Raw genomic sequence first — 282,681 nt, 5'->3', positions numbered from 1 at the left:
TCCAACAATATTCACTTTAAACCAAAGGTGCTTTTTCAAGAAGCAGCTGGACTTTCTGTTTTTCTGTGAGATTGTACAGCTATAGAGACTAAATTGATTTTGAACTTAGTAACAGCCGCAAGACTTTTGATTGTTCAATATTGGAAGAAAGAAGAATTACCTACAATTGAAGAATGGACACTCAAAGTATCAAATCTGGCAGAAATGGCAAAAATTTCTGCTTACTTGAAAGACTATACACAAGAAAATATATTTTAGAATGGAAAATGTGGATTGATTATATTCAAAATAAGTATCAGAAAAATATCGAATAGCATATGAGTAAATTTAGGAAATATTTTGTATTAGATATATTTGAAGGAGAGGAATTGAGAGTGTGATTATGTGTGGAGGACTAGAGATTATAATTTAGGAATTATTTTAGATTATGATTGTTAGTTTTGATTCCCCTGCATTTTGTTCTGGGAAGTCTGGGGTGGGGGGTAAGGGGAGGAATTGGGGTTGAGGTAGAGATGGAGTGATGGTTAATGTACAGGATTATTGAAGATGTATAAATATAATTAATGTAGGGTCGGGTCTGCCCAGTTACCATTTTAGAACGGTGGGGAGGGAGAAAAGAGAGAGAGGTAGGAAAGAGGAGAAGAGGAAGGAAGAGGGTAGAAGAGGGAGAAGGAAGTGTAGGTGGAGGAGGAGAGGATGATAAGAGAAGGAGAGGAAGGTTTGGAAAGTAAAAAGAAGGTAGAAGAGGAAGAGTGTTAAAAATGGTGACTGGGCAAGCCGACTAATTGTATACAACTGTACATTGATGAATGTTTGATATGACTGTAAAATAAAACTTTTAAAAAAAAAAAAGATGCTTGGCAACTCATGTACTATGACTTGTAATGTCTGTCAGTGATTTTGGATCTGACCAGCAAAGCCATTAAACATGTCTCACTTAAACAAAAAAATTGAGCTCAATTGTTCGAGGTTAATCCAGTTTATCTTATTGAAATCAACCAGCCGAATGCTCATCAGTGTGAAAAAGGATGTAAATCACTTTCTTAGTGTTATTGTAGTTTTGAAAAAGACACTAAACAATGTTAAGTTGAGAACACCACTGATATTTGCTTTTGGTATTTCACTTTGGGGCATCTACAATTAGACGCATTTTAATGAAAAGAAGAATTAGATCTGAAAGCAGTTTTCCAGTATTTATAGCCCAGAGAGAATTATCTCCAAAGCAAAAAAGAAGAAACAATGGTGAAACTCATCCAAGAGACAACCTGAATTAAAAAACTTCAAGAAAGAGGACATTTAACCAGTGGAACAGCCACCAAGTTGTTGCTTCATCATTGAAATTTTGAAGAAGAGACTGATAGCCACCTTCTGAAATGTAGGTTCTCTTTGAGCAGTTGGACTAGAAGACCTCCAAGGTTCCTTCCAGCTCTATTCTAGTCTTCTTCTTCTATTCTTAAAACAATTTCAGGAGCAATGAATATGATTATTTACAATGTCTGTACTGAACAATTCACTCCACCAAAGGTCATCAAATCGATCAGGACCCAGGTGACCTGGTTTATGACAGCAACTTACAACCTATAAGGCCTCATCTGAAAAAATTGAAAGGACTGCCAGTAAGAGATATTAGAAGGACCAGTGAACTATTATTCATCCATTTGTTTTTCATATTTCAGTTAACTCCCAGATCAGCCAGCAGAGCTGGCTCAGAGCTGGCTGAGGAACTCAAGGATTGAAGTCCACAAGTCTTAAAAACATTGAGATGATGTATTCAAGAGAAGATTCATATGGACATGCTTCCAAGAGATTGGCACTGTACCTATGAGCATTCTAACACTGGTAGAACAGCTAATTATCATAAGAGAAAAGGAATAGATGGATATTCTTCATTTTGATCTGACTACTTAACCTGATTACAAGAACTTGGAGTGTGACATTTACAAAAGGATACTGAATAGAATAGAATAGAATAGAATAGAATAGAATAGAATAGAATAGAATAGAATAGAATAGAATAGAATAGAATAGAATAGAATAGAATAGAATTTTTATTGGCCAAGTGTGATTGGACACAAGGAATTTGTCTTGGTGCATATGCTCTCAGTGTACATAAAAGAGGAAAAAGATAAGGTACAACATTTACAACACAAATGATGGTCATAGGGTTCAAATTTAACACTTAATGATACAACACTTAATGATAATCATAGGGTACAAATAAGACATCAGGAACAATCAATATCAATATAAATCATAAGGATTACCAGCAACAAAGTTACAGTCACAGTCATAAGTGGAAAGAGATTGGTGACGGGAACAATGAGAAGATTAATAGTAGTGCAGATTTAGTAAATAGTTTGACAGTGTTGAGGGAATTATTTGTTTAGCAGAGTGATGGCCTTTGGGAAAAAACTGTTCTTGTGTTTATTGTTCTGGTGTGCAGTGCTCTATAGCGTCGTTTTGAGGGTAGGAGTTGAAACAGTTTATGTCCAGGATGTGAGGGATCTGTAAATATTTTCACGGCTCTCTTCTTGATTCATGCAGTATACAGGTCCTCAATGGAAGGGAGGTTGGTAGCAATTATTTTTTCTGCAGTTCTAATGATCCTCTGAAGTCTGTGTCTTTCTTGTTAGGTTGCAGAACCAAACCAGACAGTTATAGAGGCGCAAATGACAGACTCATTTCTCTGTAGAACTGGATCAGCAGCTCCTTGGGCAGTTTGAGCTTTCTGAGTTGGCGCAGAAAGAACATTATTAGGAGTTTATGCAATCAACAACAAGAAATTTTTCAAGTTTTTACATAAAAGAATAGTATTTTGGGATTATAAATCATATATATTAATGGGTGATTGGAATGGTGTTGGATACTCAAAAGACAAAAAGTTTAAGGAAGATGTCAAGAACAAAATTACCAAAGGCTTTTTGAAATGATGGAGGACTTGGAATTAAGAGATATTTGAGAGAATATAATAGAAGAAGAGGGATTTTACCTTCTTTTCTGAGGCATCATTTTCGAGGATTGATTTTATTTTGATTTCTAATGATTTGTATTCTAGAGTGAAGACTAAGATTTGTTCAAGAACTCTATCTGATCATAGTCCGTTTGGATTGAATTTGATCGGAAAAGGAGGCTAGGAGATCATGGAGGTTGAATGAGAATTTGTTTAAATATGAACAAAATGTAAATGAATGTAAAAAGCAAATGAAAGAATTTTTATTATGAATATGAAAAAGAGACATCTATAGAGATGATTTGGGACGCTATATATGAGAGGAAATCTTATACAAATGAATATTAAATACAAAAATAAATTGCAGAAAAGAAAAGGAATTGAAGAAGAAATTAAAAGAAAGAACAGTTATTGATAAATAGCCCAGGAAATAGTAAAATAAAAGAATCAAATATATTAAGAGGTCAGTTTAATATGTTGATGGCAGATCAAGTAGCAAATTTATAATATGTAAAACATAATACGTTTAATAATAAGCCAGGAAGATGGCTTGCCTATTTAATAAGGAAAAACAGAAATAACGATTGATAAAATAGAATATAGGTAAGGAAGTTTATCAAAAGAACTTGATTAAAAGCATTTTTAGAGTAGAAAAAGTTATATACTAGGGATATGATTGATGACAGAGATAGAAAGATATTTACAACAACAAAATATTTGTGAGCTTACAGAAAATCAAAGAGAAGAACTGAATCAATTAATTTCAGAGGAAATTTTGTTAGCAATTAAGCAACTTAAAATAAAGCACCAGGTACAGATGATTTAACAGCTGTTTATTATAAAATTTACAAAATGAGATGGTTGAACCACTTAAGAGTTATTTAATAAAATTCAAATGGGAGGAGATGTTCCTTCATGGAGGACAGCCTTTATTCGTTAATACCGAAGGAAGATCGAGATGGTATTAAAGTTATAGGCCCTATCACTTTTAAATACTGATTACAAGATATTTGCCAAGATACTTGCTAATAGATTAATGCCAGTGATGAATCAAATAATTCATAATGATCAGTCAGGATTTATTAAGGGTAGGCAGATGAGATATAATGAGGCAAATTTACTTGAATATTTGGAACGAAACAACCAAGTCTCAGCGCATTCTTTTTTTGATGCTGAAAAGCTTTTGATAGATTGGATTGGCAGTTTTGTTTAAAGTAATAGAAAAATGCAATTTGGGGATTATTTTATCCATGCAATTAAAGCAATATATCAGAAGCAAACAGCACAAATAATAGTAAATGGTGGGTTAACAGAAACTTTTAAAATTGGGAAAGGATGAGACAGGGATGTCCTGTCCCCATTACTTTTTATTTTAACTTTAGAAATTTTGAATAAAATACGGTTCGATCGAATAAAGGAATTAGAGTTAAACATCAAGATTATAGATTAAGAGCTTTTGCAGATGACTTGGTTGTTACTGTATCCCAACCAATATACAGCTACTGGTTTAAAAGATATAATTGGTCAGTAAAGTATCTGGATTTAAGGTGAATCAAAAGACAAAGATGATAACTAAAATATGAATATACAACAAAAGAAGAGTTAGAAAGAACTACAGGTTTTGAAATCTAAAAGGTTAAATATTTAGGAATATATATTACAGCAAATGTCAAATTATATAAAAATAATTATGAGGTATTGTGGCAGAAGGTATGGAAAGAAATGGAGAATTGGAAGAAGTTATAACCTTGTTGGGAAGAATAGCGGCTATAAAATGAATGTTTTGCCCAGGTTTCTATTTTGTTTCAAATGATACCGTGTTTGAATGATATCAAATTACAGGAATGGCAAAAGGGGTTAATAAATTTGTATGGATGGGCAAAAACCAAGAATAAAATTAAAAATAATGCAGGATACAAGGGAAGGGGGTCTTAAAATGCCTAATTTAAAATTGTATTATGCAGTTGTCTTATCATTAATTACTGATTAATTTAACTGAGGAAAGAGTTTTGAAGAAGGTTATGGTTTGTTATATGGGTGGCATGCCTATTTATTATGATAAGAAAGTAGATAAAATATTTAAAATAATATAATTAGAAATGCATTATTGAGGGTCTGGAGGAAATATCAATATAAATTAGATGGAAAGATTCCAATATGGGCAATCAGACACATGATAGAAAATATAAATATATATCAAAAGATGGAGGTAGTTACCTATAAAGAACTTTGTATGGAAAAGGGGAATTACAATTAAAATAGAGAAAAGATGGGGAAGAAGGAAAATTATACATGGTTCCAATATGGACAATTACAAGCTAGATGGAAATTAGATCAAAAATAGGTGTTAAGCAAACTGAGGATAATTTGTTAAAACAAATGAGAGATCAAGGCCAACAGCATATTAAGAGGTTGTATAATGTATTAGTAGAAATAGACTCAGAGACTGAATTAAGGATTGTATGATTATGGGCACAAAATTTTCAGCAACCAATAATGTTGGAAACTTGGGAAAGAATTTGGGTGAGGAATGTTAAATTTACACAAGCGCAAAATATGAGAAAATTTTATAAGATGTTTTATAGATGGCATTTAGACCCCAAAAGTTGTCATGTATGTATCCTAATGTACAGGCTAAATGTTGAGATGCGATTGTGAAGATGCCACTTATTACCATATATATGGTGGACTTGTAAAAAGTTAAAGCATTTTGGATTAAAGTATGGTGGATCATGCAGAATATTTTGAAAAGAAGATTAAGTTTATTCGCAGTTCTTTCTACTAGGAATAATTATGGACAGCTATAGAGACTAAATTGATTTTGAACTTAATAACAGCCGCGAGACTTTTGATTGCTCAATATTGGAAGAAAGAAGAATTACCTACAATTGAAGAATGGACACTCAAAGTATCAAATCTGGCAGAAATGGCAAAAATTTCTGCTTACTTGAAAGACTATACACAAGAAAAATATATTTTAGAATGGAAAATGTGGATTGATTATATTCAAAATAAAAAAATATCGAATAGCATATGAGTAAATTTAGGAAATATTTTGTATTAGATATATTTGAAGGAGAGGAATTGAGAGTGTGATTATGTGGAGGACTAGAGATTATAATTTAGGAATTATTTTGATTATGATTGTTAGTTTTGATCCCTGCATTTTGTTCTGGGAAGTCGGGTGGGGGTGGGGAGGAGGGAATTGAGGGTAGAGATGGAGTGATAATGTACAGGTTATTGAAGATGTATAAATATAATTAATGTAGGTCGGTCTGCCCAGTTACCATTTTAGAACTGGGGAGGGAGAAAGAGAGAGAGGAGGAAAGAGGAGAAGAGGGGTAGAAGAGGAGAAGGAGTGTGGAGGGAGGAGAGGATGTAGATAAGAGAAGGAGAGGAAGGTTTGGAAAGAAAAGAAGAGAGGAAGAGTGTTAAAAGGGGTGGTGAGCAAGCCCGACTAATTGTATACAACTGTACATTGGATGAGTTTGATATGACTGTAAAATAAAACTTTTATGAAAAAAAAAAGATGCTTCAACTATATTTTGTAATGTCCCGGGGTCACGTGATCCCCTTTTGCGACCATCTGACCAGCAAAGCCACTTAAACATGTCTCACTTAGCAACAAAAAAATTGAGCTCAATTGTGGTCGTAGGTTAAGGTCCAGTTTATCTTATTGGAAATCAACCATGCCGCAATGCTCATCAGTGTGAAAAAGGGATGTAAATCACTTTCTTCAGTGTTATTGTAGCTTTGAAGGGACACTAAACGAACGGTTATAAGTTGAGAACTACCTGTACTGATATTTCTATGCATTTTTGGTCCCCATTTCTCTACTTTGGGGCATCTACCAAAATTAGACGCAATTCTTTTCTAATGAAAAGAAGAATTAGGGGCGATCTGAAAGCAGTTTTCCAGTATTTGAGGGGCTGCCCCAAAGAAGAGAGGGCCCAATTATTCTCCAAAGCAGCAGAAGGCAAGAGAAGAAACAATGGGTGGAAACTCATCCAAGAGAGAAGCAACCTGGAATTAAGGAAAAACTTCCTAAGAAAGAGGACATTTAACCAGTGGAACAGCTTGCCACCGGAAGTTGTGGGTGCTTCATCATTGGAAATTTTGAAGAAGAGACTGGATAGCCACCTTTCTGAAATGTTATAGGTTCTCTTGCTTGAGCAGGGGTTGGACTAGAAGACCTCCAAGGTTCCTTCCAGCTCTATTCTAGTCTTCTTCTTCTATTCTTAAAAACAATTTCCCCTAGGAGAGGCACATGAATATATGATTATTTACAATGTCTGTACTTTTGAACAATTCCCTTACTCCACTCAAAGGTCATCAAATCGATCACGGACCCAGGGTGACCTGGTTTATGACCGGCGCAACTTACAACCTATAAGGCCGGGCTCATTCATGGCCAAAAATTGAAAGGACTGCCAGTAAGAGATATTAGGAAGGGACCAGTGAACTATTATTCATCCATGTTTACCTCTTTTATGACTTCAACTCCCAGAGTCCCTCAGCCAGCAGAGCTGGCTCAGAGCTGGCTCAGGAACTCAAGGAGTTGAAGTCCACAAGTCTTAAAGGACATCTGAGACCCTGATGTATTCAAGACAGCCAAGATTCAGGACGTCTATGCTTCCAAGAGATTGGCACTGTACCTATGTGAGCCATTCTATTAACACTGGTAGAACAGCTAATTATCATAAGAGAAAAGGAATAGATGGAGATATTTCTTCATATTTTGATCTGACTACTTAACCTGATTACATATGAACTTGGAGTGTGACATTTACAAAAGGATACTGAATAGAATAGAATAGAATAGAATAGAATAGAATAGAATAGAATAGAATAGAATAGAATAGAATAGAATAGAATAGAATAGAATTTTTATTGGCCAAGTGTGATTGGACACACAAGGAATTTGTCTTGGTGCATATGCTCTCAGTGTACATAAAAGAGGAAGAAAAAAGATACCTTCATCAAGGTACAACATTTACAACACAAATGATGGTCATAGGGTACAAATTTAACACTTAATGATACAACACTTAATGATAATCATAGGGTACAAATAAGACATCAGGAACAATCAATATCAATATAAATCTAGGATTACAGAAATAAAGTTATAGTCAAGTCATTGAATTTGACAACAGAGAAGATTAATAGTAGTGCAGATTTAGTAAATAGTTTGACAGTGTTGAGGGTTTTGTTTAGCAGAGTGATGGCCTTTGGGAAAAAACTGTTCTTGTTTATTGTTCTGGTGTGCAGTGCTATAGCATCGTTTTGAGGGTAGGAGTTGAAACAGTTTATGTCCAGGATGTGAGGATCTGTAAATACACGGCTCTCTTCTTGATTCATGCAGTATACAGGTCCTCAATGGAAGGAGGTTGGTAGCAATTATTTTTCTGCAGTTCTAATGATCCTCTGAAGTCTGTCCTTCTAGCAGAACCAAACCAGACAGTTATAGAGGCAAATGACAGACTCATTTCTCTGTAGAACTGGATCAGCAGCCCAATTTGAGCTTGAGTAAAGAACATTCTTTGTTGCCCTTTTGATGATGTTTTGATGTTAGCTGTCCATTTTAGATCTATATGATAGAACCTAGAAATTTGAAGGTTTCTACTGTTGATATGTCTAGTATTGTGAGAGGTGGAAGTATGGAAGGGTTTCTCCCATACCATATTGAGTGCAGTTCCAGATCAGAAAGGGTCATGGTATGCTGATTCGTCATTGTCTCGAATGAGACCAGTCACTGTTGTGTCATCTGCAAACTTCAGTAGTTTAACAGATGGATCGTTGGAGATGCAGTCATTAGTATACAGAGAGAAGAGAAGTGGGGAGAGCTCACAGCTTGGGAGGCTCCTGTGCTAATTGTACAGGTATCTGATGTGATCCTGCTTAGCTTCACCTGCAGCTTCCTGTTGGTTAGGAAGCTTGTGATCCACTTACAAGTCTGTTCAGGTACATGTAGCTGGTTTAGCTTAGTTAGAAGAGTGTCTGGAATGATGGTATTGAATGCTGAACTAAAGTCTACAAAGAGGACCCTTGTATAGGTCTTTGGAGATTTAAGATTTTGTAGGATGTAGTGCAGGGCCATATTAACAGCATCATCTGTTGATCTATTTGCTGGGTATGCAAACTGCAAGGGGTCTAACAGTGGATCCGTGATGGTTTTCAAGTAGGAAAGCACTAGTCATTCAAAGGTTTTCATGACTACAGATGTCAAAGCAATTGGTCTGTAGTCATTCAGTTCCTTGATGGTGGGCTTCTTCGGCACTGGGGTGATGGTAGAGCATTTAAAGCAAGAAGGAACATAGCACATCTCTAGTGATTTCTCGAAGATATGGGTGAAGATGGGGGCCAATTGTTCAGCACAGACTGTTCTGTTTCCCTCCCCCCAATACTCCCAGCAAAGAGTCAGTCAGAGGCCTTCTTTTCTCCTTTTATTTACATAAATAGATGTCCTGACCACGTCTACCCACGGGCCTGCCAAGTTTCTGGAGATAACGAGGAAATTATAGATAAGGCCAGAATTACTCACGAATATATTCTTCCCTCCATTGATACAGTTTGCCCACGCAAATTCATTGCTTTGTCCAAGACAAAAAAACAGGAAGTCCCGCCTCCTATTTATAGTCTTTGCAGATGTCACTGCATGACAATTATGACTTGGCTTTATCCCAACTCTGCTCGGAACGCCCGCAGTCTTGCATCACTCAAAACTGTTCTTGGGCGCAAATCAGAAGAAGGCTCCAGAGAATCAGGTCTGGGCCCTCCTCCTCCCTTTGAGTGGGTGCCAGGAGGAAAGGGCTCAAGAGAAGCAGGGCTTGCCAGGTCTTCTCCCTCACTTTCTGAATCATCCAAGTCCAGGAATCCGGGTCCAGGAACCTGGGTCACAACACTATCCTCACCAGAGCCCTTCCCCGTGCTGATCGGGATGCGGTCGGGCTGGGTTCTGCTCATGGAAGGCCTGCACCAGGTCAGGGGCATGAACGTCGGAGGCATCTACCCAGGAGAAATCAGTCCCGTATCCCTTCCACGTGATCAAATATTGGAAATGACCCTTCAGCCAGCGGGAGTCTCGTACGCTGTGGACTTTGTATTCCTCCGACCCGTCCTCGGCGACAGTGACGGGTGCTGTTGGGCACCGAAGGGGACTCGGTGTGGCCTCAGGAACCAGAAGGGACCGGTGAAAGACGGGGTGGAATCACATGGATCGTGGCAGCGTCAGTCGGTAGGCTACCGGGTTGATGACTGCCTCAACAGGGAACGGGCCGATGAATCGGTGGTCCAACTTCTTTACCAGGCGGTCGGACGGGAGGTGTTTGGTGGAGAGCCACACCCGGTCCATCCTGCGCTGTTCAGGGTCGGGCGGATCGTTGTAGTCCTCCTTTGCCCGATCCAGCTGCTGACGTACCAACTGTTGGACCGCATGCAACCAGGAAGGTCGCCAACAGGAGAATCTGGTGGTGCCAGAGGGAAAAGCCATGGTACCCACATTGGCAAAGAACGGGGTCATCTGAGTAGAGGTGTGCTGAGAGTTGTTAAAAGCAAGCCAGGGACAGGTAATCGCCCAGTTGTCCTGTTGCTGGTTGATGAAGCAACGGAGATACTGTTCCAGGATACCATGACCTTCTGTACGCCGGCTGGATGGTGCCATGATGACAGACACACCTGCACCTCCAACGCGCCATCAGGCTCTTCCAGAAGCGAGCCAGAACTTAACTCTCCGAAACCACCCTGTCCGGTAGACCATGAAGGCGGAAGATGTGCTGCAGAAAGAGACGGGCCGCTTTTGGTGGCAGTCCAGGCATGGGATGAAGTGTGCCATCTTGGTGAGCATGTCTCCACCAGCACCTGGTGAACCCAGAGGAGGCGGCAGGTCCGTCAGGAAGTCCATGGAGATCACCCCAGGGTCTGTCGTGTCGGCAAGGGCTGGAGGAGCTGAGGTGATTTTGGCTTGCGGACGGACGCAGGATGTCACATAGGCATGTACATCATGCCGCACTGGGCCACCAAAGGTCCGTGTCACCAGGTGGAGGTCTTTTTATTCAAAAGTTTTACAAAATCCTTATCCCCTCCAACCCACTTCAGAGCACAAGGTATAGTTAAAATAAAACAAACATATGCTAAAAATTGTCCCAACTTAATTATACCCCTACAATCATCAATTCCTATCTTCCCCAAAAGCAATCAAAATAATACATCATAATCATTCAAAACAGTCTGATAACTCTTAGTCTGATATTGCTGAATATAGTCAATCCATTTTTCCATTCCTTTAAGTATCTTTCTGCATTGCCAAAAGGCTGATATCTTCGCCATCTCAGCCAAATTGGCAACTTTCAATATCCATTCTTCTATTGTTGGTACTTCTTTTCTTCCAATATTGTCCTATTAGTAATCTTGCTGCAGTTATTAGATTTAAAATCAATTTAGTCTCAATTACTGTACAATCAGAATAATTCCCAACAAGAAAATTGCAGGAACTTTATCTTCTTTTCATTTTGTAAAATCCACCAAATTTTTATCCAAAAGGCCTTTATGTCCTTACAAGTCCACCAAATGTGAAAATATGAAGTCATCACAATTACATCTCCAATATTTTGCTTGCATTTCTGGATACATACGATAATTTTTAGGATCTAGATGCCATCTATAAAACATTTTATAAAGTTTTCCCTCAGATTCTGTGCTCAGGAATTTAACATTTCTAACCCAAATTTTTCCCAGCTTCCAATAATATTGGCTCCTGAAAGTTTTGTGCCCACTTTATCATACAGTCCTTTACCAAGTCCCTTTCAGAATCTATTTCAAGTAACACATTATACAGTCTCTTTATATGCTCCTGTGACTGATTTCTAATTTGCTTTACCAAATTTCCCTGTTCTGCTCTATACCAATTTTCTGATCTCCCTTCCATCTAGCACGTAGTTGCTCATATTGAAACCAAGTATAATTTTTCCCTTCCTCTCTTAATACCTGCAGAGATTTTAACTGCAAATTACCTCTTTCAGTATACAAAAGATCTTTATATGTAATGCCTGATTCCCATGTTTATATTTTCTACTGTATGTCTAGGACTTGCCCATATAGGAACCTTATAATTTAGTTTATAAGAGTATTTTTCCAAACACAGAAGGGCATTTCTTAGCACATGATTTTTAAAAGCCTTATCCACTTTTTTGTCATAAATTAAATATGCATGCCATCCATATAGCAAATCATAACCTTCTATATTCAAAATTCTGTCCTCTGTTAAATTAAACCAGTCACTTATTGCAGAGGTCAGCTCATAATATAATTTAAGACGGCATCGAGGGAGACAAAGGGCACCAAGTTGTCGAGGTCCAGCGCCCACCGGCCAGCTGCTTGCAATTCCTCTGAGAGTCCCTCCTGAACGCTCCACCAGCTCTGCATCATTCCAGTCAGAGTCCTGGCACAAAGAAAGCGATGTACTCCTGCAGGGGCATTTCCTTGACGGAGTTCCTTAAGGCGCCTGGTTGCCGTCAGCATTCAACGGGTCTCGTACATGGTGAGGTGCCAAAACGCTGTTGGTCCGCCAGCAGGGGGCTGTCCTGGAGCAAGAGGGGCGTGGCCCATCGAGCAGCCAAGCCGGAAAGAAGGTTAATCACGAAGGCCACCTTAGCCCGGTCGTCTGGGAAATCCGCTGGCCTCATAGCCATGTAGAGCTGGCACTGTCCCAAGAAGGTCGGGAACATCTCAGGCTGCCCAGAAAACTTATTGGGCACGGTTATCGGGCACTTGCGACAAGGAGGAGGAGTGGGAGGATGGGGGGGGCTGCAGGCACCTTCCCGGCAGCAAGTTGGCCTGCCAAGTGAGCAACTTGCTGCTGGAGCTGTTGATTAGCCGCTTGTAGCTGCTGTAACTGCTGTACCAGCTGCTGGTCCATCTTTGGTGGAAGATGTTTTAGTCGAGGTCTTGGACAAAATGTTCTGTTTCCCTCCCCCCAATACTCCCAGCAAAGAGTCAGTCAGAGGCCTTTTTTTCTCCTTTTATTTACATAAATAGATGACCTGGCCACGTCTACCCACGGGCCTGCCAAGGTTCTGCAGCTAACGAGGAAAATATAGAATAGGCCAGGATTACTCATTTAATATATTCTTCCTCCATTGATACAGTTTGCCCAAATTCATTGCTTTGTCCAAGACAAAAACAGGAAGTCCGCCTCCTATTTATAGTCTCTGCAGATGTCACTGCATGACAATTATGACTTGGCTTTATCCCAACTCTGTTTCTGCGCTAGGTCACGCCCGCGCAGTCTTGCATCACTCCAAAACTGTTCTTGGGCGCCAAATCAGAAGAAGGCTCCAGAGAATCAGGTCTTGCGGCCCTTCCCTTTGAGTGGGTGCCAGGGAGGGAAAGGGCTCAAGAGAAGCAGGGCTTGCCAGGTCTTCTCCCTCACTTTCTGAATCATCCGAGTCCAGGAGTCCAGGTCCAGGAACCTGGGTCACAACACAGACTTTTAAGCAAGAAGGAGTTATGTTGTCTGGACCTGGAGCTTTTCCTGGCTTTTGTCTCTGAAATAGGTCGCACTTTTCTGTGATCACTAGGAGTTGTCAACCCAATGAAATGGGGTCAGTTGTAGGAGGCTTGGCTGTTGTTGGTGTGTCTGAGATGGGGGTAGCGGAGATTGGTGGCTACGGTTTCCTTTCAAGCCTGCAGTAAAACTCATTCAGGTCGTCTGTCAGATGTTGATTACCTACAGCCTGGGAAGGAGGTTTGCCATAGCCGGTGATATTTTTAAGAGTTTTCCACATGTTTGCTGGTTCATTTGCTGAAAACTGTTTGAAATGATAATCAGTGATCCTGAGTTTAATGAACACTTTATTTATTGATTGATTGATTTTATTTTATTTATTTATTTGTCAAACACAACAATATATATAAGTATAAGCATGAAAAAACCATACGAATTCGATACAACCAAAGGGAACATTAGGACAGGGAGTAGGCACTTTTATGCACATACAGTCCTCTTAGGAATCGGGTGAGGTCAACAGTAGATAGTCTTTGGTTAAAGCTTTGGGGATTTTGGGAAGGGACCACAGAGTCAGGTAGTGCATTCCAGGCATGAATAAAATAGAATAGAATAGAATAGAATAGAATAGAATAGAATAGAATAGAATAGAATAGAATAGAATAGAATAGAATAGAATAGAATGAGGTCCTCTCTACTGGAACTGGGAAGATGTCATAATCAGAGGCCTTTCCTCTGAGGCCTTTCCTGTCGGCCTCCTTGGCAAGGGAGGGGCTCTTTCAGGCCAGGCTTGATCTCCGTCTCAGTAGGCCTCAGAGGAGTTCTGACAGTAGTCTTCTGGGCCAAATCTGGCAGCACAGCGTCAAAGTCTCTCTCTTTAGCCATAAGGTCTTTAAGAAGGCTGCAATAATTAGTTTTATATATAAAACAGGTAAATGTCATCAGTGATGAGATGTAGGATTTTGGAAAATAATCTGTGCCACAGAATCTTGACAAGGCCTTCCAGTGAGATTTTGCCATTAAAATTAAGATTTTAAATTTATTTATTTATTTAGTAACGTTGGTGCGCTTATGTGATCCCTCTTAGGAATGGTGAGGTCAACAGTAGATAGTCTTTGGTTAAAGCTTTGGTGATTTTGGGAAGGGACCACAGAGTCAGGTAGTGCATTCCAGGCATGAATAGAATAGAATAGAATAGAATAGAATAGAATAGAATAGAAGAATAGAATAGAATAGAAGAATAGAATAGAATAGAATAGAATAGAAGTCCTCTACTGGAACTGGGAAGATGTCATAATCAGAGGCCTTTCCCTCTGAGGCCTTTCCCTGTCGGCCTCCTTGGCAAGGGAGGGGGCTCTTTCAGGCCAGGCTTGATCTCCGTCTCAGTAGGCCTCAGAGGAGTTCTGACAGTAGTCTTCTGGGCCAAATCTGGCAGCACAGCGTCAAAGTCTCTCTCTTTAGCCATAAGGTCTTTAAGAAGGCTGCAATAATTAGTTTTATATATAAAACAGGTAAATGTCATCAGTGATGAGATGTAGGATTTTGGAAAATAATCTGTGCCACAGAATCTTGACAAGGCCTTCCAGTGAGATTTTGCCATTAAAATTAAGATTTTAAATTTATTTATTTATTTAGTAACGTTGGTGCGCTTATGTGATCCCTCTTAGGAATGGGGTGAGGTCAACAGTAGATAGTCTTTGGTTAAAGCTTTGGGGATTTTGGGAAGGGACCACAGAGTCAGGTAGTGCATTCCAGAAATAGAATAGAATAGAATAGAATAGAATAGAATAGAATAGAAGAATAGAATAGAATAGAAGAATAGAATAGAATAGAATAGAATAGAAGTCCTCTACTGGAACTGGGAAGATGTCATAATCAGAGGCCTTTCCTCTGAGGCCTTTCCTGTCGGCCTCCTTGGCAAGGGAGGGGCTCTTTCAGGCCAGGCTTGATCTCCGTCTCAGTAGGCCTCAGAGGAGTTCTGACAGTAGTCTTCTGGGCCAAATCTGGCAGCACCAGCGCCAAAGAGTACAGGTCTTTAAGAAGGCTGCAATAATTAGTTTTATATAAAACAGGTAAATAGTCATCAGTGATGAGATGTAGGATTTTGGAAAATAATCTGTGCTACAGAAATCTTGACAAGGCCTTCCAGTGAGATTTTGCCATTAAAATTAAGATTTTAAATTTATTTATTTATTTAAAGTGGCACGTTATGCGCTTTTATGCACCTTACAGCCCTCTTAGGAATGGGGTGAGGTCTACAGTAGACAGTCTAAGGTTAAAGTTTTGGGGTTTGGGAAGAAACCACAGAGTCAGGTAGTGTATTCCAGACATTGACCACTCTGTTGCTGAAGTCGTTCTTGCAATCAAGTTGGGCGGTTTACCTTAAGTTTGTATCTATTGTGTGCTCATGTACTGTTATGTTGAAACAGTAGTCATTGACAGGTAGGATGTAGTAGCAGATAATTTTATGTATTATGTTTAGGTCAAACCAAAGGCAGTGTAGTTCTAAGATGTCTAAACCCAAAATTTCAAGCCTGGTGGCATAAGGATTCTGTTGCAGGCAGAGGAGTGGAGGACTTTTCTCTTGAAATAAATCTGGACTCTCTCAATTGTATTCATGTCCGATATGCAGTGTGGGTTCCAGACAGATGAGCTGTATTCGAGAATTGGTCTAGCAAATGTTTTGTATATCCTCTCTCTCCCCCCCTATCTCTATGTATATGTTTCCAGTTCCAGTTAAGAGAATACTTGGAAACACTTTTCCTCCATGTAAATATATGCCGCCCTTGTTTCTATTTCAGTGTTATTCTGCTCATAGTCTGATATGAAATCTTAATGAAATATTTTAAAAGCAATATTCAGTAGTGGTTACAAGCAAGAGTGAATCAACATTCTTCAAGCAGGTTTAGAAAAATTATTCACAGAAAGAGAAAGAATAGGCCTTTGTCATTTTTATTTATTTATTCATTTATTAAACTATGATTGCTTGGTCTCAGAGATCCTCCTGACGACTTTGGAGAGGAGTTGACTCCTAATAAGACCCGGCTTGATCCGATGGCCACACTGCCGAAAGATTTCTTCCATTGAGTCAGCTGCAGCCTGAACCACCCAGGCTTCGCAATCAACTTGTAGATCCTGGAGATTTAGAAACAAGGATTTCCAGGATCTGAAAGAACTAATGATCAGTTTTGAGAAAACCACCACTTCAAGTGAAACTGAAATTCACAGACTTCTTCAATTTGTTTTGAAGTCACCACAACCAGTTTCATGTATCGCACGCAGCAGCCTAGGCATATAACCTTCTTCCTGACCTCCAATGGAACTGGGGAAGACTTCACAATCAGGGGCCTTTCCCTCTGAGGACTTTCCCTCTCGGGCCTCCTTGGCAAGGGAGGGGCTCTCTGAGGCCTCAGGCATCCTGACAGTAGTCTTCTGGGCCAAATCTGGCAGCACCAGCTGGAGGCTGAACCTTCTTCCTGACCTCCAATGGAACTGGGGCGTCACAATCAGAGGCCAAGGCCCCTCTCGGGCCTCCTTGGCAAGGGAGGGGGCTCTTTCAGCCCAGGCTTCTTCTCCATCTGAGGAGGCCTCGGAGGCATCCTTGACAGTAGTCTTTTGGGCCAAATCTGGCAGCACCAGCGCTGGAGGCTGAACCTTCTTTCTGACCTCCAATGGAATTGGGGAAGATGTCACAATCAGAGGCCTTTCCCTCTGAGGCCTTTCCTTTTCGGGCCTCCTTGGCAAGGGAGGGGGCTCTTTCAGGCCAGGCTTGATCTCCTAGGTGCCTGATTCAGTATTCTTCTGGGTCAAATCTGGCAGCACCAGCTGGAGGCTGAACCTGACCTCCAATGGAATGTTATGTTTCTCATTTTATTTATTAAACTATGATTGCTTGGTCTCAGAGATCCTCCTGATGACTTTGGAGAGGAGTTGACTCCTTTCCCGGCTTGATCCGATGGCCACACTGCCGAAAGATTTCTTCCATTGAGTCAGCTGCAGCCTGAACCTTCTTTCTGACCTCCAATGGAACTGGGGAATATGTCACAATCAGAGGCCTTTCCCTCTGAGGCCTTTCCTTTTCGGGCCTCCTTGGCAAGGGAGGGGGCTCTTTCAGGCCAGGCTTGATCTCCATCTGAGGAGGCCTCGGAGGCGTTCTGACAGTAGTCTTCTGGGTCAAATCTGGCAGCACCAGCGCTGGAGGCTGAACCTTCTTCCTGACCTCCCATGGAATGGGAAATTTATTTATTAAACTATGATTGCTTGGTCTCAGAGATCCTCCCGACAACTTTGGAGAGGAGTTGACTCCTAATAAGACCCGGCTTGATCCGATGGCCACACTGCCGAAAGATTTCTTCCATTGAGTCAGCTGCAGCCTGAACCACCTTCTTTCTGACCTCCAATGGAACTTTGTCTAGGTTTCACTCTGAAGCCTTTCCTTTTCGGGCCTCCTTGGCAAGGGAGGGGGCTCTTTCAGGCCAGGCTTGATCTCCATCTGAGGAGGCCTCGGAGGCGTCCTGACAGTAGTCTTCTGGGCTAAATCTGGCAGCACCAGCGCTGGAGGCTGAACCTTCTTTCTGACCTCCAATGGAATTGGGGAAGATGTCACAATCAAAGGCCTTTCCTCTGAGGTTCCTTTGGCCTCCTTGGCAAGGGAGGGGCTCTTCAGGCCAGGCTTGATCTCCATCTGAGGAGGCCTGAGGCGTCTGACAGTAGTCTTCAAATCTGGCACCAGCGCTGGAGGCTGAACCTTCCTGACCTCCAATGGAATGTTATGTTTCTCATTTTTTTTTATTTATTAAACTATGATTGCTTTCTCTCTCTCTCTCTCTCTCTCTCTCTCTCCTTCCCCCCCTCCTTTTCCATTGAGTCAGCTGCAGCCTGAACCACCTTCTGACCTCCAATGGAACTGGGAATATGTCACAATCAGAGGCCTTTCCTCTGAGGCCTTTCTCGGGCCTCCTTGGCAAGGGAGGGGCTCTTTCAGGCCAGGCTTGATCTCCGTCTGAGGAGGCTGGAGCATCCTGACAGTAGTCTTCTGGGAAATCTGGCAGCACCAGCGCTGGAGGCTGAACTTCTTCCTGACCTCCAATGGAAGCCTCATAGAGCTGATTAAACTATTATTGCTTGGGCTCAGAGATCCTCCCAATGACTTTGGAGGTCCTCCCAATGACTTTGACCCCTAATAAGACCCGGCTTGATCCGATGGCCCCACTGCCGAAAGAGTTCTTCCACTGAGTCAGCTGCAGCCTGAACCACCTTCTTTCTGACCTCCAATGGAACTGGGGAATATGTCACAATCAGAGGCCTTTCCCTCTGAGGCCTTTCCTCAGGCCTTTCCTCTGAGGCCTTTCCTCTGAGGCCTTTCCTCTGAGGCCTTTCCTCTGAGGCCTTTCCTTTCCTTTCCTTTCCTTTCTTTCTTCCATTGAGTGAGCTGCAGCCTGAACCACCTTCTTTCTGACCTCCAATGGAATTGGGGAAGATGTCACAATCAGAGGCCTTTCCCTCTGAGGCCTTTCCTCGGGCCTCCTTGGCAAGGAGGGGCTCTTCAGGCCAGGCTTGATCTCCATCTGAGGAGGCCTTGAGGACAGTAGTCTTCTGGGTCAAATCTGGCAGCACCAGCGCTGGAGGCTGAACCTTCTTCCTGACCTCCAATGGAACTGGGGAAGATGTCACAATCAGAGGCCTTTCCTCTGAGGCCTTTCCTCGGCCTCCTTGGCAAGGGAGGGGGGTCTTTCAGGCTTGATCTCCGACTGAGGAGGCCTCGGAGGCGTCTGACAGTATTCTTCTAAATCTGGCAGCACCAGTGCTGGAGGCTGAACCTTCTTCCTGACCTCCAATGGAATGTTATGTTTCTCATTTTTATTTATTTATTTATTTATTAAACTATGATTGCTTTCTCTCTCTCCTTCTTTCTTCTTTCTTCCATTGAGTCAGCTGCAGCCTGAACCACCTTCTTTCTTCCATTGAGTCAGCTGCAGCCTGAACCACCTTCTTTCTGACCTCCAATGGAACTGGGGAATATGTCACAATCAGAGGCCTTTCCTTTTGGGCCTCCTTGGCAAGGAGGGGCTCTTTCAGGCCAGGCTTGATCTCCTGAGGAGGCCTCGAGGCGCCCTGACAGTAGTCTTCAAATCTGGCAGCACCAGCGCTGGAGGCTGAACCTTCTTCCTGACCTCCAATGGAACTGGGGAAGACAATCAGAGGCCTTTCCTTTTCGGGCCTCCTTGGCAAGGGAGGGGGCTCTTTCAGGCCAGGCTTGATCTCCATCTGAGGAGGCCTCGGAGGCGTTCTGACAGTAGTCTTCTGGGTCAAATCTGGCAGCACCAGCGCTGGAGGCTGAACCTTCTTCCTGACCTCCAATGGAATGTTATGTTTCTCATTTTTATTTATTTATTTATTTATTAAACTATGATTGCTTGGTCTCAGAGATCCTCCCGACGACTTTGGAGAGGAGTTGACTCCTAATAAGACCCGGCTTGATCCGATGGCCACACTGCCGAAAGATTTCTTCCATTGAGTCAGCTGCAGCCTGAACCACCTTCTTTCTGACCTCCAATGGAACTGGGGAATATGTCACAATCAGAGGCCTTTCCCTCTGAGGCCTTTCCTTTTCGGGCCTCCTTGGCAAGGGAGGGGGCTCTTTCAGGCCAGGCTTGATCTCCATCTGAGGAGGCCTCGGAGGCGTCCTGACAGTAGTCTTCTGGGCTAAATCTGGCAGCACCAGCGCTGGAGGCTGAACCTTCTTTCTGACCTCCAATGGAATTGGGGAAGATGTCACAATCAGAGGCCTTTCCCTCTGAGGCCTTTCCTTTTCGGGCCTCCTTGGCAAGGGAGGGGGCTCTTTCAGGCCAGGCTTGATCTCCATCTGAGGAGGCCTCGGAGGCGTTCTGACAGTAGTCTTCTGGGTCAAATCTGGCAGCACCAGCGCTGGAGGCTGAACCTTCTTCCTGACCTCCAATGGAATGTTATGTTTCTCATTTTTATTTATTTATTAAACTGAGATTGCCTTGGTCTCGGCCTCCTTGGCAAGGAGGGGCTCTTTCAGGCCAGGCTTGATCCGATGGCCACACTGCCGAAAGATTTCTTCCATTGAGTCAGCTGCAGCCTGAACCACCTTCTTTCTGACCTCCAATGGAACTGGGGAAGACATCACAATCAGAGGCAAGACCTGTGTGGTTTGCTGAGTGGCTGAGAAAGTGGATGTATGGAGTCAGAGAAGAGGACTTCCTGGTTGCCCCACCAATGTAGGTCATTATTATTGATCTGTGGATGGGACTCCTTGCTGTCCTTCTTCAGGTAGGGCAAACTTTTCAGAATACAATCCATCCTTGCATGAAGAGTGAGTGTTGGAAGTGGAAGGAGATCCTACCAAGAAAGGAGTGGTCCTTGGTACTCCCATCTGTCTGTCTGTCTATTATCTCTCTCTCTCTCTCTCTATCTATCTATCTCTCTATCTATCTATCATCCATTCAACTCCGCTCTTCTCCGTTCTTATCTCCTCCATTCAGTTCCAATCTTTTCTGCTGTCATCTCCTCCACTCTGCTCTACTCGTGTCTCCTCTACTCTGCTTCGCTCTCTCCGCTTTTATATCATCCATTTTGCTCGGCTTTGCTCTTAGCTCCACTCTGCTTTTATCTCCTCCACTCCTTTCTCCTCCGCTCCGCTCAAAGCAACTCAGCTAAACTATCCTCCACTGTCCTCTCCTCAACTCTCCACAGCTCCACTCTCATCCCTGTTGCCTTTATATATCTTCCCCAGGGCTGGGACAGCATTATGTTCTCATGTGGGACAGCTGATGTCATGTCATGACCCAAGGGTCCTCTTTCTTCCTAAAATAGTTAGGGATGGAGGATACCCTTGATAAGCCCCTTGATATCACTCGCGATATCAAGGGGAGGAAAGCTAGGGGTCACCTAGGGGTCACCCTCAACCTGCTAGATGTCCAAAGAACTTAACCAAGATTAAGGCTGATCAACTTTATTCTTTGATTGGCTAAATCTGCCACTGAGCTTGGTGTTTTTATTATTTTTATTATGATATAAGAGATATATGAGATATGATATACTGAAGTGGTGTAGGGTTTCCTGCCTGGGCAGGAATAGGAAATATACAATAGAATGGAATGGAATGGAATGGAATGGAATGGAATGGAATGGAATGGAATGGAATGGAATGGAATGGAATGGAATGGAATGGAATGAAGGTCTTCTAGTCCAGCCCCCTGCTCAAGCAGGAGAACCTATAGCATTTCAGATAAGTGGCTGTCTAGTTTCTTCTTAAAAACCTCCAGTGATGAAGCACCCACGATTTCTGAAGCCAAGCTATTCCACTGGTTGATTGTTCTCACTGTTAGGAAGTTTCTCCTTAATTCCACTCTAGAGATTCACTTAACAATGGTGGCAAGAAAGGTCGTAAAATGGGGCAAAACTCACTTAAGAACCATCTCGTTTAGCAACCTAAATTTTGGTCTTGATTGTGGTCGCAAGTCAAGGGTTATCTGCATTTTAGTTTCATTGCAGACCATCCAGAATCTCTTCCTTTGTGAGATGGACAATCCTTTAACTTAGATGAATAAAGAAATAAAGTTTGTTTTGAAGTGTGTGATTTTTGTGATTCAATGCAGCTTGTGGTTTCAGAGCTGCGTTTGCTCCAGTGGCTTTAAACACCAGCAGCTTTTTAATTTTAGAGTTTCTTGACCTCTTCAGCTTTGAATAACCTTCATGGCATCAGATCTCCCTACAATCAGTTTTGCACCTCACAATTCTTTCTTTGTTACGGGGTTACTGTTTCTCCAGAGATTTGAGCTGCCATTCACTTGCTGGTCATTTTCTGGATTGGACAAAAGTAGTTTCATTACTGGAAGAGACTTTAGACATGAAATAAATGATAATAAGTCAAACAAGAATATAAAATCATGTTACGTTCAGGGTCCCACCGTCTGTTAGAGATATAGCATATTAATAATGTTTTTGGATATTTTGAATGCCTTCGCTGAACATAATTATCTGCTGTTTCCATGAGTCACAGCTATTGTTTTAATCAGATGAACTTTGAACTGAGTAGAATTCTCCAATTATTTCAGAATAACAGAGTTGGAAGGGGCCTTGCAGGTCTTTTAGTCCAATCCCTAGCTCAGGCAGGTGACCCTACAATAGTCTCAGACCAATGGTTGTCCAATCTCTTCTTAAATGCTTCCAGTGTTGGAGTTTCGGCTTTAACTTTAACTTCTGAAGGCAAGTTTTCCCACTGATTGAATGTTCTAACTGTCAGGAAATTTCTCCTTATTCTAGGTTGCTTCTCTCCTTGATTAGTTTCCATCCATTTCAGAAGAGATTAGACAGCCCCTTGTCTGAAATGGTATAGGATCTCCTGCGCTTGCCCAGGGGGCTGGACTAGAAGAACTCTAAGGTCCCTTCCAGTCAATTGGAGGGCTGATGTACCACCAGCTTATCAGGAGCTGAGGGCTTTGCAGCAGAAGGAAAAAACAACCAATCGCCAGCCATCAACATACCGCTCAATAGAAAGGCACCACATAAAAATTTATTTATTTATTTATTTATTTATTTATTATACGAATCTCCAAGGACTCAGAGAGGTTTACAGGCAAAAATAGATAAATACAGTCTAAAACAATTCGCTTATTCTAAAAGCCTAAATTAAAAATATGAAAATAAAACCCAATTTAAAACCCGTAAATTAAAATCTAGCTCAGTCCTTGATTAAATAAGTATGTTTTAAGCTCATCGGAAGGTTTCAGAGGTCCGGAAGCAGCGAAGTCCTGGGGTATGCGTTCCAGAGGTGCGGCCCTTCCCTGGGCGGACTAGAAGAACTTGGTCACTTCCACGGCACCTGAGGAGTCCCTCTCTGAGGCCACGCTTATCAGGAGCTGAGGGCTTTGCAGCAGAAGGAATAAAATAAAAATATAAAAATATAAAATAAAATAAAAATAAGACAAAAATGAAGCCTTTTTCTTCTTAGTTGCGAAGTCGTGTCCGACCCATCGCGATACCATGGACAACGTTCTTCCAGGCCTTCCTGTCCTCTAGAATAGCCTACATTCCAATAGAGAGAAGTTCCCTGAAGACAGGCTCCAGCATGGGTCCAAAAGCTCAGAAGACTGACCCAGATCGGATCTTGCAACATTATCCTGGGACTCCCAAAGGTGTTTGTCAAAAGACAACTGGACTTTCTGGTTTTTCTTGGAAGACATTTTGCTTCTCATCCAAGAAGCTTCTTCAGTTCTCTTGAATGAGAAGCAAAACATCTTCAACTTTTGTGACTTCCTGAAAAGCCAAGTCTATAGGGAAGCCGGATTCGCTTAACGATGGTGTGACTAATATAACAACTGGCCGGAAAGGTCGTAAAATGAGGGAAAATTCACTTAACAAATGTCTCCTTTAGTCACAGAAATGTTGGGCTCCATTGTGTTCCTAAGTTGAGGACTACCTGTGTTAAATATCAGGCAGTCCTCATCTTACAACCATTCATTTAGTGACGCTTTGAAGTTAAAACGATAAAACCAGTGGCTGATGACCATTTTTCACCCTTATGACCATTGAAATATCTCCACGGTTAGATGAACAAAGCTCAAGATGCTTGGAAACTAGAGAGGACTTCCTGTTTGGCACCGTAGGTGATGGTGGTGATCTTTACGATCACCAACCTCTGGATTATGTGGAACTGCTAGGACAGATTAAATCTGCCATCCAGCGGTTCGGAAAACCCCCTCTTCGGGAGAAGAAGAGGAGGTGAGCTGAGGGTAGAGGTAGAGTTCCCTAAAGCCCCTGAGAAAAAAGGGGTTTGAAGGGTTAAGTTCCCTCCAGCAACCCGAAGTGCTCCAGATCCGAGGATTTTTCTGCTTTGGCGGAACCAATCACCACGACCAAACGCCGAGATTTATTTTGGACAATAAAGGATTATACCGGACAGAACGAAAGTGGGAGAACTTTATGCAAGTAGCCAAGCCAATTCCCCGTTACTTTGTAACAAGCTTGAAAATAGCAAGAAAATGGAGGCGAATTGTTAACAAGCTAACAAGTGGAAAGCCAAAGTGATACTTTTAGTGTCTGCCGTCTGTTGCTGGTAAATTGCATGTTATTTGCTACTTTAACTCTTTGCTGCCTGCTGATAGAATCTAGGGTAGATTTTTAAATATTGCTTTAAAAGACTGTGTTTTCAGAGGTTAAGAAGATTTAAAGTGAATATTAAGTTGGAAATAAATAAATAAATAAATAAATAATTTTATAGAAGATGGCAGCCAAACAATTAAAGTCTACTGTAACAAAGGGCTCTGGAATTTCATCAGCTGGTGCCTCTCCAGCTCATACAGCAGAGACTAGAACATTGAATTTAGAGGCGTTACAAGAGAACTTAAAAGACTTCATACAAGAAAAATTTAAAATAATAACTGATGAGATGTCTGAAATGAAAGAGCAGATATTAGAAATTCAAGTGGGAAATAAAGAAGTTAAAGAAGGATTTGTAATTGCAGTACAAAGTTTGGCAACAAATGTGATTTTATTAGAAGAGGAAGTTGAAGAAATCAAGCAACTTAACTCAAAATTAGAAAATAAAATGGATGAATTTCAAAGTAAAATGGAAAAAACAGATGATGAAATAGTTTTGATACAATATAGAAATATGGAATTTGCACTAAGAATCCGTGGCTTGAAAGAAAATAAAGAAGAGAATTTAAGGGAAATTTTTTCTGAAGTATTTGCTGAGATATTAGCAGCTCGTCCAGCAGATGTGGCTTATCAAATTGATAAAATATATCGTGTGAATTCTTGGATAGCAAGGCAAAAAAAGTTGCCAAGGGATGTTGTTATTTATTTTACAAATAGAACAGTGAGAAATCAGATTCTGCAAGCCTCATATAAGGGGGAGAAGATTCAGGTTGCTGGTCAAGATATTTTAATATTAAAGGAAATTCCACCAAAAATGTTTTTTTTTTTTTTTGTTCAAAAAGTTTTTATTAGTCAAAAAAGGTTTATACAAATACATATCAGGTATGGTAAATTTTCATTTTTCTTATCTAAAATAAGAATTTTACTCAAATTTTTTAACACATACAACAGCCATAAGGCAAGCAGGTGACAATTAAAGTTTAAATTTTAAATACGTAATAAAGAAGAGCCAAGAATAAACAGAATATGGTACAAAAGAGAATAAGGAAAACCAACACAATCCCAAATATCTTTATCACTTCCTAGTTTTGGATCTCAGAACTCTGGGTTCAGCCTGACCCAACTCCAGGGCCGCAACAGCGGCAGCCGCTCAGCCCCATGATCTATAACCTCCTTCTTCAATTCCTGGGTCATCTGATTCCAGGAAGGCTTTGTGTTCCTCCACATAGGCCGTAGCCTCCGCAATTGTACTGATTTTTTCGTAATGCCCTCCCGGAAAATCATCAATCCCTCTGGCATCAGCCATCTGATCTTCTGGTACAATTTGCTTGACAAAAATAATATTTCTTTCTTTTTCACGTACCTGTCTGGGAATCTGCCTCAGAATGGCTATCTCCTGCCCCTGTAAATCAGTGCCCCACTCCTATGTTTTCTAAGAATTTCATCTCGTCTCTCTTCTCACAAATTTGACATGAACCTCTCTGGGAACTGCATTTCATATTCATCTCTATAAATGATATCTGAAATCAACACTTCTCCCAAGAAATTCTCCCAACAATTTAGTCACAACATCTCTCAAGTCTTCTTGGTCCACTTCTTCCAAATTTTGAAACCTAAGGAAATAAGACATTTTATCCATCTGTAGTAAAGAAGATTGTGTCGTTTTCTTTCTGCACTTTGATAAGATTACTTTCTGCTTGTTTTCTGCTGAGACTTGTTGAGTATCCTTTAAATCCTTTTGGATAGTCACAATTTCTTCTCTTATTTCCGTTTGGCCTCTTTGCAAATCATCCAGTTTCTTGTCCATATTGGATAACTTTTCCAGAATTCTCCATCTCTCCAGCAGTTGGTCTCTGACCTTTGCCATTTGAAAAAAAAGAATCAAAATCCTCAGGCAAGCACAGTATCCTTGTAATTTCCTCCGGATCCACCAGGGGCACTCACAGGAGCAACGAGTCCAGAGTACAGTTAGTCAACCAGGAAAGGGAAGTGATGTCATCAAAATTCTCATAGTGAAGGCCTGGAGACATGTTAGAAGGGGCCTGATTTTATTTCTCCATCACCTCTTCTCTCCAGAGCTCCACAAAACCGGTAATCTTCTTATTTTAAGTTCTCCTCTCTAAAATATATTCTTAAAGAAGAAAAGACTCAGCATTAGTTTAGATATTTTTTCTCCTCCTCAATTCTTCTGATTGTTCAATGGCTGCAGTTATAAATCATTGTCAGAAAAAGAAAGAAAAATAATTGTTAAGAAAGAATGGTAATTTTATTTAGATGAAATAAAGACATCTTTAGACATGGTCTCTTTATGACAGGAGAAATTATTTATATATTTAAAAATGCTGGAAGAATTGCCTTCCTGGTGAATGAACAAAACATGATTGAATAGATGGGATATTCCAACTGGTATAATAGTATATTATGCAGGAAAGTACATCGTCTCAATACAGTTGGAAAGCAGAGAATTTTATGTTGAGGCATTAAAGTTATCTTATTGGAAGCTAGAAGAAGGAGGCTGAAGTGAAGGAAAGAAGTGAAGCAGGTACAAGAACAGATTGTGATGGAAGAAGATTTATTACAAGTGTTGGAAATACCTCTGAGTTAGATTCAAAGAACAAAGGCTGACAGAGCTGCTGCTAAGCATAGGAACAAGAGATGAAGGCACAACAACAACTGGCAACTACAACAGAAACAGTGGGAGGAGCAAGGCCTAAAAAAATGTGATCTGCACTGGTGTTCCAAAAGTTTCCTTTGATAATGGCAATTAAACTATTATCTTGGAATGTTAATGGTTGAATTCACAGAAGAAGGAAAGTATTTCATTATTTGAAACAATTTAAAATGACATTACCTGTTTACAAGAAACACATATTAGATCTTTAGACCAGAAATATTTGATAAATTCAAAACTGGGAGTACATTTTGTTGCCTCTCTTTGGGAAAAAAAAGAGTTTAATTATATATAAAGAGGATATATCAAAAATTAATTGAGGTGGATAAGCAAGGAAGATACATTGCTATTGAACTTTGTTGGAGGAAAGAAGACATTATTAATAGGAGTTTATGCTGAATCAACAACAAGAAAATTTTTCAAGTTTTTACATAAAAGAATAGTATTTTGGGATTATAAATCATATATATTAATGGGTGATTGGAATGGTGTGTTGGATACTCAAAAGACAAAAAAGTTTAAGGAAGATGTCAAGCGGGAAAATTACAAAGGCTTTTGAAATGATGGAGGACTTGGAATTAAGAGATATTTGGAGAGAACATAATGAAGAGATTTTACCTTCTTTTCTGAGCATCAATCATTTTGAGGATTGATTTTATTTTGATTTCTAATGATTTTATTCTAGAGTGAAGAAGACTAAGATTTGTTCAAGAACTCTATCTGATCATAGTCCGGTTTGGATTGAATTTGATCAAAAGAGGCTAGGAGATCATGGAGGTTGAATGAGAATTTGTTTAAATATGAACAAAATGTAAATGAATGTAAAAAGCAAATGAAAAATTTTTATTATGAATATGAAAAAGAGACATCTATAGATGATTTGGGATAGAAAGGATATGAGAGGAAATCTTATACAAATGAATATTAAATACAAAAATAAATTGCAGAAAAAGAAAAAGGAATTGGAAGAGGAAATTAAAAGAAAGAACAGTTATTGATAAATAGCCAGAAATAGTAAAATAAAAGAATCAATAAATATATTAAGAGGTCAGTTTATGTTGATGGCAGATCAAGTAGCAATTAATTTACAATATGTAAAACATAATGTTTAATAATAAGCCAGGAAGATGGCTTGCCTATTTAATAAGGAAAAAAGAAATCACGAGATTGATAAAATAGAATATAGGGGGTAAGTTTATCAAAAGAACTTGATTAAAAAGCATTTTAAGTATTATAGTAAGTTATATACTAGGGATATGATTGATGATACAGAGATAGAAAGATATTTACAACAACAAAATATTTGTGAGCTTACAGAAAATCAAAGAGAAGAATTGAATCAATTAATTACTTCAGAGGAAATTTTGTTTAATTAAAGCTTAAATGGTAAAGCACCAGGTACAGATGGTTTAACAACTGTTTATTATAAAATTTACAAAATGAGATGGTTGAACCACTTAAAGAGTTATTTAATAAAATTCAAATGGGAGGAGATGTTTTCATGGAGGACAGCCTTTATTTCGTTAATAGAAGGAAGATCGAGAGTATTAAAGCAGAGAATTATAGGCCTATATCACTTTTAAATACTGATTACAAGATATTTGCCAAGATACTTGCTAATAGATTAATGCCAGTGATGAATCAAATAATTCATAATGATCAGTCAGGATTTATTAAGGGTAGGCAGATGAGATATAATGTGAGGCAAATTGTAAATTTACTTGAATATTTGGAACGAAACAACCAAGTCTCAGCGGCATTCTTTTTTTTGGATGCTGAAAAAGCTTTTGATAGATTGGATTGGCAGTTTTTGTTTAAAGTAATAGAAAAAATGCAATTTGGGGATTATTTTATCCATGCAATTAAAGCAATATATCAGAAGCAAACAGCACAAATAATAGTAAATGGTGGGTTAACAGAAACTTTTAAAATTGGGAAAGGGATGAGACAGGGATGTCCCTGTCCCCATTACTTTTATTTTAACTTTAGAAATTCTTTTGAATAAAATAAATGGTTCGATCGAATAAAGGAATTAGAGTTAAACATCAAGATTATAGATTAAGAGCTTTTGCAGATGACTTGGTTGTTACTGTCAACCAATATACTCAGCTACTGGTTTAAAAGATATAATTGGTCAGTATGGTAAAGTATCTGGATTTAAGGTGAATCAGCAAAGACAAAGATGATAACTAAAAATATGAATATACAACAAAAGAAGAGTTAGAAAAAACTACAGGTTTTGAAATCGTTAAAAGGTTAAATATTTAGGATATATATTACAGCTTCAAATGTAAATTATACAAAATAATTATGAGGTATCAGAAGGTATGGAAAGAAATGGAGGTGGAAGAAGTTACAACTATCTTTGTTGGGAAGAATAGCTATAAAATGAATGTTTTGCCCAGGTTTCTATTTTGTTTCAAATGATACCGGTGTTTAAGAATGATATCAAATTACAGGAATGGCAAAAGGGGTTAATAAATTTGTATGGATGGGCAAAAACCAAGAATAAAATTAAAAATAATGCAGGATACAAGGAAGGGGTCTTAAAATGCCTAATTTAAAATTGTATTATGAAGCAGTTGTCTTATCATTAATTACTGATTGGATTAATTTAACTGAGGAAAGAGTTTTGAATATAGAAGGTTATGGTTTGTTATATGGTGGCATGCTATTTATTATATGATAAGAAAGTAGATAAAATATTTAAAATAATATAATTAGAAATGCATTATTGAGGGTCTGGAGGAAATATCAATATAAATTAGATGGAAAGATTCAATATGGGCAATGAGACACATGATAGAAAATAGAATATATATCAAAAGATGGAGTGTTACCTATAAAGAACTTCTTTGTATGGAAGGGGAATTAATTAAAATCCAGAGAAAAGATGGGGAAGAAGGATTACATGGTTCCAATATGGACAATTACAAGCTAGATGGATTAGATCAAAAATAGCAAATTTTAAACAAAAAGGTGATAGACTCAGAGACTGAATTGGTTAAGGATTGTATGATTAAGTGGGCACAAAATTTTCAGCAACCAATAATGTTGGAAACTTGGGAAAGAATTTGGGTGAGAATGTTAAATTTACACAAGCGCAAAATATGAGAAAATTTTATAAGATGTTTTATAGATGGCATTTAGACCCCAAAAGTTGTCATGTGTATCCTAATGTACAGGCTAAATGTTGGAGATGCGATTGTGAAGATGCCATATTACCATATATGGTGGACTTGTAAAAATTAAAGCATTTTGGATTAAAGTATGGTGGATCATGCAGAATATTTTGAAAAGAAGATTAAGTTTACTCCGAGTTCTTTCTACTAGGAATAATTATGGATTGTACAGCTATAGAGACTAAATTGATTTTGAACTTAATAACAACAAGACTTTTGATTGCTCAATATTGGAAGAAAGAATTACCAAGAATGGACACTCAAAGTATCAAATCTGGCAGAAATGGCAAAATTTCTGCTTGAAAGACTATACACAAGAAAATATATTTTAGAATGGAAAATGTGGGATTATATTCAAAATAAGTATCAGATAAAAAATATCGAATAGCATATGAGTAAATTTTGAAATATTTTGTATTAGATATATTTTGAAGGAGAGGAATTGAGGTGATTATGTGGAGACTAAGTTATAATTTAGGAATTATTTTGGATTATGATTGTTAGTTTTGATTCCATTGTTCTGGGAAGTCTGTGGGGGTAAGGGGAGGGAATTGGGGGTTGAGGATGATGGGTGATGGTTAATGTACAGGGATTATTGAAGATGTATAAATATAATTAATGTAGTCGGGTCTGCCCAGTTACCATTTTAGACGGTGGGAGGAGAAAAGAGAGAGGAGGTAGGAAGAGGAGAAGAGGAAGGAAGAGAAGAGGAAGGAAGGTGTAGTGGAGGAGGAGAGGATGTAGATAAGAAGGAGAGGAAGGTTTGGAAAGTAAAGAAGGTAGAAGAGGAAGAGTGTTAAATGGTGACTGGGCAAGCCACTAATGTATAACTGTACATTGGATGAATGTTTGATATGACTGTAAATAAAACTTTTAAAAAAAAGATGCTTGGCAACTGGCATGTACTTTTTAATAATGTAATCATGATCCTTTGACATCTGACCAGAAAGCCACTTAAACATGTCTCCTTAGCAACAAAAAATTGAGCTCAATTGTGGTCTTTTCAGTTTATCTTATTGAAATCAACCATGGAATGCTCATCAGTGTGAAAAAATGTAAATCACTTTCTTCAGTGTTATTAACTTTGAGCGGACACTAACAGGTTATAAGTTGAGAACTATGTACTGATATTTCTATGCATTTTGGTCCCCATTTCTCTCTTTGCATCTACAAATTAGGCAGATTCTTTTCTAATGAAAAGAAGAATTGACGATCTGAAAGCAGTTTTCCAGTATTTGAAAAGAAGAATCAATTATTCTCCAAAGCGCAGAAGGCAAGAGAAGAAACAATGGGTGGAAACTCATCAGAGAAGCAACCTGGAATTAAGGAAAAACTTCTAAGAAGAGGACATTTAACCAGAACAGCCAAGTTGTGGGTGCTTCATCATTGGAAGAAGAGACTGGATAGCCACCTTTCTGAAATGTTATGGGTTCTCTTGAGCATTGAATAGAAGACCTCAATTCTTAGCTCTATTCTAGTCTTCTTCTTCTATTCTTAAAACAATTTCTAGGAGACACATGAATATATTATTATTTACAATGTCTGTACTTTTGAACAATTCCTTCCTCAAAGGTCATCAAATCGATCCCAGGGTGACCTGGTTTATGACCCAACTTACAACCTATAAGGCCTCATTCATGGCCAAAAATTGAAAGGACTGCCAGTAAGAGATATTAGGAGGACCAATGAACTATTCATCCATCTATTTCTCAACCCATCCTTGAATGACTTCAACTCCCATTAGAGCAGAGCTGGCTCAAATGCTGAACTTTTCTAAGGACAAATAGATTTCTCAATCAAAATTATAGGGTCTATGCTTCCAAAGATTGGCACTGTACCTGTATGCCATTCTATAACACTGGTAGAACAGCTATTATCATAAGAGAAAAGGAAGAGATGGAATGTTTCTTCATATTTTGATCTGACTACTTAACCTGATTACATATGAACTTGGATGTGACATTTACAAAATACTGAATAATAGAATAGAATAGAATAGAATAGAATAGAATAGAATAGAATAGAATAGAATAGAATAGAATAGAATAGAATAGAATAGAATAGCATTTTTTTATTGGCCAAGTGTGATTGGACACACAAGAATTTGTCTTGGTGCATATGCTCTCAGTGTACATAAAGAGGAAGAAGATACCTTCATCAAGGTACAACATTTACAACACAAATGATGTACAAATTTAACACTGAATGATACAACACTTAATGATAATCATATACAAATAAGATCAGAACAATCAATATCAATATAAATATTACCAGCAACAAGTTATAGTCACAGTCATAAGTGGAAGAGATTGGTGATGGGAACAATGAGAAGATTAATAGTAGTGCAGATTTAGTAAATAGTTTGAGTGTTGAGGAATTATTTGTTTAGCAGAGTGATCCTTTAAAAACTGTTCTTGTCTATTGTTCTGGTGTGCAGTGCTCTATATAGCGTCTTTGGGGTAGGAGTTAACAGTTTATGTGGGATGTGATCTGTAAATATTTTCACGTCTTCTTGATTCATACAGTATGGGTCCTCAATGGAAGGAGGTTGAGTTACTGCAGTTCTAATGATCCTCTGAAGTCTGTGTCTTTCTGTTAGGTTGAACCAAACCAGACAGTTATAGAGGTGCAAATGACAGACTCAATAATTCCTCAGAACTGATTCTCCTTGGGCAGTTTGAGCTTTCTGAGTTGGTAGAAAGAACATTCTTTGCCCAGATGATGTTTTGATGTTAGCTGTCCATTTTAGATCTTGCGATATGATAGAACCTAGAAATTTGAATTCTACTGTTGATATGTGTTGTCTAGTATTGTGAGAGGTGGAAGTATGGAAGGGTTTCTCTAAAGTCTACCACCATTTCTACGTTTTGAGTGTGTTCAGTTCCAGATTGTTTGGTCGCACCACAAGCTGGTCGTTCGACCTGGGTCTATATGCTGATTAGTCATTGTCTCAATGAGACCAGTCACTGTTTGTCATCTGCTTCAGTAGTTTAACAGATGGATCGTTGGAGATGCAGTCATTGGTATACAGAGAGAAAGTGGGGAGCTCACAGCTTGCTCCTGTCTAATTGTACAGGTATCTGATGTGATCCTGCTTAGCTTCACCTAAGCTTCCTGTTGGTTGAAGCTTGTGATCCACCAGTCTGTTCAGGTACATGTAGCTGGTTTAGCTTAGTTAGAAGAGTGTCTGGAATGATGGTATTGAATGCTGAACTAAAGTCTACAAGAGGACCCTTGTATAGGTCTTTGGATTAAGATTTTGTAAGATGAGTCCATATAACAGCATCATCTGTTGATCTATTTGCTGGGTATGCAAACTGCAAGGGGTCTAACAGCGATCCATGATGGTTTCAATGAAGCACTAGTCTTTCAAAGGTTTCCTTATTACAGATGTCAAAGCAATTGGTCTGTAGTCTTTCAGTTCCTTGATGGTGGGCTTCTTCACTGGGTGATGGTAGAGCATTTAGCAGAAGACATAGCACATCTAATGATTTCTGAAGATATGGGTGAAGATCAATTGTTCATCAGACTGTTCTGTTTCCTCCCCAATACTCCCAGCAAAGAGTCAGTCAGAGGCCTTCTTTTCTCCTTTTATTTACATAAATAGATGTCCTGCCACGTCTACCACGGGCCTGCCAAGTTTCTGGAGATAACGAGGAAATTATAGATAAGGCCAGAATTACTCACGAATATATTCTTCCCTCCATTGATACAGTTTGCCCAAATTCATTGCTTTGTCCAAGACAAAAACCAGGAAGTCCCCTCCTATTTATAGTCTCTGCAGATGTCACTGCATGACAATTTGACTTGGCTTTATCCCAACTCTGCTTCTGCTGCGGCGATCACCTTCAGTCTTGCATCACTCCAAAACTGTTCTTGGGGCGTTGCCAAATCAGAAGAAGGCTCCAGAGAATCAGGCTTGGCCCCTCCTCCTCCTTTGAGTGGGTGCCAGGGAAAGGGCTCAAGAGAAGCAGGGCTTGCCAGGTCTTCTCCCTCACTTTCTGAATCATCCGAGTCCAGGAGTCTGGGTCCAGGAACCTGGGTCACAACACTATCCTCACATGAGGCCCTTCCCCGGGCTGACAATCGGGATGCGGTCGGGCTGGGTTCTGCTCATGGAAGGCCTGCACCAGGTCAGGGCATGAATGTCGGAGGCATCTACCCAGGAGAAATCAGTCCCGTATCCCTTCCACGCGATCAAATATTGGAAACGACCCTTCAGCCAGCGGAGTCTCGTGCTGTGGACTTCGTATTCCTCCGACCGTCCTCGGCGACAGTGACGGGTGCTGTTGGGCACCGAAGGGGACTCGGTGTGGCCTCAGGAACCAGAAGGGACCGGTGAAACGGGTGGATCCGCATGGATCGTGGCAGGGTCAGTCGGTAGGCTACCGGGTTGATGACTGCCTCAACAGGGAACGGGCCGATGAATCGGTGGTCCAACTTCTTTACCAGGCGGTCGGACGGGAGGTGTTTGGTGGAGAGCCACACCCGGTCTCCAACTGCCAGCGGGGGCGTTGCCCGTCGGGAACGGTCGGCGGATCGTTTGTAGTCCTCCTTTGCCCGATCCAGCTGCTGACGTACCAACTGTTGGACCGCATGCAATTCCGTCAGGAAGGTCTGCGTTTCGGGAACAGGAGAATCTGGTGGTGCCAGAGGGAAAAGCCGTGGATGGTACCCCACATTGGCAAAGAACGGGGTCATCTGAGTAGAGGTGTGCTGAGAGTTGTTAAAAGCAAACTCCGCCAGGGACAGGTAATTGGCCCAGTTGTCCTATTGCTGGTTGATGAAGCAACGAAGATACTGTTCCAGGATACCGATGACCTTTTCTGTACCCCCGTCGGTCTCCGGATGGTGCGATTATGACAGACACACCTGCACCTCCAACGCGGCCATCAGGCTCTTCCAGAAGCGAGCTGTGAACTTAACTCCGCGGTCCGAAACCACCCTGTCCGGTAGACCATGAAGGCGGAAGATGTGCTGCAGAAAGAGACGGGCCGTTTTTGCGGTGTGGGCAGTCCGCGGCATGGGATGAAGTGTGCCATCTTGGTGAGCATGTCCACCACCACCAGCACCGTGGTGAACCCAGAGGAGGGCGGCAGGTCCGTCAGGAAGTCCATGGAGATCACCCCCAGGGTCTGTCGTGTGTCGGCAAGGGCTGGAGGAGCCCGGGAGGGGCCCCCGTGGTGGCCTTGGCTTGCTGGCACGGTACGCAGGATGTCACATAGGCATGTACATCATGCCGCACTCGGGGCCACCAAAAGGTCCGTGTCACCAGGTGGAGGGTCTTGAAGAACCCAAAATGTCCTGCTGCAGGGTTGTCGTGGCACTGGGTCATGACGAGGGCTTGGAGTGGTCCTGTGGGCACATATAATCGCCCCCGAAACTTGAGTAAGTCCTCCTCCAAGGTCCAAGGAGACGTGGGGCCCACCTCCGCTCTCCTTTGCTGCGACCAGGCGTCCTGGCGCTGCGCCTCTCGCACCTGGGCCCGCAAGTCCACTGGTTCCCGTGCTGTGGCCAAGGCTTCTGCCGGCAGCACTGTCCGTGGAGGAAGGGGGTCTTTGGCGCAGAGGTACTCTGGCTTGCGGGACAGGGCATCCGCCCTCCAGTTGTGACCGCTGGGAATGTAGGTCACGCGGAAGTTGAACCGGGCAAAAAACAACGACCACCGGATCTGCTGCTGGTTCAACTTCCGAGCTGTGGTGAGGTGCTCGAGATTCCGATGGTCCGTTCGGACCTCCACCTGATGTTGGGCCCCCTCCAGATGGTGTCACCAAGCCTTGAATGCAGCCTTGATAGCCAGCAACTCTTTTTCCCAGATGGTGTAGTTGCGCTCGGAAGGATTGAGTTTCCGGGAGTAGTAAGCGCAGGGAAAAAGTATGCCACCATTCGTCAGAGCCTGTAGCAGCACCGCTCCCAGAGCCACATTGGACGCGTCCGTTTCCACCACAAAAGGCCGGAGCGGGTCGGGATGCCTCAGGACGGGTTCCGTGACGAAGGCTTTCTTGAGGGCGGTGAATGCTTCTTGCTGCGGGGGACCCCACCGGAACGCAACCTTCTTCCTGAGGAGCTGGGTAAGTGGAGCCGTCAGTGTGGCAAAGCCCGGGATGAAGGTCCGGTAGTAGCTGGCGAAGCCCAGCAGGCGCTGAACATCCTTCACCCGACGAGGGGCTTCCCAGCTACACAAAGCTTCTACTTTGCATGGGTCCATGGCTATGCCCTCGGGCGAGATGATATGCCCGAGGAATTCTATGGAAGTCCGGAAGAAGACGCATTTCTCCAGCTTCGCATTGAGTTGTTGCTCCCGCAAGCGTTGCAGAACCAGACCGACGTGTCGAAGGTGGCTTTCCCTGGACCGGGAGTAAATCAGGATGTCTGCCAGGTAGATACCCACAAACCGATCCAACATGTCTCGGAACACATCGTTCATGAAGTGCTGGAAAATGGCGGGAGCGTTGGTCAACCCAAATGGCATGACAGTGTATTTGTAGTGTCCGTATCGGGTGCCGAATGCCGTCTTCCATTCGTCTCCTTCTCGCATCCGCACCAGGTTGTAGGCCCCCCGGAGATCGAGCTTGGTGAAGATCGTGGCCTCCCGCAACCTCTCCAGCAGCTCCGGGATGAGTGGCAGGGGGTAGCGATTCCGCACCGTAATGGCGTTTAGCCAGCGGTAATCACAGCACAGGCGCAAGTCCCCTGTCTTCTTCTTCACGAAGAGGATCGGGGCCGAGAAAGGGGACTTTGAAGGCCGGATGAACCCTCGGGGCAGATTTTTGTCCAGGAAGTCCCTGAGGGCGGCCAACTCGGGCTCCGACATGGAATACAGGCGTCCCATAGGCAGTGGTGCGTTGGGCAGAAGGTCCACGGGGCAATCGTAGGGCTGATGCGGGGGTAGTCAGTCCGCCTCCTTCTCGCTGAACACGTCGGCGAAGTCCGTCAGTTCAGGAGGCAAGGTGATGGCAGCACAGGTTTTGCGGCTGTGGGCAGTCCGCGGCATGGGATGAAGTGTGCCATCTTGGTGAGCATGTCCACCACCACCAGCACCGTAGTGAACCCAGAGGAGGGCGGCAGGTCCGTCAGGAAGTCCATGGAGATCGCCCCCCAGGGTCTGTCGGGTGTCGGCAAGGGCTGGAGGAGCCTGGGAGGGGCCCCCGTGGCGGCCTTGGCTTGCTGGCACGGTACGCAGAATGTCACGTAGGCATGTACATCATGCCGCACTCAGGGCCACCAAAAGGTCCGTGTCACCAGGTGGAGGGTCTTGAAGAACCCAAAATGTCCTGCTGCAGGGTTGTCGTGGCACTGGGTCATGACGAGGGCTTGGAGTGGTCCTGTGGGCACATATAATCGCCCCTGAAACTTGAGTAAGTCCTCCTCCAAGGTCCAAGGAGACGTGGGGCCCACCTCCGCTCTCCTTTGCTGCGACCAGGCGTCCTGGCGCTGCGCCTCTCGCACCTGGGCCCGCAAGTCCACTGGTTCCCGTGCTGCGGCCAAGGCTTCTGCCGGCAGCACTGTCCGTGGAGGAAGGGGGTCTTTGGCGCAGAGGTACTCTGGCTTGCGGGACAGGGCATCCGCCCTCCAGTTGTGACCACTGGGAATGTAGGTCACACGGAAGTTGAACCAGGCAAAAAACAACGACCACCGGATCTGCTGCTGGTTAAACTTCCGAGCTGTGGTGAGGTGCTCGAGATTCCGATGGTCCGTTCGGACCTCCACCTGATGTTGGGCCCCCTCCAGATGGTGTCACCAAGCCTTGAATGCAGCCTTGATAGCCAGCAACTCTTTTTCCCAGATGGTGTAGTTGCGCTCAGAAGGATTGTGTTTCCGGGAGTAGTAAGCGCAGGGAAAAAGTGTGCCGCCATTTGTCGGAGCCTGTAGCAGCACCGCTCCCAAAGCCACATTGGACGCGTCCGTTTCCACCACAAAAGGCCGGAGCGGGTCGGGATGCCTCAGGACGGGTTCCGTGACGAAGGCTTTCTTGAGGGCGGTGAATGCTTCTTGCTGCGGGGGACCCCACCGGAACGCAACCTTCTTCCTGAGGAGCTGGGTAAGTGGAGCCGTCAGTGTGGCAAAGCCCGGGATGAAGGTCCGGTAGTAGTTGGCGAAGCCCAGCAGGCGCTGAACATCCTTCACCCGACGAGGGGCTTCCCAGCTACACAAAGCTTCTACTTTGCATGGGTCCATGGCTATGCCCTCGGGCGAGATGATATGCCCGAGGAATTCTATGGAAGTCCGGAAGAAGACGCATTTCTCCAGCTTCGCATTGAGTTGTTGCTCCTGCAAGCGTTGCAGAACCAGACCGACGTGTCGAAGGTGGCTTTCCCTGGACCGGGAGTAAATCAGGATGTCGATCAGGTAGATAACCATGAACCGATCCAACATGTCTCGGAACACGTCGTTCATGAAGTGCTGGAAAATGGCGGGAGCGTTGGTCAACCCAAATGGCATGACAGTGTATTCGTAGTGTCCGTATCGGGTGCCGAATGCCGTCTTCCATTCGTCTCCTTCTCGCATCCGCACCAGGTTGTAGGCCCCACGGAGATCAAGCTTGGTGAAGATCGTGGCCTCCCGCAACCTCTCCAGCAGCTCCGGGATGAGCGGCAGGGGGTAGCGATTCCGCACCGTAATGGCGTTTAGCCAGCGGTAATCACAGCACAGGCGCAAGTCCCCTGTCTTCTTCTTCACGAAGAGGACCGGGGCCGAGAGAGGGGACTTTGGAGGCCGGATGAATCCGCGGGCCAAATTTTTGTCCAGGAAGTCCCTGAGGGCGGCCAACTCGGGCTCCGACATGGAATACAGGCGTCCCATAGGCAGTGGTGCATTGGGCAGAAGGTCCACGGGGCAATCGTAGGGCTGATGCACGGGTAGTCAGTCCGCCTCCTTCTCGCTGAACACGTCGGCGAAGTCCGTCAGTTCAGGAGGCAAGGTGATGGCAGCGGTGGGGACGTTCTGGCTGGCACAGGTGTGGCGGATGTGATCGACGCACTGCAGACTCAGGAAAGAGATGGCGTTCCGCGACCAGGCCACCTGAGGATCGTGGGTCCGAAGCCAGGCCAACCCAAGGACCAAGGGAAAATGAAGGTCTGCTGTGACATAAAACTGGATCGCCTCCTCGTGGTCCCCAATAGCCAGGCGCAAAGGCTGGGTGGCAAATTTAATGGGGCCGGACACCAATTCTCGTCCATCAATTGTCTCTACCCGCATCGGAGGGTCCACCGGAACCACGGGGACCGCAAACTGGGTCACAAAGGCCTGGTCCATAAAGTTTGTTGTGGCCCCTGAGTCCACCAGTGCATGCGCCTGGAGCCCGTCCAACTGGTTCCCCAACCATATCCATGTGTCCTTCAGATGCCGAGGGGCCCAGAGTCTACTTCCAAACGCCCAGTGGGGCTTATACGTGCCGACCTAGGGTTTCCCAGTCGGGCCTGCTCCGCTTCGATTGGTCATGCTGTGATTCGGGGACGGCGTGCCCCACCGCTGGGGCAAGAAGGGTGGCGGGCTCCCACAGTACAGGCACAATCCCCTTGGCGCCTCGGTTCCGCTCCTGGGCTGTCAGGCGAGGTCTGGCCGCCCCAACTCCATGGGCTCTTCCGCAGCGGTTACAAAACGGTGGCGACCTGGGTGCTGGTGGTGCAGGAAGTGGGGTGCAGATGTCGACGTGGGTCCCGGGGTGCGACGGGACGGTCGCCGCTGCAGACGGGCATCGAGGCGGAGACAAAGGGCACCAAGTTGTCGAGGTCCGGCGCGCCCACCCGGGCCAGCCTCTTGCAATTCCTCTGAGAGTCCCTCCTGAACGCGCCCACCAGCGCTGCATCATTCCAGTCAGAGTCCTGGCACAAAAGACGAAATTGGCGATGTACTCCTGCAGGGGCGTTTCCTTGACGGAGTTCCTTAAGGCGCCTGGTTGCCATCAGCATTCGAACGGGTCCTCGTACATGGTGCGAGGTGCTGCCAAAGCTGTTGGTCCGCCAGCAGGGGCTGTCCTGGAGAGGGCGTGGCCCATCGAGCAGCCAAGCCGGAAAGAAGGTTAATCACGAAGGCCACCTTAGCCCGGTCGTCTGGGAAATCCTCTGGCCTCATAGCCATGTAGAGCTGGCACTGTCCCAAGAAGGTCGGGAACATCTCAGGCTGCCCAGAAAACTTATTGGGCACGGTTATCGGGCACTTGCGACAAGGAGGAGGAGTGGGAGGATGGGGGGGGCTGCAGGCACCTTCCCGGCAGCAAGTTGGCCTGCCAAGTGAGCCACTTGCTGCTGGAGCTGTTGATTAGCCGCTTGTAGCTGCTGTAACTGCTGCTGTACCAGCTGCTGGTCCATCTTTGGTGGAAGATGTTTTAGTCGAGGTCTTGGACAAAATGTTCTGTTTCCCTCCCCCCAATACTCCCAGCAAAGAGTCAGTCAGAGGCCTTTTTTTCTCCTTTTATTTACATAAATAGATGACCTGGCCACGTCTACCCACGGGCCTGCCAAGTTTCTGCAGATAACGAGGAAATTATAGATAAGGCCAGAATTACTCACGAATATATTCTTCCCTCCATTGATACAGTTTGCCCGTGCAAATTCATTGCTTTGTCCAAGACAAAAAAACAGGAAGTCCCGCCTCCTATTTATAGTCTCTGCAGATGTCACTGCATGACAATTATGACTTGGCTTTATCCCAACTCTGCTTCTGCTGCGCCGTCACGCGCAGTCTTGCATCACTCCAAAACTGTTCTTGGGGCGTTGCCAAATCAGAAGAAGGCTCCAGAGAATCAGGTCTTGCCGGCCCCTCTTCCTCCCTTTGAGTGGGTGCCAGGGAGGGAAAGGGCTCAAGAGAAGCAGGGCTTGCCAGGTCTTCTCCCTCACTTTCTGAATCATCCGAGTCCAGGAGTCCGGGTCCAGGAACCTGGGTCACAACACAGACTTTTAAGCAAGAAGGAGTTATGTTGTCTGGACCTGGAGCTTTTCCTGGCTTTTGTCTCTGAAATAGGTCGTGCACTTCCTTTTCTGTGATCACTAGGAGTTGTCAACCCAATGAAATGGGGTCAGTTGTAGGAGGCTTGGCTGTTGTTGGTGTGTCTGAGATGGGGGTAGCGGAGATAGGTGACTACGGTTTCCTTTCAAGCCTGCAGTAAAACTCATTCAGGTCGTCTGCCAGATGTTGATTACCTACAGCCTGGGAAGGAGGTTTGCCATAGCCGGTGATATTTTTAAGAGTTTTCCACATGTTTGCTGGTTCATTTGCTGAAAACTGTTTGAAATGATAATCAGTGATCCTGAGTTTAATGAACACTTTATTTATTGATTGATTGATTTTATTTTATTTATTTATTTGTCAAACACAACAATATATATAAGTATAAGCATGAAATAACCATACGAATTCGATACAACCAAAGGGAACATTAGGACAGGGACGGTAGGCACTCTGGTGCTCTTATGCACACCCCTTACAGTCCTCTTAGGAATCGGGTGAGGTCAACAGTAGATAGTCTTTGGTTAAAGCTTTGGGGATTTTGGGAAGGGACCACAGAGTCAGGTAGTGCATTCCAGGCATGAATAGAATAGAATAGAATAGAATAGAATAGAATAGAATAGAATAGAATAGAATAGAATAGAATAGAATAGAATAGAATAGAAGTCCTCTCTACTGGAACTGGGGAAGATGTCATAATCAGAGGCCTTTCCCTCTGAGGCCTTTCCCTGTCGGCCTCCTTGGCAAGGGAGGGGGCTCTTTCAGGCCAGGCTTGATCTCCGTCTCAGTAGGCCTCAGAGGAGTTCTGACAGTAGTCTTCTGGGCCAAATCTGGCAGCACCAGCGTCAAAGTCCTCTCTCTTTAGCCATAAAGGTCTTTAAGAAGGCTGCAATAATTAGTTTTATATATAAAACAGGTAAATAGTCATCAGTGATGAGATGTAGGATTTTGGAAAATAATCTGTGCTGCCACAGAAATCTTGACAAGGCCTTCCAGTGAGATTTTGCCATTAAAATTAAGATTTTTAAATTTATTTATTTATTTAAAGTAGGCACGTTGGTGCGCTTATGCACACCCCTTACAGCCCTCTTAGGAATGGGGTGAGGTCTACAGTAGACAGTCTAAGGTTAAAGTTTTGGGGGTTTGGGGAAGAAACCACAGAGTCAGGTAGTGTATTCCAGACATTGACCACTCTGTTGCTGAAGTCGTATTTCTTGCAATCAAGTTGGAGCGGTTTACCTTAAGTTTGTATCTATTGTGTGCTCATGTACTGTTATGGTTGAAGCCGAAGTAGTCATTGACAGGTAGGATGTAGTAGCAGATAATTTTATGTATTATGTTTAGGTCAAACCAAAGGCAGTGTAGTTCTAAGATGTCTAAACCCAAAATTTCAAGTCTGGTGGCATAAGGATTCTGTTGCAGGCAGAGGAGTGGAGGACTTTTCTCTTGAAATAAATCTGGACTCTCTCAATTGTATTCATGTCCGATATGCGGTGTGGGTTCCAGACAGATGAGCTATATTCGAGAATTGGTCTAGCAAATGTTTTGTATATCCTCTCTCTCCCCCCCTCTCTCTATGTATATGTTTCCAGTTCCAGTTAAGAGAATACTTGGAAACACTTTTCTTCCATGTAAATATATGCCGCCCTTGTTTCTATTTCAGTGTTATTCTGCTCATAGTCTGATATGAAATCTTAATGAAATATTTTAAAAGCAATATTCAGTAGTGGTTACAAGCAAGAGTGAATCAACATTCTTCAAGCAGGTTTAGAAAAATTATTCACAGAAAGAGAAAGAATAGGCCTTTGTCATTTTTATTTATTTATTCATTTATTAAACTATTATTGCTTGGTCTCAGAGATCCTCCTGATGACTTTGGAGAGGAGTTGGAGTTGACTCCTAACAAGACTCGGCTTGATCCGATGACCAAACTGCCGAAAAATTTCTTCCATTGAGTCAGCTGCAGCCTGAACCACCCAGGCTTCGCAATCAGCTTGCAGATCCTGGAGACCTTAAAAAAAATCCAGAAAACAAGTGATTTCCAGGATCGACCGAAAGAACTAACCCTGATCAACGATAGAGCTTCTGGAGAAAAAACCACCACTTCAAGTGAGGGAACTTTGAAATTCACCGAGGAAAACTTCTTCAATTTGTTTTGAAGTCACCACAACCAGTTTCATGTATCGCACGCAGCAGCCTAGGCATATAACCTTCTTCCTGGCCTCCAATGGAACTGGGGAAGACTTCACAATCAGAGGCCTTTCCCTCTGAGGACTTTCCCTCTCGGGCCTCCTTGGCAAGGGAGGGGGCTCCTTCTCCGTCTGAGGCGGCCTCGGAGGCGTCCTGACAGTAGTCTTCTGGGCCAAATCTGGCAGCACCAGCGCTGGAGGCTGAACCTTCTTCCTGACCTCCAATGGAATTGGGGACGACGTCACAATCAGAGGCCTTTCCCTCTCAGGCCTTTCCCTCTCGGGCCTCCTTGGCAAGGGAGGGGGCTCTTTCAGCCCAGGCTTCTTCTCCGTTTGAGGAGGCCTCGGAGGTGTCCGGAATGTAGTCTTCTGGGCCAAATCTGGCAGCACCAGCGCTGGAGGCTGAACCTTCTTCCTGACCTCCAATGGAATTGGGGAAGACATCACAATCAGAGGCCTTTCCCTCTGAGGCCTTTCCCTATCGGCCTCCTTGGCAAGAGAGGGGGCTCTTTCAGGCTAGGCTTCCTCTCCATCTGAGGAGGACTCAGAGGCGTCCTTGACAGTAGTCTTTTGGGCCAAATCTGGCAGCACCAGAGTTGGAGACTGAACCTTCTTCCTGACCTCCAATGGAATTGGGGACGGCGTCACAATCAGAGGCCTTTCCCTCTGAGGCCTTTTCCTCTCGGGCCTCTTTGGCAAGGGAGGGGGCTCTTTCAGGCCAGGCTTCCTCTCCATCTGAGGAGGTCTCGGAGGCGTCCTTGACAGTAGTCTTTTGGGCCAAATCTGGCAGCACCAGCGCTGGAAGCTGAACCTTCTTCCTGACCTCCAATGGAATTGGGGACGACGTCACAATCAGAGGCCTTTCCCTCTGAGGCCTTTCCCTCTCGGGCCTCCTTGGCAAGGGAGGGGGCTCTTTCAGGCCAGGCTTGATCTCCGACTGAGGAGGCCTCGGAGGCGTCCTGACAGTAGTCTTCTGGGTCAAATCTGGCAGCACCAGCGCTGGAGGCTGAACCTTCTTCCTGACCTCCAATGGAATGTTATGTTTCTCATTTTTATTTATTTATTTATTTATTAAACTATGATTGCTTGGTCTCAGAGATCCTCCCGACAACTTTGGAGAGGAGTTGACTCCTAATAAGACCCGGCTTGATCCGATGGCCACACTGCCGAAAGATTTCTTCCATTGAGTCAGCTGCAGCCTGAACCACCTTCTTTCTGACCTCCAATGGAACTGGGGAATATGTCACAATCAGAGGCCTTTCCCTCTGAGGCCTTTCCTTTTCGGGCCTCCTTGGCAAGGGAGGGGGCTCTTTCAGGCCAGGCTTGATCTCCATATGAGGAGGCCTTGGAGGTGTTCTGACGGTAGTCTTCTGGACCAAATCAGGCAGCACCAGCGCTGGAGGCTGAACCTTCTTCCCGACCTCCAATGGAACTGGGGAAGATGTCACAATCAGAGGCCTTTCCCTCTGAGGCCTTTCCTTTTTGGGCCTCCTTGGCAAGGGAGGGGGCTCTTTCAGGCCAGGCTTGATCTCTGTCTGAGGAGGCTTCGGAGGCGTCCTGACAGTAGTCTTCTGGGCCAAATCTGGCAGCACCAGCGCTGGAGGCTGAACCTTCTTTCTGACCTCCAATGGAACTGGGGAAGACGTCACGATCAGAGGCAAGACCTGCGTGGTTTGCTGAGTGGCTGAGAAAGTGGATTTATGGAGTCAGAGAAGAGGACTTCCTGGTTGCCCCACCAATGTAGGTCATTATTATTGATCTGTGGATGGGACTCCTTGCTGTCCTTCTTCAGGTAGGGCAACTTTTTCAGAATACAATCCATCCTTGCATGAAGAGTGAGTGTTGGAAGTGGAAGGAGATCCTACCAAGAAAGGAGTGGTCCTTGGTACTCCCGTCTGTCTGTCTGTCTATTATATCTCTCTCTCTCTCTCTCTCTCTCTCTATCTATCTATCTATCTATCTATCTATCTATCTATCTATCTATCATCCACTCAACTCCGCTCTTCTCCGTTCTTATCTCCTCCATTCAGTTCCAATCTTTTCTGCTGTCATCTCCTCCACTCTGCTCTACTCGTGTCTCCTCTACTCTGCTTCGCTCTCTCTGCTTTTATATCATCCATTTTGCTCGGCTTTGCTCTTAGCTCCACTCTGCTTTTATCTCCTCCACTCCTTTCTCCTCCGCTCCGCTCAAAGCAACTCAACTAAACTATCCTCCACTGTCCTCTCCTCAACTCTCCACAGCTCCACTCTCATCCCTGTTGCCTTTATATATCTTCCCCAGGGCTGGGACAGCATTATGTTCTCATGTGGGACAGCTGATGTCATGTCATGACCCAAGAAGACCCTCTTTCTTCCCAAATAATGAAGATGGGATGTGGAGGATACCCTTGATAAGCCCCTTGATATCACTCATGATATCAAGGGGAGGAAAGCTAGGGGTCACCTAGGGGTCACCCTCAACCTGCTAGATGTCCAAAGAACCTAACCAAGATTAAGGCTGATCAACTTTATTCTTTGATTGGCTAAATCTGCCACTGAGCTTGGTTTTTTTTTATTATTTATTAGAAAATATAGAATGGAATGGAATGGAATGGAATGGAATGGAATGGAATGGAATGGAATTGAACGGAAGGGAAGGGACCTTGAAGGTCTTCTAGTCCAGCCCCCTGCTCAAGCAGGAGAACCTGTAGCATTTCAGATAAGTGGCTGTCTAGTTTCTTTTTAAAAACCTCCAGTGATGAAGCACCCACGATTTCTGAAGCCAAGCTATTCCACTGGTTAATTGATCTCACTGTTAGGAAGTTTCTCCTTAAATCCACTCTAGGGATTCATTTAACAATGGTGGCAAGAAAGGTCGTAAAATGGGGCAAAACTCACTTAAGAACCATCTCGCTTAGCAACCTAAATTTTGGTCTTGATTGTGGTCGCAAGTCAAGGGTTATCTGCATTTTAGTTTCGTTGCAGATAATCCAAAATCTCTTCCTTTGTGAGATGGACAATCCTTTAATTTAGATGAATAAAGAAATAAAGTTTGTTTTGAACTGTGTGATTTTTGTGATTCAATGCAGCTTCTGGTTTCAGAGCTGTGTTTGCTCCAGTGGCTTTAAACACCAGCAGCTTTTTAATTTTAGAGTTTCTTAATCTCTTCAGTTTTGAACAACCTTCATGGCGTCAAATCTCCCTACAATCAGTTTTGCACCTCCCAATTCCTTCTTTGTTACGGGGTTACACGGTATATCAAGGTGTTTGCTGTTTCTCCAGAGATTTGAGCTGCCATTCACTTGCTGGACATTTTCTGGGTTGGACAAAAATAGTTTCATTACTGGAAGAGACTTTAGACATGAAATAAATAATAATAAGTCAAACAGGAATATGAAATCGTGTTACGTTCAGGGTCCCACCGTCTGTTAGAGATATACCCTATTAATAATGTCTTTGGATATTTTGAATGCCTTCGCTGAACATAATTATCTGCTGTTTCCACCGGTCACAGCTATTGTCTTCATCAGATGAACTTTGAACTGAGTAGAATTCTCCAATTATTTCAGAATAACAGGGTTGGAAGGGACCTTGGAAGGTCTTCCAGTCCAACCCCTAGCTCAGGCAGGTGACCCTACAATCATCTCAGACAAATGGTTGTCCAATCTCTTAAAAGCTTCCATTGTTGGAGTTTCACTTTAACTTCTGAAGGCAAGCTGTCCCACTGATTAAATGTTCTAACTGTCAGGAAATTTCTCCTTATTCTAGGTTGCTTCTCTCCTTGATTAGTTTCCATCCATTTAAGAAGAGACTAGACAGCCCCTTGTCTGAAATGGTATAGGATCTCCTGCGCTTGCCCAGGGGGCTGGACTAGAAGACCTCCAAGGTCCCTTCCAGTCAATTGGAGGGCTGATTTACCACCAGCTTATCAGGAGCCGAGGGCTTGGCACCACAAGGAAACCACAGACAATTGCCGGCCATCAACACGCCAGTCAATAGGAAGGCACCACATAAATATAGAAATAAAGCCTTTTTCTTCTTAGACAGGCTCCAGCATGGGTCCAAAAGCTCAGAAGACTGACCCAGATCAGATCTTGCAACATTATCCTGGGACTCCCAAAGGTGTTTTTCAAGAGACAACTGGACTTTCTGGTTTTCTTGGAAAACTTTTGTTTCTAAATCCAAGAAGCTTCTTCAGTTCTCTTGAATGAGAAGCAAAACATCTTCAACTTTTGTGACTTCCTGAAAAGCCAAGTCTATAGGGAAGCCGGATTCGCTTAACGATGGTGTGACTAATATAACAACTGCGGTGATTCAGTGGTGGAAAAGATCGTAAAATGAGGCAAAATTCACTTAACAAATGTCTCCCTTAGTCACAGAAATGTTGGGCTCCATTGTGGTCGTACGTTGAGGACTACCTGTGTTAAGTATCATGTGTTGAGAAGTACTCTTTTGCTTCCTAGAGATTGGCACTGTACCTATGTGATCCATTCTATTAACACTGGTAGAACAGCTAATTATCATAAGAGAAAAGGAATAGATGGAGATATTTCTTCATATTTTGATCTGACTACTTAACCTGATTACATATGAAGTTGGAGTGTGACATTTACAAAAGGATACTGAATACTGTTTGAAATGATAATCAGTAATCCTGAGTTTAAAGAACACCTTGAAAGAGCTGCTTTCTCTCTTTAGCCATAAAGGTCTTTAAGAAGGCTGCATTAATTAGTTTTATACATAAAACAGGAAAATAGTCATCAGTGATGAAATATAGCATTTTGGAAAATAATCTGTGCTGCAAGGCCTTCCAGTGAGATTTTGCCATTAAAATTAAGATTAATTAATTAATTAATTAATTAATTAATTAATTACATTTTGCCTAGCATTTATAAGATAACAGATATAAGTATAAACATGATTATGAATATATGACATTGATACAAATTAATGGGGACACTAGGCCAGTAGGCACGTTGGTGCGCTTATGCACTCCCCTTACAGCCCTCTTAGGAACGGGGTGAGGTCTACAGTAGACAGTCTAAGGTTAAAGTTTTGGGGCTTTGGGGAAGAAACCACAGAGTCAGGTAGTGCATTCCAGACATTGACCACTCTGTTGCTGAAGTCGTATTTCCTGCAATCAAATTGGAGTGGTTTACCTTAAGTTTGTATCTATTTGTGTGCTCGGGCATTGTTGTGGTTGAAGCCGAAGTAGTCATTGAGAGGTAGGATGTTGTAGCAGATAATTTTATGTACTACGCTTAGGTCAAACCGAAGGCGGCGTAGTTCTAAGTTGTCTAAGCCCAAAATTTCAAGCCTGGTGATTCCTGAAGATGCAATAACTTTCCTTTGCAGGACATATTTCTTACTAGATTAAGAGTCCCTACAATAGATAGAAGTAAGTCTGTTGATCAATAAAAATACTGTTGGCATAGAAATTGCCCTCAAGCTGCAAGCATTTGAAACTAAATGTTATATTGGCATGAAAGACGATGTGGTTCTTTTTATTTATTTATTTATTTATTTATTTTGTCACAACAATATATGTAACTATCATACAGAAAGGTTATATAGTATATAAAGGTATAGAAGAAAAGAAAAACAATAGGACAGGAACGGTAGGCACGTTTGTGCGCTTATGCACGCCCCTTATGGTCCTCTTAGGAATGGGGTGAGGTCAATAGTAGAAAGTTTTTGGTTAAAGCTTTTAGGATTATGAGAAGAGACCACAGAGTCAGGTAAAGTATTCCAAGCACTGATGATTCTGTTACAGAAGTCATATTTTCTGCAATCTAGATTAAAGCGGTTGACATTAAGTTTAAATCTATTGGTTGCTCTTGTATTATTGCAATTAAAGCTGAAGTAGTCTTTGACAGGAAGGACATTACAATAGATGATTCTATGAGGTCTTGTCGAAGGCGACGGAGTTCCAAGTTTTCCAAGCCCAGGATTTCAAGTCTAGTGGGATAAGGTATTTTGTTGTTTACAGAGGAATGGAGAACTCTTCTTGTAAAATATTTCTGGACACGTTCAATTGTATTGATGTCAGAGATATGGTGAGGGTTCCAAACAGGTGAGCTGTATTCTAGAATTGGTCTAGCAAATGTTTTATATGCTCTGGTTAGTAGTGTAGTGTTTTTGGAAAAGAAGCTACGCAAGATTAGGTTTACAACTCTTAGAGCCTTTTTTGCTATGTATTTGCAGTGGGCTTTGGCACTTAGATCATCTTTTTGAGATACATGATTATTTTTGGCTCAGTCTGCTTTTTATATCTTGATCGTTTATTAAGAAAACCTACTTTGTTGTTATCTATCCTCTCTTCCAGATCTCTTAAGATTAACAAGCAAAATACAGTTCATACATACTTTTTAGTACGTACAATGTTGATGCACTATGGACACATTACAGGTAATTATTGCTTAGTGACTGCTTCATAGAGCAACTGTTCACAGTTATTGGTCAATATTGTGACCAATACTTGAATTTACAACCTTAGCAGGTTCTGTAAAGCAAAGAAGATCATAAGCACAGTCAAGGTTTCGCCTAGCAACTGTTGCATTTAGCAATCAAGTTGTGGGATCTAATTGTGGCCTCTAAACTAGATTATTTGAATAGCTTGGGAAAAAAGTTAATGGTACAAACTGGCATAATTGGCTTTATAAAACAATATCTGATAGCCACTCCTACAAGGAAATGATGTCCTACAAGAATAGCTTAGGCCAGTCAGGCTATCCTAGCTGGCACCTGCCAGATGTGGTAGGATCACAGCATATGCTGACCCAAAATCCTAGGAGGCTCAATATCCCAACGTATCCTTTAGTTTAGGGAAGGCCACTGTAAATTATAAGCAACTAGGCCTTAAGTCATCTGTGACAATGGCAGGAACTGCACATGATACTTCCTTAAAATCAAACTAACCATATAATGGTTTTGAATGATCTAGCCATTCATCCCGAAGCGCAGAATATCAAAACATTTTACTATACAGTATGTTTTTCAATGACAATAAAGATGCTGCTTAGTAATAGATCATATCAGCCAACCAGACAAAATTGATCTGATTATTACACTTTTTATACTTACATATTGTACTATTACAATATATTATTATTACAAAATATATTGTGATAATTACACTTTTATACTTATAAGGTGCTGGAGAAGACTCCTGCGAGTCCCTTGGAATGCAAGGTGATCAAACTGGTCAGTCCTAGACGAGATCAACCCTGACTGCTCTTTAGAAGGCCAGATCCTGAAGATGAAACTGAAATACTTTGGCCACCTAATGAGAAGGAAGGACTCACTGGAGAAGAGCCGAATGCTGGGAACGATTGAGGGCAAAAGAAGAAAGGGACGACAGAGAACGAGGTGGCTGGATGGAGTCACTGAAGCAGTAGGCATGAGCTTAAATGGACTCCAGAGGATGGTGGAGGACAGGAAGGCCTGGAGGAACATTGTCCATGTGGTCATGATGGGTCGGACACAACTTCACAACTAACAACAACTTATATGTTGGTAGTGACACTGTAAAATCCTAACATAAAGGGGGAATGAGTGTCAGTATTAAATAATAGTTAAATTGAATGTGCTTCTTGACATCTACCCTGTCACTATAAAAATAACAAAATAATAATAATGAAAAGGCTATTCTTTATATAAACAGCCAGAAGGAAGAAAAATTCTCTCTTGAGAACATAAATGGAAAACAAGTTTCTGATTCTATGCCTCCATAGGCCAAGAGTCACTGGAATATACTGAAGTTCCATTTTTTGATCCATAAATATTAGACTGTATCAAAGTCAATTATTAGATAATTTGACTTCATCTTATTCTGCGAAAGAATACTATCAAAGATGGAAAGCCAGTTACTCTACAGAATTAGTGGCCAAATGTAGGCATTTTTTCCATATCATTTCTTAATTTGTGGCACATTTTACATTAGCTTCAACCTTCTAACATATAGAATTGTATCAAATTGTTTATTGAATAATTGTTATAAATGCAGAAGAAATTTTTTCTCCCCTCCTCCTCCTCCTCCTCCTCCTCCTCCTCCTCCTCCTCCTCCCTTAAAGAATATTTTAAGGAATTGTTCTCAATTGTTTTATAACCTACACACCATCTTGGGTACTTGAAGTTTGTTTTCCTCCATTGCAGGTTATATTTTTCATAATTGACCGTAAATATAATATGGAATCACTCAAATCACAACAAAAAAAAATGAATCTAATTATTCCCAGCCAGGGAAATCAAAGCTGATTGCACAAAAATCAACTGTAAAAGGAGAAGAGTAATCTTGTGTTTTCATGGGGGAAATATTAAAGCAGACAATAATCTATATAAGTCTCCACCACAAGGGGTATGTTGTAAGGGTGAACATGGTAATTTATTTCTGAAATGCCTGCTTTACTTTGTCTCTTGCGAACTAACCCTTTTATGAGAACAAAAAGACAAAAAATGCTCTTTAAAGAAGAGAAGGGAAATTATGGGAAAGGATAACATGTTCAAATTATACCACATGAAAAGTAATAAAGAGTATATTAAGAATAATGACTATAAGTAGAAGAAAGAGCCTAAGAACGGTTCAGGATGTTTTATAGAAAATGAGACTTGTGAATCCTAAAAGGAAAGAAACAATGCAATAACGGAAAACATCCATTTTGAACTAAAAGGAAAGACATTTTGGTGGGTCCAAACCAACCTGATTATATGGATTGGCTTTAAAAGTACCATTAAGAGGCCAAGAGAAATAGAGCTGTACAGCTTTGTTCTATATATCATTTAACACTCATTGGAAAAGGTTATATACTGCTGACATACATACATGCATCCAGCTGCTGTGACTCACTGTGTCCTGGATTACTTGAACTGGCCTTTCATGTACTTCAAGAAAGTGTCATGAGTTCCTGCTTCCACTCTGGTGGGAGTAGTTAGTCCTGCTTAAGCAGGACTTTTTCGGTCCTTCTTGGCCTGGAGCTCTGAGAACTTTTGAAGGTGTGCTCTAGATAAACAACTAGGGATCAACTATGTGTGTGTGCAAGATTGCTCCTGGGCAGGCAAACCGCTAAAATCAGTGGTGAGATTCAACCCATTTAACAACCGGTTTTCCAAAAATATGAGTGCATGCGCATGTGAGGGCGGGGCGGGGTGGGTGGGGCAGCCAGTGGTTGATTTTACTGGTTCTCCGAACTGTGCAAAATCATAACAACCAGTTCGCCTGAACCAGTCCAAACCAGCTGAATCCCACCCCTGGCTAAAACAGAGTTGGTATAATTGTGGAAAGCCCAAATTGTGGGGAGTCAACAGATTCTGAACTTTAGAAGGAAGAAGCAGAACTGAGCATCACAGGCGCCCCAGTTGCTGCAAAAATTACTGTTAGCAAATATTAATTTTTGATGTAATGGAAGAACAGATCTATTAAGCACATGGGAAATGATCAAGCAACAGTTGACCAAAGCTTTTGGAAAATGGAGTTTGATACTACAATTTATTTATTTATTTATTATTTTATTTATTTATTTGATTTTTATACCGCCCTTCTCCCGAAGGACTCAGGGCGGTGTAAAGGCAAAAATAAAACAGATAATACAATGTACAATTTAAAATGTAATTAAAAAACTTATTTTAAAATTAGCCTGAGAAGTAAAAATATACAATAAACTAAAAACCCCATTTAAAATTAATTAATAAAAATTTAAAATTAATAAAATTCAATTCAAGCCAGCCCCACGCGAATGAAAAGATGTGTCTTCAGTTCGCGACGGAATGTCCGAAGGTCAGGTATTTGGCGTAAACCCGGGGGAAGCTCGTTCCAGAGTGTGGGAGCCCCCACAGAGAAGGACCTTCCCCTGGGGGCCGCCAGCCGACATTGCTTGGCAGACTGCACCCTGAGAAGTCCCTCTCTGTGAGAGCGTACGGGTCGGTGGGAGGCATGTGGTAACAGCAGGCAGTCCCATAAGTACCCAGGCCCTAAGCCATGGAGCGCTTTAAAGATAGTAACCAAAACCTTAAAGTGCACTCGAAAGGCCACAGGTAGCCAGTGCAGTCTGCGCAGGAGCGGTGTTATATGGGAGCTACACATAGCTCCCTCTATCACCCGCGCAGCTGCATTCTGGACTAACTGAAGCCTCCGAGTGCACCTCAAGGGGAGCCCCATGTAGAGAGCATTACAATTTCTTTGCTAAAGAGCTGTAATCCTGATTAATCATCTCTCCCACCCTCCATTCTTCCTCTTTTGCATATATTAGTTTCTTATTCATTATTGTTGAGAGCTAAAGTACACAATAATATTACTGAAAATAGAAAACAAACCAAAAATGAAAAAATAATTAAGACTAATCAAGAAAAATTGGTCAGCGAGCACCAATAATAAGTCCCTTAATAAAATTGAGGAAGACTAGATACATAATGGAGAATACAGAAAGATAACAAACTCAAAATAAATTATATATTCTATATCAGTAATGTTAAGAACATCAGTGTTATTTTTGTCTATTAAATATATTTATATTTTGTTTGTTCCTGGTCAATCTGGCCCATAATGTTTCATAGTAGTAATTCAAAATTCGTAAGTCATTCTAAAACATTAAATTTATTGTAATCATTATAACCGTTATAAATTTCATAACAATTACATAAAATTCACTGCAACAGAACTAAAATGTCTTAATAATCTTTAAGTAATATAACTTGGGGGTGTGTGAGAAATTGGGTTGAAAAGTCCATTTTTAATTTTTTAAGATGCATTTTTCAGTTTTTAATATAAAATTAAAATTTAATAAATACATTTTTAATCTTTTAAAATTTCCAGGGAGAGGATGATTTTGACAAGGATGATAGTTTATTATACGTTAATATATATAGCCAATATTATATATTGGATGAATAATTCTACTTCAAACTAGTATTATGTTATAGTAAAAATACCTTTGAATGTTTCTCTTAAAATGATCTATTAAAATATGTAACAGTATTTCTTGATTTTTCTTCAAATTACTTATGCATATATTTTTTTTATTTAATTTTGTCACAACAGTATACATAAACATTGTCATAGTAAAAAAAGAAAACATATCATGAAATATATATATATATGTTTTCTGAGGTTTTCACGGGTGTTTGTATATAGGTCTTTGGTTGTTCGGGTTTTCTCCCGTGTAAGATTGGAAGTGTCTTGGCGACGTTTCGACGAAGTCTCATTCGTCATCTTCAGGCTTCAGCTTCGTGCTTCTGGGAGCAATGTGTGATCGCAGCTGTTTCTTCCTTTTAACTTAAAAGGAAGAAACAGCTGCGATCACACATTGCTCCCAGAAGCACGAAGCTGAAGCCTGAAGATGACGAATGAGACTTCGTCGAAAGGTCGCCAAGACACTTCCAATCTTACACGGGAGAAAACCCGAACAACCAAAGACCTATATATATATATAATAAAGAGAACAATAGGACAGGAACAGTAGGCACTTTTGTGCTCTTATGCATGCCTCTTAATATATTATATATATATAATATATTATATTATATTATTATTAATATATTAATATTATTAATATTATTAATATTATTAATATTATTAATATTATTATTAATAATTACATATTATATTGGTATATCTGTAAATATCTATCTATCTATCTATCTATCTATCTATCTATCTATCTATCTATCTATCTATCTATTCCCACGATGGTGAATTTATGGCATGTGTGCCAGAGGTAGCATGCAGCACCCTCTCTGCGGGCATCACCCCAATTCAGCTCCGCCACGCATGAGTGTATGTCTCCCTCTGGCCAGCTGGTTTTCGGGTCTCTGCCCATGCATGTGTGGAGGGCAGGGGGCATGCGCGCATATGCGGGGTGTATGCAGGTGGGGTTGCACAAATATGTGTGGGGTATGCATGGGGGGCACGCATGTGGAGGCACGCATGCAGGAGGCCACATGCGCATGAGCAGGGGTGGATGCGGACATGTATTTTGGGGGTTTGGGCACGCACGCACACATTCGCACATGCAAGCACTCATTCTGGAAAAGGTTAGCTATCACTGATCTATTCAAATTACAGAAATGTTGTGACTTAGAAGATAAAAATGTATCAGGCATGAACAACCAGATCCACATATGAGGAGTTCAATTAGCTGCTTTATTTCTTAAGCCTATACACAGGAATCTTCTCAGACCAACAGTTGCCACCTGGGTAAGAGTAGATAAGGTTCAATGGCATTCAAGAGGTCAGACTTTACCCTCTTGTACCAGAGGTCGGTTTCAGCAGGTTCTGACAAGTTCTGGAGAACTGGTAGCAGAAATTTTGAGTAGTTCGGAGAACCGGTAGTAAAAATTCTGACTGGCCCCACCCCCATCTATTCTCTTTCTCCCAAGTTCCAGCTGATCTGGAGGAAATGGGGATTTTGCAGTAACCTTCCCCTGAATTGGGGAGGGAATGGAGATTTTACAATATCCTTCTCCTGCCACATCCACCAAGCCACACCCACAGAACCGGTAGTAAAAAATTTGAAACCCACCACTGTCTTGTACCCACCTAGGGATTTCAGAATAATTCCCCATCTGATTCCTTCTGCTGGCTTATCCAGTTTCTCTCCAGCAAAAGGTGAATGATTAAAGGAAATCTCTGCCTCTTTTTCTTCGAATGTAATTTATATGGTTGTGATTGAATAATTCCACTTTTGTTTCATCAGTCCAAAGAATTTTATAACAAAGCATTTCAGACTTTACAAAGCATTTCAGGTTTACTTTTATATGCATTAGACAATGATTTATTTATTTTTTTGTAGCAAGTTTGGACAAAGGTTTCTTTCTAGCAATTGTCTCATGAGGATTATTATGGCATAAGTACTGGTGTTCTCTGAGCTCCAATGTTAGTGAAAGTTTCCAACAAGTTATTTGCAATGATCTGTGGGCTAAACAGACCAACTGGGGGCAGTTTGGCCAGAAATTTACTTGGTTGGTCAGATTTTGACTTGACTTCAATCGTTTCCTATAGCTTCAGTTTCTTAATTAGGATTCTTACAGTTAAAATTGCTATCTGGAAGCATTTACATATTTTGTTCCAAGCTTCCCCTACTCCATAGGAATGAATTCTTTTCATTTACAAATGTTCAGACAACTGTTTAGATGACTCCATGGTCATAGACAATAACAAACTCAACTTGAGCAGTAAGAAGAGTTAGTGCATTTATTCATCCATGAAATTGTCTTTGCCTGGTTAACTGCAAGGTCTGAAACCAATAAATATTTAAATACTTTTTAAAATAATATCACTGAATTAGGTAGAAAAGTATCCAGATTCTAGTTCTTTCATATTGTTTTTCTACTTGGAATCTGCAAATAACTGCTCATAATTAATAAATATGCATTCCGCAATACAGTACAACAGGATAAGGAAACAGACAACATGTTCCAGCAACTATCAAAAAGTGCCTGACCAATCAACTCACTTCAGCACAACCAAATACAAGCTGTGAAAAGGATAACACGGTCATACATCTAAAACATCTCAGAAACAACCAATAGTCTATTACAACCACATGGAATTACCATAGCGCACAAACCAATTAAAGTTCTCCAAAACATCTTAAATGAACCAAAAGATACAGTAGCTCAAGAAGAAGAAAAAACAGAAGTAATCTGCAACATACAATGTAATAACCATAAAAGCCACTATATAGCACAGACAGGCAGAAGATTAGACAAAGATGTCTATGAACACCAACTAGTAACCAGAATACTACTTAATCTTATATGTGGACAGACTCAACCATATTTTACTGGGAAACTGTGACCATCCTAGACCAAGCAAAATCCACAAACACTAGGGAATTCCTGGAAGCTTGGTATTCAGACAAATCAGCTATTAATAGGCACACATCTCCCTGCCAACAAAAGTGTGTATAGTCAAGGCTTATGGTTTTCCCAGTTGCAATGTATGGCTGTGAAGGCTGTACCATAAGAAAGGCTGAGTGCCAAAGAATTGAGGCCTTTGAACTCTGGTGCTGGAGAAGTGAGTCCCTTGGACTGCAAGGCAATCAAACTGGTCAGTCCTAGATCAACCCTGACTGCTCTTTAGAAGGTCAAATCCTGAAGATGAAACTGAAATACTTTGGCCACCTAATGAGAAGGAAGGACTCACTGGAGAAGAGCCGAATGCTGGGAACGATTGAGGGCAAAAGAAGAAGGGGACAACAGAGAACGAGGTGGCTGGATGGAGTCACTGAAGCAGTAGGCATGAGTTTAAATGGACTAAAGAGGATGGTAGAGGACAGGAAGGCCTGAAGGAACGTTGTCCATGGAGTTGCGATGGGTCGGATATGACTTCGCAACTAACAACAACAACAAAAATAAACTACAAGAAGGAAACAAAAAAAAACAGTATATCCCTTCCAGCAGCCAACACTCAGATAAGCAAGGATTAACACCAGAAAAATAATAAAGTTGTAAACAATACTCTAGTCAATGAACTAGCAAGAAGAAAATCACATCCCCACCAAAATTGGCAGGGCAAGCTATTGAAAGGAAACAAACTACTAGCTCTGATGTTTTATTATCTGAGTGGGTAACATCTAGAAAAATAATAGTAGTAGCATTTAAACTTATATATTGTCCCATAATGCTTTATAGCATTCTATGGGCAGTTTACAATGTTAGCATTATTTGCATATTGGCCTCAACAATCTGGGTCCTTATGTTACCAACCTCAGAAGGATGGAAGGCTGAGTCACCTTGAGTCTCTTTGATATTCTCCAAACAGCATAAAGACCCCTTAATGGGGGAAAAAATGAATTTTGCAATTTTGGAGTACTCTTTATTTATTTGGAAATAATACAGAATTTACCATTACTTTCTCATTTCACCCAGAGAATAAGAGAATAAGGGTTAGGGGCATTTTAAAGACCTGTCCTACACTGTGAAATATTTTATACAGAAAAAAATATGAAAATATATTAAAAATGAGCAGGAATTAGGCAAAAGCAATGGAAACTCTATTTAATTATTAATTCTCTTCCCCTGGCAAAGCCAAGCTCACAATTTTTTAATGAGTTATGTATAACAGCTAATATTCTCATATGTGCCATCTTTCATATTAGAACCATTCAACAAATACATGGCACATATATATGTGCATACATGCCAGCCCCAAATGACAAATATGGTATTTTGTAACAACGCTAATTAACATTATAAAATAATTTTATGTGGTTTTTCTTAAACCACTGAGAAAAAGAAGAAAACGTATGCGGCTTTATGCGTAATTTATGGCATGGATCCAATAGTCATTAATTGAGAGATCACACTGAATTCAATAGAAGTTGTCAGCTTAAAATCTATTGATCTGATGTGTAAATCAATATCAAGTTTCATCAACTATCATTGGTTTAAATCAGGAATGGAGAATAATAGACTTTTTATGACTTGTGGACTTTAACAATTCTGGCAGTTGAAGTACACAAGTCCTAAAGGGGCCATCGTTCCCCACCCGTGGCTTACATAATAAACAAACTGCTATGGCTAAAATATTGAATGCAACGTATATGTTATTAGATTTAATTTTATTGGTTATGATTTATATATAGAGATAAAAAATTCTGAGTATTTATCTAGTTTTAACAATGGAGAACTAAAAAACCAAAAATAATTTCTACAAGAACTGCTTTTAAAAATGTTTTCTTCTTCTTTCTCTTATTTATTGATTTAACTTGTATGTGGGAGAACAAGCATTTGTCCATAATCAGCCAAACCTAAGTTATGATGACTTAGAAAGCTAGTATCTGCACACTGAAATTGTCCTTACTCTATTTGTTTATGTATTTATTAATTCAATTTATAAGGCTGCTGATGCTTTGTTTTTGTTTTGTGTAACCATTTTGTTTCTAGTGTAACTTTTATTGCCTCCATTCTATTTTGCACAATAACTTAATACAGGTAGTCCTTGACTTGACGACTATAATTGAGCTCAAAATTTCTACTGCTAAGTGAAACATTTGTTTGTTTATTTATTTATTTATTTATTTATTTATTTATTTATTTATTTATTTATTTATTTATTTATTTATTTATTTATTTAAACTTTTATACCGCCCTTCTCCCGAAGGACTCAGGGCGGTGTACAGCCTACATTAAAACAGTTAAATATACAAACTTAAAAACACAATTAAAAAACTTATTCAATAAAGGCCGAAATTAAAAACCGTCGAATTGATCATATAAAATACTCACTAAAATTGTTAAAATTTAAAAATTTAAAAAATTTAAAATTCAGGCCAGTCCCGCTTGGATAAATAGATAGGTTTTCAATTCCCGGCGAAAGGTCCGAAGGTCAAGTAATTGCCGTAAACCGGGGGGAAGTTTGTTCCAGAGAGTAGGTGCTCCCACAGAGAAGGCCCTTCCCCTGGGGGCCGCCAGCCGACATTGCTTGGCGGACGGCACCCTGAGAAGACCCTCTCTGTGAGAGCGCACGGGTCAGTGGGAGGCATGAGGTAACAGCAGGCGGTCCCGTAAGTACCCGGGCCCTAAGCCATGGAGCGCTTTAAAGGTGTAACCAAAACCTTGAAGCGCACCCGAAAGACCACAGGTAGCCAGTGCAGACTGCGCAGGAGTGGTGTTACCCGGGAGCAATGTGATGCTCCCTCAATCACCCGCGCAGCTGCATTCTGGACTAACTGGAGTCTCCGAGTGCATTTCAGGGGTAGCCCCATGTAGAGAGCATTACAATAATCCAGACGAGAAGTGATGAGAGCATGAGTGACCGTGCATAAGGCATCCCGGTCAAGAAAGGGGCGCAACTGGCGGACCAGGCGAACCTGGTAAAAAGCTCTCCTGGAGACGGCCGTCAAATGGTCTTCAGACGACAGCCGTCCATCCAGGAGAACGCCCAAGTTGCGTACCCTTTCTGTTGGGGCCAATGACTCGCCCCCAACAGTCAGCCGCGGTTGCAGCTGACTGTACCGGGGTGCCGGCATCCACAGCCACTCCGTCTTGGATGGATTGAGTCTGAGTCTGTTTCTCCCCATCCAGACCCGTACGGCTTCCAGGCAACGGGACAGCACTTCGACAGCTTCGTTGGGGTGGCCCGGGGTGGAAACGTACAGCTGAGTATCATCAGCGTACAGTTGGTAAGTACTTACCAGTTAAGTAAGTTTTGCCCTATTTTACGACTTTTCTTACCACAGTAGTGGTAATAGTGAATTGCTGCAGTTGTGAAGTAACATGGTTGTTAAGTGAATCTGGGTTCCCCATTGACTTTGCTTGTAAGAAGGTGATCACCTGATCTTGGACACTGCAACCATCATAAATATGAGTCAGTTGCCAAGTGTCTAAATTTTGATCGCATGACCCTGGGGATGTTGCAATGATCTTAAGTATGAAAAATGATCATAAGTCACTTTCTTCAGTGCTGTTGTAACTTTGATTGGTCACTAAACTGTTATAAATCAAGGATTACCTGTATACCCATGCTATTTGCTGCATCAATCCCATATAATTATAAACCGTGAAGGTTTTTGTTCTTGCTGTTGTTTGTTAAAAACATTTTTATGATAAGACATCATCTATCATTTAATGGAAGTAGCATCAGTTATCTTACATAGGTTATTCAGAAAATATGGGGTCGGTCACAGCAGAAAGGAAGTGCATTATAACATAATCCTTTATTGTTTCAAGCCAACCAAGGTCTGAAATGGAGAATATCCATCAACGATAGCAACCATGTGTAATAGTGCCACAATTCAGCATCCTGTGCAATAAAACATACAAAGGGTACTCCTCTGTTTTTGGATATCTGTAGTCCAAGAGTCTCAGCTTCTGCCAACCTAGCAGTTCAAAAGCACATAAAAAATGCAAGTAGAAAAATAGGGACCACCTTTAATGGGAAGGTAACAGCATTCCGTATGCCTTTGGCATTGAGTCATGCTGGCCACATGACCACGGAGACATTTTTGGACAGCGCTGGCTCTTTGGCTTTGAAACGGAGATGAGCACCGCCCCCTAGAGTCAGGAACGACTAGCACATATGTGTGACAGGAACCTTTACCGTTAGTCCAAGAGTCAACGCATTTTTATAAAATGGGCCTCTGAGTCTCAGGCTGAATCAATCTGAAATATCCTACAGACAGAATCCTAAAACAATTAAGAAAAACCTAGTGGATTAAATGTATGGGAAAGTGAACTTTGGTTGAAATTGCTGACTGACGAAGACTTGGCAACATCTCTGTGAACTGTCATGCTGCAAAATGGCAATGTTCAGCCAACTAAATAATATTTTAGGATTTTGACTGGCAAAAGTGAAGGAAGTGTACAAAATATATCTGCAATCATTCCTGGAACAAAACCTATGCTATGAAGCTCAAGAGACCTTTTAAATACGGTCAAGGCTTAAAGGCATTGGCTTCTCCTTCTATTATTATTAGTTTGAGGAATATATATTTGCTATGAGGATTGGAATGAAAACTATGACATGTTTGATCATATTTAATTAAAAACTGCATGGAAAGTATTTCTGTCTACAGAATTCAAGGCCATTGAGATCAGACCAGTAACTGTTGAAATTGATTTAAATGTTTGTAAAATGGGGCCGACCAATAAATTACAAGTAGTCATCCTTAATGTAATGCATTCTTAAAATATTATCTTCACACAAACATATTTAATATACTTTCTCCCAATATATATATATATATATACAACAGATACAACTTTCTCTTTTTAATTAGGCAAATAAATCACAAAGCGTGGACAATGCAACTCCTAATGGTTAATGTCAAATAGCATGTTGCTGAAAAGTGAAATTAGTTAAATGCACCACAATGCAAATTGGGCAAGTTTTCCCATCTTCTTTAGACACAAAGAGCTTCACATTTTTTGAATTATAATCATGCGGACCACAATATAACATGATCTTCCTAAACTCTGTCCCTTCTTTATACAATACTGATCATTCCATTAATATGCTCACGATATGACATTTGGACTCATTCTAAAACACTGAGACTGTGCTATGATTTCAGCCTGGGTATGAGTCAGTTATGATACATCCATAATAAATCATATAATAATATTCATTAAAACCAGTAAACTAGTTAAAATCATTGGAAAGAAATCACCAGTTTTGAAAAAAAAGTCCAAAAAAGCAAATTAAAATAGGGAGAAGAAGGATGATCCATTTTGCTCTGAATCTTCTACCACCCCACCAATCAATTCATAAATATCATTTCATATATTATACACAATGAATATCAAATTCTATTAAAATGCAGTTCCAAGTTATCATTATTATTGCAACTTAATGCTCTCAGAATGGAAAGATTCTATAACTTGAAAATTCCTACCATGTTTCCTCAAAAATAAGCCCTCCCCCGAAAATACCCCCCCAAAATAAGCCCTCCCCAAAAATATTTAAATGCATGCGCAGCCGGTCCCTGCCAGTTCCTCTGGTTAGGGTTAGGGAGACAGAGCTGGAAATCAGGTAAGACGGCAAGAGGATCCCCGTCTCGCTCTACGCACCCCAAAATAAGACATCCCCGAAAATAAGGCCAAGCGCATATTTCGGGGTTCAAAAAAATATAAGATAGGGTCTTATTTTGGGGAAAACACAGTAATAGGATGTTCGTTCCCCTTGCCACTTGGTCTCTTCATTCTTCTGATCACTCACCAAGTCTGTGTTTTCACTCACTTCTTCACTACTTTTCTTCTTACTGATTTCTCATTCATGTATTCACTACCTTATCCATTAAGCTGGTCATTGAGTAGCATCTGATTTCAGGACAGACTCTGTGTCTGCCTCAAGACGCCCCATTGATATTTGGAGGTTAACAATTAGAATTATGAGTCCAAAAGCTCTGGTCTTAGTGACCAACCCAGATTGGATCTTGCAACATTATCCTGGGACTCGTATATATGCATTCGTTCATATAGGACATTACTTAAATCCATTGGTAGAACTCAAATTATTTTACTACCCATTCTGTGGGTGTGGCTTGGTGGGCGTGGTGCAGCTTGGAGGGTATGGCTTGGTGGGCATAGCAGGAGAAGGATGCTGCAAAATCTCCATTCCTTCCCCACTCTTGGGGGAAGGATATTGCAAAATCTCCATTCCCACCTCACTCTGGGGCTAGCCAGGGTGGTATTTGCCGGTTCTCCGAACTACTCAAAATTTCCGCTACTGGTTTTCCAGAACCTGCTGAACAGCACCCTTGCTTAAATCATATGTAGTTTTAGGACTGAATCCTTTAAAAATTATACAGTGCAAATATGGTACCAAAGATGCATTATAATCAAGCTCAATAAAGTAATTTTCACATTGTTCTCTAAACGTCTACAGAGACTACAGAATCCAAGGACACAGTGGTTTATGAAACAATTGTAAATAGGCTCTTTTTGAGGTTCAAGTTGGTGATTTTTCAGATTGAAATTTCATGCAACAAATGGTATTTACATAAGAGTGGATCCTGGCGCAGACAGCAGTGTTTAATTTTGTCTACTTTTAGAACAATTAGAGTGAATAAAAAAAAACACCAATAAAATATGAAGAAACTGCATAGAACTTTGTCAGGGAAACTCTACATTGCAGTTACACTCAACGGGAAATCTAGCTGTAATCTTGGTTTTCACTTTGCACCACATTAAGTAAACTTTGGGGGGATATTTATCTTTTAAAGATTAAGTGAGGAGACCAGTGATACCTCTAATACCCGTCTACTCTCCAATATACAGCTGTCTCTGAATTTTTTAAAATCCTAATTATTCCTTCTGACTTACCTTCCAATGCCTTATCTTACAATTTTCAGCAGTATTTGAACTGCACATCAGAAAAATCAGAAAAGGCAGAATATATTTCAATATATGTTATCACTATATTCCAATGTTTTCAAGTAAGTTCTTCCATGTCTGTTGAAATAAACATATATTGTAATGTTATTGTATAATTCATATTGACTATTAGATTCAATAAATTAATTTAAAATAATTAATTTTAAATTATTAAATTTAAATAAATGCTAATGCAGTCTGTTATTAACAGCAGCTGCCTGCAATTACTGCAGGTTCTAGTCCCACCAGGCCCAAGGTTGACTCAGCCTTCCATCCTTTATAAGGTAGGTAAAACGAGGACCCAGATTGTTGGGGGCAATAAGTTGACTTTGTATATAAATATACAAATAGAACGAAGGCTATTGCTAACATAGTGTAAGCTGCCCTGAGTCTTCGGAGAAGGGCGGGATATAAATGCAAAAAAAAAAATTAAAAGCAGCTGTTAAAATGCCAATCCTTTAAAATAAGAAACTCGGAAAAAAGCCAGGTGAAATCAGGATGTATTTAGAGTCTGCATACTATAACATACCAATAAATATGCCCCTATAATAGCCAATAAAGTGCACATGTTAGCAGGATATGAGTACAATAACACTCTCTGAATTGTATTCTCTACCAGTTGAATATGAGTAAAGGTAAAAGTAAAAGTAAAGGTTCCCCTTGCACATATGTGCTAGTTGTTCCTGACTCTAGGGGGCAGTGCTCAATTCCGTTTCAAAGCCGACAAGCCAGCGCTGTCCGAAGACATCTCCGTGGTCATGAGGCCGGCATGACCAAATCCCAAAGGCACACGGAATGCTGTTACCTTCCCATCAAAGGTTGTCCCTATTTTTCTACTTGCATTTTTTACAAGCTTTCGAACTGCTAGGTTGGCAGAAGCTGGGACAAGTAACGGCAGCTCACCCTGGTATGCAGCACTAGGAATTCGAACCGCTGAACTGCTGATCGATAAGCTCAGTGTCTTAGCCACTGCTGATATAGACATAACAGAAAACCATTGTGGGTAGTAGTAATTTTATATATTTTTACTGTGAATCATGAAATATATTTTCAAATTGTCCAACTTATAAATGCTAAATACTAAATTTCATAGTTTAAATATGTATATAGGAAGCAATAGATTGAAATATCTCCTGAATCTCCCACCATTAATTTTACTCGAAAATATGCAGAAGAAAGAAAAATGTTCTTTAATGCCACTCGGACTCTTCTTTCAAATTGTTCTAAAAATTAGTCTTTTCAAGATACTTTGAAAGAGAATCTTCATCCCACAGATTCATCAACATGGGCAACAATCCTCAGAAAATCTGGTCCTTAAACTATTTTGTGCTTTAAAACAGAAAAACGGAACCAACGGAACTCATGCAATCAATAATGTAATATGCTTATAATTATTATTAATTATGCATAATTATTTAATTATAATGCATATATATATCAACCTTACACGGGAAAAGACCTGAAAATGCCAAGACCTACATACATACATATATACATATACATACATACATACATACATACATACATACATACATGTACCTCCCACCTACCAGCCATTTGGAAACCCGCCCTTATTGACAAAAGAGTCCCTAACACAAGGAATGACACCAGACCCACACTCACGAGGTCCACACAGGATGTCATCACCACACATCCACCCAGAAAGCAGACCCAAACCCACACTGATCATGAAGCACGACCAAGGACCAGAAGCCAGACTGCAGCTGCAACATTAGCCATTTCAAACCCCTCCAATCCATACATGCAGCAGACTGACACCCACTATGAAGATGTAGCACAACCATGAGCACAAAGCCAAACAACAGCAATGCAACTCACCAGCTCAAATCCCCCTGCAACTCAGACTAATCTGAGCACAACCAAGCCCCCACCAACACAGGACACACCCCCAGCCAATCAGAGCACAAGAAAACCCCATCCAATCAGAGCACAGCCAAGCTCCCACCCAATCAGTTCAAACCCCCACTAGCAGTTAAAAAGGAAGAAACTGCTGCAATCACACATTGCTCCCAGAAGCACGAAGCTGAAGCCTGAAGATGACGAATGAGACTTCGTCGAAACGTCGCCAAGACACTTCCAATTTTACACGGGAGAGAACCCGAACAACCAAAGACCTATATATATATATATATATATATATATATATATATATATATATATATATATATATATATATATAATTATAATTATAATTATAATTATAATTATAAATGCATAATTATTATAATTATAATAAGCTGCAATCGACAACAGTACAATTAGAACAATTAGATGGCATCTAAAAAAATTATGCTTCCTGATAAGCTTTTGAATGAATTTGAAATGCATTGGAAGAGAAAAAGCAATGGCTATCTGAAGAGCGAAGGTGGAAGCTGAACTGGCTGAAGGGCCAGTTTCTCCAGAAACTCTGTTTGGTTCTATTGGCTGCACAGATTGTCCTTAAACAATCTCCAGCATGTAGCTGGTATCTGATTGAGACACATGTGCTGGAAGTTGTGACTTTTCATTTCCTTGTAGAAGAAGGAAAAGAAAAGCATGATTAGGATTTTCTTTTCCTGGTGGAGGAATTCTCAGGATGGCGGAAATAGATTTATGTCAATAAACTGGCTGTGATTGACTCTTCAAGCCCCATGACTGATTTGGCTGTTTGGTCTTCATGTCCAAGTCAGACAGTTGCTACTCCATTGATCCACCAGGCTTCTCATCTCTGTCTCTTGTATCGCTCCAGATTAAACACATCTAAGATTCACTGATCCAATTGTGATTTATGACCTACCCTGGTTTGTATTTCTGTAAGAAAAGGAGAGAAGGTGGGAATGGATGGGTAGTGAGTAGAAATTTGAATAGCAAAAGCACCAAAGGAGATTGGGACTGTTGTGGCCCGCTGGCAGCCAGCAGAACTGGCAGCAGAGTCAGACAGTGAACAGGTTGGGGAGGAACTTGGGCCAGTCCTGGGGGCTGGGGAAAACTCGGACGAGGGCTCTGTATCAGAGGCAGAGAGGGAGATAGACAGCAGCGAGGCAGAGGAACAGCTGGAGCCTGTTCCCAGTGTGCACATGCACACAGCTGCCAGAAGACAAGAACAACTCAGAAAGCAGGGTCAACTCGGGAGTAAAGCCACACCTTGGAGGTGATTGGCCCCTCCCATAGGAAACAAAAGAGGAGCGAACAGGGAGGGGGCTTTCGCAGGAAACAATTCGTTCGTTCCGTGACTCTGAGAAACTCTGTGCCAAGTTTGACCTTGGAAACAAGTTACGTGGCAGCTTGCCAAATGAGGTAAGGTGTGTTGAGAAATATTCCTTTGAAAAACTGTTTGGCCAAGCCTTGCTGACTGTGAATGAACGTAATTCACAGTCGTGTAAATAAAAGAGGTTTTGCTGGGATCAATTCCTGCCTCCTAGGAAACCTAGGTCAGAACAGGGACAAAATTAAAGACGTGAAACACCCCCACACACACACACACCAAAATAATTCCCCATTGAAATTTGCCTTTAGAAAGAAGTTTAATGACCATATTTTACCTTCCCAAACAATACGTATTCACAACTATCTCTCATGTGGATAGTAGTTCCTCTGGTAAACGATTCTGAAAGTTCAAAAGATGTAAGTATTACTCTTTGCAGACTGGTATATGTGTATGCATGTCTGTAGCACATTTTTCACATAATTTCTATTAACAAAGATCTCACAGTGGCTTACCAAACGTTGCAAGGTGGGCAGTACTATGTCCCACCTTGTCTGTGTTGTGAGGGATTTCTTTCTTATTTCTTCCTTCAGAATTTTCTAAGACTCCGCTGAAGCCAGTCTTTAACATTATACTTGGAGTCCCAACATATCATGGGGTAATAATCTATAACAGTAACAGAGTTGGAAGGGACCTTGGAGGTCATCTAGTCCCACCCCCGGCTCATGCAGGAGATCTGTACTATGGATTTGAACCACCGAACTGCCAACCTTTCTGATTGACAAGCTCAGTGTCTCTGTCTGCTTAAGTCATTTCCCCCCAAGGCATCAATTTCTGTTTTATCTAAAGTCCCAGCTACTGTAAGTTTGACATTCTTCTATCTTGCTCTTTTCAATTTTTGAGCAGGATACAAATAGCTTTTCAAAATGCTACAGGAAATTTGTGAGAAGGAAGATTGGGTGGAGGATTTCTTCGAGTTTCTTCAAGGAAAAAAAAGGGGGGGGAATTAGTGCAATGTTTTATCAAGGGCAACCCCTCTTTAGCAACTGCAGTAGAACTTTCACCATAAAGTATTCCTTCCATGTTACACACCCATCCCTTGGTTCCTTTGAAACCAAATAGATGCAAAAAAATACCACATTACTCCTAAAAGAAATTCTCCAAAATGTCTTCCCTGTTACATACCAAAAAAAGGAGTGAGCTGTAGGCTTCACTCAGGTCCGCCAAAAAACCGGCGGGAAAATACTGAGAGCTCATTGGTTAGGCTGTCTGGCAGCTCCTGTTGTGTCTCGTCCAATCTCACCTCAGCCGGGGTCTTCTTATCTGCTTCCGAACACGGAGAAATGTTCTAGTATGCCTCCCAGCCCCAGCCCTGGCTCCATGCCCAGACAGGCTGAAGAGGAAGAAATACCTCCAGCCCCCAGCTCTGGCTCCATGCCCAGGCAAACGGAGCAACTAGACCCCTCCCCCTCCTCCACAGCTCACATGCTGTGTAAGGGGTCTAGTTTCTGAGGGAGGTCAATTACCAACAGCTGCCGACTGGAGTGACCCTCGCGTCAGAAGACTTGACAGGCGGAGGCAACAGAAGGAAGGGAGGGGCAGGCCTGGATAAGTGCTGAGTCATGGAGCCACACCCCATGGACTATATAAAGGATCTGCTTTCTGGCATTCTCTGAGTCAGGCAAAGTCTAAACATATCTTGCTGAAGTCACTTTCTGGTCTCCTGCCTGCCCTGAGGACTTTGCTAGGACTTTGGCAGAGCTGCAGAGGCACGCCTGATTCGGATTTCCTTGACCCAGCCGTCAGCGGAGGAGTGGGACAGGACAGCTCCCTATAAAAGGGCAAGCCATCAGACGAGCCTGTTGTTGGGTTGTACTGGTCTACTAATAAAGAGCTGTTGCTACTGAAGAACGGTGCCCACCTCTTCCATTTCCCGATCTAACATTTTCCTTTGAGAATAAAAATCTCTAAGGAATTTGCTATCCCAAATTGAACAAGAAGCAGTGGGGGGGTGGGGGAAGGGAATGCAGAAGAACTACTCCTTGTGGCGTGAGACTTTAGAGACTCATCCCTTTTTCTGCATCCTCACATGAGTTTTATGTTTTACAGCTGTGGGGAATTGAGAACCAGTCAACCTTTTGTTCTTTTCAAACCACTGCAACATGTCTTTCAACAATGCTTAAAAGAGGCCAGCTTTGAGATCTGGTTTATCTCAGAGACCAGGTCATGCCACTAGATAGGAGCCACTACAGAAAGGTGTCTTGCTCCAATCTAGGGACCAAGTAACAATTTTCTAAGGCACAGTATGGAAACAGGACATAGGAGACAGGTAATTTGGCTTTAAAGCATTTCAGGCTTTACATATTAGTACCAATACCTGAGCCTGACTCAGTAGTATTTATTTATTTTTATTTTATTTATTTGTCAGGGATATATAAGATAACAGATAAAACATGATTATGAATACATAAAATGGATACAAATAAAAAGAAAACATCAAGACAGGGATGGTAGGCAAGTTGGTACACTTATGCACGCCCCTTACAGACCTCTTAGGAATGGGGTGAAGTCAACAGTAGACAGTCTAAGGTTAAAGTTTTGGGGGTTTGGGGAAGAAACCACAGAGTCAGGTAGTGCATTCTAGGCTTTGACCACTCTATTGCTGAAGTTGTATTTTCTGCAATCAAGTTTGGAGCAGTTTACCTTAAGTTTGTATCTATTGTGTGCTAGTGTATCGTTGTGGTTGAAGCCGAAGTAGTCATTGACAGGTAGGATGTTGTAGCAGATAATTGTATGTACTATGCTTAGGTCAAACCGAAGGCGACGTAGTTCTAAGTTGTCTAGGCCAAAATTTCAAGCCTGGTGGCATAAGGTATTCTGTTGCAAGCAGAGGAGTGGAGGACTCTTCTCGTGAAATAACTCTGGACTCTCTCAATTGTATTAATGTCCGAAATACAGCGCGGGTTCCAGACAGATGAGCTGTATTTGAGACTTGGTCTAGCAAATGTTTTGTATGTTCTAGTTAGTAGTACAATATTACCAGAGAAGAAGCTCCACAAGATTAGGTTAACAATTCTTAGTGCCTTTTTGGCAATGTTGTTTCAGTGGGTTCTGGCACTTAGATCTTTAGAAATAAGGACTCCAAGGTCCTTGACAGAGTGAGGGTCGCCTACAAGGTCATAGTGTAGTAGATTGGCAGCTAGAGCAAATCTTGTTTAAAAAATGTTCTGGAAGCTTGCTGAAGGGTGATTTTGTGCCTCTTTTAAATAAAATCAATAAATAACATCAGTGTAACTTGGATATACTTAAAGCAAAGAAAGCCAAAGAAATCCAGTTTTTACTTGTTACCTGAGAACTTTAAGCTTCTGCAAAATCATAGGCCCTTACTCTAAAAGTTTTTCTACAGACTATGAGTATCATCATTTCATGTCTTTTTGCACACTGCTTACAGACTATGTTAAGCCAGTCCCGGAAGCAGTTATTTAAATTCTAGCTGTCTTGAATATGGAAGAGGTTAATTTTGAAAAAGAAAGTCATTCTTTCATTTTTGAGATCATGATACTGGTTGAAAAACTGTACATCTGCTTTTATGTAAATAATTACAATGCATGATTTATGTAACATTTTATAAAACTAATCTTTATCTGGACTTTTTTGTAAAAAAAACCAAGAACAGCTGGGTTCACTTTTTGTTATTGTGTAACATCTAGTACAAATGTATGCTGCCTTGGCTGCAATAAATTTATTGCCTATAGTGGTGTTACAGAATGTGATTTTCTTTTCCTTCAGTCAGCCGTTCTGTCAGATTTACACCAGTGATGGGATTCAAATAATTTAACAACCAGTTCTTTGCCCTAATGACCAGCTGGGTAGGCATGGCTTGGTGATTATGTGACTGTGTGGGTGTGGCCAACTCAATGTCATTCATGTCGATAGGCGCTTTGCCTTAGCTGTTACAATGTACTAAGAGTTAACCCGAGAGGCAGTTTCTGTAAGCAGGGCAATAAAGATTAGGCTAGAAACACTACCAGAATATTCCCTTCCTGCCCTCCTTACAGGATTAGCCCTGTAAAATGAAAAACAACAACAACAACAAAATAAGATTTCTTCCAACAACCGGTTCTCCAAACTGCTTAGAAAGTTAACAACCGGTTCTCCCGAATAGGTGAGAACTGGCTGAATCCCACCACTGATTTACACTCTGCTTTATGCCAATGTTTCAAAGATTCACATTTATAGAACAATCCTATTAGAATAAAACACGCGTTCTGCAATCTTGCCCATAATGATCCCCTAACCAAGTTAGAATTAGACTGCATGCTAGAAATAAGAAGTGGAGAAATTAGAGAAGAACAGAGGAAAAAATGGCTTTATAAATTTATAAAGAACAGCCACTTCCTAGCACCTGCCTCCAAGACAATAGGATACAAATTGGTGATAAACTAGCACAATTTAGAAAGAAGAGAACAGTGCTCTTTGTAATGATAGAAATAATTGTTTGCTGTATAGACAATTTCCAACATTGCAGCTGTATTAATTTCCCATCACATAAAGGCCAGTGTGCTAAAGCTTAGGCCAGTTTAGCTTCTGAAATAACACTCCCTTTTATATTTTCATTCCACTTCAGAAACCTCCTAAATTTAAATTTAACTGAATCCTGTGAGAATAAAGAGTTTAAACCAGTGGTGGGATTCAAAATTTTTTACTGTGGGTGTGGCATGGCTTGGTGGCGGGGCCTTGGTGGGCGTGGCAGGGGAAGGATACTGTAAAATCTCCCTTCCCTTCCAATCAGCTGGGACTTGGGAGGCTGAGAATAGATGGGGGCGAGGTGGTATTTACCGGTTCTCCAAACTACTCAAAATTTCCGCTACTGGTTCTCCAGAACTGGTCAGAACCTGCTGAATATATTTAGTATGTTTCAACTTCTGGTTGAAACAAACTAAATATATCAAACATATACTTTTATCTTCTGAGTCTACACTGAGAATGGCTACTTCAGAAAAGACAGAATATCAGATGCTGTAGACTTCTGAATATCTCAATTTAGGGAATATATGCCTGCATACATGCTTGTAGTGTTTTTCCCTTGGTCTGTATTTTTATGCATGCTGAATCTGTATCTAAGTATCTATGTATGTAATGCATTCCACAATCTAATTTTGTTGCAAATATATAAATTTCTACACTCACTCTTATAAAGAAGACTTGAAAATGTTAAAAAAAAAGTTTTAGGCAACTGTTGCTTTGTTCAGCTCATTAGTGCAAAACTTTCAAATTGATCATTGATTATTGGCAGGGTGGTATCTGATGTTCAATTCATTCACTAAATGTTTTAGTCTGATAAGATTGTAGACAACAGCAATAAAAAAACTACTTTGAAATAACTCATATCTTTTTTGTTCCTTGGGCCTGATATTAATCAATCACTTATCGGCATAAATATTAAATGTAGGTTATGAATTGCTGGGGGGAGGGTCTGCCCCCACCCTCTTTCTGCACACCAAAGATTCCAAGCTATGACGCCTCTTTGCTTTCTGTTAATGAGTTAACTAATGTATGTAGGAAACCGGGCTGAAATCCAGCAGGTTCCGACAGGTTCTGCAGAACCGGTAGCGGAAATTTTGAGCAGTTTGGAGAACCTATAGTGGAAATTTTGATTGGCTCAGAGAATCGGCAAATACCACCTCTGGCTGGCCCCAGAGTGGGGTGGGAATGGAGATTTTGCAGTATTCTTCTCCTGGAGTGGGATGGGAATGGAGATTTTGCCGTATCCTTCCCCTGCCATGCTCACCAAGCCATGCGACACCCACAGAACCAGTAGTAAAAAAAAATTGGATTTCATCACTGGTAGGAAACATACCACAGTAGTAATGGGGGACTTTAGCTACTCTGACATTAGCTGGGAAATAAACTCTGCATCAAGTGGGAGATCAGACAGGTTCCTTACAAGCCTAGCTGATAACTTTGTCATCCAAAAGGTAGAGGAGGGAATTAGAGGGTCAGTTATATTGGACTGAGTTCTTACTAACAGATGAAATGATAGAGGGGGGTTGAAGTTGCAGTAACTTTGGGAGAGAGTGACCACGTTGTATTGGAATTTAATATAATGCAGACACAAGCAGTAGAACAAAATCAAACTGGTGTCTTAGACTTTAAAAGAGCTGATTTCAACAAACTTGGAGAGAGCTTGGGAAGGGTTCCACACATGAAAATCTTAAAGGTAAAACAAGAAGCTTGGGAAACTCTGAAAAATGTGATTATAAAAGACCAGCCTACCATAATACCGATGAAAAATAAAAATAAGAAATCCAAGAAGAAACCAGCATGGTTGCATAAAGAACTTTCTGATAAACTGAAAGACAAAAAAGATAAGTATAAAAAATGGAAAGAGGGACAATAACTAAAACTATAACTATATCAGGATATAGCCTGAATCTGCAAAGACGATGTCAGGAAAGCAAAGGCTCAGAATGAACTAAGACTTGCAAGAAATGTCAACAACATCAACAACAATTTCTTTAAATATGTAAAAAACAAAAAAAATCAAGGAAACAATTGGTCCACTAATGGGAAAGATGGCAAGGAAGTGACAAAAAGCAGGGAGAAAATAGAGCTACTTAATTCATTCTTTCTGTCTTCACACAAAAGGAAAAAATAGCCCAATTTACCAAAAACAGAATCATAAAAGACTAAGAATACAAATTAAAACTGCCAGGAAAATGGTAAGAAAACACCTGTCCACTCTAGATGACTTCAGAACATCAGAGTTCTGAAGGAGCTGGCTGATATGATCTCAAAACCATTGAGCCATATCTTTTAAAGATCCTGGAGTACCAGGAGCTACTAGAGGACTGGAAAAGACCTGAAATGGTTCCCATCTTCAAACAAGAGGAAACATGAATCCACTGCAGACCAATCAGCTTGGGAAGCCGATCAGCCTAGGACATCAATACCTGGGAAGATCCTGGAAAAAATAATCAAGCAACAGATCTATGAACACCTAAGAGCAAGCAAATTAATAACCAGAAGTTAACAGCTTTGGCAAAAACAGACCATAGCAAATCTTATTCTTTGACTAAGGGACTAAATTAATAGACAAGTGAAATGCTGTGGACATAGTATACTTGGATTTCAGTAAGGCATTTGACAAAGTAGACCACAACCTAGTTTTTGGTAAGCTAGAAAAATGTGACAGCATCACCACTAGACGGATTTGTAACTGGCTGATAAACCATACTCAATGTGTAGTCGCTAATGGAACTACATCTATATGGAGGGAAATAGCAGTGGGGTACCCCAAGGTTCTGTCTTAGATCCAGTATTCTTCAATATCTCCATAAATGGTTTAGATGGGAGACTATCAAATTTCAGACAACACCAAGCTGGGAGAAATAGCCAACATCCCAGAAGTTAAGTTCAAGATCCAGATGGAACTTGACAGACTTGAACACTGGGCCTAGCCAACAAAATGAAATTCAATAGAGAGAAAAATAAAGTTTTACATTTAAGCAAGAAAAACCAAATGTACAGTTACAGATTAGGTGAAACTTGGCTCAATTGCCAAATTTTTGACTCCTAGTGGAGAATCACTTAATCAAGGCAGCATTGTGCTGCAGCTCCCAAAAAAGCCAATGCAATCCTAGACTGCATTAACAGAAGGATAGAATCAAGATCACATGACATGCTAGTACTGTTTTATATAGGGCTTTGGTAACACCACAGCTGGAATACTGCATCCAGTTTCGGTTTTGAGACTCTGGAAAGAGAGAAGAGCAATTAAGATGATTAGAGGGCTGGAGGCTAATACATATGAAGGACAGTTGCAGGAATTGGGCATGTCTAGTCTAGTAAAAAGAAGGAAAGAAAACATGATAGCAGTGTTCCAATATTTGAGGACTGCCACAAAGGAGAGGGAGCAACCTACTTTTCAAATCACCAGAAGGCAAGACAAGAAACAATGACTGGAAACTAACTCAGGAGAGAAGCAACCTAGAACTAAGGAGAAATTTCCTAACAGTGAGAACAATTGACCAGTGGAATGCGTTGTCTTCATAAGTTGTGGGTGCTCCATCACTGAAGGCTTTTAAGAAGAGACTAGACAGCCATTTGTATGAAATGGTATATTGTCTCCTGCTTGACGAGTGGGATGGACTACAAGACCTCCAAGTTCCCTTCCAGCTCTATTATTCTGTTCTGTTAAGATTTAACTATATTATATTTCTAAAGGATGCTAGAGACAATTGCTTTGTCCTGCTGAAATAAAATTTGGCACAAAGAGCATAACATTTATTTTAGCAACAAATATTTTAAGTTAAGTATTGCTTTTAAGCAATTTCCATTTAATGATCTGTTCATTGTTTAAAAGAAAAGAAACTATGGTGAATGTTTATACATTAGTTGGCCCTGGATTAGCTTGTCAGTAAATTACATATAGTCTCCTCACTTTTATGAATAAACATACATTATTTTAAAGCATGACTTTCAGAAATGCTGTTCCTAAATATTCACTTATTCTGCTCTCTTTGTTACAAATGCTGTTCATCTTGAGAACCATTATTTCAGATTGCCCCAGTTTATAAAATATACATGGACAGAGCTGAAATTTTTTAAAAAAAATGCTTATTAAGACTTGCAAGTTAGTCCAGACAAGAAGTACAACTAGAAGTACTAGCACTATCTTTATTGTGAGGTTACATCAACAGAATTAAGCAAGTCTGTGCTTTTTCAAGAGGCAATTGGACTATCTGTTTTTCTTGGAAGACATTTCGTTTCTCATCTGAGAAGCTCCTTCAGCTCTTGAAATTTGAAGAAGCTAAAGCAGCTTCATGGATGAGAAGCGAAATGTCTTCCAAGAAAAACCAGACAGTCCAGTTGCCTCTTGAAAAAAGCACCTTTAGGACAACTATGACCTGAATGACTGTGACTCTCCACAGACATCGAGCAAGTCTGAAATTACCATTCCTGTTCTTCACTTTTACTTTCCCTCTCCTAAAAACCAGGGAGGATCCCTTCTGAAACACTTTCACCACTCGTCCTTCAGCCTCAAATTTTCTTTATGAAATTGTTGTGCGGGCTGAGGTTCTTCCTCCTGCCTTTGAAGATCATTCCCATATACCATTACACACTTGGCTTCTTGAGTTATGGTAGCCTTGTGTCACACTGGCTATTTTGGATGAAAGCCAAAACTAAGCTATTTTGAAACCAGATTTGGGTACTCTTAATGTTGCTTATGTTCAGAAATAGACTTTGGGCACAGGAATGAGGTAGTGGGATGTGATCAGGGGTGAGATTCAAAAATTTTAGCAACCGGTTCTCTGTCCGGTTGCTCGGTGGGTGTGGTCATGGTGGGCGTGGCCTACTCAGCCTCCTGCACCATGATGAGGGGGCGTTTTCACCCTTTCGAGGCTCTGGAGGCTTTCCTCGAGCCTCTGGGAGGACAAAAATGGCCTCCCCAGGCTCCAGAGGCCCTCCGAAGGCTGGAAACAGGCCCGTTTCTAGACTTCTGGTAGGCCCGCTTTTCACCCTCCCCAGGCTCCAGAGGCTTTCCTCAAGCCTCCAGAAGGGTGAAAATGGCCTCCCCCAGGCTCTGGAGGCCCTCTGAAGGCTGGAAACAGGCCCAATTTCAGACTTCCAGTAGTTCTGGTAGGCCTGTTTTTTGCCGTCCCCAGGTTCCGTTGGCTTTCCTTTAGCCTCTGGGATGACAAATATGGCCTCCCCCAGGCTATGGAGGCCCTCTGGAGGGCGGAAACAGGCCCGTTTCCAGACTTCTGGACCTTCTGGGAGGCCCATTTTTCACCCTCCCAGAGCCTCCGTCAGGGTGCTCCACTTACCTGGCATCCAAAATGGGCCCCATGGAGACTCCTGGGAGGGGCAGAGTGAGGTGGGTGGGCTCAGCCAGTCCTTGCAATTACCAGTTTGGTGAACCACATTAAAATTAACATCCAGTTCACCCAAACCAGTCCGAACCGGCTGAATCCCACGCCTGGATGCGATCTTGAACAGTTTTCAGTACTATAGGCGATGCTATTCTTTTGTATTGGCCTTGCATTTATCCTTGTACTGTCTTAAGGTTTCGAAATTAGTTATAAGAAATAACTGATGTATTATCTCTCAACAATGGAGCATATCATATTCTCTTTACATGAAGACCTAGGAACGAAATAGCAAGTGAGAAAATAGTGTGGTGACTTTCTTATATCTATTTTTCTTTTAAAGAAGAAACAACAGCAGATACACTTGTATTTCAGCATGAAATTAAAATAATTACAGGTAACAGACTTAACCACTGCTATTCAATTTTGCAAGTTTAATTCAAAAAATTGGATGCAACTTTAGATTTCATCCAAATCCAAATTTCTCCACATTGGCCTTTTCTTCTCTCGTATAAGGGCAGAGGATGTGAAATGCCATATTTCCTGATAAATGTTTATATCAAACAGAATCAGGCAAAAAAATTCCAGTACTGGTGGAAGAATGTTAGTCCTGTCTAGACACAATAAAAGTTATACTACATAATAGTATACATTTGGTGACAGGAGAAACAATAGATGTATAAACTATCTGGCCAATGTCTTGGTTACCTCTATAACAGAGTTTTGTGGAGTAATCTGATTTACACTCTTGTGAGCAAGACAAGTTCCTTTATGTTTCTCTGGCACACTGGAAAATTAAAACAAGGTCAGCTTTTTTTTAGCTTGCTAACAATTCCAAGTAATTCATTTTTATTAGAAAGAATCGTCACCTTTGGGCTTGTTAACTTTCTATTCAGCCACTGCAAAGATGGAGTGGATGAAGAAAGAGGGGCTTTTTTTTTTTTGGCTAAAAACAAGGGATAACATGACATGACTGGGACATGGAGCAGCTGGATAAGGATGCCTAGGCTAATTGTATTTTGTGATTTATTTTCATTTAGCAGAGGCATAACTATTTTACCAGACTGGGAGAGATACAAAATTCAAGGTTAAATTCTAAAAAGGAAAAAAGAGCAGATCTAAAAAGACTGCATGCGTTCATCCGGAAGTCTCAGTTTAGTCCCTGATGGGCTAAAGGCCTGAGAAATTTAGTGTCAAGGAAACCTGAAACCTTTGTTGTTGTCGTTGTTGTTAGCTTATGTTTCCAAAGTTGTCCTGGACTCGAAGCAAAACAAAGCTTAACAGAAATGAAAAAGGAGTTCCAAGGCTGGGAACTAGTTTTACTAAATAACCCAAAGCCCGTACATGTCATAGTTCAAGGGTCTCCGACCTTGGCCACTTTAAGACTTGTGGACTTCCACTCCCAGAATTCCTCAGCCAGCAAAGCTGGCTGAGGAATTCTGAGAGTGGAAGTCCACAAGTCTTAAAGTGGCCAAGGTTGGAGACCCCTATCATAGTTTATGTCTTGGATTGCCTCCAGGGCACTCAGTTCAAATCCAGTCTCAAACAAGGAAGTCCTTCTTTCTCAGCACAACCTAATTCACAGGGTAGCAGTAGTATAAATGGGAGGAGGGGATCCTTATGTAGATATGTGCTTGAGGTGGTGAATGAACGGTAACCATTAGCACCTATTGATAACCCAATATTTTCATTTTGGCTATTTTACGTTGATGAAGTTTGTTTTGTGTTCATGTGGATCGTACTCAAAGATTAAGAAGAGCTACAAAGTGGACTGTAGGGTCCGATAAATAGCAAGTCTTAAGTGTATCAGCCACTATGTCTGTGATGGTGAACCTATGGCACAGTGGCATGCAGAGCCGTCTCATTGGACACGCGAGCCATCACCTGTTGCTCTTCCAGTTTTCGGCACACCTGCCAGCTGGTTTTCATGCATGTGGGAGCACCAGAAACTGGAAAAGCTGTCGTGTCCCACTCCTCCGCTGACAGCCGGGTCAGGGAAATCCGAATCAGGCGTGCCTCTGCAGCTCTGCCAAAGTCCTAGCAAAGTCCTCAGGGCAGGCAGGAGACCAGAAAGTGACTTCAGCAAGATATGTTTAGACTTTGCCTGACTCAGAGAATGCCAGAAAGCAGATCCTTTATATAGGCCATGGGGTGTGGCTCCATGACTCAGCACTTATCCAGGCCTGCCCCTCCCTTCCTTCTGTTGCCTCCGCCTATCAAGTCTTCTGAGGCGAGGGTCACTCCAGTCGGCAGCTGTTGGCAATTGACCTCCCTCAGGCTCACATGCTGTGGAGGAGGGGGAGGGGTCTAGTTGCTCCGTTTGCCTGGGCATGGAGCCAGAGCTGGGGGCTGGAGGTATTTCCTCCTCTTCAGCCTGTCTGGGCATGGAGCCAGGGCTGGGGCTGGGAGGCATACTAGGACATTCCTCCGTGTTCGGAAGCAGATAAGAAGGCCCCGGCTGTGGTGAGATCGGACGAGACACAACAAAAGCAGCCACCCGGCAGGTAGTCTTTGCATGCGCACCAGAAATCGGAAGACCAGGTGGCCGGTGTGCATGTGCATGCCAAACACCAGAAGATCCTTTTCCCAGTGGGCGCATGCACACTGGGTGGCTGCTCTTCCGGTTTCTGAAATGCGTGCGCTCATGTACACTCCTCCGTTTCAGCACTCGGTGCCAAAAAAGGTTCACCAACACTGCACTATATGGTGCATCAGTTACAGTATTATAGCAATCGCAACCAAGTGTTTTCTAATCTGGCTGTCAAACTCCTGGCCCATGGGCTGGATGCATCACACACTGGCCATACCCACATGAGGTTTAGCAAAGGGGGAGAAAGTCCCAATACGTCATATGACATCACCATGATAACATGAGTTTGATACCCCTAGAGTACAGCTAAGGTATCTACCAGTCCATGGAAGAAAATCTTTGGGGGTTTCAGCCACGCGGAAGGCAGCCCTAGTAAATTCCTTTGCTGGGTTCAGACTGTGCTTCAGGGACTGTGAGAATATTAGATTCAATGTATCTATGAATTTTGATTTATCCCCTTTTTAATATAAAACTCTAACATTAGAGCAAAACAGCTTCAGAAGTTTTGGGGTTACAGGGAGAATGTTGATATATTTAAGACTGGAAGTTTCAGAGAGCGAATTCTCTCTCTAGTTGCACAGATGTAGAACTGCAGTCTAAATCTCTTATTTGTCAATTTTAAAATGCCATTGTACATTAACTACTGAAATCAAATATAATCAGCTGTCAAATACAGATGGCTGGTATTTGCTGAACATTTGTTGGTGAACATTAAATATCCACTTTCATAAAGGAGGATTTTGAATGGAGCTTAAGTTAATAAATTTGTTTCAACTCTTAATTTAAACAATATCATCCAACTTTCGGTACTAAGTAACTTTTTCCAAGAATATAACTGAACATTTTTAAAATATATTTTTGAGTACATTGACATGTTTCTGTGCATTGAAGCAGTTTATAAACACCCTTAAGTCCCTCAAAACTCAGTGATGCTAATATTGTTTAAAAAGGTATTGAGATGGTGGTTAAGGTCCACTGAGACCTTCAAGGCAAAAATAATAAAAGACAGAAGCCAAGAAACTCTTTTCTCGGAGTTAAAACTATAAAACTATGCCAGTATAACTAAAGTGCACTTGTTTTCTGCCTTTAAATGTTTTAAAATATACTATTCTTCGCAATAGTAGTGAATATCAGGAACAATTTTGCAAATATTTTGTAGTTGGTGATTTAATGTAACTGGTTTAATTTTGTTTTCATTTCAGTACCTTTATTGAATATGTGGTACATTAAACAATATAGATGGCTCAGAAAACAGTGTTTTGTGTTTTAAAGTTACCAATAAAAGCTTATAAAGTAGAAATAATGCTATTATTTTGGATGATGTAAGGAATCCTATTGATTGTGACTTAAACAACCTGGACTAGAATTTAAAATTTCTGAATGTGCACAGAACTCTTTGCCTTGGTTTGTGCTGAGCTTTCAATATGGTGCATATTTGTTATTTGCATCTAACATTTGTTAGATGTGGGTGGAGACTTGGAGTAGAATGGATGGTTACTCGAATGTATAGACAAGAAACAATATGCACTGAGGGATAATCACACTAAAATTGTTTAAGTCACAATCTGTAGGACAAAAGCCCAGGACAAAGTAAATCGAAGCTAAGTTATCTAGAAACGAGCATAGCTGGCTGGAGAATTCTGGGAATTGAAGTCCACAAGTCTTAAAGCTGCCAAGTTTGAAGACCCCTGGTCTAGCCTATAAATATTTTAAAATAAGAGCAGCAGCAACCTTTACTACAAAGTACAGTCATACACCAAAATTTAAGTATAAATCCATATCAATAGTAATGGTAATAAAAAAGAACAGTGAAATAGAAAAAAAAAAAACCCAAATGGAATAGCTGCACAACTTTTCAAAATTGTGAAATTTGAGTGTTTCTACTTTGGTCACACAGTAGTTGTGATTTACAATTAAGTTCTAGTTTACAATTAACCCATCCAAATATTAGACATGATTTATTTTTACTTTCCAAAATAAATAATTTGCCGTATAAAATCCTTATCTACTCTTTAGTAAGCCTATAAAACCTTTGCTTCATCTACACCAAGAGGCTGAACCAATCTGATGCCTTTAAAATTAGTTTATCAGATTATTTGCAGATGGCTGAAGGCAGATGAAAGATTCTGTCAAGGTATGGCTTACTCTGTTCTTTAGACCCCAGACTATTGGTCTACGTGCTGACACTTGGATGTTTGTTTTACAATATCATTTGACATGTGGGATTTGTACATCAAATTTTCACTTAAAGCCAAGAAAATGTCAGCTAGTAAATAATATAATAAATCAGCGAAAAGGCTATCAAGGTTGTTGAGGGCTTTTTAGGAGAAAGAAGGCAAAAACTGGGTGAGTGCCAAGTCTACTTAACCCAATACTAAGGGCATACATTTGACTTGACTGCCAGCAGGTTCAGATTCCTTTGTTGAGATTCCATTACTGCCTTTATCATTAAGGGGGAAAAATATTTTAACAGAAATGGTACCTTTCCTTTGAATCTATTAATGAGATAAAACTTGTTGGTCCAAGTTCCAAAACCACTGGAGCCACCCTTAATTTGATGATGCTTTTTGTGGTTTAAAACTTGGAATGCAGGTTTGTGTCTCGTCCGATCTCACCACCACAGCCGGGGTCTGCTTATCTGCTTCTGAACGCTGAAGAATGTCCTGGCATGCCTCCCGGCCCCAGCCCTGGCTCCATGCCCAGACAGGCTGAAGAAGAGCAAGTATCTCCAGCCCCCAGCTCTGGCTCCATGCCCAGGCAAACGGAGCAACTAGACCTCTCCCCCTCCTCCACAGCATGTGAGCCTGAGGAAGGTCTATTACCAACAGCTGCCGATTGGAGTGACCCTCGCGTCAGAAGGATTGATAGGCGGCGGCATCAGAAGGAAGGGAGGGGCAGGCCTGGATAAGTGCTGAGTCATGGAGCCACACCCCATGGCCTATATAAAGGATCTGCTTTCTGGCAGTCTCTGAGTCAGGCAAAGTCTAAACATATCTTGCTGAAGTCACTTTCTGGTCTCCTGCCTGCCCTGAGGACTTTGCTAGGACTTTGGCAGAGCTGCAGAGGCACACCTGATTCGGATTTCCCTGACCTGGCCGTCAGCGGAGGAGTGGGACACGACAGCAGGGATGTTCCATAACATAATGAGAATTGTAGCAGTATATTTGAATAAAAGACTTCGGATTCCATCGTAGAATCTTCGTACTGTATAAGCCATTATTTATATATGTTCACAGTGAAACCCACGTTAATTCTGTTGTAAACACGTAACATATATATGCAACCTCCCCGACATAAGTTGTGTAAAGTAAAGCCTACCTAACTTTCAGCTGCTTTTCTGAGAGATGGATTCTTGTTAGTTACTAGGTGTTAAACTTTTTATTCTACTAATACTGGTATTCCTCTTTAACTGTGTCCATCCCCTAAAAGCAACTCATATTCAAGGAAGCAAGATTAACTTACAGTCTCATTATTCATATTTATTACATGGGAAAAGAAGTTAAGTTATAAAACCTTGAAAATTACACTTTAACCCTCATATATCAATGAATTTATTAAAGAAGGGAAGGGTGTCCATTTGCTTTTGATCCTTTTTCTAATTGCTTTCCGACTCAAGACAGAGCTTACTACCTATTTAATGGTAAAGGTTCCCCTCGCACTTATGTGCTAGTCATTCCTGACTCTAGGGGGCGGTGCTCATCTCCGTTTCAAAGCCAAAGAGCCAGCGCTGTCTGAAGACATCTCTATGGTCATGTGGCTGGCATGACTAAATGCCAAAAGTGCATGGAACACTGTTACCTTCCAACCAAAGGTGGTCCCTATTTTTTCTACTTGCATTTTTTACGTGCTTTCGAACTGCTAGGTTGGCAGAAGCTAGGAAAAGTAACAGGAGCTCATCCCATTACATGGCATAGATACAAATAAATGTCTAACTTTTGCAATAGTTTGGAAACATCTGTTCCCATTACTAATATCAGAGCATTTGATTGCAAAATCTTTGCTAAGGAATAAGCTCTCCTTGACATTGACCTTTGCCTGTTTTTCCCCACCTGAATGGGAAAATGAAGAACAACCAAGATGATTAGGGGACTGGAGGCTAAAACATAGGATGAACGGTTGCAGGAACTGGGCATGGCTAGTCTAGTGAAGAGAAGGACCAGGGGAGACCTAATAGCAGTCTTCCAATATTTGAGAGGCTGCCTCAGAGAGGAAGGGGTCAAGCTATTTTCCAAGGCACCTGAAGGCCAGACAAGGAATAATGGATGGAAACTGATCAAGGAGAGATTCAACCTGGAAATCAGGAGAAATTTTCTGACAGTGAGAGCAATCAACCAATAGAACGGCTTGTCTTCAGAAGTTGTTGGAGCTTCATCACTGGAAGCTTTCAAGAAGAGACTGGACTGCCATTTGTCAGAAATGGTGTAGGGTCTCCTTCTTGGGTGGGCGGGTTGGACTAGATGAACTACAAGGTCCCTTCCCACTCTGTTAATCTGTTAAAATCTGTTAAGCATACATATAGTTGCTTTGTACAACATTAAATGATATAACTCTAGAGATAAAACAGTAAGCAAAGTTACATGTTTGAAATATTGAAATATTTGGGTGTTTGCAAATATAAGAAGGTGGTTCATGTTTCCAGCTGCTTAACAATTCTTTGTCAACACACATGCATAATTTTTTGAGGAAGGTACGCAGCCATGGATATTACTTTTCAGTTTGACTAAAAAAGATGTTAAAGACCCCTTCTGGATCAGTAAAGTAATTCATTTTAACAAGCCTTAAGAATCAGGCCTTCCAATTAAATTTTCATCTGGCTTACTTCTTTTGACATAATATATTGTAGCGTATGTACAACGGAACTCTGCTTTGTTAGTTGGAGTTTAGAATGTTGCCTGAACTAAGCCATAAAGAGACTAGTTTTCTTTTCTGGCAACATATTCAGACATATCCAGAACAACAACACAAAAATGGACCCACATGCCAATAATCTTCCTCATCTAACAAGGAAATTTGTGGTAACACCTTTGTTCTTGTTGCTTAATTTTCATTTTTTTTTTTTTACATCTGCCCAGTTTATTTTAGCAGGGAAAATAGCCGAGAGCATGATATCATCTCCCTCTTTCAAATGGAAAAACTGATTTATGTGCACACATAACCTTCACCAAATCTCTGCAAACCTCTTTAAAGCTGTTGCCTTATGCTGAGCTTGGTGTTCAAGGATAAAAGCATTTATTGAACCCGTAATTATAAGGAACCAAGGTGTACAGCAGATGTTAGATGGGAGAAAAAGTCTAGTAAGAAGCAAACTTGGAACTGGTTGCCAAGATAAAGGATTAGAAAATGAAAAGGAGATATACACATCCTTAAAATTAGTTTACAAAATTGACATTTCTCAGTTTATATAATTAAATTTCTATTTGGACTGAAAGAGGCTTCATCATAATATATAGAAATTCTATTGATATCAGTTATGGATGCAGCTCTGTTTAGGTGAAGAATCCAATCTTCTCAATAGTTCTCATGTTGCCTATACAGTACAGTACAGTACTTGATACAGTACTTCCATTATAGTATGTGTTAATCTGATCCACTGTTACTAAAGGCAATTCTCCCACCAGATATGATGAATTGTGGGAATTTATAGATATAGTACAGTCAAGGCTATGGTTTCCCCAGTTGCAATGTATGGCTGTGAAAGTTGGAGCATAAGAAAGGCTGAGCACCAAAGAATTGAGGCCTTTGAACTATGGTGCTGGAGAAGACTCCTCATGGACTGCAAGGCGAACAAACAAGTCAGTCCTAGAGGAGATCAACCCTGACTGCTTCTTAGAAGGTCAGATCCTGAAGATGAAACTGAAATACTTTGGCCATTTAATGAGAAGGAAGGACTCACTAGAGAAAAGCCTAATGCTGGGAAAGACTGAGAGAAAAAGAAGAATGGGACGACAGAGAATGAGGAGTCACTGAAGCAGTAGGCATGAGCTTAAATGGACTCCAGAGGATGGTAGAGGACAGGAAGGCCTGGAGGAACATTGTCCATGGGGTCGCAATGGGTCAGACATGACTTTGCAACTAACAACAATAACAAAGTAGATGTAGAGGACCAAGAGAGCCACAGGTCAGAGGTAGAATACATCCTGTGAAAGTCCAATGTTCAAACTCCAGAATTTTCAGGTAAGGTTTGAAAAGCCTGAAAAATACTTCATGTCAGCATCAATATTAATGGGCTCAAATAGCTAATGGTTTGACATTGTGCCATCATGGATATGAAAAGCAGAAAGAAAAGTTTGTCTCCCCTCATGTGTTCCCATAAGTTATCCTTTCACTTTGTTCCCTCCTTCCTGTTGTCACCCAATATCATAACATTTTTTCCTTCTTCCTTTTCTTGCTGTCAAGTTAATTAATCCCCCATCATATTGCTTGAACATCTTGCATTTGCTCAGAGTTTTTTTTAGTCACATTAATATAAATTCAGCCCTCAAAATGGGAATTATTGAAGTTCTAATCACCATCATAAAAGTTATAATCAGGGTTGCTATTCAGCAGGTTCTGATAGGTTCTGGAGAACCGGTAGCGGAAATTTTGAGTAGTTCGGAGAACCGGCAAATACCACCTCTGGCTGGCCCCAGAGTGGGGTGGGAATGGAGATTTTTTATTTATTTATTTATTAAACACAACAGTATATATAAGTATAAGCATGAAATAACCATACGAATTGGATACAACCAAAGGGAACATTAGGACAGGGACGATAGGCACGCTGGTGCTCTTATGCCTTACAGACCTCTTAGGAATGGGGTGAGGTCAACAGTAGATAGCCTTTGGTTAAAGCTTTGGGAATTTTGGGAAGAGACCACAGAGTCAGGTAGTGCATTCCAGGCATTAACAACTCTGTTACTGAAGTCATATTCTACAATCAAGATTGGAGCGGTTCACAATAAGTTTAAATCTATTGTGTGCTCGTGTATTGTTGCGATTGAAGCTGAAGTAGTCTTCAACAGGAAGGACATTGCAGCAGATGATTTTATGAGTTATACTCAGGTCATGCTGAAAGCATGTATCCTTCCCCTGTCATGCCCACCAAGCCACAGAACTGGTAGTAAAAAAAATTGGATTCCACTTTTTTTTTTTATTTGCATTTATATCCCGCCCTTCTCCGAAGACTCAGGGCGGCTTACACTATGTTAAGCAATAGTCTTCATCCATTTGTATATTATATACAAAGTCAACTTATTGCCCCCAACAATCTGGGTCCTCATTTTACCTACCTTATAAAGGATGGAAGGCTGAGTCAACCTTGGGCCTGGTGGGACTTGAACCTGCAGTAATTGCAAGCAGCTGTGTTAATAACAGACTGTCTTAGCAGTCTGAGCCACCAGAGGCCCTTCAAAAGCACATAAAAATGCAAGTCAAAAAATAGGGACCACTTTTGGTGGGAAGGTAACAGCTTTCCGTGCGCCTTTGGCATTGAGTCATGCCGGCCACATGACCACGGAGATATCTTCAGAAAGCGCTGGCTCTTCGGCCTTGAAACGGAGATGAGCACTGCCCCCTAGAGTCGGGAACAACTAGCACATATGTGCGAGGGGAACCTTTACCTTACTGGTTATAATAATCAAGATATACCAATGCATTTTTAAAAGCTGTATTATTTCAATCAAGGTGAAAAGCAGATTCACCATCCCCACCAATAAGGCAGCTGTTTTTAATGTTGCAAATGCTATAACCTGCTAACAGTTCAAATGGGATTGACCTTTTTGATTGCAAATGTCACATAGTGTCATATATAAAGGAATCTGCTCGAAATAATACCATTTTATCTAAAGCTCAATATAAGCTCTTGAGAAATGCAGTGGTTTTTAAAATAAATGACAGCAGAAAAATATACTCCAGGAAAGAATTCCCCTTGAACAGGATAATATTTCTAATAAAAAGAAACAATATGTGTTCAAGGCCACTTTATTCAGAGTGAAGTGAAGGCATGGGACAAATCTTTGGGGATATGATCGGTGGTGGGATTCAGCCAGTTCACACCACTTCGGGAGAACCGGTTGTTAACTTTCTGAGCAGTTTGGCAAACTGGTTTTTGGAAGAAATCATTAGAGCAGAGAACTGGTTGTTAAATTACTTGAATCCCACCACTGGCATATGATCAGACACAAATGAAATAATTAAACTTCATTAATTATAAAAGCATACAATTTTAACACCAATCTCTAGCTAAAAAGATTTACTCTGCGGGACAACAGATTTCTTAAAGAATGAATTTTGCTAGCCAGGATCCACATTTCTTGTAAGTTTTCGATCCCCCCGCCCCAGAAACTGCTTTTTCTTTATTTAATCCCTAATTGGTTGAGGTTTGGATTTAACACGTGTTTTCTGGTATATAAAGGAGAGTTGAGGGGAATTTCATGATTGCCACGCAGATAAAGCATAAACTTTCTGCTGATTCCATGCCTAGGAAGTACCTGTCAGATTTGGAACTGCCAGTTGGCAACCACAATTAAGAGTTTGAACTATTTTGTCCAACAAACAATGGAAGGCCAGGATTCATGATTGATTCTCCCCCCTCTAAACATATTTAACAAGCATTTAATTGCAACAACATGACCCCAGGCTCCAATTATTTTTCCTCTACAGTAATATACATTGGAATTTCAGGATAACTTAATATAATTCTTTATGAAACAGTATTGATACAGACGCATAAGAATAGTTTGAAAAAAGTAGATTTATGTTTCGTCTGTAATTAATTCCTTATGTACTTGCTTCATTTGCCATGTCAAATGTTTTCTTAGATAATTAATTGCATCTCAATGTCTTTGCAGTAACAAATAACAAATCCTTAGCATGTCTGATATGTAATAGGGGACCAAAGTGTAATTAGCACTTCTGTGCACTACACCTTCCTTATGGATTGGCAATCAGCAGCAAAAAATTCCAGAGAACTGAACCTGCTTCTTGTCTTACCAGCATCATCATTTAGATTTGGAAATATGGAGGAAGACCATCCCTTGAATGTCCTGAAGCAACTTCTCATTCTAATATGGGCCTTGATTGTTTTTACATTATATGAGAAAGTATCATGGATAATTCCATCACTGCTAAACAAATAATTCCCTCAACACTGTCAAACTATTTACTAAATCTGCACTACTATTAATCTTATCATAGTTCCCATCACCAATCTCTTTCCACTTATGACTGTATGACTGTAACTTTGTTGCTGGCAATCCTTATGATTTATATTGATATATTGACCATCAATTGTGTTGTAAATGTTGTACCTTGATGAACGTATCTTTTCTTTTATGTACACTTAGAGCATATGCACCAAGACAAATTCCTTGTCTGTCCAATCACACTTGGCCAATAAAATTCTATTCTATTCTATTCTATTCTATTCTATTCTATTCTATTCTATTCTATTCTATTCTATTCTATTCTTCTGTTTGGATGCATTTTTCCCCTTGAATCTTCCTTTGTAGGTGAAGGCCAGAGAAAATGAAGAAAGTTAAAGAAAGCTCTGCTGCAGTTTGTCCGAGAGGTCATTAAAAAGCTAGTAGCTTAAGGTCCAGCAGCTCTATGTGCTAAGAATTCTGAATAAAAACAAATTGGCCCCTTCCATGTCTAACAAGTTATTCAAAGACTTTCATACATCACTTCTTCTTCTTGTGCGATACCCATCATCGGATGTTGGCGATCATGTTGGTGATCCTATTTTTATCAACAGTGCTGCTGAGTTTTGTCCAAACCAGTCCCTTACATTTTGAAGCCATGATGTTCTTCTTCTGCCTGGACCTCATAACTCACTAAAGCCTATTAAATTAACTCAAATTTCAGTAAAAATGTAACTTTTTTTTGTAATTGTTTGTTTTAACCTGTAATTTACAGAATACAGAAAAGTAGCATTGGAAGGAACCTTGGAGCTTGCTCAATGAGGAGACCCTATACGAGTGTTGGCGAACCTTTTTGGCACCGACTGCCGAAGAGGGAGCGCATGAGTGTGCGCAGGGGCGCTCCAGAAACTAGAAGAGCAGCTCCCTGGTGCACACACATCGGAAACTGGAAGAGCTGAGTGCAGAACTGAGCTTCCGGTTTCCGGCATGTGCATGCATGCCAGTCACCTGGTCTTCCAGTGAAAACTGTGCATGTGAAAACCAGCTGTCCACACCGGAACCCAGAAGAGCAACAGGGAAAAGCTGATGTGCCCGAAGAGATGACTCTGCATGCCACTTCTGGCACATGTGCTATACGTTTGCCATCATGGCGCTGTACCTGTGAGGGTGAACCTATGGCACGCATGCCACAGGTGGCACACTGAGCCCTCTCTGTGGGCACACGAGCCGTAACCCAGCTCAGCTCCACTGTGCATGCGCATGCACCTCCCACTGGCCAGCTGATTTTTGGGTCTCTGGCGTGGGGGTAGGGCGCATGCGGGAGATGCATGCATGCGCAGGAGTCTCGCGCAGATGCACAGGAGTTGGGGAGCATGGGATAGCAGCAAACCAAAACGGGCCAGGAGGGGGTGCAGCTTGCTCTCTCGTGGCCTGTTTTTGGTCCCAGGAGGCTAACAGGCCACGGGGAGTTGCAGCATGACCTCCCTGTGGGCCATTTTTGGTCCCAGGAGGCTTCAGAAAGGCCTGCCAGCCCAAAACGGGCCGCGTGGGGTCCCACGTGCATGCGCGGTGGGCAAGGAGAGTGTGGTGGGGTCGTGCACTTTTGTGCAAGGGGCAGGGGAAATACTGGGGTCGCACATGCATGTAAGGGATAGGGGAGCACGAGAGGGTCATGCACACATGCGCAAGGGTGTGCATGTGTGGGGGCATTCCATTATGGGCGTGGACACATACGTGCACAACTCCCCCCAGCTTTTGGCACATAAGGCAAGAAGGTTAGCCATCACTGCTCTGTACCATTTCAGACAAGTGGCTATCCCGTTTCTTCTTCTCCAGTAATGCAGCACCTGTCATGCTAGTCTGTAACATAAAGCTTTCTAGAATTGAGAAAAAACAGTTACTTCCATTCACAATCACATGTGGGATCATTGTGAATGTAATAGGTTCTGTTTTGATTTCAAAAAAGTGAAATAATATATTTCAATATATTCCTCACATCATTTTTCTAATTGACAATTAACTAATTGCCTAATTGGGCAGGATTTCATTTTCTTAAATTTACTTGACAGAGTTATACATATATACAGAGTTATATGTTAGACTTGTGAGAGATTTAATTGAGAGAATCCCACCACATGTTTATTGGACCCGTGTCCCTCCTGGTTGGTACTGGCCACACGGGAGGTGACACGAGGCTGGCTCTTGGGAGTTACCAACGCTTCCTTGTTGGAGGGCATTTGAAAGAGGCGGTGGTGAGGTCCTTCCTCAAGAAGCCTTCCCTGGACCCAGCTGTATTGGCTGTATTGGCGAACTATCGTCCAGTCTCCAACCTTCGCTTTTTGGCGAAGGTTGTTGATAGTGTGGTGGCATATCAGCTTCCCCAATACCTGGAGGAATCTGTCTTTCTAGACCCGTTCCAGTCCGGCTTCAGACCTGGGTACAGCACTGAGACGGCTTTGGTCGCATTGGTGGATGACCTCTGGAGCGCTCGGGACAGGGGATGTTCCTCTGTCCTGGTCCTTTTAGATCTCTCGGCGGCTTTTGATACCGTCAACCATGGTATCCTGCTGCGACGGTTGGAGGGATTGGGGGTGGGAGGCATCTTTTATCGGTGGTTCTCCTCCTATCTCTCTGACCGTTCGCAGACAGTGTTGGCAGGGGGGCAGAGATCGACTTCTAGGTACCTCACTTGTGGGGTGCCTCAGGGGTCGGTTCTCTTGCCTCTCCTGTTCAACATCTACATGAAGCCGCTGGGTGAGGTTATCCGTGGTTTTGGGGTGGATTATCATCTATACGCTGATGATACTCAGCTGTACATTTCCACTCCAAACCACCCCAATGAAGCTGTCGAGATGATGGCCCGGTGTCTTGAGGCCGTGTGGGTCTGGATGGGGAGGAACAGGCTCCAGCTCAACCTGACCAAGACAGAGTGGCTGTGGGTTCCGGCGTCCCGATACAGCCAGCTTTCGCCCTCGCTGACTGTTGGGGGTGAAGTATTGGCCCCCAGGGGAAGGGTGCGCAACTTGGGAGTTCTCCTGGACGATCGGCTGTCTTTAGAAGAACACCTGATGGCCATCGCCAGGGGAGCATTTTATCAGGTTTGCCTGATTCGCCAGTTGCGCCCCTTCCTTGACCAGGACTCCTTACGCACGGTCACTCACGCCCTCGTTACCTCTCGCCTGGACTATTGTAATGCTCTCTACATGGGGCTCCCCTTGAAGAGCACCAGGAGGCTTAGTTAGTCCAGAATGCGGCTGTGCGGGTAATAGAGGGAGCACCACATTACTCCCATATAACACCCATCCTGCGTGGCCTGCACTGGCTGCTGGTAGCCTTCCGGGTGCAATTCAAGGTGTTAGTGACCACCTTCAAAGCGCTCCATGGCTTAGGACCGGGGTAACTACGAGACAGCCTTCTGCCACCGATAGCCTCCCAACGACCTGTGCGCTCCCACAGAGTGGGCCTGCTCAGGGTGCCGTTGACCAAACAATGTCGGTTGGCGGCCCTCAGAGGGAGAGCCTTCTCTGTGGCAGCACTGGCTCTTTGGAACGAGTTACCTCCGGGGTTACGCCAACTCCCTGACCTCCGAACCTTCAAGCGGGAATTAAAAACTTTATTATTTAATCGTGTGGGACTAGCCTAAATGTATTTTAAATGTATTTTAATTATAGCTTTTAAATTTTAAAGGGTTTTATGTCGGCTTTGACCGTTTTAACAATTTGGCCAATTAATATATTCGTTTTAAATGTTTTTTAAATTTGTTATTTATATTATGTGTATTTTTGTATTTTTAATATGGCTTGTAAACTGCCCTGAGTCCTTCGAGAGAAGGGCGGTATAGAAATTGGATTAATAAAATAAATAAATAAAATTTTGCATTCTTTAAATGCATACCTGCCTGTTTTTAAATTGGCCTTGCTTTCAATAGTCCAAGTCATTTGAATGACACTAGGTTAGAAGGGCTAAGCCACGCAATAATACATTAAAAATAATCTAATTTGAGAATCTTAGTAACCAACTAAAGCTTCTTCATAAAATTTATTTATAAAAGTACACTTTCTACAAACTAATTGCTCAAATAAACTCTTATCACTTGAACTCTGCCCCCCATTAAAGCGCAGCATAATAGTTGTAATAGACTCCAGCAAAGTCATCTTAATTAGAGAAAATTGCATTAATTCCAGATTGTCTCTCAATTATTAAAATTCAGCTTGTAAATTTTAAAACCAGCAAACACCAAATTAATGTTTTATCTTACATAAACAAATAATTTTCAGTGTTTGACTAACAGAGATATCCTACATCCAGCCGATGTGTTTACTTCTCATTCCAAAATATTATATTGTTTTAAAAGCTCAATCCTAAGCTTTTTTTCAGGCTCTCAATATGGTGCTCTAATGTATTTCCTCTGCTTATATTTAAAATATGCAGCAATAATCCAAACCCTGGGTTAGATTCAGTTATTCTTATTCATTCTAATTGTTTAACTGTAGACAGTAATAATAAATACTTGCATATGATTTTGAGATTTAGCTATTTTCATCCTTAATATAAATTTGTGTGGGGTTTTTTTTTGTAGTCAATATTTGTTTTATGCATAATCAAAATATAAGCTTTTGAATAAATACAAAATTCACATATTTAAGCAAATTATGTAAAATGGAGTGTGCTGTACATATGTAGGTTCTTCCGCTGATTGGGAGGAATGTGCAGCATTCCAAATTATATGAAGAGCTTACACCAAATTTCCCCAACTTGATGTCCTCCAGATGTGCTGGGAATGCAATACCCAGAATTTCCCTCCAACATGGCCAAGACATCTGGGAAGAAACCAAATTGGGTAACATTAGTCTTCATTAATTCAGCAAGCTTCCATTACAGGTGCTCTTCCTAAGAATGAATGATGGGGAAAAATACAAGAAGCCTTCTCAATTGTATGAAACTTGCCAACAGAAATAAAAAATAAGAAAGAAACTTTCTTATTTTATTAAACTTTCTTATTTTATTTTTTTATTTTATTAAACTTGCCAACAGAAATAAAAAATAAGAAAGAAACTTGCAAACAGAAAAAATAATTGCTACCAACCTGCCTTCCATTGAGGACCTGTATACTGCACGAATCAAGAAGAGGGCCGTGAAAATATTTACAGATCCCTCACATCCTGGACATAAACTGTTTCAACTCCTACCCTCAAAACGACGCTATAGAGCACTGCAAACCAGAACAACTAGACGCAAGAACAGTTTTTTCCCGAAGGCCATCACTTTGCTAAACAAATAATTCCCTCAACACTGTCAAACTATTTACTAAATCTGCACTACTATTAATCTTCTCATTGTTCCCATCACCAATCTCTTTCCACTTATGACTGTATGACTGTAACTTTGTTGCTGGTAATCCTTACAATTTATTTTGATATTGATTGTTCCTGATTGCTTATTTGTACCCTATGCTTATCATTAAGTGTTGTATCATTAGGTGTTAAATTGTACCCTATGACCATCATTTGTGTTGTAAATGTTGTACCTTGATGAAGGTATCTTTTCTTTTATGTACACTGAGAGCATATGCACCAAGACAAATTCCTTGTGTGTCCAATCACACTTGGCCAATAAAAATTCTATTCTATTCTAAAAATACACTCTCATGAACTGTAATAAAGGATCCTTCCTGATGGGCCTTGCACTGCTCTAGAATCTGTTCGAATTCTGTTTAACAAGTACTATTTTATTAAAGGTAAAATATGACACGGTGGCTCAGTGGTTAAGATGCTGAGCTTGTCAATTGAAAGGTCGGGAGTTCAACAGTTCAAATCCCTAGTGCCACGTAATGGGGTGAGCTCCTGATACTTGTCCTAGCTTCTGCCAACCTAGCAGTTCGAAAGCACGTAAAAATGCACATAGAAAAATAGGGACCGCCTTTGGTGGGAAGGTAACAGTGTTCCGTGCACCATTCATGTTTAGTCATGCTGGCCACATGACCACATAGACGTCTTCGGACAGCGCTGGCTCTTTGGCTTTGAAAGGGAGATGGGCACCGCCCCCTAGAGATGGGAACGACTGGCACATATGTACAAGAGGAACCTTTACATTTACCTTTTATTTTATTAAAGATAAGATGCACATTGCTTATTCCATCTTTGAAAATGCAGGCAGGATTAATTGGATTGTTCTGAATTTTGCAGACTCTTGTAAATGTTCCTGCCCACTCATAAGCAAAGAGAACCACAAAAAAATTGGCAAAACATGAGCCTTGTCCTCTACCACCATCACCCCTTTCTTTTTTTTTCTAGAGAAGCAGGTGATTTGATCAGGCTGCTGCTTGGGTTGCTCATTCTTTTCAGCAACTGCCCACAGATAAAGAAGCAGAGAAATTATTTACAAATTATTCTAACAACGGCTCAATTACTATTGCAAATGACCAGATAAATACACAATGCTGTGTTCTGTAAATGTAATTGGCAAAGATAGCATTTTTATTATTACATTTATTAAATTCGCCATCTCTAGAGTGGCCCCGCAGATCAGATCTAAACCCATCACAGGCCAGATCTGGCACTCAGGCCTTGAGTTTGACATATCTGTTTTAAAGGGTAACAAATATGCTTGAACGTAATGAAAAAAAGTTTGTAACAGAAACAGAAAAGATACGGAGTGTAGTAAATGGTATTGGAGTTGTTGTGGTCCACCAGCAGCCTGCGGAGCTGGCAACAGAGTCAAACAGTGATGAGGCTGAGGAAGAACATGGGCCGGTCCTGGAGGCTGGGGAAGGCCCAGATGAGAGCTCTGCATAGGAGGGAGAGATGGGGCCAGGACCATCGGGGAGTGAGGTGTGGACTCCAGAGCCTCCAGAGACTGACAGTAGTGAGGCAGAGGAACAGGAGGAGCCTGTTCCTAATGCACGCATGAGAAGAGCTGCCAGAAGGCAAGAGCAGCTAAAGCAAAGAGGACAACTCAGGAGTAGGGCCAAGAGATGACTGGCCCCTCCCATACGACTTAAAAGACCAGCAACTGCATTTGGGCTCTTTGCTGGAAAACAATGTTGATAGCTTTGTCTTGTTGCATTTGTTTTGTATCGGTGTCTTCTTAACTTTTGCCAAGAAAGGCCTTTGGCACTTTGCCTAATTGGACCAAGGTTGGGAATAGGACTAAGGAATTGTGTTGGGAGGAATTTGCTTTCGTTTAGTTGAACTACACTGAGAATGAGTTAATTCTCAGCTGTTATAATAAAGTTTATTTGTTTTTACACTGACTGAGTTTCCTACTACCTACTTGGGCCTGGGTCACAACAGGGGTAAACCCCTTGGCTATATTTCTTTCATTGAGATGGGCATATGTTCTATTGATCTGCTGTTCTCTGTGTTTTAAGCCAGTGACAAAGATTGTACAGCAATCTTCAGAAAAGGTTGAAAGGCCTTGGGAGTAGAAATGGTAGACAAAAAGGGGGACAGAGATACATATAAAGAATTATTCATCATCATCACATCTGTACCATAATTGGATTCATCAATCACATTAAACTTTTTATTAGATTTTCTATCACCAACTCCTTGACTGCATATTTGTGATCTATGGCTTACAATTCAGTCATAGATCACTGTTGCTCTACTCTTACTGGCAATGAAAGTTTTCAGGATCTGTATTTTATTTATTTGGATTTATGTACGAACAGTCTACTATCTGTGTGGTCAGCTCTTGAAAATACAGTAGTGGAAGATAGATTGACATTTTTTTTAGTTAAAAACTAGATATAAATTTATTTGAGACTCTTTTATACACAGTATTGAGCCCCCGAATTTCTGATTTGAGGCCAACAGCATTTTCTTTTGGTTTAAATACCCAAACTCAAAACTTATTAAATGGTTTGACCTCCAGACAGCTGGGAAATGAGCCACTTTCTCATTGCCAGACACTTCCACTGATTCCTATATCCACACTGCTTGCCTCTCTATGCTCCCTTCACTGTGAAGAAAACAGCACACTGTGCTATGGCACAACAGAGTGACTTCCCCCTTGCCACAAGCAACTATAGTTGTAACTCAGATAGGTCGACTGCAGTCCATTGTAGAAATGGCTTTGAAGATTTGGGCAAGTGTTATTTTTTTTGGGGGGGAGGTAACATTGGAACTAAAGAGCCTCTTGATACAGGTGAAGGAGAAGAGTGCAAAAGTTGGCTTGAAACTCAACATTAAGAAAACTAAAATCATGGCATCCGGCCTTCTCAATTGCTGGCAGATAGATGGGGAAGAAATGGAGGTAGTGACAGATTTTATTTTCCTGGGCTCCAAAATCATCGCAGATGGGGACTGCAGCCAAGAAATTAAAAGACGCTTGCTCCTGGGGAGGAAAGCTATGGCAAATCTAGACATCATATTAAAAAGCAGAGACATCACCCTGCCAACAAAAGTGCATCTAGTCAAGGCCATGGTTTTCCCAGTTGCAATGTATGGCTGTGAAAGTTGGACCATAAGGAAAGCTGAGCGCCAAAGAATTGAGGCCTTTGAACTCTGGTGCTGGAGAAGATTCCTGAGTCCCTTGGACTGCAAGGCGATCAAACCGGTCAGTCCTAGAGGAGATCAACCCTGACTGCTCTTTAGAAAGCCAGATCCTGAAGATGAAACTGAAATACTTTGGCCACCTAATGAGAAAAAAGGACTCACTGGAGAAGAGCCTAATGCTGGGGAAGATTGAGGGCAAAAGAAGAAAGGGACGACAGAGAACGAGATGGCTAGATGGAGTCACTGAAGCAATAGGCATGAGTTTAAATGGACCCCAGAGGATGGTAGAAGACAGGAAGGCCTGGAGGAACGTTGTCCATGGGGTCGCGATGGGTCGGATACGACTTCGCAAATAACAAAAACAACAACAACAACAACAACAAACATTGGATATCTAATTTTATGAGACTTATGTTGATTTATGAAACATGAAATCAATTCTTTAATACCGTGTTTCCCCGAAAATAAGACATCCCCTGATAATAAGCCCAATCAGGCTTTTGAGCACATGCGCTAAAATAAGCCCACTCCTGAAAATAAGCTCTCCCAAAAAATAAGCCCTCCCTGAAAATATTTAAACCCATGCGCAGCCGGTCCCCCCCATTTCTTCTGGTTAGGCAGACAGAGCTGGAAATCAGGTAAGATGGCAAGAGGAGCCTCGTCTTGCTCCACGTGCCCCAAAATAATAAGATCTCCCCCAAAATAAGGCCAAGCACTTGTTTCAGGGTTCAAAAAAATATAAGACAGGGTCTTATTTTGGGGGAAACACAGTATGTAGGTATCAATATCAATTATTAGAATATATCGTTACAAGCTTCTTCTTAGTATGAATAAGATAATACAAAGAGAGAAAACAGATTAAATATTTTCTCTGATTTAAGATAGAGCGATACAGGCATAACATTGATGTTAACATGATAGAAATCGTAGAACTTGCATACCCGTGTTCGCAGCAAACAAGAAACTTTGCCAGAAATGAATGTCTGAGTATGTGCTTCTTGACAAAGATTCAACAGCCTGCTAAATGTGAAGTCATATAAACAATGTGAGCAAATAATCTGCCCTCTTTTGTAATGGGGACAAAAAGCATGAAAATCAAGATAATATAATGCATTGGTTTCACGGACAATACAGATTAGAAACAGACAACTAACATAGTGTTTCAATTTGATAGGTAAAATGTTTTGCAAAAACTTCATTTTTCCCCCAGTAACACTCAGGAATCATCTTTTATTTATTTTTTATTTATTTCTTTTTGTCACAATAGTATACACAAACAATTATCATAGATAAAACAACATATCTTGAAGAAATATATATATATGTAGGTCTTTGTTGTTCGGGTTTTCTCCCGTGTAAAATTGGAAGTGTCTTGGCGACGTTTCGACGAAGTCTCATTCGTCATCTTCAGGCTTCAGCTTCGTGCTTCTGGGAGCAATGTGTGATCGCAACTGTTTCTTCCTTTTAACTGCTAGTGGGGGTTTGAACTGATTGGGTGGGAGTTTGGCTGTGCTCTGATTGGCTGGGGTTTTTTTGTGCTCTGATTGGCTGGGGGTGTGTCCTGTTTGGGTGGGGGCTTGGTTGTGCTCAGTTTAGTCTGTGTTGCAGAGGGACTTGAGCTGGTGAGCTGCATAGCTGTTGTTTGGCTTTGTGGTCGTGCTACATCTTCATATATATATATTTGTTTTCTGAGGTTTTCGCGGGTGTTTGCATGTAGATCTTTGGTTATTCGGGTTTTCTCCCGCGTAAAATTGGAAGTGTCTTGGCGACGTTTCGACGAAGTCTCATTCGTCATCTTCAGGCTTCAGCTTCGTGCTTCTGGGAGCAATGTGTGACTGCAGCTGTTTCTTCCTTTTTTCAGTTCAAACCCCCACTAGCAGTTAAAAAGGAAGAAACAGCTGCAGTCACACATTGCTCCCAGAAGCACTGAAGCCTGAAGATGACGAATGAGACTTCGTCATATATATATATATATATATATATATATATATATATATATATATATACATATATACACACACACACACACACACACATATATATATATACACATATATATAAGTAAAAAAATATGCATCAACTATATTAATTTGATATAATAAAGGGAACAATAGGACAGGAACGGTAGGCACTTTTGTGCTCTTATGCACATATTATGTACATGTTGTATGAAGAGGCACAAAACAGAGTAGCAAAAAACTGTGGCTAAGTGGGATCCCTTTGGTAAATGAAGCAATTTTCTTAATATTAGGGATGCTTATTTAAGATATGCAAGCACTCTTCTGTACTAAGATCAAATCCACATTTTTATATCAATTGCTTGCCTCTGGCAATTAGTCTTAGGAAGTCACTGATGAAAGAAAAACTGGATATACAATCTCCTTTTTATATACTGATACATGCCTCTCTGTTCTATTAGTCAATAATTACTGCTAGGAGCCCATTGGTATAATTGACTAAAAACCTACACATAGGGCCAGGCTTGGTTTTTGAAAAGAGCTGAATTAAACTGGAATCAGCCCTGGCAATCAAGAAGTTACATAACGTTCATAATTGTCTTTCTTAGAAATATTTTAACCAGCTGTAGAAGCCTAATAAAGAACTGTGAAATATCTTAGGCACGGTTAAAGGAAAAAAAATATATGGAGCGAGACTTGAAGATAGATATTTATTTTCCTTCAATATAGTACTTAGGCAAAAATACCACTTCTTTTCTCTCTTACTTCTCCAGGTCACATATAATTATCACAGTCCAGTAGGATAACTTTTTTAAAATAGGGAATGAACAGTTCCTCAAATCTAAGATCTCTCTTGAGAGTCCCTTGGACTGCAAGGCAATTAAACTGGTCAGTCCTAGAGGAGATCAACCCTGACTGCTCTTTAGAAGGCCAGATCCTGAAGATGAAACTCAAATACTTTGGCCACCTAATGAGAAAGAAGGACTTACTGGAGAAGAGCCTAATGCTGGGAAAGATTGAGGCAAAAGAAGAAAGGGATGACAGAGAACGAGGTGGCTGGATGGAGTCACTGAAGCAGTAGGCATGAGTTTAAATGGACTCCAGAGGATGGTAGAGGACAGGAAGGCAACAATGACACAGCATTAACCACATTGATAAATTGCTTATGCCACTGTTATCCAAAATGTTAGATGTTGACATAACAGGTTTTAAACTGGAAGAGATAGGCAGTTTCAATTGCCCCTTACTATCAGCTGGTATATTTCTTACTAAATTGTGACCTGGATCCTACCTATTTCATGACAATAATTTGTCAAACTTTGAATCAAAGGTTCTCAGTTAAGTCAGCTACGTATTTTTAGGAGTATAAGATGCTCTGGATTATAAAATGCACCTTAGTTTTTGGGGAGGAAAATAAGAAAAAAAATTCTGCCTCTGCCTATCAGCATCCATCGGTATTCATCTGGCTAGCATCCTGTCAGTGTTTGAGAGAGTTGAGCGCTGTTTGGAAACTGAAACAGTATTTGCTGTGTGAGCAACAAGGAAGGAGACAGCAAGAAGCCTGGGTGTGGCTTAGGTCTGCAACTCTGAGTCTGTGCTGGACTAATCTAAACTGCTGCTCAAAACTGAAACTGAAACTCTTCTGCTTATGTTTTGCTTTGGAAAAACCTGCTTTTGGTATTATATATTTACTTCACGTGTTATATTATAGATCGATAAGTTGTTGAATCCTGCTGAATCATTTACCTGTGTATGCTTTCTGGATGTAATTGCTGATGCAAACTCTGAGTCCTTGCAGCAAATAGCAAACAGCCAGGTCAGCTTCAGCACATTATTTCAGCCTGATTCAGCATGAGCAGCTGATTGGTGGGTGGATCAGCCTCCTTGAATACCCCCAATCAGCTGTTCCAGGCTGCAGGGATCGCCGTAGACCATCACTGCCTCCATGCCTCAAGTTTTTAGCTACATTCAGTGTATAAGACGCACCCAAATTTTCACCCTCTTTTAGGTGATGGGGAAGTGCATCTTTTTTTTATTATTATTATTTACATTTATATCCCGCCCTTCTCCGAAGACTCAGGGTGGCTTACAGTGTATAAGGCAATAGTCTCATTCTATTTGTATATTTACAAAGTCAACTTATTGCCCCCCCCCAACAATCTGGGTACTCATTTTACCTACCTTATAAAGGATGGAAGGCTGAGTCAACCTCGGGCCGGGCTTGAACCTGCAGTAATTGCAGGCTGCTGTGTTCTAATAACAGGCTTCTAACAACCTGAGCTATCATGGCCCTTCTTATACTCCAAAAAATACAGTACCTCATTTTCTTCATGTGAGATGTCTTTCATACCTTATGCCTGATTTCTAAGCTGCTCCGGAAAATATTTTAGCTAGGTTTTTCAAGGAAATAGCAAAAACAAATAGATAGAACGTAACCTTGAAAAGAAGTTCATCACACAAATCCACATAGAAATCAATTTCATTAAAAAAACATCCTGTAAATTAAAACAATATTGCACTCATGTTTTTTGGTCTAGCATGGGAATATACATTGAAGCAAAAACTACTTAAAATTATGAATGGAAAAAATAAGTGTTGGGGCAGGAAATTTACTCACATCGTATTTACTTACTTACATCATATTCCAACAATATAATCCCCAAATATAAGAAATGTAAGCAATCTGAAAATAGGGCAGTAGACACAGAGAATACACAATACTTTGTTCCTACAAATATAGTAAAATATATGAAATTAATTTACACAGTCATTTTGTTATTCTCCCTGCCCTGCAGTGTCTCAGATTTCCAAGTTATGTAAGGAAGCTAAGAAAATTAATTTCATTATTCAACTGCACTGTTATACTGCTTAATAACAAAGAAGTAAGCTAAATTATGTTACATTTTCCTGACAGATTCTAGTAAGTGAGAATGCTGCCGTTCATTGACTTCTTCTTTTGAAAAGCAAAGCATTCGTAATTCTGAACATTCATGTCCAACCTTGATTATTTTTATTTATTAGATATTTCTATCCTGTTTTTATAATTTTTTTAAATAAAATATGTAAGGCTCCTTCCTCCTTTTATTTTCCCAAAACAATCCTGTAAGGGAGTTGGGCTGAGAGAAAACAACTGGCACAAAGTCACCCAATCTTTCATGCTTTCATGGCTTTCAACCATGTGTCTTAACCACTGTACCAAACCGAGTCACATTATTTTACAATGTAGACTATTATGATTATTTATAATCTTATGACAGCTGTGACAGAATTTTTAAAGACCGAAAGGTAACTGTTTTTCCCATTTGCACAAAGTATTATACAACTACTTTACAATGTAAAAAGCATTGCTCATTTTTTTTTGCAAGATATATTACACAATATCTTCTGCTAGCTGTTGTTCACAGTTCCTGGAATATATCTCCCCCAATACATCTCTGGATCTAAACCAGCAGCAATTTGGATGCGGTTAAGGAAAGTTGCAGATGTAATTGTCAAGAGGGAAGAATTGGGAGATAAAAACTAGCTGAATCATGAGCAACTTTTTACTTCTACCACTCCACATTAAATGTAATAATGCTTCTTTATCACTTTCACAACTCAAAAAAGCTCCAAAAGGAATAAACAGATAAATCAAGTCCACTTAATATCATATTAGGTTGTAAGGCCATAGATTAGTCTTCAGGATTTCACTGAAATAAATAAATCAGTAAGTAGCATCATACAGATCAGACCAATTGTTAACATTCCAACAAGCAATCCACACTAAACACACTAAATGTTGAAAGGATATTCAAAACGCATTGACAATAGTGATGAAACGTTTGGAACCAAATTTCCAAGCTCGGAGCTCAAACCAACAGCCCAAGTTAATAAGTGAGTGCAGTTAAACCATACACACAAAGTATGAGGACTTGGATTCATTAATTTCAGGAAGACACAATATTTGAATGAATTTGGTGACATTTGCACAGATCGTAATAGACAAATCACATTTCATAAATGTATGACTATTATAATGTGTGGGCTGTCTGCAGGAAAAATTTTAAAACAAGGGATGTCACAGGACAAACCAATGTATTTAAAATTTAAAAAGTTCCAAGAAAGTTGTTTTGTAATGCATGAGCAACAATATTTTTCATAACTTATTATTTAATATATATCCTTCAGTAAACCACCCAGTGTCATGTGAGTTAGACACCATAGAAAGTTTCTTAATAAATACATAAATAAAATAAATATCTTGTTTACAAACTTAAGATGGCTCACATAATATCTCTATTTTTCCCCACAGTTGCTGAGGTAAATTCTATGAATGAGAATGAGGGACAATGAGGACTCACTGTCACCTAGGGAGCTCCAGTCATTCTAGATAAGTGAAAAAATGGATCTTCCCATTCCGAATCAAACAATTTACCACTATCCTAGCATTTTAGGCTGATACCCAGCTGTAATTTCCTGGGTCAATTAACCTTTTTTAATTACAGATTATAGCTTGGCTGAAGTACTCTACTGTGCTACACATGACTCTGCGAACAGATCTCAAGCTTAAATTTATACAAAATGTTGCTAACCAGAGATTCTTATCATTACAACACTATCAATTGTATAGGCTGTTCGTTTAAAAAGTGGTTTTAGCATTTACAGCCCTATTTGAGTTAGGCTAAATAAATTGATATACTATTTGCACTCGTATATATATAGATGTGATTTTTGCTTAAGATTGATTTTAGCAGCTATAATTGACACTACTACCGTGTTTCCCTGAAACTAGGACATGTCCGAATAATAAGCCCAACTGGGCTTTTGAGTACATGCACTAAAATAAGCCTCCCGTCCCTGAAAATAAGCCCAATACTTAGACACATGCACAGCTGCTGTGCAAACAATTGGGTCAGAGCCACTGCTGCCTGAGATCAGCGGGCCAGATTCAGTGAGCTGGATGCACCGCTGCCACTCGGGAAAGGAAGAGAGAGAGGAAATTCCATTTTGAAATTCCATGGCCCATTGGATTTTAGTTTTTTTTTTTTAATTGAAAAAGTTTTAAAACAACAATTAAATTTTTCCTCCCCACCTTCCCCTCCTCCAAAACCCCTCCCCGACTTCCCGGAGCAAACACAAGGTATAGTTCATTAAACAAACAGTCATACATTAAATTTTTAAAATCTAACACAATTATAATCCTTCTCTCCCACATAACCTGACTTCTTCCATTAAAATCAAAAACAACATCCTTCATTCAAAGGCAATCCGAAATTTCTTAATCTGATATCTATTTTGAATATAATCAACCCAGTTCTTCCATTCATTTAAATATTTTTCTTGAGTACTGTCTTTCAAAAAGGCTGAAATTTTAGCCATCTCAGCCAAATTGGAAACTTTCAATATCCATTCTTCTATTGTGGGTAATTCTTTTTTCTTCCAATATTGTCCAATCAACAGTCTTGCTGCTGTTATTAAGTTCAAAATCAACTTAGTCTCAATCACTGTACAGTCCGTTGTTATTCCCAAAAGAAAAAATTGCGGTAGGAACTTTATCTTCTTCTTCAAAACATTCTGCATAATCCACCAGATTCTTATCCAGAAAGACTTAATTTTCTTACAAGTCCACCATACATGAAAATATGTAGCATCATCACAATTACATCTCCAACATTTCGCTTGCATATCTGGATACATACATGATAATTTCTTAGGATCTAAATGCCATCTATAAAACATCTTATAAAAATTTTCCCTTAAATTCTGCGCTTGCGTAAATTTAACATTTCTAACTCAAATTTTTTCCCATGTTTCCAACATTATTGGTTCTTGAATATTCTGTGCCCATTTTATCATACAATCCTTTATTAAATCTCTTTCAGAATCTATTTCTATCAACACAGTATACAATCTCATATGGATTTCATTAAACAAACAGTCATACATTAAATTTTTAAAATCTAACACAATTATAATCCTTCTCTCACATAACCTGACTTCTTCCATTAAAATCAAAACAACATCCTTCATTCAAAGGCAATCCGAAATTTCTTAATCTGATATCTATTTTGAATATAATCAATCCAGTTCTTCCATTCATTTAAATATTTTTCTTGAGTACTGTCTTTCAAGAAGGCTGAAATTTTAGCCATCTCAGCCAAATTGGAAACTTTCAATATCCATTCTTCTATTGTGGGTAATTCTTTTTTCTTCCAATATTGTCCAATCAACAGTCTTGCTGCTGTTATTAAGTTCAAAATCAACTTAGTCTCAATCACTGTACAGTCCGTTGTTATTCCCAAAAGAAAAAATTGCGGTAGGAACTTTATCTTCTTCTTCAGAACATTCTGCATAATCCACCAGATTCTTATCCAGAAAGACTTAATTTTCTTACAAGTCCACCATACATGAAAATATGTAGCATCATCACAATTACATCTCCAACATTTCGCTTGCATATCTGGATACATACATGATAATTTCTTAGGATCTAAATGCCATCTATAAAACATCTTATAAAAATTTTCCCTTAAATTCTGCGCTTGCGTAAATTTAACATTTCTAACTCAATTTTTTTCCCATGTTTCCAACATTATTGGTTCTTGAATATTCTGTGCCCATTTTATCATACAATCCTTTATTAAATCTCTTTCAGAATCTATTTCTATCAACACAGTATACAATCTCTTTATATGCCCCTGGGTTTGATTTCTAATTTGTTTAACCAAATTTTCTTCATTTTGAATAATACCAATTTTCTGATCTTCTTTCCATCTAGCCTTTAACTGTCCATATTGAAACCAAGTATAATTCCTCCCTTCTTCTTTTAATGTATCCAAAGATTTTAATTGTAGATTTCCCCTCTCATTGTATAAAAGATCTTTATAAGTAATCATTTCTTGTTCCTGTTCTATATTTATATTCTCTACTGCGTGCCAAGGACTTGGCCATCTTTTAAATAGATCCTGAAAACATCTTTATTCTGCTTTATTCTTTCTGTTACTAGCTTTTTATTCAGCTTGTGCTTCAGTTGAATACAAAATGGTGTTCTGGTCATGGACATTCAAGTTTTAGTTTTCATCTGGAAATATCCCAATCTAAGAAATAAATTTTCCAAAACCAAAAGTGGTTTTTGGCATTACAGAATTTGGCAAATCTCATGACTCAGGAGAGAAAAATATGTTTCACGCAGCATCAGAACCTTTTGTGAATGGAACACAAAGTATTGTGCATTCCTGCAATGACTTATTTAAGTTTGCACTTATGGGTTGTTTTTTTGTTTGCATTGCTCTATTCATTTGATTTTTTTATTATAAGGATTTAATGTAGTGTTCCATTGTATATATTGTGCTTTATAATTTATTCCATGCTTTAGAAAACTGTAGATGTGAAAGCAAAATCTTCAAAGTAGAAGAAAAATAATTTTAAAAACAAATCCTAACTTTCTTGTAGATTTGTCATAACATGTAGTATAACTTTAAATAGTAGTAGACAGTTATATACTCAAATGTTTATTTAAAGTATATTATTTCCATATGTGCCTTTACATTAGTAATAAATTATTATACAAATGAAAAGATGTTGATGAACAGAATTTTGGAAAGAAATACCCATATTATCAAGAACTGATAAGCTTTCCAGAAAAAATAAGTTTTGCTCAGAGTACATGGGATTCAGTTAAAGATTATAATAATAAGAGGAAAATTACCTCTATGGTATCAGCTAAAAAAGACAACTGAATGACAGATTAAGAGAGACAGAAAAGGAAGCTGGGGAGTTGGAAGCAAGATGAACAAAGTTTGACATCAATAAAAACAAGGATCAAATTACTGGAAGTAAGAAAAGGGTTCAATTTCCTAATTATGCATGAAGAAAATGTTTTCTGTGTTGGACAACCAATCTGGAAAGTAAAACTTGCTTAAGTTGACTGTGACCATATTACAAGTAATTGTGTTCTCTTTGCTGACGATGTCAAACTATTTAACACCATCAACAATACAGCTACCCTTCAAAAAGATCTTGACTTTATATCTGAATGGTCTAAAACTTGGCAACTCCAAATCTCAACCAGCAAATGTTCAGTCTTACATATTGGAAAAAAGAACCTAAACACTAAGTACAAGCTTGATGGACATTACCTTACAGATGACCCCCACCCTGTTAAAGACCTTGGAGTTTTCATGCTTATGCTTATATATACTGTTGTGACAAAATAAAAAAAATAAAAACAAATGATCTAAGTGCCAAAGCCCACTGCAACTACATCGCAAAAAGGCTTTAAGAGTTGTAAACCTAATCTTCCATAGCTTCTTCTCCAAAAACACCACACTACTAACCAGAGCATATAAAACATTTGCTAGACCAATTCTTGAATACAACTCGACTGTCTGGAACCCATACCACATTTCTGACCTCAATACAACTGAACGTGTCCAGAAATATTTTACAAGAAGAGTTCTCCACTCCTCTGATCACAACAAAATACCTTATGCCACCAGATTTGAAATCCTGGGTTTAGAAAATTTAGAACTAAGCCGCCTTTGACATGACCTGAGTTTAACTCATAGAATCATCTATTACAATGTCCTTCCTGTCGAAGACTACTTCAGCTTCAATTGCAACAATACACGAGCACACAATAGATTTAAGCTTAATGTTAACCAATCTGGTTAACATTAAAATATGACTTCAGTAACAGAGTTGTTAATGCTTGGAATATACTACCTGACTCTGTGGCCTCTTCCCAAAATCCCCAAAGCTTCAACCAAAAACTGTCTGCTACTGACCTCACGCCATTCCTAAGAGGTCTGTAAGGGGCGTGCATAAAAGCACAATTGTGCCTATCGTTCCTGTCCTATTGTTTCCTTTCGTTATATCCAATTAATATAGTTATTACATACTCATACTTATATATATGCTTATATATTGTATAGTTATTTCATGCTTATGCTTACATATAATGTGTGACAAAATAAATAAATAAATAAAATAAATAAGTGTGAAGAGGTCTGTATGGCAATTACTTGTACACAACCGTATACACAAGAATAGAGACCACCTCTTGAAACTTCATTCACGGGCCAAGAAACCAATGGTGTTCCTGTCACCTTAATTTTCATTCATTTTCTCAATTATCATGAAAAATCAGATTTGTTTTTAATATTCTGATTATTATATTTAAATTTAGGGACAAACTAGCCTAAGGTAAATACATAATACTACTTAATACTGCCTTCCATTGAGGATCTGTATACTGCATGAGTCCTGGACATAAATTGTTTCAACTCCTATCCTCAAAACGACACTACACAGCACTGTACACCAGAACAACTAGACACAAGTTTTTTCCTGAATGCCATCACTCTGCTAAACAAATAATTCCCTCAATGCTGTCAAACTATTCACTAAATCTGCATTACTATTAGTCTTCTCAGCGCTGCTATTACCCATCTTCTCCCACTTATGACTGCCTGACTGTAAGTTTGTTGCTTGTATCCTTACGATTTATATTGCTATTGTTTCCTCATATGATTTGATTGCTTATTTGTACTCTATGGCTATCATTACATGTTGTACCTTATGATTCTTTTTTTTCTTTTTTTGAATTTTTTTAAAATTTATTTTTAAACATAAAAAAAGATTCTTGATGAATGTATCTTGTCTTTTTATGTACACTGAGAGCATATGCACCAATGACAAATTCCTTGTGTCCCCAATCACACTTGGCCAATAAAGAATTCTATTCTATTCTAATTCTATTCTATTACATATAGCTATTCATAGTATTTTTAAAAAATATATTTTACTCTCACCATGCTTTGTTGAGGATCTGATTCTAAGTGGCACAATCTTCCATATCATCCAAGAAATAAAGCTTGATTCTCTTGGTTTAGTTATTACATACTCATACTTATATATACTGTGTGACAAAATAAATAAGTGTGAAGATGTCTGTATGGCAATTACTTGTATACAACTGTATACACAAGAATAGAGACCACCTCTTGAAACTTCATTCACGGGCCAAGAAACCAATGGTGTTCCTGTCACCTTAGTTTTCATTCATTCTTTCAATTATCATGAAAAATCAGATTTGTTTTTAATATTCTGATTATTATATTTAAATTTAGGGGCAAACTAGCCTAAGATAAGTACATAATACTACTTAATACTGCCTTCCATTGAGGATCTGTATACTGCATGAGTCCTGGACATAAATTGTTTCAACTCCTACTCTCAAAACGACACTACAGGGCACTGCACACCAGAATAACTAGACACAAGAACAGTTTTTTCCTGAACGCCATCACTCTGCTAAACAAATAATTCCCTCAACGCTGTTAAACTATTCACTAAATCTGCATTACTATTAGTCTTCTCAACGCTCCTATCACCCATCTGCTCCCACTTATGACTGCCTGACTGTAAGTTTGTTGCTTGTATCCTTATGATTTATATTGCTATTGTTTCCTCATATGATTTGATTGCTTATTTGTACTCTATAGCTGTCATTACGTGTTGTACCTTATGATTCTTTCTTTTTTTGAATTTTTTTTATTTATTTTTAAACATAAAAAAAGATTCTTGATGAATGTATCTTGTCTTTTTATGTACACTGAGAGCATATGCACCAATGACAAATTCCTTGTGTGTCCAATCACACTTGGCCAATAAAGAATTCTATTCTATTCTATTCTAATTCTATTCTATTACATATTGCTATTCATAGTATTTTTAAAAAATATATGTTACTCTCACCATGCTTTGTTGAGGATCTGATTCTAAGTGGCACAATCTTCCATATCATCCAAGAAATAAAGCTTGATTCTCTTGGTTTAGTTATTACATAAGAAAATATCCCTCTCAGATGTATATTACTGTATACACACTGTATAGATTCTATATACTTGGAATTTTTCCTTGTGCAACATATTCCTTGCTGTTTCATATTCAGTGCGTTGCAGGGAATCAGTTTAGTTTTGCCAATTATATTAACTGATACTTTGATTCTCCCAGGTGCAGTATGTGGCTTTAATGAAACTGCTGTTACAATAAACTTATTTATTCTGGCAGAGGTGCTTCAAGCCACAGGAATATTTCATTTTATATTCTTGAGTTTCTTTGGGGAAAACTTCTAGCCAAATATGAGCATTTAATAGATTTTTCTTCTTTATGAAAGATCTTATCACTACAGATGTGTCTCAGCATTAAAAAAAAATCTGTATTAGAACTCGATAATATGACTACCAGAGACCTTCCTTTGGTTATCTGAAGGTTAAGGAAGAATTTGCCTCAGACTGACTCAGTTAAGTTGGTCGGTAAGTCTTTAGTGCTGTCCGGTGTTTCTACAGTGGTATGAATTTCTTTCAATAACCTGAGTGACATCAGTGCGTAGATAGCTATGTCCAGTTTTTATTATTGTGTAGTATATATGGGCAGCAGAAGTTAAAATTTTTGGTTCCTTCCACACTATTGCTATTTTATGTATGGTATACAGTATAACAAAAGTCTACATGTTCACTTGGGATGAATCCATCTATGTTCAGTAAAGCTTATTGTCAAGTATTATTTTGACATAATGTTCTTCAAAAGAGAGGTAGGAGAAATTCGTGTTGGAAAAATTATGACTGGTACAAAATTCCCTTGATTAATTAAGTTCTTTGTACACATAATGTATACACCAGTCAAGCTATTGTTCTGCAAGATGATCAATTTTATACAGTGGTGTATATCTTTATTTTCACTTGTGTTTTTATTATGAAATATAATTTAAAAATTGAAAATACACAGCATACACAAGGGGTAGGGAATAGTAATCAAAATAAAATAAAATAAAATATTTATTAAATTTATACTGACATCATTTATACTGGCTCAAGCTCAATCCCTCCAAGACGGAGTGGCTGTGGATGCCGGCATCCCGGTACAGTCAGCTGAGTCCGCGGCTGACTGTCGGGAGCGAGTCATTGGCCCCGATGGAGAGGGTGCGCAATCTGGGCGTTCTCCTGGATGCACGGCTGTCTTTTGAAGATCATTTGACGGCCGTCTCCAGGAGAGCTTTCCACCAGGTTCGCCTGGTGCGCCAGTTGCGCCCCTTTCTAGACCGGGATGCCTTGTGCACAGTCACTCACGCCCTTGTGACGCCTCGCCTGACTACTGCAATGCTCTCTACATGGGGCTCCCTTGAAGGGCATCCGGAGGCTGCAGTTGGTCAGAATGCAGCGGGTGATAGAGGAGCCCTCGTGGCTCCCGAGTGACACCTATCCTGCGCAGGCTGCACTGGCTACCTGTGGCCTTCCGGGTGCGCTTCAAGGTGTTGGTGAACGTCTTTAAAGCGCTCCATGGCATAGGGCCGGGTTACTTACGGGACCGCCTGCTGCTACCGAATACCTCTCACCGACCCGTGCGCTCTCACAGAGAGGGACTCCTTGGGGTGCCGTCGGCGCGACAGTGTCGTCTGGCGACACCCAGGGGAAGGGCCTTCTCTGTGGGGGCTCCCGCCCTCTGGAACGAACTCCCCCCAGGACTTCGTCAACTTCCGGACCTCCGAACCTTTCGCCGCGAGCTCAAAACTTACTTATTTATTTGCGCTGGACTGGGTTAGTTTTTTTTTTTATGGGTTTTTTAATGGGTTTTATCGATGGGTTTTTAATGGGTTTTTTAATGGGTTTTATTATCTGCCAAATTTTAATTGCGGCCAAATTGAATAAGTTTTTTAGTGGTATTTTAATAGTACTGTTTATTTTATCTGGCTGTAAACCGCCCTGAGTCCTTCGGGAGAAGGGCGGTATAAAAATTTAAATAATAAATAAATAAAATAAAATCATTCACTATACTTCTACCTTTATATCCTTGCATCCATTTTTGCTTCCACTTTGTTTGCACTGGTTTATACATTGCTTTTTGTCCTTGTTAGATCAAAATGATTTGGTATTCTCATGTCAGTTCAAGTTCCATGAAAATAAAACAGTCTTATTTTATACATTTTACACTTGGAGCTTAATTTACTTTTCCAGTCACAAGTTTTATTCTTCTAACATTAGTATATGCTGATATCCTTCTTTTTTTACTGAAATAACAGAATAGACTATTTGAAGCAAGTGAAAAGTAGATTTACAATAAAATAATCACATTGTTTACACAACAAATAAAAAACCAGGTGAAAAGAGCTGTCTTATGATTTATAGCAGTCTCTTGCTGTATATATTCACTTTTCTACGTTTAGCTACACATGAGACAGAACTACATCTGCTTAATATACTTCACAGTTTTGGACAGATTAGTAAATATATACATTAAAAAGAAAAATGTAACAAAATATTTAATTGAAATAATCTTAAACCTGATTATCTTAAGCATGGCATGGCGTAAGAATGTCTACAAAAGGGAATCAGAGTACAGCTATTCTTGGAAAAGGTACAAGGTTTGTTGGTAAAAGTAAAGGCAGCTATTTTGGTATGTTAGTAGAAAGCTAAATAAATATTTTTTTATGCCACCAGTCTATATGAGTCTAGACATACTCTAGGCAACTGTAGTCTATAACATTTTCCAGTGTTGCCTGAAAAACAAATCAAAACTGATGCTGAATTTTTAACTCAGAATTTTTACCCATATTTCCTAAAGTTGATAGATAACCTGGTGCTCTCCAAATATTTTATCTTAGACAATGACATTGGCCTTGCATGCTGAGGCTAATGGGGATTTGTGTAAGCCATCTGGAAGGTTGTCAATGCACCTCTAAAGAGGATTCCATATACTGCCATCTATAGCAATGATCAGTCAACATAAATCCACAGCTCATTAAAAACTAGGGACAATATACATTTTGTATTACAGTACTAGGCCAGAAATAGAGAGGCAACTGTTAACAAAAGCAAAACCTTAGTTTTATGTCTTAGCCTTCTTGTAGACTCTTTATTGCTGTAGACTTATTTGCCCACCTTTGTAGGAACTTGTTAAAGCTACTCCTGCTTATGTGGCATAATAGCAGCACAAGAGTTTTAGTAATTATATAGCATTTGTGAGAAACAAACAGGCCAGGAATTAAGTCAACTCTTGACAAATATAACTTAAACAAAATGCTTCTGTGAGATTTTCTGAATCTAACCTGTATTCACACAGAATCTTTCACTAAGTCTCAATGTAAACTGCATATATAAGCATTAATAGAAGATCTCGAGCATGAGACTGTAATAGTATTATTTATATGTATATTAAAATTTAACCTTTCCAATATACGCTAGTAAAAAAAATAGCATAGTGATAATGCATATGATAAAAACATAATGAATATATGAATAATGAATAATACTATGATCTAAATTGAAAAAATAAGAACAAGTAAAACTGTAATAGTGTAGTGGTAAAAAAGAGAAGCAAAACCAGTGTTGGAATACGATTTATTAATAATTAAAACAAAGTAGTGATACCTGATACTTTATCACCAATGAGCATTTTAGAATTTTAGAATGCTAGGATATTACTTGTTTTAAAAAAGCATTAATAGTGAACATATATAAGCCTGAAAAAATATTTTATGTAAGTCAATATAATCTCAGATATTTAGAGTTCATATTTTATTTTCTAAATATCCCTAGGCTATATCTCTAAATATTAGTTGCCAAATATCTGTCTCAAATCTAGAATGTGTACCCTACCTGAATATTTATGCTTTTTTCAAAATATTATACCCTCAATCTTTATTGAGAGTTGCTGCCAGAACTTTAAGTATTATATATGTATGTATGTTTCTGGATTGCTTATTTGGTCAGAAATGGACTGTCATACTGCAAAATACTTCCTCTTAAAGTAGGGGTGTCAAACTCAAGGCCCAGGGGCCAGTTCCACCCTGCAGGGTGCTTAGATCTGGCCACTGGGTCACCCTGAAAACAGTGAAGGATCAGCCCGTGGTACCTCAGCCAGTGAAAACGGCTTTTCACTGTTTTTACTGGCAGAGGTGAGCCAGAGCTCGGGAGTCTGTTTTCACTGGCAGAGCGCTTGGGCCTCCACAGCCCCCCCAACATGAGTGACATCAAGCTGTCAGTGAGGCAGAGGAACAGGACAAGCCTTTTCCTAATGCACGCATGAGAAGAGCTGCCAGAAAGCAAGAGCAGCTCAAGCAAAAAGGACAACTCTTGTGTCTGCGCCCCCCGAGCCGGGCCCCCTGCCAGAAAGTGACTTGGAAAGTGAGGGGGAAGGGCCATCAGGACTTACCTCGGGAGCACCGGCTTCCCTGGCTCAGCTCCAGGAGCCAGAGGCAGGCCAGATGGAGGAGATAACGAGGCCTCCGTCCCCTGACTCTTCCCCCCCAGGCCACACCTCCAGACCCAGCTGATGGCAATCAGGCCTGGCTGGACCCTAGGTTTTGTAGGCAGGAGAGGTGGGAACAACAGAAGCAGGGGTGGGGCAGGCCTAGGAAGTGCTGAGTCATGGAGCCACACCCCACAGGATATAAAACCAGCGAGGGGTGCTATGCCTCTTTGTAGCAGGCTAATCAACTGCTTAACTAGAGCTGAAGTACTGTTTGTTCCTGGGTGACTCATCGGCATCAAGGGAGATAACAAAGTCACTTGGCAGAGGCTCGCTAGTTGGCTGCCAGAGCTGATAGTGCCGGCTAATTAAGCCATCACTCGGATGGAGGCGAGGGGGGGACAGAACTACTCTGGAGTAGGGCCAAGAGATGATTGGCCCCTCCCATAAAGCTTAAACAGACCCACAACAGTGTTTGGGCTTTGCCAGAAAACTGTTGTGTCTCGCTCGCTTTCCCCGCAGCTGGGTCCCTCTTATCTCCTGCCGAACGCTGAGGAATGTCCTAGCATGCCTCCAGGCCCCAGCCCTGGCTCCATGCCCAGGCAAACGAAGCAACTAGACCCCTCCCCCTCCCCCACAGCATGTGAGCCTGAGGAATGTGAATTGCCAACAGCTGGAGCCTGGAGAGATCCTCGCTTCAGGAGAATTGATAGGCGGCGTCAGCAGAAGGAAGGGAGGGGCAGGCCTGGATAAGTGCTGAGTCATGGAGCCACATCCCATGGCCTATATAAAGGATCTGCTTTCTGGCTTTCTCTGAGTCAGGCAAAGTCTACCTTGGATTGCTGAAGTCACTTCCTGGTCTCCTGCCTGCCTTGAGAACTTTGCTAGGACTTTGGCAGAGCTGCAGAGGCACGCCTGATACGGACTTCCCCGACCCGGCTGTCAGCGGAGTGGGACATGACAAAAACAAAGTTGGTAGCTTCATCTTCTGCTTTGTCTACATTTTGCATTTATTTTTGTGACTTCTGAACGTTTGCCAAGAAAGGCCTTTGGCAGTTTGCCTAATTGGACCAAGGTTTCTGATAGGACTGAGGAATTTGTGTTGGGAGGAATTTGTTTTAATTTGAGTTGAACGATGCTGGGAATGAAGTAATTCTCAGCTGTTCGAATAAAGTTTGTTTTTTCACAGACTGAGTTTCCTACTACCTACTTGGGCCTGGGTCAAAACAATACTAGCTCTATATATGCAAGTGAATATGCAAGTATACATCTATATGGATTGATAAAGGAGAATGTTTGTAGCTTAGGGTTGACATGAGGGGTCTTTGGGCTTGTTTCCTTGCAGACATTTGATTACCCAAACTAGGTAACATCCTCAGTGCTAGCCAGTGCTATATGGGTTGAATATTATATACTGTAGCACCATTTCCCCCTAAACTGAAGTATGCTTGACTCATAGCAATTTGATTAGTCGTAGAATTAGTATCATCTCTGTTCAGTTGGCAAGACCATGATAGATCTGTTTCACTCTAGTGCACCATGAAGTTCATTCCACTGAATGAACACATCTTTAGTAACACCCATCTCAAGTTTCAGAATGAACATCATGTAAAAGTCATTTCCATTGGATTTCCCCTGGACAGGGATCTAACACATAGGTAGGATAGATTATTTCTGGTAGTATCTGTCAAGTTGATAGTATATGTTGTGGAGAATTATTTATGGAAATAAGCTTGGCTAAGTGATTTCTAACTTATGAAAATAAAACATTTACAGCTTTATGAGATAGCATGCTGTGTTTTATAGCATATGACCAGAATGCCTGATATCTGTTTTATATTTGAAACCAATGATAAATTATCTGCACAGGTTCTTAAATTTCTTCTTCTGTTGAAAGTTCGCATGCTGATCAACTGGAACTGATTCTCTTCAGATTAAGATATGAGGCAACTGGAGATGTTGTAGGTATCTGCATTGTCAGCAGAGATAAGGAATAGCAATAGCATTAAAACTCATATACCACTTCACAGTGCTTTACAGCTCTCTCTAAGCGATTTACAGAGTCAGCATATTGCCCCCAACAATTTGGGTTCTCATTTGTCTAAACTCAGAAGGATGGAAGGCTGAGTCAACCTTGAGCCTGGTGAGATTCAAACTGCCAAATTGCAGCCAGCCGGCAGTCAGCAGAAGTAGTCTGCAGTACTGCATTCTAACCACTGCGCCACCATGGCTTTCTGAAAGGTGAAAGGTGAAAAACTTGGAGTTATAAGTGCTGAAGGAGATTTCAAACGATGGGATATCAAGTGAATGGGGGATATTTTTAAAATACATCTGGCAATGAAGTTGGCAATTGTGAGAAAAATGGCTTTAAATCAGGTTGAGCTGTAGAAGTAAGCAAAGGGGGAGGAAAAAGGAAAGATTTGTCCCCTTTAGGAAAATTATGCATTTCAATACTTTCATCCTGCAGTTCTGCAATGTCACTGAACACAGAAGCAAGAGGCTCAAAGCTGGGTTCCCAGTTCAGCAAACAATTCCAGTCATAATTCCCTCCAAGATCTTTAACAGAGTGTTCTTGGATAACAAGATCCTTGTTATTAGGTGCTGCTATACATTCCATTGTGAGCTCTGTCATTATCTCAATTTCTTTAACCGTCACTTTTGCAAGTGTATGGGATAGCATTTTGTTGCAGAGTAATTCTCTGAAGTAATGGAGGGCCTCTGTGCTTTGAGAAATGGACATCATCTTATTTTCTCCAGACTGACGTGAAAACTGATCAGAATCCCTTGGAATTCCTGAATCTGGTATAAATGAGCATCTGTCACTTAAAGCAGATCTAGGACCCTTCCTATAAGGATGTTCATTGACCTTTTTTAGTTCCACATCTTCTCCAATTTCCCCTTCCATTGACCTGTGGCTATGTGAGTTGGATTGTACACAAACGCTATCGATATTTCTTTTATCCCTGGTGCCAATCAAACTTAGCCAATCAGCTAGGCTCCCTGAAGGGGGAATAGTTGTTCCATGGATTTGGGGTTCTTGGAAATTTTTAGATGAGTTTTTTTGTCTATGCATGTTTAGTTCTATAACTGAGGGACATGGCATCTCTTTCTCCGGGCTACACCTGCGGGTATCTTTTAATATAAATCTACCAATAAGCACAGCAAGGCAGATGGCTAAAAACAGAAGTACTATGATAGAGATGGCAATGTTAACAGACAGGTTAGCTGCTGGCAGTGTGGGATAGCTCTCAGGGCTATCAGAAATGTTTACCAGAACTGTGCAGGTGCTGGACTTTGAGTCCTGCTTTGGACTATGAGCTTTTATTAGAAGTTCAAAAGTGCCATCTTTCTTCTTCATACTGCTTCTTTTTTTGGGAAAAGATCTAGCCAAATAAACAGAGCCACTGCTACAGTTCACCGAAAAGAAGGAAGATTGTTCCAACAAAGTATAACAAATGACACCATCCAATCCGCCATCACAGTCCGATGCTTTTACATCACCAATCAACTGCCCTGCTTCATTCTTCTCGGGAAAATAAAAGAAATATTCATCTTGGTTGAACACAGGGTCAAATTCATCTAACCCTTCAACATTAATCTGAACAGTAACAGTAGCTGTGGAATTGCTTTTATCTTTCGCCTGTGCAACGAAACAGTACTTACTCTGATGTTCAAAGTCAAGCACCTGCTTGGTGCGGATATTTCCAGACAAAGGATCTATTATAAACAGGTTGTGATCTGCAAGATTCCCATGAGGAGACAAGCAAGATGACTGGATAGAGTAGGAAAGATAGCCACAAGGGCCAGTATCAAAATCTAGTGCAGAAACTGTGCAAACAGAGGAAAAAGCAGGCATGTTTTCATCTATGTCACACTTGAGGTTTGGAAAAACAAATACGGGGACATAATCGTTAGCATCGAGGACCCTGATGAAAACAACAGCAAAAGCCACGTTTTTAAGAACTATTCCTCCATCAGAAGCTTGAACAGTCAAATTGAATTCCGTAGCATCCTCATAATCTAGAGCTCTGATGAGACGTATTGAGCCAGTTTTACCTTCTAGTTGGAAGTGCCCGTTACCATTTCCAGAGGCTATAATGTAAGTGATATCTGCATTAGTTCCAGCATCATAATCATAAGCTGACACTGAAGTAACGTAATTACCGACTGGAAAATCTTCCCTGACGTGAACACGATATTCCAAACTTGTAAATACAGGTGGATTGTCATTAACATCTAAAATAGTAATTGACACGGTGGCAGTAGAATTTAGATGAGCAGCTTTTTGATCAGATGCAAGAATTAATAACTTATAAGAGGAACATTTCTCTCGATCTAGGGTGCTTCTCAAAGCAAGATTTCCAATCGTTTGATCTGAATATTCTGGCCCAAATGCAAGCTTTTTCACATAGAATTTAATATCATCATTGCCACCAATGATGGAATACACAACATTGATGCCTTCATGATTTCTACCTTGGTCATTAACTGAAAATGTAAACAAGTTCTCTCCAACTGAAGCATTTTCACTTACAGTAAAAGTATAGATTGCCATTGTAAACAGAGGAATGTAAGTATCCATAGCCTGTATCTGCACTGTAACAGAAGTCATAGCAGTCAAAGGAGGCTTTCCATGGTCGCTAGCTTCTACAAGGAGATGGATCTCTGGGTTACTGAACTGATAGGTCAGTGGCTTAACAAGGAATAGTGAACCTAAAATAAAATAAAACATGCATTATGTTGTGCAAAAACTTTTAGTACTAACACTATAGTTTCCACTTTCTTTATTGCACAAAGATGAAAAACTCATTTTAAAAAAAAAAAGTGCTACAAAAAAGAAAGACAATATAAAAGGACAATTCCAGACAGTCCAAAATTGCATGTACTAAATGGAGTTCATGTCAATTCAGGGGTATGAAAAACATATGTAGTTATTGTGAAAATCATTATAACACATTAGTGCTTATTTCTTATATTTAAAGAAATTCTGATATTCTTAAAACTATATTAATTTAGTGAACTTTTCTAAGTCACAGAAAAATAATAGCATTCAAATGAGATGAATAGGTTTAGATAGGCCAAAGAGCAGATATACAACCCAAAATGTTGATCATCACAACATAACATCATTATCAACCCCTTGGATCCTTTCTTCTAGTTCTTAGAAGAAGTACCTAGAACCTTACTTAAAGTCATGAATAATATATTTAGCTACACCTATGGTGTGCATGAAAAGGCCCGCCTATTAAGCATTCTCAGCAAACAGAATCCACAGTGGCTGTGGATGCCGGCACCCCGGTACAGTCAGCTGCAGCCACGGCTGACTGTTGGGGGCGCGTCACTGGCCCCGATGGAAAGGGTGCGCAACTTGGGCGTTCTCCTGGATGGGCGGCTGTCTTTTGAAGATCATCTGACGGCCGTCACCAGGAGAGCTTTTTATCAGGTCCGCCTGATTCGCCAGTTGCGCCCCTTCCTTGACCGGGATGCCCTATGCACGGTCACTCATGCTCTTGTTACCTCTCGCTTGGATTACTGCAATGCTCTCTACATGGGGCTCCCCTTGAAGAGCACCCGGAGGCTCCAGTTGATCCAGAATGCAGCTGCGCGGGTGATAGAGGGAGCCACTCGTGACTCCCATATGACACCACTCCTGCGCAGGCTGCACTGGCTATCTGTGGTCTTTCGGGTGCACTTCAAGGTGTTGGTTACTACCTTTAAAGCGCTCCATGGCTTAGGGCCGGGTTATTTACGGGACCGCCTACTGCTACCGACTGCCTCCCACCGACCCGTGCGTTTTCACAGAGAGGGACTCCTAAGGGTGCCGTCCGCCAAGCAATGTCGGCTGGCGGCCCCCAGGGGAAGGGCCTTCTCTGTGGGGGCTCCCACCCTCAGGAATGAATTTCCCCCAGGACTCCGCCAACTTCCTGACCTTCGAACCTTTCGCCGCGAGCTGAAAACATATTTATTTATTCGTGCAGGACTGGCATAGGATTTTAGTTTTTAATTGGGTTTTACTGTTTTAATTATATTTTAATTTGGGCCAATTTAATAAGTTTTTTAAATGTTATTTTATCTTGTATTTATTCTGTTGTTCTGTTTTATCTGGCTGTAAACAGCCCTGAGTCCTTCGGGAGAAGGGCGGTATAAAAATCTAATTAAATAAATAAATAAAATAAATAAATGAACAGAATTTTTCCCAGTTTGTGTTGTTGGATTATGCATGCTCACCATTTTGTGGATCGATAAAAAATGTATCAGAGACAGAAATCATTCTGTAGAATATCTTTCCATTCTGCTCCGAATCTTTGTCTGTGGCATGCACAGTCAAGACAGAGTCATCTATGTACCTACATTCAGGTATAATCACCTGAAAGAAAGGAAAATAAAATACAGCATTTCAAATATTGACAATTAATTGGTTTTAAAAAGTAAATTACTGATCCTGGCATTTTTTTTTTCTTACCTGATAGGCATCCTGAATAAATACTGGAGGATTATCATTGACATCAGCTATAAAAATTTGAAGTCGTTCTATGGTTTGATGCACAGAATCAGAAACATTGATAAAAAGTTCCAAATGAGTATTTATTTCAAAGTCTAATGCCTTCACCAGTGTAATTGTTCCCTTCAATTGGTCAATTGCAAGTTTCTTTCCATGATTAGAACCTTCAGCAAAACTGTAGTGAAGAGGTGGGCCCAGGTCTGTATCATTTGCAACTACTTGTATCAGTAGGAATCCAACTGGAGTACCTAAAACAATCATGCTTAAAATGAGACTATATCACAGTAGTTCAGTAAACAGATTAACAGAGTTGTAAGGGACCTTGCAGGTCATCTAGTCCAACCCGCTGCCCAAGCAGGAGTCCCTATGGTTTGCATAATGTAAGCCAACCATTGATTCTATTATTCAGTATAAAAACTGAAGTGTTATATCACAAATGATCATAGTTATATAGATGCTAGGCAAATTTTAAACTTAATTCTAAAATGAGTAACAATAATATTATGTTTCATTCTGTATATTTTGCAAACACCACAATACAAATGTATTTTGTTGTTGTTGTTATTAGTTGCGAAGTCGTGTCCGACCCATCGCGACCCCATGGACAACACTCCTCCAGGACTTCCTGTCCTCTACCATCCTCTGGAGTCCATTTAAGCTCATGCCTACTGCTTCAGTGACTCCATCCAGCCACCTCGTTCTCTGTCATCCCATTCTTCTTTTGCCCTCAATCATTCCTAGCATTAGGCTCTTCTCCAGTGAGTCCTTCCTTTTCATTAGGTGGCCAAAGTATTTCAGTTTCATCTTCAGGATCTGGCCTTCTAAAGAGCAGTCAGGGTTGAGATCTCCTCTAGGACTGACTTGTTTGTTCGCCTTGCCTTACAAATGTATGGCTATCCTCAATTATCTGAACACAGAGCTGGGAATAATATATTCCAACTCCCTGTATGTTGTACTTGGTAGCTTGACTTCTAGATACTTCATGGCCATGGCAATATACTTTCCTTAAGCAATCTTCTCCTGGGATGTTTTCCTGCTCCTAATCAGATTTTAATCCACTTCACTTTTGGAGTTCACAAAGATCAATATGTGCCACAGCCTCCTTCATAAACCTTTGTTATTCACGTGCGCAATTATTTCAAGATAGAAATCTTAATTTTTACACTTAACCATTTTTAATCTTTACAATACTGATCACAGAATATTAAATAAGTTATTTTTTAATTATTGTTATATTGTTATAACTATAAGAACAATTCTTCTGGATCTTGAGAAAGGCTCTTCTAATTCAATATTTTGTGTCACACTGAAGCCAACTGAATGCATTTGGGAAGTCACAGAACTGGAGAAGAAAGTAAAAATCCCTTTTTACTGTTGATTTCCAACAATCAGTGCCCATGATTCAAGAGAAGTAAAGAACCATTTATTTTAGTAGCTATTGATATTGTCATCTCTTTCCTATCTAGTCTACTTTTAAAACCTGCCAAATTAGCTACTATTATTTGAGTTAGATTTCAATTTTCCTCCACTAGCTCAAGACACCATACTTTATTAAATCTATCAACATTAAAAGTATTCTAAAAATCCTCTTAAAGTTGGTAGTCTTAGCTTCACAATAGGGTTCCCCCCCAAAAAAATTGAAACAGAAATTAAAACTAAATGCCAGGATTAATAAATAATAACCAATTCTTAATTTCCAGATTAGTGTGTTTTAAAACAAAATGTCCTTTGAGGATTTAAAGGAATAGATTGCATTATTTTTTGTGTGTTTATTTTAAATAGTTCAAAAATAGAAGGTATTAGAAATATCTCATAGAGTGTTTGCTGAAATGATACTTGCTATTTGAGCAAGAATATAAATTGAAAGATAAACTATTTACATATTTAAAAGTTTAATCCAAGCATAAAATGAGAATCATTCTTACTTTCAGAGAGATGGATAACATCAAATGGCTGCAGAGTTGGGATATTATCATTGATATCCACAACTTCTATCTCTACCGTGCAAATAGCAAATAGCCCAGGAATTCCTTTGTCAGCAGCTTGTACAACCAACCTATTAGGGAATCAGTAAACCTGGGATTATTGGCTGCCAGAAGCATTACACAGGTTAATTAATATACTAATTATTACAAAGTGTCTGAAAAATTGTCACATTTATTTTCAGTGAAAATGTTAGTATAATAAAATTATTTGTGAAAGATAATCCTGTATTTGTCTACTGGTTTTTTAAAAAAAAAACATAAGCAATTGAATGAATTTTCTTTATAGAATGACATACTATGTTAATAATTGATTAGAAAAGTAGCATTAATAATTGCTTTATAATACTTTGTTAAGAACCTCAATCCATAAGTTATCATTCATATACACACACACACTCACACACACACACACACACACCCCTACAGACCTATCAGCCTGACCTCAAGACCAGGGAAGATTCTGGAAAAGATAATCAAGCAACAAATCACCAAACATCTAGAAGCAAACAAAGTAATAACCAAAAACCAACATGGGTTTGTTAAAAACAGATCATGCCAGACTAATCCTATTGCATTCTTTGACAAAGTGACAAAATTAGTGGACCAGAGGAATGCTGTCGATATAATTTACTTGGACTTCAGTAAAGCATTTGATAAACCTACTGCTAGATAAGCTAGAAAAATGTGGGTTAGACAGCACCACCACCAGATGGATTCGTAACTGGCTGACCAACCGCACTCAACGTGTAGTCCTCAACGGAACTACATCCACATGGAGGGAAGTATGCAGTGGAGTACTCCAAGGCCCTGTTTTAGGCCCAGTATTCTTCAACATCTTCATCAATGACTTGGACGAGGGGATAGATGGGGAACTCATCAAATTTGCAGATGACACCAAGCTGGCAGGAATAGCCAACACTCCAGAAGATAGGCACAAGATACAGAAGGATCTTGACAGACTTGAATATTGGGCGCTATCTAACAAAATGAAATTCAACAGTGAAAAAAGTAGGGTTCTACATTTATATATATAAAATGAGAGAGAGAGAGAAATAGTGCTACAAAACTAAAATTGTACATGATATTCTTATTGATTGATATACTGCCTTTTATACAGGAATTTAAGATGGCAAACAGTGCTCCCTGCTGCATTTTTTCTGCAATAGTAATGTGATGTGAACCTATATGATCATAGACTAATGCTATATGCAATGGTGAAAGAAAAAATAATTACCTATGTTAGTATAAATTGCACTGAAAAATCCTAAGCCTCCATGGCTTAGGACCCGGGTACTTACGGGACCGCCTGCTGTTACCTTTTGCCTCCCACCGACCCGTATGCTCTCACAGAGAGGGCCTTCTCAGGGTGCCGTCTGCCAAACAATGTAGGCTGGCGGCCCCCAGGGGTAGGGCCTTCTCTGTTGGAGCTCCCACGCTCTGGAACGAGCTTCCCCCTGGTTTACGTCAAGTGCCTGATCTTCGGACCTTTCGCCGTGAGCTGAAAACGCACCTATTTATTCAAGCGGGACTGGCCTAAAATTTTATTGGGGTCATTTATATTTTAATGTTTTAAATTGTTTTAAATTCGGCCACCTTATAATATGTTGGTTTTAATTTCTTTTAATATTTATACTGCGATTTTTTACTTGGCTGTACACCGCCCTGAGTCCTTCGGGAGAAGGGCGGTATAAAAATTGAGTAAAATAAATAAATAAATAAATATTGGTTTCAGTAGGAGGTCATTCCATACACCACGGGTATCAAACTCGATCGCGTCACGTGGCGTATCGTGACTTTTTTGCCTTTACGGAGATGGGTGGGCATGGCCTGCACTTGATGCATCTGGCCTACAGGCCACCAGTTTGACACCTCTGCCATACACAAATTCACCTGAGATAATATCCAATTGGACAAAGTAGTGTCTTACTCAAAAATCACATCTGTTGAGTTCAGTGCGACTTCAACTGCTTTATATTCCACGTAACGATTAAATATGCAAACACTGAGATGGATCAAGTCTAAATTCATTCTCACTGAAATCAATGGGATTTCAATGAAAACATAGTTTAATTACCTCATTTATTTCTTTGATACTAAAATAGTCAGTTTAATTTTGATTCACCTCATTGACTTCCTAAAGCAATGAAGCATTACACAAAAGTGGTAAAACTCTCTTAACCATACTACGTTACACCAATTACTTCTAAGTTAAGGCAAAATATTCTTCAAAAGACTAAATAACTTTAATTACTAACATTTGCACAGCACTTTTTTTTTTAATTATTCAAAAAGTTTTACAGAAAAATTTTTCCCCCTTTCCCCCCACCTCCCCTCCCCACTCCCTTCACAACCCCTCCCCGACTTCCCGGAACGAGCACAAGGTATAGTTAAAAATAAAACAAACATATGCTAAAAAAATTTCGTCCCAACTTAATTATACTCCTACAATTCTCATCAGTTCCTAACTTCCCCCGAAAACAATCAAGAATAATACATCATAATCATTCAAAAGCAGTCTGATAACTCTTAGTCTGATATCTACTTTGAATATAGTCAATCCATTTTTTCCATTCCTTTAAGTATCTTTCTTGCATATTGTCTTTCAAAAAGGCTGATATTTTCGCCATCTCAGCCAAATTGGCAACTTTCAATATCCATTCTTCTATTGTAGGTACTTCTTTTTTCTTCCAATACTGTCCTATTAGTAATCTTGCTGCTGTTATTAGATTTAAAATCAATTTAGTCTCAATTACTGTACAATTACTGTACAATCCATTTGATACTAAATATAATATATAGTTAAAATAGTTTAATTTTGATTCACCTCATTGACTTCCTAAAGCAATAAAGCATTACACAAAAGTGGTAAAACTCTCTTAACCATACTACTTTACACTAATTACTTCTAAGTTAAGGCAAAATATTCTTCAAAAGACTAAATAACTTTAATTACTAACATTTGCACAACACTTTTTATGCTGATACATAAAGAACCACAGAGTTCAAGAAAAGCTAGAACAAAAGAACAGGACTAAGCATAGAGACAAAGGCTTAATAGAGTGAATATGCTTTATATACTGTAAATAATCTTAAATTGATATACGGCAGTTTTATCTCTTCAAATGTAATAATATATTGTAAATGTTTGGCGTATAGTAGAGTATACATTGTCAAATAAATATGGAAAATGTATATTCCCTTTCATCTCTGATACAATAACCTTCTTTCAAAAAGTGACAAACATTTGTCTTCCTTTATTCACACGTCAGGAATAAACACAAACATTACAATTTGATCTTAGGATTCTATTGCCATTCATTTACCACACTGGTTCTGTACTGGGTTTTTGTGGTTTAAAAATTGTCAGAATATATTACTTAAATTACAAACTTGTATTTAAGTTTCTAAACAGCTATAATTTCATATTATGCCTAGAATATTTATAAGTAAACTACACATAGAAATACATACTAAACTAACCACTTTCTTAAATTTCAGTGTTTGAGAAACACGATAAAATATATAATCAAGAGCCTCTAGATAAAGTCTCTGTCAATAGTTCCCTCTGAAATTCTTACTTTAAAAGTTTTAACATTTCTAGCATTTAGCTTCAACAACAGATCATTGTAGTTTCAGAAGTTTCAAAATAATAATAATTCATTCTTAAGGTTGGCTATAGTTCTGTGATGGCAAACCTATGGGACATGTGCCACCTGGAACCATTTCTGCAGGCACGCAAGCCATCACCCTAGATCAGTTCCACCGTGCATGCGTGCGTACCTCCTCCTGGCCAGCTGATTTTTGGGTGTGCCGTGCATGCAGGAGATGCACACGATACCCATGCCACCCCTCCCCTCCCTGGAGTCTTCACACGGCCCGTTTTGAATGCCAGGTTAAGTACTTGCACGGATGCTCTGGGAAGGCAAAAAACGGGCCTACCAGAAGTCTGGAAACAGGCCGTTTCCAGCCTCCGGAGGCTTCAGGGAGGCCTGCTAGGCCCAAAATGGGGCATGTGTGTGTGTGTGTCATGTGCACATGCATGGGGGGCATTGCATTATGAATGTGGGAATTTACACATGCAACACCCTTGTTCTCCCCCTGCTCTTGGCACACGACGGCAAAAAGGTTTGCCATCGTTGCTATAATTTGTTCAAGGGAAATACATTTTAAATGCAACAATTTATTTTAGAGCACATGAAATCATTTCTAATTGTGCATTCAGTAATATGTTTAGAGAAAAAGATTGGAAATGATTCACAGACATACTGAATTAGATACATCTTTAATTAAAAAAAACCCTGCACAAATATGTTTTAGACTAGCATTAGGCAACCAGAAACAGCCTCATTTGTACGTCTACCATCTTGAAACTGTGCCGCCCAAATCTGATGGTAAAATGATTATATTTCACCTTCTGAAACTTTTTTTACATCTATTTTGTTTTGAAATAATAATAATACATACTTCTTTGTCTTTCTTATCAACAATCATTAAGTCTGATTGATAAGAAAGACAGATGTCTGGATAATGGATGTGGCAGTAGCTGGAGGTGTGGTGGTTAAATAATATCTGCCTATCCAGGTCCTTGAGAAGGACACAAATGTCAATTCCAGTCTAACTATCTGATTGTGTAACCAATGATAATAAAGGTGGAATGGGAGCTCAAAGCCTTTGAGAGGCGCATTTTCATTTTTAAATCCTCCAGCTCCCTGAAAACAGACCCAAAGTGATCTCAAAAAGGTGAGCTGGAGTTGTTGGGGCTGAGCTTTTTTATTCTGAGGATGAATAGGAGCAGTTTGTCTCTGATAAGTCTCAGATTTTCACTTTCCTCATTCAGCACACATGTATCCTTATTTTATTTATTTATTTTGTCACAACAATATATATAAGCATCATATAAAAAGATTATATAGTATATAAACATATATATGAGGTAATATAAGGAAGTATAAGCATATATCTATATAAGAAGAAGAAAAAACAAGCAAACAATAGGACAGGAATGGTAGGCACGTTTGTGCTCTTATGCACGCCCCTTATGGTCCTCTTAGGAATGGGGTGAGGTCAATAGTAGAAAGTTTTTGGTTAAAGCTTTTGGGATTATGGGAAGAGACCACAGAGTCAGGTAAAGTGTTTCAAGCACCGATCATTCTGTTACAGAAGTCGTATTTTCTGCAATCTAGATTAAAGCAGTTAACATTAAGTTTGAATCTATTGGTTGCTCTTGTATTATTGCAATTGAAGCTGAAGTAGTCTTTAACAGGAAGGACATTGCAATAGATGATTCTATGAGTTAAATTTAGGTCTTGTCGAAGGCGACGGAGTTCTAAGTTTTCTAAGCCTGGGATTTCAAGTCTGGTGGCATAAGGTATTTTGTTGTTTTCAGAGGAGTGGAGAACTCTTCTTGTAAAATATTTCTGGACACGTTCAATTGTATTGATGTCAGAAATGAGGTGTGGGTTCCAGACAGGCGAGCTGTATTCAAGAATTGGCCTAGCAAATGTTTTATATGCTCTGTTAGTAAGGTAGTGTTTTTGGAAAAGAAGCTACGCAAGATTAGGTTTACAACTCTTAGAGCCTTTTTTGCTATGTAGTTGCTATGTAGTTATGTATGTATGTATTATTATTATATATGTATGTATTATTATTATTATTAATGTATGTAGTTTGCTATGTAGTTGCTATGTAGTTGCTATCCTCCCAAAGGAGGCTGGTAAATTCATCTTCAACTGTTTCTATGTTGTCACTATCATGATGTGGCCCACTATATCATAGCCTACTGTATTTCTCCAGATCAGGAACCCACATCCCTCAAATGCTGCCGACCAGTGGTGGTCTTCAGCCGGTTCAGACCGGTTTGGGCAAACCAAACGCACGGAACGCTGTTACCTTCCCACCAAAGATGGTTCCTATCTACTTGCATTTTTTTACATGCTTTCGAACTGCTAGGTTGACAGAAGCTGGTACAAGTAACGAGAGCTCACCCCATTACACGGCACTAGGGATTCAAACCACTGAACTCCTAACCTTTCGATCGACAAGCTCAGCATCCTAGCCACTGAGCCACCACGTCCCTGTATAACGCATATATATCTATTGTATTTGGTTATAATATAAGTAACACATTTTCAAGGCTTATGTCAAACATGATATAATATAGGTTTTATGATCATTACAAACCTATATAATGAAATGTCTTCACGATCCAGGGCCATATTTGTTGATATAATTCCTCGTGCTGAATCAATGAGAAATACTTCATTTATATTCCCAAATAAAATAGAATATTCAATTTCTCCATTTCGTCCACTGTCAGAGTCTGTTGCATAGATCTGTTTGGGTACAAAATCCATGCTAATATTGAGGCAGTAAAGATTCTAGGACAGATGTATGCCACTGTAGAACAGAAAAGGGGCTATGATACTAGTAAGTGACATTAGCTTATTTTTTTTTGTTTTTCAGAATATGTTTCTGGTCATATTTTGGTCATGTGTGACAATATGTGCATATATAATTCAAATGTATTTCACCAACAGCTTATGAAATACATCTCAACAAAACAACTTATAGACAACTTTTATCATATTTGAAACCGCTGAAATAATATGTGTAGTAATCTAACGTATTTGTAGAGAGTTCCAAATTTGTCTTTTGAACTTTTCTTTCATTAACATCTGAACAAGAAGGGATAGCAATGTGCATGGAAGCTCTTGGCTAGCTTCCTAAACTCTGGTTCTAGGTTTCCATTCAAACGGGAATCACATATCCATTAGAAGTTCAGCAATTTTCTTTCTTGATTTTGGAGTAGTATTTCTTCTTACATGCAATACACTACTGTACTACTTGCTTGGTAACTTATAGGGAGGGTGTTAACACTAACTGTCTGCCTCTGAAGGCAATCTGGTGGAAAACTAGTGGGCTACCTTGAGTAACTGGTTGGCCGCTGTGATACGAGATGGGCCAGGGATCTGATCCAGCACGCTGATGATTGTATTCTTATGTTCTTACCTGTGTAATATATGCATCATAGGCTTGGCCTTCCCAAACTGATGCTCTGATATAGCTTTGTTCAAACTGAGGTGCATTATCATTAATGTCCTGTAAGAATACTGTCACACCACACACTGCTGAAGCCATGCCATTTTCAGCTAAAACTGAAAAATGCACTTTCTTTCTGATTTCATAGTCAAGAAATTCAGTACGTTTTACTGTAATTTCACCTAAAAGACAAAAGACGTTATCTACATCAGACTATTACACGTGCAATGAAAATGATTCTCTCATTACAATTTCTAAATTAGGGTGTGAAAATGAAAAAAATACTTTGGCAATTTGGTAACGTTACAATCTTGAAACCTTAATAAAATGGTTCTTATAAAAATTAATGGATAATAGTGAGGTATGGCATCTGTTCTTACTTAAGTTAAACAATAGAGCAATCAAAGATATATAAAACATTTGTCTTTTTTGTTTGTTCGTTTGTTTACAACAAAAGTTTGGTTATGGGTCCCTTTCCTACAGCCTGATAAAATATAAAGCAGGCGAAAATTTACTCTTCAGAAAACCGGAGTCTTAATAGCAAAATTAAAATGTATATATTGGATTCTATATAAATAGAAATGTGTGCATCCTTGCAATTGAATTGAAGCATGTATGTCTTCTCAACCACATATAATTGAAATAAATACCAAATCTCAATTCCAGAAAACTAGAGCGGCAAACAGCTTAGAGTGGGTGAAGCAGTTTCTTCCAATTTTCCAGGTCACTAAGATTATCTGGGCTGGGGCTTCACTTTCCCCATGTGGTGGGATGCCAACTTGGTAGATTAATGTGGGTATTAGATTTGAAAATACTGAGTTATAAGAAATAGTGCCAGAAAAGAGACCCTCTGTGTGTGAATCATAGAAAAGGTGTAAATAGGCTATATGAAAAAGGTTAGCTTTCCCTATAACGAAACCAGTAAGCTCCAAGATCAAAAATGGCACGAATTCTTTGGACCAAAAAGACTTTTAAAGAGCATAGCTGTGTGTCCCATTTTTACATTTCTCATTTATGCCTTTAAGTCGGGTGTCCAAACTTGGCAACTTTAAGAGTTGTGGATTTCAACTCCCAGAATTTGCTGGCTGAGGAATTCTGAGAGTTGAAGTCCACAAGTCTTAAAAGTTGCCAAGTTTGGACACCCCTAAGTGAACTAAACCTGTGCTTTAAAGTCAGAGTATGCATCTTCCTTGTGAATCGCAAGATAAACTTTGCAAAATCAAAAGTGAACTCAAAAGAGAAAAAACCGGGACAGGTGATTCAAACCTATACTACAAAGATAGTCTACCACGTGGGCCATTTGATTTAAACTGAAAGAGGCAGAACTACAGAGACTTTATTGCCTTTAGAGGGCACTAATGGCCAATACAAGCTTGTTTAGCCAGCTGCAAATTCAAGAAAATTCACGTCATTGACAGATACTTAGGATAGACCAGTGATGGTTAACCTTTTTGGTGCCGGGTGCCCAAAGCGTGCCCATGCATGCACAAATGCATGTGCGCATGCCTGAATGCAAGAGTACCCCACACATGCAGTCGCATCCTCCACACATACACCCTGCCCTCCCTGCACATGCACCCTGCCCCTTCCCCGTGCCCTGTTTTGCTTTCAAGGCTGGTGCAAGAGGCTTTCCAGGCCCAAAACATGGTATGGGAGGCTTCGCGTGGCACCCCCGCACTCCATTTTGACTTCCAGGTTGATGTGTGCGGCAGAAATGGAGTAGAAAGGTAGGGAGCACTGGGGAGGGGAACCTGCGGAGACCGGGGAAAGCCCCACCCCCACACATGCGCGGCAGAGACCTGAAGACTAGCTGACTGGCGGGAGCCACACACGCATGAGCAGTGGAGCTGGGCTGGGGCGACGGCTGGTGTGCCTGCAGAGAGGGCTCTGAGTGCCACCTATGGCACGTGTGCCATAGGTTCGCCATCACAGGGATAGACTAAAGGCTTTCCCCCATAATTTCCTTACCTGTTGGCATTTCTTCATGACAGGCTGGATGCTGTAGCAGCAATAACAGCATGCACTATTTCCTAATCAGCAAATATCCTAGTTATGTTCCTATTGGGCATATGCCAGTTTCCTAGTATTGTACCCTTATTCAAAGCTGTATTGCATAGCACGATGATACAAGTAAATCATGCCTCAAAATAATTTAAGCAAATCATTCCCACAGAAATGAAACCTTGGGTGGATATGAAATATATCCTGATTACCCTGCCAACAAAAAGTCAGGCAGTATATAAACTATTTCACTTTGTTTTGTTTTGTTTTTACTCTAGTCTATTAGCTGAGGAGTTGTTGAAAACATCTTTTATAAATGTTCCCAAATGTGAACGTGATTTAGATTAAATAAGACAGTCATGTTAATAAAATAATTGATTATTAAAAACATACTTGAGGTTTAACTAAGCAGTAGATCTCTTTTTCCACAGCCAGGAGGAAATTATGTTTTCCGCAGTCAGCTGGTATTCATTTAGTATATAGCAACTTTTCTCATAAAATCTAGCCTGTTTCATCTTAAAATCTTTAAAACATAGTTTTATGTTTCAGGTCATTTTCTTTTTGACTTCAGCATTTGGGGATAAGTTAAAATACAAAATATAGTTTTAATACAAAATACAATTCAATTCTCACAAATATAGAAAAGGTTTACATTCCTTTTTTTGATCAACCTGTCTAAAACTTTGATGTTAAATACTAAATCTGATGGAAAAATCCATCTTTGTTTAATTTGGTAAATAAAATTGACATGAAGTTCACAATTGCTGTACCCATATCAGAATAAATGAAATCTTAGATTTTTTTTTTTTAAAAAAACACATTATTGGAAAAAATATTTCTCATCAATTAATGGGCTAAATGAAGAACTAATTAACAAACCTAACTTTGAATGAAGAAGTAATGTACATAATCTGCACCACAGGTGGGTTTCAGCAGGTTCTGACCAGTTCTGGAGAACCAGTAGCAAAAAATTTGAATAGTTCAGAGAACCGGTAAATACCACCTCTGACTGGCCCCGCCCCCATCTTTATTCTGCTTCCCGAGTCCCAGCTGATCAGGAGGAAATGTGGATTTTGCAGTAATCTTCCCCTAGAGTGGGGAGGGAAGGAAGATTTTACAATATCCTTCCCCTGGAGTGGGGTGGGAATGGAGCTTTTACAGCATCCTTCCCCTGCCACCCCCTCCAAGCCATGCCATGCCATGCCTACCAAGCCACACCCACAGAACCAGTAGTAAAAAAAATTGAAACCCACACTGATCTGCACTCTGTTATTCTATTCTATTCTTCCTTTCATCCTCAAGACAAATCTTGCTGGACTGACCCAGCTGCAAGGATCCATGTGTAGCAACTCACTCTATTATTCATTCAACTTGTCCCATGTGGGCTTCTATGTTGCATGAGGAGGCCCTTTCACTATCTTCATGGAGCAATCTATCAAGTGAGCTGTTGAAGTATGTTGCCAGCACTCGTCTTGGTACCATAACTGAGATGTTCTTTCGCTGAGATTATAAAAGAGCTGAAACATTATTGTGAACCTAGTAGTGCGAGTGCAGGTCTCCTTCCAACTCCTACTGAATCAGCTCTTCATGTCAAAAAAAGGCCAGCTTTCAGAAAAAGCAACAGGAAGTGATTATCTATGCTACCAAATGAGAAGGAGCAACAAATACATCACCTATGAAATGAAGAAGGAGAAAGTCCTTGGGAGGATGACTCATAGCTTCCCAAATCTAACCCAATATTCATAGATTCAAGATGTCATTATTTTGGGTTTTCTATAGTTATATACTGGCATGAAATAACCAGCATGAAATTAATAATTGTGACCATCTTATATTCTCTCTTTTTTATAGAGATTCCTCTTGTTTGCTTTAAGAATAGTAAGAGTTACTTTGAAAATTGGGTAACTTGGGTCTTATTAGTGCATGAAATCAGACATTGGTTTAGGGAATTTTGTATGAAATATTTGAGTTTTTTAGGTATCTAAGATTAAAAAATACATATTGCTGACCTTTGCTATTGACATCACTATGGAAGGATAAATCATATTCTCAATTCAGATGAAATTTAAGGGGAAAAAACCTATTTAAAAATTATTTTAAGCACACATCTTTTTTAAGATTAAAGAACTAAACCCATTTTTTACTGGAATTTAAATAAATAACCACTAACCCCTTGAATGATGTTTATACAAATACAATCATAACTCCACTGTGGAAAATATTTTACTAAAGCCTCAAATTATTTTAGAACAAATGAGGATAAATAGGTTAATTTACCTGTGATGGGATGAATATGGAAAATATCCTCATGTTCACTGATGATTGTATATTTTACACTGTCTTCTGTCAAACTTTGGTCATGAGCAGCAACAGTAAAAACAGAAGTACCTGTGAAAGCAAATATTAAATTTATTCTAAAAGATGTTAAAGTATGGAACAAGTTAAACTGATAACTGGTGAAATATATTTACTGTTTACAGGTATATAATAGGAAAAATTATTATTTTATCATCTTAACATACCAAATATATTTACTAAACTCGTTTTTGAATATCAATGATGCGTTTAGCCTATTATGATAATAGAAGAAGACAGGGAAGAGAAATAAGGATGATAAAATATTTGTAAGTTATTAATTCCAAGAACTGAACATATTACACTTACATAGGTACAGAATGCCAGTAATGTTCAGCTAGATACACAGTCAGAATTATTGGATCCTGAAGTTCTGTTTCTAAATTCTTTATTAGTTTATTTATTATTATTATTTATTATTAGTTCATGTCAATCAGTACTCTGCTCACTTTTTAAAATTCAGTTTTAATTATTTGTAAAATTTTAAAACCATCTTTGTCTTAAAGAATCTCTGGAATGCACAGAGCAACAGCAATGACCCAGCGCTCTAATAAAAATACAGAAATACAAAAATATAGTAAAACATTTAATTTTATTTATTTACTTATTAACAATAATGCATCAACACATCTAGCAGAATGATTCTCACCAATTAATACCTCAAAGGCCTTCTAGAACAGGCAAGTTTGTATTATTCAAAGGTCATAAGACTGGAAGCCAACTTCATCTCAGAGAGGGGCAGACAAGCTATGAGAGGAATTCTCACACAGTTTTCAGGCCAATAGTGCTGTACTTCTTAGTAGCCATGGGAACCTTGAGCAGCTCCCTCAGCAATTACAGTCATTATTTGACTGTAATGAGAGTGTCCCATAAGTATATGAATTGCTATGTTTTACATCATTTGAAGTTTCCTAGTGAGCTTGAAAAGAGATGGGGTGCTGAACTTGTTGACTGGAGGATCGGCAGTTCAGCGGTTCGAATCCCTAGTGCCGCCTAATGAGGTGAGCTCCCATTACTTGTCCCAGCTTCTGCCAACCTAGCAGTTCGAAACCACGTAAAAAAATGCATGTAGAAAAAATAGGGACCACCTTTGGTGGGAAGGTAACAGTGTTCTGTGCGCCATTGGCGTTAAGTCGTGCCAGCCACATGACCACAGAGACATCTTCGGACAGCACTGGCTCTTTGGCTTTGAAATGGAGATGAGCACCGCCCTCTAGAGTCGGGAACGACTAGCACATATGTGCGAGGGGAACCTTTACCTTTACCTTTGTGAAGGTATGTGCTTGAAGGGCAACCCCAGATAAAGTCAATTCCAAAAATCCGTAAGAGAAATGATAAGAGTACAATTGATTTCAGTACTTCTTGTTCTTGGTACACCTGCTATTGGCTCAAGCAGTGTGTGTATCTATATCTATATCTATATCTATATCTATATCTATATCTATATCTATATCTATAGCCTTCAGACATTTTCAGCAGAATTGTGAATCCAGGATGACCTCCAAACTGCAAATCTTCTGTCTAGGGCAGTACTAACCCACTGAGAGCCAAAGATGATATAAGTCAAGAATCAGAAGGCTTCTGAAAAAATAACCACTTCATGCTGCTTGGGATGAGCCTGTCTTCCTATCCAGACTGTGACAGCTTCCAGATCATGGCATTAAATTTATGAGTCATTGGGCCTGGTACAGTATGTACTTTATTATTATTACATTCCTAAGAGGACCATAAGGGGCGTGCATAAGCGCACAAACGTGCCTACCGTTCCTGTCCTATTGTTTTTCTTTTCTTCTTCCTATATATATATATATGCTTATACCTCCTAATATTTACTCATATATATGTTTATATACTATATAATCTTTTTGTATGATGCCTACATATATTGTTGTGACAAATAAAATAAATAAATAAATAAATGTAGCTATTCAACTATCATTATTTAGTAGTGACAGAAATCCTGAACCAATAGATTGCTCCTGTGAGTGACCTCATATAGAAATTAAACAGGATGGGGAGATGACCACACCATGGAACATATCATCAGGGAGCATCGATGGGCCAGATATTTTCCCAACTCTACAATCACTTATTGGGCTTTCCCATTCAGGAAGGAGTGAAATGATCAAAGAATTACATTGCCAACTTGTTGCAGTCTGGCCAGAAGAATATTGTGTTTGACTGGGTCAAAGCTTCCTAAGAGATCCAGGAAGATGAGGATCGTCTTGCTTCCTCCATTTAAGTCCCATCTTAAGTCATACTGAGACCTGAATCTCAACCTGCCAAAAAGAACAGATAACTTGCTTCTTCCAGGATTCTCCATAATTGTCACTCAATCACTTTCTCCACAATCTCTCATACAAAGCAGATATTGTATATAACTTAGTAGTTGTTCAATACTAGTAAGCCCAAGCCAGGCCTCTTAAGGAGAGAGCAGAAGCATGATACATCTACCTGTTTAACACAAGAAGATTTAACTTTAGAAAGTTCTAAAGTTAAATTCTGACAGAGAAAAACACATATTTTTCCTGGCACTTATATGATTTTTTTATTTTTATTTTACTCTTTGTATTTTTTCAAAGTGTACCAGAAATAATGGATAAAACAATAAAATACAGCTGCCCTTTGAAATATCATAATCTAGGACAGGAGTCAGCAACCTGCAGCTCTGGAGCGGCATGTGGCTCTTTCACCCCTCTGCTGCGGCTCCATGTCACTCAAAATATGTGTCACAACCTCCAATGTGTGACACCAGCCGTCACACGATTTATTGAGCTTTTCAACCCCCGGTAGGCCAACTATGGATAAATCCAAGAAAAATTTCAGAAGAAAACAGAATGTTTAATTCAACTACATATGCTAGTTTTGAGGCCGCTCAAGACATAATCAGGCACGGGGAAGGGTTTTGTGGCTCCCGGTGTTTTGTTTTCTGTGGGAAATGGGTCCAAATGGCTCTTTGAATGTTTAAGGTTGCAGACCCCTGATCTAGAACATTAGATTAGCCCTGACCCTGCTGGTTATTTATAAGGCCTCCAAGACAAAAAAACACAACTGTTTTGTCACTGGGCTTGGGGATTTGGATGTGTGGTAAACCCCATGCAGTGGCTATCGTTTGTTACCGATTTTTGTATCTCAGCTGCTGATCTACTTGTAAAATTGTAAAATAAAAACCGTATTAGCCACCCAGAGTCATGAATTTGGGTGGACATATAAATTCAATGAATGAATGGCAGTACAATGAAGCAAATAATCAAACGGGCACACAAAGATTTCTATTTTTCAGTATGTTTTGTCAAAGTAGCATGATTTATAAAAGAAAAGAGAAAGAAGGTGAATAGGAAAAGAAATTGGTAGCTAACTGTGAAGTGGTCTTTGTGAAATCTGATAAACAAAATCAAATAATGGCACTCTTTCTAAGCCACTGATGCTGATTTATGTAGAAAAGTATGAGATATGGTCTCCAAAAATCTAGAAAAGAAATGTATACATCCATTCCATCTCCCTAATTTAGAAGAGAACTGATACAAAAAATGCACGAAGCAAACAAGCATTCTGTTAGCAGTTTAAATTGGACAAATAATAAAAAAAGAGCTAAACCTAATCAAATAACCATACTTAGCTCTAACTAAGCTTTAGAAACATTTGCCACAATAGGCATTTGTTAAAACGTTATCAAGATAAAGAACAGGAGAATTTTACTCAATTATGAAAACAAATTTGTAATATGGCAACTGATATTAATCAGTTATGATATATTCAGGTTACTGTGCATTTGCCTTAGTCAAATTATTTACAGAATCATTCTGTAAATACAAGCAAACCTACACTAATCTAGGAGCTGGAACAAACTTTTTGTATTGTTGCCTGCAATTGCATTAACTAACCTGTTTCCCCGAAAATAATACCTCCTGGATAATAAGCCCAATCGGATGTGCACATGCGCTAAAATAAGCCCCCCCCCCAAAAAAATAAGCCCGTCCAAAAATATTTAAACGCATGCGCAGCCGGTCCCCACCATTTCCTCTGGTTAGGGTTAGGGAGACAGAGCTGGAAATCAGGTAAGATGCCAAGAGGAGCCCCGTCTTGCTCCTCGTGGCCCAAAATAATAAGACCTCCTCGAAAATAAGGTCAAGCGCTTATTTCGGGGTTCAAAAAAATATAAGACAGGGTGTTATTTTCAGGAAAACATGGTACCTTGACAGATTTTTTTCTAAGCTACATTAGCATTCTATTCTATTATAAACTGCATTTTTTACTACTGCCAAATTTGAGGGTTAGGGGATCTTACAAACAAAATTTAAATTAAGTTAAATTGGTACAAAAATAAAAAGGTTTAGGCACCAATGATGCATCGGAGCAACTAGGCATGAATTCCAACACCAAGCTTTTTGTATAAAGCATGTTCAAGCAACAGATTAGCATGACTTTAACTGCCGTTAATAGAAATATGCCTAAAATTTGTCTCTAAACAAAGGGAGCTCACTCCCTTATTACATTAATAAGAATTCCATATTACAAATAAAAAAAAAAAGAAAACATAGAACCTATAGATAAGCTTTGCCAGACTGGTTCTTTTACTTGTTGCTGGCTAGGGATAATGGTATTATAATTCACAATACCTGGCTGGCTCAGTTAGGACAGGTACATTTAGAGAACCTATCTTGTGAATGGTTGCTGCCTAACAGTCTCTTCCTAGATCAATAGCAATAGCATTTAGACATATACCACTTCGTAGTGCTTTACAGCCCTCTCTAAGCAGTTTACAAGTCAGCATATTGTTGTGGTCCTGCAGAACTGGCAGCAGAGTCAGACAGTGAGGAGGTTGGGGAGGAACATGGGCCTGGAGTCTGAGGAAGGCTCAGACGAGGGCTCTGCATTGGAGGCAGAAAAAGGGCCATCTGGGAGGTAGGTGCTGCCTCCAGAGCCTCCAGAGTCAGATCTCAGCGAGGCAGATGAACAGGGGGAGCCAGTGTTCCCAGTGCTCGCATGCGCAGAGCTGCCAGAAGGCAAAAAGAGTTAAAACAAAAGGGGCGACTCAGGAGTAGGGCTTGGAAATGATCGGCCCCTCCCGTAAGACTTAAAAGAGGAGGAAAGGCACATGGGCTTTTGCAGGAAGCAACATTGTTAATTCTGTTCAGTTTAAAGTCTGAAGCTCTGTTTGATTCTGGACTCTGTGTGGTTTTGCCAATTAGGTCTTTGGCAGCGTGTTAAGGGAGGAATCTTTACAACTATTTGGGACTCATCTGTGAATGAACAGAAGTTACAGCTGTTGCAATAAAAAAGGTTTTTGAGTCTACTTGTGTGTTTTATTGACTCAGGAAGCTTAGGTCAGAACAACTGTCCCCAGCAATCTGGGACCTCATTTTACTGACCTCGGAAGGATGGAAGGCTGAGTCAACCTTGAGCTGGTGAGATTCAAACTACAGGCAGCTGGCAGTCAGCAGAAGTAGCCTGCAGTACTGCACTCTAACCACTGCACCACTAAAATAATGAGGTTCTCCATGTATCCTTTGTGATTTTACTCTTGATTCCCTAAGCTTGCTTTAATCAAAACTATCCAAATGTATTTTTATTTATGTTTATTACTAGTTAGCAGCATACTGTTTTTATTCTCATATTATATTCCCTTAGGGAATTTACATAAAATATACCCCTTACAATATACCCGTTATTTGTAACAGACCCTTTCAATATCAGGGTAACTCATTGACTTCTAATAATTGTATGCATATCTACTAAAAAAAAAGGAAAGGAAAGGAAAGAAACACCTTCCATTTGAATATGTTGCTAATATTAAGCCTGGAAAAGCAGCTTACAGCTTTAATCATAGTATAGTCCTTGTTTAGCCACTGCCTAGTACAGAAACTGGTTGTAGTTATGATGGTGATGTAAAAGTAACATTCTGACCAATCCTCACATTTACAACCTTCACAGATCTCTAAAGAAAAGAAAAGCTAAAGCAAGAACACATGGTAATGGCTTCATTTAGGGACCACTCTGCTTAATGACTAAATGGTTGCTCCTAATTGTGGTTGCTAAATGAAGACTTCCTATGTAGGCTCAAATTAAGTAGCCCACACGCTCCTTTGACTTCTGCAAAACATGAAACATTAAGAACTGTAGTTTACTGAGCTGTATCTCCAAAAGAAGAAACAACAAAGTCAATACAGAGGAATGAATATTCTGCAGCTAAAATTGTACATTCATCTTCATTTAACGACCCCATAATCCCTTGCGGGGTGGAGTCTGGGCAGCTGAATGGAGCTGAGTGTTTACTGGCCAGATGCCCTTCCTGTCGCCAATGCGGAGTTATATTCAGCAGATATAATCTCATCATGCCCAGAGAGAGCTAAAATTGTACACTGCTGTTTTGAAAACATTCAAACCAAATAATTGTCTTTAAAACAGGAAATAAAAATGCCTTACTGTCTTTTGCAACTTAGCGCGAGTTGTGATGGCAACTGAACAATGTATATTAGAGACACAAAATCATGATTATCCAAAAGAGAACTAGACTTTGAAAATGAAAAAAAAATTGTCAGGCACTCTGACATAAATCAGTAGATAAGAGTTTTAATATGGGTTCAAACTTCAAACTGTACCTTATTTTTGCTTCTTCTGTAAGCCCTTTCTGTCCTTGGATGCCTATTAACACACATATATTCATACATATATACATCAGTGATGGGTTGCTACTGGTTCAATCAGATCGGGCGAACCAGTAGTGGCTGCAGCAGGAGGCTCCACCCACCTGCCTGGACATCTCTGCGCATGCGCAAAACCATTGCGAGAGTGCCCGCGAGCAAACCGGTAGCAAATGAAATTGAAACCCACTACTGATATACATAACATTACAGAAGACACAATATGATTGGGTACTCACCCATTTCACTGTTTTCAGGAACCGCTGCTTCATACTGAGTATGACTGAAAGAAATCATTTCTGTGTGTGCTTTAGAAGAGATGACCACAACGGCTATAGCAGTTCTAGCTGGAATCCCTTCATCACATGCCTCTATCAGGAGGTGGGTGAATAAGCTATCGTAAGATACAGGTTCCTTAAGAAATATTTCACCTGTATTTGAATCCATCTCAAACATTGTGGGTGGTGTCACAAATCGAAACTTCACCGTTCCATTCAGACCTAAATCTAAGTCCCTGGATTGTGCAGTAGCTATTGCCTGATTTATAGGTGTTTGAGAGGATACTTGAACTTTAAGAGGATTCTCTAAGAAAAAAGGACTATTGTCATTTACATCTTCAATCTGTACTATTATAGTAACACTTGCACTTCTTGGTTGCTGGACATCAGAATCTGTGGCTAGACCTTTAAATATGTATTGAGATTGTCTCTCTCGGTCCATTGGTTTATTAGTAATGACAACACCGCTAGTTCGGTTAATAGTAAACAATCCAAGAGTTTCATCCACTAGACTGTACACAACCTTTCCATTTGGACCTTCATCTGCATCTACAGCAAACAGTTCAAGAATTGATGACTTTTCTTCAATATCTTCACTGATAGTTGCTTGATAATGATATTCTGTAAATAAAGGGCTGTTGTCATTTTCATCCAGGACTCTGATTTGTAGTTCCATAACAGAACTTCTTGCTGGATTGCCTAGATCAGAACACTCTATGACCAAGGTTAAATTGTTGACTATCTCTCTGTCCAAACTGCAAGTAGTGAAAAGGTCTCCTGTAGTTTTGTGTAAAGCAAAGCATCCTCCAATATTACCACCTTCAAAATGATACAAAGTGAGTATGTCCATTAAAAACAAAACAAAAAGCAAGAAAAACTTTCTGTACCTTGTTATATATTTACATATAAATTCTACGTAAGAGCTGTGATGCTGACAAAAGTTCTAAATACTAGAAAGTATTTAATCCAGAATTTTAGAGATTAACCATTGATTCAGTATTCAGATGCAGGACTTAACATTTGCATAGTGAATTTAAGAATGACTGATATTTTCTAAGGGAAAAAAAATAAGACTTTTAATGAGACAGCTAGACTTTTCCAAAGGACTTATATATTTCCTCTATTGTAGAATTTAAAGAGCCTTTTAATAATAATGTATTAAAATAAATAAATCATATTAACACAAGCTAAAGGTACAAAAATGCAAATATTACAATGATCACATTTTAAGAGTAGTTGAATAAGGTCAGCAAATTTAGTCAAATTTAGCAGATGGTAAATTTCAAATCTTGCTTTTTCGTAATAAGTATACATTATTAAATTTTCCCCCTTACCAATTATTTGATATTGCACAATTCCATTATTAGCTATATCATCATCCACGGCCAGGAAAGTTGTTACTGTTGAAGGCAGTTGGTTCTCCAATATTTGGATATCAGAAACTGGAAAGACGATCTTAGGAGTATGATCATTTTCATCTAGTACCCTAAAGATAACTGATGCTGTACTGGATAGAGAGGGAGTGCCCCCATCTTGAACAAGCACTATATTTGAAAATAAGCATATTTGAAAACGGATTTATAATAACAGATTGACAAGATAAGATTGCGAACCATTCTGCCTAAAAGATCAATGCAACACTGATTTGTTTCATTCAAATATGTTCACGTATATAGGACACAAATGAAACGAATCAAAGGCCTTCCTTGTACATTTCAGACTAATTAAATTTAAAGGGAAATAGTCAGGGGTGAAATGCTCCTGGTTCGGACTGGATTGCCCGATCTGGTAGCGATGGCGGCGGATGGTTCGGAGAACCGGCAGCAAAAATCCCTGCCCCTCCCCCATGCCCAGCTGAGCCGTGTGATCATCAGTTTTTTTTTTTACTTTTAAAAGCATTTTTTCTTCAGCCAAAAAAATGCTTTTAAAAGTAAAAAAAAACCTGATAATCACGCAGCTCAGTTGGGATCATCAGAGGCTTTTAAAAGCATTTTTTTCGGCCGAAGAGGTTGTAGAAAAAATGCTTTTAAAAGGCTCCTCTGGCGATCCCAGCTGAGTTGCCTGATCATCAGAAGCTTTTAAAAGCATTTTTTACAACCTCTTCGGCCAAAGAGATTGTAGAAAAAATGCTTTTAAAAGTAAAAAAAAAATGGCCATGCCCACCTAGTCACATTACCCACCACCAAGCCACACCCACAAAACCGGTAGTAACGAATTTTACATTTCACCCCTGGAAATAGTTAAAAACTATATGTAACCCATTGTATGTATAGTATCTCAAATGTCTTACCTTTAATATGAAGAACCTCTTGAATTTCCCTGTCAAGTGTGGTGGCTGTTCTAATTTCTCCAGTACTTGAGTTTATTTGAAAATTCTCATATGCAGGTCCTGGCAATATGTCATATTTAAGTAGGGAATTGATTCCTTAAAATGCACACATAAACACATAAAAATTAGTCCATTTTAAATGTGCCATTATAATATTAATAATAGCCTTCAAGCAGTTTCCTGGCATATTTATTTATTACAGAGGTGATATAGATTTATTTTTTCTATATATTTGTTCAATTTTAAGTAAAGATGTTTAAGGATAAAGATATATTAAATGTGAACATCTAGAGACTTCTTTTAGACCGGGGTAGTCAATCTTTTTATACCTACTGCCCACTTTTGTATCTCTGTTAGTAGTAAAATGGTAATGGTGATTTACAAAGTGTATTGTCATCTAAACATGCCTCTCGTGCATCATGGGTTGGGTTGGGCAGGGCGCCGGCTACCATCTCTGCTTGTCTGTTACAGCTGGGTGGTGTGGGGGGAGATGTGCGAGCTATTCTGGGACGAGGCTCTTTTGTTTGCAGTCGCACTATAGCGCCATTTAGTTTCACTTAGGTAACGTGAACTAAACTTATGTGCGGGCAATACAAATAGTATATTTTCAGAAATTTAAATTGTCATGGGAGATTTTATGAAAACCTAATGAAAATGTTTTTAAATAATGCTATGAAATTTTTTTAAAAAGTCAATTAAATTTTAAAAAAGTAAAGTGCTTCAGTATCAGACAAAACCCCTGCTGCCCACCATGAAAGCTGGAATGCCCACTAGTGGGCGGTAGGGACCAGGTTGACCACCACTGTTTTAGACTTTCAAAGGGTTGAAAGGAATGTAGCATGACTTTTTAATTTGAACGTTTGAAAATTTGCTAAAAATAAATGTTGGTTACAGGGTTTTTATTGTTATTTTGGTAATTAGTAAAACTTTACTAAGTAAAGATTTTACATAAATACTGGGAATTCTTAATTTATCATATGGCCAAACTGACTTGTTTGAACAGCCAAATTGATTTGATTGATCAGAGAAAAGACAACATTTATGTTTATTGCTGACTGGAAATCCCTTATGGATGTTTTGCATAAAACAGAAAAAGAACTGGATTTATGGGTTTGAGGATTAGATAAGATAGATTATAGAAAGAATAGAGTCACAATGTAATTTATAGAAAGAGGTTAAATTTATAATTGCAATTATAACTGCTGTAGAGAATATTGAGAACGGCATGTTAGTATTTATTTTCCCTTTTTTTCTATTAAATTTTTCTTTCTTGCATTTTTATCCATCTTTATTTCTTTTTTCTTTATTCTATATTTCTTTTTTCTTTATTCTATATTACTTTATTAGTTTTAGAAATATTTAATAAATAGTATTTTGCACTGTCCATATGAAGAATAATAACAATTTAAACATATAAGCATTATATCATGGTTAGTTAAAGGTAAATGCAAAGGTTCCCCTCACACATACGTGGTAGTCGTTCCCGACTCTAGGGGGCGGTGCTCATCTCCGTTTCAAAGCTGAAGAGTTAGCACTGTCTGAAGACCTCCGTGGTCATGTGACCGGCATGACTCAACGCCAAAGGCGCAGGAACGCTGTAACCTTCACACCAAAGGTGGTGCCTATTTTTTCTACTTGCATTTTTACGTGTTTTCAAAACTGCTAAGTTGGTAGAAGCTGGGACTAGTAACGGGAGCTCACCCCGTTACACAGCAGCACTAGGGATTCGAACCGCCGAACTGCTGACCTTTCGATCGACAAGCTCAGCTGTCTTAGCCCCTGAGCCACTGTGTCGTCACCATTGTTAGATAGGTGAATAAAATATTCATAATCACACTATAAAGTTTAATTTTCCTGTGATATGTTGGAAATTGATTCTGTAAGTAAATTTTGATAATCCTAAATATTTTGTACAGTGAAACTTATTTTCTTATATTCAGTCAATTTAATTACAACATATTTATCTACTATAAAGAATGACCTGATCCATCATTTACCAATTGTGAGCTTTATTCTTTGAGAATACCATATTCCTGATTTTTATGCATGTCCCTTAAAAATGGAACTGTGATATTAAACGTATAATGTTCCATATTAGTCTGTTGTCATGACAGAACTCTGCCCTATCTGAGTGTAACAAAAGAAAATGTTATTCATGAAATTTAACAGCTCTTTATTTTTTAGAACAGCTGTATGCCTTCTGTCTGTAATGGGAAACTTACTTCCCATTTTTGCCTTTTATACTTTTATATGAAATTACTTCCATATTTCTTGTGGTTTGAGTGCTGAAGAAAGCATGGCATCTTTTTCATAATGTTTACAGCAAAATAATACTGTAACAATAACTATAGTCCTTTATTACAGACAAGTGTATATGTCAGGTTATTATAGATTATTTTACGTTCAGCTATTCAACATTTCCATTTACTTGGTCTCTTGCCCTGCAAAAATGTTAAATAAAAACAGCTAATCAGAACACTCTTATTCTGATATCAGTACAAAATCCTGCTTCCTATTAATTAATTAATTTATTTATTTTGTCACAACATCATACAAAAAGATTATATAGTATATACACATATAAACATATATAGGAAGAAGAAAAGAAAAACAATAGGACAGGAACGGTAGGCACGTTTGTGCGCTTATGCACGCCCCTTATGGTCCTCTTAGGAATGGGGTGAGGTCAATAGTAGAAAGCTTTTGGTTAAAGCTTTTAGGATTATGGGAAGAGACCACAGAGTCAGGTAAAGTATTTCAAGCACTGATGATTCTGTTGCAGAAGTCATATTTTCTGCAATCTAGATTAAAGCGGTTTACATTAAGTTTAAATCTATTGGTTGCCCTTGTATTATTGCAATTAAAGCTGAAGTAGTCTTTGACAGGAAGGACATTACAATAGATGATTCTGTGAGTTAAACTTAGGTCTTGTCGAAGGCGACGGAGTTCCAAGTTTTCTAAGCCTAGGATTTCAAGTCTGGTGGGATAAGGTATTTTGTTGTTTTCAGAGGACTGGAGAACTCTTCTTGTAAAATATTTCTGGACACGTTCAATTGTATTGATGTCAGAGATGTGGTGAGGGTTCCAAACAGGTGAGCTGTATTCTAGAATTGGTCTAGCAAATGTTTTATATGCTCTGGTTAGTAGTGTGGTGTTGATTTCTGACTTGCATTTTTGTTTTTACAGCCTTATAAATGGTACACAGGATGTTCTTAGGCATTTTCTATTGTTTCTGTGTCTGAACTGGGAAATTCTGGTCCAATTAACAGGGGGAAATATCATGAAAACTGAGAGAAAAGCTCTAATATGAATAAGTATTTTGTTAGTAACCCAAGAAATAGGGCAACATCAAGATCCATATAGTCTACTTAGAAAAGAGTCATCTTCAAGTAAGTATCCATCCTAGCTAATGTCAGAAAACCAAGATTATGGCTTTTGCCCAAAGACCAAAACTCGATTTATAGAGCACTAATGGCCACAAAATAGAATACTGGTAAGTGACTGTATTTTAATATTTAGGAGTAATCATGCATGCCACTGGCTCAAGTCCACCGTGAATATGTGGTTGCTACTGGAAGCGGTGGCTCAGTGACTAAGACCCTGAGCTTGTCGATCGAAAGGTTGGCAGTTCAGCAGTTCAAATCCCTAGTGCCGTGTAATGGATGAGCTCCCATTACTTGTCCCAGCTTCTGCCAACCTAGCAGTTCGAAAAAAATGTTGTAAAAAATGCAAGTAGAAAAATAGGGATGACCTTTGATGGGAAGGTAACAGCGTTCTGTGGGCCTTTGGTATTTAGTCATGCCAGCCACATGACCACAGAGACGTCTTTGGACAGCGCTGGCTCTTCGGCTTTGAAACAGAGTTGAGCACCTCCCCCTAGAGTCAGGAACAACTAGCACATGTGTGCAAAGGGAATCTTTACCTTTACATTACTGGAAAAAGATCTTCCAATGCTATCCTTAAATTTTCCCGAATCAAGGGAAGATATTATATTCCAACTGAACTTTCTCAGACTTCCTCTAGCCCAGTTCCTTCATGGGACTTTGGTTGGGCCCCCAGGCTTGTTTTTCACCTCTCTGGAAAATCTACAATCTAAATTCGTCAGAGCATCTCTCCAGATACCGCTCTAAACTTACACCTACGCCTGGAGACAGGCATGATTAAATTTGAGTCGAGAGTGCCTCTAGCTTCCATAAACTTTTGGTTAAAGCTCAAGTCCTTTCCCCAAGACTAATCCTCGGGATAGCTTCCAATCCACATGGATCAAGGCTGAGGAATTATCTTTCAAATTTAGGCTATCCTCCCCTCCACCTTTTTTAAGATGGAATAGGAATCAGGAAAAACAATCCCTGAAGCAAAGGTTAAAAGGACACAGAAAGGCAAACAGATCTAGGGAACACTCCAACCTTCCTGTCACCGCTACAGATATTCCACACTGTTACTGCAGCCAGCTGCTTCACACAACTAGAAACACCTAACTACAGAAAGCTTTCCCTCTTGTCCCATGCAAGAATTTGCTTGCAAGCAAGAATTGGTGGTATAAAATAGATACAGTAATAAAAAAAATGAGGAAGCTAAAGTGCTTTGGGACTTTAGATTTCAAACTGACAAGCGTCTGTCACCCAACATCCCAGACTTAGCGATTTTGATAAGAAAGACAAAATAAATCTGGACAGTGGAAATTGCAAAACTTGGAAACAGCAGAATAGAACAGAAAAGTACAAAATACAAAAACTTGTAAATTGAAGAACGATTATGAGAAAGGAAACAAAGATAGCAGCAATAATACTGGGCACCTTGTGTGCAATTCCAAAACATCCAGAGCACCAATTGAACAGTACTGACATTTACAAAATCACCACCGGTCAATTACAAAAGGCAGCCTTACTTGGAACAGCTTACATTTTGTTATGACCTGAATATTATTAAACAACATCTGGCTATCCCAGGTCCTTGAAAGGACTCAATAGGTGGACAAAAATGCCAATTTCAGTCTAAACATCTGGCTGACTGTGCAACCAACTATAATAATAATAGTGGTTTTATTGTCAAACCTGTTATAGATCCAGATCTAAGTAAAATTAATTCCTGGAATAAATACGATGAGAGACGGACATTTTCTTCTAAGCAAATTGCAGGATGTTCTGCAAGTGATAATCAAAATATCCATGGAGGAAAAAGGTAATTCTGTTGCCCTTGGAGGCCAAATTACTTCTGTGGCTCAATATTTTTCATATTAAGAGATTCACACAACAAATAGACTGCTGCTCATAGAGAACAGTCTAATATCCTAATCAGGGTGCATCAATGTTTTATCAGAATATTGGCTAAGATAAGAATCTACCATTAAAAATATCAGCAGTATGCTCATACCTCTATTGTTACCACAGTAAAAAATATGAAGCCAGTTTATGAGGTTCTTAAATTATGCCTGAAGTTATAGATTGCATTCAAGAAAAGACAGAAATGCACACTGCATTCAGACTGACATCTATATTATGCTCAGAAAGAAAGAGGGAGGGGAGAGGACGGTGGGAAATCCCATTTGATTCTTGGGAAAGGAAACCTGGGATATGCCTGGTTTACTTCTAATTCTGAGTTACTCTAAGGCAGGGGTCTCCAACCTTGGTCCCTTTAAGACTTGTGGACTTCAACTCCCAGAGTCCCTCAGCCAGCAAAGCTTTATGACTTGAAGTCCACAAGTCTTAAAGGGACCAAGGTTGGAGACCCCTGCTCTAAGGAGACTTTCTCTCTCTCCAACTGTGGTTGTGGACTGTTTGCAACGTGGGGGAGATTTCATGAATAGAAAGTTGACCATCAACAACATGTTCGTTGCCTCCATGTCCTGGCCCCTTATTAAATAAATAAGAATTTACCCACACAGTGGTCGACCAGTTTCTCTTTTTAATGTTCTTCTCTGCAAAATATGTATGTGGGCAATGCTTTATATAAAAATTCTATTTCTTTTTACAGAAGGGATGGAAAAGGCAGAGACTGGATTGTCTTTACGAATTTTGGAACAAAAAAAGGAATGAGATAGCGATCAAGGGGGGAAAGCTCTGTTTCCTTGAACAGCAATTGTTGACTTGGAAACTAAACTCAAGTCGATGCCATTGTGTTCTCTGCTTATGAAAAATCAGATTCTTTAATATCTGTAAAGAATGTCCTGTGAAACGCGTCTTTTTTATACGGAACCAAAAAATCCTTTCTAAAGTTTAAATCTGGCTTTTATTTATGTATACCCAGGGGTGTCAACCTTTTTATACCTACCGCCCACTTTTGTATCTCTGTTAGTAGTAAAATTTTCTAACCGCCCACCTCTCGCGCATTGTGGATTGCGTTGGGGGGGGGCACAGGCTACCAGCTCTGCTTGTCTGTTACAGCTGGGTGGTGTGGGGGGAGATGCGCAAGCTATTCTTGGACGAGGCTCCTTTGTTTGCGGTCGCACTATAGCGCCATTTAGTTTCACTTACCTAACGTGAACTAAAATTATGCGCGGGCGATACAAATAGTATATTTTCAGAAATTTAAATTGTCACAGGGAATTTTATGAAAACCTAATGAAAATGTTTTTAAATAATTCTATGAAATTTTTTTAAAAAGTCAATTAAATTTAAAAAAAGGAAAGTGCTTCAGTATCGGACAAAACCCCTACTGCCCACCACAAAAGCTGGAACGCCCACTAGTGGGTGGTAGGGACCAGGTTGACTACCACTGATGTATACTATAGGCCCATTTTACAATTTCTCATGCTAGAAGCCTAGACCAGTGATGGCTAACCTTTTCTGGACCGAGTGCCCAAAGAGTGTGCGCGTGTGTGCAAGTGAATGCATGTGCACCTTAACCCCCAAAATGCAATGCACGTGCAGGCCCCATGCATGCGTCCTGCCCCCCCCCCCACATGCACCATGCATGTGTGTGCAGCTCCTTGCATGTGTTCCACCCACATGCATATGCGTGTATCCCCTGCATGCACCCCTCACATGCGCACATGGCCCCACACACACACCCCGCCCCCATGCGCATGCACACGTGCTCCGCCCCCATGGCAGAGACACAAAGACCAGCTGGCCGGCAGGAGGTGCGCGCACATGCGCATCAGAGCTGAACTGGGGCAAAGGCTCGTGTACCATCAGAGGGGGTGCTGTGTGCCACCTCTGGCACACGTGCTATAGGTTCACCATCACAGGCCTAGACCATTTTATAAGAACAGCATAGTTTCTCTTCAGTTTTGGGTTTGACTTGCTGGATAGAATAGAAAACAGGGTTATAAAAAAAGAGACAGTGAAATCTCGTTTTTTGAATACTGTAGCCTTTTGTTAAGAAAAATTAAGATATACAGCTTTTAACTTTGCTTCAGCTACAATTTCACATTATTCTTATCTTGTTACAAGCTATCAGTGGGTACTACTAATGGGAAAATGTTGGTGAACAATAAATTCCAATATTGTTTTTCTTAGTTTCTGGGAATTAGAGAGGTTAGGTATTTGCTCAGATGAGAGGCAAGAATTTATGTATGGTCTCATGGTTGAATAACTGGGGATGGATTAGAACAGTGGTCACCAATTGGTGGTCCATGGACCACTGGTGATCCGCAAGAAAATTTTGCTGGTCCACAGAAAAATTCTTTGCATTTTTTTATATTGCACTAAATCAGGGGTCCTCAAACTATGGTCTCTGGGCCAGATATGTGCAATGAATGTTTGTGTTGATGCAGAGAGTCTCCCCCTTTGGGATCTTTTTGTGTGTGTAAGAGGGGGGCAGAAATTCCGACTTGGGGTCTGCTTCAGCCTCCTGGTGTGGGGCTTTGGGCAAAGGCTGTAGGGAAGTGCCGCTGGTGGCGAAGAGTGGGACTGCATCATGGCCTGGAACTGGCTGACCATCTCAACCCGCTGAGCCTCCAGGCGCCAGTACTTGGCCTTACACTCCTGCAGGTCTTCCCTCTGCTTGGAAAGCCTATGCTCCTAGTCCTCAGTGAGGTGCTTCTACTGAGCCTCCTTCTTAATCAGATCCAATTTGAACTGAGCCAGCTGTTTTGCCAATTCTTTCTCATGGTGGCTGCTTAACTCCAACAACTGCTTCCTATTGGGGCTCTAAGGAGCCTGAGTGGTGAGTAGAGGCTGTCAAGGCACCCCTCAACGTGTGAGTGACATCAAGTTGGCCATGCCCACCTAGTCACATGACCACGTTGCCATGACCACCCAGCCGGTCATTAGACAGATCATATTAGTGGTCCGTGGGATTTAAAATTATGAATTTAGTGATCCCTGAGGTCCGAAAGGTTGGGGACCCCTGGATTAGAAGACTTCCAAAGTGCCTCATAACTTCTAGAACATGCTTTCTAGAATAAGATTTGTAATGACAACATACTTTTAATACATCAACATAGTTGACTGAAATTCAGTAAAATAAATTGGCAAGTGTAACATATATTATAGCTAACAATGTATACTATACAGTTGTTAGAGAAGCATGAATGTAAAATTTGATACACTAATTTTCCCAATTCTTAAAGTCAGGGAACTCTGCACACATTTCATGTTCTACTGTTCTAGTGCTTGCATTTTTATGTTTTGTCTGTCTGTCTAGGTAGCTACAGTCTGTCTCTCTCCCTCCCCCCTCCCCCTCCCTCCTTCCATCTATATCTGGGAATTTGAAAAGCAAACCAGATGTGTGCATATGTAAGTTCAGGAGCTGTAATTTGAGTATAGAATTATTTTTATTTAGAAAAAAATGACACTGATACCCTCTTCCTTCTGCATTTAATATAGCATCTGATTAAAAAAAAAGCTTTATGAAGTATTTGAATTGAAATTGTCCATAATTTCTTTTCTTCTTTAATAAAAAACAGTAATTAAAAGTGGTATTATACTGCCTCATTCTGGTCAGATGGAATAAATGCACCTGTGTAATAACTTTTAATATATACTGATTAATCTGTAACTTTTAAAAGTGCATGGATCCACAGTCCAATGGGATAATTTTCAATTTGGGACACCTATCATTAATCAGTAACATTTAAGGAAAATCAATAGCAGAGACTTTTCAAACTTGGCTGCTGGGGAGAAATGGGATAAACTGCCTTAAGACATAATAATATAATGCTTTAAAAATAAATAATAATAATAATGCTTTAAGACATAAACTCTTAAAGCCAAAAAGGCTTTAGGAGTTGTAAATGTAATCTTGCATAGCTTCTTCTCCAGAAAGATTACACTAATAACCAGAGCATATAAAACATTTGCTAGACCAATTCTCGAATACAGCTTGCCTGTCTGGAACCCACACCTCATTTCGGACATTAATACAATTGAGCGTGTCTAGAAATATTTTACAAGAAGAGTTCTCCACTCCTCTGATCACAATTGAACGTGTCCAGAAATATTTTACAAGAAGAGTTCTCCACTCTTCTGATCACAACAAAATACCTTATGCCACCAAACTTGAAATCCTGGGTTTAGAAAATTTAGAACTCTGTCGCCTTCGGCATGACCTGAGTATAACTCATAAAATCATCTGCTACAATGTCCTTCCTGTCAAAGTCTACTTCAGCTTCAATCGTAACAATACATGAGCAAACAATAGATTTAAACTTAATGTGAACCACTCCAATCTTGATTGTAGAAAATATGACTTCAGTAACAGAGTTGTTAATGCCTGGAATGCACTACCTGACTCCGTTGTCTCTTCCCAAAATCCCCAAAACTTTAACCAAAGGCTATCTACTATTGACCTCACCCCATTCCTAAGAGGTTTGTAAGGGGCGTGCATAAGAGCACCAGCGTTCCTGTCCTAATGTTCCCTTTGATTCGTATAGTTATTTCATGCTTATACTTATATATACTGTTGTGTTTGACAAATAATAAATAAATAAATAAATAAATAAATAAATAAATAAATAAATAAATAAATAATTGCATCATGAAGTTCTGCTCCCTCTTCCAAAGACCTCAACAAGGTCTTGGCCCATTTTTTTTTGAGAAGTAACTTAGTAGGGAAAGGGCTAGAGCTCAGTGATATACACTTCACTAGCATATACCAGAGGCTTTCAAACTTGGTAGCATAGCTGGCTGGAGAATTCTGGGAGTTGAAGTCCACAAGTCTTAAAACTGTCAAGTTTGGGGACCCCCTGGCATATATTTACAATTCAGAACATTGTAAGTTTATTATGTAGCAACTCCAAACACATAATTTTGACCCTGCAAATATTTTAGATTTAACAAGTATTTTCAGACAAATAGTAAGGAAATGCAGAAGTTCAAGTTCCAAGCATCTGAAAAGGTAAGATATAATAAGGCCTCCAAGGACTTTGCTAGTCTATGTAAAGTATTAAGCAAATATTTTGTCCTGGCATAAGGCAATATCCTGTATCCTTAGGAACAAATATTGAGAAATTGTAATTACAGGTAGTCCTTGACTTACAACAGTTCATTTAGGGACAGTTCAAAGTTATCATGGCACTGAAAAAAGTAACTTATGACCATTTTTCACACTTATGACTATTGCGGTATCCCCATGGTAGCATGATTTACAAATGTGTGACAAGTGACTCACATATATGACAGTTGCAATGTCCCAGAGGCATGTTATCCCCTTCTGAGACCTTCTGACAAGCAGTCAGTTGGAAAGCCAGATTCACTTAACAACCGTATAACTAATTTAAAAATGGTGGTGATTCACTTAACAAATATGGCAAGAAAAGTCGTAAAACAGGGCAAAACTCACTTAACAAAGTTCTCACTTAGCAACATACATGTTGGGCTCAATTGTGGTCTTAACTCAAGGACTACCTGTACAGGCCAATTTAACAAATATAACTCTTGTTATATATTAAGATGAGAAAGCTCCCTTTGCATTCTATTAAACTTTGCTATTCAATTACCATTGAACCAAAGCTGATTGAACTTACAACTTCTGAGTTTTTCAAAACATTTCCCTGATATTTTATGCCTATTAAGAATAACAAACGGACACAGTGGCTCAGTGGCTAAGACGCTGAGCTTGTCAATTGAAAGGTCGGCAGTTCAGTGGTTCAAATCCCTAGTGCCGCGTAACAGGGTAAGCTCCCGTTACTTGTCCCAGCTTTTGCCAACCTAGCATTTCGAAAGCACATAAAAAATGCAAGTAGAAAAATAGGGACCACCTTCGGTGGGAAAATAACAGCATTCCATGCACCTTTGGCATTTAGTACCGAGACATCTTCAGACAGCGCTGGCTCTTCGGCTTTGAAATGTGTCATGTCCCACTCCTCCGCTGACGGCCAGGTCAGGGAAATACGAATCAGGCATGCCTCTGCAGCTCTGCCAAAATCCTAGCAAAGTCCTCAGGGCAGGCAGGAGACCAGAAAGTGACTTCAGCAAGATATGTTTAGACTTTGCCTGACTCAGAGAACGCCAGAAAGCAGATCCTTTATATAGGCCATGGGGTGTGGCTCCATGGCTCAGCACTTATCCAGGCCTGCCCCTCCCTTCCTTCTGTTGCCTCCGCCTATCAAGTCTTCTGATGCGAGGGTCACTCCAGTCGGCAGCTGTTGGCAATTGACCTCCCTCAGGCTCACATGCTGTGGAGGAGGGGGAGGGGTCTAGTTGCTCCGTTTGCCTGGGCATGGAGCCAGAGCTGGGGGCTGGAGGTATTTCCTCCTCTTCAGCCTGTCTGGGCATGGAGCCAGGGCTGGGGCCGGGAGGCATACTAGGAAATTCCTCCGTGTTCGGAAGCAGATAAGAAGGCCCCGGCTGTGGTGAGATCAGACGAGACACAACAAAATGGAAATGAGCACCGCACCCTAGAGTCAGGAATGACTAGCACATATCTGCAAGAAAGTACTTTACAAGTAACAAGTAGACCCAGAATTTTTCTTAAATGGTATCTATAAATAAAATTTTGGTATGTACAGTGTAAAAGATGTACAGTATCTAGTTCTGGAAGGACTGCCAATTCTAGTCTTATCTATAGCAGGAAGCACCAAAGGTGTTCCAAATGGATTTACTGTTAATTCACTTCTCCGTACTTTTCAGAAAACTGTCTTGAAAGATTATCCCAAAAGTTCAACTGGTGCAAAAGCAGCAGCCCATATTTTTACAGGACAGGTAGTCTACCATTAAAGCCACTCATTCAGTGACTGTTAAGTGTTAAGACAGCACTGCATGTGGTGGGGGGGTAGGGGAAGCTCACCAAAATTAATGGGGAAGCCAGCAAGGAAGCTCGCAACTTGCTCCCCTAAGGACTACCCACTCACCCTCCCCTTTGTGGCCCACCTAAAGAAAGGTTGGTCGTGACCAGGACTTGAAACCACAGGCTTTCCCATTGACTTTGCTCATTGGAAGCCATCAGAAAGTCACAAGTAGCAGTCACGTGAGAGCCTTACTTAATGACTCACAATCCTCACTTAATGATGGCAAAGGGGATTGCTGGGATTGCAATTGCTATATGATAACGTAATGTGAATTCCAGACCCAGTTGCCATTGTAACCTGAGTACTACCTGCACTGTTACTATTTTCAGCGTTTTCAGTGTTCTAAGGCAGGGGTCTCCAACCTTGGTCCCTTTAAGACTTGTAGACTTCAACTCCCAGAGTTCCTCAGCCAGCTTTGCTTTGCTGGGTGAGGGACTCTGGGAGTTGAAGTCCACAAGTCTTAAAGGGACCAAGGTTGGAGACCCCTGTTCTAAGGCACTTCAAGGTGCCTGGTTGTTACCTACGGAGCTCAGGATCTGGAAGTGAGGAATCTAAGAGAAGGAAGAACTAGACATTTTTATTCAATATCTTTATGTTTTTCTTCAAAAAACATATTTACATATATTAACATTTTATTTTCCTGGGCTCCAAGATCACTGCAGATCGGGACTACAGCCAAGAAATTAAAAGACACTTGCTCCTGGGGAGGAAAGCTATGGCAAATCTAGATAGCTTACTAAAAAGCAGAGACACCACCCTGCCAATAAAAGTGCGTATAGTCAAGGCTACGGTTTTCCCAGTTTCAATGTAAGGCTGTGAAAGTTGAGCTTAAATGGACTCCAGAGGATGGTATAAGGACAGGAAGGCCTTTTGTCCATGGGGTTGTGATGGGTCAGACACGACTTCGCAACTAACAATAACAACAACAACAACCATTTTATGGATGAACAGCAGATACTGTAATAGTAATTAAATCAAAAAGTTGCTTTTCTATAAACAAATCTGGATCCTTTAGTGGAGATAAAATTTATGCCTACTCTTGCATATGTAATAGAAATGGAATTCATGGAATTTCTATTGGAACAGAAAAAATAAATAAAAATGAAAAGATGTAAGATTGTTGACCATTTTTAAAAATGTGAAAGTAACACTTTTTGTTTTTAAAGGAAAATTACCTGAATCTTTATCTATTGCTTCAACTTTAACGCCAAGCACTCCTGAGGCTCTATTTTCCCAGACTGAAGCTTCGTATATAGCTTTGGTAAATACGGGTGCTTCATCATTTACATCAAGAACAATTACTATCAGGTCCTGAATGGCAGATAGAGCTGGATTGCCATTATCAAGAGCAACAACTTTCAGGTTATAATATTCTTGGTTTTCACGGTCCAAAGCAAAGACTGTTGTTAGCACTCCTAAAGGAAGACGAAAAAAGATATTAATGCTATCTCATTCAGTTGCTGTTCCCATAAGGCACTACAATGAGGATGCACAGCATGTGTTGTGACCCAGGCCCAAGTAGGTAGTAGCAAACTCAGTCAGTTTAAAAACAAACAAACTTTATTAGAACAGCTGAGAATTAACCCATTCTCAGCGTAGTCCAAACTAAATCAAAGCAAATTCTTCCCAACACAATTCCTCAGTCTTATCACCAACCTTGGTCTAATTAGGCAAACTGCCAAAGGGCTTTCTTGGCAAAAGTTCAGAAAACGACAATAAGAAACAAATGCAAAGATATCAATGTTGTTTTCCAGCAAAGAGCCAAAACGCCGTTGCTGGTCTTTTAAGCCTTATGGGAGGGGCCAATCATCTCTTGGCCCTACTCCCAAGTCGTCCTTTTTGCTTGAGCTGCTTCTGCCTTCTGGCAGCTCTTCTTCTAATGCGTGCATTAGGATCAGGCTCCTTCTGTTCCTCTGCCTCACTACTGTCAGTCTCTGGAGGCTCTGGAATCTGCACCTCACTCCCCGATGGCCCTAACCCCACCTCAGCTCCGACGCAGAGCCCTCATCCGGGCCTTCCCCAGCCTCCAGGACTGGCCCATGTTCTTCCTCAGCCTCATCGCTGTCTGACTCCGTTGGCAGCTCTGCCTGCTGCTGGCGGACCACAACAGCATGACAGTTCAGATACCATGCCAATCTATGATTTGTTCTAACCAATATTCAGAAACCTATCTATTGCTTGGGGTGCAAAGAACTAGACAATTATTATACATCTTATCATAAGACAGGCTATGACTACTAGAACCTCAAAGAAAAAGAACACACATCTCTGCAAAATAGTTTTCTAAACATGTTTGGAACTTCAGCATTTTGCTTATGAGTGTTCTGTTCTTTGGTTAATGGCGATTATGAAAGCCTCTTATAATGTCATTTACAAGACTGATTCAAATAATTATCTCGTATCAAATATTTCTTTTATAGGAACATAGTTTATACTGACACAATTCCAGAGATGTTGATCTTGATATAAATCTTAACACTGTTTGGCATCTGTATACCTTAAGGACACTCTTCCGTATGATTCCCCCTGCAAGATACGATCAGTATCTGAAGTCTTTTTTCAAACCCCAATTGCAAGATAAATGGTTAATAGGAGCAAAGCTTCATCATGTCAGCGTTCCAGAAAAAACCCCTCCTGCAGAAAAGACTTCAAAGCAAACATCTTTCAAAGTTCTTTAACTAGCATAGGTAAACTGGCACAACTGGGGAAACTCCGAATCTGGGGATCCGGGTTTTCCCTCAGTAAGACAAACTCCAAAATCACCATCCCCTTGATCCCTCTGCCGATCACATGCTTCAATCTCCAACCGTCCCATCTCGAGACATCACTCCGGCCACTTCTTCTCCAGATGCAGGCTCGGCCTGACCTTGACCGGCAGGAAGAATGTAATTATGTCTAATGGGCCCCTCTACCAAATCCCCCCTCCTACTTTCCCACACAGGGGAAAGTGGCAGCACAGAAGCCTCCGGCCTAGTATGGCTTCCATAGCTGACACATCATCAACTTCCCAATGTTTTCTTTCAGATGCTCCACTATAAAAAAAGGCTGTTCAGAAAAGCCTTCAACGGAATGTTTTTTGATCTAATATATATTTACATCTGTTCTATTACATAGTTATCTTGTAATGTTTATTTTTATGTTTATTTTAACACTTGGATAGAAAAATACTGATTTTAAGACATGATCAGGGTTTTTAATGACTTGGCAAAAATAGCTTAATATAAGCTTCTTAGATAAAACCATCTGTGACCATTATGGAATCTCTCAGTTAGTTTTCTGAATGCTGTCCATGAGTTACTCGGCCCTTATCAGCTTTTATGACTGCTTTGGCCTTCAGAGACATAGTGTATCACTGAAAGAAATAAAAACATTGGAAACAGATAAACGTAAGTGCCATTCCTTGTTTCTGCAAAACTGTAATATCTCCCTTGATGTTTTTTTTAAACCAGGGGTCTCCAATCTTGGTCCCTTTAAGACTTGTGGACTTCAACTCCCAGAGTTCCTCAGCCAGCTTTGCTGGCTGAGGGTCTCTGGGAGTTGAAGTCCGCAAGTCTTAAAGGGACCAAGATTGGAGACCCCTGGTTTAAACTATTTGTTTGGTTGAACAAAGGTCATTAAGAGGTATGATTTTAAAATGTGCCTTGAGTATGCTGATTTTGGTATAGTTACTAATCAAATAAATGGTTTGCCTGTTTGCTTCTAGCAGTTTTTTTCCTTAACACTGTGTCAATAAATTGAGATGCACTTTAAAAAAAACAGTTAAAACATAACTTAAGAGCACTGAACTTTTTATATTCTATATGTAGCTATGAGCTATTTTCCCATAGACCTCAGTCTCTACGATAAATTAAAACGTTGTGTTTCTAGGAAATCGATAAGGATGCAATTAGTATTATCTCCAGGGTAACATCAATGGAATCAACTTATCCCTTTTAACTTACCAGTAGCTTTATCTATCAAAAAGGCATGGTCTTCATTGCTTGAGAGAAGATAGGTGACTTGTCCATTCATTCCTTGGTCTGGATCATGTGCTATTATGTGATGCGCTATTGAGCCTATCTCGGCATCCTCTCTAATGTAGGAAACAGGAGATGAAACAAAGCTAGGGCTGTTATCATTGACATCTAAAACAACAATTTTTGCTGTCAGTGAACATTGGTTATGCTCAGTCAGGCCTATAGCCTGATTTGAAGCCAATACTGTCAGGACAAAAAATGGAGTTATTTCTCGATCAAGAGATACTGTGGTAATTAAGGTACCATAAATAGGATGGATGAAAAATGGATTTTCTGTCAAGTAATTACTACACATTGAATACTGAAGATTTCTGTTTAAAAAACTACCGTCTCCATCACTTGCGCTAAACGTATACACCGAAGTACCAATGGGTACGTTTTCCTCTATCCCAATTACAAGGAAGTTATTTTGAAAAGAAGGCGAGTGGTCATTTTGATCTTCAATGTCAATGCTGAGGAAAACCATTTCATTCTGTGGAGAACTGTTTAGACAGTCAGTTATAACAACTCTGAAGAAGTAGTGAGATATTGCTTCATAATCAAGTGCTTTAGAAAGAAAGAGATCGCCTGTAGCATTATCAATTTCAAATGGAACATCAGAATCTTCTTCAAGGATAATAAAATGCTGTTTTCTGTTGGGATATGAATGCTGATCAGGGAGTTTTAAAGAGCCCATGACCTGAGCAGGTCTAAAATCTTCTGGTATGGCAAAATGTCTGATGTATTGAGAAGAATAAGAAATTCCTTTGCCAAGAGGTATCACCTGGGGGGGAAAGAATGTATTTGTTTATTAATGGCATTTTGTAACATTCCTCCCTCCCGAACTTGGAATGATTAATCATTCACTGACTGATAACATTCATTTCAGTTTATTTATTTATTTATTTATTTTGTCATAACAGTATATATAAGCATAAGCATGAAATATCTATACAATATATAAGCATATATATAAGCGTAAGTATGTAATAACTATATTAATTGGATATAATGAAAGGAAACAATAGGACAGGAACGGTACACGTTTGTGCTCTTATGCACAAACTTAAGTCCTCTTAGGAATGGGATGAGGTCAATAGTAGACAGTTTTTGGTTAAAGCTTTGGGGGTTTGGGGAAGAGACCACAGAGTCAGGTAGTGTGTTCCAAGTATTAACAACTCTGTTTCTGAAGTCATATTTTCTGCAATCAAGATTGGAGCGGTTAACATTAAATTTAAATCTATTGTGTGCTCATGTATTGTTGCAATTGAAGCTGAAGTAGTCTTCAACAGGAAGGACATTGTAACAGATGATTCTATGAGTTAAACTCAGATCATGTCGAAGGCATCGGAGTTCTAAGTTTTCTAAACTAGGATTTCAAGTCTGGTGGCATAAGGTATTTTGTTGTATTCAGAAAAGTGGAGAACTCTTCTTGTAAAATATTTCTGGACACGTTCAATTGTATTGATGTCTGAAATGTGGTATGAGTTCCAGACAGGCGAGCTGTATTCATGAATTGGTCTAGCAAATGTTTTATATACTCTGGTTAGCAGTGTAGTGTTTCTGGAGAAGAAGCTACGCAAGATTAGGTTTACAACTCTTAAAGCCTTTTTTGCGATGTAGTTGCAATGGGCTTTGGCACTTAGATCATTTGATATGAAAACTCCAAGGTCTTTAACAGGGTGGGGGGTCATCTGTAAGGTAATGTCCATCGAGCTTGTATTTAGTGTTTAGATTCTTTTTTCCAGTGTGTAAGACAGAGCATTTGCTGGTTGAGATTTGGAGTTGCCAAGTTTTTGACCATTCTGATAGTTAAGGCCAATATGTCTTGAAAATTTGAAGCTCAGCTTGAATTTTCTATTTGTTTCATAAGACCTCTCTTGTTGAGTTGGATCTAAATTAGCCTGCACAGCTGAAAAGATTCCCCTTAGAAACTCACAAACATAACATTACAACACCCTTCAGTTCATTATTCCCAGAAAATTATATTGTGACAGAGGAGATAATATATAACAGGGCTAGGATCCTTCCCCTGGAGTGGGGTGGGAATGGAGATTTTGTAGTATCCTTCCTCAGGAGTTGGGTGGGAATGGAGATTTTGCAGTATCCTTCCCCTGTTACACACACCAAGCCACAAACCCACCAAATAAAGGATGTACAAATGAAACAACGAAGAGAGATTGAAGTATGGTGCTCTGGACAGGGTATCCAAATGTCCAAAGTATCATTCTTTCGGTCTTTTAATTGGTTCATTTAACTGTTCAAGTTCATTTAACTTGAATAACTTTCTTAATCAAAAGTACTACTTCTCAAAAAACACTCTATGTTTAAGCCAGTACCTCAATATTGATGACTATTTCCCCTTGGAGAGAAGGATCTCCATTGTCAATTGCCGTGATTACCATTCGGTAGTTTGGATGCCAATCGTATAAAAGAGCTTTGGTAGTCCTTAACTCACCGCTACTGCTGTCAATTTGAAAGTGACCTAAACTTTCTTCTGAAAGAGATACAGGAGCATGTTAGGAAAGTGTTATTTAGAAGAACTTTAAACAATGTTAAGTATTGAGTGAACAGCTGAGAATTCAAAATTTTGAATTGTACAAAATTCTCTCACATGGCAAGCAGAATATAACCATGTTTCCCTAAATGTGCATATTTTTTCTCTCTGCCTTGCAGTCTTAAAAAGATTCCCTTAAATAGAAATCAACTTACAATTCAAGGAATAAAAATTTAAACTAATATCCTTTATAAGCTTACAGAAGTCTCTGGCAAGTTTAAAAAAAGCAATCTGATTTCTTAGGGTACAATTTTAACCCCTCATCCCTCCATGTTACAAGAGATAAGGACATACCCAATATGCAATGAAGGTCATTTACACCAATGATGAGCAATTCAAATTTATAATCCATATTTGAGAGCCGAGGTGGCACAGTGGTTAGAGTGCAACACTGCAGGCTACTTCAGCTGACTGCCAGCTGGCTGCAGTTCGGCAGTTCAAATCTCACCGGTTCAAGGTTGACTTAGCCTTCCATCCTTCTGAGGTCAGTAAAATGAGGATGCAGATTGTTGGGGGCAATATGGTGACTCTGTAAACCGCTTAGAGAGGGCTATAAAAGCACTATGAAGCGGTATATAAGTCTAAGTGCTATTACTATTGCCATATTTGGCCCCAAATTCTCCAAGATTGCACTGCCTCAAGTCAAGGAGACCTTTTCTTCTATCTTAATAGTGTAACTTTCTATGCTTCCCTTCAAATATTATACCTGAGAATAAGGGTATTTTCTGGTAAACTCTCTCTATATCAGGGGTCTCCAACCGTGGCAACTTTAAGATTTGTGGACTTCAACTTCAAGAGTTGAAGTCCACAAGTCTTAAAGTTGCCAAGGTTGGAGACCCCTGCTCTATAGTATGGAAAGTTGCTCTGAGAGCAATTATATATTACTAAATATATATACTACTAAAACTCCTTTAACTAGCTGAAATGGTATACCACAGGGCAAAACTTTTTGAACCAAAGTACAACCATAGTCAAATGGGCTAACGTACGGAATACCTACAAAATGCAGTATCCAAGATGCCCATGGAATTAAAATTTGGCAAATTTGATAAATGTCATAAAACATTTCCTGTACTGATGTTTGAGTGTATTAATGGTTCAACATGGATCATTTTCAAGGCAGGTACATCTTTGAATGTACCCCAGCTTTTCTAGTGAGGGCAGTATATTAAACACTGTCACTATTGAAGACATTGAGGAATCTTGTAAGGAAATATCTTTGAAAGTGTGTCCTACTGGAACATGGGTTGCCTAGTATCAGGGGTGGGCTCCTGGAGGTTCGGCAGGGTTCGGACGATCCTCTAGCCAAAGATCGCCGGGGTTCGGCAAACCCACAAATGCCACCCCTGGCTAGCCACGCCCACCCCAGCCCTCCTGCCCCTCCCCTCCCAGGAATCTCCACGTGGCCTGTTCATCATTCCAGGTAAGTGCAGGGGCAGCATGGAGGGTCTGGGAGGGCAAAACACGGGCCTACCAGAGGTTCCGGAAGTCTGGAAACGGGCTTGTTTCCAGCCTCTGGAGGGCCTCCGGACCCAGGGAGAAGCTGTTTTTGCCCTCCCAGAGGCGCAAAGAAAGCCTCCAGAGCCTGGGGAGGACAAAAACTGCCCCTCCTCACCATGGTACAGGCAGGTGACTAGGCCATGCCCACCATGGCCACGCCCACCCAGCAACGGGGCAGCGAACCCGCTGCTAAAGGATCTGAAGCCCACCCCTGCCTAGTATCCTCTAAATTTGGATTAAAAGTGAACCCTGTTAATTCAATCTACCAGCACAATGTAACCCTAATTTTCAAAAGAAACTTGCAAAAGGACAACATTGAGAAGAAGGAGCATAAAATCTCATTTTAAGTATGGGACTTTTTTTATAGAATACTTCTTTCTACAATAGTCCAAGTCATGGGAAGATATAAAAAAATAACATATCTTCATTGTATTTCGTTCTCCACATGGAGAATCTCAGTTGGAAAAGAACTTCCCAAAAGCACACAATTACGATGCTATAGAAATTGAATAAATTAAAAATTGCACAAGAGATTGTCAGCAGGAAAAATCTTAAATAAGGATTGTTATCTGCCAATAAAGTTTTGCTTTGCTGGCTGAAGACTAGAGTGGTTTCTTGGTAAATATATATCAGAAAAGAATAAAAAAAAATCCCATGTAGTTGATACTCTCAAGCAGCAGAGCACATTTTACATCAACTATATTGGTTTTGAACACAGTACCTATGCTATTTTATAACACATCATAAACCTACCAGAGTTTAAAGATTAACATTGGATAGATTGTCATGGCTTACTTTGGAAGAATAAGATCCAAAACATCCAGTTTGTCGCAATTAAGATAAATATATTAATATATTATTATGAGAAACTGAATATGTGACATCTGTGTCCTGGATCTTATTCTCCCAAAATAAGCCATGAAAATTCATGAAGTCTAGATTTTCCCATTTCCTAAATAATTCCAAGAAATATGGAAGTCAGAGAGAAACAGACCAAGGAGAGAAGCAACTATGGAGGAATTCTCCTAACAGTGAGAACAATCTACCAGGGGAACAGCTTGCCTTCAGAAGTTGTGGGTGCTTCATCTCTGGAGGCTTTTCAGAAGAAATTGTACACTCATTTGTCTGAAATGGTATATGGCAGGGGTCTGCAAACTTGGATCTTGTGAACTTCAACTCCCAGGGTTCCTCAGCCAGCTTTGTTGGCTGAGGAACTCTGGGAGTTGAAGTCCACAAGTCTTAAAAAAGCCAAGTTTGCAGATTCCTGGTACATGGTCTCCTCCTAGAGTAGGGGGTTGGACTAGACCAGGGGCCTCCAAGTCTTGGAAACTTTAAGACTTGTGGACTTCACTGGCTGAGGAATTTTGGGAGTTGAAGTCCACAAATCTTAAAGTTGCCAAGATTGGAGACCCCTGGACTAGATGACCTCCAACTCTGATGATGTTCTTGTTCCTGTCCCTATGGGATAGGTACTATTGTCTCTATGGGATGCTCCCAGCAGGCTCAGCTACCCTCCAATCCATCGAATGCCAGTACTTCTGTAAAAGATAAAAAAGGCAATAGTCACCTGAGTCAATAGCATTCTTTAAGTTACAAATGGGTGGTGCTAAATGGGTGACAATGACCAGATGCAGCCATACTATTTTTACCTCATAAATAATATTACCTGAGGATAACAAATACAGCACTATTCCATTGTTTCCAGAATCAAGGTCTTTGGCAAATATATTGGCCACTCGTGTTCCTGCTGGTTGCCTTTCTAAAACCTAAAATCAAACAATTCCGTTAAAACTAAATGTTTCAAATTTACAAGGAATTCAAATAATTTGTGTCCCAAAACAAAACCAGGACTTATGCTTTGGAGAAAAATTTTCACAAATATATTCACAAACGGGTGGTACTAAATGGGTGACAATGACCAGATGCAGCCATACTATTTTTACCTCATAAATAATATTACCTGAGGATAACAAATACAGCACTATTCCATTGTTTCCAGAATCAAGGTCTTTGGCAAATATATTGGCCACTCGTGTTCCTGCTGGTTGCCTTTCTAAAACCTAAAATCAAACAATTCCGTTAAAACTAAATGTTTCAAATTTACAAGGAATTCAAATAATTTGTGTCCCAAAACAAAACCAGGACTTATGCTTTGGAGAAAAATTTTCACAAATATATTCACAAATGCGCGGGTTTATGCCATATATTCAGATATTTTTCTGTTACCTATTTGCCCCTTTTCTGAATGGCTGGATCAGCATGATGTTTAGCCTATTTATCAAAATATTACTAATAGTCAAATTTATTGACTGATTGCAGGATTCTTACTTCTAGCTCTGGCCATAGGTAAGTTGTAATTTGTTGAGGTTGGTTGGGACTCTGTTTTCCAGTCAGACTGTCAGAGCATAACTAAGCTGATATATTAAAAATACTTCATCTCACTGACTAGCTGAGCATATACATATAAATACACACTATATTTATACATTTAAAGACATGTCATAGCATTGTCTAAAAAAATATATGCCATAGCAGGCAGCAGTACTTAACCAATTATGATTCCAAAAAGCTAACCTGAATTAGATTTTATTAATATTTGAAATCGGGAACATTATCTGACAAAGATAACGATAAACACTAGACACAAGAACAATTTTTTCCCGACCGCCATCACTCTGCTAAACAAATAATTCCCTCAACACTGTCAAACTATTTACTAAGGCTGCACTACTATTATCTTCTCATCGTTCCCACCGTCCATCTCCTTCCATTATGACTGTAACTCTGTTGCTTGTATCCTTACGATTTATATTGATATTGTTTCCTGATTGCTTATTTGTACCCTATGACTATCATTAAGTGTTGTACCTTATGATTCTTGATTAACATATCTTTTCTTTTATGTACACTGAGAGCATATGCACCAAGACAAATTCCTTGTGTGTCCAATCACACTTGGCCAATAAAAAATTCTATTCTATTCTATTCTATTCTATTCTATTCTATTCTATTCTATTCTATTCTTTAAAAACACCAGTTCCATATGGTTTCCACAAGGAGTTTGTGTTAATCATCCGGATCTCAGATCAAATTCTTTCACATTTTGTAAAAGGATGACCAAATTCTAATTCAATCATTTGACCACAAGGTGGTGACCAAAACCAATTTTTCTTCATTTTTTTAAACTTTCCTGTAACACAAATTGAACATACATTGGGTAGAATTCAAATTCAAATTTAAAATTAATATCCTCCATATTCTGTCTCACTGTAATAAAATGTATAAAATCTCCCCAAAGCCCTTTCTCAAACCTGCACAGTAACAGACTTCGCATTTTTTGCAAACCTTGAAATGTAGCTTATCCTGGGAGAAGCATGGATGGTTGTCATTGAGGTCCATAACTGAGATATAGACAGATATGGTAGCATTAAGTTGAGGGACCCCATGGTCTGTTACCAGAGCAATCAAATGGTGCTGAACTTGCTGCTCATAGTCTAATGCCACCCAGTTTATAATTTCCCCTGGTGAAAAGGAACAATGAAAAGAAAGAGTATTGTGGGATGCATTTTGATAAGTAGCACAAGGTACCATTTGCTGCTTCTGTCATTTGATCCATTATCCACAGCAGGGGTGAAATGCCGCCAACTCTATTTGGTTCATGGAAGCTGGTAGCGCAGCGGCGGGTAGTTCGGAGAACCGGAAGTGCCGGCGGTAGGAGGCTCCACCCACCCCTAAACCATAACATCATCACATCCCGGTTTAGACCCTCCGCACATACCCAGAAGGTTTTGCACATGCACAGCCAATGGCGCGTGCACAGATGACGCTGCACGCACATTAGCGAGCCAGTAGGAAAGGTAAGTACACTTTACCCCTGACCCAGAGGCTAGCAAGAGCAGTCATTCAGCATCACTTGTGCATCTACTGTCATTGCGCAATAAATGACTTGGACTTCCACACAAAAATTAGTGTCAAAGCCAGATGCTATCAGCCAGAAGACATCAGATTGTCAGGGTTCCAAGTAATACACCCATAGCAAACGTAACTCCAAGGCTGGTAGATTCCTCAAAGAATAGTTTTATTTGGATAGATCATATTTGCACAGGCTGGTGAAAACTGACTCTGAATGTTCCCGTGGTTTTCACCTAATTAGAAGTAGAAGTTTTCTCTCTCCCCTAAACAATCAGTCATATGGTCTGATCAAGGTGTCATCCAGTTGCCTGTGTTGTGTCTTGCCCGCCCTCAGAGCAGCCGGGGCCTTCTTACCTGCTCCCGAACACTGAGGAATGTATGCCTCCCGGCCCAAGTCCTGGCTCCATGCCCACACAAACTGCAGAAGAAGGAGAATCTCCCGGCCCCAGCCCTGACTCCATGCCCAGGCAAACGGAGCAGCTAGACCCCTCCCCCTCCTCCACAGCATGTGAGCCTGAGGAGGGTTTATTCCCAACAGCTGATTGGAGTAATCCTCGCATCAGAAGATTGGATAGGCGGAGGCAACAGAGGGAAGGGAGGGGCAGGCCTTAATGAGTGCTGAGTCATGGAGCCACACCCCATGGCCTATATAAAGGATCTACTTTCTGGCAGTCTCTGAGTCAGGCAAAAGTCGAACTTATCTTGCTGAAGTCACTTACTGGTCTCCTGCCTTCTCTGAGGACTTTGCTAGGACTTTGGGCAGAGCTGCAGAGGCAAGCCTGATTCGGATTTCCCTGACCCGGCCGTCAGCGGAGGAGTGGGACACGACAGCCTGGTAACTTCATTCCTCCCCTCTCTGACCACCTGTGGGAATGTCCTTGGTTCCCAGGGGAAAGTATTTTGTTTTGGCTACAAACCCCAACTATCTCTATTCCCCCCCGCCATCCCCCAGCTCCAGTGTGGCAACACTGAAGACTCAAAATGGCCTCGGTCAGGTCAGCTTCAGGGTTGACACAGATAATATTATGATTCCCAGACCAGCGAAACAAAAGGGATGAAATTATTTTAGTAGTTAAGTAAACTCGCTAAAATCTTTTTATATTGAGGATTCTCAGTACAAATGCTTTTGTGAAACATTTCTTTACTTTGTGCAGAGCTGCAGATACTCTGAAACAGGGGTGAAATCTAAAAATTTTCCCTACCAGTTCTGTGGGCGTGGCTTAATTGGTGGGTGTGGCTTGGTGGTCAGGTGACTGAATAGGCATGGTCAATAATAATAAATAATAAAAATAATAAAGTATATAAAACTTGGGAGGCACCGGTCTACCTTCTTTAAAAATAGAGGCCCCAGTCTACCAATTGCCTTTTACTGAGAGGCCCCGGTCTATCAAGTGCCTTTTACTGAGAGGCCCCGGTCTACCTTCTTTAAAAATAGAGGCACTGGTCTACTAGCTGCCTACAGCGCTGATCAGCTGTAGTGAGGCCCTTAGAAGTGCCGCGGCAGTCATTTAAGGCTGTTTGCAGCTATATCACCACCGAGAGCTTCAGGGACAGAGAAAAGGAACAGCGAGGCATGGGCATTGGGGGAGGGGGCAGGGATTTTTGCTACCGGTTCTCCGAACTACCTGCCCCAATCGCTACTGGATCGTGCGATCCCGTCCAAACCGGGAGCATTTCACCCCTGCTCTGAAGCCTTGCAACAACTTAATATGAGTTATGTGGGAACTTTTAAAAATGAATTGCCTCATAATATAATTATACAGCAGTAATTATACTCCATGATTTCCAAATTATTTCATTTATATCTCTACCAGCCATGTTGCTTTATTTGTTTTTTTCAATTGATAAAAGGACAGGTTTTATGGAATGTATTATATACATGTAGATTTTAGGAAACAACTGTTTTGGCAATTAATCCAGCAATTTATGTGTAATTTCCATTCCATATTCATTCTGGATAAAATTTATTTATCATCATACCTTTTCTTGAATTTTATTCTGAATCAGCTCTCTCATTCTCTTTAAGAATATACCGTATTTTTCGGGCTATAAGACGCTCTGGACTATAAGACACACCTAGCTTTTGGGGAGGAAAACAAGAAAAAAAAATCTGCCTCTGCCTCCCAGCAATTTGCTTCCTTGCAGCAAACAGCAAACAGCCTGGTCAGCTTCAGCACAGCCTGATTTAGCATGAGCAGCTGATTGGTGGTTGGGCCTGCCTCCCAGAATACCAGCTTTCAGCTGTTCCAGGCTGCGGGAATCACCACCACCCATCACCTCCTGGAACGGGCTGAAAATGGGGTACATGGAAGCCAAAAACGGTGTGAATGGAGGCCAAAAATGGGACGCATGGAGGCTGAAAATGGGGGGCCCGGAGCCGGTGATAGGCAGCAGTGGCAATGGGCTGTGACGGCAACAGCGATCCCCGCAGCCTGGAACAGAGATAGGCGGTATTCGGGGAGGCAGATCCAACCGCCAATCAGCTGCTCGTGCTAAATCAGGTTGTGCTGAAGCTGAGCAGGCTGTTTGCTGTTTGCTACAAGGAGTAAAATTGCTGGGAGGCAGAAGCTGAAGGGTGGGGGCTAGTGAACGGGCAGCATTTGCTCTATAAGAGGAACAGACGTTTCCACCCACTTTGGGGGGGGGGGAGTGCGTCTTATACACCGAAAAATACAGTACATTATTTACATCTGTGACATGCTATTATTAAGCATTTTGTACAAATATTTCTAAATCATGCATAAAGACATGCTAGTCGATTTCCAAGGGGTAAGCATTAGCGATGAAGTTTGAATTAACTTGAAAGAAAAAGTCAGAAGAAAAGGGCAAATACGTCAGCAAGAACAGAAATAGGCAATTGTTTTAAAGCAGTAGGGCAGCCCTGAGAAATTGGGGCAGCAAAATACAGAGAAAACTCAAGATTAAGGTGTGAGTTTTTAATAGTATCAATTGAGGGTGCATACTAAGAGAATCTGACTGACTTTTGTCCTAGAAGTTCATTCCTCAAATCAGCAGAACATATGTAACAAGCACAGACTACTCAGCAATTGTGCTGTTTTATATTTTTTAACTTTATATTATGATACTTGGGAGTATCAAAAACTTTTTTTTTACTTATTAAGTAAAGAAGACTGCATTCTATTTTTTTAGTGTTATTTTTTCTTTGCACCTATGATGCCCAGTTTTACTAAACGTTGAGATGCAGTTTGTTAATTGACAAATAAATTAAATAATTAAACTAATTCAATGAATGCGTATACTACTAGAAAACTAACACACTGCACCTGAATATAGGGAAGATTGTAAAATGTATTACCTGTATTGGAATTGATTCTGAAATAATTGTCATTTGATAAGAAGAAGTAGGAGAGCTGCCCGTTTCTTCCAGAGTCCTTGTCAATTGCTTTAATTGTGCCAATCACACCTTGTGGTAATACTCTTTCCTCAACTTCAATAAAATAGACATCGTGAAGAAACACAGGAGTGTTATCATTTTCATCAATTACATTGATTATTATTAACGTGCTTGCATTTTGTACTGACTTATCCATTGAGCTAGTAACAAAAGCTCTGAAACTATGATTTTGCAAATGTTCATAGTCTAAAGGATTACGTAAGTACACCATGCCTGTTTTTGGATCAATTTTAAAAGAAACAGAATCTACATTATGTTCCAAAGAGTATGTAAGAGTAGCAGAAATGTGATGGGGATTTAGCTGCCAGGCCTTTATCTGCAGGATTCTGGCACCTAGACAGGATCTTTCACTAACTTCCACTTGATATAACAACTTTTCAAAAGTCAACACAGGACTTCTGTTTTGTTTGTCAATTAGCACTCCCAAAATCAACACGGAGCTCAGGGAAGGATTTCCACGATCCTCTGCTGTGATGTGTATCACTATATGCTCATGCTGCTTATAACCACTCAGATCTCTAGTAAGGTAAAGAATCCCAAGAGCTGGATCAATAGTAAAAATACTTGACTGACTGCTTACAATGGCATAACGGATGAGCCCATTGAGGCCACTGTCTTTATCTTCTGCATGAGCAATATAAAGAGCTGTTCCAGGTAGCATGCTTTGAGATAGATATATTTGATCGTATTCTACCATAAACACTGGGGGGTTATCATTGATATCAATCAGAGTTATGTTGACCTGGGCATTGCTGAAGATGGAAGAGCTTCCCAATTGTGACTGCACCATAAGAAGTATATGATCATGTGTTTCACGGTCAAGTTGTTTTTTGGTGTGTATGATTCCACTGTGAAAATCAATAGTAAAAAATCCATGGGAATTGCCAGCGGAAATTCTGTAAGAAACTGTATCCAGGAAATCTGTAAAAAAGGAATCAGATGGAGAAGTTTAATAGTGTATAGGTTTCATTTCATGGAAACGCATTCCAGTTTGCTTGAAAAATCCACGCTACAATATTAAATGAACTTAATATTTTAAGACTCTTTTAGATACTTCCTATTTGTTTTTGCTTTCACTAAATCTAAAGCATGAAGAAAAATAGAGAGAAAACAAGATTCTATGGAGTATTTGTAAGAGCTGTTTCTATCCCTTTAGATTATAAACACACACACACACACACTGTACACACACACATATACAGTACACACACAATTGTAACCAGGATTGCCACTGCTATGTGATCCAGTTTTAAAGCATGACATCATGTGGCTGCATTGCTTAGTAACACAATTCCAGCAGTCCCAATTGCTGTTATAACTTTAGGACACACAGGTGATTAAGCAGGAAATGTCAGGAGTTGCAAGTAAGGAATTTGGGGTTGATATGCTGCTGCTGCAGAAGGGTATGGAGATCCTTTGGGTCATCAGGACATGCAGGCAGGTCAGTGGAGGCCACAGAAGGGCGCATTTGCTATTAAGGGTGAGAAAAGTGAAAAATCTTTGGGATCTCATACTCCGTAGCAGGTTTTTCAGGAAAAAAAAGGGGCAGGAACAACATACTGGAGTGACTTATGACCTTTCCTATGGGCTTTCCCATTTACTTTGTGAGAAGCCAGCAGAGAAGGTTGCAAGTGGTCATCACATGATGCAGCTTGCGGTGACATCATAACTGTAATCTGGACACCTGAGAACCCATATCATGATCACATGACTGTGAGGATGCTACAATGGCTGGAACTATTAGGACCAATTAATAGTCTGTTTTTTTCTATACCACAACCTTGAACAAATGGAAATAAGCCAAAGACTACCTATGTCAGTCATGGCTAACCTTTTTGCCATCACGTGCCAGGAGGGGCGACAGGGGGGAGTGTCACACACGTGTGTGTGCCCACCCCCATAATTCTATGTGCTCCACCCCGAGCATGCGCTCGCGACTCCTCCCCCCCGCTCCTGGCAAGCGATGGTCCGGTAGGCCCGTTTTTCTCTCTCACCTGGCTCTAGAGCCTCTCTCTGAGTCTGGGGAGGGCGAAAACGGCCCTCCACATCCCCAGGAGGCCCTCCAGTGGCCGGAAACGGCCCATTTACCAACTTCCGGTTGTAAGTGACTTTTTTACTCCTAGAGAGGCTTTGGAGGCTGGAGAGAGCAAAAAACATCACTTCCTATCCAACCGGAAGTTGGTAAACAGGCTGTTTCTGGCCTCCGGAGGGCCTTGGGGGGGGTAGGAAAGGCAGTTTTTGCTCTCCCAGGACTCATAGAGAGGCTGTGGAGCCAGGTGAGGGAAAAACGGGCCTTCTCCACCACCACCCAGGCCCTCTGGAGGCAGGAAACAGCCTGTTTCCCTACTTCTGGTGGGCCCAGAAGGCCTGAAAATCAGCTGGAGCTGAGCTCACGTGCCCACTGATATGGCTATGTGAATTTACTTAAAATCTCTGCTAACTACATCCAATTAAGTTGAATGATTCTACTGTATAGACACCCATCAATGTTCTTATGCAGTCAGATCTTATAAATGATACGAGGTTAATTCAAGCCTGATCCCGCTATAGAACAAGGTATTAATAATACATAAGGCACACAAGTAAAGGGGAACTAATCAAAGGAACTTTATTAAGATCTAGTAGCTAAGGCACCAGGCTAGAAACCAGAAAACTGGGAGTTTTGTCCTGCCTTAGCCTGCTGGGTGACTTTGGGATAATTATACTCTCTCGACCCAATTCATCTCACAGGTTGTTGTGAGGAAAATAATTACAATAAGGAGAATTAGATATATTCACTACTTTAAGTTATTTAAAACATGATAAAGGCAGGATAAGTAATCTAAACTTCACGTCCTATGCTACTACATATGCATGCTCAAGTAGCATGATGGGAAAGTAGGAAATGTGGCAGGAAGCATAAAAGGTTTCTTACATTACTTCATGGAAATGTAACATGCATTGAGTACAGATGTGGGAGTAGTACGGTGGCCTAGAGGTGGAGCTCTCGCCTCACAATCAGGAGGCTGTGTGTTCAATCCTAGGTAGAGACAGATATTTCTCTCTCGGGACCAATGAGAATATATCTGCTGAACAAAGCTCTTCATTGGTGACAGGAAGGGCATCTGGCCATTAAACACTCTGCTAGCTCCATTCCATTGCCCAGACTCCACAAGGGATTACGGAGTCATTAAAAGATGATTATGATTGAGTATGGATGTGATTAGGGATGTTTGGGATGAAGGATACCGTAGAACACTTTCTTTTCCATAAAGAAAGTGTAAATAAATAATGTTCTATATGTTTCAAAGTCTAACAATTGTTTTAAAAGGCTTTTAACATTATTTAGATGATGTTTAATGTCACTTCTCAAGGAAACATTCCATGAAAACATATATTCAGAAAAATCATTATGAAATGCTATTATTAATTTATTTATTTTTATTAATTTATTTATTTTGTCACACAGTATATATAAGCATAAGCATGAAATAACTATACAATATATAAGCATTTATATAAGTATGAGTATGTAATAACTATATTAATTGGATATAACGAAAAGAAACTATAGGACAGGAATGGTAGGCACCCTTGTGCTCTTATGCCCTTACAGACCTCTTAGAAATGGGGTGAAGTCAATAGTAGACAGTTTTTGGTTGAAGCTTTGGGGATTTTGGGAAGAGACCATAGAGTCAGGTAGTTTATTCCAAGCATTAACAACTCTGTTACTGAAGTCATATTTTCTGCAATCAAGATTGGAGCATTAAGCTTAACATTAAGCTTAAATCTATTGTGTGCTCATGTATTGTTGCAATTGAAGCTGAAGTAGTCTTCGACAGAAAGGACATTGTAATAGATGATTCTATGAGTTAAACTCAGGTCATGTCGAAGGGGGCGTAGTTCTAAGTTTTCTAAACCCAGGATTTCAAGTCTGGTGGCATAAGGTATTTTGTTGTATTCAGAGGAGTGGAGAATATTTCTGGACACGTTCAATTGTATTGATGTCAGAAATGTGGTATGGGTTCCAGACAGTCGAGCAGTATGTATGTATTTATTTAATATATGTGACTACCCAACTCAGCAGATGGTGGTACTGATTCCAAGCTTAGCATTAATTTTTGCATTTCGGCATATCTAATGTACTAAAAAGAATATTGGCATCCTGTACTTATAACCTGTAAACAATCAACAAGAGTTTTGGAGTGTGCTGGAATGGATCTCAAGGGACACTTACTCAAAGGCTTTCTTGCTTTCACTGTTCCAACAGAACTTCCTTCTGGGGCATCTTCAGTGATGGAAAAGCTGTAAGATGAGTGCTCAAAGACAGCAGGAGCCACAGCAGTTTGAAAGATCCCCACAGTTACATCCGCATCAACATCAGACCTCAGACCCCCACCATCCTGAGCAGAAACAGTCAGCAGCACACTGGAACAATCGGCATTAGTCAGGGCTGATATCAAATAAACAGTTCCTGGGGGGGGAGAAAAGATGAAATAATGAACTGATATATTAACTGTAGAACATTTAAATGCAAAAGTTTTGCTAAAACTAAATCTAAAGGTTCTGAATCTGTTACATTTTTGTTGTTGTTGTTAGTTTTGAAGTCATGTCCGACCCATCGCGACCCTATGGACAACACTCCTCCAGGACTTCCTGTCCTCTACCATCCTCTGGAGTCCATTTAAGCTCATGCCTACTGCTTCAGTGACTCCATCCAGCCACCTCGTTCTCTGTCATCCCATTCTTCTTTTGCCCTCAATCGTTCCCAGCATTAGGCTCTTCTCCAGTGAGTCCTTCCTTCTCATTAGGTGGCCAAAGTATTTCAGTTTCATCTTCAGGATCTGGCCTTCTAAAGAGCAGTCAGGGTTGATCTCCTCTAGGACTGACTGGTTTGATCGCCTTGCAGTCCAAGGGACTCGCAGGAGTCTTCTCCAGCACCATAGTTTAAAGGCCTCAATTCTTTGGCGCTCAGCCTTTCCTTTGGTCCAACTTTCACAGCCTAGATACTAGTGAAGTGGATATTGCAATTTATTATTTTTATATGGCGTTTAAGTAGTACAAATGTACACATGTATTACAAAAATAATGACACCTGCAAAGGGACTGTAAGCACTCCAGAGCTATACTTAGTGACATGCTCTTCCATATGATAAATAGGGCCCAGGAGTTTATGGGTTCACTGAGTTTATCCTCTGTGGTCCTAAACCACATAGATAAACATATGTTAGCCTTGTTTGTACTCTGGAATAATTGCCTCTCTCATTAGACAAACTGGGTGGTGCCAAGATCCTCCAGGACAACTCAGCAGAAGTGATCCCTAGAGTACCAGTTGAGAAAGCTAAAGATCAAATCTTTAGTGAGTCTTTACTGGACCTGGGCTAGACTTAGGGTAATCACTAAGGCATTTTCTTGCCATGTTACCTGGGATTCAGTCTAGCCTGTGTCCTCTGATCAAATAGATAGGGAATTTTATAGGATGTCCTCTAGCTCTTGTTCCTCTTGCATCCTTTAAGGGGGGAAGGGGTGGTTAGCTTTGAACTTCAATCTCTGAATTGGTCTCTAGCAGTTTCATTTTCCTAAGGTAAAGGTAAAGGTTCCCCTCGCATATATGTGCTAGTGGCTCCCGCCTCTAGGGGCGGTGCTCATCTCTTTTTCTAAGACATCTCCATGATCATGTGGCCGGCATGACTAAATGCCAAAGATGCATGGAACGCTGTTAGCTTCCCACCAAAGGTGGTCCCTATTTTTCTACTTGCATTTTTACATGCTTTCAAACTGCTAGATTGGCAGAAGCTGGGGCAAGTAACGGGAGCTCACTCCGTTATGCGGTGCTAGGGATTCGAACTGCCGACCTTTCTGATCGACAAGCTCAGCGTCTTAGCCACTGAGCCACCGTGTCATCTCCACTGAGCCACCGCATAATTTTTCTAGCTAAGTTTGTTTTTGCTGGGATCAATGTGGCTTGCTACAAATGATAATCACTTTCTTAAAGGATACCCAAGAATTATGTTAGAAGACAGGTCGCAGAACTTCAGATTTCAAGGCACCTACTTCTGTGAAGTTAAAATAACAGTGAATCTTTTTATGTTCTTTAGACTGCATCAAGTGATTGAAATCCAGTTAATATAAAGTTAAATCCTAAAAATTATTCATTCAGAAGGATATTTCTTTATCCTAATACTCTATATTTTAAAAAAAGGCATCTTCTTATTTGTCCTGTTTTAAAATTGTGATCTACAAAGTTTCTTTGTATCTCCCTTTTATTGTTTATGTCCCTTTTATAGAGTATGTTGAATTTCTAGGCATTTATCATCCAGGCCTATGCCTATTCTGCTTCAGTAAAATTCTGCATCAGATGCTCCAGTAGTATCAACAATTGTATCAGTAATTTAAAAACAAACAAACACACAAACAAATTATTTTTTAAGTGTCACTCCAAAATCAAATGTTCTAAGTACTCGTTTATTTTTTAAATTCAAGTTCCCACAATAACATGCAATCATAATTATATTGCATTATATACTATTCCTATCATACCTGTAGATGGGTCCACTTTGAAAAGGGAAGAAAAGTGTCCTGGAACCAGTTTATATGTCACAATTCCATATATTCCAGAATCTTTATCCGTAGCAAGAAGTTTAGTTATTTCTGTTCCTGGCTGTGTATGACTGCTGATGTTTATCACATAAATTACAGGGTTGAAGATAGGAAGATGGTCATTTATATCTTCAATTACTATGTGAACAAAAGCTTGGGCACTTAGTCCACCCTGTTAAATCCAAAATCAAAACAATTTGTAAGCCAACTTCAACTATAACAAACAAACACCTTTTAAACTGATAGAGATCAGTTAACCTAAGATATCTTAAAAGACCTCTGGATAGCAATGTATGACAGCTATGAGAAAATAATAGATTTGCTTACTTTAAGATGCTTTAAAACAATAAGCCCATCGCAGTCAACATCAATACAGGGTGAAATCCAGCAGGTTCTGACAGGTTCTGGAGAACCGGTAGTGGAAATTTTGAGTAGTTCAGAGAACCGGTAGTGAAAATTTTGGATAGTTTGGAGATGCCACCTCTGGCTGGCCCCAGAGTGGGGAGGGAATGGAAATTTTGCAGTATCCTTTCCCTGCCATGCCCACCAAGCCACGCCCACCAAGCTACACCCCGCCCACCAAGCCACGCCCACCAAGCTACACCATGCCTACCAAGCCATGCCCACAGAACCGGTAGTAAAAAAAAATTGGATTTCACCAATGCATCAATACTTATTGCGCTTCCACAACACCGCTTCAGAAAACGGTACCACAGGTTTAGAGGCAGGAATAACTTGATCCAATGGTTTAAATCATGGTATACAAAAAATAGCAAACAGTTTTTTTCTATAGGAAACTTTGGGCATTCTTTCCTGGCCCTGTTTCTATTCTCCAAGTCCTCTAACTCAGGGGTCTGCAAATTTGGCTCTTTTAAGACTTGTGGACTTCAACTTCCAGAGTTGAAGCAAAGCTGGCTGAGGAACTCTGGGAGTTGAAGTCCACAAGTCTTAAAAGAGCTGAGTTTGCAGACCCCTGCTCTAACCCATTCTGAATCCATTTGCACAATTATATGCACTTCTGCACACCTCAGAATGCAAATAAAATGGGAAGGGAAACTATGTCCTGGTCAGAATTTACTTCCAACTGGCTAGTTAAAGACTGCAAAACACATTGTCCAAGCAGCAAGTTCTGAGCTACCAGCAACATGGAACAACATAGTCAATGAAAAAAGGAATGAGTTGGCAGCATTCCCTCCACCCATTCACCAAGCTCTTATTATTTCTAGGAAATCCAATACTTTGCGGTCCAATTTTTATGTTTTCTATTCTACATAAGTATGGAGTTATTTTAGCAAATTCTATCATTTCTATTATAGGTATGCTAAATCTTTCAATCTTTTTCCATACAATGTTTTGCTGCAGTTATCATATATAAAAATAAAGTTTCATTATTTTTTCCAACTGCTTATCCATCCAGTATATCCAAGAGGAATACTTCTAGTTTCAGCTGATAATTAATATTTAAAATCTTCTGAATCAGTGTCTGCATTTGAAGCCAAAATCTTTGAGCTATGTTGTTTGTCCCCACAAGCAATGACCATGATCAGAAATTCCAATCCCAATTACTGTCCTAACTTGAGGATTACCTGTATATACCTCTTATCTGGAATATTTTATTTTATTGTGAATTTTTCTTTCTTAATTAATTTGCAGGTTGCTGTCATTAGTGTGATATGGACAACTCAGTAATTATTTTCTTTCAGTATTTCAATGTTTAAAGTTACAAAGAGGGCATTATCTATATATATATAAAAGCGAATATCACTCATGCTGTAATCATGAACTCTCCAGAACCGTAAAACCTACAAACTTGAAATTTGCTACATATGTTCCTCTTGGCTTCTAGGTGCTCACTAAGAAAGGATTTTTTGAAAGGACTATCAGACCATTAGTATTTCTTATATTATGTTTAACATGCTCTGATGCTAAGAAGTTCTACTCCCCCTCCCCACCTGAAAAGAAATCTGTTCCAAATGCAAAACACAAGCAGAAGAGAGGAGTTTCACATTCAGTTTTACTTTCACAGCAACAACCAGGGGATAGGATAGGGGAGGCTTCTGTGGGGCAAGCCTGAGGGAGAGAAGGGGAGAGGAGAGGACGATCATAACTATTCATTAATTGTCAAGCTATAAGTGTGGATTTATCAAGCCCCATCACATAGTTTCATAGCAAAGCACGGGTATCCAGTTAGTAGTTTATATTTTTAAATAAAGTTTTATTTTATTTATCTTCTAAGATTTTTCTTAGGAAGGGAAGGACTACATTCTTCCCTCACCATGCCTCTATGCTAGGCAGCCAGAAAATGGCATCATCATCATCATCATCATCATTATTATTATTATTATTGAAAAAGTCACCAGATATCAAGATTTGAGAATCGAATTGCAGAGACTCTGGCATAAACCAGTGCAGGTGGTTCCAGTGGTACTCGGCATACTGGGAGCTGTGTCTAAAGACCTAGGCAAGCACTTAAAAGCAATTGGCGCTGACAAGATCACCTTTGGTCAGCTGCAGAAGGCCACCTTACTGGGATCTGCTCGCATAATTCGCTGATACATCACGCAGTCCTAAACGCTTGGGAAGTGTTCGACTAGTGAACAGTGATACGAAATCCAGCATAATTATCTCGTGTGCTGTGTATACTGTCATTTTGTGTAAATAATAATAATAATAATAATAATAACAGAGTTGGAAGGGACCTTGGAGGTCTTCTAGTCCAACCCCCTGCCCAGGCAGGAAACCCTACACCATTTCAGATAAATGGTTATCCAACATTTTCATAATTTTTTTTTTATTTGCATTTATATCCCGCCCTTCTCCGAAGACTCAGGGCGGCTTACACTATGTCAAGCAATAGTCTTCATCCATTTGTATATTATATACAAAGTCAACTTATTGCCCCCAACAATCTGGGTCCTCATTTTACCTATCTTATAAAGGATGGAAGGCTGAGTCAACCTTGGGCCTGGTGGGACTTGAACCTGCAGTAATTGCAAGCAGCTGTGTTAATAACAGACTGTCTTAGCAGTCTGAGCCACAGAGGCCCAAGCACTTAAAAGCAATTTCCAGTGTTGGAGCATTTACAACTTCTGCAGGCAAGTTGTTCCACTTATTAATTGTTCTAACTGTCAGGAAATTTCTCCTTAGTTCTAAGTTGCTTCTCTCCTTGATTAGTTTCCACCCATTGCTTCTTGTTCTACCCTCAAGTGCTTTGGAGAATAGTTTGACTCCTTCTTCTTTGTGGCAACCCCTGAGATATTGGAACACTGCTATCATGTCTCCCCTAGTCTTTCTTTTCATTAAACTAGGCATCATAGACATTACTTGAATTTTTAAAATTTAATGTTTTAATCACCAGAAAATCAGTACAGATGACATTCCTATTTCTCTCACCACACTGGTGTTAGAGAACAGATGCAAATGAGACACCATCAAGCTGTCATCTCAAAGCAAGAGGCAGGACTAGAGTGTGAAGAGATTTGGTACTTCCAGCCAACCACCTCATAAGCCTCAGCGGTCTCTGAACCCTTTGTGGTAGTATTTCTCTGTATCTTTGATGTCACTTGCTCTAGGATAGAATCTGATGGCCCAATGAATTTAATCCCAGGGCCAAGGTGCTTTTTCAAGAGGCAACTGGACTTTCTGGTTTTTTTCTTTGAAGATAACATAACATAACATCAGAGTTGGAAGGGACCTTGGAGGCCTTCTAGTCCAACCCCCTGCCCAGGCAGGAAACCCTACACCATCTCAGTCAGATGGTTATCCAACATTTTCTTAAAAATTTCCAGCGTTGGAGCATTCACAACTTCTGAAGGCAAGTCGTTCCACTTATTAATTGTTCTAACTGTCAGGAAATTTCTCCTTAGTTCTAAGTTGCTTCTTTCTTTGATCAGTTTCCACCCATTGCTTCTTGTTCTACCCTCAGGTGCTTTGGAGAACAGCCCGACTCCCTCTTCTTTGTGGCAGCCCCTGAGATATTGGAACACAGCTATCATGTCTCCCCTAGTCCTTCTTTTTGTTAAACTAGACATGCCCAGTTCCTGCAACCGTTCTTCATATGTTTTATCCTCCAGTCCCCTTTTTTTTTTTTTTGCTTCTCATCCAAGACGCTTCTGAATCCCAATGTTTCATCTGTGGGTTTCACACACTCTTCTATACCCAGTATTAAAGAAGCAGGAGGCTGAAAGCAATGCATTTCTTCATTCTGGAACAGATCATTCCTTCTCCTTATAGCTTTCAAAAGTGGTATCAAGAGTATTTTTCAAGAAAGTCTTCAACAATAAGACTAATAGTAATTAATGAGTAATTATCAGTGAGATGAATAATTATCAGTGCTGTTTTTATAATTGCAAAGGATTTATGTTTTCAGTTTTTCTTCCTGTATTGATTCAATTTATTTATTTATTTTGTCACAACATTATATATAAACACATATAATGAAAGAAAACAATAGGACAGGAACAGTAGGCACTTTTGTGCACTTATGCACGCCCCCTTATAGTCCTCTTAGGAATGGGGTGAGGTCAAAGGTAGACAGTTTTTGGTTAAAGATTTTGGGAGTTTGAGAAGAGAGCACAGAGTCAGGTAGTGTGTTCCAAGCATTAACAACTCTGTTACAAAAGTCATATTTTCTGCAATCAAGATTGAAGCGGTTAACATTAACTTTGAATCTATTGTTTGCTCTTGTATTATTGCGATTGAAGCTGAAGTAGTCTTTAACAAGAAGGACATTGCAATAGATGATTCTTTGTGTTAAACACAGGTCATGTCTGAATCGGCGGCGTTCTAAGTTTTCTAATCCCAGGATTTCAAGTTTGGAGGTATAAGGTATTTTGTTGTTTACAAAGGAGCGGAGGACTCTTCTTGTAAAATATTTCTGGACTCGTTCAATTGTATTAATGTCAGAGATGTGGTATGGGTTCCAGACAGGTGAGCTGTATTCAAGAATGGGTCTTGCAAATGTTTTGTATGCTCTGGTTAGTAGTGTAGTGTTTTTGGAAAAGAAGCTACGCAAAATTAGGTTTACAACTCTTAGAGCTTTTTTTGCTATGTAGTTGCAATGGGCTTTGGCACTCAGATCATTTGATATGAAAACTCCAAGGTCTTTAACAGGGTGGGGGTCATCTGTAAGGTAATGTCCATCAAGCTTGTACTTAGTGTTTGAGTTCTTTTTTCCAATATGTAAGACTGAGCATTTGCTGGTTGAGATTTGGAGTTGCCAAGTTTTAGACCAATCGGATACAAATCGGATACAAATGATTCTGCTCTATAGAGTTTAATGAACCAAAAACACTGTTATGAAAGGAAAAATCTGCTGTATAAAATAACATCATCAGAAAATTATCTAGAGTTTGCGTTCATTGTTTTTATATTCTGAGTGGGGAAATTGTTGAAGTGATTTTAATATGTATTACTGAAAAAGCAGAATCTAATCTGAGCAAGGATTAGTCAAGCATGCAAATAAACCTTTAACAGAAAGGTTTACTTACAAGGAATATATGGCCTCATATACTTTCCTAGAGAAGAAAGGCAGGAATAAAGAGCATTTGAGATTAATGAACTCATAAACAAAGAGCAGGAAGAATGTAAGGGAATGCAGAGCGAATTGGTTTCCTATGATTGCATCCTTTAAATTGCCTTTCTGTAGCTGTAAGGATGACATTTTTTAAGAGTGAAACTTACCCCATCAACGGCTTTTACTAAAAAATCATATGTAGATGGATCTTCTTCCCTGTCAATATCCTGAGACACGTATATACAGCCACTGTTTATATCAATCTGAAATGCTTCCGATTTTTCATTGCTATAGAATCCACTATAAAGAAAATATTCAATATATCCAAAGTGGCCTGAATCTCGATCTGTTGCTTTGACCTGCAATAGTATAAAGAAAACAAAATCTCATTAATTCTTACATACCCGTTAATCAGTGGTGGGATTCAAATAATTTAACAACCGGTTCTCTACCCTAATGACCAGCTGGGTAGGTGTGGCTCGGTGGTCATGTGACTGTGTGGGCGTGGCCAACTCAACTTTACTCATGTTGATGGGTGCTTTTTCTTAGCTGTTACAATGTAATAAGGGTTAACCAGAGAGGCAGTTTCAGTAAGCAGGACAATAAAGGTGAAGCTAGAAACACCACCAGAATGTTTCCTTCCTGCCTTCCTTACAGGATTAGCACTGTGAAGTGGAAAAAAATAAAATAAGATTTCTTCCAATAACCGGTTTGCCAAACTGCTTAGAAAGTTAGCAACCGGTTCTCCCAAATAGGTGCGAACTGGCTGAATCCCACCACTGCTGTTAATACATTCAAAACATTACTTAAGCAGGTGATATCTGTATTTCTCCAAAATTAGCCCATATCTTTTTGGCCCCATTTTATCTTCTTTCTTTGGCTATGGAGCTTTTATCTGCTGCTCAGCTCAGGGGTGAAATCCAGCAGGTTCTGACAGGTTCTGGAAAACTGGTAGCGGAAATTTTGAGTAGTTCGGAGAACCGGCAAATACCACCTCTGGCTGGCCCCAGAGTGGGGTGGGAATGGGGATTTTGCAATATCCTTCCCCTGCCATGCCCACCAAGCCATGCCCACCAAGCCACATCACACCTACCAAGCCACGCCCACAGAACCAGTAGTAAAAAAAAATTGGATTTCACCACTGGCTCAGCTCCATGAAATAGTAATTAATTCAAAGCTAGATTTCATCTGGAAATTCCAGAAAGCTGCAGAGGTTAAATTAGGGCAGTTTATTTATGCAAGGAACACTTAGTTAATCCTTCTACTTAGTATCTCAAGTTTAGTCCCATAGCAGATCTTTTTAAGAATGCTGGCAGAACAGCTTCACATCACCACCTCAGTGGACCAGGCAAAGAATATTAGCAAGTAGTGAAATTGACAAAAATATGCCAGTTTCTGCTCTCTGCAGATAAGTTGCCTGCATAGTGCCAGATTGCTTAGATTTTTTTCAAAAAAAATAGTCTCTTTTTGGTGTGGAAGATGGATTAAGGATTTTTTGTTACTGTAAACCTGTCACAATTCATCAGGGGCGATTTACCTTTAAAGCTGTGTGAAGTTGAAATAGTTCTGGAATCTAATGTTGTGATATCAACTCTATAATAGTTTTTGTATATATAATATAATATAAAATATAATGATTTTGTTGGAAGAAAGGGAAGTAAATAAACATGCTGGGTAGCTGCTTGAAAAGAAGGGTAGTTTTATTCGACAGCGTTACATGGAGTATACCAGCCAAAGGTAGGCTACAAAGTTAGAATGCTGAGAGTAGTAGTACTTATAATAGTTTTTAATCGTGAAGTAATAGACTTTGAGTTACGTAGGTGCAAATTGAGGTGTTTCTGTACTACAGCATGTGAAGTCCAGAGATCATTTCTAACCTGTGGAATGTGTTGGTCTTAAACGTGTAGATCTTTTCCTAGGTGTGAATTTTTAGGAGGGGTAGGTGTGAATTTTTAGGAGGGGGTAGGTGTGAATTTTTATGAGGGGGTAGGTGAATTTTATGAGGGGTAGGTGTGAATTTTATGAGGGGTAGGTGTGAATTTTAGGAGGGTAGGTGTGAATTTTTAGGAGGGTAGGTGTGAATTTTTAGGAGGGTAGGTGTGAATTTTTAGGAGGGGTAGGTGTGAATTTTTATGAGGGGTAGGTGTGAATTTTTAGGAGGGTAGGTGTGAATTTTTAGGAGGGGTAGGTGTGAATTTTTAGGAGGTAGGTGTGAATTTTATGAGGGGTAGGTGTGAATTTTTAGGAGGGGTAGGTGTGAATTTTATGAGGGGTAGGTGTGAATTTTAGGAGGGTAGGTGTGAATTTTTATGAGGGGTAGGTGTGAATTTTATGAGGGGTAGGTGTGAATTTTAGGAGGGTAGGTGTGAATTTTATGGGGTAGGTGTGAATTTTTAGGAGGATAGGTGTGAATTTTATGAGGGGTAGGTGTGAATTTTATGAGGGGTAGGTGTGAATTTTATGAGGGGTAGGTGTGAATTTTATGAGGGGTAGGTGTGAATTTTTAGGAGGGGTAGGTGTGAATTTTTATGAGGGGTAGGTGTGAATTTTTATGAGGGGGTAGGTGTGAATTTTTAGGAGGGGTAGGTGTGAATTTTTATGGGGTAGGTGTGAATTTTTAGGAGGGGTAGGTGTGAATTTTTAGGAGGGTAGGTGTGAATTTTATGAGGGGTAGGTGTGAATTTTTATGAGGGGTAGGTGAATTTTTAGGAGGGTAGGTGTGAATTTTTATGGGGTAGGTGAATTTTTATGAGGGGGTAGGTGTGAAATTTTATGAGGGGGTAGGTGTGAATTTTTATGAGGGGGTAGGTGTGAATTTTTATGAGGGGTAGGTGTGAATTTTTATGAGGGGTAGGTGTGAATTTTTATGAGGGGGTAGGTGTGAATTTTTATGAGGGGTACGGCATCACATTGCAGTATTGTGATATTTCCCTTATCTTAAAGAGGAATCTGTTTTATGTATGTATGCCAGTGTCAGCTGGAATTTGGAGAGGCGCTTAATCAATTGCATCCCAAGTGTCAATGGGAGCAAAAAAAAAAAAATTAAGCAGTTTATTTGTATCTTTATTTTGAGGTTGCCAATGCGGTCAGCAGTTTTTGTTGTATGATTAGCAGAGATGACAGGAAGGTTTTTGGCTTCCAACAACATTTTAGAAGCGACGTATCAATTATAAGTGTGTTAACATAGCTTTGAAAGGTTTATAATTTACTATAGGTAATATTGTAATAAAGTACTTTTATGTTAGGGCTGATAGAATGTAAATATTCCATATAAATTATACTTTAGATCAGGGTTAGTTAAGCTTTTTATACCTACCACCCACTTTTGTATCTCTGTTAGTAGTAAAATTTTCTAACCGCCCACCGGTTCCACAGTAATGCGCCGTGTATTGTCATCTGCGCATGCCTCTTGAGCATTGTGGATTGGTTTGGGGGGGGCGCCGGCTACCAGTTCTGCTTGTCTGTTACAGCTGGGTGGTGTGGGGGGAGATGCGCAAGCTATTCTGGGACGAGGCTCTTTTGTTTGCGGTCGCACTATAGCGCCATTTAGTTTCACTTATGTAACGTGAACTAAACTTATACGCAGGCGATACAAATAGTATATTTTCAGAAATTTAAATTGTCACGGGAATTTTATGAAAACCTAATGAAAATGTTATTAAATAATGCTATGAAAATTTTTTAAAAAGTCAATTAAATTAAAAAAAAGGAAAGTGCTTCAGTATCGGACAAAACCCCTACTGCCCACCATGAAAGCTGGAACGCCCACTAGTGGATGGTAAGGACCAGGTTGACTACCACTGCTTTAGATCTTTAATGGCTTCTCAGTTGTGTCTTTCCAGCCATCCTTTGAAATATTAATATTACTTTAGATCAGCTGAATTTATTTTTAAAAAACCTTAAGAAATGAAATACCTCAAGCAATTTAAAATTCTTTATGAATGAAACTTTGAAGATTAAGACACATGTTAATGGTCAAATGAAATAATGTTTATAAATTGAAAATAATATTTTCAATATTAGTCCCTCGGGAGATAGGGCGGTATATAAATATGATTAAATAAATAAATAAAATAAATAAATTTTGTTCTATAAATCCAATCTGACACTATTAATTTTAATAAGAACATTAACCTCCATAAGAGAACAGTGCTTAAAAATATGCAATGAAAACAGATGAGTTGAAAACATGCACAGTCTATATATGATAATTATTCTAAGAAATTGAGAGTGTCATAAAACATGGTCTGTTTCACTTGATCTTTTTCTTTTAAGAGTATATGGAAAATGTAAACCAAGGCCAACCTTACAGCTTGTCTCATTTATGTAAATTTAAAAAAGAAACAATGCAGTTTGCAAAGTATAGTATTTCTTCCAAAACATCTTGTAACCATATAGATTTATTTTCCTTACATGTCTCTTCATAACAAGCTTTACCTAGATTTGAATTCACTAAACATCACATACTTTCTATCATGGTAGGTAAGAGACAATAACTTCATGTTCATATGTGGCAGGTCTTTTTAACCAAACCAAATGAATAAACTAAATTCTCATACATCCCTAAGAGAAGAACAGATTGAGCTGGAAAACATGATTAAACATATAATCAGTTCGGAGTCCTTGCGTTGACATAAGAGACCAGGTCCAGCCCACATAAATCCCACTGATTCTTATCAAGTGTCAATTTAGCTTTGACTGTTAGTTGACTAGATTCTTGAACACAGATAGTACTGATACAGTTTATTCAAGACAATTTATATTATTGGAATTGAATTTGCCTTACTGACTCAAGTTGTTAAAATTCCTCTTTAAAATAAAAAGATATAATTGTAAAATTCACGAGAAAGTATCTGAGAGAAAATATTTTTAAGAGTGCCTTTTAATGTACTTCTTGTACTGACAACTAGCAATGTGCAATGTGCACAGTGCAGTGCAGTGTAGGGTTAAAAAGGCAATATGATGATTAAAAGGTAAAGATTCTCCTCGCATATATGTGCTAGTCGTTCCTGATTCTGAGCCACCACATCCCTAATATGATGATTGCAGCATTGGAAATGAAGCCCCAACCATTTTGAACATGCATCATCACGTACAAAGAGGCAATATTTAAATTATGACATTTCAATTGTACTCTTGCCTATTTTGACAAACACTCTTCTATTACCAATGCAGTTATTAACAATCTAGAGCAGTGGTAGTCAACCTGGTCCCTACCGCCCATTAGTGGGCGTTCCAGCTTTCATGGTGGGCGGTAGAGGTTTTGTCCAATACTGAAGCACTTTCCTTTTTTTTAATTTAATTGACTTTTTAAAAAAATTTAATTTATTTTTTTTTAAAAATTCATAGCGTTATTTAAAAACATTTTCATTAGGTTTTCATAAAATTCCCCGTGACAATTTAAATTTCTGAACATATACTATTTGTATTGCCCGCACATAAGTTTAGTTCACGTTATTTAAGTGAAACTAAATGGCGCTATAGTGCGACTGCAAACAAAAGAGCCTCATCCCAGAATAGCTCGTGCATCTCCCCCCACACACCCAGCTTAACAGACAAGCAGAGTGTCAGCTTTGGAAGCCAGCTGGTAGCCAGCGCCCCCCCCCCCAACCCCAATCCACGATGCACGAGAGGCATGCGCAGACGACGATACACAGTGCATTACTGTGGAACCAGTGGGCGGTTAGAAAATTTTACTACTAACAGAGATACAAAAGTGGGCGGTAGGTATAAAAAGGTTGACTACCCCTGATCTAGAGACATGATATTTATATTAAATAACCTTGAAGTGATAATCATGACATAAAGAGGTTTGGAGCATTTCAACCCTCTGGAAGAAATGCTTCAAATGCTGTATGATGTGCTGTCTGCTACTAAGAAAATCACACTCCATATATGCAATCTGGCACTATGCTGAAATATTAGCTGGACCCAGTAGGCATTCATTTGGAAATGTAGAAACAATTCTACTATAAGTATTCAGAAGCTTCAGCTGGCACAAAAAGCAATGGTGCAAGTGACCATGAGCTATAGTCATTCAGCACGTGACACTTCTGCTCTGTGAATTGCATTGGTTGCCAGTTTGCTTCTAGATACAATTGGTTACAACTCTTCATGGCCTGGGATCAGGTTACTTACAGGACCATCTCTTTGTCAGTGTAGATATATGCCTGAACTGGAATAGGCATGGCAACAAGGTCAGCCAATGGGGACTGTTTGGTAACTGAAACATAGTAGTTGCTGTGTGAGCCACAAGAGACAGCTAGGAGCCTGGGCGTGGCTTAACTCAACTGTTCTATACATAGGAGAAGTCTTGTCTCTGCTGTCCCCGGCCTGTGTTTGTACCTACTTACAATCTTTTCTCTCTACCACATTGGAAAAACCAGCATGGGTATTGTATATTTGCCTTATGTGTTATATATATAAAGAAGTTTTGAATCCTGCTGCATTGTCTGATTGTGTGTGCTGCAACTAATTCTGACATCTCTCCCCAGTGGTATCCATCAGTGGTTTTAGATCTGTCAGGACAGCCATATTCTACATCCCGCCTTGAGGCAATTTCAGGAGACCCTTTTAAACTATGGTGTCTACCCTCTGGAAATTAGACTTGCCCAAACCTGCTGGCTTTTTGCAAGGTATTAAAAACCCGACTTTGCCAATTTGGGACCCTGATAGCATGGGTGAGCCTGTTTCATGACTAGTTTGTATATTTATGAGTTTCTCTATTGCTATTTTTATGTCATTTTTTGTCTTTTAATTGTGGCTATTTTTATTGTTTTTCACTCTGCTTTAACAATAGAGTACGTGAGATCTCCGTTTTGTGATCTACTGTCTGGCTGATCCACTTTTTAAGTCAACACCAGGAAGAGAAATTGCCAGGTCTTCCTGTTTTGCTGAATAGCACACCATTTGCTTATAACAAACATGAGCCATGAACTCACAAGCTTTCCTCCTGATTTTAATAAATTAATAGGTACAGGTAATAGATCCTCATCTTACAACGATTTGTTTAGTGACAGTTTGAAATTAGAGCGGCACTGAAAAAAGTGACTTATGACTGTTTTCACACTTACAACCATTGAAGCATCCCCCATGGTCATGTGATCAAAATTCAGACACCTGTATTTCCTTTCCCTGTGGCTCATCACTTCATTGCCAAATGGCTTAATGAGACAAATGGCTTGCATATTATGTAACTTTCTATGCGTATTCTTTATTATATGACCACAGCCTTTTCCCCCCTCCTTTAACGATAGAATCTCCTTTAATGTTAGAATGTAAGTAAATAGTTATCTAAAGTATCTAATTTTAGTCTGGCTAATCTTTTCTGATGTGGGATGAGCCTTCCAAAGGGTGTAGGGAGTTGTGGGGAGCTGTAAATTCTGCCCCCAAAATTCAATCCCTTTTTGAGCAGATGCTACAACATTTCCTCTGTACCACTTTAGCTCATTGAGAAATTTGTCTTACGCTGTCAATCCTGGGTTTGCATTAATAAACGCCTATTATTTATAATTATTCTTGGTGTCTTTTCTTGTGTTCACCTTTCTTGCTATCCATGCTGCAAATCGTATATTAGTCAGCAACCTGATGTTTTATATTTATTTTGCTGCTGGATTGCTAACTTGTGATCATTTTATAGTTAATTATTTTTTCAGTTGTAACTGGTAACTTTTTTTTTTTGTATTTTTGTATTTTTATGTTGCTTTATTGTTGGGAAGTGCTCAGAGTCAGGTGGAATTGGGAGCATTCCAATAAATAAAATAAACAAATTAAGTAAGTTAAATAAAATTAATAGGTACATGTAATAGCCGGTTTAGCTCACGCTGGTAAAAGCCTGTTATTAAGGCTTATTAAGAACACAGTAGCCTGCAATTACTGCAGGTTCGAGCCCGGCCCAAGGTTGACTCAGCCTTCCATCCTTTATAAGGTAGGTAAAATGAGGACCCAGATTGTTGGGGGGGCAATAAGTTGACTTTGTAAAAATATACAAATAGAATGAGACTATTGCCTTATACACTGTAAGCCGCCCTGAGTCTTCGGAGAAGGGCGGGGTATAAATGTAAACAAAAAAAAAAATAAATAGGTCCTCATCTTACAATGATTCGTTTAATGACCGTTTGAAGTTAGAGAGTGCACTGAAAAAAGTGACTTATGACTGTTTTCACACTTGCAACCATTGAAGTATCCCCATGGTCATGTGATCAAAATTCAGACACCTGTATTTCCTTTCCTGTGGCTCATACTTCATTGTCAAATGGCTTAATGAGACAAATGGCTTGCATATTGTGTAACTTTCTATGCATATTCTTTATTATATGACCACAGCCTTTTTTCCCCTCCTTTAATGATAGAATCTCCTTTAATGTTAGAATGTAAGTAAATAGTAATCTAAAGTAAATCTAAGCATCTAATTTTAGTCTGGCTAATCTTTTCTGATGTGGGGTGAGCCTTCCAAAGGGTGTAAGGAGTTGTGGGGAGCTGTAAATTCTGCCCCCAAAAGTCAATCCCTTTTTGAGCAAATGCTACATTTCCTCTGTACCACTTTAGCTCATTGAGAAATTTGTCTTACGCTGTCAGTCCTGGGTTTGCATTACTAAACGCCTATTATTTATAATTATTCTTGGTGTCTTTTCTTGTGTTCACCTTTGTTGCTATCCATGCTGCAAATCGTATATTAGCCAGCAACCTGATGTTTTGTATTTATTTTGCTGCTGGATTGCTAACTTATGATCATTTTATAGTTAATTATTTTTGCAGTTGTAACTGGTAACTTTTTTTTTTGTATTTTGTTATTTTTATGTCGCTTTATTGTTGGGAAGTGCTCAGAGTCAGGTGGAATTGGGAGCATTCCAATAAATAAAATAAACAAATTAAGGAAATTAAATAAAATTAAATCAATGTAATCAAAAAATTCTAATAATATCTATGGCCATTCCATTATTTTTGCTATAGGAGGAACACATTGCCCAGTAAATTCCTTGAATGTGCCAATTCAGCAATATTTCATGAGGCAACTGGGAAGTAAATCCAGACTCAGATGCTTGTTTTAATATTACCAGTTCCAAACACCATAATCCATGTAAAAATTGTTAAACTTGTTAAGTTCTGGAAGTAACGAGGCTGGAGACCAGGGTAGTGACAACAGCTCTTTAATATAGGGTGAACCCAGCAACAGGCTGGGGGAAAACCTCTCCTTTTATACAGTTCTACTGGCGGCCGTCAATCAGCAACGTGCTGATTTCCGCTCAAATATTTAAAGGTATCATACAAGAATACATAACACCTCCTCCCTCCCAGAAAACACTTTGCCTCCATTTGCATTTTATTTACATGTTATTTTTCGGCGTAGTCACGCAAATAACCTGGGCGTCTCCTAGTTCTTTCAGACCTGCGGTTCAGTCCTGGGTGGTGTTTGAGCTGTTCGGAGGTCTGTTTTCCTCCCAGCTCTTTCTCTAGGCCATCGGGCCCTGGATTATTGCAGATTCTTTTTCTTGGCCATCCGGCCTGGATTACTTTGTAATTTTCCTCGTTTCCCTCGGGAACCTGATGGCGTCGCTGGACCTCCGGGACCTCAGCTAAGTCTTGCGCCTCCCGGGTCATGGTCAGCTGTGGGTTCAAATAAGGAGGTCATAAATTGTTTCCTGTGGCTTGGTTTGTTCAGTTATTCGTTTCCTTATCTGATCTATGTGGCGCCTCCATACTCGGTTGTCTTGTAATTCGACCAAGTATGACTTTGGGCGGTTGTTTTATTATTTGCCCTGCAAGCCAACTCGGGCCGTCCCCATAGTTTGGGCCCACACTCGTCGCCTATGTCAAATTCCCTTGTTTTGTCTATTTCCCCTTGTAACCCTCTGGTGTGTAATGGGGACTCAAGCGATCAAGTGGGCACGGAGTTTCCGTCCCATCAGTAATTTGGCTGGGCTTCTGCCTGTAGCAGTGCTTGGGGTTCTGTGCTGAGCAGCCAGAAAAAGTCTATCTTTGTTTGCCAGTCACCTGGCTTGAGCCTGGACAATGCCTCCTTAGCGCTCCGGACGGAACGCTCTGCAAGGCCATTCGGCGCAGGGTGGAAAGGCGCAGAGAGGGCATGTCGGATGCCTCCTCTGCCAGGTATTCTTCAAACTGGGCTGCCGTGGTGCGGCCCGTTGTCGGACACCAGAGTGTCAGGCAACCCGTGGGTTCGCGAATAGGTGGCGCGGGGCTGCGATTACTGCCTCGGCCGTGGTGGATTTCATGAGTATGATCTCCAACCATTTAGAGAATGCATCGACAACCACTAGGAAAGTTTGGCCATGGAAAGGGCCAGCAAAATCAATGTGGATTCTTGACCAGGGCCCTGGGGTTTTCCCATTCCTGACTGGGGCCGTTGGGGTAGGGGTCTGGACTCTTGGCAAGCCTGGCATTTCCCCACCCTCTCAGCAATCTCTGAATCCATGGTGGCCACCACACATAGCTTCTGCTAAGCCCTTCATCCTTGATCCTGGGTGGCCCTCGTGGAGGTCCAGTACCTTTCCTTAATTTATCGGGATTACCACGATCACCCCATAACAGGCACCCCTTGAGCCGAGAGCTCATCCGTTTTTAACAAACTCCTTAAACGTTCGCCCGGCGCAGCCACCCTCTTGTACCCAACCGGTACAGTCCTTAACATAATGTCGGTATGATGCCGAGCCACTTCCTTAGATGTGACTGGGCCAGAGTCAATTATTTTGCAGTTGTAACTGGTAACTTTTTTTTTTGTATTTTGTTATTTTTATGTCGCTTTATTGTTGGGAAGTGCTCAGAGTCAGGTGGAATTGGGAGCATTCCAATAAATAAAATAAACAAATTAAGGAAATTAAATAAAATTAAATCAATGTAATCAAAAAATTCTAATAATATCTATGGCCATTCCATTATTTTTGCTATAGGAGGAACACATTGCCCAGTAAATTCCTTGAATGTGCCAATTCAGCAATATTTCATGAGGCAACTGGGAAGTAAATCCAGACTCAGATGCTTGTTTTAATATTACCAGTTCCAAACACCATAATCCATGTAAAAATTGTTAAACTTGTTAAGTTCTGGAAGTAACGAGGCTGGAGACCAGGGTAGTGACAACAGCTCTTTAATATAGGGTGAACCCAGCAACTGGCTGGGGGAAAAACCTCTCCTTTTATACAGTTCTACTGGCGGCTTCGTCCAATCAGCAACGTGCTGATTTCCGCCAAATATTTAAAGGTATATACAAGAATACATAACACCTCCCTCCCAGAAAACACTTTGCCTCCATTTGCATTTTATTTACATGTTATTTTTCACGTAGTCACGCAAATAACCTGGGCGCCTCCTAGTTCTTTCAGACCTGCGGTTCAGTCCTGGGTGGTGTTTTGAGCTGTTCGAGGGTCTGTTTTTCCTCCCAGCTCTTTCTCTAGGCCATCGGGCCCTGGATTATTGGCAGATTCTTTTTCTTGGCCATCCGCCCTGGATTACTTTGTAATTTTCCTGTCGCTTCCTCGAACCTGATGGCGTCGCTGGACCTCCGGGACCTCAGCTAAGTCTTGCGCTTCCCCCGGGTCATGGTCAGCTGTGGGTTCAAATAAGGAGGGGTCATAAATTGTTTCCTGTGGCTTAGTTTGTTCAGTTATTCGTCTCCTTATCTGATCTATGTGGCGCCTCCATACTCGGTTGTCTTGTAATTCGACCAAGTATGACTTTGGGCCGGTTGTTTTTATTATTTGCCCTGCAAGCCAACTCGGGCCGTCCCCATAGTTGCGGGCCCACACTCGGTCGCCTATGTCAAATTCCCTTGTTTTGTCTATTTCCCCTTTGTAACCCTCTGGTGTGTAATGGGGACTCAAGCGGTCAAGTGGGCACCGGAGCTTCCGTCCCATCAGTAATTTGGCTGGGCTTCTGCCTGTAGCAGTGCTTGGGGTTCTGTGCTGAACGGCCAGAAAAAAGTCTATCTTTGTTTGCCAGTCGCCTGGCTTGAGCCTGGACAATGCCTCCTTAGCGCTCCGGACGGAACGCTCTGCAAGGCCATTCGACGCAGGGTGGAAAGGCGCAGAGAGGGCATGTCGGATGCCCTCCTCTGCCAAGTATTCTTCGAATTGGGCTGCCGTGAATTGCGGCCCGTTGTCGGACACCAGAGTGTCAGGCAACCCGTGGGTTGCGAATAAGTGGCGCAAGGCTGCGATTACTGCCTCGGCCGTGGTGGATTTCATGAGTATGATCTCCAACCATTTAGAGAATGCATCGACAACCACTAGGAAAGTTTGGCCATGGAAAGGGCCAGCAAAATCAATGTGGATTCTTGACCAGGGCCCCTGGGGTTTTTCCCATTCCCTGACTGGAGCTGTTGGGGGTAGGGGTCTGGACTCTTGGCAAGCCTGGCATTTCCCCACCCTCTCAGCAATCTCTGAATCCATGAGTGGCCACCACACATAGCTTCTTGCAAGCCCCTTCATCCGGATGATCCCTGGGTGGCCCTCGTGGAGGAGGTCCAGTACCTTTCCCCTTAGTTTATCGGGGATTACCACACGATCACCCCATAACAGGCACCCCCTTGAGCCGAGAGCTCATCCCGCTTTTTAACAAACTCCTTAAACGCTCGCCCGAGCGGCCACCTCTGTACCCACCCGAGTACAGTCCTTAACATAATGTCCCGGTATGATGCCCGAGCCACTTCCTTAGATGTGACTGGGCCAGAGTCCAAAGAGTCAATAAGCAGGATGGGCGTCCCCGGCGTAGGGTCTTCGATAGCCCCTGGTAGTGGGCATCTGCTTAACGCGTCTGCATGCCCCACTTCTTTTCCTGGTCGATGCTGCAGCTTGTACGAATAAGCAGCTAAGAAAATAGTCCATCTGGTCAAGCGTGGCGAAAGTGCCACAGGCGTTGGGCGGTCGCCAGCCAGTATCCCTAGTAGCGGTCTGTGGTCAGTCACGATTTCAAAATCCCGCCCAAAAACATATTCGTGGAATTTTTTCACCCCTGACACAATGGCTAGTGCTTCTTTATCTAATTGGCTGTAATTTCTCTCTGGGGAGGACATCGTTCTAGAGTAAAAAGCTATAGGGGCTTCTGTGCCATTTGGAAGTCTATGGCTGAGCACAGCCCCCACCCCGTAAGGGGAGGCATCGCAAACTAGCACTAGGGGTAGTGAGTTATGATATTGGATGAGCAGGCTGTCACTCGAGAGCAGGTTTTTTACTGCTTCGAAAGCCCTATTTTCCGACTTTCCCCAAGACCAAACAGTATTTTTTCCTAAAAGCCTATGCAGCGGTTCAGCAACGGTCGCTTTGTTTTTCAAAAGACACGTAAAATTCACTAGCCCCAGGAATGCCTGTAGCTCTGTTTTATTTTTGGGCGCTGGAGCCTTTTTAATTGCCTTGACTTTGCTCTCAGTGGGGTGAATCCCTTTCTTGTCTATCCGGTAACCCAAGAATTCGACGGATTCGACCCCTATCTGGCATTTGTTTACCTTGACTTTTAATCCGGCTGTCCGGAAAATGCCCAGAACCTTTCTCAAACGCTCCCCCAATTCCTCTATGTTCTCCCCTGAAATCAGAACATCATCGAAGTAGGGAACTACCCCTGGGAGCCCTTGCAGAAGTCGTTCCATTAGGTTTTGGAACAGCCCAGGTGCCACACTCACCCCAAACTGCAATCGGGTGCACTTGAAAGCCCCCCTGTGCGTTACAATTGTTTGGGCTTCGGCTGTGCGGGCGTCTACGGGCAGTTGTTGGTAGGCTTGGGCCAAGTCTAGCTTCGCAAAGACTTGCCCTCGCCCCAAAGAGTGCAGCAAGTGTTGCACCACGGGAACCGGGTAAGCGCTTTTCTGTAAGGCTTTGTTAAGCGTCGCCTTGTAGTCAGCGCAAATTCTAATTGACCCGTCTGGTTTTATCGGGGTGACGATTGGCGTCTCCCACTTTGCGTGATCGACTGGCACCAAAATCCCCTGATTTATGAGCTTATCTAGCTCCTTATCGATTTTTGGTTTTAGGGCAAAAGGGACTCTCCTCGCCTTAAGCCTAATGGGAGCTACCTGGGGGTCTAAGTTGAAGGAAATAGGGGTCCCCTTGTACTTGCCCAGGCAGTCCTTGAAGACATCTTCGAACTCGTTAAAGAGAATGTCTTTCAGGTTACAGTCACTTCTGTAGATGCCAGTCACTCCCATGCCCAGGGCACGAAACCAGTCTAGTCCCAACAGACTGGGCAGGGTCCTTCGACGATCGTGATGGGCAGGGTCTTCTTGTGTGGTCCGTGCTCGACTCGGACGGAGGTGGTCCCTCGAACAGGGATGCGATTCCCTTGGTAGTCGTGGACTCGTAGCCGTTGTGCTTGCAGGTGGCGCTTGCGACTGACGGCAGTGACCGCCAAAGTGTCCCAGGACATGATGGTGATCGCTGATCCGTGTCTACTTCAAGCCGGCACCGTACTCCTCTATTTTGGTTTGGTGAACATCTTCTTCTCCACTTTGGGGTTGGCGCCTATGACCACAGCCTTTTCCCTCCTTTAATGATAGAATCTCCTTTAATGTTAGAATGTAAGTAAATAGTTAATCTAAAGTATCTAATTTTAGTCTGGCTAATCTTTTCTGATGTGGGATGAGCCTTCCAAAGGGTGTAGGAGTTGTGGGAGCTGTAAATTCTGCCCCAAAATTCAATCCTTTTGAGCAAATGCTACATTTCCTCTGTACCACTTTAGCTCATTGAGAAATTTGTCTTACGCTGTCAGTCCTGGGTTTGCATTACTAAACGCCTATTATTTATAATTATTCTTGGTGTCTTTTCTTGTGTTCACCTTTCTTGCTATCCATGCTGCAAATCGTATATTAGTCAGCAACCTGATGTTTTATATTTATTTTGCTGCTGGATTGCTAACTTGTGATCATTTTATAGTTAATTATTTTTTCAGTTGTAACTGGTAACTTTTTTTTTTTGTATTTTTGTATTTTTATGTTGCTTTATTGTTGGGAAGTGCTCAGAGTCAGGTGGAATTGGGAGCATTCCAATAAATAAAATAAACAAATTAAGTAAGTTAAATAAAATTAAATCAATGTAACCAAAAAATTCTGACAATATCTATGTCTATTCCATTATTTTTGCTATAGGAGGAACACATTGCCCAGTAAATTCCTTGAATGTGCCAATTCAGCAATATTTCATGAGGCAACTGGGAAGTAAATCCAGACTCAGATGCTTGTTTTAATATTACCAGTTCCAAACACCATATTCCATGTAAAAATTGTTAAACTGAATGCTGAATTTGCAAATATAGAGCATGCTGCATACCAATCAAGGTTATCCTCACGTATTCAAGTCTGCTACTTGGGACAGGTAGACATTTGCCACCCCTGGCCTTACATAGGCTGAGCTATGCTTATACGCATCACTCTAACAATAACAGTACTTCAAAATAATTTATTGCTGAAGTTAACAGATAAAGACTCTGGAAACATTAATCAGGTACATGGAAACCAACAGGGGAAAGCGACAAAGCATGCATCAGGAACCAAATTCAGCAATTTATGCATTTGTATCAGATATTGGAATAGATATATAAAGGCAGGATTTGCACCAGGCCATCACCATATGCTCGCTGTCATTTTTGTGACATCATGGCTTGCTGTTAATGTTTTATTTTATTTTTTCTTCCACTGTAAAATGGAGATTGTTTATAACACCAAATTAATGACTTACAGATTTACTGCGCAAATTTAATTTGGGAAATGTATGCTGTTCTTTCATTTTTGACTTTTTAAATGAAAACAGAATGCTTCAGCAGTCTAGTAGCAGCATAAAACCATTATGAAGCTGTAATGATGCAAAAACTGTACAAAGGTCTGGAACTTCAAAGGCATATTTATGAAGAAAACACATGAAAAATATTATCCCCAGATCTATGAATCTTAACTCAAAAATCATCAAACGAAACAATAAAAAATACTGGCCAAACATATACTGTTTTGCATAAACAATTTTTGGTTTTGAACCATTAGAAAAAAATTTCAAACAAAGCTTTGAAAGGAATTACTTGTGTAAAATCAAACAATATGAACAAAGAATTTATTATAGGATAAATTAATTCTATGGAATTTCTAATGGTATAATTTTATCCACTCTCATTTTTTCCATCTGCACTGTACATCATACTTTGAACTGAAAAATAACCGTCAGTTTTCTGTCTCTACTTTTCTGTTAATTGCTCTCACACCATTAAAAATGGAATATGTTGTACTCAGATTTCCAATATATATTTTGACTGGTGTATACCCATTCTCCATTAGAACTTATTTCTTAAGATACCAAACTTCAGTGTTCACCAATAAACTCAGTGTCCATGAAGCAACACAGAACGTCTGATAAATAGATTTGTTTTCATGCTTTAAAGCTTGCCTACTAGTTATATACTAATGCAAAGTTACTTAGAGTTACTTGTCTTGGTCTTGGAGCCACTATATTAAAGTATAGCCTATGACTGATAGCTATACAAAACAGCACATGAAACTGGCAATGGGCTGCATTATCAAAGAAATGGCAAAAGTAATGTGCTGCCGTGTCCCACTCCTCCGACGACGACCGGGTCTAGGAAGTCTGTATCAAGCGTGGCCACGAAGCCTCTGCAGCTTTGCCAAATTCCTTTCAGATTTCTCAGGGCAGGCAGGAATCCAAGTTGTGACTTCAGCAAACGAAAGGAGACTTTGCTTGACTCAAAGTTGCTTGACTCAAGCTGATCTTTGATATAGGCTGTGGGGTGTGGCTCCATGACTCAGCACTTATCCAGGCCTGCCCCTCCCTTCCTTCTGCTGACGTCACCTCTCAGATCTCCAGAAATGGGGATCCGTCCACTGTGAATTCCCTTCCTCTGGATCTGCTGCCGGTAATTCTAGCACGCGGCTGGCTCCCTGCTCACACGCTGTAGGAGTGAGGTTTGTTTGTTCATTCCTGACATTCTGTCCGGGCATGGGGCCAAGGCTGGGGGCTGGAGGCATGCAGGGCCGTTCCTCTTCATTATCAGACTCTGAATCTGATAGCAGGCCCGGGAGGTGACAGGAGGGGCCTGGCTGAGGAGAGGAGGGACGGTGAGGCACAATATGTGCAATGTTATTTTCCACATGTCAAGATCAGAGACAGTTCTATGTGAGTGTGGAAAGGAAGACCCCAAAAAGGTTTAGGCCATGTGGAATTCTGCAAGAGATTTGATCTTAAATCAAATGAAGTATGGCTGCAAAGAGGCATATTTCTAAGTACAGGCTTCAGAAAAGAATAGACTCTTAGTCAAATGAGTCTATTCTCTGGTGTTTTTGGCATACAATATGTTTCAATAATGTATTCTGCAGGGTGATCATTTGAAACACCAGTATTCCTGTGGCAGAGTCCCGTTGCAAACCGGTAGTAAAGGTAAGTAGAACCCACCCCTGCCTGCACCCCATTTTTGCTAGCAGAGGCACCGCGGGCCGGTCCTTTGCTATTTCCAGACCAGCTAAATCTAAGTACCCTGTGGGTTGGATGTGGCCCGCGGGCCTTGAGTTTGACACCCCTGCTTTAGGATATGAAGAAGCAGGCAAATCACTAGCCAGCAAATATCAGTAGCAAATGCAGTGATCCAAATGTTGATTGGCACCAGGTTTTCCGGCCATATAACTAGCCTGTTTTGGGGCACAATTCAAATTACTGATCTTCATTTTTAAAGTCTTGTATCATTAGGAATCACACCATTTAAATAACACCTCTTCACTGATACCATTTGGTATAGGAAATTATCTTTTACTGTATGTAGGAGATATTCTTTGCTGTGAGCAGATAAAGCATAAAACTCAACAGAACATGTCAGTTCCACGGTAGTGGAACTATTATGATACTTTCAGAAGTCACGAGGATTTTTGAAACAATAAAAATAATGGAAAAGCATCAGTGGAGTGTATCCAACCCAATGTGGAAATTCATCCTGGAAGAAATATTAGGTATGTTTGCTGCCTTGAGATATTTGTAAAAACAATAAAGTTGGGGAATAAATTGTTGTTGTTAGTTGTGAAGTTGTATCCAACCCATCGCAACCCCATGGACAATGTTACTCCAGGCCTTCCTATCCTCTATCATCTTCTGGAGTCTATTTAAGCTGATGCCTACTGCTTCAGTGACTCCATCCAGCCACCTCATTCTCTGTCGTCCCATTCTTCTTTTGCCCTCAATCTTTCCCAGCATTAGGCTCTTGTCCAGTGAGTCCTTCCTTCTCATTAGGTGGCCAAAGTATTTCAGTTCCATCTTCAGAATCTGGCCTTCTAAAGAGCAGTCAGGGTTGATCTCCTCTAGGACTGACTTGTTTGTTCACCTTGCAGTCCAAGAGACTCTCAGGAGTCTTCTCCAGCACCAGAGTTCAAAGGCCTTAATTCTTTGGCGCTCAGACTTTCACAGCCATACATTGCAACTGGGAAAACCATAGCCTTGACTATACGTACTTTTATTGGCAGGGTGATGTCTCTGCTTTTTAGTACACTGTCTAGATTTGCCATAGCTTTCCTCCCCAGGAGAAAGCATCTTTTAATTTCTTGGCTGCAGTCCTCATCTGCAGTGATCTTGGAGCCCAGGAAAATAAAATCTGTCACTACCTCCTTTATAAATATAAATAAATAAATAAAATCTTGTAATCTGCAAATGAAAATTATAGAAAAAATATCCCCTTCCTTAACTCTCCTGTACACACCTTGTTCCTAGCATTTAAGAGCAATGCGTAACAATAGGCTATGCACAAATTCATATTGATTACAGAAATTCTGCAAAGTGGAAAGGGAACAAGGAATTGTTGTTAGTCAACTGTCCCAGGTATTTGTAATTCCTTCTAAACTTTTCAATTCAAAAAAGGGAAGAGCTTTTAGATTTAAACTATATACTGGCATACACAAATACAGGTTTTTCAGCATTCATCTATGTTTTCGCTATCAAAAACCTGTACAATTCTTAATTTAGATTTCTATAAAACCATGGTGAAGCTATTTTAGAGTCATTTGCCACAAAATTTAAAATGCTATTTCTGCACTTTCAAAGCAACAGAAACATGGAACATAGAATAAAAACAAATTCAATGTATAACAGCTTTAAATATTTTCTCTATGTGGAAATATACATCCAGTACTTTGAACATTACATTAAACCGTATGCATTACATGGGTGGGAATTGTAAGAACAATAAAGCCTAAGTTTTTTGTCTCAATCATGTCTAGGATGTTTAAATGACTGCTCTTCCTTTCACTTTTTTCCCAGATGTAGTGCCATGAGTGGAAATGGAAAAGACTTAAGTTTAACAGCCCCTGCATTAAGTGGAAGAAAACTACTGCTTAAGAGTCAATGTGGGAGACAAATGCATCAATCAGAAATGAAAAATTTGTGCATTTGCTTATTCTGTTAATAAAACATACCTAAAGCAGTATTAATGGTTTCCTGCCTACTATAATTGAGGCTTCGAAGAGACAATTCTAAATATGTAGACAGGTAAAGTATCTAGGTAAAGGTAAAGGTTCCCCTTGCACATACGTGCTAGTTGTTGCCAACTCTAGGGGGCGGTGCTCATCTACGTTTCAAAGCCGAAGAGCCAGCGCTGTCCGAAGACGTCTCCGTGGTCATGTGGCTGGCATGACTAAACACCAAAGGCGCTCGGAACGCTGTTACCGTCCCACCAAAGGTGCTCCCTATTTTTTCTACTTGCATTTTTACATGCTTTCGAAACTGCTAGGTTGGCAGAAGCTGGGACAAGTAACAGGAGCTCACCCCGTTACACGGCAGCACTAGGGATTCGAACCGCTGAGCTGCCGACCTTTCAATCGACAAGCTCAATGTCCTAGCCCCTGAGCCCAGGAATCTCCAAAACCCCTGTTCCAAACAAACAGAATTCTTAATGGGAAATACTTTTAAAAAGTATACTTTAAATTTAGTTGCACTGGGAGCTGCCATAGTTAGGAAGAAAATAAAAGTTTCAAAATCCGCACCTGTCAACATCCATAAACACTACATGTATTATTTTGAAATCTGTGGAAAAAAAGAGAATATAACATCAATAGCCCTGTTTAAAAATCAGAATATTATATGGAATTAGAAATGACAGAATATCAGTGCTTAAATGCCCAAAGAACTTACATAGCATAACAAAATTGACTTATTACTATTTACTTAACATCTATCATTTAAATCTAGTGTGCTCCATGATTGTGGTATTCTAGCTGTAACCATAAACAAAGTCTTATTTGATTTTCTTTATATGATGAAACAAAACTAAATCAATTCTCTAATCCCAGTAATAAGGACTATATTATCTAGTCATCTTCAACCATATAAAATGTTGCTAGTATATAGTAAACATCGCACTACTTTTTCCCAGCATATTGCAACTTTCAAACAAGAAGAAAAACATGTCCAATTTTTATATAATCACCTAGCGTAAGCCCATACATTCTCATTGTATTATTCCACACATAGATTCTGCAGGTCACAGAGGTTGAATCCTAATCCAAGCCAAACTATATAAGCAAAATAAACAGAGCACCTGCAAGAGATTGTTGGTGTTTTACATTTACAGTATATGAGTCTTTGGTTATGCTTACTGGTAAATCTTGAGGCGCGATAGCTCAAGGGCTTAATGATGCTGGAAATGATTTCTTCATCAGAGGTTTGAGTCCTAGCACTGCCTGTCTGGGTGAGATCCCATCACTTGTCTCAGCTTCTGTCCACCCAACAGTTTGAAAGCATTTTCTATGCAAGTAGATAAAATAGGTATCACTTGGAGAGGGGGAGGGAGATGAGCTGTTGCTCCGTGCACGCAGTCAGATTCCTGCCCTCTGAATCTTCCCAATTGTGGTGTCTGATTTCGAGGTGGCTCAGGGGAGGGAGGGGGCCTTAAATGATGCTGCAGGAAGACCTGCTTATCTTTCTTTCTGGTGCGAAGCCAGCTTGCCCTCTTGTGAATTGTGCAAGCATGTACCTGACTGAGCTGGTAAACAAGCAGCCAAACTACTGCTCTGTAATTGCACTATAGTCTCCTGACTATCAAAATAATGCCATATGCTAACAACAACAACAACAACTGGCAATCCCAATATATTTGGAGAGGATCAGATTGGGGAGGATACCATACACTTTCTATCCAGTTTACATCAAGCATTCTAGGAAACCGAGGACTCAGTTTAGTTAAATATTTGCTTTGCTGTCATGTTCTGATTTTCCACAATTAGTTTTTAAGATAAAGGGAACTTCTTACCTCTTTTGACTTGCTTGAGATTTTGAACTTTTGCTTTTATTAGTAACATTTATAAAGTTGTATTGGTTGTTTCTATACATAGCACTAGCTGTTCAAGCAATCAAGAATTTCTGTTTATTATTTAGTGTCATGGTTATTTCACAATGTCTCATTTTACTGCAATTTATTTATTTTGAAAAAGCTGGGCTTAATTTGTTTTCAGCTCCTTTCCCCAGGCTTACTAAACTGGCAGCTGCTTTAACTTAACAATACTTGCTTCAGCAGGGAAACCAAAAAATGAAACACTTCTCATATATAAAAAACACACTTCCTGAGGTTGTGAAGACACTTATTCAAATGAAATGCCCGAATGAAATTTTTTTCTTTAGGCCAAGTAAATTATTTGGCTCCATGGGATTGTGTGAGAAAACCCTTCATTAAATACAAAATGTGGTAAATCAGAAGTTTCAGGTAAATCTCTGAATTAAAACTGCATTTTTTTAAAAAAAATCATATTCATACAGTAGCTCTTTTCTCTCCCTAAGTTGAAGTAAGGAAATGCTAGCAAGGAAGCTGATATGGACTGAGATTTAAAGTCAGACTCTGAGAAAGATATGAAGCTGTGGGACCATGACTCCCCCAATCCAAACAGCAGGATTGGAAATAAAGGAGATTGATTATTATAAAAGGATAAAATGTCATATCAAATCATGCAAACCAGTTGAGTTTTGTCATATCAAAGAGATGCTACTGGATGTAGCATGTTAAAATTATACTCACTGGAAGAAATCTAATGAGATCTACCTGTGTAGAACAGAAAAATAGTTTTATAAATTACTAGAAGTTTCCCTATAGATGAGAATTGGAGACTTTTAATCAATTTTTCTATAGCACAAACAAAAAGACTTTTGAGATCTACCATATTAGTCCAATGTTCCTCGGACAAAAGTTAATATAGGTATATGCTGATTTGACTACATAATAGCTCATAGCATATAAGAACCAACACTATTCTGAATCTATATCCCACCCTTCACTGGCCCATAAATCATAAATCAATAGCACAATGGCACTTAACAACCCAATATCACACAACCATTCATTTAGAGTTACCATCAACACCTAGGTACTCTTGAGCAGCTGCTAGCTGGGATGGTGCATTAGTGCACTGAATCCCAGTATTGGTACATAGCTTAAATTCCATTTATATATTAACTTAATCCAATGGGTTCATTATTTTTTTTTCTTTTGCCAAGATGTATAAATTAAGCCAATACACTAAAACAGGACCACTCCACTTAAACAGGCTATGGAGCACCAAACACAAAATAAAATTGTTCAATACTGTAGATAAATAAATAGAAACACACAAATGCTTTTGATTAGAGTTTAAATAATATTAAGAAAGTGCCAAGTGAAATAAACATGAATTAAAAGCAAGCAGTCATTCAGCAGACATTGAGGGCCAGAAACAGGAATTGCTCAGAAATTCTGAGAGTTGAAGTCCACAAGTCATAAAAGGGCCATGATTCCCTATTCCTGACATAAATGAAACAGGAGGTATACCAAAGAGGGTTATCGGAGCGAAATGAATCCATCATGTTTTGTTCAAGTATGGCAAAGTGGCTATACCATTATCTCCCAGAGTTCTAAATCTCACAGAGACCACTATAATACAATCTCCTCATTTGAGGGTGATGTCATGTCCTCTCCTTGCCTGGAGAGGAACTACAAAAAGCCATCTTACTCATTTGCTTTTCATTCCATCACAGTCATTAGATACGCTTTTAGCAGAACCGTCTTCAGTTCGCCATTTCTTCTTCAGAAATCATTGTGGTTTGCATTTATCTGACCCTAGTCATAAAACAGCGTCTGAGACAGAAACTGTCTTCCACCCAAGAGAAGCAATCATACAAATGTGCTACCCTGTTCTCATTCTACTTCTTGAACATAGAATAATATGTTATTGAATTTCGTAATTACTGGACTGGACCAGAAGTCCTAAAATTATTTTCTTGAGAGTGAAAGCCAATAAACTCAGTCCCATCCTTACGCATATAATTAAATACATAAAATGCCCTACTAGACATTTTTAAAGACATGCAATCTTCATCCAGGGGTGAAATCCTCCCAGTTCGCATCAGATCAGGCAATCTGGTAGCGATCTTGGTGGCTAGTTCAGCGATCCGGTAGCGATGGTGGATTTGCTCCGCCCACCCGCCTGGGTGTTGCTACTTCCCGGTTTTAACCAGGAAGTAATGTGTTCATTACCTTCTGCGCATGTGCAGATCTACGTGCGCATGCGCAGATCTACGCATGCATGTGAAGCACGCACACATGGCACCTGCACTTCTGAACCTGTAAGGAAGATAAGTAGATTTTATCCCTGCCTTTATCCCATGCCCAGCTCACAGCGAAGACGGTTTAAATTTGTCTTTAGCTCTTCCAATTAGCGTCATTCTTTTGTCCTGACACAACTTCCACCATCATGAACAATCTACCATGCTGCCATGTTGGTGCTGATGCTGCCAGGACCGAGAACTGCCAACATCTGTTGACAACTTTCAACAGCTTCCAGCCTATCACTTCCTTATTCAGACTTTATTGTCTTGGATGAATGAAGATGTCTTGTCCCACTCCTCCTCTGACGGCCGGGTCTGGAAAGTCTGTCTCAAGCGTGGCCACGAAACCTCTGCAGCTTTGCCAAAGTCCTGTCAGAGTTCTCAGGGCAGGCAGGAATCCAAGGTGAAACTTCAGCAATCAGATTAGACTTTGCCTGACTCAGAGACTGCCAGAAAGCAGATCCTTTATATAGGCCATGGGGTGTGGCTCCATGACTCAGCACTTATCCAGGCCTGCCCCTCCCTTCCTTTTGCTGACGTTGCCTCGCCATTCTCCGGAAGCGTGGATCTGTCCACCCTCCAGCTGCCGGCAATTTTAGCTCGTGACTGGCTTCATGCTCCTCATGCTCACACGCTGTGGGGGGGGGGTTATTTGCTCAGTCTGTCCGGGCATGGTGCCAGGACTGGGGACTGGAGGCATGCCAGGCCCTTCGTCTGCACTATCAGTCTCTGGCTGAGATAACAGGAGATGAGAGGGGCCCGGCTGTGGAGAGGGGGGCGGGCGAGGCACAACAGAAGTTGCCTGGCTTTTACAGAGGCAATTGTCAACGTAATACCTGATACATTTATTGGGGGGGTTAACAGATGCTTTGCTTAACTATGGCAAAAAGGTCATAAAAATGGGGCAAAACTTGCCCAACAACTGCCTTACTTCACAACAGAAATTTGGACTCAGTTGTGGTCATAAGTCAAGGACTACCTGTAATGCTTTTTTCACAGATAAAAATATTTCAGAATTGTGGGTCCACTGTATGCTGTGATAATTTGCGAGTACGTGTGTACGTGTGCATGCCTTTGAATACATACTGTCAACTGTCTGAACAAGTCCTTGCAGATCTCTTGGTAACATTTCAGCAGTGGTCTGCCATTGCCTGTTTTCAAGAACTGAGAGACAGAAAAAGAACTCAGAGACAGCTGATTTTACCTAGGATGGAACGAGTACTCAGGGTCACCTTAATCACTGCAGCAAATTGGCTCTCTATGCTGTGATCACATTTCTACACAAATTAGAGCATATCCACTCACCCATATATCAGTGGCAAGGGATGATAATCTATTTTTCTATTTGGCAACCTGGAAAATTTTTAACCAGCACTTGAGTAAGACAACAGTTACTCAGGTGCTGTCAGGCTTTTACCCTGTAGAAGTCTGACAGCACTTGACAAGAATTTGGAAGCCACAGTTTAAAGAAAATGAAGGCAGCAAATATGTATGCTCTAATGTTAGAAAATTAATACAAACACAAACTGAATTTGAACAGAAAACATGCGGAAGAGCCTCTTGAAGAGGAAGAGGTCGCCATGACATTAGTAATACTTGTGAAAGATTTATAAGGTTCAAGATCATTACCATCAGCCAAGAGAGTAGCTGAAATTTGTTTTACTTATTTTTAAAAATGCCTTATTTTAATTCCCCCATCTCTATATACAGTGCCAGTTTTTCCTAACCTGTTGCCCTCCAGACATGTAAGGAAGCTGAAGAAGTAAGGTAAAGGTAATCAGTCGTTCTAGGGGGCGGTGCTCATCTCCGTTTCAAAGCCGAAAAGCCAGCACTCTCCGAAGACGTCTCCGTGGTCATGTGGCCGGCATGACTAAACACCAAAGGCACACGGAACACTGTTACCTTCCCACCAAAGGTGGTCCCTATTTTTCTACTTGCATTTTTTATGTGCTTTCGAACTGCTAGGATGGCAGAAGCTGGCAAAAGTAACGGGAGCTCACTCCATCATGCGGCGCTAGGGATTCGAACCGCTGAATTGCCGACATTTCGATCGACAAGCTCAGCATCTTAGCCACTGAGCCACCATGTCCCCTTGTGCTGAAGCAGTAGTGGCAGATAATTACAGAGCACATTGGATTACTTGGATCCTTTTCAGGCAGGATTTAGCTTTGAGATGGCATTGGCTGCTCTTATAGATGACTTCTGTAGAGATTTGGAGAGGAGTCGTGTTTCTCTCCTAATTCTTTTGGATCTCTCAACAGTGTTTAATGCTATGGGCTACCTTATGGGGTTAAGGAATGGAAGTGCTGTTTTGCAATGATTCCATTCCTCCTTCAGAGGGCAGTCTCACCCACTTATTATTATGAAAAAAGAGATTGCTTTGGTGGTTACTTATGTTAGGGGATTCCAGCCTTCTCCCTTTTTAACTTTTATAACAATAAACATTTATTTTATTTATTTATTATTTATTTATTTATTTATTATTCATATTTATATACCGCCCTATCTCCCGAAGGACTCAGGGCAGTTCACAGGCACATAAAACATTTATATACAAAATTAAGATAATCATTAAAAAACTTATTCTAATGCCTAATTATTAAAAATATAAATATAAGTATTAAAACCAATTTAAAACCCCTATAAATTTAAAATCTAAGCCAGTCCTGCACAGATGAATAAACGTGTCTTGAGCTCGCGACGGAAGGTTCGGAGGTCCAGAAGTTGATGGAGTCCTGGGGGGAGTTCGTTCCAGAGGTGGGAGCCCCACAGAGAAGGCCCTTCCTGGGCGCCGCCAGACGACACTGCCTAGCTGACGGCACCCTGAGGAGTCCCTCTCTGTGAGAGCGCACGGGTCGGTGAGAGGTATTCGGTAGCAGTAGGCGGTCCCGTAAATAACCCGGCCCTATGCCATGGAGCGCTTTGAAGGTGGTTACCAAAACCTTGAAGCGCACCGGAAGGCCACAGGTAGCCAGTGCAGTCTGCGCAGGATTGGTGTCATACGGGAGCCACGAGGGCTCCTCTATAACCCGCGCAGCCGCATTCTGAACTAACTGCAGCCTCCGGATGCCCTTCAAGGGAGCCCCATGTAGAGAGCATTGCAGTAATCCAGGCGAGACGTCACGAGGCGTGAGTGACCGTGCATAGGGCATCCCGGTCAGAAAGGCGCAACTGGCGCACCAGGCGAACCTGGTAAAAAGCTCTCCTGGAGACGGCCGTCAAATGATCTTCAAAAGACAGCCGTTCATCCAGGAGGACGCCCAAGTTGCGCACCCCTTCCATCGGGGCCAATGACTCGCCCCCAACAGTCAGCCGAGGACTCAGCTGACTGTACCGGGATGCCGGCATCCACAGCCACTCTGTCTTGGAGGGATTGAGCTTGAGCCTGTTTCTCCCCATCCAGACCCGTACGGCCTCCAAGCACCGGGACAACACTTCGATAGCTTCGTTGGGGTGGCCCGGTGTGGAAAAGTACAGCTGGGTGTCATCAGCGTACAGCTGGTACCTCACACCGAAGCCACTGATGATCTCACCCAGCGGCTTCATATAGATGTTGAACAAAAGGGGCGAGAGGATCGACCCCTGCGGCACCCCACAAGTGAGGCGCCTCGGAGCCGACCTCTGCCCCCCTGTCAACACCGTCTGCGACCGATCGGAGAGATAGGAGGAGAACCACCGATAAACGGTGCCTCCCACTCCCAATCCCCCCAACCGGCGCAGCAGGATACCATGGTCGATGGTATCGAAAGCCGCTGAGAGGTCTAATAGGACCAGGGCAGAGGAACATCCCCTATCCCTGGCCCTCCAGAGATCATCCACCAACGCGACCAAAGCCGTCTCAGTGCTGTAACCGGGCCGGAAGCCGGACTGGAACGGGTCTAGATAGACAGTTTCATCCAGGTGTAAGGGAAACTGATATGCCACCATACTCTCTACAACCTTCGCCGCGAAGCGAAGGTTGGAGACCGGACGATAATTACCTAAAACAGCCGGGTCCAGGGAAGGCTTCTTGAGGAGGGGTCTCACCACCGCCTCTTTCAAGGCGGCCGGGAAGACTCCCTCCACCAAGGAAGCACTCGTAATTGCCTGGAGCCAGCCTCGTGTCACCTCCTGAGTGGCCAGCACCAACCAGGTCAGCACGGGCCCAGTAAACACGTGGTGGCATTCAACCTACCCAACAACCTGTCCATGTCCTCGGGAGCCACAGGGTCAAACTCATCCCATAAAATGTCACCAAGACCACCCTCAGCCGTCTCACCCGCGTCACCGCAATTTTGGTCCAGACCATCCCGAAGCTGAACGATTTTATCGTATAGATAACCGTTAAACTCCTCAGCACGTCCCTGCAACGGGTCATCCCGCTCCCCCTGGTGTAGGAGGGAGCGAGTCACCCGAAACAGGGCGGCTGGGCGGTTATCTGCCGATGCAATGAGGGAGGAGGCGGAGCTACGCCTCGCTTCCCTCAATGCCACTAGGTAAGCCCTAGTATAGGACTTCACTAGTGTCCGATCAGCTTCCGAACGGCTAGACCTCCAGGAACTCTCTAGGCGTCTTCTCCGGCGCTTCATCCCTCTCAGCTCCTCGGAGAACCAAGGAGCCGGTTGGGACCTGCGCCGGGTCAGAGGCCGCAAAGGCACGACACGGTCTAAGGCCCCCGCCGCGGCCCGTTCCCAGGCCGCAACAAGTTCCTCAGCCGAGCCGTGAGCCAGACCCTCAGGAAATGGCCCAAGCTCCGTCCGGAACCCCTCCGGGTCCATCAGGCGCCTGGGACGGAACCAACGTATCGGCTCCGTCTCCCTGCGGTGGTGAATGGCGGTCAGAAAGTCCAGGCGAAGGAGAGAGTGATCTGACCATGACAAAGGCTCGATGACTATTTCCTTCAAGTCCAGATCTCTCAACCACTGACCAGAGATAAAAATCAAGTCCAGTGTACCACCCCCTGTGTGAGTAGGGCCATCGACTACTTGAGTCAGGTCCAAGGCCGTCATGGAAGCCATGAACTCCCGAGCTGCTGTCGATGACGAGCCGGAAGATGGCAAGTTAAAGTCCCCCATGACTAAAAGTCTGGGGGCCCCAACTGCCACCCCAGCAAGCACCTCCAGGAGCTCGGGCAGGGCAGCTGTCACACAGCAAGGAGCCAGGTACGCGACCAGCAAGCCCATCTGACACCTATGGCCCCATCTCACAAAGAGGGATTCACAACCGGCAATCTGAGGTACAGTGGTCTCTCTCGGTTCCAGACTCTCTAATTACAACCGCCACCCCCACCCCTACCCTGGGCCTCGGCTGATGGAATGCACGGAAACCCGGTGGGCACATTTCAACAAGGGGCACGCCCCCTTCTGTGCCCAACCAGGTTTCTGTAACGCCTATAAGATCCGCGGCGCCCCCCTGAATAAGATCGTATATTAGGGGGGCCTTATTGACCACGGACCGTGCGTTGCATAACATAAGCCGAAGGCCCAGGCTCTGAGGGTCTTGACCATCCGGGGAACGGGACAAGTCAGAGGGATCGGGGCGCGCAATCGCCTGTAAACATTGAGCGCGCGCCCCCACAGAACGATATGATCCCCCCCTTCCGCCATATCTGCCCCTCCCACTTACCGTACAAATAGGACCACCCTCACTTGAAGGAACACCTTCCCCCCCATAACCTCCGAACCCAATAAATAACCGCCGCGAGCACACGCAGGAACTGGCCCCCTACCCGACGGGCTACCCCCAACACCCGCCCTGACCCTCCCACCCCTTAAAAATGCCCTATCTAAAAAAACCCAAAGGCTCTTTTTCTTCGCATGCCACCTCTGTGGATCCCAAGACCCGTCATTGAGGTTGGCCCTTGATAAAAAAGTGGGCCATTCCTGCGAGGCGGGGGCACCTCGCAGGCACAAGAGTTCCTGTCCCGAATATCGTATAGATACCATATAAATATCGCGGGACTAGAGGAAAGGATTCGACGAGGGATTAAACTATCCAGGACGGCAGGATATTAAACAATAGTCTCTCCAATGGATACCCATTTTCTGATGGCTCTTCAAATGGTGGCTGGTACATGATGACAAATAATATAAAACTGGAGAAAGATGTAAGTGTCTCAGTCCTAAAATCCATTGAAAATGAGGTAGGTAGTTCTTCTAACATCGCCATCGGTATCTCTTGTTCAGTCATTTCTGGATAAGTCCCCCGGCAGATCGCAAGCCGGCCTCCAAGCCTCTTCCACCCCAGTTCCAAAGGAACAGTCATAGCCAAAGAATCCCAATCGGCGATGTCAGGTGCTGACGATGTCAGGTGCTGATGATAATGCACATGAAAATAGTGGAATGACGCAGGCCCATATAGGCCAGGACGCCTCCAATGCACACCACACCACTCCCCTCCACCAGGATGGTCCAAGACTAAAGTCTCTCCCAGCCAGCCCCTCGCTCCAAAGGCTCCAGATCTTGTCCAAAGGCCCGATCGCTTCACAGGTCCAGGCCTTTCCCAAGAACCTCCAAAGAGGGCCGACATGTTATAAAATGCCGCAGGTCCCAAGCGCGGCAAGGAGCGGAATAACGGACGGCCTAGAGGCAAGTCTCATACAGGGAGGGCAGTGGGGGGGCCGAAAACAACCCTCCATCCCCCTCACAACTAAAAACAAGTCCAGGGGGCGGGTGAGATACCGTAATTCATCCAGTACAGGAAGAGTTATTCCGGTGCGACCAAACAGAAGAACAGCCGCGGCCTCATCTATCAGCAGTAAACGATGAGCCGCGGCCTCACCTCACGCCCGGAGTAATGGCCGCCGGCCGCCGCTCGCCCTCACCCTCCCGGCCCCATTCTCAGCAGCCGTGAGTCCGAGAAGGCCCGCAGACCTCTCCCACAGCTGCTGAGAAGATGGTAAAGTGGGCCGGGGGGGTGCAAGCAGCTCGACTAGCCACCTGGGCGCTGCCATCCCACGAAGAACATCCCGTCGGCGGCTCCGATCTTCTAGTAAGCCGCCATCTTGCGCATGCGCAGAGCCAGTTAACATATATACCACTTCACATATATACCACTTCACGGTGCTTTACAGCATTCACTGAGCAGTTTACAGGATCAGCATATTGCCCCCAATAATTTGGCTCCTCATTTTACCGACTTCAGAAGGTTGGAAGGCTGAGTCAACCTTAGGCTTGTCAAGATTAAACTCCTGGCAATGGGCAAAGTTAGCCTCCAATACTGCATTCTGACCACAAGGGCTCTTTATATGAAGCTGCTACATGAGATCATTTAACATTTCACAGTTTGGTATCATTTAAACCAGGGGTCTCCAACCTTGGTCCCTTTAAGACTTGTGGACTTCAACTCCCAGAGTTCCTCAGCCAGCTTTGCTTTGCTGGCTGAGGGACTCTGGGAGTTGAAGTCCACAAGTCTTAAAGGGACCAAGGTTGGAGACCCCTGGTTTAAATTGTGGAAAAAATGTTCTGCCCACTAAACTTCCTTGCTCTGAATCAGACAGAAAATGTCACAGCTGTGCAGGCTCAAAGCCTGCATGTCCAAAACATCTAGGAAACCTATGAAAGACTAAATAAATATTGGAAAAAGTACCTGCAATCCACACAAGTATAATTAAACAAACTCCATTCTAACCTAGGATACCAACAAGTCAGAGGTGGGTTTCAGCAGGTTCTGACCAGCCCTGGAGAACCAGTAGCGAAAATTTGGAGTAGTTCGGAGAACCGGTAATAAAAAGTCTGACTGGCCCCGCCCTCATCTATTCTCTGCCTCCCAAGTCCCAGCTGATCGGGAGGAAATGGGATTTTGCAGTAACCTTCCCCTGGATTGGGGAGGGAATGGAGATTTTACAGTATCCTTTCCACGCCACACCCACCAAGCCACACCCACCAAGCCACACCCACAGACCAGTAGTAAAAAATTTGGAAACCCACCCCTGTGACAAACATGTCTTAACAAATCAAAGAGAAGAAACTTTTCTAACCAGTGACAGCCAATCTACTGAGGCAAGGATAAGACACCTGGATTAGTTTAGCACCTGCATTTTGATAAAAAGTTCTGCTGTTTTTAATGGTGAAGGGATTGTTTTAAACCAGGGGTCTCCAACCCTGGCAACTTTAAGCCTGGCAGACTTCAACTCCCAGAATTAGTTGAAGTCCGCCAAGCTTAAAGTTGCCAAGGTTGAGGACCCGAGTTTTAAACCAATAAAGGAGAATATTTGAAAACATCCGCTTGCTTTAGCTGGCAAAATTCACCGATTTTTACCGCTCCTCCAACCTAGAAAGCACGAGCTCGTTTGGGGGGGGGTGTCACTCCTTGTGATCTACCTACAAGAGGTTGCTCCTCCTCACCCGTTCAGTTTACCTGCAAGAGGCAGTAGCCGACCTCGGCGTGCTCAGCCAGGCTCACGTTGTAGACTCGGCGCTTGAAGACGGGTTCGTTGTCGTTGGCATCCGCGACGGCGACGCTCACCAGGCACGAGGCGGAGAGGGGCGGCGCGCCCAAATCCCGGGCCAGCGCCCACAGCTGCACCAGGGCTTCCCGCTCGCGATCCAAGGCGGCTCGGAGGCTCAGGACACCGCTGAGCGGGTCAAGGTGGAAAAGCGCGCCGTGAGGCTGAGAGGGCGCCAAGGCGTAGCGCACCTGGCTGTTGCGAGAGCCCGGCTCGTCGGCATCCGAAGCGCTGAGGCGCAAAACCACCGCGCCGGGCGAGGCGGCTTCGGAGACGGTGGCCCGGTAACGAGGCTGCGCGAAGGCGGGAGCTTGGTCGTTTCGGTCGGCCACGCGGAGGGCCAGCACGTGGCGGGAGGAGAGCGGCGGAACGCCGGCATCGACGGCCGTCAAGCGGAGCTCGTAAACCTGCCGGGTCTCCCGGTCTAAGGGACCTTCCACGCACAGGAAATAGACGCCGCCGCCGCCAGAGCGCCTCAGCGAAAAGGCGCCTTCGCCGCCTTCCAGGCTGAGCACCACGCCGCCGCCGCCGCCGCCGCTTCCCGGCTCCTCGTCGGGGTCGGAGACCGACACGCGGGCCACGTAATCCCCCGACCGCGCCCCTTCGGAGATTCCGGCGCCGGCTTCGGTGAGGTAGAGCAACCGGATGACCGGCGGGTTGTCGTTCACGTCGAGGACTTCCACGGAGACCCAGGCGGTGGCCGTTTCGGGCTGGGCGCCGCCGTCGCGAGCTTCCACGGCCAAGCGGTGGCTTGCACGCCGCTCGCGATCCAGCGGCCGGCGCAAACGTAGCAACCCGCTGCGCTCGCCCACCTCGAAGTAAGCCGCCGCGGAGGAGTCTCCCTGGCGGCGGCTGAGAGCGTAACGCACCTCCCCGTTGACGCCCAGATCCGGGTCGGTGGCGAAAACCCGACAGACGGATGTTCCCGCGGGCGCGTCTTCCCGGAGGCGGGCCCGGTACTCGCGTTGGGCGAAAACAGGAGCGTTGTCGTTTTCATCCAGCACTTGGATCTCCACCCGGAGGCGTCCGCTCCGCCGAGGGCTGCCGCCGTCCCAAGCCTCGACCAGCAACCGATGGGTAGCCGCCTGCTCCCGGTCCAGCCGTCTCAGCAAGAGCAGATCCAGCGGGTCCGAGGGAGCTCCGTAGCGCACTTGGAAAAATGGCTCTTCCTCCTCCCCGGAGCCGTCCGGGTCCCACGGCAGCAAGGAGTAGCCCCAGATGCTGAAGCTTCCCTCGTCGGGATCGCGCGCAGCGGGCAAGCGGAAAGCGCTGCCGGCCGGGCTGAGCTCGGAGACGCTGAGATGCGCCAGATCCCGAGGGAAGCGGGGAGCGTGGTCGTTCACGTCGCGGACGGCGATAGCCACCCGCACGATCGCCCCTCTCGGCGTGGCCGCCGCGAAGCTGTAGCGCGCCGTCCGCTCGCGGTCCAGGGGCCTGGCGGTGAGGATGATGCCGGTGTCTGTGTGGACGTGGAAATCCGCCAGCAGGGCGGACTCCCCGCTGCCTTCCGATAAGAGAAACCCGCCGGGCTGGGCTTCCCCGGGGGGCAACCCTGCGCTAATGTCCCCGACCAGAGTTTCAGCTGGCAGCTCTTCGTCCACTCCCAAGCTGAGGTTATACACCTGAGCTGAACATTCCCCCGCGATGCACAGGCAGAGCCACAGTGGGATCGGCCATCTCCCGGCGATCCAAGGCTTAAGTACCGGTCGCCCGCTTCGCTTCCTCCATCTCTTCAAGGCGAGAGACCGGAGCTCCATGCTCGCCTCGATCTCTTTGCCTCGGCCACGGAGCGACGAAGCTGGTGCGTTAATCGCTCTGCCCATAGAAGCTCAGCCAAGTCAGAGTGACCGGCGCTTCTCCTTAATCCTTCTTTTCCTCTTCCACACTCTCAGCCCTCCTCGTAGCCTAGATTGAGTGCATTCGGACTGCTTTCACCCATGAAACTTTGGCTAAGAGGCAGCGGTGCCAGGCGCCTGCCGGCAAGACACCTCTCTTCTCGATGTGACTGCTTGTTTCTGATGCTGCTGCAGCACCTCTGAGATGCTAGCACACCCCTACTACCTCATGTGACGATGGGGGGAAGGGGGGCAAGTGGGAAGCATATGGGACTTAGCCCAAATTAACCAGCCTTGCTGGGTATGAACTACCCAGCTAATTTTGAAACAAGATTAAAATTTTATTTTAATTCATTTTTAATTCCTCTTGGCCTCCCACCTTTCAAAGGAAGTTATACAGCACAACTTGCTAAAGCAGGGGTCTCCAAATTTGGCAACTTTAAGCCTGGAGGATTTAAACTCCCAGAATTCTGGGAGTTGAAGTCCGCCAGGCTTAAAGTTGCCAAGCTTGGAGACCCCTGTGCTAACGCATACTTTCTCTAACATTAACAATTAGGGCCTGCAATTTATATGTTCAGGGTTCTAATCTCTGTCATCTCTTTCCTTTTCATCACTTTAAACTATTTTAAAGCCAACCCTCAGTAGTCCTTGCTGAGTTAACTTTGAGATCCTCTCCTTCTCATTTTAGTAGGTCTTTCTGTTTCTCTCCTTTTTTTTTTAACTTTATCTTGGCAAAACTTGGAAGTCTCCAAAACTATGGTTTTGAGTGATATGTAAAAAGCTAAATGAGGAACTAGAACTAACAGTATGAATATCATAATTAGAAAGAATGATGAGCAGGGGATGTATATATGTTTTATAGAAAGCTGCGATAACCTGTACATGTTTCATATGTATCCAGTACTTGCTAAATAGGTAATTCACAGCAACAATAAACATTTTATAATGCTTTCAGGACTTAAGTGTTTTGTTTGTTTTATCTGATTTTACTCTTATAACAAGTACTCCTATAACAAATAAGAATTATTACATCTTCTACTTTAGACTGGAGTCTTACATAAGATCACAGGAGTAGAAGCCTTGTGCCTTCCAATATATAGCTCAAACTCTTAGTCCTATAATACTATTATTATTTTGTTTTGACTCCTGCCGAACTTGCAGGTTTTTGGCAACATTTTTACCTACTCTTATAGGACATTAATAATAATTAATTAATAAGAAAGTTGGCAGTTCAGCAGTTCGAATCCCTAGCGCCGCATGATGGAGTGAGCTCCCGTTACTTGTCCCAGGTTCTGCCAACCTAGCAGTTCAAAAGCACGTAAAAAATGCAAGTAGAAAAATAGGGACCACTTTGGTGGGAAGATAACAGCGATCCATGCGCCTTCAGTGTTTAGTCATGCTGGCTACATGACCATGGAGACACCTTCGGACAGCACTGGCTCTTCAGCTTAGAAATGGAGATGAGCACCGCCCCCTAGAACCAGAAACAAGTAGCACGCATGTGCGGGGGAACCTTTACCTTTACCTTATTGCTGAATTTAAACAAGTCTACTCTCCTTTGTAGACAACTTTCATCATCGTATCTTTCATATCAGCTTTCTCTCAACAGTTAAGTTCAATATTCTGCCAAATGTAGTGGATGTAATAGAGGAATAGTGGGGAAGTCTTTAAACAAACCATAATAGTATGTTAAGTTAAATCCCCTAGTTTTGTTTTGCTGTGCTGTCTTTTTAAAAGCAGAATTTTAAATGACTTGCACTTTAAATATCCTTCCCTAATTCTATTATCAGGTCAGAACCTAAAGATTATATACCTTATCACAGCAGAACTACATCTGATTTCGCAGAGTAGCTTTCTGGGGTTTGGGAAATACACTTTTTCTATACTTGTCTAGAACAATCAGGGATTAAAACTGGAACGGATATGCCTATGACGTACTAAGCAAGATTTCTCCCTAACTTGACTCAGTATGAATAATGATTTTCTTAAAAGCACTATTTTCTAAATACAGCTTCGTTTGAGTATATATATTGAGTATATATATATGCTTATACCTCCTTATATTTACTCATATATGTGTTTATATACTATATAATCTTTTGTATGATACCTACATATATTGTTGTGACAAAATAAAATAAATAAAAAAATAAAATGAGTGTTTTAAGCAAAGCATAAGGCAAAAGTTATAGATATTAGTATGTTTCCGTTCCAGAACTAAACTCTTAAACCACATGTAATGTTCAGTGCTTCGGTTTTGATTCCAGAAAGATCTTCAAAGCGTTTGGGATTTATTTGTAATACTTCAAATTAGCTCCGCTTTCTGCTTGGGTCATGCAAATAGGGAACGCAACATGAAATCAGAATTGGGGATGGTGATAACTCTTATTATACACATCTTCAATTTAATGGAAATCATGTTGCTAACAATTGTTGGGTAAAAAGAAAAAGCAATTGCACTCCAATAGAACAACAAAAAGCAGTGGTTTTTTTTTAAAGTTTTTCTTTTTTAATCTGTTGTCTTAACTAGTGAGAGGATAGTTGAAGAAGGGTGAAAGGAAGGGAGTTTAGAATTGAGATATTCTTCACAGAAAGACCATGCTTCTCTCTCTCTCTCCCTCTCTCTCCCTCCCTCTCTCTCCCTCCCTCTCTCTCTCTCTCTCTCTCTCTCTCTCTCTCTCCCTCCCTCCCATACACACACACACTCCCCTCTTCTGATACTGGAGGTAGATTGTGGTTAGATTTAGAATTTTGCAGGTCAGTCATTTGAATCCAGCTCCAAAGCAATTTATGGTACAAGTAGCTGTTTTTTAAATCTACAGGAAAATGTGCACTCCAGTAGCAATTAGAACCATTTGGATCTTTTAAAGAAAATCGAATTTGCATATATCATACCATCATAATCCCATGAATATTATTTGAGGATGAGTCACTATGTCCAGACTAGGTTTCTTAAAAACAGCTGCAGATGATAAGTGCTCCATCTTAGAGTGAACACAGCAAATGATGTGACGTTGATTTTAGATTGAAGGTGTACAGATTCTTCACATGTCCGAGTGTCACATTTCACTTTTGAATAGTTTGCCAGGGAATATAGTCCAAAAGAAAAAAAAAATTAAAAAGAAAGGAAAACAGAAAAGAAAAGGAAAGGAAAAGAAAGGAAAAAAGAAAAGAAAGGAAAGGAAAAGGTGGAACTAATTTTAAGATCTTTTGAAATGATATTATATGCAATAAATACTATTCCCATATATTTAACCACTTCTTCCCAGATCACATTTGTTGGAGTGATGTTGGTCTTTGATACCATGCTGTGTACTTTGGTATTTGCCAAATTTGTTATAAACTTCGTTATAAACTTTTATTAAAAGCCTGAAAACACCAGTCTTCTATGTTTTGTACCCATCAGAGATAGCTCTCAGTTTCCCATCAGTTTTCATGATAGAATTGTCTTAAATAACCTTTCCAGCAAGCTATTATCACATATAACTGCCCCAGTGCAAAAGCTCTCTGGACAAAGCTAATATAAACAGGTAGCACTTTCTTGGGTTAGAGCTGGAGTGCAATATTCACATCTTCCAGTTTAAACAGTATATCAGCTGTCCACCAGCTAAACAAAATGTATTATGAATGGGGTAGTGTTCCAAGTTCTCTATCCTCATGCAACTTCAAAAGTAGCAACAGCAACAATTTGAAATGGTGATATGTACAGAAAGTGGCTCTTTGCTGTACATATTACCACCATTTCAAGTACTGATAGCTTGATCCCTGTGATAGTACTTCATCTGCTACATTAGCACATCAAAGACTGGTGACTGAGAGCGTATCGTGAGACCTTGGGCACATGCATCTGATGAAAGCTTTTGTTGTGGTCTGCCAACAGCCTGTAGAGCTGGCAACAGATTCGGACAGCAATGAGGCTGAGGAAGAACATGGGCCAATCCGGGAGGCTGGGGAAGGCCTGGATGAGGGCTCTGGGTCAGAGGCAGAGATGGGGCCAGGGCCATCTGGGAGTGATGTGCGGACTCTGGAGCCTCCAGAGGCTGACAGTAGTGAGGCAGAGGAATAGGAGGAGCCTGTTCCTAATGCATGCATGAGAAGAGCTGCCAGCAGCTCAAGCAAAGAGGACGACTCGGGAGTAGGGCCAAGAGATGATTGGCCCCTCCCATAAGGCTTAAAAGACCAGCCACGGCGTTTGGGCTCTTTGTCGGAAAATGTTGATAGATTTGCTCCTTGTCTTGCTGCATTTATTTCTTGTCAGCAGCATCTGCTTCTGAACTTTTGCCAAGAAAAGCCTTTGGCAGTTTGCCTAATTAGACCAAGGTTGGTGATAAGACTGAATAATTGTGTTATGAAGAATTTGCTTTGATTTAGTTTGGACGAAGCTGAGAATGAGTTAATTCTCAGCTGTTCTAATAAAGTCTGTTTGTTTTTGAACTGGTTGCATCTACTACTACCTACTTGGGCCTGGGTCACAACAGCTTTGGTAGAAACTCCTGATCAGATGTTGCTACTGAACTATTATCTTTAATATGGCAGAAATTATCATAACATTCCCTTAATCTATAAATGGTAAAGTTACTCAAATTAAAAAATGAAAAAGATTGATCTGAGGAAACTTGTTATTTACAAATCCAGCCAACTTAAGAATTCCCTGCATTGTTTTCAAAATGTTCATTGATGTTTTATGATTTGTCCTAGAATAGAATTTTTTTTTATTGGCAAAGTGTGATTGGACACACAAGGAATTTGTCTTGGTGCATATGCTCTTAGTGTACATAAAAGAAAAAATTCATCAAGAATTCTAAGGTACAACCCTTAATGATAGTCATATGGTACAAATAAGCAATCGGGAAACAATATCAATATAAACCGTAAGGATACAAGAAACAAAGTTGCAATCCTACAGCCATAAGTGGAAGGAGATGGTTGGTGGGAATGAGGAGAAGATTAATAGTAGTGCAGATTTAGTAAATAGTTTGACAGTACTGAGGAAATTATTTGTTTAGCAGAATAATGGCATTCGGGAAGAAACTGTTCTTGTGTCTAGTTGTTCTGGTGTGCAGTGCTCTATAGCGTCATTTTGAGGGTAGAAGTCGAAACAGTTTATGTCCAGGATGTGAGGGGTCTGTAAATATTTTCACAGCCCTCTTTTAACTCGTGCAGTATACAGGTCCTCAATGGAAGGCAGGTTGGTTTTTTCCTGCAGTTCTAATTATCCTCTGAAGTCTGTTTCTGTCTTGTTGGGTTGCAGAACCAAACCAGACAGTTATAGAGGTGCAGATGACAGACTCAATAATTCCTCTGTAGAACTGGATCATAGAAACTTCCTATGTATCGCTCTTAAACTGGTTGGCCTGTAGTTCTGTTTTTGAAGAAAAGAATAAGATTGACATCCTCCAATCTTCTGGGACTTTATTTTTTTTTTTGTTTTGTTTTGTTTACATTTATACCCCGCCCTTCTCCGAAGACTCAGGGCGGCTTACAGTGTATAAGGCAATAGTCTCATTCTATTTGTATATTTTTACAAAGTCAACTTATTGTTGACTTTGGGTCCTCATTTTACCTACCTTATAAAGGATGGAAGGCTGAGTCAACCTTGGGCCGGGCTTGAACCTGCAATAATTGCAGGCTTCTGTGTTCTTAATAACAGGCTATTACCAGCCTGAGCTATCCGGCCCTATCTTATATCCAGAAGATATGAGTTCAATTATATGAAGTTCCTTCAGTACTTTATGACGACCCTTTATATTTGAACTCATTCAAGATCAGTAAGTATTCCATGTCTTGATTTGGATTCTTGCTCTTTCAATTGACTTTTGAAATATATGCCTTTTCAGAGATTAGTAACAAAAAATATGATTTTAGTAGCTCTAACTTTTCTTTATTATCTATTATCTTTTTACATTGAGCAGCTGATAAACTCTTTTTTATTTCTTTTTATTTTAAAAGTTTTTGCAAAAAAGTCCTTTTTTTCTTTTTGACATCCTTTGTTCATTTTGAACTACAGCCTTTCCACAGTTGCAATGTATCCATAGATACACGTAGTCCTCAATTTACAATCACAACCGAGCCCAAAATTTGTTGCTAAATGAAACAGTTGTTCAATGAGTTTGGCCCCATTTTACAAACTTTCTTGCCACAGTTGTTAAGTGAATCACTGCAGTCATTAAGTTAGTAACATGGTTGTTAAGTGACTCTCGCTTCCCCATTAACTTTGTCAGGTTGCAGAAGGTGATCGCATGACCCTGGGACATGGCAACCATCATAAATGAATCAGTTGCCAAGTGTCTGAATTTTGATCACCTGGCCATGGAGATGCTGCAACAGTCGTAAGTGTGAAAAATGGTCATAAGTCACTTTTTTCAGTCTGTTATAACTTCGAACAATCACTAAAAACTGTTGTAAGTTGAACACTACCTGTATTTTTCTATTGTAACCTTCCACACCCTATGCCCGTGATGGTGAACCTATGGCATGCGTGTCACAGGTGGCGTGCAGAGCCATCTCTCCAGGCACGTGAGCTGTCACCCCAACTCAGTTCCACCACATATGTGCATGTGCCTCCCGCTGGACAGTTGGTTTTCAGGTCTCTGCCGCGGATGCATGGGGGCAGGGCACAGCATGCGCGGGGGGTGGGGAGAAGCGCGGGGGGTCATGTGCACATGCATGGATGGGCTGGGCATGTACGGAGGGGTCCTGCATGCATTGCATTATAAGTGCAGGGAGGCCTACTAGGCTCAAAACGGGGCACAGGGGAATGCAGCATGGCCCTCCAGCGGCACATTTTTGCTCCCAGGAGGCTTCAGGGAGGTCTATTAGACCCAAAACGGAGTGCAAGGGAGTGGGGGGAGGGTCACATATGTATGTGCAGCGGGCTGGGAGAGCACGGGAAGTCACACATGCATGTACAGGGGGGTCAGCGCTGGGGGGCTGCACGTGCTTTCGGGAAGGGACAACAAAAAGGTTAGCTTTCACTGCCCTATATGTATCCAAGACTTAGACTTAACTTTATGTCATTTTGAATGTACACTAATCAGCATACATTAAAATATATACTAAATAAACATGACAAAATAAATACAAAATATATGAGGGTATATATTATATGACACAGAGAAACAACAAGTCTAGTTTGGATGTATACATGTACATGGCAAGAAAAATGAATTTTGTGAGTGTATTAGACAGTTGGCGTAAGGAACAAAGCTGTTACAGAATCTGGTAGTTCTGCTACAAACACTCTGAAACCGCCTCCCAGAGGAGAGCAACAGAAACAGACCGTAAAGTATGTGTGTGGAGTCCCTAACAATGCTTTGAGCTCTAAGCACATAGCGCTTATAAGCAGTATCCTGAATAATGGGAAGAAAGCTTCCTATAATTCACTGTCCTAACCACTCTCTGTTTTGTTGTTGTTAGTTGCAAAGTCGTGTCCGACCCATCATGTATGGACCTTCTATCTGAGGCCACCAAACCAAACAGAGATGCAGTTTGTTAAAACACTCTCAATCGTGCCTCTGTTAAAAAAGAAAAAAAAAGGTGGCCAGGACAGAAGGAGAAAGATGTGCTCTCTTCATCCAACGCAGGAAATACAGGTATTAGTTTGCACACTTCACTTAGGATGACGTGTGGAGACACCAGTTCAGATTGTTAATTACCTGCACCCCCAGATACTTAATACTGTTGACTACTTCTACAGCTGCATCCGTGATACTGAGTGGAGTATGACCATGCTGGCTCTTTCTAAAATCTACGATGATCTCCTTTGTTTTATTAACATTTAGAACCAGGTTACTTCTATTGCACCAGTCCATCAGAGCCTTGACCTCTTCCCTATAAGCATCTTCTTCTCATCCTGGATAAGACCCAACGCTGCTGTGTCATCCACATACTTCACAATATGATTTATAGCAGATTTGAGACACAGCAGTCAAAGGTCATCAAGGTGAACAGTAGTAGATTCAAGACACAGCCCTGTGGGGAACCTGTACTCGAGATGGAGTTGGAAACTTTTCTTCCAACTGGCACAAACTGGGGCCTGTCAATAAGGAAATCCAGTATCCAATTACATAAAAGGACTCTTAAAACTCAATAGAACCAGTTTGTTCAACAAATTCTGAGGAAGGTCGTGTTGAACACCAAACTGAAATCAACAAACAGAATTCGCACATGAGTATTTTCCTTCTCCAGGTATGCTAAACTAAGATGAAGCCCACAGGAAAGTGCATCATCTATAGAGTGGTTCTTCCAATAGGCAAATTGTAATGAGTCAAATGTAGGGGGAAGGCATGAACCCATATAGTCCTTTACCAGTCTCTCAAAACACTTCATCATAATGGAAGTGAGTGCAACTGGACGGTAATCATTAAGGCATGTGATGGTAGGGTTTTTTTCCCCCTTATGGGATTGTCTTACTTTTACTAAAGTTTGTGAACAGTCACTTCAGCTTTTTGACTGCCTTCCATTTTTTTCCTCATAGGAATTGATTGCAATTGTACTTTTTATTTTATTTTATTTTATTTATTTATTTATTTATTTATTTATTTATTTATTTATTTATTTATTTATTTATTTATTTATTTATTTATTTATTTTGTCACAACAATATATGTAAGTATCATACAGAAAGGTTATATAGTATATAAACATATATATGAGTAAATATTAGGAGGTATAAGCATATATATATATAGGAAGAAGAAAAGAAAAACAATAGGACAGGAACGGTAGGCACGTTTGTGCGCTTATGCACGCCCCTTATGGTCCTCTTAGGGGTTGACATTAAGTTTAAATCTATTGGTTGCTCTTGTATTATTGTAATTAAAGCTGAAGTAGTCTTTAACAGGAAGGACATTACAATAGATGATTCTATGAGTTAAACTTAGGTCTTGTCGAAGGCGATGGAGTTCCAAGTTTTCTAAGCCTAGGATTTCAAGTCTAGTGGGATAAGGTATTTTGTTGTTTAGAGAGGAATGGAGAACTCTTCTTGCAAAATATTTCTGGACACATTCAATTGTATTGATGTCAGAGATATGGTGAGGGTTCCAAACAGGTGAGCTGTATTCTAGAATTGGTCTAGCAAATGTTTTATATGCTCTGGTACAGGTATACCTCTACTTATGGCAGTTCGAAGTTTCAGCATATCCACCAAAGCTACTTATGACTCAGTCCTGAAGTTATGGCCAATGCAGTGCCCCCACAGTTGTTCAATTTACAACTGATTGCTTCAGCACACACACACACAGCCTATTCCCCCCACATGCCTTTCACTTGCCCACCATGTCCCAGCAGGCCTTAGTCTTCGTCAATGCAGTCTGCACAGCACTGTGAAAAGCTATGGGGCCCCACAGGGCTGTCGGAACTCGATGGGGAAGACGATGGCTTTCAGGGACCTACTGGGAATGGGAAAAGGCCTGCAAGGAGTTGTTGGGTGAGGAAAGAACTGCAGGGACCTGGGGGCAGAGGGAATGCTAGCAAGACCCAGAGAGAAAGGGAGGGGACCCAAAGGGCAGGAAGCAGACCATGGGGTGTTTTAGGGGGGTGAGAAGACCGTGGCCCTGGTCCTGTATGAGGCCTCCAAAGGCTTCTCCCATCTTTGAGGCATCATGTGCTCTGATTAACAACTCACTCACCAGTGGTGGGGTACTACCGGTTCGTCCTGGTTCGGGCAAACTGGTAGCAGCAGCGGGAGACTCCACCCACCTGCCCCGGACATTATCAAATACAATCTGCGCATGCACAAAAGGGGCACCCTTGTGAGTGAACCAAAGGTAAGTGAAACCCACCCCTGCCACACACCTTCGTTTAACAGCTGCATCCTAGAGAGCAGGGGGTGGTAGTTGTTAAACAAGGCCGTCTCATTGAGCCTGCCCATTACGGTCATATAATAAGGACTACTAGTATCTTTTTTTAGGGACTGCCACACAATTTGATCAGCTGCATTCTTGGAAATCCAAGATATATGTTTGACAATATTCAGCTTTAATTTCACTTAATATTAAGAATTTCAAAATTACATGGTTGCATTTTCTCACAGTTTCCATTACATTCACTTCGTCTGCCAAATTTTATTGATTAGGATCAGATCACGAAGAAACGATCTTGTACTTTCCCTTTCCCTTTCCCTTTTCCCCATTCTAATTTGAAAAGTGTGCAATTTGCTTGTCAGAAGTAACTCCTTTTAGATAATCAGTAGTACTCACCAATGATAGTGTCATACCATACTTTGTCATGTATGAGAATTTGGCACTCTCCACTTAATGTGTTGGAAAATACATTTTCATTATGTGGATTGTATTATATTAGCTAGGGAAACGTGTTTAGTGACATAACCCAGGTCTTCCAAGTTCTCTGCCTTTTGAAAAAGTTCTTGGAAAATCAGCAAAAGAAAGATGGAAACAAAGTTTTAAATTACAACTACCTTTGTTGTGGTGCTGTCTTAGTTGCCTATTCTTGGATCACATAAATCTCAGTTTTGACCAAAAAGTATAAAAGAATGTAAAGAGCATTAAGATAATAGGGCAAATGTTTTCTTTTTTAAAAAAAAAATATGAAAAGTGCCTGCAAATCTGTAGTTGATTAAAAATAACTTTTTTTCCCTTTCTCTTTCAAAGCTTAGTAGATTCAGAGAACAAATACTCCATCACATTAACTTATTTTCAGGAAATTGGAACTATTACTTGCTTTTAAAATGGCTTTTAGCTCATTCCCCAAGTCTTAAAATAATGCTGAATGTGTTGCCAATTTAAGACAAATCTCAGCTCCAATCTGCTTCATGGTTTACATAAAAGCCAACTATGGTCATGCCAAAACTTTGGTTATTTAGCATTTTGTTCAGGATCTATCACAACCATATATTGGATATGAAAAGAAGAAAGGTAAAAGCCGTGCAATTATCATTCCATATTGAGCCAAATACCAGTAGATAGCCAGTTTAGCATAAAACTTTCAAGCGTCCAAGTCAGAAGTATTTACCATCAACATTTGCATTAAAATAAGTATTCAAACTACTTTGAAGTTGATTGAGCTTTAATGACAGGCATTCCTTTTTAATTGCAGGTATATTCTGCAAGCAGAGGTTTCATAGCAGAAGCTAATGGAATTTGCTTTGATTGGAGATGCTGGCTCATTCTTACTTGGAAGAATTCTGGCATGTATAATGCGATTAGCTTTCAAAGAAATATGTTTAGGATCAAGATGCTTATTTGTTTTTCTAATGCAAAGGAAACTTTGTGTGCTTGCTAAAGATGTTATTGTATGCAAATATACTTGCATTTCATTGTTATCTTTGATTAAACTTGGAGGCAAAAATAATTCTTATTCCAGATACACAAAATGAGCTACACTTCCCTGAGTGACCAAATAGTTCTTCAAAATTACAAATCCCAGAACTCTGAGAATTGAAGTCCAAAAGTCTTAAAGTTGCCAAGGTTGGAGACCCCTGCTCTAAAACAATCATTGGAAGAGTCCTCTCAGGACAAGGACCCAAAGAAATATAACAACACAAACATACAACATTGCCAATTTCAGGGTCCCTTTAATTGAACAATGCCGTATTTTGCAACAGAAGAAGTGTGCTTTCTCTGATGCTACTCTCTGGAATGATAGATTTTTGGTTTTCACCTTATGAAGTTCCAGAAATTAAAAAAAACTTGCCTGCTTCCCAGGCCTTAGGGGGCTACGTATTCAATGATTTTGTTAGTTTGCATCCTACCTTTGTCATTTTTACAAATAGCTCAAGCTGGAGAACGTATCTGATAGTTTCCCCCTCCCCCCCAAAAATTTCTGTGAAGTGGATTGGGCTGAGTGTGAGTGATTGGTCTAAAGCAGGGGTGGTATTTACTTACTTTCACTATCGGTTCGCAAATGTGAGCATGCACGTTTTCTTCGCTAGCATGCGCCACCTCCGCGCATGCACAGGACCTTCTGATCATGCACAAAGCGTAAAAAATGGGACATGATTATGTCTGGGCAGGTGGGCGGAGCGTCCTGCCGCTGCCGCTACTGGTTTGCCCACACCGGATAGAAGCAGCTGAATACCACCACTGGTCCAAAGTTACCCAACTGGCTTTCACAGCTGAAGTGAGACTTGAACTCACCATCTCCCTCTTTCTAGCCTGGTGCCTTAAACACTAGACCAAATTAACACATTAAAACATAAAACATACAAATATTGAATTCGGGCACAAAGCAGTTAAAACCAAGATAGAAATAATAAAGTTAAAAATTATATAGAATTTAATTGTTCAAAGGCATCAGATTTTCTCTTTATTTTTTTGTTTGTTTTTTAATTGTGTGCCATGTGGAGTCACTGGAATCGGTCACATCTAAATTTAAATTCTCATCCCCATCTCAATAGCATCATATATAAACTATTCGTCTTTTATGTATCTGTTCATATTTAAACTCAGTTTAATTCAAGAAGACATAACTTCCAAAGAAACATAAATGCAAACTTATGCAATCATAGTCTTGACTGTTTATTTTTTCCACATGTTAGACTCAGTGAAACCCTGCTCAACAGCCTTCCTACAAAACCTTGGAAAAAAAAATGGTTTTTTCTCAGGACAGAAAGCTAGCTGTGACCTCTAAAGCATAAGTCTAGTCATTATGTCATATCTAATGAGACAATTTCGTTTTTGCCATAACCTAGACCAGCGAGTTCCGAAAGAGCGTGTGCGTGCACACCCATAATGCAATGCGTGTGTGACCCCTCCGCGCATGCACAGGACCTTCTGACCATGCGCAAAGCATAAAAAATGGGACATGATTATGTCTGGGCAGGTGGGCGGAGCGTCCTGCCGCTGCTGCTACTGGTTTGCCCACACCGGATAGAAGCAGCTGAATACCACCACTGGTCCAAAGTTACCCAACTGGCTTTCACAGCTGAAGTGAGACTTGAACTCACCATCTCCCTCTTTCTAGCCTGGTGCCTTAAACACTAGACCAAATTAACACATTAAAACATAAAACATACAAATATTGAATTCGGGCACAAAGCAGTTAAAACCAAGATAGAAATAATAAAGTTAAAAATTATATAGAATTTAATTGTTCAAAGGCATCAGATTTTCTCTTTATTTTTTTGTTTGTTTTTTAATTGTGTGCCATGTGGAGTCACTGGAGTCGGTCACATCTAAATTTAAATTCTCATCCCCATCTCAATAGCATCATATATAAACTATTCGTCTTTTATGTATCTGTTCATATTTAAACTCAGTTTAATTCAAGAAGACATAACTTCCAAAGAAACATAAATGCAAACTTATGCAATCATAGTCTTGACTGTTTATTTTTTCCACATGTTAGACTCAGTGAAACCCTGCTCAACAGCCTTCCTACAAAACCTTGGGAAAAAAAATTGGTTTTTTTCTCAGGACAGAAAGCTAGCTGTGACCTCTAAAGCATAAGTCTAGTCATTATGTCATATCTAATGAGACAATTTCGTTTTTGCCATAACCTAGACCAGCGAGTTCCGAAAGAGCGTGCGCGTGCACACCCATAATGCAATGCCTGTGTGACCCCTCCCCCGCGCATGTACATGCCTGTGTGCCCCGCTCCCCATGCATGGACGTGTATCTCCCGTATGCAGTCTGCCCCCCGCACATGTGTGGCAGATATCCGAAAACCAGCTGCTCATGCATGGTGGAGCTGAGCCGGACCGACAGCTCATGATCCCACAGAGAGGGCTCAGCTTGCCACCTGTGCCATCACGGACCTAGATATATTCTAACAACTAGCAAAAACCGAATTTTGAAAGAAATATCTTCCCTCGTGTTGCAAATAACTAAACGAAAAGGAGTCTTTATTTTCAAATGCCTGAACTTATTAAACAGCTGAATTATAATTGTGTTTTCCCCTGTAAAAGAACATTGGAAAAATATGCTGTTCCATATAAAGACCATATAAAACTGTTTCAGTACAAGAGTCATGAACAGAACCACAGAGCGCCTACTAGGCTGACAATTTAAAACTGATCAGAAATGTATGTTTGCAGCTCAGAAACAAATGTTACTCTAAAGTAACCACTTCGGAAAGAAGCGGGTAGCATTCCTAATACACTTCATCTCAGGGTTACTTTTGCCTTCAGCATCAGACACCATCACAGCTTAAAGTATTAGAAATGATTTGTGCATGGGATCATATACAGGGGTGAAATCTACTTACCTTCCCTACTGGTTTGGAAGTGCGCATGTGCATCATGTGCAAGTTAGGACCCTCTGCGCATGCACAAAGCCTTATGTGCATGCGCAGAGGGTTGAAACCAGGAAGTAATGACGTCCGGGTGGGCGGAGCCTCGCGCTGCCGCCACTACCGGTTCTCCAAACCACACGCCGCCACCACTACCAGTTCGGCTGAACCAGTCCGAACCGGTAGCATTTCACCCCTGATCATGTAGACTGCAAGACTATAAAGAATCTCCATGCGGATCAGAATCAGATGTCGGGCAAACCATTCCTATTTCAATAAGCCATTAGTAATCCTTACTATATTATCAGTTTATGTGTATATGAATTAATTTATGTACCATAAGGTTATGGTGGGACCAAAAGCTATCTCCATGCCATGGAAATGTGAATGCTCCGTTGGATATCGGTCATCTCCCTTCCTGACCACTTCACAAACGGCACCATTCGACAACTTTTTGGTGCGGCACCAGTTATAGAGAAGATGAGAGAAGGCTGGCTCCTCTAGTATGGACATGCCCTGAGAGCAGCACCTTCCACCGTTGCCAAGACTGCCTACCAACTAGAAATTAATGGCCAGCAATCTTGCGGGCGCCCAAAACAGAGATGGCAAGACACCATCAACAGAGATATGCAAGTTGCAGGCCTGCGCCCTGGAGACGCAGCTGACCGTGCAAAGTGACGCTCAATGACCTGAAAAGTGGAGCCTGCACTTGCTGGAATATGCTAGGAAGAATAATAATAATGTGGTGGAATCAGCAGTTGAAGGGGAGGGGCCCCTACAATGGAAAGTAGAGATATATGGGGGAGGGAGGGAAATTCTTGCTATCTATCTATCTATCTATCTATCTATCTATCTATCTATCTATCTATCTACCTATCTAGTTTGTGTGTGTGTGTGTGTGTGTGTGTGTAGGTCTTGGCATATTCGGGTCTTTTCCCGTGTAAGGTTGAGAGTATCTTGGTGACGTTTCGACGAGGTCTCACTTTTCATCTTCAGGCTGGTGCTTTCGGCTTTGTGCTTCGCACAGCACGAAGCCGAAAGCACCAGCCTGAAGATGAGTGAGACCTCATCGAAACGTCGCCAAGATACTCTCAACCTTACACGGGAAGGGCCATCCACAAGTGGTTCTAGTTGCTTGTGCTTGACAAATGTAGAGATAAATATTTTTTCTGACCCAAGTACTACTCTTGACATTTATGTTCATGTTTAATTTTTTAACTTACTTAATTTCCTTGCTCTTTGGAGTGACTACCCCGCTCCCCGCCAGACACACAACAGGACCCAACTTGCCCGTATGAAAGTCCTTAAGTCCTTTGTCCAGGCATTTAGTGTCAGTTGAATGGAACTCAAATTTGTTTTGCAGTATATTTGATTGCTATTTTACATTTTTATCTATATATTGTTTTAAAAAAAGGATCTAACTGGTGTGTTCGTTCATCTTTTGTTCTCCATATGTGTCTAGATGTACATTTGTTCCTGAAATATGGTGATTTGGGTTTGAGGATAGTTTACAAAATAACACTATCAAAGAACAGGGGTCTATACACAATACTAATTAGTTAAAAGAATTAGGACTATAACTGTACGTCAACTATAAATAGAACATACTCCACATGATAAGGCTCCTTTGAGTTGGCTAGTGGACTAAGAAAATCTCATCTGCATTCTGTTCATGTAATGCTTACCTAGTTTTACCCAACTTAATTTTAATGTTTTAAATTCTTGTTCTTATAGCATAAGCCACCCAGAGTCACTCAATAGCAAATGAGTGGCCTATAAATTTAATAAATAAACGAGCAGCATAAGTTTTCCACACAGAATGGACTATTCAGAGAAACAGCCTTTTATTTTGCAGAACTAAGAGATCTAATATTTGAAACATAAGCAGAAGCAATATTGAGCATCATTTTGTCTAATGTGAATATTCCCAAAATTTCAATACACTATGTGATTGCCCAAATAATGTTAATTATTTGGAGTGAGTTCTCAATAAGAACAAAATACTACTCTAATTAAAAAATTATTGTCGGAAATTGCAAACATGACCAATATTTAGGATTTAATAAAAATACATTGTGTCCATTCTTTCACAAATAGCAGCAACTTTATTCTACATTTATATTGCATGCTAGCATACATACAAAAACTTATTCTATTTTAATTTCCTTAAAAATAAAACCAATGCAATTAAATTACAAGAGCTTACATTTCTATTTATCTACACTTTGGAAGCAAAAACAACCAGATGACAAAAATGGGTATTTCTACAAATTCGGAATAGACCATTCCATTGGATATGAAAACACTGTTTGAATTCTAATCACACTCTGAGGTATGCTAACATGAATCATACAAGTTTGTACACCCCTGATTTAGAGCAAGATTTTTTGTCCACCTCAGTATAGACTGACTGAGTGCATCTCAATATTGTAAATATAGGATATTTTCCATCCATGTGGTTCCATGATTATCATCCAGAAATGATATCTAAAAGTAATTTAGTCGTAACGTTATTTTCTATGATCACCATTTTACTTACACCTGCAAATCAACATTTATAGTAGTTCTGGTATTTCTTAAGATAAAGATGAGTATCCTCATATCAATTGAAGTAATCATTGTACAGCTTATATCCAGTTGCTAGTTTTCTCTGGATTGTTTTAGTATCTTGGGAAAATCTATTAGCAATTAACCAATGATTTCTAAAACCTCTTCAACAAAGGTTATGTAAAATCCAAGTAGGCTGGAGTATGAAACCCTTTCAGTGATTTTTTAGCTTACCCTTTTGGAAGCTATCTTTAGGGTTGTTGTTTTTTTGTGTGTGTGTGTGGGATACTCTATATACCTGCCCATTTAACCATCCTAAGTATAGCTCCTGGAGAATAAGATAGTACTTAAGAGGCTGTTTAGAATTTGGCCTGAGTAGCTGTTCCCTGGAGCTCCTGGAAGATTACGTTCAAAGGATCACACTGAAAGCTCCCATTGATATAGAACAGGAGTCTGCAAACTTGGCTCTTTTAAGACTTGTGGACTTCAACTCCCAGAGTTCCTCAGTTAAAGTCCACAAGTCTTAAAAGAGCCAAGTTTGCAGATCCCTGATATAGAATAAAGATCTGGGCATCGTTCCTGAGATTAGCTCCAGCTCATTGGTCTGACACACAATTAAAAAAAAAAACATGGTTACTTTATGAAACATTAGAATATACTGGTTTACTTGACAAAGCTTCAGAGCATCCTGGCCAAGTAGCAAATGTTATGAAGTCTTTCCGAACAGAATATCCCTGTTTTCAGTTAAAATGTTAATATCAGGTACTCAACGTATTAAGCAATTGTTTGAATGTGACCCAAGGAATCAAACGTAAGGGAAATAGCTTTTAACATTCTTCTGCAAATATATGGACCAAAAAGCAAGTTTCTCTTGGAGATCTTTCTCAAATTGCAATTACACAAGTGAAACATTTAGTTATTTTCTCCTAGAATTCTCTAGTATGAGGAATGAAATAGTCATTAGCACTAGGTCACATAACTTCTGACATGCTTAACTAAATATTAATGCAATGCAGTAATTTCATTTGACAGAGACTTGCACCATAAATTCCTAAGTAGTTCTACCTGGTATTAAGTATATTTGATTATCTTGGTATAAATATAAGTAACGGATCACAGCTTCACAATGACTCCAACCTGGGGAAAAGTGATAACTATTCCAATTTTTTAAGGTACTTAAAAATGTATCGTTACAGACTTGCAACATACATGATCTCTGTAACAAAAGCTTTCTACAACAATTGCATATTTTTATCAAAACCTCCTCATTAACAGCCTCAGGTGTTAGATGGAAATTACACTAATAACAGTACCTTACAAATCAAGCATGCTACTGACAACCTTACATGTGAATGAATACAAGCATACATATAATACACACTTCAAACATTTTTAAGGAAGTTTAAGTGAAGACATTATATCATTTATATCCAACTTGTCTTCGTTAAAACTCACTTGGAGGGGAGAAAAAGCGAAAGATGTCAATCTATATTAGACACACTCTTGAAGCAGTAAGCAAAATTTGAAACGGAAAAAGATGTGCAGTGATTTTTTCAGTCCTTCCTAATGGACTTCTTCTAACTCTCTGAAAAGCTAGGAAGGTGATGCTACTCAGAAGCAAAATTCAATGTTGTATGAAGGGCTGCAAACCAAAACAAGGAACACTTTGCCACTACATTTAAAGCAAAGTCCACCCATATACAAGGATATTTCAGCTGAAAAGCGGACTTACTTCTGAAATTTATTTTATATTCTTTTCAATGTATTTCCTTTACTTTGTTTTCAAGCTTTTATGAATAAGAACGTAAAAATGGAAGAGACAAACATCAAATTACCTTGAAAAGGTTGTTTTAACACAATTTTAATGATTCCAACATGGGATAGGCAAAAATAGAACCGTGACTCAAGCAGAATGATGCACATTCAACATATGAGACTGCAGTTAAATCTTCTATTTTAGGGGAAATGAAATGTATTGGATTACATCTTGACAAGCAGCACATTGTATTAAGGACGTGAATCATTACTACAATGGCTTTTGTTTTCCCTTGACAATTTTATCAATCAGGGTTCTAGGACAGAGTAGTATATAATGTGTTTTTTTAAAAAAAAATAATCATCAAAATTTCAAACGTTACTTCTTCACCGAGGAAGAAAGGAGAAAGAAAAGAGCACTACTTTCCATCCACACAGAAAGACATGCAAACATTTAATGGTTTACAGTTAACAGCATTCTTTTATGTAATGTACTCTGATTTCTTCAGACATGTATAATAGCTGCAGCTGATTTTTCTAGGATGAGAGAAAAGATAAATCCCAAAAGAAAGCATTATAGGAGAAGAGAAAAGATAAACTCGGAGAAGAAAGCAATCAGAAAATGTAAAAACTGCAAACTGAAGCAATAGTTTTAGCAGTGTTTCAGCTATGTAACAAAGGATTGGGGTTACGGCACATCAATGAAAGTTTGGTCTCATTAAAATCGTTTTCTCTTGATGATTTCAGGTTTCCAGCTAACAGGATGAGTTTCTTCAGTCTGGAGAGATTAAAGGAGAAAAAAAAAAGAGTTCTAGTCCAATTCTAACTTTGCATATGCTACAGTTACATATTTCCTAAGATTGGCTCTAGGGAATTTCAGAATACAATACCAAATGATATGCCAATTTAGACTACTTTGGTTTTTCTTATATAGAGCAGTCACTCGTACTAACTTCCCAATCAATCCCTAGCTGTGGAGGAACTCAATGCCATATCTTCTGTATCAATATTCTCCATTTCTTTTTAAATTTTAATGGGAAGAGAAAGACACTATTGGTATAGAAACACAAAAAACACAAATGGGTTTATTTCCACTTTCATCTCAAGTTATCCATGATTAACAGTTTGGGGAAGAATTTAAAAAAGTCCAATTTAAATCTTTCACATAAACCACAGCATCAATTAAGAAACATGAGAATTACAATTGTTTTTGAAAGTGTGTGCCCTATTTTCATTAATCAGATATTTTGCTAAATAGTCTAAGAGTGATTTCTTGTCATTTGTGAACTACCAGAATTTGACCAATTGGTTTTGTTTTGATATATCTTCCTTTATATATCACAACATGCTGCCATACTAAATGTGAAAGCAGGTTGAAATATCATAAATTTACTTGGAAATAAATTCCACAAAACTAAGTTGAACTTTATTATGAGTAGATATATGTAAAATTATTCTACAAAATATAATTCACTGCTTTTAAAATGCAATCATAAATACATATTTTCTTAGCCAAACTGAATAAATATCAAATCACATGTTCTCACAGTTACTTTACTGAAACTGAAGAAGAGAATGCAAAAGCACTTATTTTATTCTATTACTGGAAAATTTCTATCGAACAATTGAACTCAACTTATAAACCCTATTTTTAAAAAATAATGTTTCCACTTGTGTTAAATGTTGTTTGTGAGCCTTATTTAATAGCAGTTTAACCTTAAATATGCTTTTGAGATTAATTTCAGACTATGTGCACTAAGTGTATCTTTAATCTACTTTTATGCTGTAAAATGTTATTAAAAAAGAGTCCACATACCGCAGAATCATCTTCTTTGTAGACTTTTATAGTTTTATCAGCTTCAGCTGTAAGAAGTCTGCTTTCCGATTGGTCAAATGCACAAGAAAATATTCCAGATTCACTGTCCAAAGAACCGGGTTGTACAGCTGCATGCACCCTCTGGAAGTTGTACCCAGTTCTCCAATCCCAAAGGTGCATTGTACCGTTGTCAGCTGAAAATAAAACACTGGCATATTCATTCAAAGTTACAATTCAAGTATACAGCACGGTTATTCCGAAGACTGACTATATAATGTTACCAGTTAGACATGATGGATACAGTAGTCTAACATCCAGTGGATAATCGCAGGTTAGCATACCAAAAATTGGAAACCCGTATTAAATCCTTCCAGCACTAATGTTTTGTGTGTATGTTAATGCTAATCATTAAGTCTGCCAATAAGTTTTAAACAACCAGAGCTTTAGAATAGCACACAAAAGGCAGCCTAACATTGCGTAATAGCAAAACAGAATTTGTTTTCAAATCATATGCAAATTTTAACTTACCTCCAGAAACCAGGACTCCATCTGAGTTCACAGCCAACGTATTGATAATAGCACTATGGCCAGAAAGGTTTTGGATGAAATTTCCATCAGGGAATTTCCACTGTTTTATATTATCTGGAGATCCAGACGCAAATGTGTACCTGTAAGAAAATGTATATTAAGATCTTAATTTTTTTTTTTTTTGCATTTATATCCCGCCCTTCTCCGAAGACTCAGGGCGGCTTATACTATGTCAAGCAATAGTCTTCATCCATTTGTATACTATATACAAAGTCAACTTATTGGATGTCTAATTAATCAGTATTTAATTATTGGTTGTTAAAGTAACAGTTTCAATGTTAAATTATTTCCTCTGAATTATTTTTTGGTGAGAAAGAAAGATAGCTTTCCAGATATTTTTGAATTACAACTTCCAGTGATCTCAGTCTACATTATTAATAGTAAAACTATATGGAACTTGACATTCAATAGCAATTAGAAAGCCCAAGTTCTTCACCCACTAATTTAAGCACCATAGACGGCATGTTTTAAAACAAAGTAACTGATTAACGAGGAGTAGGATGTTTGTTAAAGCCAAATATTGTTAAATATGAATGGGAAGTTATACTTACATAAATTAGGAAGGAAACTTTACGTATGTTTATTTTATTCGTATAAAATGGTAAGAGGGCTTGTAAACACAGAGAAAGATATGCAGTTGCAAGAAAAAGTATGTGAACCCCTTGGGATTACGTGGACTTTTGCATGAATTGGTCATAAAATGTGCTCTGAACGTCATCTAAATCACAGAAGAACACAGTCTGCTGAACATAATACTACACAAACATTAGATGTTGCCATGGTTTAATTGCACATAACATGTAAACATTCACAGTGCAGGGAGGAAAAAGTATGTGAGATCCTAGCCTAATGACTTCTCCCAGAGCTAATTGGAGCCAGGAGTGAGCCAACCTTGACTCCAATCAGTGTGATGACATTGGATGTGTTGCTGACAGCTGTCCTGCCCTTTAAAAACACACACCTGTTTTGGGGTTACTGGTTTCAAGAAGCACTGTCTGATGTGAACCATGCCTCGCAGAAAAGAGCTCTATACGATCAAGAATTAACTTGCATGAAGCTGGAAAGGGTTACAAAAGTATCTCCAAAAGCCTTGATGTTCATGTGTCCACAGTAAGACAGACTGTCTACAAATGGAGAAAGTTTAGCACTGTTGCTACTGTCCCTAGGCGTGGTCGTCCTGTAAAAATGACTGCAAGAGCACAGCACAGAATGCTGCATGAGGTAAAGAAGAATCCTAGAGTGTCAGCTAAAGACCTACAGAAATCTCTGGCACATGTTATATCTTTGCTGACACATCTACAATACGGAAAACATTAAACAAGAATGGAGTACATGGGAGGACACCACGGAGGAAGCCATTGCTGTCCAAAAAAAATATTGCAGCACGTTTGAAGTTTGCAAAAGAGCACCTGGATGTTCCACAGCACTACTGACAAAATATACTGTGGACAGATGAAACCAAAATTGAGTTGTTTGGGAAGAACACACAACACTATGTGTGGAGAAAAAAAGGCACAGCACACCAACATCAAAACCTCATCCCCACTATAAAACATGGCAGAGGGAGCATCATGGTTTTTTGTTTTTTTTTAATTTACATTTATATCCCGCCCTTCTCCGAAGACTCAGGGCGGCTTACAGTGTATAAGGTTTGGGGCTGCTTTGCTGCCTCAGGGCCTGGATGGATTGTTGTCACCGATGGGAAAATGAATTCCAGAGTTTATCAAGACATTTTGCAGGAAAACGTACAATCATCTGTCCGCCAACTGAAGCTCTGCAGAGGATGGGTGATGCAACAGGACAATGAGGACCATAAGGGGCGTGCATAAGGGCACAAACGTGCCTACCGTTCCTGTCCTATTGTTTTTCTTTTCTTCTTCCTATATATATATAGGAAGTGTCACATTGCTCCCAGAAGCACGAAGCTGAAGCCTGAAGATGACGAATGAGACTTCGTCGAAACGTCGCCAAGACTGTTCTGTTTCCCTTCCCCCAATACTCCCAGCAAAGAGTCCGTCAGAGGCCTTCCTTTTTTTTTTCCCTTTTATTTACATAGATACATGTCCTGGCCACGTCTACCCACGGGCCTGCCAAGTTTCTGGAGATAACGAGGAAATTATAGATAAGGCCAGAATTACTCACGAATATATTCTTTCCTCCATTGAAATAGTTAGCTCGCGCCAATTCATTAGCTCGCGCCAACTCATTACTTTGTCCAAGACAAAAAACCAGGAAGTCCCGCCTCCTATTTATAGTCTCTGCAGATGTCACTGCATGACAATTATGACTTGGCTTTGTCCCAACTCTTCCGCTGCTGCGCGGCGATTAGCTCGTGACCTTGCATCGCTCCAAAACTGTTCTTGGGCGTTGCCAAATCAGAAGGAGGCTCCATGGAATCAGGCTGTGCCGGCCCTCCCCATCCCTTTGAGTGGGTGCCAGGGAGGAAAGGGCTCAAGAGAAGCAGGGCTGGCCAGGTCTTCTCCTCACTTTCTGAATCATCCGAGTCCAGGAGTCTGGGTCCAGGAACCTGGGTCACAACACTATCCTCACCGCAGGGCCCTTCCCCGGGCTGACGATCGGGATGCGGTCGGGCTGGGTTCTGCTCATGGAAGGCCTGCACCAGGTCAGGGGCATGAACGCCGGAGGCATCTACCCAGGAGAAATCAGTCCCGTATCCCTTCCACGCGATCAAATATTGGAAACGACCCTTCAGCCAGCGGAGTCTCGACGCTGTGGACTTCAGATTCCTCCGATCCGTCCTCGGCGACAGTGACGGGTGCTGTTGGGCACGAAGGGGACTCGGTGTGGCCTCAGGAACCAGAAGGGACCGTGAAAACGGGTGGATCCGCATGGATCGTGGCAGGGTCAGTCGGTAGGCTACCGGGTTGATGACTGCCTCGACAGGGAACGGGCCGATGAATCGGTGGTCCAACTTCTTTACCGGGCGGTCGGACGGGAGGTGTTTGGTGGAGAGCCACACCGGTCTCCAACTGCCAGCGGGGCGTTGCCCGTCGGGAGCGGTCGGCGGACCGTTGTAATCCTCCTTTGCCCGATTCAGCTGCTGACGTACCAACTGTTGGACCGCATGCAATTCCGTCAGGAAGGTCTGCGTTCGGGAACAGGAGAGTCCGGTGGTGCCAGAGGAAGAGCCGCGGATGGTACCCCACATTGGCAAAGAACGGGTCATCTGAGTAGAGGTGTGCTGAGAGTTGTTAAAAGCAAACTCCGCCAGGGACAGGTAGTCGGCCCAGTTGTCCTGTTGCTGGTTGATGAAGCAACGGAGATACTGTTCCAGTATACCGATGACCTTCTCTGTACCCCGTCGGTCTCCGGATGGTGCGATGACGACAGACATACCTGCACCTCCAACGCGCCATCAGGCTCTTCCAGAAGCGGGCTGTGAACTGAACTCCGCGGTCCGAAACCACCCTGTCCGGTAGACCATGGAGGCGGAAGATGTGCTGCAGAAAGAGACGGGCGTTTTGCGGCTGTGGGCAGTCCGCGGCATGGGATGAAGTGTGCCATCTTGGTGAGCATGTCCACCACCACCAGCACCGTGGTGAACCCAGAGGACGGCGGCAGGTCTGTCAGGAAATCCATAGAGATCGCCCCAGGGTCTGTCGGGTGTCGGCAAGGGCTGGAGGAGCCCGGAGGGGCCCCGTGGCGGTCTTGGCTTGCCGGCACGGTACGCAGGATGTCACGTAGGCATGTATATCATGCCGCACTGGGCCACCAAAAGGTCCGTGTCACCAGGTGGAGGGTCTTGAAGAACCCAAAATGTCCTGCTGCAGGGTTGTCGTGGCACTGGGTCATGACGAGGGCTCGGAGTGGTCCTGTGGGCACATATAATCGCCCAAACTTGAGTAAGTCCTCCTCCAAGGTCCAAGGAGACGTGGGGCCCACCTCCGCCTCCTTTGCTGCGACCAGGCGTCCTGGCGCTGCGCCTCGCACCTGGGCCCGCAAGTCCACTGGCTCCCGTGCTGCGGCCAAGGCTTCTGCCGCAGCACTGTCCGTGGAGGAAGGGGTCCTTGGCGCAGAGGTACTCTGGCTTGCGGGACAGGGCATCCGCCCTCCGGTTGTGACCGCTGGGAATGTAGGTCACGCGGAAGTTGAACCGGCAAAACAACGACCACCGGATCTGCCGCTGGTTCAACTTCCGAGCTGTGGTGAGGTGCTCGAGATTCCGATGGTCCGCTCGACCTCCACCTGATGTCGGGCCCTCCAGATGGTGTCGCCAAGCCTCGAATGCAGCCTTGATAGCCAGCAACTCTTTTCCCAGATAGTGTAGTTGCGCTCGGAAGGGTTGAGTTTCCGGAGTAGTAAGCGCAGGGAAAAGTGTGCCACCATTCGCCGGAGCCTGTAGCAGCACCGCTCCCAGAGCCACATTGACGCGTCCGTTTCCACCACAAAAGGCCGGAGCGGTCGGGATGCCTCAGGACGGGTTCCGTGACGAAGGCTTTCTTGAGGGCTGTGAATGCTTCTTGCTGCGGGGACCCCACCGAATGCAACCTTCTTCCTGAGGAGCTGGGTAAGTGGAGCTGTCAGTGTGGCGAAGCCCGGATGAAGGTCCGGTAGTAGTTGGCGAAGCCCAGCAGGCGCTGAACATCCTTCACCCGACGAGGGCTTCCCAGCTACACAAAGCTTCTACTTTACATGGGTCCATGGCTATGCCCTCGGGCGAGATGATATGCCCGAGGAATTCTATGGAAGTCCGGAAGAAGACGCATTTCTCAGCCGCATTGAGTTGTTGCTCCATAGCGTTGCAGAACCAGACTGGCGTGTCGAAGGTGGCTTTCCTGGACCGGGAGTAAATCAGGATGTCGCCAGGTAGATAACCACGAACCGATCCAACATGTCTCGAACACGCTGCTCATGAAGTGCTGAAAACGGCGGGAGCATTGGTCAACCCAAATGGCATGACAGTGTATTCGTAGTGTCCGTATCGGTGCCGAATGCCGTCTTCCATTCGCCTCCTTCTCGTATCCGCACCAGGTTGTAGGCCCCGGAGATCGAGCTTGGTGAAGATCGTGGCCTCCGCAACCTTTCCAGTAGCTCCGGATGAGCGGCGGGGGTAGCGATTCCGCACCGTAATGGCGTTTAGCCGGCGGTAATCACAGCATAGGCGCAAGTCCCTGTCTTCTTCTTCACAAAGAGGACCGGGGCCGAGAGAGGGACTTTGAAGGCGGATGAACCCTCGGGCCAGGTTTTTGTCCAGGAAGTCCCTGAGGCGGCCAACTCGGGCTCCGACATGGAATACAGGCGCCCCACAGGCAGTGGTGCGTTGGGCAGAAGGTCCACGGGCAATCGTGGGGCCGATGCGGGGGTAGTCGGTCCGCCTCCTTCTCGCTGAACACGCCGGGCGAAGTCCGTCAGCTCAGGAGGCAAGGTGATGGCAGCGGTGGGACGTTCTGGCGGCACAGGTGTGGCGGATGTGATCGACGCACTGCAGACTCGGGAAAGAGATGGTGTTCGCGACCAGGCCACCTGAGGATCGTGGGTCCGAAGCCAGGCCAACCCAAGGACCAAGGAAAATGAAGGTCCGCCGTGACATAAAACTGGATCGCCTCCTCATGGTCCCCAATAGCCAGGCGCAAAGGCTGGGTGGCAATTTAATGGGGCCGGACACCAGTTCTCGCCCATCAATTGTCTCTACCCGCATCGGAGGGTCCACGGAACCACGGGACCGCAAACTGGGTCACAAAGGCCTGGTCCATAAAGTTTGTTGTGGCCCTGAGTCCACCAGCGCATGCGCCTGGAGCCCGTCCGACTGGTTCCCCAACCATATCCGTGTGTCCAGAATCAGATGCCGAGGGGCCCAGAGTCTACTTCCGCAACGCGTCCAGTGGGGCTTAGTACGTGCCCGACCTAGGGTTTCCCGAGGTCGGGCCTGCCCGCTTCCGATTGGTCACGCTGTGATTCGGGACCGGCGTCGTGCCCCGCTTTCTGGGGCAAGAAGCGGCGTGGCGGGCTCCCCACAGTACAGGCACAATCCCCTTGGCGCCCGGTTCCGCTCCTGGGCTGTTAGGCGAGGTCTGGCCGCTCCCAACTCCATGGGCTCTTCCGCAGCGGTTACAAAACGTGGGGCGACCCTGGGTGCTGGTGGTGCAGGAAGTGGGGTGCAGATGTCGACGGAGGGTCCCGGGGTGCGACGGGACGGTCGCCGTTGCAGACGGGCATCGAGGCGGAGACAAAGGCACCAAGTTGTCGAGGTCCGCGGCGCCCACGCGGGCCAGCTCGTCTTGCAATTCCTCTGAGAGTCCCTCCTGAACGCCCCACCAGCGCTGCATCATTCCAGTCAGAGTCCTGGCACAAAAGACGCAAATTCGCGATGTACTCCTGCAGGGGCGTTTCCCTTGACTGAGTTCCTTAAGGCGCCTGGTTGCCGTCAGCATTGAACGGGTCCTCATACATGGTGCGAGGTGCTGCCAAAACGCTGTTGGTCCGCCAGCAGGGGCTGTCCTGGAGCAAGAGGGCGTGGCCCATCGAGCAGCCGAGCCGGAAAGAAGGTTAATCACGAAGGCCACCTTAGCCCGGTCGCCTGGGAAATCCTCTGGCCTCATAGCCATGTAGAGCTGGCACTGTCCCAAGAAGGTCGGGAACATCTCAGGCTGCCCAGAAAACTTATCCGCACGGTTATCGGGCACTTGCGGCGAGGAGGAGGAGTGGGAGCATTTACAACTTCTGAAGGCAAGTCGTTCCACTTATTAATTGTTCTAACTGTCAGGAAATTTCTCCTTAGTTCTAAGTTGCTTCTTTCTTTGATCAGTTTCCACCCATTGCTTCTTGTTCTACCCTCAGGTGCTTTGGAGAACAGCCCGACTCCCTCTTCTTTGTGGCAGCCCCTGAGATATTGGAACACAGCTATCATGTCTCCCTAGTCCTTCTTTTTGTTAAACTAGACATACCCAGTTCCTGCAACCGTTCTTCATATGTTTTATCCTCCAGTCCCTAATCATCTTTGTTGCTCTTCTCTGCACTCTTTCTAGAGTCTCAACATCTTTTTACATCGTGGCACCAAAACTGGATGCAATATTCCAAGTGTGGCCTTACCAAGGCATTATAAAGTGGTACTAACACTTCACGTGATCTTGATTCTATCCTCTGTTTATGCAGCCCAGAACTGTGTTGGCTTTTTAACAGCTGCTGCACTCTGCTGGCTCATATCTAAATGGTTATCCACTAGGACTCCAATATCCCTCTCACAGGTAATATTATTCAGCAACGTACCGCATATACGGTACTGGTGCATTTTGTTTTTTTGGCCTAAATGTAGAACCTTACTTTTTCACTGTTGAATTTCATTTTGTTAGATAGCGCCCAATGTTCAAGTCTGTCAAGATCTTTCTGTAACTTGAGCCTATCTTCTGGAGTGTTGGCTATTCCTGCCAGCTTGGTCTCATCTGCAAATTTGATGAGTTCCCCATCTATCCCCTCGTCCAAGTCATTGATGAAGATGTTGAAGAGTACTGGGCCTAAAACAGAGCCTTGGGGTACTCCACTGCATACTTCCCTCCATGTGGATGTAGTTCCGTTGAGGACTACACGTTGAGTGCGGTTGGTCAGCCAGTTACGAATCCATCTGGTGGTGGTGCTGTCTAACCCACATTTTTCTACTTTATCTAGTAGTAGGTTATGGTCTACTTTATCAAATGGTCTACTTTATGGTCTACTTTATGGTCTACTTTATCAAATCTTTACTGAAGTCCAAGTAAATTATATCGACAGCATTCCTCTGGTCTACTAATTTTGTCATTTTGTCAAAGAATGCGATAAGATTAGTCTGGCATGATCTGTTTTTGACAAACCCATGTTGGCTTTTTAACAGCTGCTGCACACTGCTGGCTCATATCTAAATGGTTATCCAACATTTTCTTAAAATTTCCAGTGTTGGAGCATTCACAACTTCTGAAGGCAAGTCGTTCCACTTATTAATTGTTCTAACTGTCAGGAAATTTCTCCTTAGTTCTAAGTTGCTTCTTTCTTTGATCAGTTTCCACCCATTGCTTCTTGTTCTACCCTCAGGTGCTTTGGAGAACAGCCCGACTCCCTCTTCTCTGTGGCAGCCCCTGAGATATTGGAACACAGCTATCATGTCTCCCCTAGTCCATCTTTTTGTTAAACTAGACATACCCAGTTCCTGCAACCGTTCTTTATACATTTTATCCTCCAGTCCCTAATCATCTTTGTTGCTCTTCTCTGCACTCTTTCTAGAGTCTCAACATCTTTTTTACATCGTGGCGACCAAAACTGGATGCAATATTCCAAGTGTGGCCTTACCAAGGCATTATAAAGTGGTACTAACACTTCACGTGATCTTGATTCTATCCCTGTTTATGCAGCCCAGAACTGTGTTGGCTTTTTTAACAGCTGCTGCACACTGCTGGCTCATATCTAAATGGTTATCCACTAGGACTCCAAGATCCCTCTCACAGGTACTACTATTGAGCAAGGTACCACATATACGGTACTGGTGCATTTTGTTTTTTTGGCCTAAATGTAGAACCTTACTTTTTTCACTGTTGAATTTCATTTTGTTAGATAGCGCCCAATGTTCAAGTCTGTCAAGATCTTTCTGTAACTTGAGCCTATCTTCTGGAGTGTTGGCTATTCCTGCCAGCTTGGTGTCATCTGCAAATTTGATGAGTTCCCCATCTATCCCCTCGTCCAAGTCATTGTTGAAGATGTTGAAGAGTACTGGGCCTAAAACAGAGCCTTGGGGTACTCCACTGCATACTTCCCTCCATGTGGATGTAGTTCCGTTGAGGACTACACGTTGAGTGCGGTTGGTCAGCCAGTTACGAATCCATCTGGTGGTGGTGCTGTCTAACCCACATTTTTCTACTTTATCTAGTAGTAGGTTATGGTCTACTTTATCAAATGCTTTACTGAAGTCCAAGTAAATTATATCGACAGCATTCCTCTGGTCTACTAATTTTGTCATTTTGTCAAAGAATGCGATAAGATTAGTCTGGCATGATCTGTTTTTGACAAACCCATGTTGGCTTTTGGTTATTTCTTTGTTTGCTTCTAGGTGTTCGGTGATTCGTTGCTTGATTATCTTTTCCAGAATCTTCCCCGGTATTAAGGTCAGACTGATAGGTCTGTAGTTTCCTGGATCTGTTTTTTTTTCCTTTTTTGAAGATGGGAACTACATCAGCTCTTTTCCAGTCCTCTGGCAGCTCCCCTGTGCTCCAGGCTGTTTCCCATCTCCGGAGGGCCTCCGTTGGGATGGGGAAGACCATTTTTGCCCTCCCCAGGCTTCTAGAAAACCTCTGGAGCCTGGGGTGAATGAAAAATGGGTCTACTAGGCCCACCATTGCATGCCAAAAGTGGGGGGTCATGCATGCATGTATGGGGGTGGGGCACATTGAATTATGGGTGTGGACACGCGTGTGCCCCCCTACGCTCCCCCCGCTTTTGGCATGCGACGGCAAAAAGGTTAGCCATCACTGGCATAGAAGACTAAGTAAGCAAATTGCACCCATCTCACTTGCGTGCCTTCCTGGCTGGCCACTGGGGAAAAGAATACTTGACCAGACAGATCTGTCCTGGTATGGCTCCTCTTCCTTTTTAAGGTCGGTATTAATGCAGCAATAATATAGTGAAGAGCTGAAGTTAATTATCAGGTCATTTATGCTGCAATTTATTTCTTTATATTTTTAGGATTGCCTACTTAACAGCAATCCCACACAGGCATACTTGAATGTATGCCCTACGAAACTGAAATGATTACCGAGCTTTTGCCTGTTAGAATTGTATTACTCATGGATTGTGTCCTGGCTCATACAGAAATCTTTAGACACTGACTTCCGGTTTGGCACCGTAGGTGATGGCGGTGATCTTTACGATCACCAACCTCTGGATTTTGTGGAATCGCTAGGACAGCTTAAATCTGCTGTCCAGCGGTTCGAAAAACCCTCTCTTCGGGAGAAGAGGAGGGGGTGAGCTGAGGGCAGAGGTTGAATTTCCCTAAAGCCCCTGAGAAAAAAGGGGTTTGAAGGGTTAAGTTCCCTCCAGCAACCCGAAGAGCTCCAGATCCGAGGATTCTTCTGCTTGGGCGGAACCAATCACCACGACCAAACGCCGAGATTTATTTTGGACAATAAAGGATTATACCGGACAGAACGAAAGTGGGAGAACTTTATGCAAGTAGCCAAGCCGATTCCCCGATACTTTGTAACAAGTTTGAAAACAGCAAGAAAATGGAGGCGAATTGTTAACAAGTTAACGAGTGGAAAGCGAAAGTGATACTTTCAGCGTTTGTCTGCAGTTGGTAATTTGCATGTTACTTGCTGCTTTAACTCTTTAACTCTTTGCTGCCTAGAATCTAGGAGAGATTTTCTTTTAAATATTGCTTTAAAAAGCTTTAAAAGACTGTTTCTCAGAGGTTAAGAAGATTTAAACTGAATATTAAGTTGGAAATAAATAAATAATTTTATAGAAGATGGCAGCCAAACAATTAAAATCTACTGTAACAAAGGGCTCTGGAATTTCATCAGCTGGTGCCTCTCCAGCTCATACAGTGGAGACTAGAACATTGAACTTAGAGGTGGTACAAGAGAATTTAAAAGACTTTATGCAAGAAAAATTTAAAGTAATAACTGATGAGATGTCTGAAATGAAAGAGCAGATATCAGAAATTCAAGTGGGAAATAAAGAAGTTAAGGAAGGATTTGTAATTGCAGTACAAAGTTTGGCAACTAATGTGATTTTATTGGAAGAGGAGGTTGAAGAAATTAAGCAACATAATTCAAAATTAGAAAATAAAATGGCTGAATTTCAAAGTAAAATGGAAAAAACAGATGATGAAATAGTTTTGATACAATATAGAAATATGGAATTTGCTCTAAGAATTCGTGGTCTGAAAGAGAATAAAGAAGAGGATTTAAGGAAATTTTTCTGAAGTATTTGCTGAGATATTAGCAGCTCGTCCAGCAGATGTGGCTTATCAAATTGATAAAATATATCGTGAATTCTTGGATAGCAAGGCAAAAAGTTGCCAAGGGATGTTGTTATTTATTTTACAAATAGAACAGTGAGAAATCAGATTTTGCAAGCCTCATATAAGGGGAGAAGATTCAGATTGCTGGTCAGGATATTTTAATATTAAAGGAAATTCCACCAAAATGTTAAGGGCTAGAAGGAATTTGCCTTCCTGGTGAATGAACTTAAAAACGTCAGATTGAATATAGATGGGATATTCCAACTGGTATAATAGTATATTATGCAGGGAAAGTACATCGTCTCAATACAGTTGGAAAAGCGAGAGAATTTTATGTTGAGGCATTAAAAGTTGGAAGTCTTTCTCCACTGGATGCTAGAAGAAAGGAGACTGAAGTGAAGGAAAGAGAAGTGAAGCAGGTTCAAGAACAGATTGCGATGGAAGAAGATTTATTACAAGTGTTGGAAATACCTATGACGGGTCCAGATTCAAAAGAACAAAGGCTGACAAGAGCTGCTGCTAAACGCAAGGAACAAGAGATGAAGGCACAACAACAACTGGCAACTACTACAACGGAAACAGTGGGAGGAGCAAGGCCTAAAGCAAAATGTGATTTGCGGCTAGTGTTCCAAAAGTTTCCTTTGGCCGATAATGGCAATTAAACTATTATCTTGTCAAATAGCATATGAGTAAATTTAGGAAATAATTTGTATTAGATATATTTTTGAAGGAGAGGGGAATTGAGAGTGTGAATAAGCGTGGAGAGACTAGAGATTATAATTTAGGATTTTAGATTATGATTGTTAGTTTTGATACCCTGCATTTTGTTCTGGGAAGTCGGGGTGGGGGGTGGGGGGTAAAGGGGAAGGGAATTGAGGGGTTGAGGTTAGTGATGGAGTGATGGTTAATGTACAGGGATTATTGAAGATGTATAAATATAATTAATGTAGGGTCGGGTCTGACCAGTTGCCATTTTAGAATGGTGGGGAGGGAAAAAAGAGAGAGTAGGAGGTAGGAAAGAGGAGAAGAGGAAGGAAGAGGGGTAGAAGAGGGAGAAGAGTGTAGGGTGGAGGGAGGAGAGGAGGTAGATAAGAGAAGGAGAGGAAGGTTTGGAAAGTAAAAGAAGGTAGAAGAGGGAAGAAGGTTAAAAAGGGGGGTGGTGACTGGGCAGGCCCGACTAATTGTATATAACTGTACATTGGATGAATTATTTGATAAGATTGTAAAAATAAAACTTTTTTTATAAAAAAAAAAAAAAAGAAATCTTTAGACACTATATAAACTAGCTTTTATCAAAAGATCCTTTATGGCACACAAAAGCCATCAGAAACAGAAAAGCTGTTTGATGCAAGTCCCTTTTTTACCTTTTTTTCTTAAATTATCAACAGTAAATAAGGTCTTGCTGAACAACAGGGGCCTCTGTGGCTCAGACTGCTAAGACAGTCTGTTATTACCACAGCTGCTTGCAATTACTGCAGGTTCTAGTCCCACCAGGCCCAAGGTTGACTCAGCCTTCCATCCTTTATAAGGTAGGTAAAATGAGGACCCAGATTGTTGGGAGGGCAATAAGTTGACTTTGTATATAATATACAAATGGATGAAGACTATTGCTTAACACAGTGTAAGCCACCCTGAGTCTTCGGAGAAGGGTGGGATATAAATGCAAATAAAAAAAAACAATTTACAAAGAGCATAACCAATTGGAGCACACCATCATGAGTCAACAAATACCACTTTATGTCACTGTGTTTTGCAAATGAATTTGAAATGCCATTTTGCTTTCTTAGCTGATTAATAAATAAAATATAATTACTTGGATTGAGAAGGAGGCAGTGCCACAGCTAATGACTGAGATGCTGATTCACTAGGCATCCTTTGGATTTTAGTGTCTGCAGTCAGAGCCACTCCTTTTTTTTTAAAAAAGGAAAGAGAATATAATCAAGAACAATAAAATTAACACCTAAATGCTTATTTATGTTACAAATTATATATTTAATACATGCACCATTTTTCATTTTTCAATACATAAAGGAACAATGATCACTTCTCCAAGCGATTATGGAATCAGGGAAATCAAGGGAATTCTAGGTGACGTTTTAAACTGCTAACAGACGTTTTATATATTGAAATATTGTCCACTTCAAATATTATTCTATTTAATAGACTGCTTTTTAATTTTGAATGTTTTTAATTCATTGCAGTCTCTGGATATATGGCTAATGCTGTCACACAGGTATTTCAACTGCTTAGTTTCATAGTACTCAGCATAAATAATCAAAAATAAATTTTAAAAGACCAGTTTCACAATAGTTTTACAACGTTACAACATTCATCATTATGCTGCACCTTAATATACAATGCCATCTTCCTTAAGATCCTGTTCAAGAATACCACAGGATTCCACCTAAACATAATTGTATTTAACAGTAAGCTTACTCACCAGGTCCAGGAGGATATGGATGTGTTCCTGTTATCAAATAATCATTATCTTCTCCTAAGCATTAAGAGATGTATTAAGTCATTTATAGAAGAGTAAAAACAATCATTTAATGATTATACAATTCACGTCATGATTCCAAATGGCAATCATCATTCAAATTTCTGATGATTAATGTAGAAGAATCATGCATATATTTATGCATATGGATATGTGTATATGTATGTAAATACATATCTGAATATCTGAATAGCTCAGGAGGAGTTTAGCAAAGATGTTAAATGTATTCTGAAAAATATTTGGAGGTTCAAGAAGTATTTGAAATGATACTTCTTTCTTTCACATGTAGATTTCAACCTGCAGGATCTACTTTAGTTTGACTAGAATTTCAAGATCATTGACTGAATTCAGAAGAAAAATAATTGTTTGAACAAATGGACATAAGTTAAGAATTCACAAAGAATCTCTCTCTACCCACAAGAACTCACTCTAGCCACTTGTGACTAGTAGTGGAACCAAACTCATGTTCTGAAAATAGAAATTAACTCAGTTTTCTTTTTCATTAATGTAACTTGGGGTTTGAAACCTTTTTTAGTTATTACAATTTTCAACATAGCTGGTAGTCAGATACTCTGCCAATGTATTTTAAAATATCTAGACATCTATTATTACATTCTGATCTATAATTAATTATCTCTGCCTTAAATCAATGACTCAAGTCAATGACCAGCCTTCAGGCAGTTACAATTCTCTGTTCTTCAGCCAGCAGGCCACCCTCTTTTTAAAAGTGGGACACAAATCCAATAAAACAATCCTAAGCATCTCTATAGTTACCATCATCTGATAGTGACCGTACAGTTACAAAAGGTGTTTTTTGAACAAGGGTTCAGGATTATTAAAACCATATCTGTATCCATTACCTACACATATGCACACATGTAACTGTCACCTACCTGGATTTTGGAGATACTGCTTGTGTCCATAGGACTCTACTATGCCATGGGGACCCTTCTCTCGAACACATTCTTTCAATACAGGCATATGTAGCACAGAACCATACTCTGTACGGAGTTTAACTGCCATCTTAATTTTGTGACTGCACAAAAACATACTTTATTACATCTTTATTTTTTTACATATGTTTTACTATAACAACACCATATCATAGTAGAGATTCATATATTCAGAGGTTCAAGTAGTAAAAGTCTGGTGTAAACATACTTATGCTATGCGCTGGTACACATTTTTTTTTTCAAATACAACTTTCTTGTATTTTCTAAATGTGAATGAAATGCAAAAAACATTTCGGATTATTTACCATACAATAACTTGAAGTTTAACTGCATTAATTAAGGGGAATCATTCCATTTTTCCATGGTAGATAGCTCTGAATGCTGGGCTGATTCAAGACTTCAAGATACAAGCTATGAACAATGCCAGGGGTAGGAGCTAAAGTGATCTAAGAAAAGGGAAGCATTGGAAAGATCAGCTGGAGTGGGGGTGGGAGGGGGAGAGATAGCTGCTACTATCCTTGGTTTCAAGAATAGCAGATTCAAAGGGCCAGCCCACTCGGTCTTCAGACAGCTTTCCTTTCTTTGCCTATCTGCTGACTGCCTTGGCTTCAAATATGGCAAAAGGGAGGGGGGGGGGAATCGGGAGGGCGGAGCATTGGATAAATGGAGAACGCCAAGTCAGTTAGATATGCTGCATTTGACGTCACTAATAGTAGGGCAGGTAGGGAAAGGAAATCCTCAGAAGATCAGTGTACAAACCATATGGGGAATGCAAGAGAGATGCACACGAGTCTATTTATTATATAATACTTCCCAAATTTTGTTTCAGCTGATATGTAGAACCACCAAGGTGTTTTGAATTTGAGTCTGGAACAGTTTGCCAGAACTTTTAAAGCACAATCTGTTTATTCGGGGTTCAAAACAAAACCTATTTTTCATTTCATGCCTAGTTCTATTTCTTACCTCCTTTCATCTAATAATACAGGTTTTGCGTTGTCAGCCACAAACATATCATGAGTCCTCTTTAAAGACCTGAATACAAGAGTGTGGACAGAGTGCTTCTGCACTTCCTAAAAAAGAAAAAAAAAGCACACATTGCATTAGAGAAGTTCCTTGAGGATGGGCTCCCCACCTGAGTCCAAAAACTCAGAAGACTAAACCTCTGGTCGCAGGGACCAACCCAGATTGGATTCTGCAAACAAACAAAAAAGAGTTCAGATTTATCCATAACAATTTCAATAAAACAAAGAAGGAAAAAAGATTTGCTTACTAGATAACCATAATTTCTCTTTATGTGCCAATGAGCAAAGAAAATGAACATCTGATCTCACTGAGATTTGAAAAGGAAACCACATAAAACTTTTCCTACTTCTTTCAAAGCTCAACAGAAAAGGAGAAATCTAACTTTCAGGTCAGAAGGAACCACTACAGTAACCGCTCAAAAAATAATCATGTTTTATTTTTTATGGGATAAAACCAAAGGCAGCCATTTCTTCTTGCTCTAAAGATCAACATGTCACAAGAAATCTCCCCCTTTCTATTGTACAACTTATATGAAAGTAAATGCCCAGCTATTTATTTATCTGCCAATATCTCAAGGCTGAAAATGAGATGCTGCCTTCTGTTTATTTTATTTACACAATGGAAATTATTTTCCCATTAATGATATTGTCCTTGACTTCCAACAGTTCATTTAGTGACTGTTCAAAGTTACAGCTGCACTGAAAAAAGTGAGTTATGATCAGTTTTTCACATTTATGACCATTGCAGCATTTCCATAGTCACATGATCAAAATGCAGACGCTCGGGAACTGTCTCACATTTATGACTGTTGTAGTGTCCCAGGGTCACGTTATCAACTTTTGTGACCTTCTGGCAAACAAAGTCAATGGGAAAACCAGTTTCACTTAACAATTGTGTTACTAATTTAACAGCAGTGATCCACTTAACAACTGTAGCAAGAAAGGTCATAAAATGGAGCAAAATACACTTAACAAATGTCTCATTTAGCAACAAAAATTTTGGGCTCAATTGTGGTCATAAGTCGAAGACTACCTGTATTGTTTTGCCTTTGTAAATTGTGGGAAAAGGAGAAAAGTGGTAAAAACCACAAGAAAAATCAGTTTCCATGTTGCTATTTTAATGGACATTATTTAACTGTAAAAATCATTTGTGTGGTGGCTAGGAATTAAAAATAAATGCATATAATCAATTTAATTATATTGCTGTTATTGTTACAGTACTATTACAAATGGATCAGCGGGAAAACATGGGTGACTGAACATCTCCCCTTGATTGGACTATTGCACTGTGCTCTACACGGGGCTATTCCTGAAGAGTAGCTGGAAGAATAAAGTGGTATGAGAAGTATGAGACCTCCTAAAACAGCACACGTTGCATCTCTGCACCACAAGGTTGGTTGTCAGTTTGTTTCTTGGTCCAACAGTGGCTTTAAAAAATAAATAAATAATAAAGCCTTTCATAGTATGAGATCATTTGGGATGGATTTGCACATTATTTCACTTTCTGGCTGGTATAATTGGCATCATACACTTCATTTTAATAGTATCTTACCTTCCAAATGCACTGTGCTGTTCTTACAAGAGAGAGTGAGCCAGAACTTAATCAACAGCAATTTTGTTTGTTGTTGAATTAGCCCATTCTGTTTGGATATTTTATTCTTTGTATCATGAAAAATCTAAACGCTGCAATAATCAAGTAAGTGACAGTTAACCATGAAAAACTGTGTTGGACAAATTTCCTGGATTCACATAACATACTGATTCAAACTAATGGAGATCACCCTAGTTGTGTCTGTTGGTATGACTGGGGAGCATGATATTGGTTTTGCATACTTCTCGGCTGCTTTCTGTACTATTGACCATGGTATCTTTCCGGCTAGCTGTAAGAATTGGGACTAGGAAACATTGTTTTAAAGAAGTATTCCTGAAGAGCTGTTTCTAGTTGGTGATATTGGCAAGAAGAGATCAAATTCTCAGCCACTCTTCTCTACTATTTAACATCTACAGGAAGTCCCAGAGATGATAATTTATTGGTAAGACTTTTTCCCCCCTATAGTTCTGATACCTGAGATTTTTTTAAAAAAACTGAAGGCATCAGGAATTTAACTAGAAGATTTCTACATGGAAAAACATAGGCCCTTCAATTAAAAATGGTATCTATACTGTTTAAATCCGTTTTATCTTGACCCAATGTCACTCTGATGGTACTATGGGCAGCATATAAATTTAATGAATAAACAAGGAGACATTCACATGGGTTGGTTTTGATTTAGCAATTTGTATGAATTAATCCAATTCATCTTACTCAAGAAGCCAGTTAAACATACCTCCATTCAGGTTCTTAATGCTATTCCTGAAGCCAATTACTGAGCAAACAGTACTTTATCATTTTAAATAATATACTGAATGTTTCAAACTTTTAAAAATAGCAAGTAAAGGCAGTCTAAAGTTATACCTGAAAAGAAAAGGTGTTATTTTAATATGTCCAATGCAGCTGACTGAGGAATTATGAAAGCACAGATCACAATGTGGAACCTATGTTGGAGAAGTTTTCCTCTTTCTATTTTTTAAAATTTCATTCTATTATTTAATAGAATAGAATATTTCTTCTTTTCTTCTTTTCATTGAACATTTAATCTTTTTCACTTGGTCAATTGCTGCAATTAAAAATGCAATTGTTTCACACATAAGCAGCCCCTCAAATATTGGAACACTGTCATCGTGTCACCCCTAGTCCTTCTTTTCTCTAGATTAGGCATACCCAATTCCTGCAATATTGGGTATGCCTTCATATATTTTAGCCTCCAGGTCTTTAATATATTTTAGTCTCCAGGACTGGGTGTTTTGTTAATATGATTTATTGGGTTTAGGGATTTTCTTCCTTCACTGTGAGTTGTATTGTGTTGGGGGTATGTGTGCACTGAGGGAGCTCCACCAATCTCATTTGACATGGACTAGGACTAGACTAGACTTTTTTATTGGCCAAGTGTGATTGGACACACAAGGAATTTGTCTTAGTGCAACACGCTCTCAGAGTACATAAAAGAAAAGATACATTCGTCAAGAATCGTAAGGAGTTGTGCAGTGACAATAAAGGTTATTATTATTATAATCACCCTAGTTGCTCTTCTCTGTATTTTTCCAAAGCCTCAGCATCTTTTTTTTTTATAATGCGGTGACCGAAATTGGATGCTGTATTCCAGGTGTGGTCTTAACTAAGGTTTTATAAAGGGCTACTAATCTTGATTCTATGCCCCTTGTTCATACCACCATTTACATTTTACATCCTCTCACGGCCGCATTCGCCTAAGAAGGCAACCTATTAGGTTCCTACGCATAAGTGGATCGTTTGGAGGCAGGGATCTCCAACCTTGGCATCTTTAAACCTGGCGGACTTCAACTCCCAGAATTCCCCAGCCAGCTTTGCTGGCTGGGGAATTCTGGGAGTTGAAGTCCGCCAGGCTTAAAGTTGTCAAGGTTGGATACCCCTGGTTTGGAGGGCTAAAATGTTGGGCAAACACAGCCCCAGAGGGAAAGACCGAAGGCCCCGTCACTCATTTCCTTTCGAATAAAGCCCTGGACGCGCCTAAAGGGTCGGAAGGGAAGCGCTCTTTCTTTCTTACCTCCACCATGATGGCAGCCGGCCTCGGTAAAGCCGCCCGTTGATTTCCCCCCTCAACGGAAACTACTAACACCACAACCAGGACTGTTACCAACAGGCGCTTCCGGCAACGGTCACCCGGCGCGACGGAAGTGACGTTTCCTCGCTCGCAACCCGGAGCATGCGCAAAAGCTGGCCGTCGGAGTGGCGGCGCAAATGTACTCGGGACGCTTTTGAATGTGATTGGGGGGGTGGGGGGACGGTGCGGGACAGTAGATGCGAAGATAGTTTCAGCCACTTTCAACCATCTTGTTAACAGCAAAAGCAACCATGGAACATCATTCAATTAATCAATCAATCAATCAAAAATAAAATAAAATAAAAAATTAAATTAAATTAAATTAAATTAATAAATAAGAAATTTATCTTATATTAACAGTTCAGACCTGTGAGATCTGCTCCCAAGGTTCCTTCGTGGGAGGAGTGCAAGCTTAGCCACTCTTGAAATTCTGTTGGCCGATTTTACAAAACTGAGAAGGGCGGATCGCAGGATCCACCTAACACGTAGTAACAAAGAGTTGGAAGGGACCTTGGAGGTCATCTAGTCCAACCCCCTGCTCACGCAGGTGACCTATACTAGGGATTCGAACGGCCGAACTTTCGTTCTCTGTCTATCTCTCCAAGCACCGGATTTGGTTCAAAAGTTTGGAAGACCCTTTTGTGAACCAGAATATTCTAAATTTTAAGTTTTCTTTAAAACCCAAAAGAAAGGGTTTGTTAAAACTAGTTTTTTGGTGCTGTTAAAAGAAATGGAAAACTAGAATTACTTCTGTAGACTAAAATTCATTTTTTAAAAATTTATTTGGCAAACATGTATAAGATAACAGATATAAGAATAGATACGATTATGAATACAGGATAAGGATGGGGACAGTTAGACAGGGACGGTAGGCACGTTGGTGCACTTTTGCACGCCTCTTACAGACTATATATATATATATATTCTAAGTTATGTCGGTAACAAGGTTTGCTTCGTAGAGGATTCCCGAGATTATTGGTCCTTAAAGAAAGTGTGGGTTATCTTTAGGTCAGGCTGCATCCAGATTTGGAGAAAAATATTAAGAGAAATTATAGAATTGAAGTAGCTGCAACACCTATTACGATCAACCAGGCTTTGGATAAAAATGCTGTGGGAAATGAAAAGCACATGGTTGCCCCTAAAAAGGTTTAAGGTTGCCCTTAAAAAAAGGTTTAAGGTTGCCCTTAAAAAAAAAAAGGTTTAATTGAGTGTGATTTTTGTATATATAAGAGGCAGTCTCCTATGCAATCCAGATATTCAGAAGATAACGAAAATGTATATTTACAGCATTATGAAGTTTGCAAAGTATTTCAGAGTTGTATACAACTCAGAGTTTTATACTCGGAGTCTGTACAGCTTTCATCCCCCTGGCTTCATGTTGTATTTGGGGCAAAAAGTGCTGTTACAGATTCTGAACAGAAGAGAGTGTAGTTTAGCTTGTTTCACAGCAAAGTACCATAAAGCAATTATCAACATCAAAAGACGGGTTGTTTTTTTCATGCAAATGAAAAAAAAATCCAAACTGATAAAAAGTTTTAGGTTGGTTGGCGGTTGCAGTTCAATACTTCCAGAGGCTTTATTTTAATTGCTTTAGAACAATTAAGACTATAAGCCTGTATAATTTATATATCAAGATTTGTTGAATTTATCAGAGTTTAAGTTTAAAGATGCTTGTTTCCTAATAAAGGAGTATCATTCTTTTGTTACTGAAATCATAATCTGCAAATAATTGGGCATCTGTGGGAAGAAAATTTGAAAGATGCAATTGGCAAAACAGGAAAAATTGCCAATATATAAGATTAGGAGTTGCACCATGATGCTATTGCATGCATTTTATAATAATCTCAATTTCTGCAAGATATGTCAATAACCAAAATATGCGATGACATACAAAATGCTAAGGAAACTAGGTTGATCATCAGCAATTTCAAAATAATCACATATCTAATAATTTTTGCTTAATGGATTTTAAGTTTTTCCTTGGAATAATTTTCATTAAATACACTGATATTGAGTATTTAATAGCTAAGTGACCAAGAGCTAATCTGATAAATCCAATCTGTTTTTTAAAATCAGCTGTTGATTTATATGTGTGTGTGTGTATGTGTATTATAAATATGCAATATAAAAATAGCTGTCTTTTTTCAAACAAGTTGTATTTAAAAATGTACATTTGGATTAAATCATGTACAATGTGCTACTACCATACTCAGCTGTGGCAACTGAAAACTGGAAAGTATACATTAGTCTTCACAAAATGCTTTGGTTGTTTTCTTTATATTTTGATTACATTAGAATCTCATTTACAAGAAGTTACTGCTTCAACTTTTTGCTTGCCTTCAGATTACAATTTGAGATATCAGAGATAGACTCTATGTTTGCTTTGCTGCTTTAAAAGTTAGAATAAACTTGCAACACCCCTTATGAAAAACACTTTTAAATAAACAACCAGACGGACTGGTTGGCTTCAACGTTGCTTATATTTGGTCAAAAGTCTCTGTTCCCTTGTAATATGTGCAAAAGCAGTCTGATATGAGAGTCACTGAGAGTTGGCCTTGACTCATCTGGTAGATACAGCAGGATATTTCACCACTGTTTGAATAAGCCCAGTAAGGCAAACAATGCAAGTTAGCATCTCTGTCCTCCACTGGCTAAATAAATAACTTGATAAATGAATGAAAAGCCAAGGAAGAACAAAATGCCTACCAACATCTTTACCTCCACTTCTGTTTACATGGAAAACAGTGTTCTCCATCTAGCTTTAGCAATGCAGCTTATTTATATACTCCGTTCTCATAAAAAGCTCAGGCAAGACATGCTTTGTCATAATAGTTCAAAGAAACCATGATTTTCCTGTGTAATCTTTGCCTAATTTGAACTGCAATAGTAGATATTTCTTTACACGCTACTGCAGTTCAAATTAGGCAAACATTACATAGGCAAATCATGGTGGCAAGTATTGTGTAACATTGGTCAACAGGATAATAAAGATAGTCAAATAATTTCCCCTAAATGCTGCAAGGTATTTGTGGCCTAGCTGGGAAAACTATTTTGTAATGTTAACTTTGGTGCCCAGTGTACTACTTGGAATAATTGTCTATTTTACTTGACTGATTTTATGAGTCATTGTTGGATGCTCTATTCCACAATTTCCTGTTATAACACCAACAGGTCAAACTATCTGTACATTAACCGATCAATCAAATATATTTAGGAATGGCTAATGCAAAAAACATCAAATGTTGCATTCTTATATTTTATATTACATATGTTTAAATCTTTGTTTAAAAATTTGTTTAAAAATGTTTAAACTTTGTTGCTGGTAATCCTTATGATTTATATTGATATATTGACCATCATTTGTGTTGTAAATGTTGTACCTTGATGAACATATCTTTTCTTTTATGTACACTGAGAGCATATGCACCAAGACAAATTCCTTGTGTGTCCAATCACACTTGGCCAATAAAAAATTCTATTCTATTCTATTCTATTCTATTCTATTCTATTCTATTCTATTCTATTCTATTCTATTCTATTCTAAATCGTAGGGTGCTAATTAGGTTGCGTTCCAAAGACTTTATGACAAATATACCAGAAGTGGTTAAGCTGTTGCGCTAAGAATGGGGAGAGCCAGGTTTTAGTCTTCCATCAATCACATAAGTTCACTGGTTGTTTTGGATCAAATCATATTTCTCAGCACAATCTGTTTCATGGAGATGTGGGAAAATTAGGAAGAAAGAACGATGTACAGCGTATATGTCTCCTTAAGTACCTCAGTGTTCTCCACTCCTCTGAATACAACAAAATACCTTATGCTACCAGACTTGAAATCCTGGGTTTAGAAAATTTAGAACTATGCCACCTTCGACATGACCTGAGTTTAACTCATAGAATCATCTATTACAATGTCCTTCCTGTCAAAGACTACTTCAGCTTCAATTGCAACAATACACGAGCGCACAATAGATTCAAGCTTAATGTTAACCGCTCCAATCTTGATTGCAGAAAATATGACTTCAGTAACAGAGTTGTTAATACTTGGAATACACTACCTGACTCTGTGGTCTCTTCCCAAAACCCCCAAAGCTTTAACCAAAAACTGTCTACTATTGACCTCACCCCATTCCTAAGAGGTCTGTAAGGGGTGTGCATAAGAGCACAACCGTGCCTACTGTTCCTGTCCTATTGTTTCCTTTCCTTATATCCAATTAGTATAGTTATTACATACTCATGCTTATATATATGCTTATATATTGTATAGTTATTTCATGCTTACGCTTATATATACTGTGTGACAAAATAAATAAATAAAATAAAAATAAAAGTGTAAGGCAGACTATAAGATAAAACATATATAACACTTTTACATATACTGGCAGTTTCCAGACTTCCTTTCCAACCTCAACATCTATTAATTTATGGAATTGGATCATAATTCCTTCATTGGACAGGATGGCATAGAAGGAATATTTTTGAAAAGAATACTAGTGGATGATTTTCAGGTCTTTTAGTTGCAGTATCTTCTTTTAATAATTTATATATATAGTCACCCATCTTAACCAATAATTGAGCAGGTAACACTACAATAAACCTGCTTGTATGATAAAATAATATATCAATCAAAATTTTATTTTCTCAAAGATTAAGCTACTACAGAATACCTACACCAGTATTTTGATCAGTAGGATAAATTCAGTAGCATATAATGTGGCGCTACCACGTCTTTTAGCTTCAGCTGGCCTAATAAAGATTATTGCTCTATAACAGAGGTCTTCAAACTTGGCAGCTTTAAGACTTATGGACTTCAACTCCCAGAATTCTCCAGCCAGCTATGCTGAAGTCCACAAATCTTAAAGCTGCCAAGTTTGAAGATCTCTGTTCTATAATATAGACTTGGAAACTTTTCTCAAAGTTGAGATGGTTATTGACAAGCATCTGCAAAAAACTGAGTTTATGATATCGTATCATAAATCCAGACTTTATGTTCTTTCATCCTAATTCCTGGAGGTGAAATTCAAATTTTTTCCCTACCGTTCTGTGGGTGTGGCTTGGTGGGCATGGCAGGGGAAGAATACTGTAAAATCTCCATTCCCACCCCCTTCCAGGGGAAGGATACTGCAAAATCCTCATTCCCAGCCCACTCTGGGGCCAGCCAGAGCTGGCATTTGCTGGTTCTCTGAACTACTCAAAATTTCCGCTACCGGTTCTCCAGAACCTGCTGAATTTCACCCCTGCTAATTCCTTATGCAAGCATGAGTTATGTTTGTTTTTTTGACACTTTCCTCGCCCTATAAGGGTAACCATTTCTTTTGTCCAGTTAAAAAAGAAAGTGGTATCCATTATGTCAATAACCATGGGATTTGATTATTTGATTTAACCAGGACAAAATACAGTGTGAATTCCCAAACATAACATAAGTTTCTCTGAAACCTTGTTTTTTATGCAGGGAACAAATTTGCATTTACAATTGTTTTTCTTTATGCAAGCCTTAAAAACTCAATTTTACAATAAGGCTTGTAATTGACAGACAAATTTTTGTTTTTACAAAGTGGTGATGTGGTTCAGGTTGAAGTGTCATTTGACAGTACAAATCGTACTATAAGGAAAGATCTCTAAACTACAATAACTGAAATTGCTATTTGTCAAAGATATAACCCAAATTCAAAGAAATGAGTTGTGCTAAAGCCCCACTGAATACTGATCATTTTGAATCACCGCCATTTGATTTCTGTAAATGAGCAGAACGATATTTTAAAAACTCATTGTTTCTGTGCCGAAGCTTGTGCATAGCAAAAAAATATTGCTCAATTAGTGATTTGTCCAGGCACCATAAGGTTAACTATTAACAATTTGAATGACAGTTGGACCTATCAGGAATCATTTAGTACCCCTCATGGTGACTCACTTATATAGGAGCTTGGATTTGCTTTCCCTAATTTGGAGGAAATTCTGCAAAGATGTTCAAGCAACTCAGTATCATGAAACTACTATTGCTCTTTCTTTTTTCTGTTGCTCTAGTTAAATCTGATGAAACTGCAGACTATGATGACGACGAGGTTAGAATATCACTTCTTTTATATGGTAGCATGTTTTCTACTTCATTTAGATTAAAACATATTTCTGATTTGTATAAACCAAAGTTTGATTTTCAACTTAATCTAAGAAAAATGTGCTACACTTTTTACTCATCCCAGTACATATTTTCAATTTCTCTCTCTCTTCATTTTCTCCTTTTTTTTCTTTATACAGGTAACTGATGCAACACCGGTAAGAATATTTTTTTAAAAAATTTAAAGTTAAAATATATAAGCATATACTAGTTTATGCTTGTTTCTGTGGTAGACAGCATTCTGGTAATGTGTTAATAGTGTCCTATCAAATGCCTTAACGCAGAAAAATCTATATACAGAAAAGTTAAACTTGTCTGAAAAATTTCAATTCGAAACCAAATTTTATTGCTACTTGGAATGAAATCTGGTTGGTGTAAGGGGAATCAGTTGATTTTATAGACATTCCTTCAGCATCATTTATAATATCCTTAGTGTTTATGGTTTTAAAAAGAATATAAGAAAAAAGAGTGTGAAAATATTCTTCATTCCTATAGTTAAGTGGGTGGAGTATAGAATCATTTGTCTTGATAATGCACACTGAAGATATGTTAAACAAAAGCCTATTGTCTGAGCAGGTAATCATTGAACTTTTCAGAAATTAAAAAATATTCCGTATTAGTCTAAAAACAATATTGAATATTTTATTATGTGTAATAGATATTTGTAAATGAAATTTTAAAATTTTGTGGAATGAAATATGATATTAGCTTACTTATTTATCAGCAAAATGTTATATAAAAAATATGATTAACATGCTAATCAGTGATAATCCATATAGCTAATACAGATATACATGCACATATATAAGTAATCTAAGAAAGTAAAGCCTGTTTCTCTTCATATTTGTACCCATAGGGCCTTAAGTTCTTTAGTCACTGTCTTTTATTTTAACGTACAAAATATTCTAACTGCTTTCCCTTTTTTCCCCAAATTTATCTTTTATTGTATAAAATGTTGTCTGAGGAATTTTGGAGATAATACCAAGCTCTTCCATGATTTTTGAACTTATGATTTCTTAGGACACCTGGCTAGGTGGCTCAGTGGCTAAGATGCTGAGCTTGTCGATCAGAAAGGTTAGCAGTTCGGTGGTCCGAATCCTTAGTATAGGTCTCCTGTGTGAGCAGGGAGTTGGGCTAGATGACCTCCAAGATCCCTTCCAACTCTGTAACTGTTGTTGTTGTTGTTGTTGTTATTATTATTATTATTATATCCAGATCCATAGCCTACATCCACACAACTGTGTTTTTCCTGAAGTGGATATAACCCATAAGATCTTCATGTCATGAAACTTTTCCTAGCTGCTTTAAACTGATTTTTATAGCTTTAGCTTTGTTTCTTTTTCCTTTCTCTATATGTGGATTTTTAAAAAAAATTCATTTGGCTAGTCTTGGTGATTTATTCTTAGTCCATTTTTTTGGTTAAAGTAGGCATTCATAACTGGAATGCAGAAATCTGAATGACTACTGGTGGTCTTCCAGTTTTTTCTTCCTTTCTTTTTTCTTTTTTAGCCCAGCACTGATGTTTTTAGGATTAAGCTATCTAGCACTCTCTCTTTCCCAACAAATGCATATGAAGGGGGTAATACAATATTTGACAGTACTAAGCAGAAGGAAGTGAAGTTTTTCTCTATGGCATTTTTCTCTTCTAATCTTATACTTAGAGGCTGCTTCTCTTCCATGTGGTTTCAGCTCAAATTTTATTGTGCATTATATTGAACAATGCAGATGCCCCAAATATAAGTCCTGCCCATAGACACATTTTAGAGTTGTGTGTTGCTTGCTGCTTCCTTCAAGAAACTAATGTTTGAAATGAGATCGCTTCTGCGTGGCTTTCACCCTGATGATGTTCCATAAAGCTTTCAAAACATGGTTGTTCTCTCGGGCCATGGGGTGAAATGGATAGGGCTCCTTGATTGAGAATGCCTATTACTCCTTTTCTGGTCTATATTGTGGCCAAATCACATTTGGGTTTTGGTTTGTATTGTTTTTTATGTTAGTATTTTTTAAGCTACCCAGAGTCAGTTGGAATTGGACATTGTCTAAACTGAATTAAGTAAACAAACAAATACAGAAACATGTCTAGGCTGAATCCTATTTTGGGAACTAAATCTCATTGAACTAATGGATTTTACATTTGACTAAATTAATGGGAATAATTTGTTAATGTTAATGCTGTAAACCTGAAGTTCAACCACATCATGTTTGCAATTTTTCTGACAGTAATAGAGCTTTGTTCTGAATAGATAGATATTGTGAATTAGTACACTGCAGTTGTGTATAAATATATGTGACAAAATATGTGACAAAAACAGGATTGCCAACATGATCATCAATGTTCAATGACAGATAGGGCACAAGAAGAAGAAGAAGTGTATACTATAGTAATAGAAGACAACAGTTATTTGAAAGAAGAGATGAGCTAAGCCTAATGGAAATAATGTATATGTATCTTACCTAATTAATGTGGTTTGCATAGTTCCCCAAATCATGATTTTAAAAATATTGTTGAGTAAGCTGAATTGTACTAAAACATAACTCATATAAACCCTGGCTAACAGTCCAAAGAATTGTTGTTGGATTAATACTGCATCCTAAACTAAAACCAAACCAATGATATTGTGCCATAGTGCAATGTAGGAACCTAGCCATTATTGTTAATCATATAGTCAAAAATTAAAATGTTAGTTACCGTAGGTAATCATCTCCATGCAATCTACAAGTTAATTATTATTTAATTTGAGCAATTAATTTCCATGAAAGAAAACTTACAGGCTTATTATAAAACATTAAACCACCAAGAGCATGAATGCTATAATAACTAAGGTACTGGACGAGGACCCGGAGGGATTGGTGTCAACTTGATGTGCCAAGGAAACTCAGGATATAAATCTAACAAAGTAAGAAACCAAGAAAAATGCAGTACACAGAAATATTCCCAAAAAAACATGGCACATTTTTCCCCACATGAGTTTGCATCACTTTTTTTTTGAAAATTTGATTATCTGTGTTTTTTGCTAGAAAATTTCTCATCTTGAAAATTCTGACTGATTGCAATTTATAACAGTATTTTTCCTTGATGCTAAATAGATTGAAAGTGGAGGTGGGGCTGTGGATGCACGAGGTCACAGGCCTTTGAACAAGAAACGGGAGCCACTTCCAACTCTCAGGCCAGCGCCTCTTCCTCCTGTTGGTGGCGTGAGATATCGAGCTCGTCCAACAAAAAAACCTGTTACTGGTGCAAAGCCAGGCCCAATCGTTTACCCTGATAGTGGAGGTTGCAAACACTTGGCAGAGGAACTGGTAGGTATTAATTGTACTGAGATAGAGTTGGGCTAGAATATTTAAGACTAAATAATATGTTGCTTTCATTAATGTTTCCTTTTCAGATTTATTGCGCCTCTTCTTGAATGGAATGTTTATATGCAAGTCCATTTGTTATGTGTCCATTTGCTATGGACGATAAACTGTTTCAAATAGAATACTCACATACATACACAAAAACATTGATTCCTAGGAAGATTGTTTTAAAACATACAAATTAGGCCATTACAATTATAATTGTTTGAGTATTTCTTCCCTTTCATTATTTGCCTGATATGATTAAATCAGTGGCAGAGATGTCAACATGACTTTTGTCATAGGACTCCATAAGGCACCAAGTTCAGAATATCGTTGCGCTCATTTCCTGTAACTCTGCTTGAAGAAGGAATGGGCAGGACCAGATATCTGAGTCTGATTCATTTATTTTTTTAATCTTTTTAGGCAGGGGTCGGATTGAAAACTTTTAAGCAAGCCGTTTGCTGCCCAGTTGCTGGGTGGACATGTCCATGGGGCGTGTCCATGGGGTGTGTGTCCATGGGGTGTGGCCTACTCGGCCTCCTGCACCACGGTAGGGGGCATTTTCACCCTCCCCAGGCCCCAGAGGCTTTCCTCGAGCCTCCAGGAGGACGAAAATGGCCTCCCCCAGGCACTGGACACCCTCCGGAGGCCAGAAATGGGCCCGTTTCCAGACTTCCGGTACTTCCGGTAGGCCCATTTTTCACCCTCCCAGAGCCTCCAAATGGGCCCTGCACTTACCTCGCATCCAAAATGGGCCGCATGGAGACTTCTGAGAGGGGACGGGCGGGGTGGGCTGGGTCAGCCAGTCCTTGTAACTACTGGTTCGGCGATTCAGATTAAAATTAACATCCGGTTCACCCGAATCTGTCCAAACTGGCTGAATCCCACCCCTGCTTTTAGGGCTGCTTTTGATGGCACCATGAGAAGAACACTTCCATATTTCTGCAAATCCCCATGAATACCATTCTTAGTCTCACTAGATCCATAGAATCCACAAAAATGACTCTTCATATCATAAAGGATTATTACTTGGAAAATATTACTTGGATTGGTGTGAGATGTTGTTAAGAAGAGAGATTTTTATAAGGCTCATAGCAAAATAGAAAAGAATTAAGCTCTCTCAATCATCTTGTTTAATGTCGTTTTGATAATAAAGAGAACTATCCCAGTTACTGTTTGTACTTTTTAAAGGTTATTTTATCATTTCTAATTTTGAATTAACCTACTGAACTTGTTCTTCTTTTTAAGGGTGTATTATGTCCAACAGGTTGTGAACTGAGAACTGAACTATTGAAGCAAGAAAACACAGTGAAGCCAACTATTAAGGATCTAACAGACAAAGTACAGAATCTACACCAGTCCTCCACAACTATCAATAATTATGCTCATTTATTAGATGAACGTTTAGCCAAAAGGCAAAAACAATATACAGGTAAGCTGTCAAACAGTAAATTAGTATGTAGGCAAAACTGCCTTGTTTTCATCATGAAAGTTTTGTTTTTTAAAAGAGATGTGGGGTAGCAAACAATATGAAAAGGCAAATACATTCTACAAAAAAAGTACACTTGTATAAAGTATGCTTAAATCACGTGATTTAAGTCTCAAAGGTGGCGCAGTGGTTAGAATGCAGTACTGCAGCTACTTCTGCTGATTGCCAAATACGTGCAGTTTGGCAGTTTGAATCTCACCAGGCTCAAACTTGACTCAGCCTTCCATCCTTTCGAGAGAGATAAAATGAGGACCCAGATTGTTGGTGGCAATATGCTGACTCTGTAAACCACTTAGAGAGGGTTGTAAAGTACTGTGAAGCAGTATATAAGTCTAAATGCGATTGCAATTGCTATATTTCAAAAGGCAGCTGGAGTTTGTTTTTCCTTGAAGATATTTTGCTTGGATATACAGAACTGAAGAAGCTTCTTGGATTTGAAGTGAAATGTCTTCAAGAAAAATAAAAACCAAGAAAGTCCAGTTGCCTTTTGAAAAAGCATATTTTGGACAGCCGTGACCTGGATGACTGAAAATCTCCATAAACACATGATCTAAGCCAAAAAACTGACTATACTTAGTAAATAAAGTTTATATCGTTTTCTAGTTTCTACGTGTTTGCTATAATAACTGTAAAAATTAATTTTAATCACTGTTGCATTTTCTTTATAGTTATACATTAGGTAACATAAATAACAGTTTTCTAGTATAATCTTGTATTTATTTAAAAGTGAGTTCTACTAAACTAACAAAATTGGAGCTCTTGCATTCCTGCCCATACTTTAACTTGCAATCTTTTAGATAGTCTAAATCTTATCTTTGGTTGCAAAATCTGCTTGTGAAATTTGCCATGTACATCAGTATGCCAAATTTGTCGCATCAGCTGGTTCCCAATCTGAGTAATTAGTGATTCCCAACCCTGGGCTATTAAATGCTTTTGACAAACATTTTCTTTTATTTTTGACCATTAATCATTCTTCCTGGGAATGATGAGACCTAGAATAATCTAGGAATCCAAGAGTGAAAACTACTTAAATTAATATACCAGTCAAGTACTTGACCCAGTAAGCAGATATGTCCCTCAATCATCTATGATCTTTGTCTAAGAGGAAAAGGGGAAGAAAGTTTAGACCTTGGTTTGTAAAACAGCAATTTATAAAATGGCAAAATTGTAATTGTTTATGTTGCATATAGTGCGACCTGTTCATAGAAATTTACATAGATTGGGCAGCCTTTGTTCTTTTTTCCTGGAGTTTTAGAGTCTAGAAATAAGCATAGTACAGGAATTAGAAGGAAATGGAAAGTCTTAATATCTTGTTAAATGTATTTTGTTGTTCTTTTTAAAAAGCTTGCCACCTCTTCACATTCATTTCTTTTTATCTCCAGATAATCAGAATTTAATTTCCCAATATAACAGAGAGCTTGAGGAACACTACATTTTCATCAAGGAGAAATTAGATAACAGCATTCCGTCCAATTTACGACTTCTTCGTTCAGTTGTGGATACGTTGAACAAAAAGTTACAAAAACTAGAAAACGCTATTACGGCACAGTTGTCTGAATGCCAAACCTCTTGTACAGTTTCTTGCAATGTCCCAGTCGTGAGTGGCAAAGGTAATGTTTCATTTCTCCCACTTGCTTTGCCCTTAGAAATGAGACAGATTCTTAGATAGCTTAGACTGCTGCAATCGTTTACATTTCAGTCTCCTGCAAAGGTCAACATTGCCCAATCGCTTTGTAGCAGTGTTGTACCTCTTTGGATTACCAACATTTCTCTTGGATCATTGCACCTTTTGAATCCAAAATTCCTAGATTCTCATGCTGTCCCTCATGGCCCTTGTAGCTGGCTATTGACAGTTCTGAAGTGTAAATGAAAATCTTCGAGGGCCACATGCCAATACGGTTAGATGTGAGATCTGTGGTATATGAAACTAGAGTTATGTGTGGGTGGGCTACCTTTATTCTTTGGTAGCTTCCTTCTTTCTTTCCTTTGAAATTTGAAATTAGGTCAAGAAATGCTGCATGTATAGCTTCATAAGTTACCCTTTGTAGCTGTTGATGCTTTCCTTCGTCTTATTTCTCAATCATAAAGGAATGTGTGAGAACTAATTCTTGGACTTTAAGTTAATAGCACATATTAACTTAAAGGTACTGTGACACAGGTACTGTGTCAGGAAAGCTTGGATTCAGACATTGTTTGAAGTTAAGACTTCCCAACAACACAACAGAAAAGCCTGACTCCATAAACTCATTGCCATATTCAAAAAACAGCAGAAGGATCATAGATATGACATGGCTTGATAAAGTCCATTAGTTTGGATAAGAAAGAAGACATGTTATACACAGAAGATTTGTCTAATGCGAAAGAGAGCAATAAAGATCAATCAGCCTTAAAGTTTAGATCCTAGACCAGGGCGCCTCAAACTTTTTAAACAGGGGACCAATTCACGGTCCCTCAGACTGTTGGGGGCCTGGGCCGGCTGGGTGGGCGTGGCTAGATGGACATGTGAATGGGTGGGTGTGGCCAATTTAGCCGTCCATTAAATAATACACATAAATTATACTTTAATTTGTTATGCTCCTGGGGTTGGAAAGCAGGTTAGTGAAGGGGTTGTGGCTGCCTTGGGGTGTGTGTGAGGGACTCTCTCTCTCTCTCTCTCTCTCTCTGTGTGTGTGTGTATATATGTGTGTGTCTTTCTTTCTCTCTCTCTCTGGAGGCTGGGGAAGGCGGGTGGGGGCCAGTGGGTAGGTGGCCAGCATCATGGTCCCACGCAGGCCAGATTAATGGCTTCAGCAAGCCGTATCTGGCCCATGGGCAGTAGTTTGAGGACCCCTGTCCTAGACTTTTCCTCCCACCCTTGTTTGGTTGTTCTTCCCTTGGCCTTGAGAGCTCCATGTTTATATAATAGTTATTTATTATCTCAACAGTAATGGCTTCTGTATGGCCAAATTCAATCCTTACAGTGGGATGGACGAAAGAATTTCCAAATCAGCATTTCTAAAAATGCATTTAGTCCTAAGTAAGGCACAGATCCCAAAAGCAAGCATATACTTGAAAATTCTATGATAGGTGTTTACTGCAGGTAAAATCTTCAAGCCTTCCCCTGTAGTTTTAATTATGTTGTAGTTTTCTGTAGTTTACCTATTCCTCTGTTCAGCACATTTTTGTTGCTCACTAAACTATACAGATAATGGATTTTTCTGTTTGCAGAGTGTGAAGACATATATAGAAGAGGCGGTGAAACATCTGAGTTGTACCTTGTTCAGCCTGATCCTTTCTTTAAGCCATTCAGAGTGTATTGTGATATGACCACAGAAAATGGAGGTAATTGTTAAGCTAGTGTCCTTAATCAAAATGGTTTTGCATGATGGATCCACCAACTTTATAATATTCACTTGCTTCTTCAAGTACTGTATGCGTACAATGATAAGAGCAAAAAACAAGAAGATCCACTTCCAAATGCTGGGATCTTTTTTCCTAGACAATAGACTGAGCATAGAAGGGGAGGACACACAATTGGCTAAGCGTAACAGTGATAACAAGAGGGAGTCCATTCAGAATGAGAACTCTATGAAGGGCATTGGGTCCTTTCCCCATCCTCCAGTTATGGAGATTTATGGAAATATTTCAAGAAAGTGGACTGTATAATAGTTATTATAATTGTTATCATTTTGAACAGGTTGGCTTCTAATTCAAAACCGCCAGGATGGAAGTGTTGGCTTTGGAAGAAGATGGGATGCATATAAAAAAGGATTTGGAAATATTGCTTTCAGTGGTGGAAAGAACTACTGTGACACCCCAGGTAAGAATCTGTTTTCCAGCAGTGTGTTCCAGTGGTCCGTTCCACTTCCCTTCGCTACTGGTTTGGAACAGGAGTGTGCACGCTCATGCGCGGTGCTTCTGCACATGTGCAGAGTGTCTGTGATGACGTCCTGGTGGGTGGGTGGAGCCTCCCGCCACGGCTACTACTGGTTCGCAGGATCCGGAGCGAACCTATAGGGGCCCACCACTGGTGTGTACCAATACATAGTTATCAGTTGCTAATTTTGCTAATGCAAAATTTAACAGATATTTCTTTTTTCTTTAAATGATTTTTATTTTATTTATTTTATTTTATTCAAAAGTTAAATTACAAAACTCAAAAAAAGAAAAAATATTCACAGAAGCAAACAAACAAAAAACAAACAAACAATAAAAAGTGGATTAAAATAACGCAAACACATATACATACTGTATATTACCTGCCTCCAATTGATTACTGATAAATATATTACAACAACATTAGTTTCCCACCCCTTGAGATACAGGCTCATTTTTTCCCCAAATGTCTAATTTTATTTACAAATTATTAATCTGTCCCCTATACTATATTAATGGCCCAATAGTTAACAGGTAGAACAACAAATAAACAAACCAAAAATAAGATTAAAATTTCAAAACCCTCTATAATAAACTATTACTTTATTCATAGAAAATTTACCATGGCTTTGTACTTTAATCTATCTGAAGTCATCCCAACTCTGATTCATCCTGGATCAAATATCCACAATTGTTTCTTACTACCCTCTCTTATCAATTATTGTCTGTTTAAATATAATAGATCCATTCTATTCTATTGTTGATCTAACTAAAGTTGATCTATCTTCTCCCAACTGAACTTGTTTTTGAGTTAAGTATGATAAATCCATTCTCCATCTATTTCAATCTTCTTAAAGAAAACCAATTCAGTCAGTTTTCTGCTGTTGTAAAAGAGAGCAAACTTGAACTTTGTCTATAACATCCATCTCAGAAGTTGTATTCAGCAGGCTCTGACTAGTTCTGGAGAACCGGTAGCAGAAATTTTGAATAGTAAATACCAACTCTGACTGGCCCCACCCACATCTATTCTCTGCCTCCTAAGTCCCAGCTCATTGGGACGAAATGGGAATTTTGCAATAACTTTCCCCTGGATTGGGGATGGAATGGAGATTTTACAGTATCCTCCCCCTGGAGTGGAGTGGGAATGGAGATTTTACAGTATCCTTACCCTGCCATGTCCACCAAGCCACGCCCAACAAGCCATGCCACACCCAACAAGCCACGCCCACAGAATCGGTAGTAAAAAAAATTGAATCCCACCACTGATCCATATCTCTTTTAGTCTCCTTCACTGAATCTACCAGTTTCAAATCAGATTTCTTTTGTGAATCTAATTTACTTGCATTTATGCCAGTTACTTGCATTTCTATGTTCTTTTGTGATCATAATGTGTTAACTGTTTTAAAAGTGTTCAAGTTGCGTTTCCATATTACCAAACATTTATTTTTTTTTACTATGGTACCACCCACTTTTCCTTGTCAGTAATATGATACATTGTTTTTCTGGTGTAACTTGTGAAATATTAGTACCACTTTACGAAGTCTTTGTAAAAGACTTTGTAAAGCAATTTGACAAAGGCTTTTTCTAAGTTTCAACATCCTTTTTATGTTTTGTGACCAGAACTTGATGCAGTATTCCAAGTTCAGCCGTAGTAAGACTTTGTACGGCCAAACTTAGAATACTACATCAAGTTCTGGTCACAAAACATAAAAAAGAGGTTGAGATTTAGAAAAAAAATCTTTGTCACATTGCTTTGACCTCAGTAAAAAGAACATTCATGTCACCAATCCCCAGCAAGTTGCCATGCCGTTCTTTTAAGTATGGACTCAGAATACTGGAAAAGGTAATAAGGACATATAAATCATATTTTTCATATATCCGGACTGACTGGTTCAGTTATTATGGTATAGCTTTATGACAGGTTGATGACCCTGCTTAAAATTTGATGAAAAGAGCTTCAGGGGATTTATTTTGTGTCATAGGTGAATATTGGCTTGGAAACGACAAAATCAACCAGATTAGCAAACTGGGGCCTACTGAACTTTTAATTGAACTGGAAGATTGGGATGGCACTAAAGTTAAAGCTCACTATGGAGGCTTCAGTATTCAGAATGAAAACAGCAAATACCAGCTCTCCATTAGTAACTACAGGGGTACAGCCGGAAATGCACTTTTAGAAGGAGCTTCACAGCTATTTGGGGAAAACAGAACAATGACGATCCACAATGGCATGTTCTTCAGCACTTTTGACAGAGACAATGATGGATGGTAAGTATATGCTTTTTTCATTCGGTTTCTTTCTAGTTTTATGTAGCACTTCCGCAAAAAGTCTTTGACTTTATTTTTGCAAATCACCCTCCTACAGAGGAATTTTTGGGTAATTTTTTTCTATAGTTCCCCGTGAGTGAGCTCGGTTGAGCTCAGTGAAATTCATTACAGAAATTCATATCATTCGTCCAATTTTTATCCCACGTTTTCTCTGGGAACTCAAGGTTGGATGAATAATGTAGTATTTTTTCCTTCCACTTTTCTCCCCAGCACATCTATGGAATTAATTAGGTTGTGAAAAAGTGTCTGGCTGAAAGTCATTTAATGAGTTTCCATGATTGAAATGGACTTGAATCTCGGTCTCTTTGATCTTAGTTCAATACCATAACCATTTTAACCCTTCATTAGAGCTGTACAGTGTTGCTTTTCTGTCTGAAAAAGATTATAAAGAATAGCCAAAAAGTAAAATTATGAGCATCCGATATTCCATTTTCGGACAGCTGATCTTCTAGAGCAGATACATTGATTAAAACAAGTAACTTTTCTAAATAAAATACAGCTGTTTCTGATGTGCTATCTTATATATAAAAAGTATGTTAAAGCAATACTTCATATTGTTTTGTTTGGGATTTAAGAAAGTTTCACGTACAGTAAATACTAAATGGATGCACTTTATTGGGAAATATAGACATTTGAAAGTCAACAACTAAAATCGAAAAAGCCAAAGCTGGAAAGTTTCTATTATTTTTGTTATGTGTGTCACAGCAGTGGATATATACACATAGTAAGATAAGACAAGATTCATAGTACGTATTTATATTTCAGTTATTGATATCTATTCTTTTAAATATTTTGTGTCACAGGATACACCCAGATCCCAAAAAGCAATGCTCTAAAGAAGATGGCGGTGGATGGTGGTATAATCGTTGTCATTCAGCCAATCCAAATGGCAGATACTACTGGGGTGGACACTACACACCAGAAATGGCAAAACATGGAACAGATGATGGAGTTGTATGGATGAATTGGAAAGGATCCTGGTATTCACTCAAAGAAGTCAGCCTGAAGCTGAGACCAATCTCCCAGTCCTAGTAACAATGATTATTTAAATAAATAATTGCAAGTGTCTGAGTTCACATCTGTTTCATGATACTCAACTTTTACTTTGCATAAAAGCAGTGAAGAACAATTCTTACTTGGTGATTTGTTTAAAAGCATTTTGATAAAAAATGGAAAGATTATGCTGGAAATGAATCTACCAACCGATTAAAACAATGTTATTTGTGATGTACAAAGGGGCAGAAATGTAGATTTTGCTAAATAAATATTTTACCCTAATGTCTGCCCATTAGCTTACTCACCAAAAAGTAGATTCATAAGTAGTGAGGTTTTGTCACACATTTTGTTGAAGATGCTTAATAAAACAAGCCAAGTTCTATGGACAGGATGCTTTGTCCTTCTAGCTTCCTTCTTAGTATGCAAACATGATTTTATACCACCTGTTTAAAACAATATCGTTGTATCTTTTGTTTTACATTGTTCTCATAGCTCTTAGCATGTTTCTGATTTCTTTTTAATCATTGGAGGCTAAAACATTTCTGGATTTATACCATAACTTCTCAAGCCCTGCAAGGCCTGTTAGAGGAATATTAAGGTTGGGAATTTCATTTTCAATATATTTGTAATGCACAGGTTAGGAAAGGTTTATTAAATTTATTTGCTGCCCATCTTGCCACCAGGCAACTCTGGGCAGCTTACAACATTTTATACACACACACACACACACACAGAGAGAGAGAGAGAGAGAGAGAGAGAGAGAGAGAGAGATGGTGGGAAGTGGGAACTACTATTAGTCGATAAACCATCTCCAGTGATATTCCCCAAAGCAGGGGTCTCCAACCTTGGCAACTTTAAGCCTGGAGGACTTCAACTCCCAGAATTCCCCAGCCAGCAAAGCTGGGAGTTGAAGTCCTCCAGGCCTAAAGTTGCCAAGGTTGGAGACCCCTACTCCAAAGGACCTCCAACTGACAGGGCCAGTTCTTCAAGGTCTTTCAGAAAATGAAGAGAAAACAACATGCTTGATCCCAGGTTAGCTTCTGGCATCCCTAGTTAAACCAGACAGAATTAAGACAGATCTCTGATGAGTTTATTAGAAAGCTGAAGTCTCCAAGGGTAGCAGTATAATGACATGGAGCTATGTTTAGACAGGGTATGAGATAAATTCATAGATTCATGTCATCCTTGCCAGCAGATTGTAACGGTTTTACAAACAAAGTATATTTGCTTCCAAGTAAGTCCCACTGTCATCAGTGAGATTATTCTGTAGAACAGTGGTGGGATTCAAATTTTTTTACTACCGGTTCTGTGGGCGTGGCTTGGTGGGCGTGGCAGGGGAAGGATACTGTAAAATCTCCATTCCCACCCCATTCCAGGGGAAGGATACTGTAAAATCTCCATTTCCTCCGGATTAGCTGGGACTCGGGAGGCAGAGAATAGAAGTGGGCAGGGCCAGTCAGAGGCGGTATTTACTGGTTCTCCAAACTACTCAAAACTTCCACTACCTGTTCTCCAGAACTGGTCAGAACTTGCTGAATACCACCTCTACTGCAGAGGTATAGCTTCATTCTCTAGTATTAGGTTGATACTTACCAGAGAATAGAGCTTCATATTTTCAGGATACTGTTGACTTGGTTGCCTCTTTGATCCCTTGTCAGCTTTCTGTCAGTTTCTCCAATGTTCCAAAAACGCTACCATGGCATTTCCTCAGAGGAGGTAAGTTGAAATGATGAGTAGCCTCTTGGTTCCAACAATAAGAACATAGACATGCCTTGGTCAAGACATTGTTTCATCTAGTCTAGAAGTCTGTACTACAAGGGAGTCAACTGATTGCATTTGGTGAATGCACAAGTCTGGGTTCCACTGTTCATCTGCATCTATCACACACACACCCATCACACTATTTCCATTGAATGTTGTGGAAAAACAAGAAACACTAATACAAATTCATTAAAAGCTTGAAATTAAAAAAAAAAACAGCTAAAAATTTATTTAGCTACATTCACAAAGTATTGCTCGCTGTTACATATAGTGCTTTTTCAATTGAAATTCTACCATACTTGTTCCCAGGCACATATAATAGTCTAAATCACTTGTGTTTTTGATAGGTTTTTTTTTTTTGCATTCCCCCCTTGCTACTATTCCTTTTATATATAAGAACAGTAATTTACATTCTTCCAGTTATGAGGCATAGTTACAGTCTTGTATGTTGAAGAAATCACGTTTACCTTCCTCAGGCAAAGCACATTCATATTTTTAACATATTTCCAGTTACTATTTTTCTGGATATTTCACGAGAAATCTTACCATCCTCATAGCATTTATTATTTCCTATTCATCCCTTTTTACAATTGGAAATAATTACATTATTTTCAATTCCACTCCTCAATACATCACTCTCATTTTAATATAGATCCTTGAACTATTTGTTCATTTCAGATTCATCACAAATCTTTTCATTAAAAAAAAAATCTATTCAGTCTTCTGAATGTTTATTTATCTCCCTTCACACTTTTAGAACACAAACTTTCCCCCCCATTTCTGGTCCTTATTTCATCCATTCATCTCTCAGAAGAACCATTGTTCTGTTCATTCATATTGAATATTTTTTTCCATTTCTCATTATTATCATCACTCACTGGAGTGTAACATACAGTTATCCCCACCTATGGATTCCTATTTCCTTATACATATACTGTAGCCAAATATATAGACACCAATTCATACTTTTTAGCATACATTTTAGCCCTTTCATTCATAATTAAAACTACCCTACCTCTATTAATTTCTTTCACTTCATGGGTTCGGACAACATTCAGAACTATTCAATGCGTTTCCATGGCTCAAATGAACTGGAAGCTGGGTTTTTTCAAAGTTCAGTCACTTAACGCATATACTATTCCACATCCGAGTTTGTTTGGGGGTCTTTGTAAAAGATGTTGTCAAAGCTGACTTAAAAAGTTCATGCATATGGTATATTTGAAATGTTCTTGTGTGTGCATATTTGTTGAAATCCTAAAAAAAAAAAAAAATCTAGAAGGCGAGACAGCTTTATCTTTGGAAAAACTATGTACTTTTCTTTGAAGAAAGCTTGTTCTTCGATGTTTGTACTTATTTTTTTTATTAACAACCATTTTTTCTATAACAGAGGTTGAGCTAGCTTGATTATTATTTCTTTAGCAACCCTTTTAAAAATCAGGGCCATATTGGATATTTTCCAATCTTTATTTTTTTTTTAAAAAAAATACTTTATTGAACTTTTTTACATTAAAAGCATAGGAAAAAGGAAAAAGAAAAGCTTATATCATTTAACAGCTATTTGTGGTGTTTTTCATCTAACAATAATCCATGCAATAATGACAAATATTAAATTATACATATTTGTGTTTCCTATCTCCTTACCATCCATCCATACCACCGCTCCCATATACCATAAAATACTGATGTCTCTTTATCCTTCAGACTCAGAGTTAGTTTGTCCATTTCTGCGCAATTCATAATCTTTTGTATAATAAGTCTCTCTGTGGGCACACATGGCTGTTTCCAACATTGAGCGAAGGCCATCCTAGCAGCAGTTAATATATGTGGTATTAAATATTTTGTACTCTTCACATATATTTTTTTTTAAATCCCCAATAAAAAAAGTTCGGGTTCTAGATCCAATTGTTCATTCGTGATTTCTTGTAGCCACTTTTTAATTTTTAACCAATATTTACGTGATTCGGGCAGGACCACCACATATGGTAATATGTTCCCTCTTTATTTTTACATTTCCAGCATATGGGAGACATTTTGGGATACATTTTCGCTAGTCTCGAAGGTGGCAGGTGCCACCTGTAGAACATTTTATATGCATTTTCTTTGTATGCTGCTGATTTTGTTAGTTTATAATTTCTGTTCCATATTTTCTCCCACTCTGATAAATTTATATTATGTCCAATATTTTGACCCCATGCAATCATACATCCTTTCACTACTTCTTCTTCCAATTCTACTTCTAGCAAGTATTTATAAATTTGGGTAATATTTTTTTTGTCTGGCCTTAGTAAAATTTTATCTAATTGCTGTAGTTTAAGATATATTCCATATTCTTTTATATCTTGTTTGTATCGATTTTGTAACTGAAGATAGGCCCACCAGTTAACCTGTAGTCCTTGTTCTTGGAGGTCCTGTAGTGTTTTTAATTTTCCATGAATATCTATAGATCTTTATATTTTAGCATTTTATTCAAATCTAAATTATTTGGGTGAATCATCAGTTCCATTGTGGATATTTTCCAATCTTTAAAACAGCTGCAAAAGGTTTTTTTTTTAAGATCAGCTATTCATATTTAAATTCTTGAAAGATTTTGCGAGAATATCATTTGGACCTGTGAACCAATTTGTTTTTATTTTGTCAGCCCTTGTAATTTATAACTTCACCCCTTACATTTATGTCTCAATTCATCCAATCTTGTGCGTAAATAAATTAGTTTAGGAACAAAATATGCCTCTGTGTACTGTTTAGAAAGAGAAAGAGGAGCACGAATGCAGAAATGTGAACAAGAATTTGTCATTAATGGGCTAAATATGAGAAGAAATCAAAGTCTCCTTTAAGTGTTTGAAAGCTAGCTATGCATAGGTTCTAAATGAACATTATGCTCAGTCAGAAACTATTGGTTATCTATTATGCCACCATCTCTATTGTGATTCCCGAATTAGATAGGCCAGCCTTTTTATTCTCTGTTTGGCCTTTCTGAGGTGAAATTCTAATGGGCAAAATGGAAACCACAAAGCTTGTGGGTGCTCAAGGGACGCTTTTCAATCTTTAAGACTTCTGAAAGTTGCTTTGTCCCTACTCACTTTGGGAAGCCCTTGAAACAGCATGCAAAATGGGAAGCCCTTGAAACGGCATGCAAAACCTGGATTTTGGCCTTAACCTGGCAGAAATGATACAATTGTTACGATATGACAACCCGGTTTATAATTGTGCAGTTGGTATTTCAGAGCAACCGCTTATATATAGATTAGCGTTTGCCCATAATTGCGGCCATGCAGAAACATGTCTTAACCAAACTTATAATTGTTTTAACTGATTAACTGAACTGATTAGAAAGTCTTTGGAGTTTACGTGTCTGCAAATATTAAGCAATGGGGTTTTGTAAACTAACCTTTGAGTTTCTGGCTTGTCTTTTTCATGTGTACATAACATGTCTGTCCTAAGATCTGAAATGGGCCTTAGTATTAACTTTAGTATTAACTTTGGACTGAATTCACCCATTGCAGGAGCCAAGGTTTATTTAAACATGATTTGCTGAGAAAGCCACAATTGATCGAGATCACATAATACCCTAAGCCAAAACAAAACATGTTATAGATATGTGTGAACATAGCTAATCCTTGACTTGGAAAGGATTGGATGGAACAATTCCTAAAGATGGATGTCCTTGAACATGAGAGATGAAAGATGAAAGGTATCTTTTCATAAGGGCTGAGGCCTTTGAACTATGGAGCTGGAGAAGACTCCTGAGAGTCCCTTGGACTGCAATCCATCGTCCATTGGACGATCAAACCGGTCAGTCCTAGAGGAGATCAACCCTGACTGCTCTTTAGAAGGCCAGATCCTGAAGATGAAACTCAAATACTTTGGCCACCTAATGAGAAGGAAGGACTCACTGGAGAAGAGCCTAATGCTGGGAAAGATTGAGGGCAAAAGAAGAAAGGGACGACAGAGAAGGAGGTGGCTGGATGGAGTCACTGAAGCTGTAGGCATGAGCTTAAATGGACTCCAGAGCATGGTAGAGGACAGGAAGGCCTGGAGGAACATTGTCCATGAGGTCACAATGGGTCGGATACGACTTTGCAACAAACAACAGCAAGACCCCACAATATATTTCCATTTGATCTAGGATTTGTACTTGGGTGTGGGGGGGGGGGGAGACCTAAACATTTCATCTCTGTACTACTATTCTTTATGATTCTGGATTCAGTCTGTACTCTAGAGAAGGGAAGTGAAAGAAGGGAAGGCCCAGGAGACCCTAAGGAAAAACAGCAGACCCCAACAAGGCCAGACCCTGGTGATTAGTGTCATCTGTAATCCAAGCAGTTAAGCCTGCCTGTGTATTAAAGCCAATGCCTGAGGCCTAGTTCCAAGTCCTTTCCACATTATACATTAATAAGCACAAAAGTTGGAGCTTCCTTGGTTCAACCTGAATTCTAATTCATCCTCTAGGGCAGGGGTCTCTAACCTTGGCAACTTTAAGACTTGTGGACTTCAATTCCCAGAGTTCTCTCCCACTCTGGGAGTTATAGTCGACAAGTCTCAAAGTTGCCAAGGTTGGAGATCCCTGCTCTAGGGGTTGACTGACTAGTTTTGTTGCTATTTCTTTATAGGACATTTTGTCCATCAGTTTCAGTCAGCAATTTGTGGCTGGATAGAACATCAATTTCTGATTATTACTACTACCAGTAGCCTTGAGAATAGAATAGAATAGAATAGAATAGAATAGAATTTTTATTGGCCAAGTGTGATTGGACACACAAGGAATTTGTCTTGGTGCATATGCTCTCAGTGTACATAAAAGAAAAGATACCTTCGTCAAAGTACAACACTTACAACACTTAATGATAGTCATAGGCTACAAATTTAAAATTTAATGATACAACACTTAATAATAGCCATAGGCTACAAATAAGTAATCAAGAAACAATATCCGTATAAATCGTAAGGATACAAATAACAAAGTTACAGTCATAAGTGGAAGGAGATGGGTGATGGGAACGATGGGAAGATTAAAATGCAGACTTGGTAACTAGTTTGACAGTGTTGAGGGAATTATTTGTTTAGCAGAGTGATGGCGTTCGGGAAAAAACTGTTCTTGTGTCTGGTTGTTCTGGTGTGCAGTGTTCTATAGCGTCGTTTTGAGGGTAGAAGTTGAAACAGTTTATGTCCAGGAAGTGAGGGATCTGTAAATATTTTCACAGCCTCCTCTTTGACTTGTGCAGTATACAGGTCCTCATTGGAAGGCAGGTTGGTAGCAATTGTTTTTTCTGCAGTTCTAATTATCCTCTGAAGTCTGTGTCTGTCTTGTTAGGTTGCCGAACCAAACCAGACAGTTATAGAGGTGCAGATGACAGACTTAATAATTCCTCTGTAGAACTGGATCAACAGCTCCTTGGGCAGT

General features: G+C 40.4%; 3 protein-coding genes across 3 annotated transcripts; 1 reads left to right on the top strand and 2 right to left on the bottom strand.

The window, feature by feature from the left end:
• Positions 1 to 44,117: 44,117 nt before the first annotated feature.
• DCHS2 (dachsous cadherin-related 2) lies at positions 44,118 to 217,702 on the bottom strand. Its single transcript, XM_058193811.1, is given in 22 exon segments — positions 44,118 to 44,391; positions 117,045 to 117,130; positions 117,133 to 119,543; positions 121,059 to 121,197; positions 121,294 to 121,580; positions 123,258 to 123,388; positions 129,498 to 129,649; positions 130,326 to 130,537; positions 134,634 to 134,744; positions 141,595 to 142,452; positions 142,968 to 143,177; positions 143,924 to 144,058; positions 157,310 to 157,549; positions 160,076 to 160,913; positions 162,469 to 162,626; positions 166,147 to 166,246; positions 167,532 to 167,707; positions 171,415 to 172,434; positions 175,730 to 175,966; positions 178,033 to 178,264; positions 183,775 to 183,966; positions 215,491 to 217,702. Coding segments are annotated over 22 exon segments (10,110 nt in total). The 5' UTR covers positions 217,402 to 217,702.
• An 18,286-nt stretch (positions 217,703 to 235,988) lies between these two features.
• On the bottom strand, positions 235,989 to 257,463 carry PLRG1 (pleiotropic regulator 1). The gene is made up of 9 exons (XM_058193810.1): positions 257,344 to 257,463; positions 253,662 to 253,768; positions 252,639 to 252,781; positions 251,689 to 251,742; positions 251,062 to 251,155; positions 239,565 to 239,602; positions 238,247 to 238,402; positions 237,719 to 237,912; positions 235,989 to 236,680 (listed from the first exon to the last, which is right to left on the bottom strand). The coding sequence occupies exons 1-9, from the start codon at positions 257,350 to 257,352 to the stop codon at positions 236,621 to 236,623; spliced, it is 855 nt and encodes a 284-aa protein (XP_058049793.1). The 5' UTR covers positions 257,353 to 257,463; the 3' UTR covers positions 235,989 to 236,620.
• A 5,858-nt stretch (positions 257,464 to 263,321) lies between these two features.
• FGB (fibrinogen beta chain) lies at positions 263,322 to 275,945 on the top strand. Its single transcript, XM_058192752.1, has 9 exons — positions 263,322 to 263,459; positions 263,653 to 263,670; positions 266,600 to 266,812; positions 268,100 to 268,283; positions 269,723 to 269,950; positions 271,548 to 271,661; positions 272,017 to 272,139; positions 274,178 to 274,463; positions 275,327 to 275,945. The coding sequence occupies exons 1-9, from the start codon at positions 263,361 to 263,363 to the stop codon at positions 275,553 to 275,555; spliced, it is 1,494 nt and encodes a 497-aa protein (XP_058048735.1). The 5' UTR covers positions 263,322 to 263,360; the 3' UTR covers positions 275,556 to 275,945.
• Positions 275,946 to 282,681: the final 6,736 nt, after the last annotated feature.

This window comes from Ahaetulla prasina, chromosome 8, assembly GCF_028640845.1.
Source record: "Ahaetulla prasina isolate Xishuangbanna chromosome 8, ASM2864084v1, whole genome shotgun sequence".
NCBI lineage: Eukaryota > Metazoa > Chordata > Lepidosauria > Squamata > Colubridae > Ahaetulla > Ahaetulla prasina.
The sequence above is the reverse complement of the archived record's forward strand: the minus strand, read 5'-3'. Positions and strand labels throughout refer to the sequence as shown.

Coding starts and splice junctions, on each gene's coding strand:
- PLRG1 (XM_058193810.1), bottom strand. Junction 238,403..239,564: donor AACATGTGCCAGAGATTTCT/GTAGGTCTTTAG, acceptor TAAGATCTTAAT/ATACATTTTCTTACAGGTAC. Junction 236,681..237,718: donor ACAAAGAAGATGATTCTGCG/GTATGTGGACTC, acceptor TAATCTCTCCAG/ACTGAAGAAACTCATCCTGT.
- FGB (XM_058192752.1), top strand. CDS start 263,361: ATGTTCAAGCAACTCAGTATCATGAAACTACTATTGCTCTTTCTTTTT. Junction 266,813..268,099: donor AACACTTGGCAGAGGAACTG/GTAGGTATTAAT, acceptor CTTCTTTTTAAG/GGTGTATTATGTCCAACAGG. Junction 271,662..272,016: donor TATGACCACAGAAAATGGAG/GTAATTGTTAAG, acceptor CATTTTGAACAG/GTTGGCTTCTAATTCAAAAC.